The 288,358-nt window shown below is 39.6% G+C and overlaps 1 long non-coding RNA gene across 1 annotated transcript; it reads right to left on the bottom strand.

Moving 5' to 3' along the window:
- Positions 1 to 271,266: 271,266 nt before the first annotated feature.
- On the bottom strand, positions 271,267 to 273,685 carry LOC135611737 (uncharacterized). Its single transcript, XR_010486637.1, has 2 exons — positions 273,479 to 273,685; positions 271,267 to 271,569 (listed from the first exon to the last, which is right to left on the bottom strand). It is a non-coding gene; the product is annotated as an uncharacterized LOC135611737 (long non-coding RNA).
- Between the last annotated feature and the right edge of the window lie 14,673 nt (positions 273,686 to 288,358).

Genomic DNA, 288,358 nt, shown 5'->3' with positions numbered 1-288,358 from the left:
CTAGACTTCATGATTTGATCTTGGCGAGTTTCGACGAGCTTCTTCGGCAAGCTACGATCTTTCTCGACGAGCTCCGCGAACTTCCAACGAACCTTCCGGCGAGCTTCCGAAAAACCCTTCGGCAAGCTCCCTACTCATTCTCGGCTAGTTCCGGCAGCATTCCCGATGAACCTTCGGACTTCCATCGAACTCTCGAACTCGCAACGAATCCTTCGCGCTTGATCCGGCACTTTGTTTCGCTTTATGTCTTTGTCGTTATCATAGTTAATCCTGCACACACAAGTCAAAACTCTACTCCGATCTAGACAATTATTACAATGCGAATTGACATTCTGTTGCCTGGCACGTCATTGGTTGGCACTTCGTCCTATTCTTCAGCGCATCGTCCTCTCTTGCGGCTTGTTGCCCAATCGACGGTTGACCTCCGCAACACCGATATCCTTGGCGTAATTCCGCTCTTGGCCCGATGCCCGACGTCCGAAGCCTTCTGCCATCCAATATCCTAACGTGATCTCCTCCAACGCAACGTCAATTCCTCCTGCGTTAACTATCTAATCTTGATCGAGTAGACCTGCATCACTCAAAATGCAGTTAAACATATAAACACAATCAATTAGTTTCATCATCAAAATCCGAGATTCAACAATCTCCCCCTTTTTTATGATGACAACTAATTGATGACTAACGGAGTTAACCTTAACTTCCCGGAGTTTAACCAAACTCCCCCTATCAATATGCCATTGAAAGAACACTTGGATTATCCCAAATCCAAGTAACATTCATCACATGTTATGAAAAACATTTAAACCATCATGCAAATATATATAAAATATTTAATTCAATGCATGAAGTCATCAATATACTTCTCCCCCTATGTCATCAACAAAAAGGAGAAGTAGCTCTAGCTATTTTAAAAGATATGCAAGTTTTTGCAACATGAAGCTAGATTTTCATCACAACATATAAGCATAAAAGCATAGCAATATTCTTAAGTTCAATCATGGCAATTCAACGCTTGAATTTTTGTGCAAGATTGCACTTTGCTTTTCTTTGCAAGTAACAATATTTATGATGTTTGATATAGCAAATTTCTTCATTATAATGATCGAGCTAGCAAATTCTTCATTCAAGTGTGCAAGCTAGCAATAACTTTCTCCCCCTTTGTCAATGTCAAAAAGAAGGAGAGGAACCAATGATTTAGACTTTTACATCAACTTTGCATCAATCAATATTTCAATCATCACATGATGCATATAAGACAATAATGCAAAGAAATCATTTCATGAAGGATATCAATATGAAAAATCACCATGGATCACATGATACAATCGCAAATCATGATATTATTATGCGATACATCATGAGATGATAATTTATTATATCAATGAAAGATATCAATTGTTAAACATGATATGATAATAGTCTCAAAATTTTCAATTTGCGATACATGTGATACATTGCAATACACTAAAAAATTTAATGCGATGCTTTTAAGGATATCAAACTATTTTTGATATAAAGCATAGCAAGAGCAATTTTGTTGCAAGTTTTCTAAGTTTTGCACTTTTTGCTTCTTTCGATAGGTAAGATCTTTCTTCTCTTTTTGAGAAGTGCAAGCTTGCAAGTTTTACTTCCTTAGCATGCTAGGAAGTTTACTTTCATTTTCAATGCACAAGCTAGCAAAACCTTCTCCCCCTTTATCAAAGTCAGAAAGAAAAAGAGGACTCAATGGCTAAAAATTTCAACCATTCAACAAGCTAAATATGCAAAGAATTCATGAAATATATCAATAAGGATCAATTCATGAATACCAAAGATATGATTCATGGTTCATTAAAATTCTTCTTAATAAGTTCACGATCAAGATTCATATAATTCATAATAAAGCAAATTGATGTACAATCATCACATAAGGCATACAAGGCAAAGAAATCTTGTTATTTCTATATTATGAAATATATGATATCAAGACTCATGATTCATTTGAAAAGATATAGCACAAAGAGCAACTTGAAACATTCTTATCAAGATCACATTTTAAAATATTCCAAGTATCAAGTGTTTAGAGATAAAAAGTTCAATACATTGTATGAAAAAAAATATATAATATCAAGTTTTATCATCATGCAATGTAGCAATTAAAGATGTGCAAGTTTAGCATTTTTGCTTTTCTTGAGATAGCAACTGTTTGCTTCTCTACAAGCTAGCAATTTTTATGATATGCAAGTTTTACTACATACAAGCTAGCAAATTTAAAGGTTTGCAAGTTAGCATATTTGCTTTTTTTTTTAGATGTGCATGATAGCATTTCTTTGTAATGTTCAAGATAGCAAATTGTACATTATGCTAGCTAGCAAATTAAAGATGTTCAAGAAAGCAAGCTCTTTCTTTTCTTTTGAGAAGTGTCATTTTTACTTCCTTTGCAAAGTGCATGTTTCTAAATTTTGCAAGATGAGCTAGCGATATTTCTCCCCCTTTGTCAATGTCAAAAAGAAGGGAAGACCCTTTGCGTCAATTTCTAAATCATGACAAAGGTAAGTATCAATCTTATCATTATATTTTTAAATTAAAACATGCATATTTTTAAAACCATATATTTCATTTTTCATGCATGCTATAAATAAATCAATCATCATTATGAGCATATCATACATGAAATTCAAGCATTAAAATTTTTAAGCATTTATCAACATGTTGATCATGATATCAAACATTCATCATTTAAAGCATTCATGATACACATCATATGCAATACATCATGTACATCATTATCATAAGTATTGCATGCATCATTATAAATTTATGAATATTTCATGCATTCATATCATCACATAAAAAATATCAAGAAGAATTAGTTGGGTGATGAGAAAACATTTCATGAATAGAAGGAATTGCATAAAGATCATATCATGAAAGATTTAAACATGTGAATACCAAAAGACATGATTTCTTTTTGAAAAACCTCTTCATAAATAATCGAAAGAAAATCTTAGGAGATCGATTAAACAAAAAATTTTGATTCATAATAAAATTTTATGTATCGAATATCGAGAAATCAAGATGATGATTCAAAAAGAAACATATCACAAGTTATATTCAAGAGAAAATTCATTTTTTTTTTTGGTAAATAAAAGTAAATTGATTATGTGTAAAGTTTCTATAAATAGCTTTATCTATACAAGTCATAGACAAAGCCAAGTAACTCATAGAGTGCAAATGCGATAGTTATGACTACACATGCTATTGACTATAACTCCCAATTATAGTCAACATATAAAATGTTTATATAGTTATATCAAAACTACCTGTGGGTACATTATTTGGCATCATTCCCAAGATTTTTAGCTAATAGCAAAATTAAATTTGATAAAAATATCTTTTTTTCTTCGGTTAAAGTGCTCGGTTTTGAGATTATGCTCCATACAGGATCTCGAGTCTCTAATAATCTCTTTCAAGAGCTGAGCATTGTTTGTGTGTTGACATTCAAAGATTTTGTTACATCTCTCCTTCCACATCCACCAAATAGCGCATCTGAAAGTAACCTTTACCAGTTGTGTGTTCTTGGTGCAAGTTTGGTTGCGGCAGTCTATTGAGTTCAAATCGCTGGAGAATCTCCTTCCATATCCATTTTGTATAATCACAAGCAAAATAGAGGTGGTCAACAGTTTCTTCTTGTTGCATACAAAGGGAGCATCGGTTAACATGATAGATACCTCTTCTTTTCATATTGTCTATTGTAGGTAGTTTATTGAGAAGGGCCTGCCATGTACATAAGGAATGTCTTTGTGATCCCGATCGATCCCATGTCCAACTGCTTGGGACCCACTTGTTATTTCTTTGCCTAATTTGATTCCATGCGGATGTGGCACTAAATTTGCCATTGTCATGAGGCCAAATAAGTATATCTGAAGAGTTGTTCCTGATTGGAATAGCTATGATAGTCGGCCAAAGTGATAACATTTTGGGAGAAATAGGATTAGGGAGACACCAGGTACCGTTAGCAATGAACTCGGAAACCTTCCAATCTTTAGGAGCCCCAAGATCTTTTCGTATTCTGTCGCCATATAATTGAAATATACTCTTCCCATTCACCCAAGGATCGTACCACATATTAGTACTAGTTCCAGAAGAGATTGCATAAGAAATGTGTTTGATTAGCCAATTCCTTGCCTTTAAAATTCATTTCCAAGCTGTAGAGTGGTATGTTCTTGTTGAAATTTCCCAGATTGATTCCTTTGAAAGATACCTAGCAGAAACCCATTGTGACCATAAGGAACATTTGTTTTGCAAAAGATCCCACAATTGCTGTACCAGGCATGCTTGATTCCAATCTCTAGTATTTCTCAAGTTTAGCACCCCTTCATCTTTTGGTTTGCAAATGTTATCCCAATTTACCATATGCATTGCCTTATCATTTGTGCCATTCCAGAAGAAGTTCATTAATAACCGTTCAATATCTTGGAGAAGTCCAGTAGGCAGAAGAAATGCATTACACCAATATATAGAGTAGGAGTGTAATACCGAACGGATGAGTTCGAGTCGTCCTACTTTTGATAGAAGCCTATTTTTCCAAGAAGAAATTTTATTCTTTATTTTTTGTAGGATAGGCTGACAGTGGGTTTCGTGAATGCCTGTGGATATGAGCAGGAGACCCAAATAAGGAATTGGCAGGCTTCCCTCACTAACCCCCAAAGTTTGTACAATAAAGACCTTATCCTCAACGTAAGGGCTCATATATACTTTACTTTTCGCATGATTTAACTGAAGTCCAGAAACCATACCAAAGTCATTCATAATAGTAGCCAGGTTCTTTATTGAAGTTGGATCATTTTGGAGAAAGATAAGTAAATCATCTGCAAATGTTATGTGTGATATATGAATAGAACCAGCAATGGGTACCGTAATGCTGTCATTTAAGGTAGCCGTGAGATGGCTAAAACCTTAGCTTGTTCAGGTAGCCGTGAGAGTGCATCTGCAACAACGTTTTCTTTCCCCTTTTTGTAAATAATTTCATAATCAAATCCAAGAAGTTTGGTTACCTATTTTTGTTGCTCAGGGGATGATATCTTTTGCTCCAAAAAGTACTTGAGGCTTTTATGATCAGTTTTAATTTGAAATCGCCGGCCGATCAGGTAGGGTCTCCACCTCGTTACTGTGTGTACAATGGCAAGTATCTCCTTATCATATACTGACATGTTTTGATGGGAGGGAGATAATGCCTTGCTAGTGTATGCGAGTGGTCGACCATTTTGCATGAGAACGGCTCCAATTCCGACTCCAGATGCGTCGGCCTCAATGATGAAGGGTCGATTGAAATCTGGTAGCGCAAGCACCGGCGTCGTTGTCATGGCTGCTTTAAGTTTGTCGAAGGCAACAGAGGCTTTGTCCGACCATTGGAAAGAATCTTTTTTCAGTAAAGAAGTGAGTGGTGCATTGATCTTCCCATAGTCCTTAACAAATTTTCGGTAGTAGCCTGTTAGTCCAAGGAACCCCCGCAGTAATTTCACGTTTGTAGGTTTCGGCCAGCCTTGCATTGCCTCAATTTTTGTTGGGTCAACTGCCACTCCTTCTTCTGATATTATATGCCCAAGGTACTCTACTTTTTGTTGGAGAAAGCTACACTTTGGTTGCTTTACAAAAAGAGTATTCTCCCGGAGGATCGTCAAAACAATCCGTAAATGCAGAAAGTGAGTCTCAAGAGAAGGGCTGTAAACGAGAATATCATCAAAAAATACCAGCACAAATTTACGAAGAAAGGTTCGAAAAATATCGTTCATGAGACTTTGAAAGGTTGAAGGAGCATTAGTGAGTCCAAAAGACATTACCAAGAATTCATAATGGCCATTATGTGTGCAAAATGCAGTTTTTGGAATGTCATCGTCACATACCCGAATTTGGTGGTAACTGGATCGGAGGTCCAACTTCGTGAAGACTCGAGCTCCTTTTAATTCATCAAGAAGTTCATCCACCACTGGAATTGGGTACTTGTCCTTGACGGTGATGCCATTTAAAGCTCGGTAGTCGATGCACATCCGTCAAGTTCCGTCCTTCTTGCGTACAAGTAGCACCGGTGAGGAATAGGGGCTGCAACTTGGCCGAATCACCCCTGTTTCAAGCATCTCCTTTACCATCTTTTCAATTTCATCTTTCTGGAGGTGAGGATATCGGTACGGTCGAGTGTTCACTGGTGGCTTGCCCGGAAGGATTGGAACTCGATGGTCATGTTGCCGAGAAGGAGGAAGACCGCGCGGTTCAGCAAATATGTCGGCATATTCAATAAGCAATTGGGCAAGATTTTGATCTTCAATTTCTATTTTTTCTCTTCTTGTTGTGGCTAGAGATGCATCAAAAAGCCACTATTTACCTTGTGCAAAACTTTCTCCATTCGTTGGGTCGAAATAGTGGTAACGTTGCTTCCGTGCTTCCCGCGTAGGATGATCTGTTTGCCTTTACAGTAGAATTTCATAATTAATTTAGAAAAGTTCCAAGAGACATCACCTAGTGTAGTCAGCCATTCTATACCAAGCACTGCCTCATAGTCATCGATTGGTAGGAGGAAGAAATCGATGATAATTTCTTGGTCTTGCAGTAATAGTTTCACCTGCGGGCATCTTTAGTCGCACTTTAGGATTCTGCCGTCGGCAACCTTTACATCGAACTTGCTGCAACTTTCAATATGCAGTGTCATCTGAGCAGCAACCTTACTATTTAGGAAGTTATTAGTGCTACCCATGTCGATGAGAACAGTGATCGGTTGTTGTTTGAGAAGGCCTCCAACTTTCATCGTTTGCGGATTTGAGTAGCCAGCTAGTGCTTGTATCGTAATGTCGGTCGGCTGTGGCTCTTCTTCCATATCTTCTTCTTCATGTTCATGGCTCTCTTCTAGATGTTCAATGACCTCTTCTTCTACTGGTTCAATCATAATAAGTCTACCTTTTTTACAGCGATGCTCGCGGCTCCACGGCTCGTCGCAATGCCAACATAACCCCTTCGCAGATCGCTCCCGAAGTTCTTCTCTTGTTAACCTTTTCGGTGCAGGGACACGGTTGATAGTAGGGGGGGCTAAGGGCTTTAGTATTGTAGGTCATGGAGTGATCCTAGTCCTCCGGGCTTCATGGTTCAATCGCTCCTCTTGTAGTCGTGCGAAAGAGATGGCTGCCATAAGCGTGTAAGGTTGTCGCGCCTTAACTTCTCCCCAGATCTCTAGCTTTAAGCCCTCAATAAAGGTCCCCAATAACTGTTTTTCAGACCAATCATGAGTTTGATTAGATAACCTTTCAAACCTGGTCTAGTACTCCTGAATGGTGGAGGTTTGTCGGATCTTTGCTAGTTGTCCGTTAATGTTCTCGTAATAAGTTGGTTCGAAGCGGATCAGTAGTCCTTCTTTGAATTGTCGCCATGAAAGGACTCCATAAGTGTGTTCAAACCAGTCAAACCATTGTATAGCATCCCCTTCAAGATGTATAGCTACAATTTCTACCATGGATGCATCCGCAGTTTTATGGTACCGAAAATATCGCTCCGCGCACGAGATCCAACCAATTGGGTCTCCTTCTTCCCATCTAGGGAAGTCCACTCTCATGCGCGAATAGTTGGGATCGGTCATAGAGCCTCTCCTCTCTTGGAATTCATCTCTTTGGGCATGATGTGATTGGTTAGAGCTCTCTCCTTGATGTGAGGAGAGTCCGAATCTTATCCTCCATTCGTGCCTCAAAGGCTTCAAATTTTACATTGATTGCTGCCTCAGATGCCATAGTATATGACTCCAAATCTGTGATATTAAGATCTCTCTTTTGTTGACGGGTTAAAGGCATGTATAGGTTTGATAGAAATCCGTGAAAGTTTGCTGCAGAATTGTGTTCTCTTGTAAGAGCAGAATTATCGTCGAAGAAATAGCTGTTTCTCGACGAAATCTCCACAAAAATTTGAGAGATTTGAGGAGGGAATTGACAGCAATATCTCAGTTAATATGGCAGTAAGGATGTCTAGTTTAATCAAGAAAATTTTGACAGTAACAGCAAAAAAATTGGTGTAAGTTGCGATAGCAGAATTCTCGTCAAAAAATTTCCGCAACTTACGATGAAAATTTGCAGCAATATAGGAACGAATTTTTTTTTTTTTTGGATTTTCGAATAGGGATAACTAAATTGCAACAGCAGTAAGGTAGGAAACCAGAACCTATTGCAATTCATGGGGAGATCAAAGGATGATCTACGGTGGTGGAGATGACGGTGGAATTTGGTGATGATCTTTTAAGCAATTGTAGGAATTGCTTTGAGCGGTTGTGGAGGGTTGATGGATGGTGGTGGAAGAGCAGCAAGACACCAAGAACGCTGCTCTAATACCAGGTGTTAGAACCCTTCCAGATTCTAAACTTGGGGTTGATCTCTTTAGGGGATCGGCCTCCTTGGAACTCTATAGGGGTTCCTCCCTCCAAGTTGCTGCTCAAAGGCTGCAGAAAAGATTCATCTATTGCTTATCAAAAGAGAAGGAATACATGGCTATTTATAGGGCTTCTAAACCCTAACTCCTAATAGGACTCCTACTCAAGACTCCTATTCCCTTACAACTCCTAATTCTTCTCTTAGAAAAAACATCCTATATGAATTTCCCTCTCAATTAGGACTCTCCTAGCTAGAGTCCTAACAGAATGTCCCTCTCAATTAGGACTCTACCTCTCAATTAGGACTCTCCTAGCTAGAGTCCTAACAGAATGTCCTTCTCAATTAGGACTCTCCCTCTCAATTAGGACTCTCCTAGCTAGAGTCCTAACAGAATGTCCCTCTCAATTAGGTCTCTCCTAGCTAGAGTCCTAACACGGTGCCATCGCCTACAGGCGATGAGCACTCATTTTGACTACTGTGTGGTCTGATTTGAATGCTTTTGACTTGAGAAGAATTTTTATTTGTGGAGCAGTCAACTTTACTTATGTAACTACGTAAGAATTTTCATTTTAAGATGAGAAATTTTGCACGATCAAGATGTTGAATCTCGAATTTTGATGATGAAATCAATTGTCAATTGTTTGTCTAATCTGTGTGTTGAGATAAGTGTGCAGGATTAACTATGATGAAAGTAAGACATGCAGTAGGAGTTGTGCCAGAGTCATGACAATGATCACGTTGGGAGTTCAAGAGCTCGACGGAAGTTCGGACAGTCGTCGGAGGTTCTGCGGGAACAAATCCGAGAAGTCCAGAAGCTTGCCAAAGGAGCTCGTCGGAACTTGCCAAGTGGATCGTTGCAAGTCCAGGAGTTTGCCGGAAGTCCGCAGGAGGATCACCGAGGGTTCGTCGGATGATTGACGGAAGTTCGCCGGAAACTCGCCGAAAGAAGCGATTGACGCACTGGAGCAAGCTGCAGAATATGTCTTAGGAAATAATCGTAGTTAGCATATTGATTAAGTTAGAAATGGGAGGTGATCCCATTAGCTTAATCTTGGGGCAATTGGGCCCCTGAAAGAATCAAATTGGGCCGAATGGATTAACCCATTCGGACCCTGATTGCTGTGGGAGGTGCAACCGCCCGAGCCAGGAGGTAGCACCGCCCAGGCTATGTCTCCCAGCGAGACTGGGCGGTGCAACCGCCCCAGCCAAGAGGTGGCACCGCCCCGGGCTCAGTCTCCGAGCGAGACTGGGCGGTGCAACCTCTTCTATCAAGAGGTAGCACCGCTAGAGCTCAAGTTTCGAGCTCTGCCAGGCGGTGCAACCTCCCCAGTCAGGCGGTGCAACCGCTTGAGCTCGGTCTTCGAGCTCTGGCAGAGAGGTGCAACCACCCCTGACAGAGGTGGCACCGCCCAGAGGCTCAGTCTTCGAGCTCTGCCAAGCGGTGCAACCGCCCTAGTCAGGATTGCAACCGCCTGATCCCGGAATTCCGGGAATTGACAAATTTGACCTCCAAATTTGAACTGGGTTGGGGCCTATAAATACCCTACCCATTCAGCACCGAAAGCATAGAACACACACTCGAAATCTTGCTGTCTTTCTGTGGTTCTTAGAGCTCAAAACTGCTAGTTCTCCTCTTTCTGTTCTTCAAAGTTTGAGTTGTAAAGAGAGGAGAGAAAACTTCTGTAAGGGTTGTCTCCTAAGCCCGTCAAAAGGAGTGAATCTATAAGAAGGTGGTTGGCCTTTGCCTATTGAAGGAAGGCCTCTAGTTGACGTCGGTGACCTCGTCGGTGGAGGAAGCCAAAAGTGGAGTAGGTCAAGATTGACCGAACCACTCTAAATCTCGGTTTGCATTTCCTTTGAGCATTTTACCTTCATTGCAAACTTCTCAATAGCTACTGTCCTGTACGATTTTACGAACAAGTTTCAACGTTTAGACGTAAATCTGCGTTTAGACGTAAATCTACTTTGTCGCATGATCATCATATTGCAGATTGCATTTATGTTTTGAGCTTTACCAATACTGCACACTGCCTTTATACTCTTGCTTAAACTGCATCTTATCTAATCAAGTGATTTACGAATCAGCATTTAGACGTAAATCAGTTTCTTTGTACGAACGTCGGATTTCAGTTTGCGCCGATATTCTGGTTTTCATCATAGTTGCAAACTGCCTGCTTAGTTTGACTTTAACCTTGATTAGTATCAACTTTCATACAGAAGTTGTTTTTATCGTTCGAACGCAGCTTTCGATTTTAATCGCAGAAAGTTTTTCGCTGCACTAATTCACCCCCCCCCCTCTTAGTGCTCTCGATCCTAACAATTGGTATCAGAGCCCGGTTAATGTTAAATCTCGGATTTTGATGATGAAACTAATTGATTGTGTTTAAATGTTTGACTACATTTTGAGTGATACAGGTCTACTCGATCAGGATTAGACAATTAACGCAGGAGGAATTGACGTTGCGTCGGAGGAGATCACGTCAGGATATTGGATGGCAGAAGGCTTCGGGCGTCGGGCATCGGGCCAAGGAGAGCGAAATTGCGCCAAGGATATCGGGGTTGCGGAGGTCAACCGCCGATTGGGCAACAAGCCGCAAGAGAGGACGATGCACCGAAGAATCGGATGAAGCGCCAACCAATGACGTGCCGGGCAACAGAATGTCAATTTTCGTTATAATAATTGTCTAGATCGGAGTAGAGTGTTTGCTTGTGTGTGCAGGATTAACTACGATAACGACAAAGACATAAAGCAAAACAAAGTGCCGGAGTCAAGCGCGAAGGATTCGTTGGGAGTTCGAGAGTTCGACGGAAGTCCGAAGGTTCGTCGGGAATGCTGCCAGAACTAACCGAGAATGAGTAGGGAGCTTGCCGAAGGGTTTTTCGGAAGCTCGCCGGAAGGTTTGTTGGAAGTTCGCGGCGCTCGCCGAGAAAGATCGGAGCTTGCCGAAGAAGCTCATCGGAACTCGCCAAGATCAAATCGTGAAGTCTAGGAGCTTGCCGGGAGTCCGCAGAATGGTTTCCGAGAGTTTATCGGAAGACCGCCGGAAGTTCGCCAGAAGCTCGCCGGAAGAAGTCTTGACTTACGGACTTTGTAATAGCTTAGAAAATGTCTTTAAATTCGTAGTTAGCATGTTAATTAGGGTTAGGATTAGGTGTTAATCCTATAACCCAAGTAGGGGCCAATTGGACCCGAGTTCGGACTGGTTTGGGCCAAGTTTGGAGCCCAACCAGTGAGCTGATTTAGCCTAGGCGGTGGCACCGCTTGGGCTAGGCGGTGGCACCGCCCAGCACCTAAGAGCTGGGCGGTGACACCTCCTGGCTGGGCGGTGGCACCGCTTGGCTGGGCGGTGGCACCTCCAGCAGCGGGAACCCAAAGAGAATTCAAATTTTGAAGCCCAAATTTGAATCCTCTTGAGGCCTATAAATACCCCTCAAATCTCAGCTGAGAGAACAACTTTTTGAGCAGCAAGTGTTTGAGAGAAAGGCATTAGAAAAGTCCTAGCTAATCTTGTTTTCATTTTGCTAGTGTTCACCTCCTTCATTCTTGCTAAAAATTTGTAAGAGAGTGAACCGCTTGTAAAGAGTTGTAAGAGGGGTATTTACCCTTCCCTTTCAAGAGATTTGCTAGTGGAAGGTGGGAGCCTCATCGAAGAGGGGCCTCGCAAGTGGATGTAGGTCATTTGACCGAACCACTCTAAATCGGCGTAATCTCTGGTTTGCATTTCATTATTGTCATTTACATTACTGCAAATCTTCTTACTGCTTTAGTTCCTTATTACCCTTGCTGCGCAACTTTAAGAATACGCTTTCAAGTTAAACTTTTCAAGTTCCGTTCTTATCGTACGAAAAATTTGTCGAAATCAACGTTTTAATCCGCTGCACTAATTCACCCCCCCCTCTTAGTGCCGCTCTGATCCTAACAATTGGTATCAGAGCCACGTTTTTCTACCTTGGTTTAACACCCAAATAGAAATGGCTCTTTACGGCTTTCAAGAGGGTCACTCTCTCATTTGTCCTCCCTTTTTCAATGGGACGGACTACACTTATTGGAAAACTCGAATGAGAGTTTTCTTACTTTCTTTGGATTTGAATTTATGGCACATAGTCGAAAATGGATTTGAAATTTCTTCTCTTCCAATGAACCATTGGAATGATTTGGAGAAGAAGATGTTTTCTCTAAATGCAAAGGCTATGAATGCCTTATATTGTGCACTTGACAAAAATGAATTTAATCGCATTTCGATGTGTGACTCGGCTTTTGATATTTGGAGAACTCTAGAGGTCACTCATGAAGGCACTAGCCGAGTGAAAGAGTCCAAAATCAATATTCTTGTGCATTCTTACGAACTTTTCCGGATAAAACCAAGTGAGTCCATCGGAGACATGTACACCCGGTTCACGGATGTCATCAATGGACTCAAAACTCTTGGTAAAAGTTTTTCTAATTTTGAACTAGTCACTAAAATCTTAAGATCCCTTCCAAAAAGTTGGGATCCAAAAGTTACGGCCATTCAAGAGGCCAAGGACCTTAAAACATTCCCTCTCGAAGAACTTATTGGGTCTCTAATGACCTACGAAATGAACAATGTGACAAAAAAGAAACTCGAGAACAACCTTCCAAATGATAGGAAGGATTTGGGACATAGAACACATGAAGACCACTCGAGCATAAGCTCAAGTGATGGTGAACTTAAACTACAAATGAAACAAAAATTGAAAAGCAAAAAGAATGGAACTATTTGCTTTGAACGCAAGAAGAACAAAAGTTGGGATGAATTGAGCTCTTCCGAAGACGAGGAGAAAATCAAGAAAGGCGAGGTGGCAAACTATGCCTCACCCTCTAACAACAATGAGGTAATCAAAATCCCACTAATTTATTTCGAAATTACATAATACTTTCTTGAGTTATTTTTAATTTAGTTTAGGATTAATTTTCTTGAAAATTGCATGTGTTATGTTAATGCAGTAAAATGTTAAATATAAATCTAATGCTTATACACCTAGTAAGATTAATCTTATATATGTGCTTGAGAAGCAAGAATTTGTATTTTGACGATTTCCATATTGATTTTCAATGACGATGCATGACTTTTGAATGGAAGGCTTGATGATTTTTTATGAACCTTATCTTTGGTTTTCAAACATGATGTATAGTTTTGACATAAGAACAAAAATTTAAAGCATGCTAATATAAAGTCAATCATATAAAGTAAAACTAAAGAAATTTTAAATATCTATAAGAATCATTCAAAATTATGTTCAATAAAACCTTACTTGATGTTGTAATGAAACCATTGAAAGTTTTGATGCTATGATTTGATGATTTTATGCATGAGATTGTAAAGTTATACATGATGATTTTTATGATTTATTGGTCTTGATGGTTTTTATGATAAAATTCATTTTTCGATCCTAAATGTTGATGCACATTTTTATCTAGCATAAATGACATGAATTTAAATAACTAAAAAGAGAAAAGCATTGTTCTTGAAAATTATTTTTCTCTATCTTGTTGATTTATATGAAACCCTTGAAAATGATTTTGATTTGATGATTTGAATTAGAAATGAGTTATATCAAAATCATGATATTGATTTGACAAAATTGAATGAGTTGAAAACAAATGATGATTTTTCTCTTGAATACAACTTGTAATATTTTTACATATATATTTTCATCTTGATTTCTCGATATTCGATACATGAAATTTTTCCATGAATCAAAATTCTTTCATGATGTGATTCTTCTTGGTATTCACTAAAAATGATACATTCAAATTAACCTACTCTACTTGACATCTTGATAATTTATGACTTGAATATCATGTACAATATGCTCATAATGATGATTGAGTTATGTATGAAAAATGGAAGATATAGTTTTGAAATTTTGCATGTTCGAATTTGAAAATATTTGATATGCATGAAAATATTAAACATTTTGAAACCATGTTTTAGTGTTATGCTTAATGATCATGCTTAATAAATTTCGAAATTATGGATGATGAATCTTTTACGATTTATGGATCATTGATTTTTACCATAATGAAAGTACCTTATTGATTTTTGTTGTAATAAATCTTACTCTTTCGGTTTTAAACACGATAAATGTTTTTATTTGGTATAAATGAAACAAAATCATATGTTTTGAAATATTCGAAAAGAGGATAACATTCTTGAAAATTATTTTGCTCAATCTTATTGATTTTGATGAATCCATTTGTATCATCTTTGTGAATCTCTTGGATTTTGATAATGATTTTGATGATTTAAATTTGAATAATTTTTTATTGAAATCATGATCTTGATCTCTTGAAATTCATAACATGAAATCCTTTATGAATCAACATTTTCTTTTCTATTTAAAAGGAGATTTGTCGAAATGTTTCATAATCTTTTAGTATTCATAATCTTGACAATTATGTATTGAAACTTTATGTAAACCAAGAATGTTCATCATGATTCTCTCTTTGAATATTTAAAGAGGAGAATTTTCTAGATGGTTCATGATTTTGATGATTGAATATTTGATATAGATCTTGCTCTCCTACCACTCTTTTTGCTATTCACCAAAAGGAAGACTAATTCTAATAAACCATGATATGCTATATGAATTTTATTGTATTCATGAAGTAAGATCTCTTCACTAATTTTTGTTTATATTCCTTCATGTGATGATATGAATGTATGAAACACTTATGATATGATTTGTTATACAATTTCATGTATTCGTGAAATATTAATATCATCACCCAATTAATTCCTCTTGATACTCCTAATGTGATGAAGTGAAATTATGCATGAAATACAAATGGGGATAAGTTTTTGGTAGGATATAATTTGACAAATTGATACCATCATGATATGAAACATTTATGATTTGCAATGATATATGCAATACTTGTGCCTTCTAATTATGATGTGATGTATTACATATGATGTAAATCATGATTTAAAATACTATGAGTTGTCGCTAAAATGATGTATTATAAATATTGATTTAATGTTTTGTATCATGAATACTCTAAATGATGAATATTTGGTATCATGATCAAAATGTTGACAAATAGTTAAAAATTTTAGTATCATGTATGATATCCTTATAATGTTGATCGATTTATTCAATATCATGCATGAATGAATATAAGGTTTTTGGAAATGTGCATATTCTAATTTGAAAATATGATGATGCACAATTAAGATTGATACTTACCTTTGTCATAATTGATGTAATGGGTCTTCCCTTCTTTTTGACAATGACAAAGGGGGAGATAGCTTGCTTGCACAAGTCAAGAAGATGCAAAAACTTGATTGCTTGCTTGCCTATCTTAAGTAGCAAAGATTGCTAACTTGCTTATTTCAAGAAGCAAAAGTTGTCTTCTTGAACATCATTATCTTGCCCATTTCAAGAAGCAAGACTTGCAACCTGCACATTGCAATAGGAAGTAAGAATCGATAGCTTACACACTTCAACAAGAAAGCTATCTTGTATTTGCTTTTGAAATTTTTACTAGCTTGTATGTTACAAAACTTGCTCACTTTTTTAAATACTTTGCTAGCTTGCACTTTGTAAAGGAAGCAAAAATAACACTTCTCAAAAGAGAAGAAAAACTTACTGTCTTGAACATCTTTAATATGCTAGCTAGCATGATGTACAATTTGCTATTTTGAATATTACAAAGAAATACTATCATGCACATTGCAAAGAAAAGCAAAGTGCAATCGTGCACAAGAAGCAAGTGTTGAATTGCCATGATTGAACTTAAGAATCTTGCTATACTTTTGTCCTTATATGTTGTGATGAAAATCTAGCTTTATGTTGCAAAAACTTGCATATCTTTTAAAATAGCTAGAGCTACTTCTCCTTTTTGTTGATGACATAGGGGGAGAAGTATATTGATGACTTCATGCATTGAATTAAATATTTTATATATTTGCATTATAGTTTAAATGTTTTTCATAACATGTGATGAATGTTACTTGGATTTGGGATAATTCAAGTGTTCTATCAATGGCATATTGATAGAGGGAGTTTAGTTAAACTCCGGGGAGTTAAGGTTAACTCCGTTAGTCATCAATTAGTTGTCATCATCAAAAAGGGGGAGATTGTTAAATCTCGGATTTTGATGATGAAACTAATTGATTGTGTTTAAATGTTTGACTACATTTTGAGTGATACAGGTCTACTCGATCAGGATTAGACAATTAACGCAGGAGGAATTGACGTTGCGTCGGAGGAGATCACGTCAGGATATTGGATGGCAGAAGGCTTCGGGCGTCGGGCATCGGGCCAAGGAGAGCGAAATTGCACCAAGGATATCGGGGTTGCGGAGGTCAACCGCCGATTGGGCAACAAGCCACAAGAGAGGACGATGCACCGAAGAATCGGATGAAGCGCCAACCAATGACGTGCCGGGCAACAGAATGTCAATTTTCGTTATAATAATTGTCTAGATCGGAGTAGAGTGTTTGCTTGTGTGTGCAGGATTAACTACGATAACGACAAAGACATAAAGCAAAACAAAGTGCCGGAGTCAAGCGCGAAGGATTCGTTGGGTGTTCGAGAGTTCGACGGAAGTCCGAAGGTTCGTCGGGAATGCTGCCAGAACTAACCGAGAATGAGTAGGGAGCTTGCCGAAGGGTTTTTCGGAAGCTCGCCGGAAGGTTTGTTGGAAGTTCGCGGCGCTCGCCGAGAAAGATCGGAGCTTGCCGAAGAAGCTCATCGGAACTCGCCAAGATCAAATCGTGAAGTCTAGGAGCTTGCCGGGAGTCCGCAGAATGGTTTCCGAGAGTTTATCGGAAGACCGCCGGAAGTTCGCCAGAAGCTCGCCGGAAGAAGTCTTGACTTACGGACTTTGTAATAGCTTAGAAAATGTCTTTAAATTCATAGTTAGCATGTTAATTAGGGTTAGGATTAGGTGTTAATCCTATAACCCAAGTAGGGGCCAATTGGACCCGAGTTCGGACTGGTTTGGGCCAAGTTTGGAGCCCAACCAGTGAGCTGATTTAGCCTAGGCGGTGGCACCGCTTGGGCTAGGCGGTGGCACCGCCCAGCACCTAAGAGCTGGGCGGTGACACCTCCTAGCTGGGCGGTGGCACCGCCCAGCACCCGAGCGCTGGGCGGTGGCACCGCTTGGCTGGGCGGTGGCACCTCCAGCAGCGGGAACCCAAAGAGAATTCAAATTTTGAAGCCCAAATTTGAATCCTCTTGAGGCCTATAAATACCCCTCAAATCTCAGCTGAGAGAACAACTTTTTGAGCAGCAAGTGTTTGAGAGAAAGGCATTAGAAAAGTCCTAGCTAATCTTGTTTTCATTTTGCTAGTGTTCACCTCCTTCATTCTTGCTAAAAATTTGTAAGAGAGTGAACCGCTTGTAAAGAGTTGTAAGAGGGGTATTTACCCTTCCCTTTCAAGAGATTTGCTAGTGGAAGGTGGGAGCCTCATCGAAGAGGGGCCTCGCAAGTGGATGTAGGTCATTTGACCGAACCACTCTAAATCGGCGTAATCTCTGGTTTGCATTTCATTATTGTCATTTACATTACTGCAAATCTTCTTACTGCTTTAGTTCCTTATTACCCTTGCTGCGCAACTTTAAGAATACGCTTTCAAGTTAAACTTTTCAAGTTCCGTTCTTATCGTACGAAAAATTTGTCGAAATCAACGTTTTAATCCGCTGCACTAATTCACCCCCCCCTCTTAGTGCCGCTCTGATCCTAACAGTTAACTCTCAAACGGATTAAAACCCAAGAGAGATGGCTTACGTCAGAAACCAAGAGGGCCATTCTATTACACATCCACCCATGTTTAATGGGACGGACTACACCTATTGGAAGACCCGAATGAGGATCTTTCTTATCTCTATGGATGTTGAACTTTGGAATCTTGTCGAAAATGGTTTTTCGAAGTCTTCTCTTCCAATGATCGATTGGAATGATTTGGAGAAAAAGGCTTTCGTTCTCAATGCAAAGGCTATGAATGCCTTAATTTGCGCACTTGATAAAAACGAGTTTAATCGTATTTCGATTTGTGAAACTGTATTTGATATTTGGCACACACTCGAAGTGACTCATGAAGGCACAAGTAGAGTGAAAGAGTCAAAAATCAATCTTTTGTTACACTCTTTCGAACTTTTCCGAATGAAACCGAGTGAGACTATTGGCGACATGTTTACCCGTTTCTCGGATGTCGTCAACGGTCTAAAAGGACTCAGAAAAAGTTTTTCGGATTTTGAGCTCGTAAATAAGATTCTAAGATCCCTTCCTAAGAGTTGGGATCCTAAAGTCACTGCTATTCAAGAGGCAAAAGATCTAAACAACTTCCCTCTTGAAGAACTAATTGGGTCATTAATAACCTACGAGATGACTTGCAAAGCTCATGAAGAGCTAGAAGACATCCTTCCAAAGAACAGGAAGGATATGGCACTTAGAACTTTGGAAGACCACTTGAAAGAAAACTCAAGTGATGAGGTCTGTGACGATGACTTGGCACTTCTAACAAGAAAATTTAAAAAATTCATTAAAAGAAACAAGTTTAAAAATGACACTAAAAATAAACTTGAACCCAAGAAGGACCAAGTTATTTGCTATGAGTGCAAAAAGCTGGGACATTACAAGAGTGATTGTCCCCAAGCCAGAAAGAGAACAACAAAGAAGAAGGTGCTCAAAGCAACATGGGATGATTCGAGCGCATCCGAAGAAGAGGAGTCCAACACCGAGCAAGTTGCTCATTACGCCTTAATGGCCATCGGAGATCAGGTAACGAATTTATTAGATGCTGATTTATCTTTCGATGAATTATTAAATGCCTTCCATGACTTATTTGATGAATGCAAGATTATCAATAGAAAATACAAACTGCTAAAAAAGGAGCATGATAATCTTACTTATGATTTTGATAAGTTAAAAACTGAATATCATGATAGTTTAAATTCATGTATCAAATGCCATGATCTAGAAACTCTCCAAAAAGAAAACCTGCTACTTAAGGACACCTTGAAGAAATTCGAGGTTGGTAGCAAGTCATTGAACATGATCCTTGCAAACAAGGGTCACGTTCCAAAAAGGAGTGGAATTGGATTTGTGAGAAGTCCTCACCAATATCCAACCACCTTCATAAAAGGCCCCATCTTACATGTTCAACACCAAACCAAATTCAATTTTTGTTACAAATTTGGACACAAGACGTATTATTGTCCATTCAAGAAAATAAGTCCAAACAAACTGACTTGGGTTCCTAAAGGAACCATGATAAACTCTATGCAACATGATAAACAATGTAGATCTATCTTTGAGGCACCCAAAAGCAAATGGGTACCTAAAAATCATCCTTTCTTGTAGAAACCCACACCATCGCAAGCTAGGAGCAAGAGATGGTACCTTGATAGTGGATGCTCAAGGCATATGACCGGAGATCCATCTCAATTCTCTAAGCTCACTAGCATAGACGAAGGCTATGTCACCTTCGGAGACAATAACAAGGGTAAAATCATTGGCAAAGGAACCATAGGTAACAAATCCAACTTCTTTATTGAAGATGTTTTGTTAGTTGATGGTTTAAAACATAACCTCTTGAGCATTAGTCAATTATATGATGAAGGATTCACTGTCAAATTCGAATCTAATGCTTGCATCATTGAAAAACCACATAAAAACATGTCCATGATTGCATTAAAACAAAATAACGTATACACTATTGACATAAATGATTTATATAATGAAATGTGTTTTTCGGTTTTGAATGAGGATGCTTGGCTATGGCATAGAAGATTAGGTCATGCTAGCATGAAACTAATCACTCAAATATCATCTAAAGAACTTGTAAGAGGAATTCCTCATATCAAGTTCATCAAAGATAATGTATGTGATGCTTGCCAATTAGGTAAACAAATTAAGGGTAGTTTCAAGACTAAGAATCAAATAAGCACCTCTAGGCCCTTACAATTGATCCATATGGACTTGTTCGGACCAATCTCTACATCGAGTCTAGGAGGTAGCAAATATGCCTTTGTCATTGTTGATGACTATAGCAGATATACATGGACCTACTTCTTAAAACAGAAAAATGAATGCTTTAGATATTTTACTAAATTTTGTAAACTTGTTCAAAATGAGAAGGGTTCTATGATTTCGTCAATTAGAAGTGATCATGGTGGAGAATTTCAAAACCATGATTTCCAAAAATTCTGTGAACTCAATGGATACAACCATAATTTCTCTACTCCAAGAAATCCTCATTAAAATGGGGTAGTAGAAAGAAAAAATCGAAATTTACAAGAAATGGCAAGAACCATGTTGAATGAACATAGTCTACCCAAATATTTTTGGGCTGAAGCCATAAACACTACATGCTATATTTTGAATAGAGTTCTAGTAAGACCCCTACTCACCAAAACTCCTTATGAGTTATGGAATAACAAAAAACCCAATCTTTCATATTTTAAAGTATTTGGGTGTAAGTGTTTTATCTTGAATGAAAAGGATAACTTAGGAAAATTTGATGCTAAATCCGATGAAAGAATCTTTCTTGGTTATTCTTCGGTTTCTAAAGCTTTTCGTATCTTCAATAAAAGAACTTTAATTATTGAAGAATCCATTCATGTTGCTTTCAATGAGATTTCCGAAATTAGGAAAAATGACCTTGATGATGATGTTAATTTTGATTCCTTGAATTTAAATGAAACCCCATCTCCAACTGGCAACTTGGATGCATCCACTTCCCAGATTTCCTTACCCAAGGATTGGAAGTATGTAGATGCTCATCCTAAGGAGCTAATCTTAGGGGACACATCAAAGGGGGTTCAAACCTGATCTTCTTTTAAAAATTTTTGTGCCAACGCCGCTTTTCTCTCCCAAATTGAACCCAAATGTGTTGATGAAGCCATGAAAGATGATTCATGGATTATCGCAATGCTAGATGAATTGAATCAATTTGAGAGAAATGAGGTGTGGACGCTTGTTCCTAGGCCAAATGACCATTTAGTTATTGGTACTAAATGGGTCTTTAGAAACAAGCAAGATGAAAATGGTATCGTGGTTAGAAACAAGGCTAGATTAGTGGCCAAAGGTTTCAACCAAGAAGAAGGTATCGATTATGAAGAAAGCTTCACTCCTGTGGCTCGATTAGAAGCCATAAGGATGCTCCTTGCCTACGCTAGTAGTAATAATTTTAAGCTGTTTCAAATGGATGTTTAAAGCGCTTTGCTTAATGGCTTTATTTCCGAAGAAGTCAATGTTGAACAACCTCCTGGATTTAAAAATAATAGTCTCCCTAATCATGTGTTTAGATTAACTAAAGCTCTCTATGGTTTAAAACAAGCTCGAAGGGCTTGGTATGAGAGACTTAGTTCTTTTCTTATTAAAAATAATTTCATAAAAGGCAAGGTTGATACTACATTATTCATCAAGAATTTTGAAAATAATTTTCTCATTGTTCAATTTTATGTTGATGATATTATCTTTGGTTCTAGATATGAATCTCTCTGTGAATCTTTTGCTAAAACTATGAGTCTTGAATTCGAAATGAGTTTAATGGGAGAGTTAACATTCTTCTTAGGTTTACAAATCAAACAACTAAGCAATGGCATCTTTATTAGTCAAACTAAATATGCTATGAATTTACTAAAGAAGTTTAATATGAAGAACTCAAAAGCCATTAACACTCCTATGAGCACCTCCACTAAGTTAGAAATTGATGAAAGTGGAGAAAGCTTTGATCAAAAAACTTATAGGGGTATGATAGGAAGTTTACTTTACCTCATTGCAACAAGACCAGACATCATGTTCAGTGTAGGACTTTGTGCAAGATTTCAATCAAACCCTAAGATATCTCATCTCAAAACAGTTAAAAGAATACTCAGATATCTTGATGGTACCACAAATCTAGGATTATGGTACCCAAAATCAGATAATCTTGAGTTAATTGCTTATGCTGATGCGGACTTTGCTGGCTATAGATTAGATAGAAAAAGCACATCAGGAACATGTCAATTCTTAGGACATGCCCTTGTTTCCTGGTCATCTAAGAAACAAAACTCGGTTGCACTATCAACAACCGAAGCTGAATATATTGCAGCAAGTGCATGCTGTGCACATGTTGTATGGATGAAAAACACCTTAGAAGATTATAAAGTTCATCTTAAAAATATTCTAATTAAATGTGATAACACAAGTGCAATATGCTTAACAAAGAACCCTATACAACACTCAAGGACAAAACATATTGATATTAGACATCACTTTATACGAGATCATGTTACGAATCATGATGTAATCATAGAGTTCATTGATACCAAACATCAACTAGCTGATATTTTTACAAAACCTCTAAGTGAAGAACAATTTGATTTTATAAGAAGAGAATTAGGAATGTTGATGTGTCCGAATACTTAAACTAGTTAAAATTATTTTTCGGATTTTATTGAATGATCAAATCACTTGATTAGTATTACATGCTTTGGTATCACTTGTTGGAAATTATGTCTGAATGCATGGAAAAGTTCATTTCATTTTCGGATTTGCTTAACAATTTGAATGCTGAAAATCAGATTTTCCTATACACTCTTATGTAAATATTTTTTGGAAAAATCAGTTTCCTCTTTTATGCACAATGAATTATAACATACAAGGAGAAGAGGTATTCAAAGCATTATACGTATCATGCCTTCCTTTATGTGCTTGATAACCTGCTTATATTGTTCTCCTGGAATCACATCTACCATGCTTTTTTGTTGATGACAAAGGGGGAGAAATATATGAATTGATATGGTTGCTATCACTGATACTGATATGTTTGCTATCACTGATGTTGATATGGTTGCTATCACTGATGCTATGATTAAGCCATACTTGCATCACCAAGAAATATATGATTGCTATCATTGCTATGATTAGGCTATACTTGCATCACCAAGAAATATATGATTGCTGTATGCCCTGTATCAAGATATCAAACAAAAATTTGCATCGTACGAACTGATATCTTACCATATGATGCAATGCTACACTTGCTAAAATATTCGAAATGTGTACATCATGTAATGATATCAAAATCTTGCTTCATAGCTTTACATGTCGATATCTTACAATATGATGAATTGCTACAATTACCATCATTCAAACTTGTTATATTTGAAAATGAATGTCAAGCCTTGACATCATCTTCAAAGAGATACATATTGATAGGAATCATGATGGGAATATGTCTCTTGAATTTATAAAGTTTCTAAATTCAAGAAGTATGGCATATAGACAGGGGGAGATAAGGTTAACTCCATTATCAATTGATTGTCATCATCAAAAAGGGGGAGATTGTTGAATCTCGGATTTTAATGATGAAATCAATTGTCAATTGTTTGTCTAATCTGTGTGTTGAGATAAGTGTGCAGGATTAACTACGATGAAAGTAAGACATGCAGCAGGAGTTGCGCCGGAGTCATGACAATGATCACGTTGGGAGTTCAAGAGCTCGACGGAAGTTCGGACAGTCGTCGGAGGTTCTGCTGGAACAAATCCGAGAAGTCCAGAAGTTTGCCAAAGGAGCTCGTCGGAACTTGCCAAGTGGATCGTCGCAAGTCCAGGAGTTTGCCGGAAGTCCGCAGGAGGATCACCGAGGGTTCGTCGGATGATCGACGGAAGTTCGCCGGAAACTCGCCGGAAGAAGCGATTGATGCACCGGAGCAAGCTGCAGAATATGTCTTAGGAAATAATCGTAGTTAGCACAATGATTAAGTTAGAAATGGGAGGTGATCCCATTAGCTTAATCTTGGGGCAATTGGGCTCCTGAAAGAATCAAATTGGGCCGAATGGATTAACCCATTCGGACCCTGATTGCTGTGGGAGGTGCAACCGCCCAAGCCAGGAGGTAGCACCGCCCAGGCTATGTCTCCCAGCGAGACTGGGCGGTGCAACCGCCCTAGCCAAGAGGTGGCACCGCCCCGGGCTCAGTCTCCGAGCGAGACTGGGCGGTGCAACCTCTTCTGTCAAGAGGTAGCACCGCCAGAGCTCAAGTTTCGAGCTCTGCCAGGCGGTGCAACCTCCCTAGTCAGGCGGTGCAACCGCTTGAGCTCGGTCTTAGAGCTCTAGCAGAGAGGTGCAACCGCCCCTGACAGAGGTGGCACCGCCCAGAGGCTCAGTCTTCGAGCTCTGCCAAGCGGTGCAACCGCCCCAATCAGGAGGTGCAACCGCCTGATCCCAGAATTCCGGGAATTGACAGATTTGAGCTCCAAATTTGAACTGGGTTGGGGCCTATAAATACCCCACCCATTCATCACTGAAAGCATAGAACACACACTCGAAATCTTGCTGTCTTTCTGTGGTTCTTAGAGCTCAAAACTGCTAGTTCTCCTCTTTTTGTTCTTCAAAGTTTGAGTTGTAAAGAGAGGAGAGAAAACTTCTGTAAGGGTTGTCTCCTAAGCCCGTCAAAAGGAGTGAATCTGTAAGAAGGTGGTTGGCCTTAGCCTATTGAAGGAAGGCCTCTAGTTGACGTCGGTGACCTCGTCGGTGGAGGAAGCCAAAAGTGGAGTAGGTCAAGATTGACCGAACCACTCTAAATCTCGGTTTGCATTTCCTTTAAGCATTTTACCTTCACTGCAAACTTCTCAATAGCTACTGCCCTCTGCGATTTTACGAACAAGTTTCAACGTTTAGACGTAAATCTGCGTTTAGACGTAAATCTGCTTTTTCGCATGATCATCATATTGCAGATTGCATTTATGTTTTGAGCTTTACCAATACTGCACACTGCCTTTATACTCCTGCTTAAACTGCATCTTATCTAATCAAGTGATTTACGAATCAGCATTTTGACGTAAATCAGTTTCTTCGTACGAACGTCGGATTTCAGTTTGCGCCGATATTCTAGTTTTCATCATAGCTGCAAACTGCCTGCTTAGTTTGACTTTAACCTTGATTAGTATCAACTTTCATACAGAAGTTGTTTTTATCGTTCGAACGCAGCTTTCGATTTTAATCGCAGAAAGTTTTCCGCTGCACTAATTCACCCCCCCCCCCCCTCTTAGTGCTCTCGATCCTAACACAAGATAGATCTAGTGACGCACATACTCTACTTCAAATGTTGTACACATGTTTATGACAGATTATCCGAGTTGGTAAGCTTTGCACATCCATGACAAACTTTGCTTACAAGACGTAAGTTCATGATATGGTTGGATTTGAAAGTAACGAACAAGTTAATTTGATGGGTTCGGAAATCCAGAAGATATGTGAAGGTAGAATCATGAGTTTCCAATTCTGAGGGATCAAATAGGATTATATCTGTATTGCTCTTGTAATTTTAATTTTCTAATCCTCTTTTTGTTATTTAGGCTAGGGAGCATCGCATGTTCTTTTTGGATCTCGGGTTATGAATATCAAGAATCCAAAGAGCAGGATATTATTTCTTGCTCCCAGCTTGGAATGGTTTACGTTTCGTTAGGACTCTAGCTAGGAGAGTCTTAATTAAGAGGGACATTCATGTAAAACCTACCTAAGCCGACCCCTATTAAAGAGGTGAAGAGAACGGCTAGGGTTAGGAGGTTGTTTCTTAGAGAAGAATTAGGAGTTGTAAAGGAATATGAGTCTTGAGTAGAAGTCCTATTAGGAGTTGGTTAGAAGTAGGAGTCTTGAGTAGGAGTCCTATTAGGAGTTAGGGTTTAGAAACCCTATAAATAGCCATGTATTCCTCCTCTTTTGATAAGCAATAGATGAATCTTTTCTGTAGCCTTTGAGCAGCAACTTGGAGGGAGGAACCCCTATAGAGTTCCAAGGAGGTCGATCCCCTAAAGAGATCAACCCCAAGTTTAGAATCTGCAAGGGTTCTAACACCTGGTATCAGAGCAGTGTTCTTGGCATCTCGCTGCCCTTCCACAGCCATCCATCAACCCTCCACAACCGCCCAAAGCAGTTCCCACAATTGCTTAAAAGATCGTCGCCAAATTCCGTCGTCATCTCCACCACCACGGATCATCCTTTGATCTCCCCGTGAATTACAACAGGTTCTGGTTTTCTACCTTACTGCTGCTGCAATTTAGTTATCCTTATTTAAAAATCCCAAAAAAATTATTCTTATATTACTGCATAAACTTTTCGTCATAAGGTTTTCATCTTGTTAGAACCCTTGCAGATTCTAAACTTGGGGTTGATTTCTTTAGGGGATCAGCCTCCTTGGAACTCTATAGGGGTTCCTCCCTCCAAGTTGCTGCTCAAAGGCTACAGAAAAGATTCATCTATTGCTTATGAAAAGAGGTGAAATACATGACTATTTATAGGGCTTCTAAACCCTAACTCCTAATAGGACTCTTACTTAAGACTCCTACTTCTAAACAACTCCTAATAGGACTCCTACTCAAGACTCCTACTTCTAACCAACTCCTAATAGGACTCCTACTCAAGACTCATATTCCTTTACAACTCCTTATTCTTCTCTAAGAAATAACCTCCTAACCCTAGCCGGCCACTTCAGCTCTTTAATAGGGGTTGGCTTAGGTAGGTTTAACATGAATGTCCCTCTCAATTAGGACTCTCCTAGCTAGAGTCCTAACAAAACCGCCCTCTTCAAATCAGCCTTGTCCTCGAGGCTGACGATTCATGAATTTTGGGAATTTAATCTTCAAGTCATCATAGTGTTGAATCTCGGATTATGATGATGAAGTCAATTGTCATTTGTTGTCTAACCTATATGTTGAGATAAGTGTGCAGGATTAACTACGATGAAAGTAAGACATGCAGTAGGAATTGCGCCGGAGTCATGACAATGATCACGCTGGGAGTTCGAGAGCTCGACGGAAGTTCGGACAATCGTCGGAGGTTCTGAGGGAACAAATCCGAGAAGTCCATAAGCTTGCCAAAGAAGCTCGTCGGAACTCGCCAAGTGTATCATCGCAAGTCCAGGAATTTGCCGGAAGTCTGCAGGAGAATCACCGAGGGTTCATCGGATGATCGACGGAAGTTCACCGAAAACTCGCCGGAAGAAGCGATTGATGCATCGGAGCAAGTTGCAGAAATTGTCTTAGGATTTATCGTAGTTAGCAGAATGATTAAGTTGGAAATGGGAGGTGATCCCATTAGCTTAATCTTGGGGCAATTGGGCCCCTGAAAAACCCAAATTGGGTCGAATGGATCTACCCATTCGGACCCTGATTGCTGTGGCAGGTGCAACCGCCCAAACCAGGAGGTAGCACCACCTGGGCTAAGTCTCCCAAGGAGACTGGGCGGTGCAACCGCCCCAGCCAGGAGGTGGCACCGCCTGGGCTCAGTCTCCAAGCGAGACTGGGCGGTGCAACCTCTCCTGACAGGAGGTAGCACCGCCTGAGCTCGGTCTTCGAGCTCTGGCAGGCGGTGCAACTGCCCCAGTCAGGAGGTGCAACCGCCTGAGCTCGGTCTTCGAGCTATGGCAGAGAGGTGCAACCGCCCCTGACAGAGGTGGCACCTCCTAGAGGCTCAGTCTTCGAGCTCTTCCATGCGGTGCAACCGCCCCAGTTAGGAGGTGCAACTGCCTGATTCCAGAATTTCGGGAATTGACAGTTTTGAGCTCCAAATTTGAACTGGGTTGGGGCCTATAAATACCCCACCCATTCAGCACTGAAAGGAAGAAAACTAACACTTGAAATCTTGATATCTTTCTGTGATTCTTAGAGCTTAAAATTGTTGTAAAGGCCAAAAGTTCTCCTCCATCTGTTCTTCAAAGTTTTGAGTTGTAAAGAGAGGAGAGAAAATTTCTGTAAGGGTTGTCTCTTAAGCCCGTCAAAAGGAGTGAAACTGTAAAAGGGTGGTTGGCCTTCGCCTATTGAATGAAGGCCTCTAGTTGACGTCGGTGACCTCGTCGGTGGAGGAAGCCAAAAGTGGAGTAGGTCAAGATTGACCGAACCACTCTAAATCTCGGGTTGCATTTACTTTGAGCATTTTATCTTTACTGCAAACCTCCTAAATAGCTACTGCCTTCTACGCTTTTACGAACGAATTTCTAAGTTTTGAGCTTTTCAAATCTGCGTTTAGACGTAAATCGGCTTTTTCGTACGATCATTACATTTCCGTTTACGTTTACATTTTGATTTCAATCATAACTGCAAACTGCCTTCTGCGCATTTATAAAACATATCTCAAAGTTTAGTATCTTCAAAATTGTCATTTAGACGTAAACCGGTTTTATCGTACGAACATCGCATTTCAGTTTGCGCTTGCATTCTGATTTTCATCATAAACTGCAAACTGCCCTTGTAGATTTACTTTAACGTCATCTCGCTTAATCTTAAGTTAAAGTAATCTTAGAATCGGCTTTTACATCAAAATCATTTTTTATCAAACGAACGCAGCTTTCGGTTTTAATCGCTGAAAGATTTCCGCTGCACTAATTCACCCCCCCCCCCTCTTAGTGCTCTTGATCCTAACAATTGGTATCAGAGCGGGTTTAACTCTCTAACAGATTAAAACCCAAGAGAGATGGCATACGCCGGAAACCAAGAGGGCCATTCTATTATACGCCCACCCATGTTCGGTGGGACGGACTACACCTATTGGAAGACCCGAATGAGGTTCTTATTTCTATGGATTTTGAACTTTGGAATTTTGTCGAAAATGGTTTTTCGAAGTCTTCTCTTCCAATGATCGATTGGAATGATTTGGAGAAAAAGGCTTTTGCTCTTAATGCAAAGGCTATGAATACCTTATTTTGTGCACTTGATAAAAACGAGTTTAACCATATTTCAACATGTGAAACCGCATTTGATATTTGGCACACACTCGAAGTGACTCACGAAGGCACAAGTAGAGTGAAAGAGTCAAAAATCAATCTTCTGTTACATTCTTTCAAACTTTTCCGGATGAAGCCGAGTGAAACCATTGGCGACATGTTTACCCGTTTCACTGATGTCGTCAACGGTCTAAAAGGACTCGGAAAAAGTTTTTCGGATTTTGAGAACGTAAATAAGATTCTAAGATCCCTTCCTAAAAGTTGGGATCCTAAAGTCACTGCTATTCAAGAGGCAAAAGATCTGCGCAACTTTCCTCTTGAAGAACTAATCGGGTCATTAATGACCTACGAGATGACTTGCAAAGCTCATGAAGAGCAAGAAGACATCCTTCCAAAGAACAAGAAGGATATGACACTTAAAACTTCAGAAGGCCACTTGAGAGAAAACTCAAGTGATGAGGACTGTGATGATGACTTGGAATTTCTAACAAGAAAATTTAAAAAATTCTTTAAAAGAAACAAGTTTGAGAATGACATAAAAAATAAACTTGAACCCAAAAAGGACCAAGTTATTTGCTATGAATGCAAAAAGCCGGGACACTACAAGATTCATTGTCCCCAAGTCAAAAAGAGAACTTCAAAGAAGAAGGCGCTCAAAGCAACATGGGATGACTCGAGCGCATCCGAAGAAGAGGAGTCCAACACCGAGCAAGTTGCTCATTACGCCTTAATGGCCATCGGAGAGGAGGTAACGAATTTAATAGATGCAGATTTATCTTTCGATGAATTATTAAATGCCTTCCATGACTTATTTGATGAATGTAAGATTATCAATAGAAAATACAAATTGCTAAAAAAGGAGCATGATAGTCTTACTTGTGATTTTGATAAGTTAAAAACTGAATATCATGATAGTTTAAATTCATGCATCAAATGCCATGATCTAGAAACTCTCCAAAAAGAAAACTTGCTACTTAAGGACACCTTGAAGAAATTCGAGGTTGGTAGTAAGTCATTGAACATGATCCTTGCAAACAAGGGTCACGTTCCCAAAAGAAGTGGAATTGGATTTGTGAGAAGTTCTCACCAAAATCCAACCACCTTCATAAAAGGCACCATCCTACATGTTCGACACCAAAACAAATGCAACTTTTGTTGCAAATTTAGACACAAGACGCATTATTGTCCATTCAAGAAAATTAGTCCAAACAAATTGATTTGGGTTCCTAAAGGAACCATGATAAATTATATACAACATGATAGACAATGTAGATCTATTTGTGAGGCACCCAAAAGCAAATGGGTACCTAAAAATCATCCTTTCTTGTAGAAAACTAAACCATCACAAGCTAGGAGTAAGTGATGGTACCTTGATAGTGGATGCTCAAGGCATATGACCGGAGATCCATCTCAATTCTCTAAGCTCACTAGTATAGACGAAGGCTATGTCACCTTCGGAGACAACAACAAGGGTAAAATCATTGGCAAAGGAACCATAGGTAATAAATCCAACTTCTTTATTGAAGATGTTTTGTTAGTTGATGGTTTAAAACATAACCTCTTGAGCATTAGTCAATTATGTGATAAAGGATATATTGTCAGCTTTGAATCTAATGCTTGCATCATTAAAAAATCACACAAAAACAAATCTATGATTGCATTGAAACAAAATAACGTATACACTATTGACATCAATGATTTGTGTAATGAAATGTGCTTTTCTGTTTTGAATAAGGATGCTTGGATATGGTATAGAAGATTAGGTCATGCTAGCATGAAACTAATCACTCCAATATCATCTAAAGAACTTATAAGAGGAATTCCTCATATCAAGTTCATCAAAGATAATGTATGTGATGCTTGCCAATTAGGTAAACAAATTAAGGGTAATTTCAAATCTAAGAATCGAGTAAGCACCTCTAGGCCCTTACAATTGATTCATACGGACTTGTTCGGACCAATCTCCACATCAAGCCTAGGAGGTAGCAAATACGCCTTCGTCATTGTGGATGACTATAGCAGATACACATGGACTTACTTCTTAAAACAGAAAAGTGAATGCCTTAGATATTTTACCAAGTTTTGTAAACTTGTTCAGAATGAGAAAGGTTCTATGATTTCGTCAATTAGAAGTGATCATGGTGGTGAATTTCAAAACCATGATTTCCAGGAATTTTGTGAACTCAATGGATACAACCATAATTTCTCTACTCCTAGAAATCCTCAACAAAATGGAGTAGTTGAAAGAAAAAATCGAAATTTACAAGAAATGGCAAGAACCATGTTGAATGAACATAACCTACCCAAATATTTTTGGGCCGAAGCCGTAAATACTGCATGCTATATTTTGAATAGAGTTCTTGTAAGACCCCTACTAACCAAAACTCCCTATGAGTTATGGAACAACAAAAAACCCAATGTTTCATATTTTAAAGTCTTTGGGTGTAAGTGTTTTATCTTGAATGAAAAGGATAACTTAGGAAAATTTGATGCTAAATCAGATGAAGGAATCTTTCTTGGTTATTCTTCGATTTCTAAAGCCTTTCGTATCTTCAATAAAAGAACTTTAATTATCGAAGAATTCATTCATGTTGTTTTCAATGAGATTTCCGAAATCAGGAAAAATGATTTTGATGATGATGTTAATTTTGATTCCTTGAATTTAAGTGAAACCCCGTCTCCAACTAGCAACTTGGATGCATCCACTTCCGAAACATCCTTATCCAAGGATTGGAAGTATGTAGATGCTCATCCCAAGGAGCTAATCTTAAGAGACACGTCAAAGGGGGTTCAAACATGATCTTCTCTTAAAAATTTTTGTGCGAACGCCACCTTTCTCTCCCAAATTGAACCCAAATGTGTTGACGAAGCCATGAAAGATGATTCATGGATTATCGCAATGCAAGATGAATTGAATCGATTTGAGAGAGATGAGGTGTGGAAGCTTGTTCCTAGGCCAAATGATCATTTAGTTATTGGTATTAAATGGGTCTTCAGAAACAAGCAAGATGAAAATGGTATCGTGGTTAAAAACAAGGCTAGATTAGTGGCCAAAGGTTTCAACCAAGAAGAAGGTATCGATTACGAAGAAACCTTCACTCCTGTGGCTCGATTGGAAGCCATAAGGATGCTCCTTGCCTACGCTAGTAGTAATAATTTTAGCTGTTTCAAATGGATGTTAAAAGCGCTTTTCTAAATGGCTTTATCTCCGAAGAAGTTTATGTTGAACAACCTCCTGGATTTGAAAATAATAGCCTCCCTAATCATGTGTTTAGATTAACTAAAGCTCTCTATGGTTTAAAACAAGCCCCAAGGGCTTGGTATGAGAGACTTAGTTCTTTTCTTATAAAAAATAATTTCACAAAAGGCAAGGTTGATACTACATTTTTCATCAAGAATTTTGAAAATAATTTTCTCATTGTTCAGATTTATGTTGATGATATTATCTTTGGCTCTACGAATGAATCTCTTTGTGAATCTTTTGCTAAAACTATGAGCCTTGAATTCGAAATGAGCTTAATGGGAGAATTAACATTCTTCTTAGGCTTGCAAATCAAACAACTAAGCAATGTCATCTTTATTAGTCAAACTAAATATGCTATGAATTTATTAAAAAAGTTTAATATGAACAACTCAAAGGCTATTAACACTCCTATGAGCACCTCCACTAAGTTAGAAATTGATGAAAGTGGAGAAAGCTTCGATCAAAAAACTTATAGGGGTATGATAGGAAGTTTACTTTACCTCGCTGCAATTAGACCAGACATCATGTTCAGTGTAGGACTTTGTGCTAGATTTCAATCAAACCCTAAGATATCTCATTTCAAAGCAGTTAAAAGAATACTTAGATATCTTAATGGTACCACAAATCTAGGATTATGCTGATGCGGACTTTGCTGGCTGTAAACTAGATAGAAAAAGCACATCAGGATCATGTCAATTTTTAGGACATGCCCTTGTTTCCTGGTCATCTAAGAAACAAAACTTGGTTGCACTATCAACAACCAAAGCTGAATATATTGCAGTAAGTGCATGCTGTGCACAAGTTGTATGGATGAAAAATACCTTAGAAGATTACAAAGTTAATCTTAAAAATATTCCCATTAAATGTGATAACACAAGTGCAATATGCTTGACTAAGAATCCTATACAACACTTAAGAACAAAACACATTGATATTAGACATCACTTTATACGAGATCATGTTACTAATCATGACGTAACCATAGAGTTCATTGATACTAAACATCAACTAGCTGACATTTTTACAAAACCTCTAAGTGAAGAACAATTTGATTTCATAAGAAGAGAATTAGGAATGTTGATGTGTCCGAATAGATAAACTAGTCAAAATTATTTTTCGGACTTTATTGAATGATCAAATCACTTGATTGCCATGTGTTGAAATGTTTTGATTTTTTGAAAAACTGTAGTATAATCTTGTCTGAATGCATGAAAGAATTCATCTTATTTTCGGATTCACTTAACAGTTGGAATGACAAAAATCAAATACACTCTTATGAAAAATATTTTTTCCGAAATGGATTTGATAAAATAACTTTCCTCCTTCATGCACAAAGGATTCTAACATAAAAGGAGAAGAAGTATTCAAAGCATTATACGTATCATGCCTTCCTTTATATGCTTGATAACTTGCTTATATTGTTCTCCTGGTATCACATCTACCTTTCTTTTTGTTGATGACAAAGGGGGAGAAATATATGAATTGATGCTATAAACACTGATGCTATGATTATGCCATGCCTGCGTCATCAAGAGATATATGAACAGATGCCATATATAGAAATGCAACACTTGCTAAAATATTTGAAATGTGTACATCATGTAATGATATCAAAATCTTACTTCACAGCTTTACATGTTGATATCTTACAATATGATGAATTGCTTCAATTACCATCATTCAAAATTGTTATGTAAGAATGAATGTCAAGCCTTGACATCACCTTTAGAGATGTCACTTGAATTCTTAGGTCTTGAATTCAAGAATGACTTATCTCAAGTATGGCATGTAGACAGGGGGAGTTAAGGTTAACTCCAATATCAATTAATTGTCATCATCAAAAAGGGGGAGATTGTTGAATCTCGGATTTTGATGATGAAGTCAATTGTCATTTGTTGTCTAACCTATATGTTGAGATAAGTGTGCAGGATTAACTACGATGAAAGTAAGACATGCAGCAGGAGTTACGACGGAGTCATGACAATGATCACATTGCGAGTTCGAGAGCTCGACGGAAGTTCGGACAGTCGTCGGAGGTTCTGCGGGAACAAATCCGAGAGGTCCATAAGCTTACCAAAGAAGCTCGTCGGAACTCGCCAAGTGTATCGTCGCAAGTCCAGGAGTTTGCCGGAAGTCCGCAGGAGAATCACCGAGGGTTCATCGGATGATCGACGGAAATTCGCCGGAAACTCGCCGGAAGAAGCGATTGACGCACCAGAGCAAGCTGCAGAAATTGTCTTAAGATTTATCGTAGTTAGTACAATGATTAAGTTGGAAATGGGAGGTGATCCAATTAGCTTAATCTTGGGGCAATTGGGCCCCTGAAAAACCCAAATTGGGCCGAATGGATCTATCCATTCGGACCCTGATTGCTGTGGGAGGTGCAAACGCCCAAGCCAGGAGGTATCACCGCCTGGGCTAAGTCTCCCAGGGAGACTAGGTGGTGCAACCACCCCAGCCAGGAGGTGGCACCACCTGGGCTCAGTCTCCAAGCGAGACTGGGCGGTGCAACCTCTCCTGACAGGAGGTAGCACCACTTGAGCTCGGTCTTCGAGCTCTGGCAGGCGGTGCAACCGCCCTAGTCAGGAGGTGCAACCGCTTGAGCTCGGTCTTCGAGCTTTGGCAGAGAGGTGCAATCGCCCCTGACAAAGGTGGCACTGCCCAGAGGCTCAGTCTTCGAGCTCTGCCAGGCGGTGCAACCGCCACAGTCAGGAGGTGCAACCGCCTGATCCCGAAATTTCGGGAATTGAAAGTTTTGAGCTCCAAATTTGAACTGGGTTGGGGCCTATAAATACCCCACCCATTCAGCACTGAAAGGAAGAAAATTAACACTTGAAATCTTGATATCTTTCTGTGATTCTTAGAGCTCAAAATTGTTGTAAAGGCCAAAAGTTCTCCTCCCTCTGTTCTTCAAAGTTTTGAGTTGTAAAGAGAGGAGAGAAAATTTCTGTAAGGGTTGTCTCCTAATCCCGTCAAATGGAGTGAAACTGTAAAAGGGTGGTCGGCCTTCGCCTATTGAAAGAAGGCCTCTAGTTGACGTCGGTGACCTCGTCGGTGGAGGAAGCCAAAAGTGGAGTAGGTCAAGATTGACCGAACCACTCTAAATCTCGGTTCACATTTACTTTGAGCATTTTATCTTTACTGCAAACCTCCTAAATAGCTACTGCCTTCTGCGCTTTTACGAACAAATTTCTAAGTTCAGAGCTTTCCGAATATGCGTTTAGACGTAAATCAGTTTTTTCGTACGATCATTACATTTCAGTTTACGTTTACATTTTGATTTCAATCATAACTGCAAACTGCCTTCTGCGCATTTATAAAACACATCTCAAAGTTCAGTATCTTCAAAATTGTCATTTAGACGTAAACCGGTTTCATCGTACGAACGTCGCATTTCAGTTTGCGCTTGCATTCTGATTTTCATCATAAACTGCAAACTGCCTTTGTAGATTTACTTTAACGTCATCTCGCTTAATCTTAAGTTAAAGTAATCTTAGAATCGGCTTTTACATCGAAATCATTTTTTATCAAACGAACGCAGCTTTCGGTTTTAATCGTTGAAAGATTTCCGCTGCACTAATTCACATCCCCCCCTCTTAGTGCTCCTGATCCTAACGCATAGTTCTCCCAAGTGGCATCTTCTATTAGTAGGTTTTCCCACTGTATTAGTAATTCAGTAGCGGATTGTCGTCGTCGAGTCACGATCCGTCGATCAATAATGGCACTTGGCTGAGTCTGAAGTTCTCCTTAGGTAGTCATATTTGGTGGGTGCCTTTGAGCTGTCTCCAAGCACCTATTTACAACTTCCGTCTGGCCGTCGATTTGTGAGTGATATGCCATACTCCTTTTCAATTTAGTACCCTGCATATGGAATAACTTTGTCCAAAATCTGCTCGTGAAGATGCAAGTAGATTTTATCATAAGCACAATGCGTCCCTTATACTGTAATTCTTTTGAGTCCCAATTGTAATGAGCCACGGAGCTTGGTGCTTCCTCCAAATTTTTTATAATCTTACTAGTCTCTGAATCTTCCTGCCATTCCATCTTAATAACATCAAGGAAGTCGCTGATCGAAAGTGAAACGACCGAAACTTCAGCTTGCTCAGGTAGCTGCAAAAGCGCATCTACAAGAATATTCTCTTTCCCCTTTTTGTAAGTTATTTCATAATCAAATCCAAGAAGTTTTGTTACCCATTTTTGATGCTCAGGGGATAATATCTTTCGCTCCAAAAAGTACTTGAGGCTTTTATGGTCGGTTTTAATTTGAAATCGTCGACCAATCAAGTAGGGTCTCCACCTCGTTGCTACGCGCACAATGGCGAGCATCTCCTTATCATATGTTGACTTATTTTGATGGGAGGGAGATAATACCTTGCTAGTGTATACGAGTGGTCGACCATCTTACATGAGAATGACTCCAATTCTGACTCCAGATGCGTCGGCCTCAATAACGAAGGGTTGGTTGAAATCTGGTAGTGTTAGCGCCAACGTCGTTGTCATGGCTGCCATAAGTTTGTCGAAGGCAGCGGAGGTTCTGTCCAACCATTGGAAGACATCTTTTTCTAGTAAGGAAGTATGTGGTGCACTGATCTTTCCATAGTTTTTCATGAACTTGCGGTAGTAGCCTGGTAAACCCAGAAAGCCATGTAGCAATTTTATGTTTCTCGATTGCGGTAGTCATATTTGGTGGGTGCCTTTGAGCTGTCTCCAAGCACCTATTTATAACTTCCGTCTGGCCATCGGTTTGTGAGTGATATGCCATACTCCTTTTCAATTTAATACCCTGCATATGGAATAACTTTGTCCAAAATCTGCTTGTGAAGATGCAAGTAGATTTTATCATAAGCACAATGCGTCCCTTATAGTGTAATTCTTTTGAGTCCCAATTGTAATGAGCCACGGAGCTTGGTGCTTCCTCCAAATTTTTTATAATCTTACTAGTCTCTGAATCTTCGTGCCATTCCATCTTAATAACATCAAGGAAGTCGCTGATCGAAAGTGAAACGACCGAAACTTCAGCTTGCTCGGGTAGCTGCAAAAGCGCATCTGCAAGAATATTCTCTTTCCCCTTTTTGTAAGTTATTTCATAATCAAATACAAGAAGTTTTGTTACCCATTTTTGCTGCTCAGGGGATAATATCTTTCGCTCCAAAAAGTACTTTGAGGCTTTTATGGTCGGTTTTAATTTGAAATCATCGACCAATCAAGCAGGGTCTCCACCTCGTTGCTACGCGCACAATGGCGAGCATCTACTTATCATATGTTGACTTATTTTGATGGGAGGGAGATAATGCCTTGCTAGTGTATACGAGTGGTCGACCATCTTGCATGAGAATGACTCCAATTCTGACTCCAGATGCCTCGGCCTCAATAACGAAGGGTTGGTTGAAATCTGGTAGTGTTAGCGCCAGTGTCGTCGTCATGGCTGCCATATGTTTGTCGAAGGCAGCGGAGGCTCTATCCAACCATTGGAAGACATCTTTTTCTAGTAAGGAAGTAAGTGGTGCACTGATCTTTCCATAGTTTTTCATGAACTTGCGGTAGTAGCCTGTTAAACCCAGAAAGCCATGTAACAATTTTATGTTTCTCGATTGCGGTAGTAGCTTGTTAAACCTAGAAAGCCATGTAGCAATTTTTCATGAACATGAAGTTTGCCCACTGTATTAGTAATTCAGTAGTGGATTGTCGTCGTCGAGTCACGATCTGTCGAACAATAATGGCACTTGGTTGAGTCTGAAGTTGTTCTTGGGTAGTCATGTTTGGTGGGTGCCTTTGAGCTGTCTCCAAGCACCTATTTATAACTTCCGTCTGGCCATCGGTTTGTGAGTGATATGCCATACTCCTTTTCAATTTAGTACCCTACATATGGAATAACTTGGTTGTCACGCCCCTCAAATATATCCATAATTTTTAAAATTTTCGTCACAGACCAATCCAGGATCCAAACTAACGTTTGAGGACACTGAAAAACATTCAATCAAATTCACATCCATAAAACCTGTGCATTTTAAAATCATATATCACATCACTCGATAATTCACAATCAAGGCAACCCAAGCCAACTTGACAAACATGAATAACATTTATAAATCCACAAGCTAAATAAATTATACAATCAGAACTCCAACTATTCACCACAAGTTCATACGTCATAAATTAGACTTAACATTCCAAAATTCCAAATAAGAGATATCTTCTAACACTTTTACACAGTATATCCATTTCAATCATCAGAACAATTCATTACATACAAAATATGCTTATACAACAATAGCATAACGACCAACAAGACTTGCCCATAATTCTGAATAGCTATCCACTGCCTCAGCCCAAATCAAACATCTCGAAGAGTGACAAGCTAACCTGAAAGGTTTATATAACAACGGAGTGAGCCAAAAACGGCTCATCAAGTGACAAAGCATATTCAGAACAAAAGGAACAGTTTGAAACGAGTAAGGTATCATAATGCAAGGCAGAATACCAGAATTCTCAAGGATACCATCTAAATAGTTACCAAATCATACGTATCATGTCATTCATAACATATTTGATCCATAACAAATGGAGCATAGAGTAATTGGAACATATCAATGGCAGATAGGACATTTCAGAACAAATCAGCTCATAGCAAATGGAGCACAGAGTAATTTGGAGCATATCAATGGTAGATAGGACATTTCAGAACATATCAATTCATAGCAAATGGAGCACAGAGTAATTTGGAGCATATCAATGGTTGATAGGACATTTCAGAACATATCAGTTCATAGCAAATGGAGCACAGAGTAATTTGGAGCATATCAATGGTAGATAGGACATTTCAGAACATATCAGTTCATAGCAAATGGAGCACAGAGTAATTGGAGCATATCAATGGCAGATAGGACATTTCAGAACATATCAGTTCATAGCAAATGGAGCACAAAGTAATTGGAGCATATCAATGGCGTATGAAATGTTCCGGAGCATATCAACGACATATGGAACATTTCGAAACATATCAATAGTGGAGGAAACATTTCAGAGCATATCAATAACAAATACCGTACAGAAGCTCAAACGTCGTCTTTGACGTTGCAAACATATCAATCTTATCCAAAGCATGTACAGAAACACATAACCAAAGCTTTGGATATCATATCAAACGTACAGAAGGTGTAGTGGGATCTCAGTCAGAATGTGATTCATCCATTTCTGAATGACCACCTGACAAAAGTCTCCCACGTCTGGGAGCTCCATCCACCCACGTCTAGGTAAAGTCAAAGGGGGCTGGCAGAGCATCACAGGCTCTAATCACATACCCACGTAGCGGGCAACAAGCGCATACAGAATATCCCTCATAGCGGGACCCCACATAGCGGGCAAATAGCGCATACCCTTTACCATTTCTGGCAAAGGTCCAGACAATCCCACACACCAGAGTACAAAAGGGCAGTTTCAACAATAAGTAGCATATATCGGAAGCACATGCGGAACAACAAACGTACATGTGCCTTTACGAGTCAATCCGAAGTAAGCAATAATCTTTCACAAGTATATTCAGATTTGAAAGGAATTTAAAAGCAAGGGCACATATGGAATCCAAGCAATCATATATAACTCAATTCAATAAGAAGATTTGATGAATTCTATGTCCAAAGGAATGAAACTGGAATAGGCACATATCGAAAGCAAATGCGGAACAATAGGATCTACATGTGCCTATATGAGTCAATACGATATAGCATAAACGTTACACAACAGTTTTCAAGAATGCAATAATTTTAAGGACAAGAGCATACAAGAATTCAAAGCAGTAATATAAAGCTCAATTGAATGAGAAAGCTAAAGGATATCAATTTCCAAAGGAATGAAACCAGAATATGAGAAATCGACCAAAGCTTGATTTCTGGCCGAATACAGAAGGCACATTGAACAAATGATTCAAACTATCAATAGTGCTCCAATTTACTCAGAAATAATCATTGCATAATACTTTCAGATAAGACAGGCTTTATATGAATTGAAATGTCCAACAGAGAGAGTTACAAATAATTTGGTAAGCAAGTGTCGTAGAACAAAATCTCTGTTGGCAGAATTCATAATGTCAGATTCAACAGATAACTGGGCAAGTGTTTGGATTCCAAATCTTTCAATCCATATATGAAAGAAAGGTCTACGAGTCTAGTTTCCAATGAAATCAGTTTTGAACAAATCAGAGTTTCCAACAAAGACTTATAGGCAGCTCGGTATCAAAAGGTCAGAATATCAGAAGTTGTACAGATTCGAATCGTTACGTCTAAACAAGAGATATATCAAATGCGAGGCTAGAACAATTCAAAGTTCCTCATATTCAAAGCAAATGTAGAGATAAAAATGGCAGTGAGGAACGATAAGGATACTTGCAATAGGAAGGATTAGAGCAATTATAGGAGGAACGATTAGGGAACTTGCAATAAGACATATCAGAGCAATTATAGGAGAAACGATCAGGGAACTTGCAATAAGACATATCAGAGCAATTATAGGAGAAACGATCAGGGAACTTGCAATAAGACATATCAGAGCAGTTATAGGAGAAACGATCAGGGAACTTGCAATAAGACATATCAGAGCAATTATAGGAGAAACGATCAGGGAACTTGCAATAAGACATATCAGAGCAATTATAGGAGAAACGATCAGGGACTTGCAATAAGACATATCAGAGCAATTATAGGAGAAATGATCAGGGAACTTGCCTTTCAAGGATTTCGATCCGAAGATCCAAAGAAGGTGCTAGCCCAAATCCTTCTACTTTTCCTCCGTGTCCTCTCTCTGTTTCGTTTTGTGCTCCCGTTTTCTTCCTTTCTTCGCAACTACACCACGTGTCGAACATCGAGGCACAGTCACCTGCTCTCTCTTACTCTCATTCATTCTTTTTCTTTCCCAAACGCAGCTGCCACAGCCGCCGCCGCTGCCGCTGCCACAGTCGCAGCCCCTTCCACCGCACTACCTTCCTTCCTCCCTTCTCTCGCAGACATAACTGCTGCATACGCAGTCGCTGCCACTGCGGCCGCAATCCCGTCAGCAGCCCCTTTTTCCCCCTTTCCTTTCTTTTCTTTCCCAGCTGCAATTGCCGCAGTCGCAGTCGCAGCCATGGCCGCAGCCACCACAACCGCAGCCTCTTCTTCCTCCCCGGCTCTATTTCCTCCCTTCTCTTCCAGCTACAGCTGCCACTGCCATAGCTGCCTCTCCTTCTCCTCTTCCTCTCTTTTTCCCTTTTTCTTCTTCTTCCTTTCCTTCTCTTCTTTCCCAGCCACAGCTACAGCTGCCATCGCCGCAGCCGCAGCCCCCTTCTCCTCTTCCTCTCTTCTTCCTCTCCTTCTTCTCTTCCAACTGCAGCTGCCACTGCCGCAGCTGCCACCCCTTCTCCTCTTCCTCTCTTCTTCCTCTCCTTCCCTTTCTCTTCTTCTTCCTTTCCTTCTCTTCTTTCCCAGCCACAGCTGCAGCTGCCATCGCCGCAGCCGCAGCCCCCTTCTCCTCTTCCTCTCTTCTTCCTCTCCTTCTTCTCTTCCAACTGCAGCTGCCACTGCCGCAGCTGCCACCCCTTCTCCTCTTCCTCTCTTTTTCCTCTCCTTCCCTTTCTCTTCTTCTTCCTTTCCTTCTCTTCTTTCCCAGCCACAGCTGCAGCTGCCATCGCCGCAGCCGCAGCCCCTTCTCGTCTTCTACTTCCCTCATCTGTTTCCTCTACAGGAAACAGAGGTATCACAACATCTTCTCCTGCTTCCTCTTCCTTTTCTTTTCCTCTTCTTCTTCTTCTCCTCTTCGAACGCCCCACACCTCTCCTCTGTTTCCACCTGCAGGAAACAGAGGTGCTGCAGCCCTAGCTGCTGCCACCACTCGCTCCTCTCCCTCGTCCCTCTCTTTTCCCTCTTCTTCTCCTTCTCTTCTTCTCCTCTTCCCTTTTCCTCCCCATCGCCACACACCTCCTCGCTGCAGCCTTGCCGCAGCCATCCTCCTCTCTTCTTCTTCTTCTTCTTCTTCTTCTTCTTCTTCTTCTTCTCCCCACGCCCCACCGCTTCTCTCTGTTTCTCGAAGAAATAGAGAGTGCGTGGGAGGCGGTGGGATAATACCGAAATTTTCGATTTTCCCTTTTTTTTTCTTTTTTTGCAACTTAGCAGTTTAGTCCTTGTAAATTCTATATTTACATATAGGTCCTCCAATTTACATATAAATCCTTATTAATACATTTTTAAAAGTGGGGGATATTACACTCTCCCCCCCTTAAAAAAAAATTTAGTCCTCTAAATTGATCATAGCTCAATCGATGAAAAGGTGATGATTATGATTTCTTTATTTCCTCCTCCTGCTCTCAAATAATTTCATCAATACAATATAATGACACAATTATCCAAGAGTGACCGAAATATTCTCCTCCTTGATCCTCAATAGACGGTAACCCGACCTTCAATCAATTTCTAAAAATACTTGCGCACCCTGTAATTAATCAAGCAAGTCGTTACTTTAGAAAATACTCGTTTTTGATGATCACCTAATTCAACTGTCTATAATTGATCACCGGAGCACCCAATGATGAAATATTTAGCCAAATAAAATCCTCATTTAATAATCCTTGTAGTTGCTTTTCCAATTCCACTTACTCAAATGATATTTTTCTGTAGAGAGGCTTAGATATTGGGATTGTCCCAAGGACCAAATCAAAAGCAAAATCACATTTGGAGGTAATCCAAACAAGTCATCTTGGGATACATTAGGCAAGGAGATAAATAATGTCCAATACTCTCAAAATAAAAGATCGGCTGATCAAATATGCAAAAAGTGATCATTTGTTATATACCAATCAATACTGGTATGATAAGAAGATAGCCAATGCATACCAAGTATAATATCATAACTCCAAATCTCTAGGAGAACTAAATCAGCAAAAGTTCAAGTTCTCCAACAAAAATCAGACAAGAGGACCAGATTCAAGTTCGTTATCAAAAAATCTCCAATGATTGTACTTACATATATCACATAATACAATGGTCTAGGTTGAATACCCAAGTGATAAGCAAAATATTACGAATCAAATCATAGATTGGACCCATGGTCGAACAAATATTTGCATTCTTTCATAAGCATGCATAATACCTTCGATCACTAATTCAGAAGTTTTAGAATCATATTCAGTGATAGCATACACTCTGACATGGGCTGATGATTTATAAGGCAGTGACTCTTTCTTTTTGTTCAAAGGGCAATCTTTTATTTTATGATCCAACTTTCTACAAGCAAAATAGACTCCAATCACTCGAAAACACAAATTTGTTTCATAATTTAACTTATAATTCACACATGATTGAGTCTTTTGTGGTGACTTCCCATTTCAAATCCAAATGTCTTGATCCTCTTGTTATTACTTTCTGATTCATTTCCAATCATATTTTTATTGGTAAACTTGTCCTTATCATTCTTGCCATTGATCTTCAAAAATTCTTTTCATTATTGCAATTAATTATCAGCCTCTACTTCCAATATAAGTTGGCAAAAGAAATCTTTTGATCATTAGAACAATTTTATATATCAAATATCTTCTCCATTTGCATCATCCATTTTTCTACCACCAATGAAATTTGGTTCATCATGCTTCTGCTGCGCCACTCTGATTCAATATCCCCAATCAATCCTTTCATTCCCCTTAATTAATCAGAAACAAATGATATAGGAGGACCAAATGTCCTCATCATCCCAGATTCCTAAAATGCAGCAAAGAAAATTTCCACCAATCACTATAGTTCATTAGACCTCAATATATTTTGCACGTCAACATATCAAATATTCCAGTGATCCTCAAACCATGCTCTGATACCACCTCTGTCACGCCCCACAAATATATCCATGATTTTTAAAATTTTCGTCACAAACCAATCCAGGATCCAAACTAACGTTTGAGGACACTGAAAAATATTCAATCAAATTCACATCCATAAAACCTGTGCATTTTAAAATCATATATCACATCACTCGATAATTCACAATCAAGGTAACCCAAGCCAACTTGACAAACATGAATAACATTTATAAATCCACAAGCTAAATAAATTATACAATCAGAACTCCAACTATTCACCACAAGTTCATATCGTCATAAATTAGACTTAACATTCTGAAATTCCAAATAAGAGAGATCTTCTAACACTTTTACACAGTATATCCATTTCGATCATCAGAACAATTCATTACATACAAAATATGCTTATACAACAATAGCATACTGACCAACAAGACTTGCCCATAATTCTGAATAGCTATCCACTGCCTCAGCCCAAATCAAACATCTCGAAGAGTGACAAGCTGACCTGAAAGGTTTATATAACAACGGAGTGAGCCAAAAACGGCTCAGCAAGTGACAAAGCATATTCAGAACAAAAGGAACAGTTTGAAACGAGTAAGGTATCATAATGCAAGGCAGAATACCAGAATTCTCAAGGATACCATCTAAATAGATACCAAATCGTACGTATCATGTCATTCATAAAATATTTGATCCATAACGAATGGAGCATAGAGTAATTGGAACATATCAATAGCAGATAGGACATTTCAGAACAAATCAGCTCATAGCAAATGGAGCACAGAGTAATTTGGAGCATATCAATGGTAGATAGGACATTTCAGAACATATCAGTTCATAGCAAATGGAGCACAGAGTAATTTGGAGCATATCAATGGTAGATAGGACATTTCAGAACATATTAGTTCATAGCAAATGGAGCACAGAGTAATTGGAGCATATCAATGGCAGATAGGACATTTCAGAACATATCAGTTCATAGCAAATGGAGCACAAAGTAATTGGAGCATATCAATGGCGTATGAAATGTTCCGGAGCATATTGTAACACCCCTCATTACTGAATGTTCGTATAAATTTCTGGCGATAATGTGAGCTTCTATTTTAATTGACAAAAGAAATAGAGTATGGATTAGAGGTAACTTATTTTTAAGATTTGGGAGATCTGTTCAAAAAAGAAAAAAAAAAAAGAATATGAGGACCTATATGTAAACCCTAAGGACCTAATCGTGAATATGATAAAAACAAGGACTAAACTGCAAAATGCACCAAGTGACAAATCCCACCGCTTAAGCTTCTCTGCCTTCGTTCTTAAGAAAGCAGAGAAGGCAGCTCGTTGGTGATCAGGGGAAAGAAAGGAAGAAGAAGAAGAAGAAGAAGAAATTGGGGCTTTTAGGGTTTTTGCTTTAATCTTGTTACTTCGGGTCAAAATTTGCAAAGGCAAGTATTCTAACCCCATCCTACAGAAGTATTAGACTCTGTTTTTATGTTGATTCAAAATAAATTGGAAGATTTCTGTTTTGAAACTGATATGACTCTTTTTGGACCTAAAACCATGGATTCTGAAATATTTTTGGTAAACTGACCCCTATACACTGCTTCGGCTGTAAGTTTTAGTATAAGATGTGAATTCAGGCAGGAACTATTTTGTTTGTAATTAGACTCTTATGTCTTTCTTTTGACACCGATTTTGTAGATTTTGGACACCGAATACTTACCCAAACATTTTTTTCAAATGAGCCTATAGACGCTGTAAAACAGAGTTCAAGATTTCTGACCTATCGCTACTAAAATGCCTATAACTCCCTGTTGAAAATTCTAATTTGTACCAAACTGATTTTATTTGAAACTAGACTTGAAAATCTTTCTTTTGACTTATGGTTTGAACATTTTGGAATTCAATTGCCTATCCTATTATCTGTTGAATCTGACCCTATAAATTCTGCAAAACAGTGATTGTGATTTTGACCTTGTGTTACCAAATCAGAGGTAACTCTATGTTGGGAGCCCTGTTTCATATGAAATCTGTTCCATCCGAATATAGATTGATACATGGTTTGACCATAGTGTTCTTATGGGTATTGGAGCAAAATTGTTATTCTGAAATATTCGTTTGATGTGCCACTGCAATTCTGTCCGAAATCGAGCTTTGGTCGATTTCGCGTATTCTGTTCTATTCCTTTGATTACTTGAATTCGTCTAACCTTCTTATTTGAATTGAGCTAACTATAATTGGATTCCCTGTACACTCTTGCTTCCATTTTCCTTTCTAATATGAATACATTTGTGAGAGATTTGTTCCTTGCGTCATTTGTTCTTAAAAAGGCACATGTAAGCTTCGTTGTTCCGCGTGTGCTTCCGATGTATGCTACTTATTGTTGAAACTACCCTTTTGTACTCTGGTGTGTGGGATTGTCTGGACCTTTGCCAGAAATGGTAAAGGGTATGCGCTATTTGCCCGCTATGTGGGGTCCCGCTATGAGGGATATTCTGTTTGCGCTTGTTGCCCGCTACGTGGGTATGTGATTAGAGCCTGCGATGCTCTGTCGGCCCCCTTTGACTTCACCTAGACGTGGGTGGATGGAGCTCCCAGACGTGGGAGACTTTTGTCAGGTGGTCATTCAGAAATGGATGAATCACATTCTGACTGAGATCCCACTACACCCTCTATATGTTTGATATGACATCCAGAGTTTTGGTGAGTTTGTTTCTGTTCATACTCTGGATAAGATTGATATGATTGCAACGTCAAGGACGACGTTTGAGCTCTTGTACGATATGTGTACCGATATGCTCTGAAAGGCTTCATTCCCTGATGATTTTGCTTCGAAATGTTCCATATGCCGTTGATATGCTTTGAAACATTTTATATGCCATTGATAAGCTCCGATATGTTTCCTTTGTCTCTGATATGCTCCATTTACTCTATGCTCCATCTGTCAGGAACCTAATGGGTATGATTGGAAAGACAATTGTGGTTCTGCTCCTAATGATATTATGTCTACGAAATCGTATATTCTGCCATGTATTTTGAAACTGCACCACTTTGGAAATTATACTATTTTGATATGGATATGTTAGTCACTTGCTGAGCTCTTTATGCTCACCCCATTTGTTGATAAATTTTTCAGGATAGCGTATCGCTTGCTTAAATGTTAAGAATGGGCTGAGGCAGTGGAAAGTTTAGAAGACGTTGGGCAGAACTTTTGTTAGCATATATGTAGTTGTGTATATAGCTACCTTGCATCTAATAAAATGTGACTATGAATCTAAACCTATGGATTTTGTGTAAGTTAAAGGATCCCTCATGTATAGGGTTTTGGTATGTTAAATTAAATTTGTGTAATGGTATGAACTTATGGTAAATCGATGATTGTGGTGACTGCATAGATTTCCCCTCTTGTGGATTTATATTGTGGTTTTTATTTTGATGAGTTGAGTTCAGATTGTATGAATTATCGAGAGATGTGTGCTATGTTTATGAATTGCACAGGGTTATGAATTGGTAGATTATAGAAGTGAAATTTTTGATCTGAATGTTTTCTTAGTGACCTCAAATATGTGTTTAGATCCTGGGTTTGTTGTGATGAAGATCTTAAATATTGTCGATATGTTGTCGGGTCGTGACAGAGGTGGTATCAGAGCATGATTTGAGAATCACTAAGAATATTACCTTTATTTGAGGTTTATTGACTGTCATTAGAGATTGATCAAAGAAAATGTTCTTTTGATGTTTTAGGAAGCGAGGATGACGAGATCATCTGGTTCTCCTGTTGCATCTACTGCTGATCAATTGAGTGGTATTATGCGGACTTTGGAGACTATGGCACAAGTGATGCAACAACAACAACAACCTATCCAACAAGGAAATAATGATGGGACAGAGACATCAAACCAGACGGGGTTGGGAATTGGACAGTTTAAGAAGCTTAGTCCTCCTAGTTTCAGTGGTGAGTCTGATCCAATGGTGGCGGAACGATGGATGATGCAGATAGAGAAAATATTTGATGCTTTAAATTACTCTGATGAACGAAAGGTTTTTCTTGCCACCTTTATGCTGGAAGGAGAAGCTGAACACTGGTGGAGAATGATTAAGAGGATGTCTGAAATCAAACATGAGCCAATGACATGGAAGTTATTCCAAGAAAAGTTTAACGATAAATATTTTTCAGAATGTATGAGAGAGCAAAAAGAATTGGAGTTCTTGAATCTTATCCAGGGAAGTATGACGGTTACAAAGTATGAATCTAAATTCACTGAGCTCTCCAGGTTTGCCACACATATGACTGATGATGAATCTAGAAAGGCAAGAAGGTTTGAAAGGGGATTACGGCCGGCAATAAGAAGCCGAATGTCAGCTTTAAAATTACAGACATATGCAGATACGGTAGAAAGAGCTTTGAAAATTGAAAGAGACATGGAGGAAATTCAAGAAATCATTGGCAAGAATAAAAGGGACAAATTTACTAGCAAAAGCAGGAGAGAAAATGAATATGAAGATAGTAACAAGAGGTTTAAGACATCTGGATTTGAGAAAAGGAAACCATTGGGGAGGACTCAGTTATGTGCAAAATGCGGATTAAATCATGAAACAAGTCGGTGTTTTCGGGTGACTGGAGCATGTTTTGGTTGTGGAAAGCTAGGTCATCAACTAAGAGATTGCCCACTGAATAGGAAGAAAGAGCCACTGTTTCCTAGACCCTCAGCCCATGCTAGAGTGTACGCTATCACTGAACAAGATTCTAAAGCTTCTAAATCAGTGGTGGAAGGTATTCTTCATGTTTCTAAAAGAAATGCAAAAGTTTTGTTTGATCCCGGCTCCAACTTATCTTTTGTTTCACAATACTTTGCTTGTCACTTGGATATTCTACCTAAACCCCTGGATTATATGTGTTGAATCTCGGATTTTGATGATATAATCAATTGGTGGGTTAATTGATCTAATCCATATTATTGAGTTAAGTGTGCAGGATTAACTACGATAATCAGAAAACATAAAGCAAGGATACCGGAGTCGAGTTTGATAGACGTTTAAGAGACCGGAGAATCATCGGAGATGCTGCCGGAACCGTCCGAGAAGAAATCGGGAACGTGTTGGAAGTTCGCCGAAGAAATCGTCGGAGGCTCGCGGAGATCACCAAGAAGGCTCGGCTACTCGTTAAAGTCATCATAAAGATTGGGAGCTTGCAGGGAGTCCGTCGGAAGAGTTCGTCGGAAAAGCTCGCCGGAACAAGACTCGACGTTCGCGGTTAAAAAACTTGCTTAGGATGTTTTTTTTATGTAGTTCACCTGTAATTAGGATTAGGATTAAGAGATAATCCTATATCCTGGTTAGGGGCCAACTGGGGCCAAAATCAGATTTGGTTTGGGCGAAAAATAAGCCAAACCAATGAATCGGAAAGTCAGGCGGTGGAACCGCCTGGCTGGGCGGTGGCACCGCCCAGCACCCGAGTGCTGGGCGGTGACACCTCCTTGGCTGGGCGGTGGCACCGCCCAGCACCCGAACGCTGGGCGGTGGCACCGCCTGGCTGGGCGGTGGAACCGCCAGCACCGGGAACCCTAAGAGAATTCAAATTTTGGAGCCCAAAATTTGAATCCTCTTGAGGCCTATAAATACCCCTCAAATCTCAGCTGAGGTAACAACTTTTGAGAAGCATTTTGATTGAGAGAAAAGTCTTAGAAAGTCTTAGCAAGCCTTGTTTTCAATTTGCTAGAGAGTTCTCCTCCTTCTTTCTTATTGAAAATTTGTAAGAGGTTGAGCTGCTTGTAAAAGGTTGTAAGAGGGGTGTTTACCCTTCCATTTTCAAGAGACTTGCTAGTGGAAGGTGGGAGCCTCATCGAAGAGGGGCCTCGCAAGTGGAGTAGGTCATTTGACCGAACCACTCTAAAAATCGGCGTAATCTCTGGTTTGCTTTTTAATATTGTCATTTACATTACTGCAAATCTTCTTACTGCTTTAGTTCCTTATTACTCTTGCTGCAATACGCCTTCAAGTTAAATTTCTCAAGCTTCGTTCTTAACGTACGAAAGATTTTATTAAAATCGAAGTTTTAATCCGCTGCACTAATTCACCCCCCCCCTCTTAGTGCCGCTCCGATCCTAACAAGTGGTATCAGAGCAAGGTTATCTCTCATATTTGGTTTAATACCCAAGAGAGATGGCTTACTCCGGCATGCAAGAGGGCCATTCTATTGCACGACCACCTTTGTTTAATGGGTCGGATTACACATATTGGAAGACTCGCATGAGAATCTTCCTCATTTCTATGGACTTTGAGCTTTGGTCTATTGTCGAGAATGGATTTCAAAAATCTTCTCTTCCGATGAGCGAATGGAATGAATCGGAGAAGAAGGTTTTTGCTTTAAATGCAAAGGCTATGAATGCCTTGTTTTGTGCACTAGACAAAAACGAATTTAATCGTGTTTCAATGTGTGATTCGGCTTTTGATATTTGGAGAACTCTTGAGGTCACTCATGAAGGCACTAGCCGAGTGAAAGAGTCCAAAATCAACATCCTTGTGCACTCTTACGAACTTTTCCGAATGAAACCAAGTGAGTCCATCGGAGACATGTACACCCGGTTTACGGATGTCATCAATGGACTCAAAGCTCTTGGTAAAGATTTTACTAACTTTGAACTAGTAACTAAAATCTTAAGATCCCTCCCTAAAAGTTGGGATCCAAAAGTTACGGCCATTCAAGAGGCCAAAGACCTCAAAGCATTCCCTCTTGAAGAACTCATTGGGTCTCTAATGACCTATGAAATGACATGTCAAGCTCATGACGAGCTCGAGAACCCCCTTCCAAAGAACAGGAAGGATATGGCACTCAAATCACAAGAAGACCACTTGAAAGGAACATCAAGTGATGAGGACAGTGACAATGACATTGCACTTTTGACTCAAAAGTTTAAAAAATATTTAAGAAAGAACAGATTTAAAAATAATACAAAAAATAAATTTGAACAAAAGAAGGACCAAGTGATTTGCTATGAATGCAAAAAACCGGGACACTTCAAGAACGATTGTCCTCAAGCCAAAAAGAGGACATCAAAGAAGAAGGCATTCAAGGCAACGTGGGATGATTCAAGCGCATCCGAAGAAGAGGAGTCCAACACCGAGCAAGTTGCTCATTACGCGCTAATGGCGTTAGGAGAAGAGGTATGCGATTTATTTAATGAAGATTTATCTTTTGAAGAACTGTCTATCGCTTTTCATGAATTATTTGATGAATGTAGAATTGTTAGCAAGAAGTTAAGTATCTTAAAGAAAGAGCATGCTTTGCTACAAGATAAGTTTGATAGTCTTCAAACTCCTCCATGCTCTAAGTGTGAGCACTTAGAAGCAATAAAAAATGAAAACTTGCTTCTTAAGGAAACCTTAAACAAGTTTAAGGTCGGTAGCAAAGGATTAGATATGATCCTTGCTCACAAGGGTCACATCGCAAATAGAAATGGAATTGGATTTGTAAAAGGATTACATCAAAATCCTACCACTTTCATAAAAGGACCTACATTACATGTTTCCTCTTATATGAAATGCAACTTTTGTTGCAAATCCGGACATATTGCCTACAAATGCCCATTTAGGAAAATTAGTTCACAAAAATTAATATGGGTTCCTAAAGGAACTATAAAGAATTCAATCATAAATAACAAAGTTAGTGGGTCAATTTTTGAGGCACCCAAAATCAAATGGGTACCTAAAAATCATCCTCTTTTGTAGACAAACCTACAAGCTAGGAGCAAGAGATGGTATCTCGATAGTGGATGCTCAAGACATATGACTGGAGATCCATCTCATTTCTCTATGCTCACTAGCAAAGAAGAAGGGTACGTTACCTTCGGAGACAACAACAAGGGCAAAATCATTGGCAAGGGAACTATTGGTAACAAATTTAATTTTTCCATTGATGATGTCTTACTAGTTGATGGATTGAAACATAATCTCTTGAGTATTAGTCAACTATGCGATAAAGGTTACATCGTTAGATTTGAATCAAATATGTGCATTATTGAAAAACCAAATCATAACATGACTATGATTGCTTTAAAACAAAATAATGTCTATACCATCAACCTTGATGAACTAAGTAATGAAATGTGCTTCTCCGCCGTAAATGATGATGCTTGGCTTTGGCATAGGAGATTAGGCCATGCAAGCATGAAAACAATATCTAAGATCTCATCCCAAGAATTAGTACGAGGAATTCCAAATATAAAGTTTATTAAGGACAAAGTATGCGATGCATGTCAACTAGGCAAACAAATAAAAACAAGCTTCAAACCAAAAAATCAAATTAGCACTACTAGACCATTACAATTGATCCATTTGGACTTATTTGGACCAATTGATACAACAAGTCTAGGTGGAAGCAAATATGCCTTTGTGATTGTGGATGACTACTCTAGATACACTTGGACCTATTTCCTAGCTCACAAAAGTGATTGCTTCAAGTGTTTCTCTAAATTTTGTAAACTTACTCAAAACGAAAAAGGCTTCATGATTTCATCAATTAGGAGTGATCACGGTGGTGAATTCCAAAACCGTGACTTTCAGAATTTTTGCGAAAGTAATGGGTACAATCACAACTTCTCAACTCCAAGAAATCCTCAACAAAATGGAGTAGTTGAAAGGAAAAATAGAAACCTACAAGAAATGGCAAGAACTATGTTGAATGAACATAGTTTACCTAAGTACTTTTGGGCCGAAGCCGTAAATACGGCTTGCTACATCATGAATAGAGTCCTAATAAGACCATCCTTATCCAAAACTCCCTATGAATTATGGAATAACAAAAAACCAAACATCTCCTATTTTAAAGTTTTTGGTTGTAAATGCTTTATTTTAAATGAAAGGGATGCTTTAGGAAAATTTGACGCTAAATCCGATGAAGGCATCTTTCTTGGTTACTCTTCCGTTTCTAAAGCTTTTCGGGTTTTTAATAAAAGAACTTTAGTAATTGAAGAGTCTATTCATGTAGTTTTTAATGAAATTTCCGATTTAAAGAAAAATGATTTTGATGATGATCTTGGTTTTGATAATTTGAATTTAAATGAACCCTCTCCTCAAAATAGCCATTTGAATGCATCTTCTTCCGAAATTTCTTTACCAAAAGAATGGAAGTATGTAGATGCTCATCCAAAAGAGCAAATTATAGGAGATACATCAAAAGGGGTTCAAACTCGTTCTTCTTTCAAAAATTTCTGTGCTAACGCCGCTTTCCTTTCTCAAATTGAACCTAAATGCATTGACGAAGCCTTAAAAGATGATTTTTGGATCATTGCAATGCAAGAAGAATTAAACCAATTTGAGAGGAATGAGGTATGGAAGCTTGTTCCTAGACCAAGTGACCACTTAGTCATAGGTACTAAGTGGGTCTTTAGAAACAAGCAAGACGAAAATGGTATCGTGGTTAGAAACAAGGCTAGATTAGTGGCCAAAGGTTTCAACCAACAAGAAGGTATCGATTACGAAGAAACCTTCGCTCCCGTGGCTCGATTAGAAGCCATAAGGATGCTCCTTGCCTATGCTAGTAGTAATAATTTTAAACTATTTCAAATGGATGTTAAAAGTGCTTTCTTGAATGGTTTTATTTCCGAAGAAGTATTTGTCGAACAACCTCCCGGATTTGAAAATTCTCTTCTTCCTAATCATGTATTCAAATTGACTAAAGCTCTCTATGGCTTAAAACAAGCTCCTAGAGCTTGGTATGAAAGGCTTAGTTCCTTTCTTGTTTTAAATAATTTTACCAAAGGCAAGGTTGATACTACATTGTTTATTAAACATTTTGAAAATAATTTTCTTATTGTGCAAATTTATGTTGACGATATTGTGTTTGGCTCTTCGGATGAATCACTATGTGAATCATTTGCCAAATGTATGAGTCTTGAATTTGAAATGAGTTTAATGGGTGAATTAACTTTCTTTTTGGGATTACAAATCAAACAACTTAATGATGGTATATTTCTTAACCAATCCAAATATACATTAGAATTGTTAAAACGATTTAACATGGATAATTCAAAAGCAATAAACACCCCTATGAGTACTGCGACTAAGTTAGATATGGATGAAATTGGTGAAAGTTTCGATCAAAAAACATATAGGGGAATGATAGGTAGTCTACTCTACCTCACTGCGACTAGACCGGATATTATGTTTAGTGTAGGACTTTGCGCTAGGTTTCAATCTAATCCTAAATTATCTCATCTTAAGAGTGTTAAAAGAATATTTAGGTATCTTAAAGGAACTTCAAATTTAGGATTGTGGTATCCAAAATCTGAAAAATTTGATCTAATAGCTTATGCAGATGCCGATTTTGGCGGATGCAGGATAGATAGAAAAAGTACATCCGGAACATGCCAATTTTTAGGACATGCACTTGTTTCTTGGACTTCCAAGAAACAAAATTCAGTTGCACTATCTACGGCGGAAGCCGAATACATTGCTGCAAGTGCATGTTGTGCACAAGTAATTTGGATGAAAAATACATTAGAAGACTATGGAATTCACCTTGAAAATATTCCCATAAAATGCGATAATACTAGTGCCATATGCCTCACTAAAAATCCAATTCAGCACTCTAGAACTAAGCACATCGACGTTAGGCATCATTTCATACGCAATCATGTTCTTAACAATGATGTTGTTCTAGAATTCATTGACACAAAGCATCAATTAGCAGATATATTTACAAAAGCTTTGAATGAAGATCAATTTGAATTCATCCGAAGGGAATTAGGCATGCTAAATTGTCCCTAAAATGAACTTCACAAAAAAAAAAGGACTCGTTCATTTCCCTTCGTTTATGAATTTGAATTCTTCTTTCTTCTTCAAATCAAAATGATCCATTAAAGTCTAAATTATGATCTTGAGGGAAGAAGCTAAACAAAAGGAAGGCAGAAACTTTTTTTTTCTTTCCTCTACGTGATGCCAGCGGTGGAACCGCCAGATCCGGCGGTGGCACCGATTGGCGCTCGGGCACCAGGCGGTGCCACCGCCCAGTTTGGCGGTGCCACCGACCGAGTCACCCCTTTAACCCGAGGGGTTAGGGCCGGCGGTGACACCGCCCCCAACCCGAAGAAACACTCTCTCCCATTCCCTCTAACCCTCATTCCAACTCTTAGAAACATTGGAGAAGGATTCCTTGAGGTCCAAGCTTTCCATCTCTCAACGTAATCTCCACAAGGTAACTCTTGAAATCCCTCCTTTCTTTTCTCTTTCTCTTGCATATTTTTCACAATCTCATCATCATCTTGTCTAGAAAATGGCTCCAAAGAGATCAAAAGGAATAAGGATTGAAGGAGATTCATATAACCATGACCTTTTTAGATCAAAAGAGGTAGCCCTTAGCTTTCGAAAATTTGAAACCCGATCTGTCCATAAGGGAAAATACATTGATTTGGATGAACTAGAGGACTTAGATCCCATTAAGTGGTTTGCTCAACTAGAAGCTCTACCTCTACTACAAATAGATGAACCAATCTATCCACGGTTAGTGAGATTGTTCTATACCAACCTATATGAAGACAATGATAGCCTAAGCACTTACATTCTAGGAACACCCATTAGAATTTTTGACAGCACCATTTGTGAGCTAATTGGCATACCTGAAAAAGATAGGGGATGCTATTTTAAAGGTAAATGGGACGTCAAAAAAATAGGAGCAACCTATTCCGAAGCCGTGAACACAATTTTTGCAAATCCAAACCTTGACTTCCTACCCAAGAGCTGTGAACACTTAATGCCTTTCAATTCTAAAATTCTTCATCACATTATCACGAGCATCATATTCCCCAAACAATTTCATCTTGACGAAGTCAGTCAATTAGAGATAGGAACCATGTATTGGATTATGACCGGTCAACATAATTGTTTCGGGTACTTGATTCGCCAACACATGCAGGAAATTATGACTAAGGATACTATATTGCCATATGGGAGGTTAATCACTAGAATTCTTCATGCCTATGACATTTGCATTCCACCCGATGAAGAATCTATTCCAAATGATCGATATAACATAATAAATAAAAACCTGCTAAAAAAACTTAGGTGCACTTTTAGCAATGGCATATGGGTTAGGCAGCCTAGAAGAACGGATCAAATTCCTACACCAATAGAACAACCCGAAACACCAATTCTTATGGGAAATGAATCTCCTCCTCCTAGTCCCTTTGGAGCAGCACCTTCAGCTCCTGTTTCCTCCTCTGAAGATATCATTATGGCGGAGCTATCTCAGATCAAATCACAGCAAGAACAAATTCAGAATCAACAAGTTGAAATTTTGAAGACACTACGACAGATGAATGAAAAAATAGATATCATGTATCAGCACTGTGGATTACCTCCTAAGGATTAAATTGATGTATCTTTTTATTCTGTCCTGTTTGCGTTTAAAAAAAAAAAAAAAAAAACAAGTTCATGTTTGTCATCGATTGTACGATAACTGATCTTTCCTTTAGATAACTACTGTCTTAATCTGCATAGATGATGATCTTTCCTTTATAAGTTCATGCTAAACCTTTTTCTATGCTCATCAATATGCTGGCTTGTCTCTTTTTGTTGATGACAAAGGGGGAGAAGTGATGACTTACACCAGAACGATAGCAATGGCTAATATGAATTACAAAAACTTGTATGAACTTGTGTGATATGATTATCTTATATGCCTTGCAAAATCCTTGAAAATATTGTAAGATTGATTGATCATATTGAATGCATGTCTAAAATGTATAATCATGCAATTCAAGTTGAAAATCTTTATCTCTTGTCAATAGTAAAATTTGTCTCTTATCTTTCGACTTGAAAAAGATTTTCATCAAAGTTTCGCATTTACATTATGCTTAATGAGAATAACGATAAGTTCTACGGTTAGAGCTTATAGGTTTATACTTGAATTCAATGATGAAATTCAAGTGTTTTATCTTCTCATAATATGGCATATAGATAGGGGGAGTTATGTTTAACTCCGTCATCAATTGATTGTCATCATCAAAAAGGGGGAGATTGTTGAATCTCGGATTTTGATGATATAATCAATTGGTGGGTTAATTGATCTAATCCATATTATTGAGTTAAGTGTGCAGGATTAACTACGATAATCAGAAAACATAAAGCAAGGATACCGGAGTCGAGTTTGATAGACGTTTAAGAGACCGGAGAATCATCGGAGATGCTGCCGGAACCGTCCGAGAAGAAATCGGGAACGTGTTGGAAGTTCGCCGAAGAAATCGTCGGAGGCTCGCGGAGATCACCAAGAAGGCTCGGCTACTCGTTAAAGTCATCATAAAGATTGGGAGCTTGCAGGGAGTCCGTCGGAAGAGTTCGTCGGAAAAGCTCGCCGGAACAAGACTCGACGTTCGCGGTTAAAAAACTTGCTTAGGATGTTTTTTTTATGTAGTTCACCTGTAATTAGGATTAGGATTAAGAGATAATCCTATATCCTGGTTAGGGGCCAACTGGGGCCAAAATCAGATTTGGTTTGGGCGAAAAATAAGCCAAACCAATGAATCGGAAAGTCAGGCGGTGGAACCGCCTGGCTGGGCGGTGGCACCGCCCAGCACCCGAGTGCTGGGCGGTGACACCTCCTTGGCTGGGCGGTGGCACCGCCCAGCACCCGAACGCTGGGCGGTGGCACCGCCTGGCTGGGCGGTGGAACCGCCAGCACCGGGAACCCTAAGAGAATTCAAATTTTGGAGCCCAAAATTTGAATCCTCTTGAGGCCTATAAATACCCCTCAAATCTCAGCTGAGGTAACAACTTTTGAGAAGCATTTTGATTGAGAGAAAAGTCTTAGAAAGTCTTAGCAAGCCTTGTTTTCAATTTGCTAGAGAGTTCTCCTCCTTCTTTCTTATTGAAAATTTGTAAGAGGTTGAGCTGCTTGTAAAAGGTTGTAAGAGGGGTGTTTACCCTTCCATTTTCAAGAGACTTGCTAGTGGAAGGTGGGAGCCTCATCGAAGAGGGGCCTCGCAAGTGGAGTAGGTCATTTGACCGAACCACTCTAAAAATCGGCGTAATCTCTGGTTTGCTTTTTAATATTGTCATTTACATTACTGCAAATCTTCTTACTGCTTTAGTTCCTTATTACTCTTGCTGCAATACGCCTTCAAGTTAAATTTCTCAAGCTTCGTTCTTAACGTACGAAAGATTTTATTAAAATCGAAGTTTTAATCCGCTGCACTAATTCACCCCCCCCCTCTTAGTGCCGCTCCGATCCTAACAATATGTTATATGTAACAACTGCTGTTGGAGATTCATTGGCAACAAACTTGGTCTACCCATCTTGTTTGATCTCTATTGGAGACCACGAACTCCTTGCTGATTTGATTCTCCTAGAGATCCAGGGTTTTGATATTATACTTGGCATGGATTGGTTATCTTCTCATCACGCTAGTATTGATTGTTACAAGAAAATAATTACTTTCTGCATACCAGATCAGCCTATATTTTTCTTTGAGGGCATTAAGCATGATTTGCCTCCTTGCTTGATATCAGCACTTCAAGCTTATCGTCTTATGCAGAAAGGTTGTTTTTGTTATATGGTGTGTGTAAAGGAGCATTCAAACCAGGAAACCCACCTAGATGAAATTTCAGTGGTCAAAGAATTCCCTGATGTATTCCCAGATGACTTGCCTGGTTTACCTCTAGATAGAGAGGGTGAATTTGCTATTGATCTGGTCTCCAGTACAACCCCAATATCTAAGCCTCCCTACAGAATGGCACCACTCGAGCTAGAGGAATTAAAGAAGCAAATACAAGAATTATTAGATAAGGGTTTCATACGACCCAGTGTATCCCCATGGGGTGCTCCGGTACTATTAGTGAAGAAGAAGGATGGAACATTGAGGCTTTGTATTGATTATAGACAGTTGAATCAGGTGACCATCAAAAACAGGTATCCCATACCTAGAATTGATGATTTGTTTGATCAATTGCAGGGTGCATAAGTATTCTCTAAGATTAACCTGAGGTCAGGTTACTATCAGTTGAAGATCAAGGAGGAGGATATTTCAAAAACAGCTTTCAGAACTCGATATGGTCATTATGAATTCTTGGTGATGCCTTTTGATTTGACAAATGCCCCTGCAGCTTTTATGGAACTAATGAATAGGACATTTCAACCGCTCTTGGATATCTGTGTAATTGTATTTATTGATGACATATTGGTGTATTCAAAGAGTAATCAGGAGCATGAGGAACACCTGAGAGATGTGTTGTCCATACTAAGAGAAAAGAAATTGTATGCAAAGTTCAGCAAATGTGAATTTTGGTTGAATGAAGTTGCTTTCTTAGGCCATGTGATTTCAGGGAAGGGTATATCTGTTGATCCAAGGAAAATAGAAGCTGTAGTTGAATGGGAAGTACCAACAAATGTAACAGAGGTTAGTAGTTGAATGGGCCTATAACTCCCTGTTGAAAATTCTAATTTGTACCAAACTGATTTTATTTGAAACTAGACTTGAAAATATTTCTTTTGACTTATGGTTTGAAAATTTTGGAATTCAATTGCCTATCCTATTATCTGTTGAATCTGACCCTATAAATTCTGCAAAACAGTGATTGTGATTTTGACCTTGTGTTACCAAATCAGAGGTAACTCTGTGTTGGGAGCCCTGTTTCATATGAAATCTGTTCCATCCGAATATAGATTGATATATGGTTTGACCATAGTCTTCTTATGGGTATTGGAGCAAAATTGTTATTCTGAAATATTCGTTTGATGTGCCACTGGAATTCTGTCCGAAATCGAGCTTTGGTCGATTTCGCGTATTCTGTTCTATTCCTTTGATTACTTGAATTCGTCTAACCTTCTTATTTGAATTGAGCTAACTATAATTGGATTCCCTGTACACTCTTGCTTCCATTTTCCTTTCTAATATGAATACATTTGTGAGAGATTTGTTCCTTGCGTCATTTGTTCTTAAAAAGGCACATGTAAGCTTCGTTGTTCCGCGTGTGCTTCCGATGTATGCTACTTATTGTTGAAACTACCCTTTTGTACTCTGGTGTGTGGGATTGTCTGGACCTTTGCCAGAAATGGTAAAGGGTATGCGCTATTTGCCCGCTATGTGGGGTCCCGCTATGAGGGATATTCTGTTTGCGCTTGTTGCCCGCTACGTGGGTATGTGATTAGAGCCTGCGATGCTCTGCCGGCCCCCTTTGACTTCACCTAGACGTGGGTGGATGGAGCTCCCAGACGTGGGAGACTTTTGTCAGGTGGTCATTCAGAAATGGATGAATCACATTCTGACTGAGATCCCACTACACCCTCTATATGTTTGATATGACATCCAGAGTTTTGGTGAGTTTGTTTCTGTTCATACTCTGGATAAGATTGATATGATTGCAACGTCAAGGACGACGTTTGAGCTCTTGTACGATATGTGTACCGATATGCTCTGAAAGGCTTCATTCCCTGATGATTTTGCTTCAAAATGTTCCATATGCCGTTGATATGCTTTGAAACATTTTATATGCCATTGATAAGCTCCGATATGTTTCCTTTGTCCCTGATATGCTCCATTTACTCTATGCTCCATCTGTCAGGAACCTAATGGGTATGATTGGAAGGACAATTGTGATTCTGCTCCTAATGATATTATGTCTACGAAATCGTATATTCTGCCATGTATTTTGAAACTGCACCACTTTGGAAATTGTACTATTTTGATATGGATATGTTAGTCACTTGCTGAGCTCTTTATGCTCACCCCATTTGTTGATAAATTTTTCAGGATAGCATATCGCTTGCTTAAATGTTAAGAATGGGCTGAGGCAGTGGAAAGTTTAGAAGACGTTGGGCAGAACTTTTGTTAGCATATATGTAGTTGTGTATATAGCTACCTTGCATCTAATGAAATGTGACTATGAATCTAAACCTGTGGATTTTGTGTAAGTTAAAGGATCCCTCATGTATAGGGTTTTGGTATGTTAAATTAAATTTGTGTAATGGTATGAACTTATGGTAAATCGATGATTGTGGTGACTGCATAGATTTCCCCACTTGTGGATTTATATTATGGTTTTTATTTTGATGAGTTGAGTTCAGATTGTATGAATTATCGAGAGATGTGTGCTATGTTTATGAATTGCACAGGGTTATGAATTGGTAGATTATAGAAGTGAAATTTTTGATCTGAATGTTTTCTTAGTGACCTCAAATATGTGTTTGGATCCTGGGTTTGTTGTGATGAAGATCTTAAATATTGTCGAAATTTTGTCGGGTCGTGACACATATCAACGACATATGGAACATTTCGAAACATATCAACAGTGGAGGAAACATTTCAGAGCATATCAATCACAAATACCATACAGAAGCTCAAACGTCGTCTTTGACGTTGCAAATATATCAATCTTATCCAAAGCATGTACAGAAACACATAACCAAAGCTCTGGATATCATATCAAACATACAGAAGGTGTAGTGGGATCTCAGTCAGAATGTGATTCATCCATTTCTGAATGACCACCTGACAAAAGTCTCCCACGTCTGGGAGCTCCATCCACCCACGTCTAGGTGAAGTCAAAGGGGGCCGGCAGAGCATCGCAGGCTCTAATCACATACCCACGTAGCGAGCAACAAGCGCATACAGAATATCCCTCATAGCGGGACCCCACATAGCGGGCAAATAGCGCATACCCTTTACCATTTCTGGCAAAGGTCCAGACAATCCCACACACCAGAGTACAAAAGGGCAGTTTCAACAATAAGTAGCATATATCGGAAGCACACGCGGAACAACAAACGTACATGTGCCTTTACGAGTCAATCCGAAGTACGCAATAATCTTTCACAAGTATATTCAGATTTGAAAGGAATTTAAAAGCAACGGCACATATGGAATGCAAGCAATCATATATAACTCAATTCAATAAGAAGATTTGATGAATTCTATGTCCAAAGGAATGAAACTGGAATAGGCACATATCGAAAGCAAATGCGGAACAATAGGATATACATGTGCTTATATGAGTCAATACGATATAGCATAAACGTTACACAACAGTTTTCAAGAATGCAATAATTTTAAGGACAAGAGCATACAAGAATTCAAAGCAGTAATATAAAGCTCAATTGAATGAGAAAGCTAAAGGATATCAATTTCCAAAGGAATGAAACCAGAATATGAGAAATCGACCAAAGCTCGATTTCTGGCAGAATACAGAAGGCACATTGAACAAATGATTCAAACTATCAATCGTGCTCCAATTTACTCAGAAATAATCATTGGATAATACTTTCAGATAAGACAGGCTTCATATGAATTGAAATGTCCAACAGAGAGAGCTACAAATAATTTGGTAAGCAAGTGTCATAGAACAAAATCTCTGTTGGCAGAATTCATAATGTCAGATTCAACAGATAACTGGGCAAGTGTTTGGATTCCAAATCTTTCAATCCATATATCAAAGAAAGGTCTACGAGTCTAGTTTCCAATGAAATCAGTTTTGAACAAATCAGAGTTTCCAACAAAGACTTATAGGCAGCTCGGTATCAAAAGGTCAGAATATCAGAAGTTGCACAGATTCGAATCGTTACGTCTAAACAGGAGATATATCAAATGCGAGGCTAGAACAATTCAAAGTTCCTCATATTCAAAGCAAATGTAGAGATAAAAATGGTAGTGAGGAACGATCAAGATACTTGCAATAGGAAGTATTAGAGCAATTATAGGAGGAACGATCAGGGAACTTGCAATAAGACATATCAGAGCAATTATAGGAGAAACGATTAGGGAACTTGCAATAAGACATATCAGAGCAATTATAGGAGAAACGATCAGGGAACTTGCAATAAGACATATCAAAGCAATTATAGGAGAAACGATCAGGGAACTTGCAATAAGACATATCAGAGCAATTATAGGAGAAACGATCAGGGAACTTGCAATAAGACATATCAGAGCAATTATAGGAGAAACAATCAGGGAACTTGCCTTTCAAGGATTTCGATCCGAAGATCCAAAGAAGGTGCTAGCGCAAATCCTTCTACTTTTCCTCCGTGTCCTCTCTCTGTTTCTTTTTGTGCTCCCGTTTTCTTCCTTTCTTCGCAACTACACCACGTGTCGAACATCGAGGCACAGTCACCTATTCTCTCTTACTCTCATTCATTCTTTTTCTTTCCCAAACGCAGCTGCCACAGCCGCCGCCGCTGCCGCTGCCACAATCGCAGCCCCTTCCACCGCACTACCTTCCTTCCTCCCTTCTCTCGCAGACATAACTGCTGCATACGCAGTCGCTAACGCTGCGGCCGCAATCCCGTCAGCAGCCCCTTTTTCCCCCTTTCCTTTCTTTTCTTTCCCAGCTGCAACTACCACAGTCGCAGTCGCAGCCATGGCCGCAGCCACCACAACCGCAGCCTCTTCTTCCTCCCCTGCTCTATTTTCTCCCTTCTCTTCCAGCTGCAGCTGCCACTACCACAGCTGCCTCTCCTTCTCCTCTTCCTCTCTTTTTCCCTTTTTCTTGTTCTTCCTTTCCTTCTCTTCTTTCCGAGCCACATCTGCAGCTGCCATCGCCGCAGCCGCAGCCCCCTTCTCCTCTTCCTCTCTTCTTCCTCTCCTTCTTCTCCTCCAACTGCAGCTGCCACCCCTTCTCCTCTTCCTCTCTTCTTCCTCTCCTTCCCTTTCTCTTCTTCTTCCTTTCCTTCTCTTCTTTCCCAACCACAGCTGCAGCTGCCATCGCCGCAGCTGCAGCCCCCTTCTCCTCTTCCTCTCTTCTTCCTCTCCTTCTTCTCTTCCAACTGCAACTGCCACTGCCGCAGCTGCCACCCCTTCTCCTCTTCCTCTCTTTTTCCTCTCCTTCCCTTTCTCTTCTTCTTCCTTTCCTTCTCTTCTTTCCCAGCCACAGCTACAGCTGCCATCGCCGCAGCCGCAGCCCCTTCTCCTCTTCTACTTCCCTCCTCTGTTTCCTCTGCAGGAAACAGAGGTATCACAACCTCTTCTCCTGCTTCCTCTTCCTTTTCTTTTCCTCTTCTTCTTCTTCTCCTCTTCGAATGCCCCACACCTCTCCTCTGTTTCCACCTGCAGGAAACAGAGGTGCTGCAGCCCTAACTGCTGCCACCACTCACTCCTCTCCCTCGTCCCTCTCTTTTCCCTCTTCTTCTCCTTCTCTTCTTCTCCTCTTCCCTTTTCCTCCCCAACGCCACACACCTCCTCGCTGCAGCCTTGCCGCAGCCATCCTCCTCTCTTCTTCTTCTTCTTCTTCTTCTTCTTCTTCTTCTTCTTCTTCTTCTCTCCCCACGCCCCACCGCTTCTCTCTGTTTCTCGAAGAAACAGAGAGTGCGTGGGAGGCGGTGGGATAATACCGAAATTTTTGGTTTTCCCTTTTTTTTTTCTTTTTTTGCAACTTAGCAGTTTAGTCCTTGTAATTTCTATATTTACATATAGGTCCTCCAATTTACATATAAATCCTTATTAATACATTTTTAAAAGTGGGGGATATTACATTGGTCCAAAATCTGCTCGTGAAGATGCAAGTAGATTTTATCATAAGCATAATGCGTCCCTTATAGTGTAATTCTTTTGAGTCCCAATTGTAATGAGCCACGGAGCTTGGTGCTTCCTCCAAATTTTTTATAATCTTACTAGTCTCTGAATCTTCCTGCCATTCCATCTTAATAACATCAAGGAAGTCGCTGATCGAAAGTGAAACGACCGAAACTTCAGCTTGCTCGGGTAGCTGCAAAAGCACATCTACAAGAATATTCTCTTTCCCCTTTTTGTAAGTTATTTCATAATCAAATCCAAGAAGTTTTGTTACCCATTTTTGCTGCTCAAGGGATAATATCTTTCGCTCCAAAAAGTACTTGAGGCTTTTATGGTCGGTTTTAATTTGAAATCGTTGACCAATCAAGTAGGGTCTCCACCTCGTTGCTACGCGCACATTGGCGAGCAACTCCTTATCATATGTTGACTTATTTTGATGGGAGGGAGATAATGCCTTGCTACTGTATACGAGTGGTCGACCATCTTGCATGAGAATGACTCCAATTCTGACTCCAAATGCGTCGGCCTCAATAACGAAGGGTCGGTTGAAATCTGGTAGTGTTAGCACCGGCGTCGTCGTCATGGCTGCCTTAAGTTTGTCGAAGGCAGCGGAGGCTCTTTCCAACCATTGGAAGACATCTTTTTCTAGTAAGGAAGTAGGTGGTGCACTGATCTTTCCATAGTTTTTCATGAACTTGTGGTAGTAGTCTGTTAAACCCAGAAAGCCATGTAGCAATTTAATGTTTCTCGGGGTAGGCCAGTTTTGCATTGCTTCAATTTTGAAGGGGTCCACCATCACACCTTCCTCTGATATGATATACCCATGATATTTCACCTTTTGTTGAAGAAAGTAAAAATTCGTAGTGGCCGTTATGTGTTCGAAAGGCGGTTTTCGGTATGACTTCTTCATACACTCGTGTTTGATAATACCCGGATCGAAGGTCCAACTTTATGAAGATTTGTGCTCCCTTTTATCAAGCAATTCATCTGCTATTGGAATAAGGTATTTGTTCTTGATGGTTATGCCATTGAGAGCTCGGTAATCAACGTATATTCACCATGTTCCGTCCTTCTTGTGTACAAGTAGCACCGGTGAAAAGTAGAGGTTGCAACTTGGCCAAATAACTCCTGTTTCAAGCATCTCTTTTAAAATCCTTTCTATTTCATCATTTTGGAGATGTGGATACCGATATGGCTGAGTATTTTCTGGAGATTTGACTGAAAAAATCATTATACAATGATCATGCCGACGAGTAAGAGGTAGGTTGTGCGACTCGTCAAATATATCTAAAAATTCAGCAAGCAAAGGAAATAGGTTTGGATCTTCAAATTCTATTGGCTCTCCTTTAATTTGCTGCTCAAGTTATACCAAAAAGCTCCTGCATGCTTTATGCAAAACCTTCTCCATTTGTTGTGTGCAAATCATCGTTACGTCGCCCTCATATTTCCCATGCAGTATCACATGTTTCTCCTTACTGTAAAATTTTATAAATAGTTGCATAAAATTCCAAGAAATATCACCTAATGTCATCAACCATTTAATTCTGAGTATGGCCTCATGATCATCAAGAGGGAGGAGGAAGAAATTGTTGAATCTCGGATTTTGATGATGAAACTAATTGATTGTGTTTAAATGTTTGACTACATTTTGAGTGATACAGGTCTACTCGATCAGGATTAGACAATTAACGCAGGAGGAATTGACGTTGCGTCGGAGGAGATCACGTCAGGATATTGGATGGCAGAAGGCTTCGGGCGTCGGGCATCGGGCCAAGGAGAGCGAAATTGCGCCAAGGATATCGGGGTTGCGGAGGTCAACCGCCGATTGGGCAACAAGCTGCAAGAGAGGACGATGCACCGAAGAATCGGATGAAGCGCCAACCAATGACGTGCCGGGCAACAGAATGTCAATTTGCGTTATAATAATTGTCTAGATCGGAGTAGAGTGTTTGCTTGTGTGTGCAGGATTAACTACGATAACCAAAAAACACAAAGCGAGAATACCGGAGTCAAGTTCGATGGACGTTTAAGAGTCCGAAGAATCGTCGGAGATGCTGCCAGAACCAACCGAGAAGAAATCGGGAACCTGTCGGAATTTTCGGAAGTTCGCCGAAGAGATCGTCGGAGGTTCACGGAGATCACCGAGAAGGCTCGGCTACTCATTAAAGTCATCACAAGTTCGGGAGCTTGCTAGAAGCCCGTCAGCAGAAAGTTCGTCGGAAAGCTCGCCAGAACAAGACTCGACGTTCGCGGTTGAAAATTTGCTTAGGATGTGTTTTGGTTATGTAGTCCACTTGTAATTAGGATTAGGATTAAGAGATAATCCTATATCCTGGTTAGGGGCCAACTGGGCCCAAAGTCAGAGTTGGTTTAGGCTAAAAATTAAGCTAAACCAGCGAACTAGAGAGCCAAGATTGAAGCCCAACTAGTGGCTGAAAACACTGTAGTCGGGCTGAAAACACTGTAGGCGGTGGCACCGCCTAGCTGGGCGGTGGCACCGCCCACCACCCGAGAGCTGGGCGGTGACACCTCCTGGCTGGGCGGTGGCACCGCCCAGCACCCGAGCCCTGGGCGGTGGCACCGCTTGGCTGGGCGGTGGCACCTCCAACAGCGGGAACCCAAAGAGAATTCAAATTTTCAAGCCCAAATTTGAATCCTCTTGAGGCCTATAAATACCCCTCAAATCTCAGCTGAGAGAACAATTTTTTTGAGCAGCAAGTGTTTGAGAGAAAAGCCTTAGAAAAGTGTTAGCTTGTCTTGTTTTCAATTTGCTAGTGTTCACCTCCTTCTTTCTTGTTGAAAATCTGTAAGAGAGTGAACCGCTTGTAAAAGTTGTAAGAGGGGTATTCACCCTTCACTTTCAAGAGACTTGCTAGTGGAAGGTGGGAGCCTCATTGAAGAGGGGCCTCGCAAGTGGAGTAGGTCATTTGACCGAACCACTCTAAAAATCGGCGTAATCTCTGGTTTGCTTTTTATTATTGTCATTTACATTACTGCAAATCTTCTTACTGCTTTAGTTCCTTATTACTCTTGCTGCGCAACTTTAAGAACACGCCTTCAAGTTAAATTTCTCAAGTTTTATTCTTAACATACGAAAGATTTTTTTATTAAAACCGAAGTTTTAATCCGCTGAACTAATTCACCCCCCCTCTTAGTGCCGCTCCGATCCTAACAATTGGTATCAGAGCCACGGTTTTCTACTTTGGTTTAACACCCAAATAGAAATGGCTCTTTATGGCTTTCAAGAGGGTCACTCTCTCATTCGTCCTCCCTTTTTCAATGGGACGGACTACACTTGTTGGAAAACTCGAATGAGAGTTTTCTTACTTTCTTTGGATTTGAATTTATGGGACATAGTCGAAAATGGATTTGAAATGTCTTCTCTCCCAATGAACCATTGGAATGATTTGGAGAAGAAGATGTTTTCTTTAAATGCAAAGGCTATGAATGCCTTATATTGTGCACTTGACAAAAGTGAATTTAATCGCGTTTCAATGTGTGACTCGGCTTTTGATATTTGGAGAACTCTATAGGTCACTCATGAAGGCACTAGCCGAGTGAAAGAGTCCAAAATCAATATTCTTGTGCATTCTTATGAACTTTTCCGGATGAAACCAAGTGAGTCCATCGGAGACATGTACACCCGGTTCACGGATGTCATCAATGGACTCAAAGCTCTTGGTAAAAGTTTTTCTAATTTTGAACTAGTCACTAAAATCTTAAGATCCCTTCCAAAAAGTTGGGATCCAAAAGTTACGGCCATTCAAGAGGCCAAGGACCTTAAAACATTCCCTCTCGAAGAACTTATTGGGTCTCTAATGACCTACGAAATGAACAATGTGGCAAAAAAGAAACTCGAGAACAACCTTCCAAATGATAGGAAGGATTTGGGACATAGAACACATGAATACCACTCGAGCATAAGCTCAAGTGATGGTGAACTTAAACTACAAATGAAACAAAAATTAAAAAGCAAAAAGAATGGAACTACTTGCTTTGAACGCAAGAAGAACAAAAGTTGGGATGAATTGAGCTCTTCCGAAGACGAGGAGAAAATCAAGAAAGGCGAGGTGGCAAACTATGCCTCACCCTCTTTCAACAATGAGGTAATCAAAATCCCACTAATTCATTTCGAAATTACATAATACTTTCTTGAGTTATTTTTAATTTAGTTTAGGATTAATTTTCTTGAAAATTGCTTGTGTTATGTTAATGCAATAAAATGTTAGATATAAATATAATGCTTATACACCTAGTAAGATTAATCTTATATATGTGCTTGAGAAGCAAGAATTTGTACTTTGACGATTTCCATATTGATTTTCAATGTCGATGCATGACTTTTGAATGGAAGGTTTTATGATTTTTTTATGAACCTTATCTTTGGTTTTCAAACATGATGTATAGTTTTGACATAAGAACAAAAATTTGAAGCATGCTAATATAAAGTCAATCATATAAAGTAAAACTAAAGAAATTTTAAATATCTATAAGAATCATTCAAAATTATGTTCAATAAAACCTTACTTGATGTTGTAATGAAACTATTGAAAGTTTTGATGCTATGATTTGATGATTTTATGCATGAGATTGTAAAGTTATACATGATGATTTTTTGGTCTTGATGGTTTTTATGACAAAATTCATTTTTCGATCCTAAATGTTGATGCACATTTTTATCTAGCATAAATGACATGAATTTAAATAACTAAAAAGAGAAAAGCATTGTTCTTGAAAATTATTTTTCTCTATCTTGTTGATTTATATGAATCCCTTGAAAATGATTTTGGTTTGATGATTTGAATTACAAATGAGTTATATCAAAATCATGATATTGATTTGACTTGAAGTAATGAGTTGAAATCATTTTTTTTGGAATTATGTGTTGCACTTTTTTATCTTGATGATCTTTGATTTTTTTTTTGTTTTAAAACGATGATGCATGGATTTGAAAGAAAAGGAGATGCATGCATGGAATCAATCAATAAGTTGAAACAAAAGGAGGAAAGATTTTTTATTGAAAATTTTCTTTTTCTCTATCTTATTGATTTATACCTAAGAGACCAATAAAATTATTTATGTCATTTTGAATCTCTTGAAAGAAATGTTGAGATTTTGATGATTTAGACGATTTGAATTTGAATGAGTTTTATCTAAAATCATGATCTTGATTCCGTGATATTTACAAATTAAGATTTATTATGAATCAAGATTTTTCATTAATCGATCTCCTAAGATTTTCTTTTGATTATTAATGAGTAGGTTTTTCAAAAAGAAATCATGTCTTCTGGTATTCACATGTTCTAATCCTTCATGATAAAATTTTTATGTAATTCCTTATATTCATGAAATGTTTACCTCATCACCAATTATTTTCTTCTTGATATTCCTTATTTGGTGATATAAAATCATGCATGAAATACTCTTGAGATTATTTTGATGCATACAAATGAAAAGTTATGATCATGCATGGTAGGATGCAATTTGACAAATTAATACCATTATGATTTGAAATATTTATAATTTGGAATGATGCATGTAATACTTATGCCTTTTATTATGATAATATATGTGATGTATTGCATATGATGTGAATCATGAATGCTTTAAATGATAAATGTCTTGATATCATGATTGATGATTTTGTTCTATGCATAAGATTTTTAAAATTATGCATAATGAATCTTGTAATTTACAGATTATCGATTTTCTTTTTACCATAATGAAAGTGCCTTATTGATCCTTGTCATAATAAATCTAGCACTTTCGGTTTTAAACATGATACATGTTTTTATTTGACATAAAAAAAAAAAGGGAGGCATGCTTGAATGAAATAAATCACATGAATTGAAGTAACTAAAAGAGAAGAACATTTTTCTTCTTGAAAATTATTTTTTCTATATTATTGATTTTGATGAATCTATTTGTATTATTTTTATGAATCTCATGGATTATGAAAATGATTTGAATTTAATGGATTTTATTGAAATCATGATCTTGATTTCTCACAATTTTCTATTGAATGAATCAAGTTTGTTTTCTATTTAAAAGGATATTTATCAAAATTTTCATGGTCTTTTAGTATTCATGATATTGATAATTATATTTTGAAACTCTATGTAAATCAAGATTCTTCATCATGATTCTCTCGTTTTATAAAAGAGGAGATGTTCTATGTGAATCATAAGATTTTATATGCATGAATTGAGATTCTTTTTGCTATTAACTAGCAAGAAACTTGTTTTTGTAAACCATGACATGCTACTTGACATCTTGATAATTTATAACTTGAGTTTTCTTTTTGAATCAAGATTGTTTCCTATCATGTTTTCTATCTACAAAAGAAGAAATTTGTCAAAAATGATATATGTCTTTTGACATTCATTTTTCATCTTTATTATTTACCCTTATCATGATTTGAATATTATAGTAAAGAGAAATGAATTACATGATTGTATTGTTATTCCCTTCTATTTGACACTGACAAAGGGGGAGCAAAACTTGCTAGATAGCAAATTTGCTAGCTTGCACAATTTGAAAAGAGGCAAAATAGTCCATCTTGCACATCTCAAAAGATGTAAAATTTTGCTAACTTTTTATGTGCAAAAGTTGATAGCTTGTATACTATAAATTTGCATACCAAAAATACAATCTTGTTTATCTCAAGATGCAAAACATACTAACTTGCACTTTGCAACGGAAGCAAAATTGCTAGCTCAAACATTGCAAAAGAAGCAAAAATTTGCTAGCTTACAATTTGCATATTTCAAGAAGCAAGAGTTGCTTTCTTGAACATCTCAATATTGCTAGCTTGCATGATGTAGAACTTGCTATCTTGAACATTACCAAAAGTGCTATCTTATATGCTGTAAAACTTGTATATCTAAAACTTGATAGCTTGAATGTCTCAAGCATGATGCATTACTTGCTAAATTTTCTATCTTCAAAATTGCATGATGATAAAAATTTAATATTATGTTTTTCATGCAATGGTTTGAACCCATATAATAAACACATAAGAGTAGCTACTTCTCCTTTTTGTTGATGACATAGGGGGAGAAGTATATTGATGACTTCATGCATTGAATTAAATATTTTATATATTTGCATGATAGTTTAAATGTTTTTCATAACATGTGATGAATGTTACTTGGATTTGGGATAATCCAAGTGTTCTATCAATGGCATATTGATAGGGGGAGTTTAGTTAAACTCCGGGGAGTTAAGGTTAACTCCGTTAGTCATTAATTAGTTGTCATCATCAAAAAGGGGGAGATTGTTGAATCTCGGATTTTGATGATGAAACTAATTGATTGTGTTTAAATGTTTGACTACATTTTGAGTGATACAGGTCTACTCGATCAGGATTAGACAATTAACGCAGGAGGAATTGACGTTGCGTCGGAGGAGATCACGTCAGGATATTGGATGGCAGAAGGCTTCGGGCGTCGGGCATCGGGCCAAGGAGAGCGAAATTGCGCCAAGGATATCGGGGTTGCAGAGGTCAACCGCCGATTGGGCAACAAGCTGCAAGAGAGGACGATGCACCGAAGAATCGGATGAAGCGCCAACCAATGACGTGCCGGGCAACAGAATGTCAATTTGCGTTATAATAATTGTCTAGATCGGAGTAGAGTTTTTGCTTGTGTGTGCAGGATTAACTACGATAACCAAAAAACACAAAGCGAGAATACCGGAGTCAAGTTCGATGGACGTTTAAGAGTCCGAAGAATCGTCGGAGATGCTGCCAGAACCAACCGAGAAGAAATCGGGAACCTGTCGGAATTTTCGGAAGTTCGCCGAAGAGATCGTCGGAGGTTCACGGAGATCACCGAGAAGGCTCGGCTACTCATTAAAGTCATCACAAGTTCGGGAGCTTACTAGAAGCCCGTCAGCAGAAAGTTCGTCGGAAAGCTCGCCAGAACAAGACTCGACGTTCGCGGTTGAAAATTTGCTTAGGATGTGTTTTGGTTATGTAGTCCACTTGTAATTAGGATTAGGATTAAGAGATAATCCTATATCCTGGTTAGGGGCCAACTGGGCCCAAAGTCAGAGTTGGTTTAGGCTAAAAATTAAGCTAAACCAGCGAACTAGAGAGCCAAGATTGAAGCCCAACTAGTGGCTGAAAACACTGTAGTCGGGCTGAAAACACTGTAGGCGGTGGCACCGCCTAGCTGGGCGGTGGCACCGCCCACCACCCGAGAGCTGGGCGGTGACACCTCCTGGCTGGGCGGTGGCACCGCCCAGCACCCGAGCCCTGGGCGGTGGCACCGCTTGGCTGGGCGGTGGCACCTCCAACAGCGGGAACCCAAAGAGAATTCAAATTTTGAAGCCCAAATTTGAATCCTCTTGAGGCCTATAAATACCCCTCAAATCTCAGCTGAGAGAACAATTTTTTTGAGCAGCAAGTGTTTGAGAGAAAAGCCTTAGAAAAGTGTTAGCTTGTCTTGTTTTCAATTTGCTAGTGTTCACCTCCTTCTTTCTTGTTGAAAATCTGTAAGAGAGTGAACCGCTTGTAAAAGTTGTAAGAGGGGTATTCACCCTTCACTTTCAAGAGACTTGCTAGTGGAAGGTGGGAGCCTCATCGAAGAGGGGCCTCGCAAGTGGAGTAGGTCATTTGACCGAACCACTCTAAAAATCGGCGTAATCTCTGGTTTGCTTTTTATTATTGTCATTTACATTACTGCAAATCTTCTTACTGCTTTAGTTCCTTATTACTCTTGCTGCGCAACTTTAAGAACACGCCTTCAAGTTAAATTTCTCAAGTTTTGTTCTTAACATACGAAAGATTTTTTTATTAAAACCGAAGTTTTAATCCGCTGCACTAATTCACCCCCCCTCTTAGTGCCGCTCCGATCCTAACAGAAATATGCAATTATCTCTTGGTCCTGCAGCAACAGTTTCACTTGCGGGCACCTATGATCACACTTCAAAATCCATCCGTTGGCGACATTAACGACAAACCTGCTGCAATTCTCAATAGGTAAGTTCATATGGACGGCAACCTTACTGTTTATGAAGTTATTAGTGCTGCTCGTGTCGATGAGAACAGTGATCGGTTGTTGTTTGAGAAGGCCTCCAACTTTCATCGTTTGCGGGTTTGAGTAGCCAGCTAGTGTATGTACCGTAACTTCGGTCGGTTGTGGCTCTTCTTCAGCATCTTCTTCTTCATGTTCAAGGCACTCTTCTGGATGTTCAATGACCTCTTCTTCTATCGGTTCAATCATAAGAAGTCCCCCTTTACTACAGCGATGCTCACGGCTCCACGGCTCGTCACAATGCCAACATAACCCCTTCGCATATCGCTCCCGAAGCACTTCTCTTATTAACCACATTGGTATAGGGACTTGGTCGATAGTAGAGGGGGCTAAGGGCTTCAATATTACTAGTTGAGGAGTGACCCTAGTGTTAGGACTCTAGCTAGGAGAGTCCTAATTGAGAGGGACATTCTGTTAGGACTCTAGCTAGGAGAGTCCTAATTGAGAGGGACATTCATGTAGGAGGTTTTTTCTTAGAGAATAATTAGGAGTTGTAAGGGAATAGGAGTCTTGAGTAGGAGTCCTATTAGGAGTTAGGGTTTAGAAGCCCTATAAATAGTCATGTATTCCTTCTCTTTTTGTCACGCCCCTCAAAATATCGATAATATTAAAATTCAATAAAACAAATCAATCTAGGATCCAAACTAACATTTAAGGTCACTAAGAAAACATTCAGATCAAAATTTCACCTCTTTAATCTATAAATTTATAAACCCTATGCAGTTCATAAACATACAATACATCGCTCGATGATTCATAAAATCTGAACCCAACTCACCAAAATAAGAACCACAACATAAATTCACAAGTGTGGGAGTCTGTACAATCATAAAACCAACGTTTACCATAAGTTCATATCGTTACACGAATTAAACTTAACATTCCAGAATCTTAAACATGAGAGGTCCTTTAAACTTATACAAAATCCACAAAGTTTAGATTCATCGTCAACATTTCATTAGATGCAGCGTGTGCTTATACAACAAAAACATATATACTAATAAAGATCTGCCCAAAATCTTTTAGCTTTCCACTACTTCAGCCCAATCTTAACATTCAAGCAAGCGACAAGCTATCCTGAAAAATTTATACAACAACGGGGTGAGCATATAAAGCTCAGCAAGTGACTAACATATCCATGTCAAAAGAGGACAATTTCCAAAGAGATAATGTTTCAAAATACAAGGCAGAATATAAGAATTCATAGACATAATATCATTAGGTGCAAAATCACAATTGTCATTTCAATCAAACATATTTGGTTCATAACAGATGGGGCATAGAGTAATTGTAGCATATCAACAACGAATGAAACATTTCGGAGTATGTCAATAACAAATGAAACATTTCGGAGCTTATCAATGGCGTATGAAATGTTCCAGAGCATATCAACAGCGTATAGAACATTTCGAAGCATATCGACAATGAATGAAACATCTCGGAGCTTATCAATGGCGTATGAATGTTCCGGAGCATATCAATGGCGTATGGAACATTTCGAAGCATATCAACGATGAATGAAACATTTCGGAGCATATAAATAACAAATGAAATGTTTCGAAGCTTATTAGTGGCCTATGAAATGTTCCGGAGCATATCAATGGCGTTTGGAACATTTTGGAGCATATCAACAATGAATGAAACATTTCGGAGCTTATCAATGGCATATGAAATGTTCCGGAGCATATCAACGGCGTATGGAACATTTCGAAGCATATCAATAATGAATGAAACATTTCGGAGCTTATCAATGGCATATGAAATGTTCCAGAGCATATCAACGGCGTATGGAACATTTCGAAGCATATCAACAATGAATGAAACATTTCGGAGCATATAAATAACAAATGAAATGTTTCGGAGCCTATTAGTGGCATATGAAATGTCCCGGAGCATATCAACGGTTTATGGAACATTTCAGAGCATATCAATAACAAATACCAAACAGAAGCTCAAACGTCGTCTTTGATGTTGCATTCATATCATTCTTATCTAAAGCATGCATAGAAACACATAACCAAAGCTCTGGATATCATATCAAACATACAGAAGGTGTAGTGGGACCACAGACAGATTGTGATTCATTCATTTCTGAATGACCACCAGACAGAATTCTCCCATGTTTGGGAGCTCCATCTACCCACGTCTAGGTGAAGTTAGAGGGGGCCAACAGAGCATCGCAGGCTCTATGCATAACTCCCTTTACCATTTCTGGCAAAGGTTCACATTATCCCACAACACCAGAGTACAAAAGGCAGTATGAACAATAAATAGCATATATCGGAAGCACACGTGGAACAACAAAATGTACATGTGCCTTTACGAGTCAATACGATGCAAGCAACAATCTCTCACAAATGTATTCAGATTGGAATGAAATGAAAGCAAAAGTATAAACGGATTCCAAGCAATCATATATAGCTAAATTCAAATAAGAATGTTAGATGAATTCGATATCCAAAGGAATGAAACAAGAATAGGCACATATCGAAAGCAAATGCAGAACAATGGGATATACATGTGCCTATATGTGTTAATGCGATATAGCTTAAAAGGTACACAAAATGTTTCAAGAATATAAATAATTTATAGACAAGATCAAACTAGAATTCAATTATGCTCCAATACCCATAAGAAAACTACTGTTGAAAGATATATCAATCTGTATTCTGATGAAATAAGTTTCATATGAATCAAGGTTTCCAACAAGGAGTTACCATGGATTTAGTGACCAAAGGTCAAAGACTGAATCACTGTTTTGCAGAATCTATAGGGCGGAATCAACGGATAGCAGAATAGGCCTTTGGATTCCAAATTTTTAAATCTATAAATCAAAAGAAAGATTTTCAAGTCTAGTTTCAAATAAAATCAGTTTGGTACAAATCAGAATTTCCAACAGGGAGTTATAGGCATTTTAGTATCGAAAGGTCAGAAATCTTAATCCCTGTTTTGCAGCAACCATAGGCTCATTTGAAACAGAGGTTTGGGTAAGTATTCGATGTTCAAAATCTTCAAAATTTATGTCAAAAGAAATATATAAGAGTCTAATTTCAAACAAACTAGGTCCTACTCAAATCTGCATTTCGTACTAAAAATTATAGTCGGAACCGTATATAGGGGTCAGTTTACCGAAAAAATTTCAGAATCCATGGTTCTATGTCCAAGGAGAGACATATCAGTTTCTAAATAGAAAACCTTCAGTTTATTTTGAAACAACATAAAAACAAAGACTAATTTTCTGTAGGATGGGGTTAGAACACTTGCCTTTGAGAATTTTGACCCCCAATTGAGAAGATTGAGTAAGAAACCTCAAAGCCCCAATTTTTCTTATTCTTCTTCTCCCTTTCTTTTCTCTTCTTCTTTCTTTCTTTCTCTGTTCTTCCACACCGCAGCAGCCTTCTCTGGTTCCTTAAGAACGAAGGCAGAGAGGCTTAAGCGGTGGGATTTGTTATTTTATACGTTTTGTAGTTTAGTCCTTGTTTTTATTATATTCACGATTAGGTCCTCATGGTTTACATATAGGTCCTCAGATTCTTTTTTTTTTTTTTTAAACATATCTCCCAAATCTTAAAAATAAGTTACCTCTGATTCATACTCTATTTCTTTTGTCAATTTAAAATAGATGCTTACATTATCACCAGAAGTTTATACGAAAATTCGGAAATGAGGGGTGTTACACCTCCCCCCCTTAAAAGAAAAAATTAGTCCTCTAAATTTATTGTACCTCTATCGACGAAAAGATGGGGGTACACCTTTTTCATTTCCTCCTCTAGCTCCCAAGTTGTTTCCTCTCCAGAATGATGTCTCCAAATTACTTGAACCAATGGGATGACCCGATTCCTTAGGATTTTTTCTTTCTTATCAACAATCTGAATAGGCTCTTCCACATAAGATAAATCTCTATCGATCTCCATCAGCTCATACTTAATGATGTGAGAAGGGTCATATATATACTTCCTAATCATCGAGACATGAAATATATCATGGACATGGCTCAATGCTGGTGGCAAGGCAATCCTGTAAGCGACAGAACCAACCCTTTCAAGAACCTCAAAAGGTCCAATAAATCTTGGGCTTAACTTCCATTTCTTCCCAAACCTTATAATGCCTTTGGAAGGGGAGACTTTTAAGAATACAAAATCTTCGATTTCAAACTCAATATCTCGTCTCCTATTGTCGGCATAACTCTTTTGACGACTCTGAGCAGTTTTTAACCTTTTCCTTATAACTTGAATTTTCTCGGTAGTTTCTTGTACTTTGTCCGGTGCTAATAGCTTTCTGTCACCAACTTCCTCCCAACATATAGGTGTTATGCACTTTCGCCCATATAAAGCTTCATAAGGAGCCATCTGAATACTTGAATGATAACTATTATTATAAGTGAACTCAACAAGTGAAATATCCTTATCCCATTCACCTTTCCAATCCATAACATAGGCTCTAAGCAAATCCTCAAGTGTTTGAATTGTTCTTTCTGACTAACCATCAGTCTGAGGATGATATGCAGTACTAAACTTGACTTTAGTGCCCATAGATTCCTGTAATCTTCTCCAGAATCTAGAGAGAAATCTGGAGTCTCTATCAGAGATGATCTCCTTTGGAATACCTTGAAGTCTTACTATTTCATTAACATATAAATCTGCAAGTCTATCAAGCGAATAAGTCATATTAATGGGTAGGAAGTGTGCAGATTTTGTTAACCTATCAATGATAACCCAAATAGCATCATGCTTTCTAGAGGTTCTGGGTAGTCCTGAAACAAAATCCATAGTAATACATTCCCATTTCCATTCAGGAATATCTAAAGGTTGCAACAACCCTCCAGGTCTTTGGTGTTCTACTTTGATTTGCTGACAAGTCAAACATTTTGAAACATACATTGCAATTTCCTTCTTCATGCCTTCGCACCAATAATGACTTTGAAGATCTCTATACATCTTAGTGCTCCCAGGATGTATGGTGTACTTTGAAGTATGACTTTCCTTTAGGATTTGATTCTTGATATCCGGTTCATTTGGTACACATACTCTCTCCCCAAATCTCAATAGGCCATCCTTTGAAACTTGAAATTGTGGCTTCAATTCCTTTTCTACTTCATTCCTCAAGTAGATTAAATATGGATCTCATAATTGTCCTTCCTTAATTTGTTGAATAAGATCATATTGCACTTGAATAGAGGCCATCAATATCATCGAGTCTTGCTCTTTCCTCAAAGCTTTCAAATCAAAATTTTCTTCTAATAACTTCCATTGCTTCACGACCGGACTAGCCATAAAACTTGTAGATTTCCTACTAAGTGCATCAGCTACAACATTGGCCTTGCCCGGGTGATAACGGATGGCACAATCATAATCCTTCAGAAGTTCTATCCATCTTCGCTGCCTCATGTTTAACTCTTTCTGAGTGAAAATATATTTTAAACTCTTGTGATCAGTAAAGATTTCAAACTGTCGACCATACAAATAATGTCTCCAAATCTTTAGAGCAAAAATAATTGCTGCTAATTCCAAATCATGAGTTGGATAATTCAATTCATAACCTTTAAGTTGCCTAGAAGCATACGCAATTACTCTCCCTTCCTGCATCAAAACACATCCAAGGCTCTTTCTTCAAGCAGTATAAACTACAAACTCATCACTACCACTTGGAATAGTGAGAATAGGGGCACTAGTCAATCTTCTTTTTAACTCTTGAAAACTTTGCTCACAATCATCACCCCATACAAATTTCATATTCATCTTAGTGAGTTTGGTGAGAGGTTGAGCAATTCGAGAAAATCCCTCCATAAATCTCCTGTAATAACCTGTCATGCCCAAGAAGCTTCTAACTTCCGTTACATTTGTTGGTACTTCCCATTCAACTACAGCTTCTATTTTTCTTGGATCAACAGATATACCCTTCTTTGAAATCACATGGCCTAAGAAAGCAACTTCATTCAACCAAAATTCACATTTGCTAAACTTTGCATATAACTTCTTTTCTCTTAGTATGGACAATACATTTCTCAAGTGTTCCTCATGCTCTTGATTACTCCTTGAATACACCAATATGTCATCAATAAATATAATTACACAGATATCCAAGAACGGTTGAAATATCCTATTCATTAGTTACATAAAAGCTGCCGGGGCATTTGTCAAACCAAAAGGCATCACCAAGAATTCATAATGACCATATCGAGTTCTGAAAGCTGTTTTTGAAATATCCTCCTCCTTGATCTTCAACTGATAGTAACCTGACCTTAGGTCAATCTTAGAGAATACTTGTGCACCCTGCAGTTGATCAAACAAATCATCAATTCTAAGTATGGGATACTTGTTTTTGATGGTCACCTGATTCAACTGTCTATAATCAATACAAAGCCTCAATGTTCCATCCTTCTTCTTCACGAATAGTACCGAAGCACCCCATGGGGATACACTGGGTCGTTTGAAGCCCTTATATAATAATTCTTGTATTTGCTTCTTTAGTTCCTCTAGCTCGAGTGGTGCCATTCTGTAGGGAGGCTTAGATATTGGGGTTGTACTGGGGACCAGATCAATAGCAAATTCACCCTCTCTCTCTAGAGGTAAACCAAGCAAGTCATCTAGGAATACATCAGGGAATTCTTTGACCACTAGAATTTCATCTAGGTGGGTTTTCTGATTTGAAGGCTCCTTTACACATACCATATAACAAAAACAACCTTTCTGCATAAGACGATAAGCTTGAAGTGCTGATATCAAGCAAGGAGGCAAATCATGCCTAATGCCCTCTAAGAAAAATATAGGCTGATCTAGTATGCATAAAGTAATTATTTTTTTGTAACAATCAATACTAGCGTGATGAGAAGATAACCAATCCATGCCAAGTATAATATCAAAACCCTGGATCTCTAGGAGAATCAAATCAGCAAAGAGTTCGTGTTCTCCAATAGAGATCAAACAAGATGGGTAAACGAAGTTTGTTGCCAATGAATCTCCAACAGCAGTTGTTACATATAACATATAATCCAGGGGTCTAGGTAGAATATCCAAGTGACAAGCAAAGTATCATGAAACAAAAGATAAGTTGGAGCCGGGATCAAACAAAACTTTTGCATTTCTTTTAGAAACATGAAGTATACCTTCCAGCACTGATTTAGAAGCTTTAGAATCTTGTTCAGTGATAGCGTACACTCTAGCATGGGCTGAGGGTATAGGAGATAGTGGCTCTTTCTTCTTCCTCAGAGGGTAATCTTTTATTTGATGATCCAACTTTCCACAAACAAAACAGGCTCCAGTCACCCGAAAACACTGACTTGTTTCATGATTTAATCCACATCTTGCACATGACTGAGTCCTCCGCAATGGTTTCCATTTCTCAAATCCAGATGTCTTAAACCTCTTGTTACTAGCTTCATATTCATTTTCTCTCATGCTTTTGCTAGTAAATTTGTCCTTTTTGTTCTTGCCAATGATTTCTTGAATTTCCTCCATGTCTCGTTCAATTTTCAAAGCTCTTTCTACCGTATCTGCATATGTTTGTAGTTTTAAAGCTGACATTCGGCTTCTTATTGCTGGCCGTAATCTCCTTTCAAACCTTCTTGCTTTTCTAGATTCATCATCAGTCATATGTGTGGCAAACCTGGATAGCTTAGTGAATTTAGATTCATACTTTGTAACCGTCATACTTCCCTGGATAAGATTCAAGAACTCCAATTCTTTTTGCTCTCTCATACAATCTGAAAAATATTTATCGTTAAACTTTTCTTGGAATAACTTCCATGTCATTGGCTCATGTTTGATTTCGGACATCCTCTTAATCATTCTCCACCAGTGTTCAGCTTCTCCTTCCAGCATAAAGGTGGCAAGAAAAACCTTTCGATCATCAGGGTAATTTAAGGCATCAAATATTTTCTCTATCTGCATCATCCATCGTTCTGCCACCATTGGATCAGACTCACCACTAAAACTGGGAGGACTAAGCTTCTTAAACTGTTCAATTCCCAACCCCGTCTGGTTTGATGTCCCTGTTGCATCATTTCTTCCTTGTAGGACAGGTTGTTGTTGTTGTTGCATCACTTGTGCCATAGTCTCCAAAGTCCGCATGATACCATTTAATTGATCAGCAGTAGATGCAACAGGAGAACCAGATGATCTCGTCATCCTTGCTTCCTAAAACATCAAAAGAACATTTTCTTTGATCAATTTCTAAATGATAGTCAATAAACCTCAAAAAAAAAAAAATATTCTTAGTGATTCTCAAATCATGCTCTGATACCACCTCTGTCACGCCCCTCAAAATATCGACAATATTTAAAATTTTCATCACAACTAATCCAGGATCCAAACACACATTTGAGGTCACTAAGAAAACATTCAGATCAAAATTTCACCTCTATAGTCTACAACTTCATAACCCTGTGCAGTTCATAAACATACCACACATCACTCGATAATTCAAACAATCTGAACTCAACTCATCAAAATAATAACCACACATAATTTCACAAGCGGGGAAGTCTATGCAGACACCAAACCAACGATTACCATAAGTTCATATTATTACATGAATTTAACTTAACATTCCAAAATCCTAAACATGAGGGATCCTTTAACTTACACAAAATCCACATGTTTAGATTCATCGTCAACATTTCATTAGATGCAGAGTGGCTTATACAACAAATACATATATGCTAACAAAGATCTGCCCAAAATCTTCTAACTTTCCACTGCCTCAGCCCAATCTTAACATTTAAGCAAGCGATACGTTATCCTGAAAAATTTATCAACAAACAGGGTGAGCATATGAGCTCAACAAGTGACTAACATATCCATATCAAAATAGGACAATTTCCAAAGAGATAAAGTTTCACAATACGAGGCAGAATATACGAACTCGTAGACATAATATCATTAGGTGCAGAATCACAATTGTCCTTTCAATCATACATATTTGGTTCATAACATATGGGGCATAGAGTAATTGGAGCATATCAGAAATGAATGAAACGTTTTGGAGCAAAACAATAACAAATGAAACATATCGGAGCTTATCAATGGCATATAAAATGTTCCGGAGCATATCAATGGCGTTTGGAACATTTCGAAGCATATCAACAATGAATGAAACATTTCGGAGCTTATCAATATCACATACCAAACAGAAACTCAAACGTCGTCTTTGACGTTGCATTCATATCATTCTTATCCAAAGCATGTACAAAAACACATAACCAAAGCTTTGGATATCATATCAAACATACAGAAGGTGTAGTGGGATCTCAAACAGAATGTGATTCATCCATTTCTGAATGACCACCAGACAGAAGTCTCCCACGTTTGGGAGCTCCATCCACCCACGTCTAGGTTAAGCTAGAGGGGGCCGGCAGAGCATCGCAGGCTCTAAGCACATACCCTTACCATTTATGGCAAAGGTCCACATAATACCCTTTACCATTTCTGGCAAAGGTCCAGACAATCCCACAAACACCAGAGTACAAGAGGGCAGTTTTAACAATAAGTAGCATATATCGGAAGCACACGCGGAACAACAAAACGTACATATGCCTTTTCGAGACAATACGATGCAAGGAACAAATCTCTCACAAATGTATTCAGATTTGGAATGTAATGAAAGCAAGAGTATACAGGGATTCCAAACAATCATATTTAGCTCAATTCAAATAAGAAGGTGAGATGAATTCAATATCCAAAGGAATGGAACAGAATACGCGAAATCGACCAAAGCTTGATTTCTGACAGAATTCAAGTGGCACATAGAACAAATACTTCAGAATATCAATTATGCTCCAATACCCATAAGAAAACTACTGTTGAAAGATATATCAATCTGTATTCTGATGAAATAAGTTTCATATGAATCAAGGTTTCCAACAAGGAGTTACTATGGATTTAGTGACCAAAGGTCAAAGACTGAATCACTATTTTGCAGAATCTATAGGGCGGAATCAACGGATAGCAGAATAAGCCTTTGGATTCCAAAATTTTCAATCTATATATCAAAAGAAATATTTTCAAGTCTAGTTTCGAATAAAATCAGTTTGGTATAAATCATAATTTCCAACAGGGAGTTATAGGCATTTTAGTATCGAAAGGTCAGAAATCTTAATCCCTGTTTTGCAGCAACCATAGGCTCATTTGAAACAAAGGTTTGGGTAAGTATTCGGTGTTCAAAATCTTCAAAATTTATGTCAAAAGAAAGATATAAGAGTCTAATTTCAAACAAACTAGGTCCTGCTCAAATCTGCATTTCGTACAAAAAATTATAGCCGAAACCGTATATAGGGGTCAGTTTACCGAAAAAATTTCAGAATCCATGGTTCTATGTCCAAGGAGAGACATATCAGTTTCTAAATAGTAAACCTTTAGTTTATTTTGAAACAACATAAAAACAGAGACTAATTTTCTATAGGATGGGGTTAGAACACTTGCCTTTGAGAATTTTGACCCCCAATTGAGAAGATTGAGTAAGAAAACTCAAGGCCCTAATTTTTCTTCTTCTTCTTCTCCCTTTCTTTTCTCTTCTTCTTTCTTTCTTTCTCTGTTCTTCCACACCGCAGCTACCTTCTCTGGTTCCTTAAGAACGAAGGCAGAGAGGCTTAAGCGGTGGGATTTGTTATTTTGTGTGTTTTGCAGTTTAGTCCTTGTTTTTATTATATTTATGATTAGGTCCTCAGGGTTTACATATAGGTCCTCAGATTCTTTTTTTTTTTTTTTTGAACAGATCTCCCAAATCTTAAAAATAAGTTACCTCTGATTCATACTCTATTTCTTTTGTCAATTTAAAATAGATGCTTGCATTATCACTAGAAGTTTATACGAAAATTCGGAAATGATGGGTGTTACAGATGCTACCTCCTAGCTTGGGCGGTCGCACCTCCCACAGCAATTAGGGTCCGAATGGGTTGATCCATTCGGCCCAATTTGGGTCTTTCAGGGGCCCAATTGCCCCAAGATTAAGTTAATGGGATCACCTCCCATTTCCAACTTTATCATTGTGCTAACTACAATTTTTCCTAAGACATTTACTGCAACTTGCTCCGGTGCGTCAATCGCTTCTTCCGGCGAGTTTCCGACGAACTTCCGTCGATCATCCGATGAACCCTCGGTGATGCTCCTGCGGACTTCCGGCAAACTCCTGGACTTGCGACGATCCACTTGGCGAGTTCCGACGAGCTTCTTTGGCAAGCTCATGGACTTCTCGGATTTGTTCCCTCAGAACCTCCGACGACAATCCGAACTTCCGTCGAACTCTCGAACTCCCAACGTGATCATTGTCTTGACTCCGGCGCAACTCCTGTTGCATGTCTTTCTTCCATCGTAGTTAATCCTGCACACTTAAAACAAAACTTCGATCGAGACAATTAATCCTAAGTAATTAGCCAAGTTGTCCGACATGTCATTGGTCCCTCGACGCTTCGTCCGATTCTTCAGCGCATCGTCCTCTCCTGCAGCCTATTGCCCAATCGGCCAATTGACTCCACAACTCCGATATCCTTGGCACAATACCCGCTCATCTTGGCCCGATGCCCGAGTCCACGGCTCGAAGCCTTCTGTCGATACGTCGATCGATCCACCGACCCGACGTCCAATCTTCTGACATGTTCCTCTGGCACAACATGATTTTCCTGCTTTAATTGTCTCATCCTGATCGAAGCATCATGCGTCACTCAAAACGCAGATTAAATCATAAACATATATCAAGTAGTTTCATCATCAAAATACGAGATTCAATAGGGAAGTCCACTCTCATGCATGGATAGTTGGGGTTGGTCATAGAGCTTCCCCTCTCTTGGAAGTCATATCTTTGGGCTTGGTGTGATTGGGCAAAGCTCTCTCCTTGATGTGATTTCTTCGAGCTTAGTGGTCGGCCCAATCTGAGTTCGGTAAAGAGCGTCCGAATCTTATCCTCCATTCGTGCCTCAAAGGCTTCGAATTTAGCATTAATTGCCTCCTTAGATGCCATAGTATATGCCTCCAAATCTATGATGTTAAGATCTCTCTTTTGTTGTTAGGTTAAAGGCATGTATAGGTTGAGAGAAGTGATGGTCAAAAGGGTTGGTGGATCGGTGGATGTAGGTTACGATTTAGGCTTGTTTTGTGGCAGTTTTGGGTGCAGTTTGAGGGAGTGGTTTAGTGGAGTTTTAGGGCTATGGATGAAAGTTTCAGATCTGTGGTAGATGGCAGCAAAGGTTTGATATAAATCAGCGGAAGCTAAGATGATATATGAAGTCTATAAGAAATTTCATTCAAAAAAGATTACAAATAGATGGGTTAAGGCAACGATATGCAGCTGAAATTTTCTACAGCATAGATTTTCAAGTGTAGCAGATTGGACATAAAAGATCAGTGGTTTATATTGAGAATTTTTTGATGAAACTAACGAAAAATCCACTGTTAGGAAGTGTCAAAGCTATCATAAAAATTTCGTAGAGATTTGATAGAAACAATATAGTATCAAGATCAAACAAACAGTGCTATGCGGCTGAAATTTTACAGTGCAGATTTTCAAGTATAGCAGATTAGACGTAAAAGATCAATGGTTTATATTGAGAATTTTTTGAAAAAACCAAAGGGAAATCTGTTGTTAGGAAGTGTCAAAGATGTCATAAAAATTTCATAGAAATTTGGATGGAAAAAGCACAGTAGCAAGATCAAACAGATGGTGCTATGCGGCTGGAATTCTGCAATGTATCTTTCGTCGTAGAGATGAAAACTTTGTGACGAAAGGTTTATGCAGCAATATTGGAACAGTTTTTTTTTTAAGATTTTCAAATAAGGATAACTAAATTGCAGCAGTAGTAAGGTAGGAAACCAGAACCTATTGCGATTCACGGGGAGATCAAAGGATGATCTGCGGTGGTGGAGATGACGGTGGAATTTGGCGACGATCTTTTAAGCAATTGTGGGAATTGCTTAGGGCGGTTGTGGAGGGTTGATGGATGGCAGTGGAAGGGTAGCGAGATGCCAAGAATGCTGCTCTGATACCAGGTGTTAGAACCCTTGCAGATTCTAAACTTGGGGTTGATTTCTTTAGGGGATCGGCCTCCTTGGAACTCTATAGGGGTTCCTCCCTCCAAGTTGCTGCTCAAAGGCTGCAGAAAAGATTCATCTATTGCTTATGAAAAGAGGTGAAATACATGACTATTTATAGGGCTTCTAAACCCTAACTCATAATAGGACTCTTACTTAAGACTCCTACTTCTAAACAACTCCTAATAGGACTCCTACTCAAGACTCCTACTTCTAACCAACTCATAATAGGACTCCTACTCAAGACTCCTATTCCTTTACAACTTCTTATTCTTCTCTAAGAAATAACCTCCTAACCCTAGCCGGCCACTTCAGCTCTTTAATAGGGGTTGGCTTAGGTAGGTTTTACATGAATGTCCCTCTCAATTAGGACTCTCCTAGCTAGAGTCCTAACACATCTCTACGATGAAAGATACATTGCAGAATTCCAACCGTATAGCACCGTTTGTTTGAACTTGCTATTGTGTTTTTTCTATCCAAATCACTATAAAATTTTTATGACATCTTTGACATTTCCTAACAGCAGATTTTCTTTGGTTTTGTCAAAAAATTCTCAATATAAACCATTGATATTTTACATCTAATCTGCTATACTTGAAAATTTGCACTGTAAAATTTCAGCTGCATAGCACTGTTTGTTTGATCTTGATACCATGTTGTTTCTATCCAAATCTCTACAAAATTTTTGTGATAGCTTTGACACTTCCTAACAGTAGATTTCCCTTTGGTTTCATAAAAAAATTCTCAATATAAACTACTGATCTTTTATGTCCAATCTACTATACTTAAAAATCTATGCTATAGAAAGTTTCAGCCGCATATTGTTGCGTTAACCCATCTTTTTGCAATCTTTTTTGGATGAAATTTCTTATACACTTCATAGATCATTTTGGCTTCCATCTAAAATTAATCTATTAAGGAATTCATCTCTAAAAAAGATTTTGTGTTGCTGCAAATTTTCATCGTAAAGTACTAAAATTTTTCGACGAGAATTCTGCAATCGCAATTTGCACCAATTTCCTTGCTGTCATACTACCGAAATTTTCTTGATTAAATTAGACATCCTTGCTGTCATATAAACTGTGATTTTGCTGTCAATTCCCTCCTCAATTCTCTCAAGTTTTTGGTGGAAATTACGTCGAGAAACTGTTGTTTCTTCGACGACAATTCTACTCTTACAAGATAGCACACACTTGCTGCAACTTCTACTGATTTCTATCAAACCTTTGCTACCTTCTACCACAGATCCAAAACTTTCATCCACAGCCCTAAAACTCCACCAAACCACACCCTCAAACTGCATCCAAAATAGCCACAAAACAAGCCTAAACCGTAGCCTACATCCACCAATCCACCAACCCTTTAAACCATCACCTCTCTCAACCAATACATGCCTTCAACCCGACAACAAAAGAGAGATCTGATAGAACCCTTGCAGATTCTAAACTTGGGGTTGATCTCTTTAGGGGATCGACCTCCTTGGAACTCTATAGGGGTTCCTCCCACCAAGTTGCTGCTCAAAGGCTGCAAAAAAGATTCATCTATTGCTTAAGAAATGAGAAGGAATACATGGCTATTTATAGGGCTTCTAAACCCTAACTCCTAATAGGACTCTTACTTCTAACCAACTCCTAATATGACTCATACTCAAGACTCTTATTCCCTTACAACTCCTAATTCTTCTCTAAGAAAAAACCTCCTAACAGAATGTCCCTTTCAATTAGGACTCTCCTAGTTAGAGTCCTAACAGAGTGTCCCTCTCAATTAGGACTCTCCTAGCTAGAGTCCTAACAGAATGTCCCTCTCAATTAGGACTCTCCTAACTAGAGTCCTAACAGACCCGCTCTCTTCAAATCAGCCTTGTCCTCAAGGCTGAGATTCCATGAACTCAGGGAACCGGGTCTTCAGCTCCTCATATGGTTCCCATGTGGCGTCTTCAAGTGGTAGATTATTCCAATGCACTAGTACTTCAGTAGAGGGATGTCGGCGACGCATCACGATCCTACGATCGAGGATGGCCTGTGGTTGGGCTTGAATAACTCCATCCTCAGTTGTGTTGGGCAGTTGGATCTAGGGTGACTCGTGTTCTCCCAACTTGGGCTTTAGGCATGATACGTGGAAGACAGGGTAAATTTTGGCATCTTTAGGTAATTTAAGTTTGTATGCCACGACTCCAATACGCTCTGTGATCTGATAGGGCCCATAAAAACGTGGGGATAGCTTCATGGAGGCTCGAGTGTTGATAGAGAGTTGCTTGTATGGTTGTAGGCGAAGATAAACCCAATCTCCCACTGAAAATTCTCATTCACTTCGTCGTGTGTCGGCTTGCTGCTTCATTCTAGCTTGAGCGGTAGAGAGATTATCTTTTAACAGTTGTAAGAGTTTGTCCCTATCAATCAATTCTCGGTCAACCTGATCTACCTTGTCCGAGCCAATTACATACTTTGGAATCACAAGTGCTAGTCGACCATACAATGCTTCATAAGGGGCACATTTTGTAGATGAATGATATGTAGTATTATACCACCATTCGGCCCAAGGAAGCCATTTTGCCCACTCTTTTGGTCGGTCGCTAGCGAAACACCGGAGGTACGTCTCTAAGCACCTATTTACCACCTCTGTTTGGCCGTCAGTTTGTGGATGATATGCTGTGCTCATCTTGAGTTTGGTGCCTTGTAACTGAAATAACTCGGTCCAAAATTTACTACTGAAGATCCTGTCACGATCACTTACGATGGATCTTGGCATCCCATGCAGTTTAACAATATTTTCTATGAAAATCTGAGCAATACTAGCAGCAGTGTAGGGATTTCTCACAGCACAAAAATGAGCATATTTCGTAAGTCGATCAACCACCACGAGAATCGTGCTTTTACCTTTGGAAGATGGCAGCCCTTCAATGAAGTCCATGGAGATGTCAGTCCACACTGAGTCTAGTATGGGTAGTGGTTGTAGCTTCCCTGGATTTGCCACAGTTTCACCCTTGTGTTGTTGACATACATCACATTGTGCCACATATTCAGCAATAATTTTTTTCATCCCTCTCCAATAAAAATTTTGCTTCACTCTTTTGTAGGTTCTTAGGAATCCAGAGTGCCCTGCTGAAGGTATAGAGTACATTTCATGCAAGATGATTGCGATGCAAGGGGAGTCAGGTATAAGCACAATGCGACCTTTGTAGCGTAAATCCCTCGAATCCCAAGTGTAGTGGGCTATTGCACTTGAATCCTCCTCCAATTTTTTTATGATCTTGCTGATCTCTGGATCCTTCTTCCATTCTTCCCTAATGTCCTCGAGGAGACTGGTGGTAGGAAGGGAGATGGCTGAAACCTTAGCTTGTTCAGGTAGCCGTGAGAGTGCATCTGCAACAACGTTTTCTTTCCCCTTTTTGTAAATAATTTCATAATCAAATCCAAGAAGTTTGGTTACCCATTTTTGCTGCTCAGGGGATGATATCTTTTGCTCCAAAAAGTGCTTTAGGCTTTTATGGTCAGTTTTAATTTGAAATCGCCGGCCGATCAGGTAGGGTCTCCACCTCGTTACTGCGTGTACAATGGCAAGCATCTCCTTATCATATACTGACATATTTTGATGGGAGGGAGATAATGCCTTGCTAGTGTATGCGAGTGGTCGACCATTTTGCATGAGAACGGCTCCAATTCCGACTCCAGATGCATCGGCCTCAATGATGAAGGGTCTATTGAAATCTGGTAGCGCAAGCACCGGCGTCGTTATCATGGCTGCTTTAAGTTTGTCGAAGGCAGCAGAGGCTTTGTCCGACCATTGGAAAGCATCTTTTTTCAGTAAAGAAGTGAGTGGTGCACTGATCTTCTCATAGTCCTTAACAAATTTTCGGTAGTAACCCGTTAGTCCAAGGAACCCCCGCAGTAATTTCACGTTTGTAGGTTTCGGCCAGCCTTGCTTTGCCTCAATTTTTGTTGGGTCTACCGCCACTCCTTCTGATATTATATGCCCACGGTACTCTACTTTTTGCAGGAGAAAGTTGTACTTTGGTTGCTTAACAAAAAGAGTATTTTCCCGAAGAGTCATCAAAATAATCCGTAAATGCTGAAAGTGAGTCTCAAGAGAAGGGTTGTAAACGAGAATATCATCGAAAAATACCAGCACAAATTTACGAAGAAAGCTCCGAAATATATCATTCATGAGACTTTGAAAGGTTGAAGGAGCATTAGTGAGTCCAAAAGGCATTACCAAGAATTCATAATGGCCATCATGTGTGCGAAATGCAGTTTTTGGAATGTCATCGTTACATACCCGAATTTGGTGGTAACCGGATCGGAGGTCCAACTTCGTGAAGACTCGAGCTCCTTTCAATTCATCAAGAAGTTCATCCACCACTGGTATTGGGTATTTGTCCTTGACGGTGATGCCATTTAAAGCTCGGTAGTCGATGCACATCCGCCAAGTTCCGTCCTTCTTGCGTACAAGTAGCACCGATGAGGAATAGGGGCTGCAACTTGGTCGAATCACCCCTGTTTCAAGCATCTCCTTTACGTCTTTTCAATTTCATCTTTCTGGAGGTGAGGATATCGGTATGGTCGAGTGTTCACTGGTGGCTTGCCCGGAAGGATTGGAATTCGATGGTCATGTTGCCGAGAAGGAGGAAGACCGCTCGGTTCGGCAAATATGTCGGCAAATTCAGTAAGCAATAGGGCAAGATTTTGATCTTCAAATTCTATTTTCTTCCCCTCTGGTTGCTGCTGGAGGTGCATCAAAACGACACCATTTACCTTGTGTAAAACTTTCTCCATTCGTTGGGTCGAAACAGTGGTAATGTTGCTTCCGCGCTTCCCGCGTAAGATGATATGTTTGCCCTTATAGTAGAATTTCATAATTAATTTAGAAAAGTTCCAAGAGACATCACCTAGTTTAGTCAGCCATTCTATACCAAGCACTGCCTCATAGTCATCGATTGGTAGGAGGAAGAAATCGGTGATAATTTCTTGTTCTTGCAGTAATAGTTTCACCCGCGGGCATCTTTGGTCGCACTTTAGGATTCTGCCGTCGGCAACCTTTACATCGAACTTGCTGCAACCTTCAATATGCAGTGTCATCCGAGCAGCAACCTTACTATTTAGGAAGTTATTAGTGCTATCCGTGTCGATGAGAACAGTGATCGGCTGTTGTTTGAGAAGGCCTCCAACTTTCATCGTTTGCGGATTTGAGTAGCCAGCTAGTGCGTGTACTGTAATGTTGGTCGGCTGTGGCTCTTCTTCCATATCTTCTTCTTCATGTTCATGGCTCTCTTCTAGATGTTTAATGACCTCTTCTTCTACGGGTTCAATCATAAGAAGTCTACCATTTTTACAGCGATGCTCGCGGCTCCACGGCTCGTCGCAATGCCAACATAACCCCTTCGCAGATCGCTCCCGAAGTTCTTCTCTTGTTAACCTTTTCGGTGCAGGGACTCGGTTGATAGTAGGGGGGTCTGAGGGCTTTAGTATTGTAGGTCTTGGAGTGATCCCAGTCCTTCGGGCTTCATGGTTCAATCGCTCCTCTTGTAGTCGTGCGAATGAGATGGTTGCCATAAGCGTGTAAAATTGTCGCGCCTTAACTTCTCCCCGGATCTCCGGCTTTAAGCCCCCAATAAAGGTCCCGAATAACTGTTTTTTAGACTAATCACGAGTTTGATTAGATAACCTTTCAAACCTGGTCTGGTACTCCTGAATGGTGGAGGTTTGTCGGATCTTTGCTAGTTGTCCGTCAATGTTCTCGTAATAAGTTGGTCCGAAGCGGATCAGTAGTCCTTCTTTGAATTGTCGCCATGAAAGGACTCCATAAGTGTGTTCAAACCAGTCAAACCATTGTATGGCATCCCCTTCAAGATGTATAGCTGCAATTTCCACCATGGATGCATCCGCAGTTTTATGGTACCGAAAATATCGCTCAGCGCGCGAGATCCAACCAATTGGGTCTCCTTCTTCCCATCTAGGGAAGTCCCCTCTCATGCGCGAATAGTTGGGGTCGGTCATAGAGCCTCCCCTCTCTTGGAAGTCATCTCTTTGGGCATAATGTGATTGGTTAGAGCTCTCTCCTTGATGTGATTTCTTCGGGCTTGATGGTCGGCCCAAACTAAATTCGGTAAGGAGAGTCCGAATCTTATCCTCCATTCATGCCTCAAAGGCTTCAAATTTAGCATTGATTGCCTCCTCATATGCCATAGCATATGACTCCAAATCTGTGATGTTAAGATCTCTCTTTTGTTGACGAGTTAAAGGCATGTATAGGTTTGATAGAAATCAGTGAAAGTTTGCTGCAGAATTGTGTTGTCTTGTAAGAGCAGAATTATCGTCGAAGAAACAGCGGTTTTTCGACGAAATCTCCACAAAAAATTTGAGAGATTTGAGGAGAGAGTTGACAGCAATATCTTAGTTTATATGATAGCAAGGATATCCATCAAGAAAATTTCGACAGTAACAGCAAGAAAATTGGTGTAAGTTGCGATAGCAGAATTCTCGTCGAAAAATTTCACCAACTTACGATGAAAATTTGCAGCAATATAGGAACGAAATTTTTTTTTTTTTTTGGATTTTCGGATAGGGATAAATAAATTGCAGCAGCAGTAAGGTAGGAAACCAGAACCTATTGCAATTCACGGGGAGATCAAAGGTTGATCTGCGGTGGTGGAGATGATGGTGGAATTCGGCGACGATCTTTTAAGCAATTGTGGGAATTGCTTTGGATGGTTGTGGAGGGTTGATGGATGGTTGTGGAAGGGCAGCGAGACGCCAAGAACGCTGCTCTAATACCAGGTGATAGAACCCTTGCAGATTCTAAACTTGGGGTTGATCTCTTTAGGGGATCGGCCTCCTTGGAACTCTATAGGGGTTCCTCCCTCCAAGTTGCTGCTCAAAGGCTGCAAAAAAGATTCATCTATTGCTTAAGAAAAGAGAAGGAATACATAGCTATTTATAGGGCTTCTAAACCCTAACTCCTAATAGGACTCCTACTTAAGACTCTTACTTCTAACCAACTCCTAATATGACTCATACTCAAGACTCCTATTCCCTTACAACTCCTAATTCTTCTCTAAGAAAAAACCTCCTAACAGAATGTTCCTTTCAATTAGGACTCTCCTAGTTAGAGTCCTAACAGAGTGTCCCTCTCAATTAGGACACTCCTAGCTAGAGTCCCAACAGAATGTCCCTCTCAATTAGGACTCTCCTAGCTAAGATCTTAACATCATAGATTTGGCGGCATATACTATGACATATGAGAAGGTAATCAATGCTAAATTCGAAGCCTTCGAGGCGTGAATGGAGGATAAGATTCGGACGCTCTTTACTGAACTTAGATTGGGCCGACCACTAAGCCCGAAGAAATCACATCAAGGAGAGAGCTTTGCCCAATCGCACCAAGCCTAAAGATGTGACTTCCAAGAGAGGGGAAGCTCTATGACTGACCTCAACTATCCATGCATGAGAGTGGACTTCCCTAGATGGGATGAAGGAGACCCGATTGGTTGGATCTCGCGCGCGGAGCGATATTTTTGGTACCACAAAACCGCGGATGCATCTATGGTGAAAATTGCAGCTATACATCTTGAAGGGGTGTTAGAACCCTTGCAGATTCTAAACTTGGGGTTGATCTCTTTAGGAGATCGACTTCCTTGGAACTCTATAGGGGTTCCTCTCTCCAAGTTGCTGCTCAAAGGCTGCAGAAAAGATTCATCTATTGCTTATGAAAGAGAAGGAATACATGGCTATTTATAGGGTATCTAAACCCTAACTCCTAATAGGACTCCTACTCAAGACTCCTATTCCCTTACAACTCCTAATTCTTATCTAAGAAAAAACCTCCTAACAGAATGTCCCTCTCAATTAGGACTCTCCTAGCTAGAGTCCTAACAGAATGTCTCTCTCAATTAGGACTCTCCAAGCTAGAGTCCGAACAGACCCGCCCTCTTCAAATTAGCCTTGTCCTCAAGGCCGAGATTCCATGAACTTAGGGAACTGGGTCTTCAGCTCCTCATATGGTTCCCATGTGGCGTCTTCAAGTGGTAGATTATTCCAATGCACTAGTGTAACATCCCTCATTATCGAAATTTTCGTATAAGTTTCTAGTTATAATGTAAGTATCTATTTTAAATTTGATAAAAGAGCCAAAGTATGAATCTAAGAACTTATTCATAAGATTTGGGAGATTTGTTCAAAAAAAAAAAAAGTTTTGAGGACCTATATGTAAACCCTAAGGACCTAATCGTAAATATAATAATACAAGGACTAAACTGCAAAATACACAAAATTACAAATCCCACCGTTTAAGCCTCTCTGCCTTCGTTCATAAGGAACCAGAGAAGGTAGCTGCGTGGAAGCACAGGAGAAAGAAAGAAAGAAGAAGAGAAGAAAAAGGGGGAAGAAGAAGAAGAAAAAAATTTGGGGCTTTGAGGTCTCTTGCTCAAATCTTATCATTTAGGGTCAAAATTCTCAAAGGCAAGTGTTCTAACCCCATCTTATAGAAGTATTAGTCTATGTTCCTATATTGATTCTAAAAGATTTATGCTTAGAACCTGATATTTCTCTCTTTGGACATAAAACCAATGATCTGAAATTTTTTCAGTAAACTGACCCCTATACACTGTTTCAGCTATAATTTTTAGCATGAAATGTGGATTCAAGCAGAACCTTGCTAGTATGAAATTAGACTCTTATATCTTTCTTTTGACACTTATTTTGTAGATTTTGGACACCGAATACTTACCCAAACGTCTGTTTCAAATGAGCCTATAGATGCTGCAGAACAGGGATCAAAATTTCTGACCTTTCGATACTAAAATACCTATAAGTCCCTGTTGGAAATTCTGATTTGTACCAAACTGATTTTGTTATAAACTAAACATGTTGACCTTTCTTTTGACACATAGATTGAAAATTTTGGAATTCAAATGCCTACCCTATTATCTGTTGAATCTGACCCTATGAATTCTGTAAAACAGTGATTTTGTTTTTGACCTTGTGTTACCAAATCAAAGGTAACTCCTTGTTGGAAACCATGATTTGTACGAAACTTATTTCAACAGAAAATAGATTGATATATCTTTCGACAATAGCCTTCTTGAGGGTATTAGAGCATAATTGACAATCTGAAGTATTTATCCAATGAGCCTCTCGAATTCTGTTAGAAATCGAGCTTTGATCGATTTCGTATCTTCTGTTTTCGTTCATTTGGAAATAGATTTTGTTCAGTTCCCTTCACTCAATTGTGGCTTATATTAATGTTTGAATTCTCGTTTGCTCTTGTCTATAAATTATTACCATTCCTGAACATATTGTGTAACGTTTATGCTATATCACATTGACTTATATAGGAACATGTATAACCCATTGTTCCGCATTTGCTTTCGATGTGTGCCTATTCTAGTTTCATTCCTTTGGATATCGAATTCTTCTAATCTTCTTATTTGAATTGAGTTGTATATGATTACTTGGATTCCATATGTGCCCTTGCTTTCAATTCCTTTCAAATCTGAATATAATTGTGAAAGATTATTGCTTACTTCGGATTGACTCGTAAAGGCACACGTACGTTTTGTTGTTCCGCGTGTGCTTCCGATATATGCTATTCATTGTTCATACTAACCTTTTGTACTCTGGTGTTTGTGGGATATTGTGAACCTTCGCCAGAAATGGTGAAGGGAGTTATGCATAGAGCCTGAGATGCTCTGCCGGCCCCTATGACTTCACTCAAACGTGGGTGGATGGAGCTCCCAGACGTGGGAGACTTATGTTTGGTGGTCATTCAGAAATGGATGTACCATATTATGTTATGGTCACACTTCACCTTCTGTATGTTTGATATGGTATCCAGAGCTTTGGTTATGTGTTTCTGTACATGCTTTGGATAAGAATGATATGAATGCAACGTCAAAGACGATGTTTGAGCTTCTGTTTGGTATTTGTTATTGATATTCTCCGAAATGTTCCATACACCGTTGATATGCTCCCGAACATTTCATATGCCACTGACAAGCTCCGAAACATTTCATTTGTTATTTATATGCTCCGAAATGTTTCATTCATCGTTGATATGCTTCGAAATGTTCCATACGCCGTTGATATGCTCCGAAACATTTCATACGCCATTGATAAGCTCTGAAATGTTTCATTCATTGTTGATATACTTCGAAATATTCTATATGCCGTTGATATGCTTCGGAACATTTCATACACCATTGATAAGCTCCGAAATGTTTCATTAATTGTTGATATGCTTCGAAATGTTCCATATGCCGTTGATATGCTCCGGAACATTTCATACGCCATTGATAAGCTCCGAAATGTTTCATTCATTGTTTATATGCTTCGAAATGTTCCATATGCCGTTGATATGCTCCGGAGCATTTCATACGCCATTGATAAGCTCCGAAATGTTTCATTCATTGTTTATATGCTTCGAAATGTTCCATATGCCGTTGATATGCTCCGGAACATTTCATACGCCATTGATAAGCTCCGAAATGTTTCATTCATTGTTGATATGCTTCGAAATGTTCCATATGCCGTTGATATTCTCCGGAACATTTCATACGCCATTGATAAGCTCCGAAATGTTTCATTCATTGTTGATATGCTTCGAAATGTTCCATATGCCGTTGATATGCTTCGGAACATTTCATACACCATTGATAAGCTCCAAAATGTTTCATTTATTGTTGATATGCTTCGAAATGTTCCGTACGCCGTTGATATGCTCCGGAACATTTCATACGTCATTAATAAGCTCCGAAATGTTTCATTTGTTATTGATATGCTCCGAAACGTTTCATTCGTGGTTGATATGCTCTAATTACTCTATGCCCCATCTGTTATGAACCAAATATGGATGATTGAAATGACAATTGTGATTCTGCACCTAATGATATTACGTCTATGAATTCTTATATTCTACCTTGCATTTTGAAACTTTATCTCTTTGGAAATTGTCCTCTTTTGACATGGATATGTTAGTCACTTACTGAGCTTTATATGCTCACCCCGTTGTTGTATAATTTTTTTAGGATAGCTTGTCGCTTGCTTAAATGTTAAGATTGGGCTGAGGCAGTGGAAAGCTAAAAGATTTTGGGTAGATCTTTATTAGTATATATGTTTTTGTTGTATAAGCACACGCTGCATCTAATGAAATGTTGACGATGAATTTAAACTTGTGGATTTTGTAAAAGTTTAAAGGACCTCTCATGTTTAAGATTATGGAATGTTAAGTTTAATTCGTGTAACGATATGAACTTATGGTAAACGTTGGTTTTATGATTGTACAAACTCCCACACTTGTGAATTTATGTTGTGGTTATTATTTTGTTGAGTTGGGTTCAGATTTTATGAATCATCGAGCAATGTGTTGTATGTTTATGAACTGCACAGGGTTTATAAATTTATGAATTTATGTTGTGGTTATTATTTTGGTGAGTTGGGTTCAGATTTTATGAATCATCGAGTGATATGTTGTATGTTTATGAACTGCACATGGTTTATAAATTTATAGATTATAGAGGTGAAATTTTGATCTGAATGTTTTCTTAGTGACCTCAAATGTTAGTTTGGATCTTGGATTGATTTGTTTTCTTGAATTTTAATATTATCGATATTTTGAGGGTTGTGACAACTAGTACTTCAGTAGAGGGATGTCGGCGATGCATCACGATCTTGCGATCGAGGATGGCTTGTGGTTGGGCTTGAATAACTTAATCCTCAGTTGTGTTAGGCAGTTGGATCTGGGGTGACTCGTGTTCTCCCAACTTAGGATTTAGGCATGATACGTGGAAGACAGGGTGAATTTTGGCATCCTCAGGTAATTTAAGTCTGTACGCCATGGCTCCAATATGCTCTGTGATCTGATAGGGCCTATAAAAACGTGGGGATAGCTTCATGGAGGCTCGAGTATTGATAGAGAGTTGCTTGTATGGTTGTAGGCGAAGATAAACCCAATCTCCTACTGAAAATTCTCTTTCACTTCGTCGTGTGTCGGCTTGCTACTTCATTCTAGCTTGAGTGGTAGAGAGATTATCATTTAACAGTTATAAGAGTTTGTCCCTATCAATCAATTCTTGGTCAACCTGATCTACCTTGGCTGAGCCAATTACATACTTTGGAATCACAAGGGCTGGTCGACCATACAATGCTTCATAAGGGGCACATTTTGTAGATGAATGATATGCAGTATTATCCCACCATTCGGCCCAGGGAAGCCATTTCGCCCACTCATTTGGTCGGTCGCTAGCGAAACATAGGAGGTACGTCTCTAAGCACCTATTTACCACCTCTGTTTGGCCGTCAGTTTGTGGATGATATGCTGTGCTCATCTTGAGTTTGGTGCCTTGTAACTGAAATAACTCAGTCCAAAATTTAATAGTGAAGATCCTATCACGATCACTTACGATGGACCTTGGCATCCCATGTAGTTTAACAATGTTTTCTTTGAAAATCTGGGCAATACTAGCAACAGTGTAGGGATTTCTCACAGCACAAAAATGAGCATATTTCGTAAGTCGATCAACCACCACGAGAATCGTGCTTTTACCTTTGGAAGATGGCAGCCCTTCAATGAAGTCCATGGAGATGTTAGTCCACACTGAGTTTGGTATGGGTAGTGGTTGTAACTTCCATGGATTTGCCACAGTTTCACCCTTGTGCTGTTGACATACATCACATTATGCCACATATTCCGCAATAATTTTTTTCATCCCTCTCCAATAAAAATTTTGCTTCACTCTTTTGTAGGTCCTTAGGAATCCAGAGTGCCCTACTGAAGGTATGGAGTGCATTTCATGCAAAATGATTGTGATGCAAGGGGAGTCAAGTATAAGCACAATGCGACCTTTGTAGCGTAGATCCCTCGAATCCCAAGTGTAGTGGGCTATTGCACTTGGATCCTCCTCCAATTTTTTGATGATGTTGCTGATCTCTGGATCCTTCTTCCATTCTTCCCTAATATCCTCGAGCAGATCGGTGGTAGGAAGGGAGATGGCTGAAACCTTAGCTTGTTCAGGTAGCCGTGAGAGTGCATCTGCAACAACGTTTTCTTTCCCCTTTTTGTAAATAATTTCATAATCAAATCCAAGAAGTTTGGTTACCCATTTTTGCTACTCAGGGGATGATATCTTTTGCTCCAAATATGTCATGCCCCCACAAAATATTCCATGATATTAAAACAATTTTCATTACAGACCAATCCAGGATCCAAACTAACGTTTGAGGACACTGAAAAACATTCAATCAAATTCACATCCATAAAACCTGTGCATTTTAAAATCATATATCACATCACTCGATAATTCACATTTATGGCAACCCAAGCCAACTTGACAAACATGAATAACATTTATAAATCCACAAGCTAAATAAATTATACAATCAGAACTCCAACTATTCACCACAAGTTCATATCATCATAAATTAGACTTAACATTCTGAAATTCCAAATAAGAGAGATCTTCTAACACTTTTACATAGTATATCTATTTCGATCATCAGAACAATTCATTACATACAAAATATGCTTATACAACAATAGCATAACAACCAACAACACTTGCCCATAATTCTGAATAGCTATCCACTGCCTCAGCCCAAATCAAACATCTTGAAGAGTGACAAGCTGACCTGAAAGATTTATATAACAACGGAGTGAGCTAAAAACGGCTCAGCAAGTGATAAAACATATTCAGAACAAAAGGAACGGTTTCAAACGAGTAAGGTATCATAATGTAAGGCAGAATACAAGAATTCTCAAGGATACCATCTCATTAGATACAAAATCATATGTATCATGTCATTCAAAGCATATTTGATTCATAACAAATGGAGCATAGAGTAATTGGAGCATATCAATGGCAGATAGGACATTTCAGAACATATCAGTTCATAGCAAATGGAGCACAGAGTAATTGGAGCATATCAATGGCAAATAGGACATTTCAGAACATATCAGTTCATAGCATATAGAGGATAGAGTAATTGGAGCATATCAATGGTAGATAGGACATTTCAGAATATATTAGTTCATAGCAAATGGAGCACAGAGTAATTGGAGCATATCAATGGCGTATGAAATGTTCCGGAGCATATCAACGACATATGGAACATTTCGAAACATATCAACAGTGGATGAAACATTTCAGAGCATATCAATAACAAATACCGTACAGAAGCTCAAATGTCGTCTTTGACGTTGCAAACATATCAATCTTATCCAAAGCATGTACAGAAACACATAACCAAAGCTCTGGATATCATATCAAACATACAGATGGTGTAGTGGGATCTCAGTCAGAATGTGATTCATCCATTTCTGAATGACCACCTGACAAAAGTCTCCCACGTCTGGGAGCTCCATCCACCCACGTCTAGGTGAAGTCAGAGGGGGCCGGCAGAGCATCGTAGGCTCTAAGCACATACCCTTTACCATTTCTGGCAAAGGTCTAGAATATCCCACAGAGCGGGACCCCACAGAGCGGGCAATAAGCACATACCCTTTACCATTTCTGGCAAAGGTCCACACAATCCCACACACCAGAATACAAGAGGGCAGTTTTAGCAATAAGTAGCATATATCGGAAGCACACGCGTAACAACAAACGTACATGTGCCTTTACGAGTCAAATACGATGCAAGCAACAATCTCTCACAAATGTATTCAGATTTGGAATGAAATAAAAGCAAGAGTATACATGGATTCCAAACAATCATATATAACTCAATTCAAATAAGAAGGTTAGATGAATTCGATATCCAAAGAAATGAAACTATAATAGGCACACATCGAAAGTAAATGCGGAACAATGGGTTATACATGTGCCTATAGGAGTCAATACGATATAGCTTAAACGTTACACAATAGTTTTCAAGAATGCAAATAATTTTAAGGACAAGAGCATACCAGAATTCAAAGCAGTAATATAAAGCTCAATTGAATAAGAAGGCTAAAGGATATCAATTTCCAAAGGAATGAAACCAGAATATGAGAAATCGACCAAAGCTCGATTTCTGGCAGAATACAAGAGGCACATTGAACAAATGATTCAAACTATCAATCGTGCTCCAATTTACTCAGAAATAATCATTGGATAATACTTTCAGATAAGACAGGGTTCATATGAATTGAACTGTCCAACAGAGAGAGTTACAAATAATTTGGTAAGCAAGAGTCGTAGAACAAAATCTCTGTTTGCAGAATTCATAATGTCAGATTCAACAGATAACTGGGCAGGTGTTTGGATTCCAAATCTTTCATTCCATATATCAAAGAAAGGTCTACGAGTCTAGTTTCCAATGAAATCAGTTTTGAACAAATTAGAGTTTCCAACAAAGACTTATAGGCAGCTCGGTATCAAAAGGTCAGAATCTCAGAAGTTGCACAGATTCGAATCGTTACGACTAAACAGGAGATATATCAAATGCAAGGCTAGAACAATTCAAAGTTCCTCATATTCAAAGCAAATGTAGAGATAAAATTGCAGTGAGGAACGATCAGGATACTTGCAATAGGAAAGAATAGAACAATTACAGGCGGAACGATCGGGAAACTTACAATAAGAAAAGTTAGAGCAATTATAGGAGGAACGATCAGGGAACTTGCAATAAGAAATATTGGAGAAATTATAGGAGAAACGATCAGGGAATTTGCAATAAGAAATATCAGAGCAATTATAGGAGAAACGATCAGGGAACTTGCCTTTCAAATATTTTGATCTGAATATCCAAGGAAGGTGTCAGTCCAATCCTTCTACTTTTCCTCCGTGTTCTCTCTCTGTTTCGTTTTGTGCTCCCGTTTTCTTCCTTTCTTCGCAACTACACCACATGTCGAACATCGAGGCACAGTCACCTGCTCTCTCTTACTCTCATTCCTTCTTTTTCTTTCCCAAACGCAGCTGCCACAGCCACCGCCGCTGCCGCTGCCACAATCGCCGCCCCTTCCACCGCACTACCTTCCTTCCTCTCTTCTCTCGCAAACATAACTGCTGCATACACAGTCGCTGCCGCTGCGGCCGCAATCCCGTCCGCAGCCCCTTTTTCCCCCTTTCCTTTCTTTTCTTTCCCAGTTGCAACCGCCGCAGTCACAGTCGTAACCATGGCTGCAGCCACCACAACCGCAGCCTCTTCCTCCTCCCCTGCTAATCTTCCTCTCCTTCTTCTCTTCCAGCTGCAGCTGCCATCGCCGCAGCCGCAGCCCCTTCTTCCCCTTCTCTTCTTCCTCTCCTTCCCTTCTTCCTTCCTCTTTCTCTTTCCCTGCCACAGCTGCAGCTTCCACAGCCGCAGCCGCAGCTGCTTCTTTCCTTTCTCCTCTTCTTTCTCCTTCCTTTCTTCTTTTTCTCTTCTTCTCCTTCCTCCCCTTCTTCTCCCCGACGAACAATACCTCCTCTCCTCTGTTTCCTCCTACAGGAAACAGAGGTGCCGCCTGTTCACCCGCTTCTACTTCTTCCTCTCCTTCCCTTCTCTTCTTCTTCTCTTCTTCTCCTTCCTCCCCTTCTTCTTCCCGGCGTCACACAGACCCTCTCCTCTGTTTCCTCTGTAGGGAACAGAGGTATCACAACCTCTTCTCCTGCTTCCCCTTCTTCTTCTCTTCCTCTTCTCCTTCTTCTGCTCTTCTCCTACCCGACACCCCACACGTCTCCTCTGTTTCCACCTGCAGGAAACAGAGGTGCTGCAGCCCTAGCTGCTGCCACCTCTCGCTCCTCTCCGTCTTCCCTCTCTTTTCCCTCTTCTTCTCCTTCTCTTCTTCTCCTCTTCCCTTTTCCTCCCAAGGCCACACACCTCCTCGCTGCAGCCTTGCTGCAGCTATCCTCCTCTCTTCTTCTTCTTCTTCTTCTTCTTCTTCTTCTTCTTCTTATTCCCTTTTCATCCTCAACGCCCCACACATCCTCTCCTCTGTTTCCACCTGCGGGAAACAGTGGTGCTGCAGCCCTAGCTGCTGCAGCTGCCCCTCTTTCTCCTCTCCATCTTCCCTCTCTTCTACTTCTTTTCTTCTCTTCTCCATCTTCTTCCTCTCTTCTTTTCCCTCTTCTTCTCTTCTCCCTCTACTTCTCTTCTTCTTCTCCCCACGCCCCACCGCTTCTCTCTGTTTCTCGAAGAAACAGAGAGAGCGTGGGAGGCGGTGGGATAAAACAGAAATTTTCGGTTTTCTTTATTTTCTTCTTTTTACAACTTAACAATTTAGTCCTTGAAATTTCTATATTTACATATAGGTCCCCCGATTTATAAATAAATCTTTATTAATAATTTTCAAAAGCGAGGGATATTACACTCTCCCCTCCTTAAAAGAAAATTTAGTCCTCTAAATTGATCATAGCTCAATTGATGAAAAGATGAGGATTATGATATCTTTATTTCCTCCTCCTGCTCTTAAATAGTTTCATCAATACAATACAATTACATAATTATCCACGAGTGACCGAAATATTCTCCTCCTTGATCCTCAATAGACGGTAACCCGACCTTCAATCAATTTCTAAAAATACTTGCGCACCCTACAATAAATCAAGCAAGTCGTTACTCTAGAAAATACTCACTTTTGATGGTCACCTAATTCAACTGTCTATAATCATTACAAAGCCTCAATGTTCCATACATCTTTTTAACTAACATCGGAGCACCCCATGATGAAATATTCAGCCAAATAAAATCCTCATTTAATTATCCTTGTAGTTGCTTTTCCAATTCCACTTACTCAAATGATATCTTTCTGTAGAGAGGCTTAGATATTGGGATTGTCCCAAGGACCAAATCAAAAGCAAAATCACATTTGGAGGTAATCCAAACAAGTCATCCTGGGATACATTAGGCAAGGAGATAAATAATGTCCAATACTCTCAAAATAAAAGATCGGCTGATCAAATATGCAAAAAGTGATCATTAGTTATATACCAATCCATACTGGTATGATAAGAAGATAGCCAATCCATACCAAGTATAATATCATAACTCCAAATCTCTAGGAGAACTAAATTAGCAAAAGTTCAAGTTCTCCAACAAAAATCAGACAAGAGGACCAGATTCAAGTTCGTTATCAAAGAATCTCCAATGATTGTACTTACATATATCACATAATATAGTGGTCTAGGTTGAATACCCAAGTGATAAGCAAAATATTACGAATCAAATCATAGATTGGACCCATGGTCGAACAAATATTTGCATTCTTTCATAAACATGCATAATACCTTCGGTCACTAATTTCAGAAGTTTCAGAATCATATTCAGTGATAGCATACACTCTGACATGGGCAGATGATTTAAGAGGCAGTGACTCTTTCTTCTTGTTCAAAGGGCTAACTTTTATTTTATGATCAAACTTTCCACAAGCAAAATAGGCTCTAGTCACGCACAAACATAAACTTGTTTCATGATTTAACTTGCAATTCACACTTGATTGAGTCTTTTGTGGTGACTTCCCATTTCAAATCTAAATGTCTTGACCATCTTGTTATCACTTTCTAATTCATTTCCAATCATATTTTTATTGATAAACTTGTCCTTATCATTCTTGCCACTGATCTCCAAAAATTCTTTTTTTTTTTTTCCATTGTTCCCATTAATAATCAGCCTCTACTTCCAATATAAGGTGGCAAAAGAAATCTTTCGATCATCAGAACAATTTTGTACATCATATATATTCTCTGTTTGCATCATTCATTTTTCTACCACCAATGAAATTAGGTCCACCATGCTTCCGCTGTGCCACTCTGATTCAATATCCCCGATTACCCCTTTCATCCCACTTAATTAATCAAAACCAGATGAAATAGGTGGACTAAATGTCACCGTCATCCTAGATTCCTAAAAGACATCAAGGAAAATCTTCCCGATCACTATAGTGTACTAGACCTCGAAATATTTTGCACGTTAACATATCAAATATTTCAGTAATTCTCAAACCATGCTCTGATACCACCTCTGTCACGCCCCCTCAAAATATTCCATGATATTAAAACAATTTTCATCACAGACCAATCCAGGATCCAAACTAACGTTTGAGGACACTGAAAAACATTCAATCAAATTCACATCCATAAAACCTGTGCATTTTAAAATCATATATCACATCATTCGATAATTCACATTTATGGCAACCCAAGCCAACTTGACAAACATGAACAACATTTATAAATCCACAAGCTAAATAAATTATACAATCAGAACTCCAACTATTCACCACAAGTTCATATCGTCATAAATTAGACTTAACATTCCGAAATTCCAAATAAGAGAGATCTTCTAACACTTTTACATAGTATATCCATTTCGATCATCAGAACAATTCATTACATACAAAATATGCTTATACAACAATAGCATAACAACCAACAAGACTTGCCCATAATTCTATATAGCTATCCACTGCCTCAGCCCAAATCAAACAACTCGAAGAGTGACAAGCTGACCTGAAAGATTTATATAACAACGGAGTGAGCCAAAAACGGCTCAGCAAGTGACAAAACATATTCAGAACAAAAGGAACGGTTTAAAACTAGTAAGGTATCATAATGTAAGGCAGAATACAAGAATTCTCAAGGATACCATCTCATTAGATACAAAATCATATGTATCATGTCATTCAAAGCATATTTGATTCATAACAAATGGAGCATAGAGTAATTGGAGCATATCAATGGCAGATAAGACATTTCAGAACATATCAGTTCATAGCAAATGGAGCACAGAGTAATTGGAGCATATCAATGGCAGATAGGACATTTCAGAACATATCAGTTCATAGCGAATGGAGCACAGAGTAATTGGAGCATATCAATGGAAGATAGGACATTTCAGAATATATTAGTTCATAGCAAATGGAGCACAGAGTAATTGGAGCATATCAATGGCGTATGAAATGTTCCGGAGCATATCAACGATATATGGAACATTTCGAAACATATCAACAGTGGATGAAACATTTCAGAGCATATCAATAACAAATACCGTACAGAAGCTCAAACGTCGTTTTTGACGTTGCAAACATATCAATCTTATCCAAAGCATGTACAGAAACACATAACCAAAGCTCTGGATATCATATCAAACATACAGAAGGTGTAGTGGGATCTCAGTCATAATGTGATTCATCCATTTCTGAATGATCACCTGACAAAAGTCTCCCACGTCTGGGAGCTCCATCCACCCACGTCTAGGTGAAGTCAGAGGGGGCCGGTAGAGCACCGCAGGCTCTAAGCATATACCCTTTACCATTTCTGGCAAAGGTCCAGAATATCCCATAGAGCGGGACCCCACAGAGCGGGCAATAAGCACATAACCTTTACCATTTCTAGCAAAGGTCCAGACAATCCCACACACCAGAATACAAGAGGGCAGTTTTAGCAATAAGTAGCATATATCGGAAGCACACGCGGAACAACAAACGTACATGTGCCTTTACGAATCAAATACAATGCAAGCAACAATCTCTCACAAATGTATTTAGATTTGGAATGAAATAAAAGCAAGAGTATACACGGATTCCAAACAATCATATATAACTCAATTCAAATAAGAAGGTTAGATGAATTCGATATCCAAAGTAATGAAACTAGAATAGGCACACATCGAAAGCAAATGCGGAACAATGGGTTATACATGTGCCTATAGGAGTCAATACGATATAGCTTAAACGTTACACAATAGTTTTCAAGAATGCAAATAATTTTAAGGACAAGAGCATACCAGAATTCATAGCAGTAATATAAAGCTCAATTGAATAAGAAGGCTAAAGGATATCAATTTCCAAAGGAATGAAACCAGAATATGAGAAATCGACCAAAGCTCGATTTCTGGCAGAATACAAGAGGCACATTGAACAAATGATTCAAACTATCAATCGTGATCCAATTTACTCAGAAATAATCATTGGATAATACTTACAGATAAGACATGCTTCGTATGAATTGAACTGTCCAAGAGAGAGAGTTACAAATAATTTGGTAAGCTTGAGTCGTAGAACAAAATCTCTGTTGGCAGAATTCGTAATGTCAGATTCAACAGATTACTGGGCAGGTGTTTGGATTCCAAATCTTTCATTCCATATATCAAAGAAAGATCTACGAGTCTAGTTTCCAATGAAATTAGTTTTGAATAAATCAGAGTTTCCAACAAAGACTTATAGGCAGCTCGGTATCAAAAGGTCAAAATCTCAGAAGTTGCACATATTCGAATCGTTACGACTAAACAGGAGATATATCAAATGCAAGGCTAGAACAATTCAAAGATCCTCATATTCAAAGCAAATGTAGAGATAAAATTGCAGTGAGGAACGATCAGGATACTAGCAATAGGAAAGATTAGAACAACTACAGGCGGAACGATCGGGAAACTTGCAATAAGAAAAGTTAGAGCAATTATAGGAGGAACGATCAGGGAACTTGCAATAAGAAATATCAGAGCAATTATAGGAGAAACGATCAGGGAACTTGCAATAAGAAATATCAGAGCAATTATAGGAGAAACGATCAGGGAACTTGCCTTTCAAATATTTTGATTTGAATATCCAAGGAAGGTGTCAGCCCAATCCTTCTACTTTTCCTCCGTGTTCTCTCTCTGTTTCATTTTGTGCTCCCGTTTTCTTCCTTTCTTCACAACTACACCACGTGTCGAACATCGAGGCACAGTCACCTGCTCTCTCTTACTCTCATTCCTTCTTTTTCTTTCCCAAACGCAGCTGCCATAGACACCGTCACTGCTGCTGCCACAATCGCTGCCCCTTCCAACGCACTACCTTCCTTCCTCCCTTCTCTCGCAAACATAACTACTGCATACACAGTCGCTACCGCTGCGGCCGCAATCCCGTCCGCAGCCCCTTTTTCCCCCTTTCCTTTCTTTTCTTTCCCAACTGCAACCGCCACAGTCGCAGTCGCAAACATGGCTGCAGCCACCACAACCGCAGCCTCTTCCTCCTCCCCTGCTAATCTTCCTCTCCTTCTTCTCTTCCAGCTGCAACTGCCATCGCCGCAGCCGCAGCCCCTTCTTCCCCTTCTCTTCTTCCTCTCCTTCCCTTCTTCCTTCCTCTTTCTCTTTCCCTGCCACAACTGCAGCTTCCACAGCCGCAGCCGCAGCTGCTTCTTTCCTTTCTCCTCTTCTTTCTCCTTCCTTTCTTCTTCTTCTCTTCTTCTCCTTCCTCCCCTTCTTCTCCCCGACGAATAGTATCTCCTCTCCTTTGTTTCCTCCTGCAGGAAACAGAGGTGCCGCCTGTTCACCCGCTTCTACTTCTTCCTCTCCTTCCCTTCTCTTCTTCTTCTCTTCTTCTCCTTCCTCCCCTTCTTCTTCCCGGCGTCACACACACCCTCTCCTCTGTTTCCTCTGTAGGGAACAGAGGTATCACAACCTCTTCTCCTGCTTCCCCTTCTTCTTCTCTTCCTCTTCTCCTTTTTCTGCTCTTCTCCTACCCGACACCCCACACGTCTCCTCTGTTTCCACCTGCAGGAAACAGAGGTGCTGCAGCCCTAGCTGCTGCCACCTCTCGCTCCTCTCCGTCTTCCCTCTCTTTTCCCTCTTCTTCTCCTTCTCTTCTTCTCCTCTTCCCTTTTCCTCCCAAGGCCACACACCTCCTCGCTGCAGCCTTGCCGCAGCTATCCTCCTCTCTTCTTCTTCTTCTTCTTCTTCTTCCCTTTTCATCCTCAACGCCCCACACATCCTCTCCTCTGTTTCCACCTGCGGGAAACAGAGGTGCTGCAGCCCTTGCTACTGCAGCTATCTCTCTTTCTCCTCTCCATCTTCCCTCTCTTCTACTTCTTCTTTTCTTCTCTTCTCCCTCTTCTTCCTCTCTTCTTTTCCCTCTTCTTCTCTTCTCCCTCTACTTCTCTTCTTCTTCTCCCCACGCCCCACCGCTTCTCTCTGTTTCTCGAAGAAACAGAGAGAGCGTGGGAGGCGGTGGGATAAAACCGAAATTTTTGGTTTTCTTTATTTTCTTCTTTTTACAACTTAACAGTTTAGTCCTTGAAATTTCCATATTTACACATAGGTCCCCCGATTTATAAATAAATCTTTATTAATAATTTTCAAAAGCGAGGGATATTACAAAAAAGTACTTGAGGCTTTTATGGTCAGTTTTAATTTGAAATCGCCGGCCGATTAGGTAGGGTCTCCACCTCGTTACTGCGTGTACAATGGCAAGCATCTCCTTATCATATACTGACATGTTTTGATGGGAGGAAGATAATGCCTTGCTAGTGTATGCGAGTGGTCGACCATTTTGCATGAGAACGGCCCCAATTCCGACTCCAGATGCATCGGCCTCAATGATGAATGGTCTATTGAAATCTGGTAGCGCAAGCACCGGCGTCATTGTCATAGCTGCTTTAAGTTTGTCGAAGGGAGCAGAGGCTTTGTCCGACCATTGGAAAGTATCTTTTTCAGTAAAGAAGTGAGTGGTGTACTGATCTTCCCATAGTCCTTAACAAATTTTCGGTAGTAGCCCGTTAGTCCAAGGAGCCCCTACAGTAATTTCACGTTTATAGGTTTCGGCCAGCCTTACATTGCCTCAATTTTTGTTGGGTCTACCGCCACTCCTTCTGATATTATATGCCCAAGGTACTCTACTTTTTGCTGGAGAAAGCTGCACTTTGGTTGCTTTACAAAAAGAGTATTCTCCCGAATGATCGTCAAAACAATCCATAAATGCTGAAAGTGAGTCCCAAGAGAAGGGCTGTAAACGAGAATATCATCGAAAAATACCAGCACAAATTTACAAAGAAAGCTTCGAAAAATATCGTTCATTAGACTTTGAAAGGTTGAAGGAGCATTAGTGAGTCCAAAAGGCATTACCAAGAATTCATAATGGCCATTATGTGTGCGAAATGCAGTTTTTGGAATGTCATCGTCACATACCCGAATTTGGTGGTAACCGGATCGGAGGTCCAACTTCGTGAAGACTCGAGCTCCTTTTAATTCATCAAGAAGTTCATCCACCACTGGTATTGGGTACTTGTCCTTGACGGTGATGCCAATTAAAGCTTGGTAGTCGATGCACATCCGCCAAATTCCGTCCTTCTTGCGTACAAGTAGCACCGGTGAGAAATATGGGCTACAACTTGGCCGAATCACCCCTCTTTCAAGCATCTCCTTTATGATCTTTTCAATTTCATCTTTCTGGAGGCGAGGATATCAGTACGGTCGAGTGTTCGCTGGTGGCTTGCCCGGAAGGATTGGAATTCGATGGTCATGTTGCCGAGAAGGAGGAAGATCGCGCGGTTCAACAAATATGTTGGCAAATTCAGTAAGCAATTGGGCAAGATTTTGATCTTCAATTTCTATTTTCTCCTCTTCTTGTTGTGGCTGGAGATGCATCAAAAAGCCACTATTTACCTTGTGCCAAACTTTCTCCATTCGTTGGGTCGAAACAGTGGTAACGTTGCTTCCGCGCTTCCCGTGTAGGATGATCTGTTTGCCCTTACAGTAGAATTTCATAATTAATTTAGAAAAGTTCCAAGAGACATCACCTAGTGTAGTCAGCCATTCTATACCAAGCACTGCCTCATAGTCATTGATTGGTAGGAGGAAGAAATCGGTGATAATTTCTTAGTCTTGCAGTAATAGTTTCACCCGTGGGTATCTTTGGTCGCACTTTAGGATTCTACCGTCGGCAACCTTTACATCGAACTTGCTGCAACCTTCAATATGCAGTGTCATCCGAGTAGCAACCTTACTATTTAAGAAGTTATTAGTGCTACCCGTGTCAATTAGAACAGTGATCGGCTGTTGTTTGAGAAGGCCTCCAACTTTCATCGTTTGCGGATTTGAGTAGCCAGCTAGTGCGTGTACCGTAATGTCGGTCGGCTGTGGCTCTTCTTCCATATCTTCTTCTTCATGTTCATGGCTCTCTTCTAGATGTTCAATGACCTCTTCTTCTACGGGTTCAATCATAAGAAGTCTACCTTTTTTACAGCGATGCTCGCGGCTCCACGGCTCGTCACAATGCCAACATAACCCCTTCGCAGATCGCTCCCGAAGTTCTTCTCTTGTTAACCTTTTCGGTGCAGGGACTCGGTTGATAGTAGGGGGGTCTGAGGGCTTTAGTATTGTAGGTCGTGGAGTGATCCTAGTCCTCCGGGCTTCATGGTTCAATCGCTCCTCTTGTAGCCGTGCGAAAGAGATGGCTACCATAAGCGTGTAAGGTTATCGCGCCTTAACTTCTCCCCGGATCTCCGGCTTTAAGCCCTCAATAAAGGTCCCCAATAACTATTTTTTAGACCAATCACGAGTTTGATTAGATAACCTTTCAAACCTGGTCTGGTACTCCTGAATGGTGGAGGTTTGTCGGATCTTTGCTAGTTGTCCGTCAATGTTCTCGTAATAAGTTGGTCCGAAGCGGATCAGTAGTCCTTCTTTGAATTGTCGCCATGAAAGGACTCCATAAGTGTGTTTAAACCAGTCAAACCATTGTATGACATCCCCTTCAAGATGTATAGCTGCAATTTCCACCATGGATGCATCCGCAATTTTATGGTACCGAAAATATCGCTCCGCGCGCGAGATCCAACCAATTGGGTCTCCTTCTTCCCATATAGGGAAGTCCACTCTCATGCGCGAATAGTTGGGGTCGGTCATAGAGCCTTCCCTCTCTTGGAAGTCATCTCTTTGGGCATGATGTGATTGGTTAGAGCTCTCTCCTTGATGTGATTTCTTCGGGCTTGGTGGTCGGCCCAAACTAAATTCGGTAAGGAGAGTCCGAATCTTATCCTCCATTCGTGCCTCAAAGGCTTCAAATTTTGCATTGATTGCCTCCTTAGATGCCATAGTATATGACTCCAAATCTATGATATTAAGATCTCTCTTTTGTTGACAGGTTAAAGGCATGTATAGGTTTGATAGAAATCCGTGAAAGTTTGCTGCAGAATTGTATTGTCTTGTAAGAGCAGAATTATCGTCGAAGAAACAGCGGTTTCTCGATGAAATCTCCAGAAAAATTTGAGAGATTTGAGGAGGGAATTGACAGCAATATCTCAGTTTATATGACAGTAAGGATGTCCAATTTAATCAAGAAAAATTTGGCAGTAACAGCAAGAAAATTGGTGTAAGTTGCGATAGCCGAATTCTCATCAAAAAATTTCAGCAACTTACGATGAAAATTTGCAGCAATATAGGAACAAATTTTTTTTTTTTTTGGATTTTCGAATAGGGATAACTAAATTACAGCAGCAGTAAGGTAGGAAACCAGAACCTGTTGCAATTCACGGGGAGTTCAAAGGATGATCTGCGGTGGTGGAGATGACAGTGGAATTTGGTGATGATCTTTTAAGCAATTGTGGGAATTACTTTGAGCGGTTGTGGAGGATTAATGGATGGCAGTGGAAGGGCAGCGAGACACCAAGAACGCTGCTCTGATACCAGGTGTTAGAACCCTTGCAGATTCTAAACTTTGGGTTGATCTCTTTAGGAGATCAGCTTCCTTGGAACTCTATAGGGGTTCCTCCCTCCAAGTTGCGGCTCAAAGGCTGCAGAAAAGATTCATCTATTGCTTATGAAAGAGAAGGAATACATGGCTATTTATAGGGCATCTAAACCCTAACTCCTAATAGAACTCCTACTCAAGACTCCTATTCCCTTACAACTCCTAATTCTTATCTAAGAAAAAACCTCCTAACAGAATGTCCCTCTCAATTAGGACTCTCCTAGCTAGAGTCCTAATAAAGTCCTAACAGAATGTCCCTCTCAATTAGGACTCTCCTAGCTAGAGTCCTAAATGTCCATTTCAATTAGGACTCTCCTAGCTAGAGTCCTAACAAGGGGATGCTATACAATGGTTTGACTAGTTTGAACATACTTATGGAGTCCTTTCATGGCGACAATTCAAATATGGACTGCTGATCCGCTTTAGACCAACCAATTACGAGAATATTGACGGACAACTAGTAAAGATTTGACAAACCTCCACCATTCAGGAGTACCAAACCAGGTTTGAAAGGTTATCTAATCAAACTCATGATTGGTCTCAAAAATAGCTATTGAGGACCTTCATTGAGGGCTTGAAGCCGAAGATCCGAGGAGAAGTTAAAGCACGACAACCGTACATGCTTATGGCAGCCATCTCTTTCGCACGACATCTAGAGGAGCAATTGAACCATGAAGCTCGGAGGACTAGGGTCGCTCCTCAACCAGCAATATTGAAGCCCTCAGCCCCCCCTATTATCGACCGAGTCCCTACACCAAAGAGGTTAACAAGAGAAGAGCTTCGAGAGCGATATGCGAAGGGGTTATGTTGGCATTACGACGAGCCGTGGAGCCGTGAGCATCGCTGTAGTAAAGGGAGACTTCTTAAACCAATGGAAGAAGATATCATTGAACATCCAGAAGAGAGCCTTGAACATGAAGAAGAAGATGCAGAAGAAGAGCCATAACCGACCGAAGTTACGGTACATGCACTAGCTGGCTACTCAAACCCGCAAATGATGAAAGTTGGAGGCCTTCTCAAATAACAACCGATCACTGTTCTCATCGACACAGGCAGTACTAATAACTTTCTAAACAGTAAGATTGCTATCCAAATGGCCTTACCTATCGAGAATTGCAGCAGGTTTGACATTAAGGTCACCGATAGATGGATTTTGAAGTATGATCGTAGGCGCCCGCAAGTGAAACTATTGCTGATCATGAGGCCTTACCAAGAGATAATTGCATATTTCTTCCTTCTCCCTCTTGATGATCATAAGGCCATGCTCATAATTAAATGGTTGACGACATTAGGTGATATTTCTTGAAATTTTATGCAACTAATTATGAAATTTTATAGTAAGGAGAAACAGGTGATACTGAACGGGAAACGTGGGGGCGACGTAATAACGATTTGCACACAACAAATGGAGAAGTTTTTGCATAAAGCATGCAGCAGATTTTTGGTACAACTTGAGCAATAAACTAAGGGAGAGCCAATAGAATTTGAAGATCCAAACCTACTTCCTTTGCTTGCTGAATTTTCAGATATATTTGACAAACCGCACAATCTACCTCTTACCTGTCAGCATGATCATTATATAACGACTCTTTCAGGCAAACCTCCAGCAAATACTCGGCCATATCAATATCTACATCTCCAAAAGGATGAAATAGAAAGGATTGTAAAAGAGATGCTCGAAACAGGAGTTATTCGGCCAAGTTGCAATCTCTACTCTTCACCGGTGCTACTTGTACGCAAGAAGGACGGAACATGGCAAATATGCGTTGATTACCGAGCTCTCAATGGCATAACCATCAAGGACAAATACCTTATTCCAATAGCAGATGAATTGCTAGATGAATGGGAGCACAAATCTTCACAAAGCTGGACCTTTGATCCGGGTATCATCAAATATGAGTGTGCGAAGAAGACATACCGAAAACCACCTTTTGAACACACAACAACTACTACGAATTTTTACTTTCTTCAACAGAAGGTGAAATATCTTGGGCATATCATATCAGAGGAAGGCGTGACGATGGACCCCTTCAAAATTGAAGCAATTCAAAACTGGCCTACCCCGAGGAACATAAAATTGCTACATGGCTTTCTGGGTTTAACACGCTACAACCGTAAGTTCGTGAAAAATTATAGAAAGATCAATGCGCTGTTAGGATCGAAGCGGCACAAAGAGGGGGGGGTGTCACGCCCCCCCCGAATTTTCACATTCAGGAAGTGTGACCCTGTCTAAAATCAATAATATTATAATTCATCATCAATTCAATCCAGGATCCAATCTAACAATTTGAGGATACTAAGAATCATTCAAAAATCAATATTCACAATTCATAAACATGTACGTTACATAAATCATAATCCACTTCACTCAGAGATTCACAAAATCCAAAGGCAACTCAACTAAACATCAACCACAACACAAATCCATAAACATAGAAGTATATACAATCACAAAAAGATAATTATTTACCATGAGTTCTTATCCTTATACAACTTAAACTTATCATTCCATACACATGAGCGGTCCTTTAAACTTTTCCAACACATAAGTATCAACAGATCATTAACATTACATAAGAAGTAAAGTTTACTATACAACAAAAACCATCATCCAACAAAATTAGCTCAAAAATCTTCTAGCCTTTCACTGCTTTTACCCAATTCTAGCTTTTCAGTGCGTGATAAGCTACCCTAAAAATTTTATATAGCAACGGGGTGAGCATAAAGAGCTCAGCAAGCGTCTAACATATCCATGGCGATAGGAGAAGTTCAAGCAGGCTTAGTATCAAGTTACAAAAGTAGAAATACAAGTGTTCATTTGAAGTCATCTCATTTGATATAAAATCACAAAGGTTTACCTCGTTCAAAAATAGGCATTAGACATAACAATAGGAGAATGGAAATTGGAGCATTTCATTGGCAAAAGAAGCATTTAGGCATGTATCAAATGGCACATGAAGCATTTAGGCGCATATCAAAGGCGTAAGAGTGTTTGGGGGCATAATAATGACAAACGAAACACTTCAAAGTATAACAAGTGAACCGAATAATAAACACAAGCTGTATGTCATTTTTGATGTAGCATGCATTCCATTTTTATCCAAAGCATAATATGAACTCATAAACAAAGCTTTGGATATCATATCAATAAACATAGAGGGCGCTGTGGGACCACATAATGTGATTCATCCATTTCTGGATGACCACCAAGCATAAGTCTCCCACGTCTAGGAGCTCCATCCACCCACGTCTGAGTGAAGTCAATGGGGCCGGCAGAGCAATCACGGGCTCTAAGCATAACTCCCTTTGCCATTTCTGGCAAAGGTTCACAATATCCCACAAGACACCAGAGTACAAAAGGGTAGTATGAATAATAACATTGACACATATCAGAAGCACATGCGGAACAACGAAGATATGCATGTGCCTTTATCAAATAAGGAAATGCAAACAAAGCATTACATAATAAATTTCAGTTATACAATAATTTCAGGATGAACAATACAAGAACTTCAAAGGACTAATATAAAGCTCAATTGAAGAAGAATTTAGCAGAAATCATATTTCCAATAGGATGAAAATTGAATAGGCAAAACCCAACAAAGTTTTCAATTCTGATAGAATTTTAATGGTACATTTCCTGAATTGTTTGAGTGACCAAGCATGCTCCAAATCACTAAAAATAGATGTCATTGGAAAGCTGTATCAATCTATTTTCGGATGAACTCAGATTTATAATTTTTTGAGTTCTTAACAGGAAGTTACAACAAATAGAGTAAAGGAAGGTCAGAATTGATCATCCCTGTTTTGCAGACTTGATAGAATCAATTTAAACAGATGTTTCAGAAGGCAAACATACTTCAAAATTTCCAACTAGGTTTCAAAAGAAAGATATGCAAATTTAGTTTCCAAAGAACTAAGCTTTGTATAATTCAGAATTTTCTCTAGAGAGTTATGAGCAATTTAGTAAAAGAAGGTCAGAAATTTCAGTCCCTATTTTGTAGAATCTATAGGGTTAATTGAAATAGAAGTCTTAGTAGGCATTTAAACTCCAAATCATTCAATCTTAGTGTCAAAATAAAGATATTTAGTCTACTTTCAAATGGATTAGGTTTTGCCTAAATCAAAGTTTAGTGCTAAAAGTTAGATCCAAAACAATGTATAGAAGTCAGATTACCGAAAAAATTTCAGATTCATGGCTTTGTATCAAAAGGAAAGAACGGTTTGGTACTAAGCTGAAATCTTTTGAATTATGAAGTATTAAAAGGAAAACAGAGATTAGGAATTATGTAGGAAGAGGTTAGAACACTTGCCTTAAGCAAATTTGATTCCCAAATGGGGGGAGTTGATGCAAAACCTCAATCAAAGCTTCTTCTTCAATTCCTCTTCTTCTTCTTCTTCTTCCCTTCTCTTCTCTTCTTAAACTCACGTTGGCTGCAGTATCTGAAGGTTACATTTAGTTTCTCCTTTAATCTCTTATTTAATTAATTTTGGTTAACACAAGGGTTGCAAAGTTGCAAGGTGGCAAGCATGCATGAAAAATGCTAGGTGTCATCCTTAGAGCAAATTTAGGTGGCACCATTAGGTTAGCTAGTGACACATGTCCACTAATTTTTTTTTTTTAAACTTAAATCTGAATCTTAAATAAATTATATCAAACTTCTAATATTTACTCTTAGGTCCCTAGCCATAAATATTTAATCATTTAATATTAAATAATCCTTATTTTTTACAAACAAACCTTTTACTAAATTTTCAAAAATGGGGGATGTTACAGGGGGGGTGAATTAGTGCAGCGGATTAAAACGTTGGTTTCGAAAAATCTTTCGTACGATAAAAATTGAACTTGAAAAGCTTAACTTGAACGCGTATTCGTAAAGGTGTGCAGCAAAGGTAATGAGGAAACAAAGCACGTAAGAAGGTTTGCAGTAATGTAAATAGCAATAAGAAAATGCAAACCAGAGATCACGCCAATTTTAAAGTGGTTCGGTCAAATGACCTACATCCACTTGCGAGGCCCTCTTCGATGAGGCTCCCACCTTCCACTAGCAAATCACTTGAAGGGGAATGACAAATACCCCTCTTACAACCTTTTACAAGCAGTTCACACTCTTACAAATTTTCAGCAAGAAAGAAGGAGGTGAACACTCTAGCAAATTGAAAACAGGACTTGCTAAGGCTTTTCTAATACCTTTTTCTCAATCTATTGCTTCTCAAAAAGTTGTAATCTCAGCTGAGAATTGAGGGGTATTTATAGGCCTCAAGAGGATTCAAATTTGGGCTCCAAAATTTGAATTCTCTTTGGTTCCCGATGCTGGCGGTGCCACCGCCTATTAGTGTCTGACACTAACAGTGTACTGGCGATGCCACCGCCCAACCAAGTGGTGCCACGGCCTGGCTCTCGGGTGCTGGGCGGTGCCACCGCCCAATCTGGCGATGCCACCGCCAGACCCTTTGGTTCACTGGTTGGGCTTTAAGTCCAGCCCTAACCAAGTCTAATTTTGGGCCCAGTTGGCCCCTAACAAGGATATAGGATTATCTTTTAATCCTAATCCAAATTACATGTGAACTACATAACTAAAAACATCCCAAGCAAGTTTTCAACCGTGAACGTCGAGTCTTGTTCCGACGAGCTTTCCGACGAACTTCCGGCGGACTTCCGATATACCCTCGGATTTCTTCCGACGGACTCCCAGCAGGCTCCCGATCTTGTGACGACTTCAATGAGTAGCCGAGCCTTCTTAGTGATCTCCGTGAACCTCCGATGATCTCTTCGGCGAACTTCCGAAAATTCCGACAAGTTCCCGATTTCTTCTCGGTTGGTTCCGGCAGCATCTCCGACGATTCTTCGGACTCTTAAATGTCTATCGAACTTGACTCCGGTATTCTTGCTTTATGTTTTCTGGTTATCATAATTAATCCTGCATACTTAACTCAATAAAATGGATTAGATCAATTAACCCATCAATTAATTTTATCATCAAAATCCGAGATTCAACAATCTCCCCCTTTTTTATGATGACAATCAATTGATGACGGAGTTAAACATAACTCCCCCTATCTATATGCCATATTATGAGAAGATAAAAACACTTGAATTCCATCCCATTGAATTCAAGCATAAACCGATAAGTTCTAACCGTTGAACTTATCGTTATTCTCATTAGGCATAAGTAAATACGAAACTTCGATGAAAATTATTTTCAAGTCGAATGATAAGGGATAATTTTTACTACGATAGGAGATAAAGATTTTCAACATGAATTTCATGATATAAATGTAAGGCATGATTTCAATATGATCATCCAATCTTGCGATATTCTCAAAGATTTTGCAAGGCATATAAGACATTCGTATCACACAAGCTTTTGCAATTCATATAAGTCATGCTATCAAAATGGTACAAGTCATCACTTTTCTCCCCCTTTGTCATCAACAAAAAGGAGATGAGACGTGAAGCACACAATTTGTGATCATAAAATCATTAGAAAAAGAATTTAGCATTAAGATTAATCATATAAAATTCATCATTCAAATTTGCTAAAAATATTTATCCAGAATTCATAAAAAAAATCAGCATTCATCCAGAATAAAAAAAATCAACATTCATTCAGAAAAAAAAATCAGCATTTATCCAGAATTTAAAAATACATCTCAAAGGAGAGTTCAGTTTTCGTTCAAAAGCAGAAGGAGAAGGATAATATGTCACTTGGAATTGAAGGAGAAGGATGAAGTCAAATTCACAAAAGAACGAAAAGGATGAGATATTTGTCGTATTCAAACAAGCTTATTTTCAGGGATAATTTAACATGCCTAGTTCCCTTCTAATGAATTCAAATTGGTCTTCATTAGGCTTTTGTAAAAATGTCTGCTAATTGATGCTTTGTGTCAATAAATTCTAAAATGATATTATTGTTAAGGATATGATCACGTATGAAATGATGTCTAACGTCGATGTGCTTAGTTCTAGAGTGCTGAATTGGATACTTAGTAAGACATATGGCACTTGTATTATCACATTTTATGAGAATATTTTTTAAGTGAATTCCATAGTCTTCTAATGTATTTTTTATCCAAATAACTTGTGCACAACATGCACTTGCAGCAATGTATTCGGCTTCCGCCGTAGATAGTGCAACTGAATTTTGTTTCTTGGAAGTCCAAGAAACAAGTGCATGTCCTAAAAATTGGCATGTTCTGTATGTACTTTTTCTATCTATCCTGCATCCGCCAAAATCGACATCTACATAAGCTATTAAATCGAATTTATCAGATTTTGGATACCACAATCCTAAATTTGGAGTTCCTTTAAGATATCTAAATATTCTTTTAATGCTCTTAAGATGAGATAATTTAGGATGGAAGAGAATACATTGATTGGGATGGAATTGATTAATTGAGGTAGGTAAAAGTAAATTGATTACTTTTAACGCTCCTAATCAATTATGTGTAAAAGAAGATGGATCTTCAGTCATATGTCTTGAGCATCCACTATCGAGATACCATCTCTTGCTCCTAGCTTGTGATGGTGTATGTTTCTACAAGAAGGGATTATTTTTAGGTACCCATTTACTTATAGGTGCCTTAAAAACTGATCTAACTTGTTCATCATATTGCATAGAATTGATCATAGTTTCTTTAGGAACCTAAATTAGTTTGTTCGGACTAATTTTCTTGAATGGACATTTATAAGTTTTATGTCCATATTTGCAACAAAAGTTGCAATTGCTTTGGTGCCGAATATGTAAGACAGGGCCTTTAATGAAGGTGGTTGGATTTTGGAGAGGACTTCTCATAAATACGATTCCACTTCTTTTAGGAAAGTGACCCTTATTTGTAAGGATCATGTTCAAAGACTTGCTACCAACCTCGAATTTCTTCAAGGTGTCCTTAAGTAGCAAGTTCTCCTTTTGGAGAGTTTCTAGATCATGACATTTTATACATGGAGCTAAACTATCATGATATTCAGTCTTTACTTTATCGAAATTACAAGTGAGACTATCATGCTCCTTTTTTAGCAATTTGTATTTTCTACTAATTGTCTTACATTCATCAAATAACTCATGGAAGGTATTTAATAATTCATGATATGGTAAATCTGGATCAATTAAATCTGTTACCTCTTCTCCGATGGCCATTAGGGCGTACTGAGCAACTTGCTCGGTGTTGGACTCCTCTTCTTCGGACGTGCTTGAATCATCCCACGTTGCCTTAAGCGCCTTCTTCTTTGATGTTCTCTTTTTGGCTTGGGGACAATCGTTCTTGTAGTGTCCCGATTTTTTGTATTCATAGCAAATGACTTGGTCCTTCTTGTGTTCAGATTTATTTTTTGTATTATTTTTAAATTTGTTCTTTCTTAAAAATTTTTAAAATATTTGAGTCAAAAGTGCAATGTCATTGTCACTGTCCTCTTCACTTGATGTTCCTTTCAAGTGATCTTCTTGTGGTATGAGTGTCATATCCTTCCTATTCTTTGGAAGGGGGTTCTTGAGCTCGTCATAAGCTTGACATGTCATTTCGTAGGTCATTAGAGACCCAATAAGTTCTTCGAGCGGGAATGTTTTAAGGTCTTTGGCCTCTTGAATGGCCGTAACTTTTGGATCCCAACTTTTAGGGAGGGATCTTAAGATTATTATTTTGGTAAGTAAAAGTAAATTGATTATGTGTAAAGTTTCTACAAATAGTTTTATCTATACAAGTCATAGACAAAGCCAAGTAACTCATAGAGTGTGAATGCGATAGTTATGACTACACATGCTGTAGACTATAACTCCTAATTATAGTCAACATAGAAAATGTTTATCCAGATATATCAAAACTACCTGTGGGTACATTATTTGGCATCATTCCCAAGATCTTTAGCTAATAGCAAAATTAAATTTGATAAAAATATCTTTTTCTCTTCGGGTGAAGTGCTCGGTTTTGAGATCATGCTCCATACAGGATCTTGAGTCTCTAATAATCTCTTTCAAAAGCTGAGCATTGTTTGTGTGTTGACATTCAAAGATTCTATTACATCTCTCCTTCCACATCCACCAAATAGCGCATCTGAAAGTAACCTTTGCCAGTTGTGTCAGAGGCCCTTTTCTTGAGAAACATTGCATAAGGTCGCCTAGTTCTTGGTGCAAGTTTGGTTGCGGCAATCTATTGAGTTCAAATCGCTGGAGAATCTCCTTCCATATCCATTTTGTATAATCACAAGCAAAATAGAGGTGGTCAATAGTTTCTTCTTGTTGCAAACAAAGGGAGCATCGGTTAACATGATAGATACCTCTTCTTTTCATATTGTCTATTATAGGTAGTTTATTGAGAAGGGCCTGCCATGTACATAAGGAGTGTCTTTGTGATCCCGGTCGATCCCATGTCCAACTGCTTGAGACCCACTTGTTATTTCTTTGGCTAATTTGATTCCATGCGGATGTGGCACTAAATTTGCCATTGTCATGAGGCCAAATAAGTATATCTGAAGAGTTGTTCCTGATTGGAATAGCTATAATAGTCGGCCAAAGTGATAACATTTCGAGAGAAATAGGATTAGGGAGACACTAGGTACCGTTAGCAATGAACTCGGAAACCTTCCAATCTTTGGGAGCCCCAAGATCTTTTCATATTCTGTCGCCATATAATTGAAATATACTCTTCCTATTCACCCAAGGATCGTACCACATATTAGTACTAGTTCCAGAAGAGATTGCATAAGAAATGTGTTTGATTAGCCAATTCCTTGCCTTTAAAATTCCTTTCCAAGCTGCAGAGTAGTATATTTTTGTTGAAATTTCCCAGATTGATTCCTTTGAAAGATACCTAGCAGAAACCCAATGTGATCATAAGGAACATTTGTTTTGCAAAAGATCCCACAATTGCTGTACCAGACATGCTTGATTCCAATCTTTAATATTTCTCATGTTTAGCCCCCCTTCATCTTTCTGTTTGCAAATGCTATCCCAATTTACCATATGCATTGCCTTATCATTTGTGCCATTCCAGAAGAAGTTCATTAATAATCATTCAATATCTTGGAGAAGTCCAGTAGGCAGAAGAAATGCATTACACCAATATATAGAGTAGGAGTGCAATACCGAACGGATGAGTTTGAGTCGTCCTGCTTTTGATAGAAACCTATTTTTCCAAGAAATTCTATTCTTTATTTTTTGCAAGATAGGCTGACAGCGGGTTTTGTGAATGCCTATGGATATGAGCGGGAGACCCAAATAAGGAACTGGCAAGCTTCCCTCACTAACCCCCAAGTTTGTGCAATAAAGACCTTATCCTCAACATAAGGGCTCATATATACTTTACTTTGCGCATGATTTAACTGAAGTCCAGAAACCATACCAAAGTCATTCATAATAGTAGCCAGGTTCTTTACTAAAGTTGGTTCATTTTGGAGAAAGATAAGTAAATCATCTGCAAATGTTATATGTGATATATGAATAGAATCAGCAATGGGTACCTTAATGCTGCCTTTTAAGACTGCGTGTTCCAACATACAGCTAAGTCCTTCCATCGCAATAGTAAAGAGATACGGAGAGAGTGGATCACCTTGTCGGATGCCATTCGTGCTCCCAAAAAAACCAATAGGTGAGCCATTACAAAGTATCGAAAACTTTGGAGTTTCCAGGCAAGATTGAATCCAATTAACCCATTGCTGTGGGAAGTTCATATCGAGGAGCATCATATGGATAAATTTCCTATTGACTGAATCAAAGGCTTTCCGTAAATCAGCTTTAAAACAAATTTTTGTCCCTCTTGCTTTTGAATGTAAATCTTTGACCAAGTCATTAGCAAGCAAAATGTTATGATGTATAATTTTCCCTTTGATGAGAGCAGCTTGATTTGGGCTAATGATCTTGTGTATTACCTTTTGCATTCTATTTGCCAATACTTTGGATATGATCTTGTAAATAAAGTTGCATAATGATATGGGTCGATAGTTCTCTAGTGAATCAGCCCTTGCATTCTTCGAAATTAAAGAAATAAAAGTGCAATTCATCTCTCTAAGAATATGACCTGAAGAGAAAAAATGTTGGCAAGCCTTGATCACATCATTTCCAATAATAGACCATTGATGACATCTGTGAAACGGGTGTACATGTCTCCGATGGACTCACTTGGTTTCATTCGGAAAAGTTCATAAGAGTGCACAAGGATGTTGATTTTGGACTCTTTCACTCGGCTAGTGCCTTCATGAGTGACCTCAAGAGTTCTCCAAATATCGAAAGCCGAATCACAAATTGAAACATGATTAAATTCATTTTTGTCTAGTGCACAAAATAAGGCATTCATAGCCTTTGCGTTTAAAGCAAAAACCTTCTTCTCCGATTCATTCCATTCGCTCATCGGAAGACAAGATTTTTGAAATCCGTTTTCGACAATCGTCCAAAGCTCGAAATCCATGAAAATGAGGAAGATCCTCATACGAGTCTTCCAATACGTATAATTCGACCCATTAAACATGGGTGGACGTGTGATAGAATGACCCTCATGTATGCCGGAGTAAGCCATCTCTCTTGGGTATCAAACCAAATATGAGAGTGAGCCTTTCTCTGATACCAATTGTTAGGATCGGAGCGGCACTAAGAGGGGGGGGGGGTGAATTAGTGCAGCGGGTTAAAACGTTAGTTTCGAAAAATCTTTCGAACGATAAAAACCGAACTTGAAAATCTTAACTTGAATGCATGTTCGTAAAGGTGTGCATCAAAGGTAATGAGGAAATAAAGCACATAAGAAGGTTTGTAGTAATGTAAATAGCAATAAGAAAATGCAAACCAGAGATCACGCCAATTTTAAAGTGGTTCGGTCAAATGACCTACATCCACTTGCGAGGCCATCTTCGATGAGGCTCCCACCTTCCACTAGCAAATTGCTTGAAGGGAAAGGACAAATACCCCTCTTATAACCTTTTACAAGTAGTTCACACTCTTACAAATTTTTAGCAAGAAAGAAGGAGGTGAACACTCTAGCAAATTGAAAACAGGACTTGCTAAGACTTTTCTAAGACCTTTTTCTCAATCTATTGCTTCTCAAAAAGTTGTAATCTCAGCTGAGAATTGAGGGGTATTTATAGGCCTTAAGAGGATTCAAATTTGGGCTCCAAAATTTGAATTCTCTCTGGTTCCCAATGCTGGCGGTGCCACTGCCTGTCAGTGTCTGACACTGACAGTGTACTGGCGGTGCCACCGCCCAGCTAAGCGGTGCCACCGCCTGGCTCTCGGGTGCTGGGCGGTGCCACCGCCAGACCCTTCGGTTCACTGGTTGGCCTTTAAGTCTAGCCCAAACCAAATCTAATTTTGGGCCCAGTTGGCCCCTAACCAGGATATAGGATTATCTTTTAATCCTAATCCTAATTACTTGTGAACTACATAACTAAAAACATCCCAAGCAAGTTTTCAACTGTGAACGTCGAGTCTTGTTCCGGCGAGCTTTCCGACGAACTTCCGGCGGACTTCCGAAATGCCCTCGGATTTCTTCTAACGGGCTCCCAGTAGGCTCTCGATCTTGTGACGATTTCAACGAGTAGCTGAGCCTTCTCGGTGATCTCCGCGAACCTTTGACGATCTCTTCGGCGAACTTCCAAAAATTCCGACAAGTTCCCGATTTCTTCTCGGTTGGTTCCGGCAGCATCTCCGACGATTCTTCGGACTCTTAAACGTCCATCGAACTTGACTCCCGTATTCTTGCTTTATGTTTTCTGGTTATCGTAGTTAATCCCACACACTTAACTCAATAATATGGATTAGATCAATTAACCCATAAATTGATTTTATCATCAAAATCCGAGATTCAACATGCGCCACTTACTTTCTTACTGGAAAAAGATATCTTCCAATGGTTGGACAGAGCCTCTGTTGCCTTCGACAAACTTAAGGCAGCCATGACGACGACGCCGGTGCTAACACTACCAGATTTCAACCGACCCATCATTATTGAGGCCGACGCATCTGGAGTCAGAATTGGAGCCATTCTTATGCAAGATGGTCGACCACTCGCATACACTAGCAAGGCATTATCTCCCTCCCATCAAAATAAGTCAACATATGATAAGGAGATGCTCGCCATTGTGCGCGCAGCAACGAGGTGGAGACCCTACTTGATTGGTCGACGATTTCAAATTAAAACCGACCATAAAAGCCTCAAGTACTTTTTGGAGTGAAAGATATCATCCCCTGAGCAGCAAAAATGGGTAATAAAACTTCTTGGATTTGATTATGAAATAACTTACAAAAAGGGTAAAGAGAATGTTCTTGCAAATGCGCTTTCGCAACTACCTGAGCAAGCCGAAGTTTCAACCGTTTCACTTCCGACCAACGACTTCCTTGAGGATATTAAGATGGAATGGTAGGAAGATTCAGAGACTAGTAAGATTATAAAAAAATTGGAGGAAGCACCAAGCTCTATGGCTCATTACAATTGAGACTAAAAAGAATTACACTATAAGGGACGCATTGTGCTTTTGATAAATTCTACTTGCATCTTCACGAGCAGATTTTGGACAAAGTTATTTTTTTTTTGTAAGTAAAAGTAAATTGATTATGTGTAAAGTTTCTATAAATAACTTTATCTATACAAGTCATAGACAAAGCCAAGTAACTCATAGAGTGCGAATGCGATAGTTATGACTACACATGCTGTAGACTATAACTCCTAATTATAGTCAACAGAAAATTTTTATCCAGATATATCAAAACTACCTGTGGGTACATAATTTGGCATCATTCCCAAGATCTTTAGCAAATAGCAAAATTAAATTTGATAAAAATATCTTTTTCTCTTTGGGTAAAGTGCTCCGTTTTGAGATCTTGCTCCATACATGATCTTGAGTCTCTAATAATCTCTTTCAAGAGCTGAGCATTGTTTGTGTGTTGACATTCAAAGATTCTGTTACATCTCTCCTTCCACATCCACCAAATAGTACATCTGAAGGTAACCTTTGCCAGTTGTGTGAGAGGCCCTTTTCTTGAGAAACATTGCATGAGGTCGCCTAGTTCTTGGTGCAAGTTTGGTTGCGGCAGTCTATTGAGTTCAAATCGCTGGAAAATCTCCTTCCATATCCATTTTTATAATCACAAGTAAAATAGAGGTGGTCAACAGTTTCTTCTTGTTGCATACAAAGGGAGCATCGGTTAACATGATAGATACCTCTTCTTTTCATATTGTCTATTGTAGGTAGTTTATTGAGAATGGCTTGTCATGTACAGAAGGAATGTCTTTGTGATCCCGGTCGATCCCATGTCCAACTGCTTGGGACCCACTTGTTATTTCTTTGGCTAATTTGATTCCATGCGGATGTGGCACTAAATTTGCTATTGTTATGAGGCCAAATAAGTATATCTGAAAAGTTGTTCCTGATTGGAATAGCTATAACAGTCGGCCAAACTGATAACATGTCGGGAGAAATAGGATTAGGGAGACACCAGGTACCGTTAGCAATGAACTCGGAAACCTTTAAATCTTTGGGAGCCCCAAGATCTTTTCGTATTCTGTCGCCATATAATTGAAATATACTCTTCCCATTCACCCAAGGATCATACCATATATTAGTACTAGTTCCAGAAGAGATTGCATAAGAAATGTGTTTGATTAGCCGATTCCTTGCCTTTAAAATTTCTTTCCAAGCTACAGAGTGGTATGTTCTTGTTGAAATTTCCCAGATTGATTCCTTTGAAAGATACCTAGCAGAAACCCAATGTGACCATAAGGAACATTTGTTTTGCAAAAGATCCCACTATTGCTGTACCAGACATGCTTGATTCCAATCTCTAGTATTTCTCAAGTTTAGCCCCCCTTCATCTTTCGGTTTGCAAATGCTATCCCAATTTACCATATGCATTGCCTTATCTTTTGTGTCATTCCAGAAGAAGTTCATTAACAACCGTTCAATATCTTGGAGAAGTCCAGCAGGCAGAAGAAATGCATTACACTAATATATAGAGTAGGAGTGCAATACCGAACGGATTAGTTCGAGTCGTCCTACTTTTGATAGAAACCTATTTTTCCAAGAAGAAATTCTATTCCATATGCATGGTACTAAATTGAAAAGGAGTACGGTATGTCACCCACAAATCGATGGCCAGACAGAAGTTGTAAATAGGTGCTTGGAGACAGCCCAAAGCCACCCACCAAATGTGACTATCCAAGGAGAACTCCAGACCCAGCCAAGTGCCATTATTGATCGACGGATCGTGACTCGACGACGACGACCCACTACTAAAGTGCTAATACAGTGGGTGAACCTACCAACAGAAGATGCCACTTGGGAGAACTATGACGACTTGAAGATCAAATTCTCAAAATTCATGAATCGTCAGCCTCGAGGACAAGGCTGATTTGAAGAGGGGGTCTGTTAGGACTCTAGTTAGGAGAGTCCTAATTTAGAGGGATATTCATGTAAAACCTACCTAAGCCGACCTCTATTAAAGAGGTGAAGAGACCGGCTAGGGTTAGGAGGTTGTTTCTTAGAGAAGAATTAGGAGTTGTAAAGGAATATGAGTCTTGAGTAGAAGTCCTATTAGGAGTTGGTTAGAAGTAGGAGTCTTGAGTAGGAGTACTATTAGGAGTTAGGGTTTAGAAACCCTATAAATAGCCATGTATTCCTCCTCTTTTGATAAGCAATAGACGAATCTTTTCTGCAACCTTTGAGCAGCAACTTGGAGGGAGGTGTTACGATCAAGAGCACTAAGACGGGGGGGGGGGGGGGGGGGGGTGGTGGTGAATTAGTGCAGCGGAAATCCTTTTACGATTAAAAAACGTTCGAACGATAAAAGCGATTTCGGTGTGAAAGCGATTCTAAGATTACTTTAACTTAAGATCAAGCGAGATGACGCTAAAGTAAATCTATGAAGGTAATTTGTAGTTATGATGAAAATCGGAATATAAGCGCAAACTGAAATACGATGTTCGTACGATAAAACTAATTTGCGTCTAAATGCCGATTCGGAAAGCACCAAACTTTGAAACACGTTCATAAAAGCACAGAAGGCAGTAAGCTATTGAGGAGGTTTGCAGTAAGGATAAGATGCTCAAAGTAAATGCAAACCGAGATTTAGAGTGGTTCGGTCAATCTTGACCTACTCCACTTTTGGCTTCCTCCACCGACGAGGTCACCGACGTCAACTAGAGGCCTTCCTTCAATAGGCGAAGGCCAACTACCCTTTTACAGTTTTACTCTTTTTGACGGGCTTAGGAGACAACCCTTACAGAATTTTCTATCCTCTCTTTACAGCTCAGAACTTTTTTTTTTGGTAAGTAAAAGTAAATCGATTATGTATAAAGTTTCTACAAATAGCTTTATCTATACAAGTCATAGACAAAGCCAAGTAACTCATAGACTGCGAATGCGATAGTTATGACTACACATGCTGTAGACTATAACTCCTAATTATAATCAACATAGAAAATGTTTATCCAGATATATCAAAACTACCCGTGGGTACATAATTTGGCATAATTCCCAAGATCTTTAGCTAATAGCAAAATCCGTCCATCGATGACCTTAACGTCAAACCTGCTACAATTCTCAATAGGTAAGGCCATCTGGATAGTAACCTTACTATTTAGAAAGTTATTAGAACTGCCCGTGTCGATGAGAACAGTGATCGGTTGTTGTTTGAGAAGGCCACCAACTTTCACCGTTTGCGGGTTTGAGTAGCCGGCTAGTGCATGTACCGTAACTTCAGTCGGTTGTGGCTCTTCTTCTGTATCTTCTTCTTCATGTTTAAGGCTCTCTTCTGGATGTTCAATGACCTCTTCTTCTATTGGTTCAATCATAAGAAGTCTCCCTTTACTACAGCGATGCTCACAGCTCCATGGCTCGTCACAATGCCAACATAACCCCTTCGCATATCGCTCCCGAAGCTCTTCTCTTGTTAACCTCTTTGGTGTAGGGACTTGGTCGATAGTAGGGGGGGCTGAGGGCTTCAATATTACAGGTTGAGGAGTGACCCTAGTCCTCCGAGCTTCATGGTTCAATTGCTCCTCTTGATGTCGCGCGAAAGAGATGGCTGCCATAAGCGTATACGGTTGTCGTGCTTTAACTTCTCCTCGGATCTCCGGCTTCAAGCCCTCAATGAAGGTCCTCAATAGCTGTTTTTGAGACCAATCACGAGTTTGATTAGATAACCTTTCAAACCTAGTTTGGTACTCCTGAATGGTGGAGGTTTATCGAATATTTGCTAGTTGTCCGTCAATATTCTCGTAATCGGTTGGTCTGAAGCGGATTAGCAGTCCTTCTTTGAATTATCGCCATAAAAGAACTCCATAAGTATGTTCAAACTAGTCAAACCACTGTATAGCATCCCCTTCAAGATGTATAGCTACAATTTTCACCATAGATGCATCCGCGGTTTTGTGGTATTGAAAATATCGCTCCGCGCGCGAGATCAAACCAATCAGGGCTCCTTCTTCCCATCTAGGGAAGTCCACTCTCATGCATGGATAGTTGGGGTCAGTCATAGAGCTACCCCTCTCTTGGAAGTCATATCTTTGGGCTTGGTGCGATTGGGCGAAGCTCTCTCCTTGATGTGATTTCTTCGTGCTTAGTGGTCGGCCCAATCTGAGTTCGGTAAAGAGCGTCCGAATCTTATCCTCCATTCGTACCTCCAAGGCTTCGAATTTAGCATTGATTGCCTCCTTAGATGTCATGGTATATACCTCCAAATCTGTGATGTTAAGATCTCTCTTTTGTTGTCGGGTTAAAGGCATGTATTGGTTGAGAGAGGTGATGGTCGAAAGGGTTGGTAGATTGGTGGATGTAGGCTACGGTTTAGGCTTGTTTTGTGGCTATTTTGGGTGCAGTTTGAGGGTGTGATTTGGTGGAGTTTTAGGGCTATAGATGAAAGTTTTGGATCTATGGTAGATGGTAGCAAAGGTTTGATAGAAATAAGTGGAAGTTGTAGCAAGTATGTGCTGTCTTGTAAGAGTAGAATTATCGTCGAAGAAACAACGGTTTCTCATCATAATTTCCACCAAAAACTTGAGAGAATTGAGGAGGAAATTGATAGTAAAATCACAGTTTATATAACAGCAAGGATATCTAATTTAATCAAGAAAATTTCGGCCGTATAATAGCAAGGAAATTGGTGCAAGTTACGATTGCAGAATTTTCGTCGAGAAATTTCAGCGGGATACGACGAAAATTTACAGCAACACAAAATCATTTTTAGAGATGAATTTCCTAATAGATCAATCATAGAGGAAGCCAAGATGATCTATGAAGTGTATAAGAAATTTCATTCAAAAAATATTGCAAATAGATGGGTTAAGGCAACAATATGCGGCTGAAATTTTCTGCAGCACAGATTTTTAAGTATAGCAGATTGGATGTAAAAGATCGGTGGTTTATATTGAGAATTTTTTGATGAAACCAAAGAGAATTCTACTGTTAGGAAGTGTCAAAGCTATCATAAAAATTTCATAGAGATTTGGATAGAAAAAACATAGTATCAAGATCAAACAAACAGTGCTATGTGGCTGAAATTTTACGGTGCAGATTTTCAAGTATAGCAGATTAGATGTAAAATATCAATGATTTATATTGAGAATTTTTTGACAAAACCAAAGGAAATCTGCTGTTTGGAAATGTCAAAGATGTCATAAAAATTTCGTAGAGATTTGGATAGAAAAAATACAGTAGCAAGATCAAACAAACGGTTCTATACGGTTGGAATTATGCAATGTATCTTTCGTCGTAGAGATGAATACTTTATGACAAAAAGTTTATGCAGCAATATAGGAATAATTTTTTTGAAATTTATAAATAAGGATAACTAAATTGTAGTAGCAGTAAGGTAGAAAACTAGAACCTGTTGCAATTCACGGGGAGATCAAAGGATGATCCGTGGTGGTGGAGATGATTACGGAATTTGGCAACGATCTCTTAAGCAATTGTGGGAATTGCTTTGGGCGGTTGTGGAGGGTTGATGGATGGCTGTGGAAGGGCAGCAAGATGCCAAGAACGCTGCTCTAATACCAAGTGTTAGAACCCTTGCAGATTCTAAACTTAGGGTTGATCTCTTTAGGGGATCGGCCTCCTTGGAACTCTATAGGGGTTCCTCCCTCCAAGTTGCTGCTCAAAGTCTGCAGAAAAGATTCATCTATTGCTTATGAAAAGAGGTGGAATATATGACTATTTATAGGGCTTCTAAACCCTAACTCCTAATAGGACTCTTACTTAAGACTCCTACTTCTAAACAACTCCTAATAGGACTCATACTCAAGACTCCTACTTCTAACCAACTCCTAATAGGACTCCTACTCAAGACTCCTATTCCTTTACAACTCCCTATTCTTCTCTAAGAAATAACCTCCTAACCCAAAATCATTTTCAAGGGATTCATATAAATCAACAAGATAGAGAAAAATAATTTTCAAGAACAATGCTTTTCTCTTTTTAGTTATTTAAATTCATGTCATTTATGCTAGATAAAAATGTGCATCAACATTTAGGATCGAAAAATGAATTTTGTCATAAAAACCATCAAGACCAAAAAATCATCATGTATAACTTTACAATCTCATGCATAAAATCATCAAATCATAGCATCAAAACTTTCAATAGTTTCATTACAACATCAAGTAAGGTTTTATTGAACATAATTTTGAATGATTCTTATAGATATTTAAAATTTCTTTAGTTTTACTTTATATGATTGACTTTATATTAGCATGCTTCAAATTTTTGTTCTTATGTCAAAACTATACATCATGTTTGAAAACCAAAGATAAGGTTCATAAAAAAAATCATAAAACCTTCCATTCAAAAGTCATGCATCGACATTGAAAATCAATATGGAAATCGTCAAAGTACAAATTCTTGCTTCTCAAGCACATATATAAGATTAATCTTACTAGGTGTATAAGCATTATATTTATATCTAACATTTTATTGCATTAACATAACACAAGCAATTTTCAAGGAAATTAATCCTAAACTAAATTAAAAATAACTCAAGAAAGTATTATGTAATTTCGAAATGAATTAGTGGGATTTTGATTACCTCATTGTTGAAAGAGGGTGAGGCATAGTTTGCCACCTCGCCTTTCTTGATTTTCTCCTCGTCTTCGGAAGAGCTCAATTCATCCCAACTTTTGTTCTTCTTGCGTTCAAAGCAAGTAGTTCCATTCTTTTTGCTTTTTAATTTTTGTTTCATTTGTAGTTTAAGTTCACCATCACTTGAGCTTATGCTCGAGTGGTATTCATGTGTTCTATGTCCCAAATCCTTCCTATCATTTGGAAGGTTGTTCTCGAGTTTCTTTTTTGCCACATTGTTCATTTCATAGGTCATTAGAGACCCAATAAGTTCTTCGAGAGGGAATGTTTTAAGGTCCTTGGCCTCTTGAATGGCCGTAACTTTTGGATCCCAACTTTTTGGAAGGGATCTTAAGATTTTAGTGACTAGTTCAAAATTAGAAAAACTTTTACCAAGAGCTTTGAGTCCATTGATGACATCCGTGAACCGGGTGTACATGTCTCCGATGGACTCACTTGGTTTCATCCGGAAAAGTTCATAAGAATGCACAAGGATGTTGATTTTGGACTCTTTCACTCGGCTAGTGCCTTCATGAGTGACCTCAAGAGTTCTCCAAATATCAAAAGCCGAATCACACATTGAAACACGATTAAATTCATTTTTGTCTAGTGCACAAAACAAGGCATTCATAGCCTTTGCATTTAAAGCAAAAACCTTCTTCTCCGATTCATTCCATTCGCTCATCGGAAGAGAAGATTTTTGAAATCCATTCTCGACAATAGACCAAAGCTCAAAGTCCATAGAAATGAGGAAGATTCTCATGCGAGTCTTCCAATATGTGTAATCCGACCCATTAAACAAAGGTGGTCGTGCAATAGAATGGCCCTCTTGCATGCCGGAATAAGCCATCTCTCTTGGGTATTAAACCAAATATGAGAGATAACCTTGCTCTGATACCACTTGTTAGGATCGGAGCGGCACTAAGAGGGGGGGGTGAATTAGTGCAGCGGATTAAAACTTCGATTTTAACAAAATCTTTCGTACGTTAAGAATGAAACTTGAGAAATTTAACTTGAAGGCGTATTCTTAAAGTTGCGCAGCAAGAGTAATAAGGAACTAAAGCAGTAAGAAGATTTGCAGTAATGTAAATGACAATAATAAAAAGCAAACCAGAGATTACGCCGATTTTTAGAGTGGTTCGGTCAAATGACCTACTCCACTTGCGAGGCCCCTCTTCGATGAGGCTCCCACCTTCCACTAGCAAGTCTCTTGAAATGGAAGGGTAAACACCCCTCTTACAACCTTTTACAAGCAGCTCAACCTCTTACAAATTTTCAATAAGAAAGAAGGAGGAGAACTCTCTAGCAAATTGAAAACAAGACTTGCTAAGACTTTCTAAGACTTTTCTCTCAATCAAAATGCTTCTCAAAAGTTGTAACCTCAGCTGAGATTTGAGGGGTATTTATAGGCCTCAAGAGGATTCAAATTTTGGGCTCCAAAATTTGAATTCTCTTAGGGTTCCCGGTGCTGGCGGTTCCACCGCCCAGCCAGGCGGTGCCACCGCCCAGGGCTCGGGTGCTGGGCGGTGCCACCGCCCAGCCAGGAGGTGTCACCGCTTGGCTCTCGGGTGGTGGGCGGTGCCACCGCCCAGCTAGGCGGTGCCACCGCCTACAGTGTTTTCAGCCCGACTACAGTGTTTTCAGCCCGACTACAGTGTTTTCAGCCACTAGTTGGGCTTCAATCTTGGCTCTCTAGTTCGCTGGTTTAGCCTAAACCAACTCTGACTTTGGGCCCAGTTGGCCCCTAACCAGGATATAGGATTATCTCTTAATCCTAATCCTAATTACAAGTGGACTACATAACCAAAACACATCCTAAGCAAATTTTCAACCGCGAACGTCGAGTCTTGTTCTGGCGAGCTTTCCGACGAACTTTCTGCCGACGGGCTTCTAGCAAGCTCCCGAACTTGTGATGACTTTAATGAGTAGCCGAGCCTTCTCGGTGATCTCCGTGAACCTCCGACGATCTCTTCGGCGAACTTCCGAAAATTCCGACAGGTTCCCGATTTCTTCTCGGTTGGTTCTGGCAGCATCTCCGACGATTCTTCGGACTCTTAAACGTCCATCGAACTTGACTCCGGTATTCTCGCTTTGTGTTTTTTGGTTATCGTAGTTAATCCTGCACACACAAGCAAACACTCTACTCCGATCTAGACAATTATTATAACGCAAATTGACATTCTGTTGCCCGGCACGTCATTGGTTGGCGCTTCATCCGATTCTTCGGTGCATCGTCCTCTCTTGCAGCTTGTTGCCCAATCGGCGGTTGACCTCCGCAACCCCGATATCCTTGGCGCAATTTCGCTCTCCTTGGCCCGATGCCCGACGCCCGAAGCCTTCTGCCATCCAATATCCTGACGTGATCTCCTCCGACGCAACGTCAATTCCTCCTGCGTTAATTGTCTAATCCTGATCGAGTAGACCTGTATCACTCAAAATGTAGTCAAACATTTAAACACAATCAATTAGTTTCATCATCAAAATCCGAGATTCAACAATCTCCCCCTTTTTGATGATGACAACTAATTGATGACTAACGGAGTTAACCTTAACTCCCCGGAGTTTAACTAAACTCCCCCTATCAATATGCCATTGATAGAACACTTGGATTATCCCAAATCCAAGTAACATTCATCACATGTTATGAAAAACATTTAAACTATCATGCAAATATATAAAATATTTAATTCAATGCATGAAGTCATCAATATACTTCTCCCCCTATGTCATCAACAAAAAGGAGAAGTAGCTACTCTTATGTGTTTATTATATGGGTTCAAACCATTGCATGAAAAACATAATATTAAATTTTTATCATCATGCAATTTTGAAGATAGAAAATTTAGCAAGTAATGCATCATGCTTGGGACATTCAAGCTATCAAGTTTTAGATATACAAGTTTTACAGCATATAAGATAGCACTTTTGGTAATGTTCAAGATAGCAAGTTCTACATCATGCAAGCTAGCAATATTGAGATGTTCAAGAAAGCAACTCTTGCTTCTTGAAATATGCAAATTGTAAGCTAGCAAATTTTTGCTTCCTTTGCAATGTTTGAGCTAGCAATTTTGCTTCCGTTGCAAAGTGCAAGTTAGTATGTTTTGCATCTTGAGATAAACAAGATTGTATTTTTGGTATGCAAATTTATAGTATACAAGCTATCAACTTTTGCACATAAAAAGTTAGCAAAATTTTACATCTTTTGAGATGTGCAAGATGGACTATTTTGCCTCTTTTCAAATTGTGCAAGCTAGCAAATTTGCTATCTAGCAAGTTTTGCTCCCCCTTTGTCAGTGTCAAATAGAAGGGAATAACAATACAATCATGTAATTCATTTCTCTTTACTATAATATTCAAATCATGATAAGGGTAAATAATAAAGATGAAAAATGAATGTCAAAAGACATATAACATTTTTGACAAATTTCTTCTTTTGTAGATAGAAAACATGATAGGAAACAATCTTGATTCAAAAAGAAAACTCAAGTTATAAATTATCAAGATGTCAAGTAGCATGTCATGGTTTACAAAAACAAGTTTCTTGCTAGTTAATAGCAAAAAGAATCTCAATTCATGCATATAAAATCTTATGATTCACATAGAACATCTCCTCTTTTATAAAACGAGAGAATCATGATGAAGAATCTTGATTTACATAGAGTTTCAAAATATAATTATCAATATCATGAATACTAAAAGACCATGAAAATTTTGATAAATATCCTTTTAAATAGAAAACAAACTTGATTCATTCAATAGAAAATTGTGAGAAATCAAGATCATGATTTCAATAAAATCCATTAAATTCAAATCATTTTCATAATCTATGAGATTCATAAAAATAATACAAATAGATTCATCAAAATCAATAATATAGAAAAAATAATTTTCAAGAAGAAAAATGTTCTTCTCTTTTAGTTGCTTCAATTCATGTAATTTATTTCATTCAAGCATGCCTCCCTTTTTTTTTATGTCAAATAAAAACATGTATCATGTTTAAAACCGAAAGTGCTAGATTTATTATGACAAGGATCAATAAGGCACTTTCATTATGGTAAAAAGAAAATCGATAATCTGTAAATTACAAGATTCATTATGCATAATTTTAAAAATCTTATGCATAGAACAAAATCATCAATCATGATATCAAGACATTTATCATTTAAAGCATTCATGATTCACATCATATGCAATACATCACATATATTATCATAATAAAAGGCATAAGTATTGCATGCATCATTCCAAATTATAAATATTTCAAATCATAATGGTATTAATTTGTCAAATTGCATCCTACCATGCATGATCATAACTTTTCATTTGTATGCATCAAAATAATCTCAAGAGTATTTCATGCATGATTTTATATCACCAAAAAAGGAATATCAAGAAGAAAATAATTGGTGATGCGATAAACATTTCATGAATTTAAGGAATTACATAAAAATTTTATCATGAAGGATTAGAACATGTGAATACTAGAAGACATGATTTCTTTTTGAAAAACCTACTCATTAATAATCAAAAGAAAATCTTAGGAGATCGATTAATGAAAAATCTTGATTCATAATAAATCTTCATTTGTAAATATCACGGAATCAAGATCATGATTTTAGATAAAACTCATTCAAATTCAAATCGTCTAAATCATCAAAATCTCAACATTTCTTTCAAGAGATTCAAAATGACATAAATAATTTTATTGGTCTCTTAGGTATAAATCAATAAGATAGAGAAAAAGAAAATTTTCAATAAAAAATCTTTCCTCCTTTTGTTTCAACTTATTGATTGATTCCATGCATGCATCTCCTTTTCTTTCAAATCCATGCATCATCGTTTTAAAACAAAAAAAATCAAAGATCATCAAGATAAAAAAGTGCAACACATAATTCCAAAAAAAAATGATTTCAACTCATTACTTCAAGTCAAATCAATATCATGATTTTGATATAACTCATTTGTAATTCAAATCATCAAACCAAAATCATTTTCAAGGGATTCATATAAATCAACAAGATAGAGAAAAATAATTTTCAAGAACAATGCTTTTCTCTTTTTAGTTATTTAAATTCATGTCATTTATGCTAGATAAAAATGTGCATCAACATTTAGGATCGAAAAATGAATTTTGTAGTGGCGACCAAAAGAGGGATCAAACAAGGCAACGACGGCCCCTAGGGCTGGCAACAGCGGCGGGAGGGTTGATACGATGCATCGAAGTAGGTCGCGCTCTAGATCGCGGCAGCCTGCCCTCATTTCCAGTGACCCTCGACCTTGGACTAGCCTCTTCAAAGCTCCGGTTGGAAGTCCGGATCTAAGCTTGGAATTCTTTACTCCAGAAGTTCAGGCTGATAAGAAGATTGCTGTATACGAGACTGCTGATTCAGTAGAGCTTATTGAGACATGGACTATGGCGATTGTTGGCTATGTGGTAGGTCTCAAAACATCTTATTTCCCACTATCCTCATTTATCAAAACTCGATGGGGAATATCATCATTTGATCTGCATATACTGGAGAACGGATTCTTTGTTTGCAAGCTATACTCTGAAGAAGATTTACAACGGGTCCTCGAAGGATTCTGGACTATTCGCGGCCATCCAATGATTCTACGATGCTGGTCTCCTGATGTCCGTTTGGAGTTAGATAGCCTACAGTCTATTCCATTATGGGTATCCTTTCAAGGTCTTCCTCTGCATCTTTAGAGTCGACGTTTTATTGCAAAGTTATGCAGCACTCTGGGACAACCACTCTACATCGACAAAGCAACAGCAGCTCAGACGAGATTGGCATTTGCACAAGTATGCGTACTGGTTTCTTCCGACGAAGATCTTCCAAATGAAGTTTTCTATCATGATCTTGACGGGAACACTCGGAAGGTACATGTCTCATATTCCTAGAAGCCATAATGATGTCAGCATTGCTTATCTTTTGGTCATGCAAATGGAGCTTGTCAGCAAACTCCAAAACCGATCACAAAGGTCTATCGACCACGTCAAGTGCCTCAGCAACAAAGCGAGTTTTCTCTAATGGTAGTAGCACCGATGGTGGTGAAGACTATTGAGCATTCCGACTCGCAAGAACAGCACCGCGGATAGAAGGACAAATCCAAAACTATATCTCTTCCTATAATGTCTGAGCCTTCCACAACAGAAGTTTCCCATAGTACTAGTGGACAGGAGAAGCATAAGTCAGAAACTTCATCTCTTCCAATATCTTCGGATCCATCCACAATAGCTCAACGAACTCAGGCCCAAACAAATCTCGCCAGCAAGGATATTCTTCCTCAACAAACTCAGGCCACAACAAACATCGCCAACAAGGATATTCTGTCTCAATAAACTCATGCCCCAACAAACCTCTCTAGCCAGGCTGCTCCAACAAGTACTATCCCGGATATTGTGCTGCAACAATCTTATCATGCTTCAATATACCCTGCCAATCAAGACCACATGATTCAAGGTATTTTAAAGTTTAAAATCTGCAAGCTGTAGATGAAGTGGATAAATATAGGAATAAAGCCATAAAAGGTAAGGATATTGTGCGGGAGGAAAATACAAAATCGAAGGATAAAAAAAAGGATGGTACAGTCCATCCAAAGTCGTAGGATGAATACCTTACCACCTTTTCATTTGTTTATTACTGATGAAGATAACATGCTGGAATGTTCGCGGACTTAATAAGCTTGAGAAATGTCTGGAGCTCAATAGAATAATCAAGTCTGCCGCATGTGATATTATTATTCTATTGGAAATGAAAATTAAACAATCGCACGTTCAAGCTCAAAAGAATTTAATATGGCCGGACGCAGAACTGTTTACCAATGACTCAAATGAAACTTTTGGCAGAATATGGGTCTTATGGCATCCTAACTCTATTAATGCTTGGTTTATTTCTACTACTGATCAATTCATTCATCTTAGGGTAGAGGACAAAAAGAATGGCTGTCAATTCAATTTCACTGGTATATATGCTTCAAACAGTATGCAAGAAAGAAATACTCTTTGGTCTGACCTGACTAATATTGTAAATGGCTGTCTCAATGTACCTTGGATTGTTCTTGGAGACTTTAATACTGTTCGGTACACAAATGAAAAAGAGGGGGGTAGACAACTTTCAGAAAGCCAACTTCAAAGTTTTAACGATTACATTGACACTGCAGCATTGTTTGATATGAAATCTGTGAGTAATTGGCTCTCCTAGAGTAATCAAGGTGCTGCTAACAGAAAAATAATGGCTCGACTTTATAGGTGTTTGATTAATCATGAATGGTTAACAGTTTACCCAGATTCACTTCTTGAGTATGGTGCTCCTTTGTTTTCTAACCATTCTTTAATGTATATACACGCAGACAAAGTGACACCAAGAGGCAAAAAATCGTTTAGATTCTTTAACATGTGGAGTACTCATCCTCAATTTCTTGATGTTATCATATCTGCTTGGAATGTTAATGTGCATGGATCTCCCCCTTACATCTTATGTCAAAAGCTCAAAGCTTGTAAAGTAGCACTAAAGGAGTGGAATACAAATACCTTTGGCAATATTACCACTAGAGTTCAATTTTGCAGAAAGGAACTAATGTCATTGCAACATGAGCTGCAACTTCAGCCAAATGATGAGAATATTATTTATAAAGAGACAGAAGCCAGAAATAACTTCATACAAGCCTTAAAACAGGAGGAAAGTTTTGCAAAACAGAAATCTCGACAACATTGGCTTACACTAGGGGATTCCAATACTAAATTTTTCTATGCTTCAATTGCAATACTCGAAGGGCTGTTAACTGTATCAGCAAATGCAGAGACAAAGATGATAATCTTATTGAGAATTTAGATGAGATTAAAGCACACACAGAGCAATTTTTTTATTCCTTACTCAATCAAGCTGGGAAACCTAATAACATTCATGTGGAGCCGACTAGAAAACTTGATTTGGAAGCTATTTTAATCCTCAATGCCCCAATTACAGATGACGAAATTGTATGTGTTGTCTTTAAGTCACCAAAGCACAAAAGCCCGGGTCTAGATGGATTTCCAAATGAATTTTACCAAACTGCTTGGTCTATTATTGGAAATGATGTGATCAAGGCTTGCCAACATTTTTTCTCTTCAGGTCATATTCTTAGAGAGATGAATTACACTTTTATTTCTTAAATTCCGAAGAATGCAGGGGTTGATTCACTAGAGGACTATCGACCCATATCATTATGCAACTTTATTTACAAGATCATCTCCAAAGTATTGGCAAATAGAATGCAAAAGGTAATACACAAGATCATTAGCCCAAATCAAGCTGCGTTCATCAAAAGGAGAAGTATACATCATAACATTTTACTTGCTAATGACTTGGTCAAAGATTTGCACTCAAAAACAAGAGGGACAAAAATATGTTTTAAAGCTAATTTACGGAAAGCCTTTGATTCAGTTAATAGGAAATTTATCTATAAGATTCTCCTCGATATGAACTTCCCACAGCAATGGGTTAATTGGATTCAATCTTGCTTGGAAACTTTAAAGTTTTCGATACTCTTTAATGGCTCACCTATTGGTTTTTTTGGGAGCACGAATTGCATCCGACAAGGTGATCCACTCTCTCCGTATCTCTTTACTATTGCGATGGAAGGTCTTAGCTGTATGTTGGAACACGTAGTCTTAAATGGCAGTATTAAGGTTCCCATTGCTAGTTCTATTCATATATCACACATAACATTTGCAGATGATTTACTTATCTTTCTCCAAAATGATCCAACTTCAGTAAAGAACCTGGCTACTATTATGAATGACTTTGGTATGATTTCTGGACTTCAGTTAAATCATGCGAAAAGTAAAGTATATATGAGCCCTTACGTTGAGGATAAGGTCTTTATTGCACAAACTTTGGGGGTTAGTGAGGGAAGCCTGCCAGTTCCTTATTTGGGTCTCCCGCTCATATCTACAGGCATTCACAAAACCCACTGTCAACCTATCCTGCAAAAAATAAAGAATCAAATTTCTTCTTGGAAAAATAGGCTTCTATCAAAAGCAGGACGACTCAAACTCATCCGTTCGGTATTGCCCTCCTACTCTACATATTGGTGTAATGCATTTCTTCTGCCTGCTGGACTTCTCCAAGATATTGAACGATTATTAATGAACTTCTTCTGGAATGGCACAATGATAAGGCAATGCATATGGTAAATCGGGATAGCATTTGCAAACCGAAAGATGAAGCGGGGCTAACTTGAGAAATACTAGAGATTGGAATCAAGCATGCCTGGTACAGCAATTGTGGGATCTTTTGCAAAACAAATGTTCCTTATGGTCAAAATGGGTTTCTGGTAGGTATCTTTCAAAGGAATCAATCTGGGAAATTTCAACAAGAACATACCACTCTGCAGCTTGGAAAGGAATTTTAAAGGCAAGGAATTGGCTAATCAAACACATTTCTTATGCAATCTCTTCTGGAACTAGTACTAATATGTGGTACAATCCTTGGGTGAATGGGAAGAGTATATCTCAATTATATGGCGACAGAATACGAAAAGATCTTGGGGCTCCCAAAGATTGGAAGGTTTCCGAGTTCATTGCTAACGGTACCTGGTGTCTCCCTAATCTTATTTCTCCCGAAATGTTATCACTTTGGCCGACTATCATAGCTATTCCAATCAGGAACAACTCTTCATATATACTTATTTGGCCTCATGACAATGGCAAATTTAGTGCCACATCCGCTTGGAATCAAATTAGGTAAAGAAATAACAAGTGGGTCCCAAGCAGTTGGACATGGGATCGACCAGGATCACAAAGACATTCCTTATGTACATGGCAGGCCCTTCTCAATAAACTACCTACAATAGACAATATGAAAAGAAGAGGTATCTATCATGTTAACCGATGCTCCCTTTGTATGCAACAAGAAGAAACTTTTGACCACCTCTATTTTGCTTGTGATTATACAAAATGGATATGGAAGGAGATTCTCCAGCGATTTGAACTCAATAGACTGCCGTAACCAAACTTGCACTAAGAACTAGGCGACCTCATGCAATATTTCTCAAGAAAAGGGCCTCTCACATAACTGGTAAAGGTTACTTTCAGATGCGCTATTTGGTGGATGTGGAAGGACAGATGTAACAGATTTTTTGAATGTCAACACATAAACAATGCTCAGCTCTTGAAAGAGATTATTAGAGACTCAAGATCCTGTATGGAGCATAATCTCAAAACCGAGCACTTTAACCGAAGAGAAAAAGATATTTTTATCAAATTTAATTTTGCTATTAGCTAAAAATCTTGGGAATGATAATGTACCCACAGGTAGTGTTGATATAACTGGATAAGAATTTTCTATGTCGACTATAATTGGGAGTTATAGTCTACAGCATGTGTAGTCATAACTATCGCATTCGCACTCTATGAGTTACTTGGCTTTGTCTATGACTTGTATAGATAAAGCTATTTGTAGAAACTTTACACATAATCAATTTACTTTTACTTACCAAAAAAAAAAATCCTAATTCTCTTCTTATGAAATCAAATTGTTCTTCACTTAGAGGTTTTATAAAAATATCATCTAATTGATGTTTAGTATCAATGAACTCTATGATTATATCATGATTAGTAACATGATCTCGTATAAAGTGATGTCTAATATCAATATGTTTTATTCTTGAGTGTTGTATAGGATTCTTTGTTAAGCATATTGCACTTGTGTTATCACATTTAATGAGAATATTTTTAAGATGAACTTTATAATCTTCTAAGGTGTTTTTCATCCATACAACTTGTGCACAGCATGCACTTGCTGCAATATATTCAGCTTCGGTTGTTGATAGTGCAACCGAGTTTTGTTTCTTAGATGACCAGGAAACAAGGGCATGTCCTAAAAATTGACATGTTCCTGATGTGCTTTTTCTATCTAGTCTACAGCCAGCAAAGTCCGCATCAGCATAAGCAATTAATTCAAGATTCTCTGATTTTGGGTACCATAATCCTAGATTTGTGGTACCATTAAGATATCTAAGTATTCTTTTAACTACTTTGAGATGCAATATCTTAGGGTTTAATTGAAATCTAGCATAAAGTCCTACATTGAACATGATATCTGGTCTAGTTGCAGTGAGGTAAAGTAAACTTCCTATCATACCCCTATAAGTTTTTTGATCGAAGATTTCTCCACTTTCATCAATTTCTAACTTAGTGGAGGTGCTTATAGGAGTGTTAATAGCTTTTGAGTTATTAATATTAAACTTTTTTAGCAAATTCATAGCATATTTAGTTTGACTAATAAAGATGTCATTGCTTAGTTGTTTGATTTGTAAGCCTAAGAAGAATGTTAATTCTCCCATTAAACTCATTTCGAATTCAAGACTCATAGTTTTAGCAAAAGATTCACAAAGAGATTTATTCGTAGAACCAAAGATAATATCATCAACATAAATCTGAACAATGAGAAAATTATTTTCAAAATTCTTGATGAACAATGTAGTATCAACCTTGCCTTTCGTGAAATTATTTTCAATAAAAAAGAACTAAGTCTCTCATACCAAGCCCTCGGAGCTTGTTTTAAACCATAGAGAGCTTTAGTTAATCTAAACACATGATTAGGGAGGCTATTATTTTCAAATCCAAGAGATTGTTCAATATAGACTTCTTCGGAAATAAAGCCATTAAGAAAAGTACTTTTAACATCCATTTGAAACAACTTAAAATTATTGCTACTAGCGTAGGCAAGGAGCATCCTTATGGCTTCTAATCGAGCCACAGGAGCGAAGGTTTCTTCGTAATCGATACCTTCTTCTTGGTTGAAACATTTGGCCACTAATCTAGCATTGTTTCTAACCACGATACCATATTCATCTTGCTTGTTTCTAAAGACCCATTTAGTACCAATAACTAAATAGTCATTTGGCCTAGGAACAAGCTTCCACACCTCATTTCTCTCAAATTGATTTAATTCATCTTGCATTGCGATAATCCATGAATCATCTTTCATGGCTTCGTCAACACATTTGGGTTCAATTTGGGAGAGAAAAGCGGCGTTGGCACCAAAATTTTTAAGAAAAGAACGTGTTTGAACCCCCTTTGATGTGTCTCCTAAGATTAGCTCCTTAGGATGAGCATCTACATACTTCCAATCCTTGGATAAAGATGTTTCGGAAGTGGATGCATCCAAGTTGCTAGTTGGAGACGGGGTTTCATTTAAATTCAAGGAATCAAAATTAACACCATCATCAAAATCGTTTTTCCTGATTTCGGAAAACTCATTGAAAACAATATGAATGAATTCTTCAATAATTAAAGTTCTTTTATTAAAGATACGAAAAGCTTTAGAAACCGAAGAATAACCACGAAAGATTCCTTCATCGGATTTAGCATCAAATTTTCCTAAGTTATCTTTTTCATTCAAGATAAAACACTTACACCCAAAAACTTTAAAATATGAAACATTGGGTTTTTTGTTGTTCCATAACTCATAGGGAGTTTTGGTGAGTAAGGGTCTTACTAGAACTCTATTCAAAATATAGCACGTAGTGTTTACAGCTTCGGCCCAAAAATATTTGGGTAGGCTATGTTCATTCAATATTGTTCTGGCCATTTCTTGTAAATTTTGATTTTTTCTTTCTACTACTCCATTTTATTGAGGATTTCTTGGAGTAGAGAAATTATGGTTGTATCCATTGAGTTCACAAAATTCTTGGAAATCATGGTTTTGAAATTCACCACCGTGATCACTTCTAATTGACGAAGGCATATTTGCTACCTCCTAGGCTTGATGTAGAGATTGGTCTGAACAAGTCCATATGGATCAATTGTAAGAGCCTAGAGGTGCTTATTTGATTCTAAGATTTGAAACTACCCTTAATTTATTTACCTAATTGGCAAGCATCACATACATTATCTTTGATGAACTTGATATGAGGAATTCCTCTTACAAGTTCTTTAGATGATATTTGAGTGATTTGTTTCATGCTAGCATGACCTAATCTTCTTTGCCATAGCCAAGCATCCTCATTCAAAACTGAAAAACACATTTCATTACACAAATCATTGATGTCAATAGTGTATACATTATTTTGTTTTAATGTAATCATAGACGTGTTTTTGTGTGATTTTTCAATGATGCAAGCATTAGATTCGAATCTGACAATATATCCTTTATCACATAATTGACTAATGCTCAAGAGGTTATGTTTTAAACCATCAACTAACAAAACATCTTCAATAAAGTTGGATTTATAAGACTATCAAAATTACAAGTAAAACTATCATGCTCCATTTTTAGCAATTTGTATTTTCTACTAATAATCTTGCATTCATCAAATAAGTCATGGAAGGCATTTAATAATTTGTCAAATGATAAATCTGCATCTATTAAATTCGTTACCTCATCCCCGATAGCCATTAAGGCGTAATGAGCAACTTGCTCGGTGTTAGACTCCTCTTCTTCGGACGCGCTCGAGTCATCCCACGTTGCTTTGAGCGCCTTCTTCTTTGATGTTCTATTTTTGACTTGGGGACAATCACTTTTGTAGTGTCCCAACTTTTTGCACTCGTAGCAAATAACTTGGTCCTTCTTGGGTTCAAGTTTATTTTTTGTGTCATTCTTAAACTTGTTTCTTTTAATGAATTTTTTAAATTTTCTTGTTAGAAGTGCCAAGTCATCATCACAGTCCTCATTGTTGGGAAATCATTGGGGGGCGACATTATATGCGCAGCGGAAGAACAAGAAAACAAAAATCCCCGATTCCCAAAAAGATGTTCGTCGCCGTGCGAAGATTGGTGCGCAAAAATTCGCAAAACACAAAACTGCGTATAGAGATTGTGTTACCTAGGGAGATCGTATATCCTTGTTTCCTTACAGATCCTTAGGAGAGGGTGAAGGAGGTCAAGCGTCCTCCTCTCTAGCGGTGATCCACACAGTAGGGTTGCGACGACGCTCCTCAAAACTCTAGGCCTACTTTGAGGTGGAGAGGGAGAGGAGAATAGGAAAGGCAAGCAAAGACTCTAGCCTATGAGGCTGTGAATCCCTCCTATTTATAGAGATCCCGTGTCAAACCCTAATGGGTCCTTCCCTAGTGGGTATTGGATCTGCATCCAATAAGACAAGGGCTCCGTTGGATATCTCATATCCGAACCTCTACTCATCGCAATGCCTACCATATGTGTGTGACCCTCTAGGCCCAATATCGAGCTGGCCGTGAGTCATACCTATCAGAACTCCTTCTAACTCAGTGAATTATTATCTCTGTAATAATTCACTCGACTCATCGACTACGGACGTACTAGGCCACTACGCCGTAGTTGTAACACCCCTCATTTCCGAGTGTTCGTATAATTTTTGGTGATAATGTAAGCATCTATTTTAATTGACAAAAGAAATAGAGTATGAATTAGAGGTAACTTATTTTTAAGATTTGGGAGATCTGTTAAAAAAAAAAAAAAAAAAAAAAAGAAAGAATCTGAGGACCTATATGTAAACCCTAAGGACCTAATCGTGAATATGATAAAAACAAGGACTAAACTGCAAAATGCACCAAATGACAAATTCCACCGCTTAAGCTTCTCTGCCTTCGTTGTTAAGGAAGCAGAGGAGGCAGCTCGTGGGTGATCAGGGAAAGAAAGAAAGAAAGAAAGAAGAAGAAGAAGAAGAAGAAAAAGAAGAGGAAGAAAATTGGGGCTTTTAGGGTTCTTGCTTTAATCTTGTCATTTCGGGTCAAAATTTCCAAAGGCAAGTGTTCTAACCCCATCCTACAGAAGTATTAGACTCTGTTTTTATGTTGATTCAAAATAAATTGGAAGATTTCTATTTAGAAACTGATATGTCTCTCTTTGGACTTAAAACCATGGATTCTGAAATATTTTCGGTATATTGACCCCTATACACTGTTTCGGCTATAAGTTTTAGCACAAAATGTGAATTCAGGCAGGAACTATTTTGTTTGTAATTAGACTCTTATGTCTTTCTTTTGACACCGATTTTGTAGAATTTGGACACCGAATACTTACCCAAACTTTTCTTTCAAATGAGACTATAGATGCTGTAAAACAGACTTCAAGATTTCTGACCTATCGATACTAAGTTATCTATAACTCCCTGTTGAGAATTCTGATTTGTACCAAACTGATTTTATTTGAAACTAGATTTGAAAATATTTCTTTGGACATACAGTTTGAAAATTTTGGAGTTCAATTGCCCACCCTACCGTCTGTTGAATCCGACCCTATAAATTCTGTAAAACAGTGATTGTGATTTTGACCTTGTGTTACCAAATCAGAGGTAACTCTGTGTTGGGAGCCCTGTTTCATATGAAATCTGTTCCATCCGAATATAGATTGATATATGATTCGACCATAGCCTTCTTATGGGTATTGGAGCATAATTGTTATTCTGAAATATTTGTTTGATGTGCCACTGGAATTCTGTCCGAAATCGAGCTTTGGTCGATTTCGCATATTCTGTTCCATTTCCTTTGGATACTTGAGTTCGCCTAATCTTCTTATTGCAATTGAGCTGATTATAATTGCTTGGAATCCCTGTACACTCTTGCTTTCATTTCTTTCCTAAAATGAATACTTTTGTGAGAGATTTGTTCCTTGCATCACACTGCTTTTGAAAAGGCACATGTACGTTTGGTTGTTCCGCGTGTGCTTCCGTTATATGCTACTTTTTGTTGAAACTGCCTTCTTGTACTCTGGTGTGTGGGATTGTCTGGACCTTTGCCAGAAATGGTAAAGGGTATGCGCTGATTTGCCCGCTTTGTGGGGTCCCGCTTTGAGGGATATTCTGGTATGCGCTTATTTGCCCGCTTTGTGGGGTCCCGCTTTGTGGGATATTGCTTAGAGCCTGCGATGCTCTGCCGGCCCCTTTGACTTCACCTAGACGTGGGTGGATGGAGCTCCCAGACGTGGGAGACTTTTGTCAGGTGGTCATTCAGAAATGGATGAATCACATTCTGACTGAGATCCCACTACACCCTCTATATGTTTGATATGACATCCAGAGTTTTTGTGAGTTATTTCTGTTCGTGCTCTGGATAGTTATGATATGATTGCAACGTCAAGGACGACGTTTGAGCTTCTGTACGACATATGAGTTTGATATGCTCTGAAATGCTTCATTCACTGTTGATTTTGCTTCGTAATGTTCCATATGTCGTTGATGTGATTTGGAACATTTTAAATGCCATTGATAAGCTCCGATATGTTTCCTTTGTTTCTGATATGCTCCAATTACTCTATGCCCCATCTGTCAGGAACCAAATATGTATGATTAAAAAGGACAACTATGATTTCTGCTCCTAATGATATTAAGTATACGAAATCGTATATTCTGCTTTGTGTTTGAAAACTGCATCTCTTTGGAAATTGTACTATTTTGATATGGATATGTTAGTCACTTGCTGAGCTCTTTATGCTCACCCCATTTGTTGATAAATTTTTCAGGATAGCGTATCGCTTGCTTAAATGTTAAGAATGGGCTGAGACAGTGGAGAGTTTAGAAGACGTTGGGCAGAACTTTTGTTAGCATATATGTAGTTGTGTATAAGTTACTCTGCATATTATGAAATGTGACGATGAATCTGGACCTGTGGATTTTGTGTAAGATAAAGGATCCCTTGTGTATAGGATTTTGGAATGTTAAATTAAATTTGTGTAATGATATGAACTTATGGTAAATCGATGATTCTGGTGACTGCATAGATTTCCCCACTTGTGGATTTATATTGTGATTTTTATTTGGTGAGTTGAGTTCAGATTGCATGAATTATCGAGTGATGTATGCTATGTTTATGAATTGCACAGGGTTATGAATTGATAGATTATAGAGGTGAAATTTGATCTGAATGTTTTCTTAGTGACCTCAAACGTGTGTTTGGATCCTGGGTTAGTTGAGACAAAAAAAAAATTTTAAATATCATGGATATTTTTAGGGGTGTGACAGAGGTGGTATCAGAGCATGATTTGAGAATCACTAAGAATATTATCTTTATTTGAGGTTTATTGACTGTCATTAGAGATTGATCAAAGAAAATATTCTTTTGATGTTTTAGGAAGCAAGGTATGAATCTAAATTTACTGAGCTCTCTAGGTTTGCCATACGTATGACTGATGATGAATCTAGAAAAGCAAGAAGGTTTGAAAGGGGATTACGACCAGCAATAAGAAGCCGAATGTCAGCTTTAAAATTATAAACATATGCTGATACGGTAGAAAGAGCTTTGAAAAATTGAAAGAAACTTGGAGGAAATTCAAGAAATCATTGGCAAGAACCAAAGGGACAAATTTACTAGCAAAAGCAGGAGAGAAAATGAATACGAAGATAGTAACAAGAGGTTTAAGACATCAGGATTTGAGAAAAGGAAACCATGGGGGAGGACTCAGTTATGTGAAAAATGCGGATTAAATCATGAGACAAGTCGGTGTTTTCGGGTGACTGGAGCATGTTTTAATTGTGGAAAGCTAGGTCATCAAATAAAAGATTGCCCACTGAACAGGAAAAGAGAGCCACTGTCTCCTAGACCCTCAGCCCATGCTAGAGTATACGCTATCACTGAACAAGATTCTAGAGCTTCTAAATCAGTGGTGGAAGGTATTCTTCATGTTTCTAAAAGAAATGCAAAAGTTTTGTTTGATCCCGGCTCCAACTTATCGTTTGTTTCAAAATACTTTGCTTGTCACTTGGATATTCCACCTAAACCCCTGGATTATATGTTATATGTAACAACTGCTGTTGGAGATTCATTGGCAACAAACTTGGTCTACCCATCTTGTTTGATCTCTATTGGAGACCACGAATTCCTTGCTGATTTGATTCTCTTAGAGATCCAGGGCTTTGATATTATACTTGGCATGGATTGGTTATCTTCTCATCACGCTAGTATTGATTGTTACAAAAAAATAATTACTTTCTGCATACCAGATCAGCCTATATTTTTCTTTGAGGGCATTAAGCATGATTTGCCTCCTTGCTTAATATCCGCACTTCAAGCTTATCATCTTATGCAGAAAGGGTGTTTTTGTTATATGGTGTGTGTAAAGGAGCATTCAAATCAGGAAACCCACCTAGATGAAATTTCAGGGGTCAAAGAATTTCCTGATGTATTCCCTGATGACTTGCCTGGTTTACCTCTAGATAGAGAGGGTGAATTTGCTATTGATCTAGTCCCTAGTACAACCCCAGTATCTAAGCCTCCCTACAGAATGGCACCACTCGAGCTAGGGGAATTAAAGAAGCAAATACAAGAATTATTAGACAAGGGTTTCATACGACCCAGTGTATCCCCATGGGGTGCTCCGGTACTATTAGTGAAGAAGAAGGATGGAACATTGAGGCTTTGTATTGATTATAGACAGTTGAATCAGGTGACCATCAAAAACAGGTATCCCATACCTAGAATTGATGATTTGTTTGATCATTTGCAGGGTGCACAAGTATTCTCTAAGATTGACCTGAGGTTAGGTTACTATCAGTTGAAGATCAAGGAGGAGGATATTTCAAAAACAGCTTTCAGAACTCGATATGGTCATTATGAATTCTTGGTGATGCCCTTTGGTTTGACAAATGCCCCTGCAACTTTTATGGAACTAATGAATAGGATATTTCAACCGCTCTTGGATATCTGTGTAATTGTATTTATTGATGACATATTGGTGTATTCAAAGAGTAACCAGGAGCATGAGGAACACTTGAGAGATGTGTTGTCCATACTGAGAGAAAAGAAGTTGTATGCGAAGTTCAGCAAATGTGAATTTTGGCTGAATGAAGTTGCTTTCTTAGGTCATGTGATTTCAGGGAAGGGTATATCTGTTGATCCAAGGAAAATAGAAGCTGTAGTTGAATGGGAAGTACCAACAAATGTAACAGAGGTTAGAAGTTTCTTGGGCATGGCAGGTTATTACAGGAGATTTGTGGAGGGATTTTCTCGAATTGCTCAACCTCTCACCAAACTCACTAAGAAGAATATGAAATTTGTATGGGGCGATGATTGTGAGCAAAGCTTTCAAGAGTTAAAAAGAAGATTGACTAGTGCCCCTATTCTCACTATTCCAAGTGGTAGTGAGGGATTTGTAGTTTATACTGATGCTTCAAGAAAGGGGCTAGGATGTGTTTTGATGCAGGAAGGGAGAGTAATTGCTTATGCTTCTAGGCAACTTAAAGGTTATGAATTGAATTATCCAACTCATGATTTGGAATTAGCAGCAATCATTTTTGCTCTAAAGATTTGGAGACATTATTTGTATGGTCGACAGTTTGAAATCTTCACTGATCACAAGAGTTTAAAATACATTTTCACTCAGAAGGAGTTGAACATGAGGCAGCGAAGATGGATAGAACTTCTGAAGGATTATGATTGTGCCATCCGTTATCACCCGGGCAAGGCCAATGTTGTAGCTGATGCACTTAGTAGAAAATCTACAAGTTTTATGGCTAGTCTGGTCGTGAAGCAATGGAAGCTAATAGAAGAAAATTTTGATTTGAAAGCTTTGAGGAAAGAGCAAGACTCGATGATTTTGATGGCCTCCATTCAAATGCAGTCTGATCTTATGCAACAAATTAAGGAGGGACAATTACGAGATCCACACTTAATCTACTTGAGGAGTGAAGTAGAAAAGGAATTGAAGCCACAATTTCAAGTTTCAAAGGATGGCCTATTGAGATTTGGGGAGAGAGTATGTGTACCAAATGAACTAGATATCAAGAATCAAATCCTAAATGAAAGTCATACTTCAAAGTACGCCCTACACCCTGGGAGCACTAAGATGTATAGAGATCTTCAAAGTTATTATTGGTGGGAAGGCATGAAGAAGGAAATTGCAATGTATGTTTCAAAATGTTTGACGTGTCAGCAAATCAAAGTAGAACACCAAAGACCTGGAGGGTTGCTACAACCTTTAGTTATACCGGAATGGAAATGGGAATGTATTACTATGGATTTTGTTTCAGGACTACCCAGAACCTCGAGGAAGCATGATGCTATTTGGGTTATCATTGATAGGTTAACAAAATCTGCACATTTCCTTCCGATTAATATGACTTATTCGCTTGATAGACTTGCAGATTTATATGTTAATGAAATAGTCAGACTTCATGGTATTCCAAAGGAGATCATCTCTGATAGAGACTCCAGATTTCTCTCTAGATTCTGGAGAAGGTTACAGGAATCTATGGGCACTAAAGTTAAGTTTAGTACTGCATATCATCCTCAGACTGATGGTCAGTCAGAAAGAACAATTCAAACACTTGAGGATTTGCTTAGAGCCTATGTTATGGATTGGAAAGGTGAATGGGATAAGGATATTTCACTTGTCGAGTTCACGTATAACAATAGTTATCATTCAAGTATTCAGATGGCTCCGTATGAAGCTTTATATGGGCGAAAGTGCATAACACCTATATGTTGGGAGGAAGTTGGGGACAGAAAGTTGTTAGCACCGGACAAGGTACAAGAAACTACCGAGAAAATTCAAGTTATAAGGAAAAGGTTAAAAGCTGCTCAGAGTCGTCAAAAGAGTTATGCCGATAATAGGAGACGAGATATTGAGTTTGAAATCGGAGATTTTGTATTCTTAAAAGTCTCCCCTTCCAAAGGCATTATAAGGTTTGGGAAGAAAGGAAAGTTAAGCCCAAGATTTATTGGACCTTTTGAGGTTCTTGAGAGGGTTGGTTCTGTCGCTTACAGGATTGCCTTACCACCAGCATTGAGCCATGTCCATGATATATTTCATGTCTCGATGATTAGAAAGTATATGTATGACCCTTCTCACATCATTAAGTATGAGCTGGTGGAGTTCGATAAAGATCTATCCTATGTGGAAGAGCCTATTCAGATTATTGATAAGAAAGAAAAAGTCCTAAGGAATCGGGTCGTCCCACTAGTTCAAGTAAATTGGAGACATCATTCTGGAGAAGAGACAACTTGGGAGCTAGAAGAGGAAATGAAAAAGGTGTATCCTCGTCTTTTCATCGAATAGAGGTACGATAAATTTAGAGGACTAAATTTTTCTTTTAAGGGGGGGAGAGTGTAACACCCCTCATTTCCGAGTGTTCGTATAATTTTTGGTGATAATGTAAGCATCTATTTTAATTGACAAAAGAAATAGAGTATGAATTAGAGGTAACTTATTTTTAAGATTTGGGAGATCTGTTAAAAAAAAAAAAAAAAAAAAAAAGAAAGAATCTGAGGACCTATATGTAAACCCTAAGGACCTAATCGTGAATATGATAAAAACAAGGACTAAACTGCAAAATGCACCAAATGACAAATTCCACCGCTTAAGCTTCTCTGCCTTCGTTGTTAAGGAAGCAGAGGAGGCAGCTCGTGGGTGATCAGGGAAAGAAAGAAAGAAAGAAAGAAGAAGAAGAAGAAGAAGAAAAAGAAGAGGAAGAAAATTGGGGCTTTTAGGGTTCTTGCTTTAATCTTGTCATTTCGGGTCAAAATTTCCAAAGGCAAGTGTTCTAACCCCATCCTACAGAAGTATTAGACTCTGTTTTTATGTTGATTCAAAATAAATTGGAAGATTTCTATTTAGAAACTGATATGTCTCTCTTTGGACTTAAAACCATGGATTCTGAAATATTTTCGGTATATTGACCCCTATACACTGTTTCGGCTATAAGTTTTAGCACAAAATGTGAATTCAGGCAGGAACTATTTTGTTTGTAATTAGACTCTTATGTCTTTCTTTTGACACCGATTTTGTAGAATTTGGACACCGAATACTTACCCAAACTTTTCTTTCAAATGAGACTATAGATGCTGTAAAACAGACTTCAAGATTTCTGACCTATCGATACTAAGTTATCTATAACTCCCTGTTGAGAATTCTGATTTGTACCAAACTGATTTTATTTGAAACTAGATTTGAAAATATTTCTTTGGACATACAGTTTGAAAATTTTGGAGTTCAATTGCCCACCCTACCGTCTGTTGAATCCGACCCTATAAATTCTGTAAAACAGTGATTGTGATTTTGACCTTGTGTTACCAAATCAGAGGTAACTCTGTGTTGGGAGCCCTGTTTCATATGAAATCTGTTCCATCCGAATATAGATTGATATATGATTCGACCATAGCCTTCTTATGGGTATTGGAGCATAATTGTTATTCTGAAATATTTGTTTGATGTGCCACTGGAATTCTGTCCGAAATCGAGCTTTGGTCGATTTCGCATATTCTGTTCCATTTCCTTTGGATACTTGAGTTCGCCTAATCTTCTTATTGCAATTGAGCTGATTATAATTGCTTGGAATCCCTGTACACTCTTGCTTTCATTTCTTTCCTAAAATGAATACTTTTGTGAGAGATTTGTTCCTTGCATCACACTGCTTTTGAAAAGGCACATGTACGTTTGGTTGTTCCGCGTGTGCTTCCGTTATATGCTACTTTTTGTTGAAACTGCCTTCTTGTACTCTGGTGTGTGGGATTGTCTGGACCTTTGCCAGAAATGGTAAAGGGTATGCGCTGATTTGCCCGCTTTGTGGGGTCCCGCTTTGAGGGATATTCTGGTATGCGCTTATTTGCCCGCTTTGTGGGGTCCCGCTTTGTGGGATATTGCTTAGAGCCTGCGATGCTCTGCCGGCCCCTTTGACTTCACCTAGACGTGGGTGGATGGAGCTCCCAGACGTGGGAGACTTTTGTCAGGTGGTCATTCAGAAATGGATGAATCACATTCTGACTGAGATCCCACTACACCCTCTATATGTTTGATATGACATCCAGAGTTTTTGTGAGTTATTTCTGTTCGTGCTCTGGATAGTTATGATATGATTGCAACGTCAAGGACGACGTTTGAGCTTCTGTACGACATATGAGTTTGATATGCTCTGAAATGCTTCATTCACTGTTGATTTTGCTTCGTAATGTTCCATATGTCGTTGATGTGATTTGGAACATTTTAAATGCCATTGATAAGCTCCGATATGTTTCCTTTGTTTCTGATATGCTCCAATTACTCTATGCCCCATCTGTCAGGAACCAAATATGTATGATTAAAAAGGACAACTATGATTTCTGCTCCTAATGATATTAAGTATACGAAATCGTATATTCTGCTTTGTGTTTGAAAACTGCATCTCTTTGGAAATTGTACTATTTTGATATGGATATGTTAGTCACTTGCTGAGCTCTTTATGCTCACCCCATTTGTTGATAAATTTTTCAGGATAGCGTATCGCTTGCTTAAATGTTAAGAATGGGCTGAGACAGTGGAGAGTTTAGAAGACGTTGGGCAGAACTTTTGTTAGCATATATGTAGTTGTGTATAAGTTACTCTGCATATTATGAAATGTGACGATGAATCTGGACCTGTGGATTTTGTGTAAGATAAAGGATCCCTTGTGTATAGGATTTTGGAATGTTAAATTAAATTTGTGTAATGATATGAACTTATGGTAAATCGATGATTCTGGTGACTGCATAGATTTCCCCACTTGTGGATTTATATTGTGATTTTTATTTGGTGAGTTGAGTTCAGATTGCATGAATTATCGAGTGATGTATGCTATGTTTATGAATTGCACAGGGTTATGAATTGATAGATTATAGAGGTGAAATTTGATCTGAATGTTTTCTTAGTGACCTCAAACGTGTGTTTGGATCCTGGGTTAGTTGAGACAAAAAAAAAATTTTAAATATCATGGATATTTTTAGGGGTGTGACAGTAGTCCCCAGACGATACAGGGGAATCCAATCCATTGGACCTGTCTGTCCTCAGTTACCATGTACCTATAATCCCTCATCCATCTAATATCCCAGAGACCGTATATCGAGCATGGTGTTGTCAGACCCATACGGTTTCTACTCGAGTCTCGCTCTAATCGGATTCTCCCGGAGAACTCTTTCTCTCTCAACCCGAATGACCCTGGCCAGGGATTTGTCTGAGCAAGAACACATAGGATATTCCTCTCATGACGCCGAGAGTGGATGATCCTCTATTGACACTGAATAGCCCTCGTAAGGTCGACTACCACTCCCAATGACCAGTTGTACTAGATTTGGGGACAGCCAAACCTATAAGTCTGGTATCAAAGAGTGGAGCACTTATACAGGACATCCTTGGTATCTCAAGTCTAAGGACCAGATACACCACTAGGACTACGGAATCGCTGTTTGACAATAAATCATCATCAACCTTCCAGCATTCCGTAAGCGGATCAATCAGTGAACTCATTCTCCAATGAGCACCTGTACTGTATCCCTAGTGTCCCTACACGAGCAGCTATGAGACCAGCTGCATCCATCATATGGACGGGTATACAGCACACCAGTCTATCCGGTTATCACGATGTCCCTCTCGAGTAACCTATGACCGGGATTATTTAGGATATGTGTTTAAAGGTGAATCGATCTCATTATCGTGATCTCATCACGATCCGATTCCCATTGCACAAATCCAATGACATCACAATATATATATGCATTTATGCAATAGTTATAAAGTGATATACGCCAAAATATAATAAGCAAAAAGATTCTGTATCAAGTCACACGTGCCATCACTCACGTGATTGGCTTGCTGGGCACCTATGACTAGCAATCTCCCACTTGACCTAAAGCCAATCACCTATGTGTCTGATCCCCATCAGACCCCTGTGACGCTCAAAGACAATCTGAGACAACGGCTTTGTCAGTGGATCTGCAATGTTATCTTCGGATGGAACTCTTTCCACTGCTACATCTCCTCGGGTTACGATCTCTCTTATAAGTTGGAACCTCCTCAGAACACTTCTGATGAGACCCGGGTTCCCTTATTTGAGTAATCACCCCATAGTTGTCGCAATATAAGGAAGTCGACTTGTCGCTATCTGTATCGACTCCCTAATCTGTGATGAACTTCTTCACCCAGACTCCCTCCTTTGCTACATCCAATGTAGCAATGTACTTCGCCTCTGTGGTCGAGTCAGCAGTGGTATCTTGCTTGGAACTCTTCCAGCACACTGCTCCTCCATTCAAGGTGTACACATACCCTGAATTCGACTTGCTATCATCGACATCAGACTGAAAACTTGAGTCAATGAAGCCTTCAACCTTAAGGCTATTACCTCCATATACAAGTAAAAGATCCTTAGTCCTTCTCAAGTACTTAAGGATACACTTTACTGCTTTCCAGTGCTCCAAGCCTGGATCCGCCTGATACCTGCTCGTGACACTCAAAGCATGCGCTATATCAGGCCTAGTACATAGCATGGCATACATGATAGACCATATTGCTGAGGCATAAGGTATCATATTCATGTTTGCCCTTTGGAATTTTCCATGCCAAACCTTTTGACAATGGTTTCTATGTACCTGGACTGGGACAAGCCAAGCATCCTCTTGGATCTATCTCTATAGATTCTAATCCCCAAGATATAGGATGCTTCCCCTAAGTCCTTTATGGAGAAGTGTCTAGATAACCAAGTCTTTACTGTGGATTGCATTCCTACATCATTCCCAATGATGAGGATGTCATCCACATATAACACCAAAAAGGTGATAGCGCTCCTACTTACCTTCCTGTACACACAAGGCTCATCTTCGTTCTTAACGAAGTCATAAGATCTGATTGACTCATCAAATCTTATGTTCCAACTTCGGGAAGCTTGCTTTAGTCCATAAATGGATCTAAGCAACCTACACACCTTATCTGGGCAGTTCTTGGACATGAATCCCTCAGGTTGCATCATATACACCTCCTCCTCGAGGTTCCCATTGAGGAATGCGGTTTTTATATCCATCTGCCAGATCTCATAATCATAGTGTGCTGCAATAGCCAATAGAATTCTGATGAATTTTAGCATTGCTACGGGTGAGAAGGTTTCGTCGTAGTCAACACCTTGCCTTTGACGATACCCCTTAGCCAGTAGCCTTGCTTTATAGGTCTCTACTTTTCCATCTACTCCGATCTTTTTCTTAAAGATCAATTTGCAACCGATAGGTACAATACCTTCGGGCGCATCAACTAGGTTCCAAACCTTATTGGAGTACATAGAATCCATCTCAGAATTCATGGCTTCTTGCCACTTCCCGGAGTCTATACTCATAATAGCCTCCTCGTAGGTCTGAGGATCAATATCCTCTACATCCTCTCCTCTAATATGTCCCACATATCTCTCAGGAGGATGGGATACTCTATCAGACCTACGTAAAGTTGATATTTGTGTATTAGGTACCTGAACAGACTCGGGCTGTAGAGTGGTGCTTGAGCTTGGTTCTCTAACTTCGCTCAACTCTATCATTCTCCCACTGTCTTCGCCAAGAATGTGTTCCTTCTCAAGGAACACTGCTCTCTTAGCTACAAAGACCTTTTGGTCCTCGAGATGATAGAAATAATACCCACAAGTTTCCTTGGGGTATCCCACAAATATGCATCGCTCTGTCCTTGATTCTAACTTATCGGGGTTGTGTCTTTTAACGTGGGCTGGGCAGCCCCAAATCTTAACAACCTTAAGATCAGACTTTTTCCCTTTCCATATCTCATATGGTGTAGACACTACCGACTTAGTTGGAACTCTGTTCAGAAGGTAAGCTACGGTTTCTAGGGCATATCCCTAGAATAAGATGGGTAGGTCAGCGAAACTCATCATGGACCGTACCATATCTAATAGCGTACGATTCCTCCTTTCAGAGACACCATTGAGCTGAGGTGTGTAAGGAGGTATCCATTGGGATAATATCCCATGGTCCTTGAGGAACTGAGTAAACTCTATACTTAAGTACTCACCTCCTCGATTTGATCGAAGAGTTTTGATACTCTTTCCAGTCTGGTTCTCCACCTCATTCTTATACTCTCTGAATTTCTCAAAGGCCTCGGACTTGTACTTCATTAAGTACACATATCCATACCTTGAGAAATTATCAGTAAATGTAATGAAGTAGGAGTAACCTCCAATGGCATGAGTGGACATGGGTCCACATACATCACTATGTATGAGTTCTAACAACTTAGTGGCTCTCTCTCCAGTTCCACTAAATGGAGAGTTGGTCAGTTTTCCACGAATGCAAGGCTCATAAGTTACATATGACACATAGTCGAATGGATCTAGATATCAATTATTTAGCAACTTTTGAATCCTTCTTTCATGGATGTGACCTAGCCTATAATGCCATAGGTATATACTGTTCACCTCATCTCGTTTCCTCTTAGACACTTACATTCATGATATGTGGAGTAGTGTCTTGCATAAACAAACCTTTATGCAATATTCCTCTCGTCAATCTCCCCTCGGCTTGCTAGAATTTACAATAAATTGTAGATGTAATAAGCAATACTGGTATCCAATACCAATGCACTATCACAAAAATCTGCCAATTGGAGATTGATCATGAATGTACCTGAAGCTTCACCAAGCTTCTTGTTTCGCCCTTTCTGCAAGGTACTCTTTGCAGTTCCTCTTCTAGTGCCCATCTTAACCATAGTGGAAGCACTGGCCTTTGTCCTTTGCTGGGTCTTTCTTAGCAACCTTTGCTTTACCTTGTTTGCCCTTGCCCTTTCCCTTCTTAAGGGACCTTTCTGCTTTCCTTTTCTTTCTGGTCTCACCAGTGTAGAGAACTGGCTTATCTTTCTTAATAGTACTCTCTGCCTCCCTCAACATATTGAGGAGCTCTGGGAGAGTCACCTCAAGCTTGTTCATATTAAAATTCATTATGAACTGTGAAAAGGAATCTGGTAGGGACTGAAGCACAATGTCCACACACAAGTTATCCTCTAGGACCATTCCTAGACCTGTGAGTTTCTCTATCCACTCAATTATCTTTAGGACATGGTTCTGAACCGGTGTCCCCTCAGTCATCCTAGCACGGAAAAGGCTCTTGGATATCTCATATCGTTGAGTCCTTCCCTGTTCCTCAAACAATTTGCGGACATGTAGGAGAATGGATCTGGCATCCATCTTTTCATGTTGTCTCTGTAACTCTGGAGTCATAGAGCCCAACATATAGCACTGAGCAAGAGTGGAGTCATCAATGTACTTCACGTAACGAGCGATCTCATCCTCGCTTGCCCCTTCTTCGGGCGTAGGCATCACTGTATCAAGGACGTACACGATTTTCTCCGCTGTGAGAACAATTCTCAAGTTACAGAGCCAATCCGTATAATTTGGACCAGTGAGGCGGTTGACATCAAGTATGCCACGTAAGGGATTTGAAAGCGACATTTTCTGAAAATAAAGATGTAGCAGAAATGAATAACATGCAGATTTTGCAAGAAATAAACAATCAAAATATGGACTTCTATCTTAATATGCTCCCATTATTTTACTAACGAGTCACGCGACACCCTCAGCACGTGAAACAGAAGTCTCCGATAGACTTCTAGTGGGGATCAGGATCCAATCAGCGTCTTAGTGTAACCTCGAGGGACTCGACCAATCACACTAAGCCTAAAAGGTAGGCAACTCTTGCCGATCACAACTCCTTGTGATTCCCGTCCTGTTCGGCCTCCGAATCACCATGGCCTCGAGGGACTCGACCAACCATGATGCTCGGTTAAGTCAACACCTTCGTTACAAGATGAGTCTGATTTGATGATATACGCTCGAGGGACTCGACCAAGCATACCATGTCCTCAGGTCACCGGTAACATCTCTATGTCATAAGCAAGATAGCGAATCGCGATATAGGTGAGTCTCGAGGGACTCGACCAACTCAACCTACACCGGGAGTCGGTTCCTACTCATAACGATGGAAGGCCACGTGGGTCAATCTAATTGCCTCACGTTTACCGAATTAATATTATCGAGAGATGTTTCTATGATTTGGTCTCCTAATATGACATGTCACACATATACATATTTAATATATATCTACATCGCATGCAAATATATATACATATCTAGTATGTGTATAAGCAATCACACCAGATGATCATGGACCACAACCTAATATGATTAGGCCCGAGCCAGTAGGCCTAATCACTCACATCAAGATCTATGTGTGCAACGGTGCATCTCCATGCCCTATGATCGTCCATCTCGTCCTCGTCGGTTCCGTCGACATCTTGATGCATCTCCATGCATCACGATCGTCCGTCTCGTGGGTCCCGCTATCGCATCCACGCTCCCGCTGCGCCTCCTCGTGTGATTACAACTTAATCATAGGCACGCAGGCCCGACATTAAACGAGAAATATAATGGAGGTTCGCAGACCTCAATAATAATAATCACAAGTACACACATCACACGGTCCATGATCATCCGTCCACATATCATACATCACATGTATAAATAATCATCATCATGTAAAACTACTTGATAATAATAAAAATAATAATCAACTAAACCTTTTAATTAATTAATATTTTTCTGAAATCAAGGACATGTAGGGAATTTCTCAATTCCTAAGGGTATTTTCATAATTTGGACAAAAGACAGAAACTGGAATTTCTCAAATTCACTAGGGCAAAACTATCTTTTTGCCCAAAACCCAAATTCCCTCTTTCTGCTGCCGCTGTCGCAGCCGCCACCCTACTAGCGGCGGCCTGTGCGGCGGGGAGAGGGCGCTGCCCTCGCCTGCAGGCGGCACGCTCGCTGGCGGCGCTGCCGTTGCAGGTGGGCTCCCCCTTCGGGCGTCGCTGACTCCGCAGGCGGTGCTGTCCCACCGGGCGACCGCCCCTGTGGGGGGGTATCGCCCGCGGGAGCAGCGGCGGCAAGCGTCGCGCGTCGCTGCCCTGCGGCGGCAAGCGCCGCTTCCTTTCGGCGGCAGGCGCCGCTGCCCTACGGCGCCTCTGCCCGTGGGTTGCCTACCCCGCCAGCAGCAAGCCTACTGCAAGCAGACCGCCGGCCGGCTGTTGCTGGCACAGTGCTTGCGCATGCGCCGGCGATGTGCTGCCTGGCTGCAGCTGCCGCTGTAGGTGGCTGCAGGCATTCAGATCGAGGGCAACAACTGTTGCTGCCCTTGCTTTTGCGTCAACGATTTTGATGTCAAAATTCTTCCTAAACACAATACACGCAGTTCAAAACCAATCATTCACACGAACAACCTGGCTCTGATACCACAGTTGGGAAATCATTGGGGGGCGACATCATATGCGCAGCGGAAGAACAAGAAAACAAAAATCCCCGATTCCCAAAAAGATGTTCGTCGTCGTGCGAAGATTGGTACGCAAAAATCCGCAAAACACAAAATTGCGTATAGAGATTGTGTTACCTAGGGAGATCGTATATCCCTGTTTCCTTGCAGATCCTTAGGAGAGGGTGAAGGAGGTCAAGCGTCCTCCTCTCTAGCAGTGATCCACACAGTAGGGTTGCGACGACGCTCCTCAAAACTCCAGGCCTACTCTGAGGTGGAGAGGGAGAGGAGAATAGGAAAGGCAAGCAAAGACTCTAGCCTATGAGGCTGTGAATCCCTCCTATTTATAGAGATCCCGTGTCAAACCCTAATGGGTCCTTCCCTAGTGGGTATTGGATCTGCATCCAATAAGACAAGGGCTCCGTTGGATATCTCATATCCGAACCTCTACTCATCACAATGCCTACCATATGTGTGTGACCCTTTAGGCCCAATATCGAGCTGGCCGTGAGTCATACCTGTCAGAACTCCTTCTAACTCAGTGAATTATTATCTCTGTAATAATTCACTCGACTCATCGACTACGGACGTACTAGGCCACTACGCCGTAATCCCCAGACGATACAGGGGAATCCAATCCATTGGACCTGTCTGTCCTCAGTTACCATGTACCTATAATCCCTCATCCATCTAATATCCCAGAGACCGTATATCGAGCATGGTGTTGTCAGACCCATACGGTTTCTACTCGAGTCTCGCTCTAATCGGATTCTCCCGGAGAACTCTTTCTCTCTCAACCCGAATGACCCTGGCCAGGGATTTGTCTGAGCAAGAACACATAGGATATTCCTCTCATGACGCCGAGAGTGGATGATCCTCTATGGACACTCAATAGCCCTCGTAAGGTCGACTACCACTCCCAATGACCAGCTGTACTAGATCTGGGGACAGCCAAACCTATAAGTCTGGTATCAAAGAGTGGAGCACTCATACAGGACATCCTTGGTATCTCAAGTCTAAGGACCAGATACACCACTAGGACTACGGAATCGCTGTCTGACAATAAGGCATCATCAACCATTCAGCATTCCGTAAGCGGATCAATCAGTGAACTCATTCTCCAATGAGCACCTGTACTGTATCCCTAGTGTCCCTACACGAGCAGCTATGAGACCAGCTGCATCCTTCATATGGACGGGTATACAGCACATCAGACTATCCGGTTATCACGATGTCCCTCTCGAGTAACCTATGACCGGGATTATTTAGGATATGTGTTTAAAGGTGAATCGATCTCATTATCGTGATCTCATCACGATCCGATTCCCATTGCACAAATCCAAGGACATCACAATATATATATGCATTTATGCAATAGTTATAAAGTGATATACGCCAAAATATAATAAGCAAAAAGATTCTGTATCAAGTCACACGTGCCATCACTCACGTGATTGGCTTGCTGGGCACCTATAACTAGCACTCATCACTTGAGTTTTCTCTCAAGTTGTCTTCTGAAGTTCTAAGTGTCGTATCCTTCCTGTTCTTTGGAAGGATGTCTTCTTGCTCTTCATGAGCTTTGCAAGTCATCTCGTAGGTCATTAATGACCCGATTAGTTCTTCAAGAGGGAAGTTGTTTAGATATTTTGCCTCCTGAATAACAGTGACTTTAGGATCCCAACTCTTAGGAAGGGATCTTAGAATCTTATTTACGAGCTCAAAATCCGAAAAACTTTTTCCAAGTCCTTTTAGGCCGTTGACGACATCCATGAAATGGGTAAACATGTCGCCAATAGTCTCACTCGGTTTCATCCAGAAAAGTTCGAAAGAGTGTAACAAAAGATTGATTTTTGACTCTTTCACTCTACTTGTGCCTTCGTGAGTCACTTCGAGTGTGTGCCAAATATCAAATGCGGTTTCACAAATCGAAACACGGTTAAACTCGTTTTTATCAAGTGCACAAAATAAGGCATTCATAGCCTTTGCATTAAGAGCGAAAGCCTTCTTCTCCAATTCATTCCAATCGATCATTGGAAGAGAAGACTTCGAAAATCCATTTTCGATAAGATTCCAAAGTTCAAAATCCATAGAAATAAGAAAGATCCTCATTCGGGTCTTCCAATAGGTGTAGTCCGTCCCATTGAACATGGGTGGACGTGTAATAGAATGGCCCTCTTGGTTTCCGGCGTATACCATCTCTCTTGGGTTTTAATCCATTTGAGAATTAACCCTGCTCTGATACCAATTGTTAGGATCAAGAGCACTAAGAGGGGGGGGGGGGGGGGGGAATTAGTGCAGCGAAAATCGTTTTACGATTAAAAAACGTTCGAACGATAAAAGCGATTTCGATGTGAAAGCCGATTCTAAGATTACTTTAACTTAAGATCAAGCGAGATGACGTTAAAGTAAATCTATGAAGGCAGTTTGCAGTTATGATAAAAATCAAAATATAAGCACAAACTGAAATACGACGTTCGTACGATAAAACTGATTTGCGTCTAAACGCCGATTCGGAAAGCACTGAACTTTGAAATACGTTCGTAAAAGTACAGAAGGTAGTAAGCTATTGAGGAGGTTTGTAGTAAGGATAAGATGCTCAAAGTAAATACAAACCGAGATTTAGAGTGGTTCGGTCAATCTTGACCTACTCCATTTTTGGCTTCCTCCATCGACGAGGTCACCGACGTCAACTAGAGACCTTCCTTCAATAGTCGAAGGCCAACCACCCTTTTACAGTTTCACTCCTTTTGACAGGCTTAGGAGACAACCCTTATAGAATTTTCTCTCCTCTCTTTACAGCTCAGAACTTGGAAGAAAAGAGGGAGAAGAACTTTTGGCCTTTCCAACAATTTTAAGCTCTACAAATCACAGAACAAGATCAGGATTTCGGTGTAAGTTCATTGCCCTTTCAGTGCAGAATGGGTGGGGTATTTATAGGCCTCAACCCAGTTCAAATTTGGAGCTCAAAACTGTCAATTCCTGGAATTCCGGGATCAGGCGGTTGCACCTCCTAACTGAGGCGGTTGCACCGCTTGGTAGAGCTCGAAGACTAAGCCTCTGGGCGGTGCCACCTCCTATCAGGGGTGGTTGCACGTCCTGCCAGAGCTCGAAGACCGAGCTCAGGCGGTGCCACCGCCTGACTAAGGCGGTTGCACCTCCTGCAGAGCTCGAAGACCAAGCTCAGGCGGTGCCACCTCCTATCAGGGGAGGTTGCACCGCCTAGTCTCGCTCGGAGATTGAGCCCAGGCGGTGCTACCGCCTGGCTGGAGCGGTTGCACCTCCCAGTCTCGCTCAGAAACTGAGCCCAAGCGGTGCAATCTCCTGCCTTGGGCGGTTCAACCGCCTAGGAGAAATCAGGGCCCGAATGGGTTGATCCATTCGGTCCAATTTGGGTTTTTCAAGGGCCCAATTGCCCCAAGATTAAGTTAATGGGATAACCTCCCATTTCCAACTTAATTATTATGCTAACTATGATATTCCCTAAGACATTTACTGCAACTTGCTCCGGTGCGTCAATCGCTTCTTCCAGCGAGCTTCCGACGAACTTCCGTCGATCATCCGATGAACCCTCGGTGAGTCTCCTGCAGACTTCTGGCAAACTCCTGGACTTGCGACGATCCACTTGGCGAGTTCCGACGAGCTTCTTTGGCAAGCTCATGGACTTCTCGGATTTGTTCCCGTAGAACCTCCAACGATTGTCCGAACTTTCGTCGAACTCTCGAACTCCAAACGTGATCATTGTCTTGACTCCGACGCAACTCCTGTTGCATGTCTTTCTTTCATCGTAGTTAATCCTGCACACTTATCTCAACATATAGATTAGATAACAAATGACAATTGACTTCATCATCAAAATCCGAGATTCAACAGGAGGAACCCCTATAGAGTTCCAAGGAGGCCGATCCCCTAAAGAGATCAACCCCAAGTTTAGAATCTGCAAGGGTTCTAACATGTTTCTATAAGACAGGATAATTTTTAGGTACCCATTTACTTTTGGGTGCCTCAAAAACTGATCTACATTGTTTCTCATGTTGCAAAGAGTTTATCATGGTTCCTTTAGGAACCAAATTAATTTGTTCGGACTAATTTTCCTGAATGGACAATAATGCGTTTTGTGTCCATGTTTGCAACAAAAGTTGCATTTGCTTTGGTGTCGAACATGTAGGATGGGGCCTTTTATGAAGGTGGTTGGATTTTGGTTAGGATTTCTCACAAGTCCGATTCCACTTCTTTTGGGAACGTGACCCTTATTTGTAAGGATCATGTTTAAAGACTTGCTACCAACCTCGAATTTCTTCAAGGTGTCCTTAAGTAGCAAGTTTTCCTTTTAGATAGTTTCTAGATCATGGCATTTTATACAAGAACCTAAACTATCATGATATTCAGTTTTTAACTTATCGAAATTACAAGTAAGACTATCATGCTCCTTTTTTAGCAATTTGTATTTTCTACTAATAATCTTGCATTCATCAAATAAGTCATAGAAGGCATTTAATAACTCATCAAATGATAAATCTGCATCAATTAAATTTGTTACCTCCTCTCCGATGGCCATTAAGGCGTAATAAGCAAATTGCTCGGTGTTGGACTCCTCTTCTTCGGACGCGCTCGAGTCATCCCACGTTGCTTTGAGCGTCTTCTTCTTTGATATTTTCTTCTTGGCTTGGGGACAATCACTTTTGTAGTGTCCCAGCTTTTTGGGTTCAAGTTTATTTTTTGTGTCATTTTTAAACTTGTTTCTCTTAATGAATTTTTTGAATTTCCATGTTAGAAGTGCCAAGTCATCGTCACAGTCCTTATCACTTGAGTTTTCTCTCAAGTGGTCATTTAAAGTTCTAAGTGTCATATCCTTCCTGTTCTTTGGAAGGATGTCTTCTTGCTCTTCATGAGCCTTGAATGTCATTTAATAGGTCATTAATGACGCGATTAGTTCTTCAAGAGGGAAGTTGTTTAAATCTTTAGCCTCTTGAATAGCAGTGACTTTAGGGTCCCAAATCTTAGGAAGGGATCTTAGTATCTGATTTACGAGCTCAAAATCCAAAAAACTTTTGCCGAGTCCTTTTAGACCATTAACGAAATCCGTGAAATGAGTGTACATGTCGCCAATAGTCTCGCTCGGTTTCATTCAGAAAAGTTCGAAAGAGTGTATCAAAAGATTGATTTTTGACTCTTTCACTCTACTTGTGCCTTCGTGAGTCACTTTGAGTGTATGCCAAATATCAAACACGGTTTCCCAAACCGAAACATGATTAAACTCATTTTTATCAAGCGCACAAAATAAGGCATTCATAGCCTTTGCATTAAGAGCGAAAGTCTTCTTCTCCAATTCATTCCAATCGATCATTAGAAGAGAAGACTTTGAAAATCCATTTTCGACAAGATTCCAAAGTTCAAAATCCATTGAAATAAGGAAGATCCTCATTCGGGTCTTCCAATAGGTGTAGTCCGTCCCCTTGAACATGGGTGGACGTGTAATAGAATGGCTCTCTTGGTTTTCGGCGTATGCCATCTCTCTTGAGTTTTAATCGGTGATAATGTAAGCATCTATTTTAAATTGACAAAAGAAATAGAGTATGAATCAGAGGTAACTTATTTTTAAGATTTGGGAGATCTGTTCAAAAAAAAAAAAAGAAAGAATCTGAGGACCTATATGTAAACCCTAAGGACCTAATCGTGAATATGATAAAACAAGGACTAAACTGCAAAATACATAAAATGACAAATCCCACCGCTTAAGCCTCTCTGCCTTCGTTCTTAAGGAACCAGAGAAGGCAGCTGCGGTGTGGAAGAACAGAGAAAGAAAGAAAGAAGAAGAGAAAAGAAAAGAGGGAGAAGAAGAAGAAAAATTGGGGCTTTGTGGTTTCTTACTCATTCTTCTCAATTGGGGGTCAAAATTCTCAAAGGCAAGTGTTCTAACCCCATCCTACAGAAAATTAGTCTCTATTTTTATGTTGATTCAAAATAAACTGCAGGATTTCTAATTAGGAACTGATATGTCTCTCCTTGGATATAGAACCATGGATTCTGAAATTTTTTCGGTAAACTGACCCCTATATACAGTTCTGGCTATAATTTTTAGTACGAAAGGCAGATTTAAATAGGACCTGGTTTGTTTGAAAATAGACTCCTATATCTATCTTTTGTCACAAATTTTGAAGATTTTGAACACCGAATACTTACCCAAACGTCTGTTTCAAATGAGCCTATGGACGCTGCAAAACAGGGATTAAGATTTCTGACATTTCGATACTAAAATGCCTATAACTCCCTGTTGGAAATTCTGATTTGTACCAAACTGATTTTATTTGAAACTAGACTTGAAAATATTTCTTTTGATATATAGATTGAAAAATTTGGAATTCAAAGGTCTATTCTGCTATCCATTGATTCCGCCCTATAAATTCTGCAAAACAGTGATTCAGTCTTTGACCTTTGGTCACTAAATCCATGGTAACTCCTTGTTGGAAACCTTGATTCATATGAAACTTATTTCATCAGAAAATAGATTGATAGATCTATCAACAGTAGCTTTCTTATGGGTATTGGAGCATAATTGATATTCTAAAGTATTTGTTCGATGTGCCACTTGAATTCTGTCAGAAATCGAGCTTTAGTCGATTTCGCGTATTCTGTTCCATTCCTTTGGATATTGAATTCATCTCACCTTCTTATTTGAATTGAGCTGAATATGAATTCGTGGAATCCCTGTATACTCTTGCTATCATTTCATTCCAAATCTGAATACATTTGTGAGAGATTTGTTCCTTGCATCGTATTGTTTCGAAAAGGCACATGTACGTTTTGTTGTTCCGCGTGTGCTTCCGATATATGCTACTTATTGTTAAAACTGCCTTCTTGTACTCTGGTGTTTGTGAGATTGTCTGGACCTTTGCCAGAAATGGTAAAGGGTATGTGCTTAGAGCCTGCGATGCTCTGCCGGCCCCCTCTGACTTCACCTAGACGTGGGTGGATGAAGCTCCCAAATGTGGGAGACTTCTGTCTGGTGGTCATTCAAAAATGGATGAATCACAATTCTGTTTGAGATCCCACTACACCTTCTGTATGTTTGATATGATATCCAGAGCTTTGGTTATGTGTTTTTGTACATGCTTTGGATAAGAATGATATGAATGCAATGTCAAAGACAACGTTTGAGCTTATGTTTGGTATGTGATATTGATAAGCTCCGAAATGCTTCATTCATTGTTGATATGCTTCGAAATGTTCCATACATTGTTGATATGCTCCGGAACATTTCATATGCCATTGATAAGCTCCGATATGGTTCATTTGTTTTTGTTATGCTCCAAAACGTTTCATTCGTTTCTGATATGCTCCAATTACTCTATGCCCCGTATGTTATGAACCAAATATGTATGATTGAAAGGACAATTGTGATTCTGCACCTAATAATATTATGTCTACGAATTCGTATATTCTGCCTCGTATTGTGAAACTTTATCTCTTTGGAAATTATCCTATTTTGATATGGATATGTTAGTCACTTGCTGAGCTCTATATGCTCACCCCGTTTGTTGATAAATTTTTCAGGATAGCGTATCGCTTGCTTAAATGTTAAGATTGGGCTGAGGTAGTGGAAAGTTAGAAGATTTTGGGCAGATCTGTGTTAGCATATATGTATTTGTTGTATAAGTCACTCTGCATCTAATGAAATGTTGACGATGAATCTAAACCTGTGGATTTTGTGTAAGTTAAAGCATCCCTCATGTTTAGGATTTTGGAATGTTAAGCTAAATTCATGTAATGATACCAACTTATGGTAATCGTTGGTTTGGTGACTGCATAGACTTCCCCACTTGTGAAATTATGTTGGGGTTATTATTTTGATGAGTTAAGTTCAGTTTGTTTGAATTATCGAGTGATGGGTGGGATGTTTATGAACTGCATAGGGTTATGAATTTGTAGACTATAGAGGTGAAATTTTTTTATCTGAATGTTTTCTTAGTGACCTCAAATGTGTGTTTGGATCCTGGATTAGTTGTGATGAAAATTTTAAATATTGTCGATATTTTGAGGGGCGTGACAGAGGTGGTATCAGAGCATGATTTTGAGAATCACTAAGAATATTATTATTTTTTTTTTTTTGAGGTTTATTGACTATCATTTAGAGATTGATCAAAGAAAATGTTCTTTTGATGTTTTAGGAAGCAAGGATGACGAGATCATCTGGTTCTCCTGTTGCATCTACTGCTGATCAATTGAGTGGTATCTGTTGAATCTCATATTTTGATGATGAAACCACTTGATATGTGTTTATGATTTAAATTGCATTTTGAGTGATGCAGGTCTACTCGATCAAGATTAGACAATTAACACAGGAGGAATTGACGTTGCGCCGGAGGAGATCACGTCAGGATATTAGACGGCAGAAGGCTTCGGACGTCGGGCTTCGGGCCAAGGAGAGCGGAATTGCGCCAAGGATATCGGGGTTGCAGAGGTCAACCGCCGATTGGGCAACAAGCCGCAAGAGAGGACGATGCACTGAAGAATCGGACGAAGCGCAAACCAATGACGTGCCGGGCAACGGAATGTCGATTCGCGTTGTAATAATTGTCTAGATCGGAGTAGAGTTTTAGTTTGTGGGTTCAGGAATAACTATGATAATGAGAAAGACATAAAGCAAAACAAAGTGTGGAGTCAAGCGCGAAGGATTCATTGGGAGTTTGAGAGTTCGACGGAAGTCCGAAGGTTCGTCGGGAATGCTGCCGGAACTAGCCGAGAATGAGGAGGGAGCTTGCCGAAGGGTTTTTCAGAAGCTCACCGAAAGGTTCGTTGGAAGTTCGCGGAGCTCACCGAGAAAGATCGGAGCTTACCGAAGAAGCTCGTTGGAACTCGCAGAATGGTTTCCGAGAGTTTATCGGAAGACTGTCGGAAGTTCGCCAGAAGCTCGCCGGAAGAAGTCTTGACTTACGAACTTTGTAATAGCTTAGAAAATATCTCTAAATTCATAGTTAGCATGTTAATTAGGGTTAGGATTAGGTGTTAATCGTATAACCCAAGTAGGGGCCAATTGGGCCCAAGTTCGGACTAGTTTGGGGCAAGATTGAAGCCCAACTAGTGGGCTGAAAACACTGTAGGCGGTGGCACCGCCTGGGCTGGGCGGTGGCACCGCCCAGTGCCCGAGAGCTGGGCAGTAGCACCGCCTGAGCTGGGCCGTGGCTCCGCCCAGTGCCCGAGAACTGGGCGGTAGCACCGCTTGGGCTGTGTGGTGGCACCGCCCAGCACTGTCAACGCCTGACACTGACAAGCGGTGGCACCGCCAGCATCGGGAACTCCACGAGAATTCAAATTTGGAGCCCAAATTAGAATCCTCTTGAGGCCTATAAATACCCCTCAAATCTCAGCTGAGATTACAGCTTTTTGAGCAGCAATTGACTGAGAGAAAGGTCTTAGAAAAGTCTTAGAAGGTCTTGTTTTCAATTTCCTAGTGTTCACCTCATTCCTTCTCGAAAATCTGTAAGAGTGTGAACCGCTTGTAAAGAGTTGTAAGAGGGGTATTTACCCTTCCATTTCAAGAGACTTGCTAGTGGAAGGTGGGAGCCTCATCGAAGAGGGGCCTCGCAAGTGGATGTAGGTCATTTGACCGAACCACTATAAAATCGGCGTAATCTCTGGTTTGCATTTACTTATTGTCATTTATATTACTGCAAACCTTTTGCACTTTAACGCTATACTGCTTTGTCTCCGTCTCACTTATCTCTTCAAGTTAAAACGAATTCGAAACGGTTTTAAACGAAAACGTTGCTTTTATCGTACGAAGTTTTCGAAAAGTATTTAAATCGTCAAAAGTTTATCGCACTTCACCGCTGCACGAATTCACCCCCCCCTCTTAGTGCCGCTCCGATCCTAACAATTGGTATCAGAGCCCGGTATTTCTCATTTCGGATTTATACCCGAGAGAAATGGCTCTTTATGGCTTTCAAGAGGGCTTATCTGTTTTTCGTCCACCGTTATTTAACGGATTGGACTACACTTATTGGAAAACTCAAATGAGAGTTTTCTTGATTTCTATGAATTTGGATTTATGGAATATCGTTGAAAATGGTTTTCAACTTCCCTCTAAACCGATGAACGAATGGTCGGATTTGGAGAAGAAGTATTTTTCTTTAAACGCAAAGGCTATGAATGCCTTATTTTGCGCTTTGGACAAAAATGAATTCAATCGGATTTCTATGTGCGAAACGGCTTTTGATATTTGGCGAACACTTGAAATCACGCACGAGGGAACTAGTAGAGTCAATGACTCGAAAGTTAACATTTTAATGCATGATTTCGAGCTTTTTCAAATGAAGCCGAGCGAAACCATTGTTGACATGTACACCCATTTTACGGATGTCATCAATGGTTTACAAGCTCTTGGCAAATGTTTCTCGAATTTTGAACTTGTTAGTAAAGTTTTACGATCACTTTCTAAAGCTTGGGAATCAAAAGTAATGGGAATACAAGAAACAAAATATTTAAATATTTTTCCACTTGAAGAACTTATCGGCTCATTGATGACATATGAAATGGTGCGCAATGCACATGATGAACACAATGAACACTTGGACCACCTTCCAAAGAACAGGAAGGATTTGGAACTCCGGACAAATAAATACCACTCGAGCGATGACTCAAGTGATGAGGATAATGATGAACTTGAACTTCGAACATTAACTCTTAATAAGTTCATTAAACAAAAATCTAAAACAAACAATGAACTTGACGAGCTTCGACTACAAGGTAAGTAACTCAACTCTCTTGAATTATTTTGAAATTACATGAGTGCTTAACTTAGTTAGTAAGATATTTTTTTATGCTTTTCTTTCTAGTATTTTTGAAAAATTAAAAATTATGAATGATGATTGCTTAATTTGAATGTTTATGATTTTCGTATTGGATTTTGATGTATGGTTTTGACATAAAAATTAATTTGCATGATTATGTTTAATAGGATTAATCTATGATTGTGTATTTTGATATTATGCATGAGAATTTAAAATGAAGATACCCTATGTTTTGGAATGATGCCTTGATGGTGATGATACTTTCGGTTCTAAACATGATGCTCAACACTTTCATAAACATTTTCTTTTACTCAATCCAAAATGAAACACAAACAAAAAATAAATATATATGTATGATCGTGATAAATTCATGTTGATTTTAGTTTCAAAACAAGATGCATTGTTTGCTACAAATTAAACATCATGATAATGGCATGTTTTATGATAATGCTTACACACCAAATGTGATTAATAGATAGAAGCAAACATAACGATGATTTTGCTCTCAACATGATGCATAGTTTTTACATGAAAATTTTAAATATGCTCATATGAAATCAATTGCATGACATGAAAATGGATTCTCTATCCTATTGAAATTAATGAACTCATTTCATGAATTATGTGAATATCTTGAATCAAATCTTTTGGAAAATGCCACATGCTTAATGCGATTCAACTTAATAAATCTTTATGACAAAATTTGCCTTTCTATCTTGAATGTTGACATTTCTTTTTAAAGCAAAGGCATGCTTATAAGAAGCAAAACACATGAATAGAAATTTATAAAAATGAAATAGAATCCTCTATGTTATTAATTTTTCAATAAATCTATGCTTGTCATATATAAATTTATTGAATGTAATTTTGAGGATGATTTCAAATTTGACAAATGCTTGATTCGTATTTACGACATTAGATACATTTTAAATATGAATCATGCTTCAATCTTGTTAAATGCTTCAATCATTTTCTATCTCTAAAGTTCTCGATTTTTTATGAAATACAAGTGATAAATTCATTTATGATATCTTGTAAATCACTTGAATTATGAATGAGATTTTGATGATGTGTTAAAGAATCACTTAAAAAGAAAATGTTTTTCCCATCTTAGCGAGATTAATGATTTCATGATATTGTGTGAATTTCGAAATTGATTTTGATGAAATGGTAATAACGTTATTCATGTTATGAATCTCAAAAATGATAATTTGATTATGATTTTTTTTGAGTTAATGAATTAACTTGAATGAAACTTTGTTTCAACCGAATCATGAACTTGTTAAGAACAATTTTAATGAATCGTGAATCATATCTTTGGTATTCATGAATTGATCCTTATTGATATCTTTCATGAATTCTTTATATATTTGGCTTGTCGAACGGTTGAAATATTTAGCCATTGAGTCCTCCCTTTCTTTTTTACTTTGATAAAGGGGGAGTAGGTTTTGCTAGCTTGTGCATTGAAAATGAAAGTAAACTTCCTAGCATGCTAAGTAAAACTTGCAAGCTTGCACTTCTCAAAAAGAGAAGAAAGATCTTGCCTAACAATATAATTGCTCTAGCCATGCTTTGTATCGAAAATAGGTTGATATCCTTAGAAGCATCGCATTAAATTTTTTAGTGTATCGCAATGTATCACATGTATCGCAAATTGAAAATTTTGAGACTATTATCATTTCATGTTTCACGATTGATATCTTTCATTGATATGGTAAATTATCATTTCATTATATATCACACAATGATATCATGCTTTGCGATTGTATCATGTGATTCTTGCTGAATTTTCATATTGAATTCCTTTAAGATATGATTTCTTTGTATTTATGGCTTGCTTGGCTTGAAATGTTTTTGGCATGATGCATGCAATGATGAAATATTCATAAAGTTAAAATGATGTATGTAATACTTATGATAATGATGTACATGATGTATTTATTGCATATGATGTGTATCATAAATGCTTTAAATGATGAATGATTGGTATCATGATCAACGTGTTGATAAATGCTTAAAAAATTTTAATGTTTGAGTATCATGTATGATATGCCACATGACATCTTGATAATTTATAACTTGAGTTTTCTTTTTGAATTAAGATTGTTTCCTATCATGCTTTCTATCTACAAAAGAAGAAATTTGTCAAAAATGATATATGTCTTTTGACATTCATTTTTCATCTTTATTATTTACCCTTATCATGATTTGAAGATTATAGTAAAGAGAAATTAATTACATGATTGTATTGTTATTCCCTTCTATTTGACAATAACAAAGGGGGAGCAAAACTTGCTAGATAGTAAATTTGCTAGCTTGCACAATTTGAAAAGAGGCAAACTTGCTAGCTTGCTAATCTCAAAAAGGAAGCGAGAAGTCCTATCTTGCAAATCTCAAGAGAAGCAATGGTTGCCAAGTTACACATTTCAAAAAGAGGCAAAATAGTCCATCTTGCACACCTCAAAAAAATGTAAAATTTTGCTAACTTTTTATGTGCAAAAGTTGATGGCTTGTATACTATAAATTTGCATACCAAAAATGCAATCTTGTCTATCTCAAGATGCAAAACATGCTAACTTGCACTTTGCAATGGAAGCAAAATTGCTAGCTCAAACATTGCAAAGGAAGCAAAAATTTGCTTGCTTGCAACTTGCATATTTCAAGAAGCAAGAGTTGCTTTCTTGTACATCTCAAAACTGCTAGCTTGCATGTTCTAAAATGTTATAATATTGCTAGAACTTGCTATCTTGAACATTACCAAAAGTGCTATCTTGTATGCTGTAAAACTTACATATCTAAAACTTGATAGCTTGAATGTTCTAAGCATGATGTAATACTAGCTAAAGTTTTCTAGCATCAAAACTGCATGATGATAAAACTTGATATTATGTTTTTCATGCAATGAATTGAACCCATATAACAAACACTTGATAGTTGTACTTCTCCTTTTTGTTGATGACAAAGGGGGAGACGTATGTTGATGACATGATATGCATAAGTTTATGCATATGTTCATGATGATGTGTTGCAAGTATTCATGATGAATATTGCAATGACTTTAATTCAGTTTGAATTCAAGGTTCTATCAATATGGCATATTGATAGGGGGAGTTTGTTTAAACTCCGAGAGTTAAGGTTAACTCCGTCATCAAGTGGTTGTCATCATCAAAAAGGGGGAGATTGTTGAATCTCGTATTTTGATGATGAAACCACTTGATATGTGTTTATGATTTAAATTACATTTTGAGTGATGCAGGTCTACTCGATCAGGATTAGACAATTAACACAGGAGGAATTGACGTTGCGCCGGAGGAGATCACGTCAGGATATTGGACGGTAGAAGGCTTCGGACGTCGGGCATCGGGCCAAGGAGAGCGGAATTGCGCCAAGGATATCGGGGTTGCGGAGGTCAACCGCCGATTGGGCAACAAGCCGCAAGAGAGGACGATGCACTGAAGAATCGGACGAAGCGCAAACCAATGACGTGCCGGGCAATTGAATGTCGATTCGCGTTGTAATAATTGTCTAGATCGAAGTAGAGTTTTAGTTTGTGTGTGCAGGAATAACTATGATAATGAGAAAGACATAAAGCAAAACAAAGTGTGGAGTCAAGCGCGAAGGATTCATTGGGAGTTCGAGAGTTCGACGGAAGTCCGAAGGTTCGTCGAGAATGCTGCCGGAATTAGCCGAGAATGAGTATGGAGCTTGCCGAAGGGTTTTTCGGAAGCTCGCCGGAAGGTTCGTTGGAAGTTCGCGGAGCTCACCGAGAAAGATCGGAGCTTACCGAAGAAGCTCATTGGAACTCGCCAAGATCAAATCGTGAAGTCTAGGAGCTTGCCGGGAGTCCGCAGAATGGTTTCCGAGAGTTTATCGGAAGACTGTCGGAAGTTCGCCAGAAGCTCGCCGGAAGAAGTCTTGACTTACGGACTTTGTAATAGCTTAGAAAATGTCTTTAAATTCATAGGTAGCATGTTAATTAGGGTTAGGATTAGGTGTTAATCCTATAACCCAAGTAGGGGCCAATTGGGCCCAAGTTCGGACTAGTTTGGGGCAAGATTGAAGCCCAACTAGTGGGCTGAAAACACTGTAGGCGGTGGCACCGCCTGGGCTGGGCGGTGGCACCGCTCAGTGCCCGAGAGCTGGGCGGTAGCACCGCCTGAGCTGGGCGGTGGCACCGCCCAGTGCCCGAGAGTTGGGCGGTAGCACCGCTTGGGCTGGGCGGTGGCACCGCCCAGCATTGTCAGCGCCTGACACTGACAAGCGGTGGCACCGCCAGCATCGGGAACTCCACGAGAATTCAAATTTGGATCCCAAATTTGAATCCTCTTGAGGCCTATAAATACCCCTCAAATCTCAACTGGGATTACAACTTTTTGAGCAGCAATTGACTGAGAGAAAGGTCTTAGAAAAGTCTTAGAAGGTCTTGTTTTCAATTTGCTAGTGTTCACCTCATTCCTTCTCGAAAATCTGTAAGAGTGTGAACCGCTTGTAAAGAGTTGGAAGAGGGGTATTTACCCTTCCATTTCAAGAGACTTGCTAGTGGAAGGTGGGAGCCTCATCGAAGAGGGGCCTCGCAAGTGGATGTAGGTCATTTGACCGAACCACTATAAAATCGGCGTAATCTCTGGTTTGCATTTACTTATTGTCATTTATATTACTGCAAACCATTTGCACTTTAACGCTATACTGCTTTGTCTCCGTCTCACTTATCTCTTCAAGTTAAAACGAAATCGAAACGGTTTTAAACGAAAACGTTGCTTTTATCGTACGAAGTTTCCGAAAAGTATTTAAATCGTCAAAAGTTTATCGCACTTCACCGCTGCACTAATTCACCCCCCCCTCTTAGTGCCGCTCCGATCTTAACAGTATCATGCGGACTTTGGAGACTATGGCACAAGTGATGCAACAACAACAACAACCTGTCATACAAGGAAGAAATGATGGAACAGGAACATCAAACCAGACGGGGTTGGGAATTGAACAGTTTAAGAAGCTTAGTCCTCCCAGTTTTAGTGGTGAGTCTGATCCAATGGTGGCAGAACGATGGATGATACAGATAGAGAAAATATTTGATGCTTTAAATTACCCTGATGATGGGAAGGTTTTTCTTGCCACCTTTATGTTGGAAGGAGAAGCTGAACACTGGTGGAGAACGATTAAGAGGATGTCTGAAATCAAACATGAGCCAATGACATGGAAGTTATTCCAAGAAAAGTTTAATGATAAATATTTTCCAGATTGTATGAGAGAGCAAAAAGAATTGGAGTTCTTGAATCTTATCCAGGGAAGTATGACGGTTACAAAGTATGAATCTAAATTCACTGAGCTCTCCAGGTTTGCCACACATATGACTGATGATGAATCTAGAAAAGCAAGAAGGTTTGAAAAGGGATTACGGCCAACAATAAGAAGCCGAATGTCAGCTTTAAAACTACAAACATATGCAGATACGGTAGAAAGAGCTTTGAAAATTGAACGAGACATGGAGGAAATTCAAGAAATCATTGGCAAGAACAAAAAGGACAAATTTACTAGCAAAAGCAGGAGAGAAAATGAATATGAAGCTAGTAACAAGAGGTTTAAGACATCTGGATTTGAGAAAAGGAAACCATTGCGGAGGACTCAGTCATATGCAAAATGTGGATTAAATCATGAAACAAGTCAGTGTTTTCGGGTGACTGGAGCCTGTTTTGCTTGTGGAAGGTTAGATCATCAATTAAGGGATTGCCCACTGAAAAGGAAGAAAGAGCCACTATCTCCTAGACCCTCAGCCCATGCTAGAGTGTACGCTATCACTGAACAAGATTCTAAAGCTTCTAAATCAGTGGTGGAAGGTATTCTTCATGTTTCTAAAAGAAATGCAAAAGTTTTGTTTGATCCCGGCTCCAACTTATCTTTTGTTTCACAATACTTTGCTTGTCACTTGGATATTCTACCTAGACCCCTGGATTATATGTTATATGTTACAACTGCTGTTGGAGATTCATCAGCAACAAACTTGGTTTACCCATCTTGTTTGATCTCTATTGGAGAACACGAACTCTTTGCTGGTTTGATTCTCCTAGAGATCCAGGGTTTTGATATTATACTTGGCATGGATTGGTTATCTTCTCATCACGCTAGTATTGATTGTTACAAAAAATAATTACTTTCTGCATACCAGATCAGCCTATAATTTTCTTTGAGGGCATTAAGCATGATTTGCCTCCTTGCTTGATATCAGCACTTCAAGCTTATCGTCTTATGCAGAAATGTTGTTTTTGTTATATGGTGTGTGTAAAGGAACATTCAAATCAGGAAACCCACCTAGATGAAATTTCAGTGGTCAAAGAATTCCCTGATGTATTCCCAGATGACTTGCCTGGTTTACCTCTAGATAGAGAGGGTGAATTTGCTATTAATCTGGTCCCCAGTACAACCCCAATATCTAAGCCTCCCAACAGAATGGCACCACTCGAGCTAGAGGAATTAAAGAAGCAAATACAAGAATTATTAGATAAGGGTTTCATACGACCCAGTGTATCCCCATGGGGTGCTCCGGTACTATTAGTGAAGAAGAGGGATGGAACATTGAGGCTTTGTATTGATTATAGACAGTTGAATCAGGTGATCATCAAAAACAAGTATCCCATACCTAGAATTGATGATTTGTTTGATCAACTGCAAGGTGCACAAGTATTCTCTAAGATTGACCTGAGGTCAGGTTACTATCAGTTGAAGATCAAGGAGGAGGATATTTCAAAAACAGCTTTCAGAACTCGATATGGTCATTATGAATTCTTGGTGATGCCTTTTGGTTTGACAAATGCCCCTGCAGCTTTTATGGAACTAATGAATAGGATATTTCAACCGCTCTTGGATATCTGTGTAATTATATTTATTGATGACATATTGGTGTATTCAAGGAGTAATCAAGAGCATGAGGAAAACTTGAGAAATGTATTGTCCATACTAAGAGAAAAGAAGTTGTATGCAAAGTTCAGCAAATGTGAATTTTGGTTGAATGAAGTTGCTTTCTTAGGCCATGTGATTTCAGGGAAGGGTATATCTGTTGATCCAAGAAAAATAGAAGCTATTGTTGAATGGGAAGTACCAACAAATGTAACGGAGGTTAGAAGCTTCTTGGGCATGGCAGGTTATTACAGGAGATTTGTGGAGGGATTTTCTCGAATTGCTCAACCTCTCACCAAACTCACTAAGAAGAATATGAAATTTTTATGTGGTGATGATTGTGAGCAAAGTTTTCAAGAGTTAAAAAGAAGATTAACTAGTGCCCCTATTCTCACTATTCCAAGTGGTAGTGATGAGTTTGTAGTTTATACTGATGCTTCAAGAAAGGGCCTAGGATGTGTTTTGATGCAGGAAGGGAGAGTAATTGCGTATGCTTGTAGGCAACTTAAAGGTTATGAATTGAATTATCCAACTCATGATTTGGAATTGGCAGCAATTATTTTTGCTCTAAAGATTTGGAGACATTATTTGTATGGTCGATAGTTTGAAATCTTTACTGATCACAAGAGTTTAAAATATATTTTCACTCAGAAAGAGTTAAATATGAGGCAGCGAAGATGGATAGAACTTCTGAAGGATTATGATTGTGCCATCCGTTATCACCCGGGCAAGGCCAATGTTGTAGCTGATGCACTTAGTAGGAAATCTATAAGTTTTATGGCTAGTCTGGTCGTGAAGCAATGGAAGTTATTAGAAGAAAATTTTGATTTGAAAGCTTTAGGGAAAGAGCAAGACTCGATGATATTGATGGCCTCCATTCAAGTGCAATCTGATCTTATTCAACAAATTAAGGAAGGACAATTACGAGATCCACATTTAATCTACTTGAGGAATGAAGTAGAAAAGGAATTGAAGCCACAATTTCAAGTTTCAAAGGATGGCCTATTGAGATTTGGGGAGAGAGTATGTGTACCAAATGAACCGGATATCAAGAATCAAATCCCAAAGGAAAGTCATACTTCAAAGTACACCATACATCCTGGAAGCACTAAGATGTATAGAGATCTTCAAAGTCGTTATTGGTGGGAAGGCATGAAGAAGGAAATTGCAATGTATGTTTCAAAATGTTTGACTTGTCAGCAAATCAAAGTAGAATACCAAAGACCTGGAGGGTTGTTGCAACCTTTAGATATTCCTGAATGGAAATGGGAATGTATTACTATGGATTTTGTTTCAGGACTACCCAGAACCTCTAGAAAGCATGATGCTATTTGGGTTATCATCGATAGGTTAACAAAATCTGCACACTTCCTACCGATTAATATGACTTATTCGCTTGATAGACTTGCAGATTTATATGTTAATGAAATAGTAAGATTTCATGGTATTCCAAAGGAGATTATCTCTGATAGAGACTCCAGATTTCTCTCTAGATTCTGGAGAAGATTACAGGAATCTATGGGCACTAAAGTCAAGTTTAGTACTGCATATCATCCTCAGACTGATGGTCAATCAGAAAGAACAATTCAAACACTTGAGGATTTACTTAGAGCCTATGTTATGGATTGGAAAGGTGAATAGGATAAGGATATTTCACTTGTTGAGTTCACTTATAATAATAGTTATCATTCAAGTATTCAGATGGCTCCTTATGAAGCTTTATATGGGCGAAAGTGCATAACACCTATATGTTGGGAGGAAGTTGGTGACAGAAAGCTATTAGCACTGGACAGAGTACAAGAAACTACCGTGAAAATTCAAGTTATAAGGAAAAGGTTAAAAACTGCTCGGAGTCGTCAAAAGAGTTATGCGACAATAGGAGACGAGATATTGAGTTTGAAATCGAAGATTTTGTATTCTTAACAGTCTCCCCTTCCAAAGGCATTATAAGGTTTGGGAAGAAAGGAAAGTTAAGCCCAAGATTTATTGGACCTTTTGAGGTTCTTGAGAGGGTTGGTTCTATCTCTTACAGGATTGCCTTGCCACTAGCATTGAGCCATGTCCATGATATATTTCATGTCTCGATAATTAGGAAGTATATATATGACCCTTCTCACATCATTGAGTATGAGCTGATGGAGATCGATAGAGATTTATCTTATGTGGAAGAGCCTATTCAGATTGTTGATAAGAAAGAAAAAAATCCTAAGGAATCGGGTCATCCCACTGGTTCAAGTAATTTGGAGACATCATGTTGGAGAGGAAACAACTTGGGAGCTAGAGGAGGAAATGAAAAAGGTGTACCCCCGTCTTTTCGTCGATAGAGGTACGATAAATTTAGATGACTAAATTTTTCTTTTAAGGGGGGGGAGGTGTAACACCCCTCATTTCCGAATTTTCGTATAAATTTCTAGTGATAATGTAAGCATCTATTTTAAATTGACAAAAGAAATAGAGTATGAATCAGAGGTAACTTATTTTTAAGATTTGGGAGATCTGTTAAAAAAAAAAAAGAAAGAATCTGAGGACCTATATGTAAACCCTAAGGACCTAATCGTGAATATGATAAAAACAAGGACTAAATTGCAAAACGCATAAAATGACAAATCCCACCGCATAAGCCTCTCTGCCTTCGTTCTTAAGGAACTAGAGAAGGTAGCTGCGGTGTGGAAGAACAGAGAAAGAAAGAAAGAAGAAGAGAAAAGAAAAGAGGAAGAAGAAGAAGAAAAATTGGGGCTTTGTGGTTTCTTACTCATTCTTCTCAATTGGGGGTCAAAATTCTCAAAGGCAAGTGTTCTAACCCCATCTTACAGAAAATTAGTCTCTGTTTTTATGTTGATTTAAAATAAACTGAAGGATTTCTAATTAGGAACTGATATGTCTCTCCTTGGATATAGAACCATGGATTCTGAAATTTTTTCGGTAAACTGACCCCTATATACAGTTCCGACTATAATTTTTAGTACAAAATGCAGATTTGAACATGACCTAGTTTGTTTGAAAATAGACTCTTATATATATCTTTTGACATAAATTTTGAAGATTTTGAACACCAAATACTTACCCAAACGTCTATTTCAAATGAGCCTATGGACGCTGCAAAACAGGGATTAAGATTTCTGACCTTTCGATACTAAAATGCCTATAACTCCCTGTTGGAAATTCTGATTTGTACCAAACTGATTTTATTTGAAACTAGACTTGAAAATATTTCTTTTGATATATAGATTAAAAAATTTGGAATTCAAAGGCCTATTCTACTATCCATTGATTCCGCCCTATAAATTCTACAAAACAGTGATTCAGTCTTTGACCTTTGGTCACTAAATCTATGGTAACTCCATGTTGGGTATTGGAGCATAATTGATATTCTGAAGTATTTGTTCGATGTGCCACTTGAATTCTGTCAGAAATCGAGCTTTAGTCGATTTCGCGTATTCTGTTCCATTCCTTTGGATATTGAATTCATCTCACCTTCTTATTTGAATTGAACTAAATATGATTTCTTGGAATCCTTGTATACTCTTGCTTTCATTTCATTCTAAATCTGAATACATTTGTGAGAGATTTGTTCCTTGCATCGTATTGTTTCGAAAAGGCACATGTACGTTTTGTTGTTCTGCGTGTGCTTCCGATATATGCTACTTATTGTTAAAACTGCCTTCTTGTACTCTGGTGTTTGTGGGATTGTTTGGACCTTTGCAAAAAATGGTAAAGGGTATGTGCTTAGAGCCTGCGATGCTCTGCCGGCCCCCTCTGACTTCACCTGGACGTGGGTGGATGGAGCTCCCAAACGTGGGAGACTTCTGTCTGGTGGTCATTCAGAAATGGATGAATCACAATTCTGTTTGAGATCCCACTACACCTTTTCTATGTTTGATATGATATCCAGAGCTTTGGTTATGTGTTTTTGTACATGCTTTGGATAAAAATGATATGAATGCAACGTCAAAGACGACGTTTGAGCTTCTGTTTGGTATGTGATATTGATAAGCTCCGAAATGCTTCATTCATTATTGATATGCTTCGAAATATTCCATACGTTGTTGATATGCTTCGGAACATTTCATATGCCATTGATAAGCTCCGATATGATTCATTTGTTATTGTTATGCTCCAAAACGTTTCATTCGTTTATGATATGCTCCAATTACTCTATGGCCCGTATGTTATGAACCAAATATGTATGATTGAAAGGACAATTGTGATTCTGCACCTAATGATATTATGTCTACGAATTCGTATATTCTGCCTCGTATTGTGAAACTTTATCTCTTTGGAAATTGTCCTATTTTGATATGGATATGTTAGTCACTTGCTGAGCTCTATATGCTCACCCCGTTTGTTGATAAATTTTTCAGGATAGCGTATCGCTTGCTTAAATGTTAAGATTGGGCTGAGGCAGTGGAAAGTTAGAAGATTTTGGGTAGATCTGTGTTAGCATATATGTATTTATTGTATAAGCCACTCTACATCTAATGAAATGTTGACGATGAATCTAAACCTGTGGATTTTGTGTAAGTTAAAGGATCCCTCATGTTTAGGATTTTGGAATGTTAAGCTAAATTCATGTAATGATACGAACTTATGGTAATCGTTGGTTTGGTGACTGCATAGACTTCCCCACTTGTGAAATTATGTTGTGGTTATTATTTTGATGAGTTAAGTTCAGTTTGTTTGAATTATCGAGTGATGGGTGGAATGTTTATGAACTGCACAGGGTAATGAATTTGTAGACTATAGAGGTGAAATTTTTTTATCTGAATGTTTTCTTAGTGACCTGAAATGTGTGTTTGGATCCTGGATTAGTTGTGATGAAAATTTTAATATTGTCGATATTTTGAGGGGCGTGACAGATACCAATTGTTAGGATCAAGAGCACTAAGAGGAGGGGGGTGAATTAGTGCAGCGGAAAACTTTCCACGATTAAAACTGCATTCGTATGATAAGAGCGATTTCGGTAGAAAAGCCGATTCGTAAATCACTTTAGCAAGATGCAGCTAAAGCAAGTCTATGAAGGCAGTTTGTAGTTATGATGGAAATTAGAATGTAAGCGTAAACCTAAATATGTTGTTCGTACGATAAAACTGATTTATGTCTAAACGTCGATTCAGAAAATACTGAACTTTGAAACACGATCGTAAATGCGCAGAAGGAAGTAAGCTTTTGAGGAGGTTTGCGGTAAAGATAATATACTCAAAGTAAATGCAAACCGAGATTTAGAGTGGTTCGGTCAATCTTGACCTACATCCACTTTTGGCTTCCTCCACCGACGAGGTCACTGACGTCCACTAGAGGCCTTCAATAAGCGAAGGCCAACCACGTTTTTACAGTTTCACTCCTTTTGATGGGCTTAGGAGACAACCCTCATGGAATTTTCTTTCCTCTCTTGACAGATCAAAACTTGGAAGAAAAGAGGAAGGAGAACTTTTAACTCATACAACACTTTTGAGCTCTAAAAATCACAGAGTAATATCAGGATTTCGGTAGTTTTTGGTTTTCTTTCATTGATGAAAGGGTGGGGTATTTATAGGCCCCAACCCAGTTTAAATTCCGAGCTCAAAACTATCAATTCCCAGAATTCCGGGGTCTGGCGGTTGCACCGCCTAGCAGAGCTCGAAGACTGAGCCTCTAGGCGGTGTCACCTTTTGTCAGGGGTGGTTGCACCTCCTGCCAGAGCTCGTAGACCGAGCTTAGGCGGTGCCACCGCCTAACTGGGGCGGTTGCACCGCCCAACCAAAGCTCGGAGACCGAGCTCAGGCGGTTGCACCTCTGTCAGAGGTGATTGCACCGCCTAGCTAGAGCTCGTAGATTGAGCCCTGGGCGGTACCACCGCCGACCGAGGTAGTGCCACCTCTGGCCAAGAAATCTGGGTCCGAATAGGCTGATCCATTCGGCCCAATTTGGGTCCGTCAAGGGCCCAATTGCCCCAAGATTAAGTTAATGGGATCACCTCCCATTTCTAACTTAATCATCGTGCTAACTACGAATTTCTTAAGACATTTACTACAACTTGCTCCGGTGCGTCCATCGCTTCTTCCGGCAAGCTTCCAACGAGCTTCCGTTGATCATCCGATAAACCCATGGTGATGCTCCTACAAACTTCCAGCAAACTCATGGACTTGCGACGATCCACTTGGTATGTTCCGACGAGCTTCTTTGGCAAGCTCCTAGACTTCTCGGATTTGTTCCCGTAGAACCTCCGACGACCGACCAAACTTCCGTCGAATTCTTGAATCCCTAGCGTGATCATAGTCTTGACTCCGACGCAACTCCTACTGCATGTCTTACTTCCATCGTAGTTAATCCTGCACATGTAAAACAAAACTTCGATCGAGACAATTAATCCTAAGCAATTCACCAAGTTGTCCGGCATGTCATTGGTCCTTCGACGCTTCGTCCGATTCTTCGGTGCATCATCCTCTCCTACGGCCTATTGCCCAATCGGCCAGTTGACTTTGCAACTCCGATATCCTTGGCACAATACCCGCTCTTCTTGGCCCGATGCCCGAGTCCACGACCCGAAGCCTTCTGTCAATACGTCGACCGATCCATCGGCCCGACGTCCAATCTGTTGAATCTCGGATTTTGATGATGAAACTAATTGATTGTGTTTAAATGTTTGACTACATTTTGAGTGATACAGGTCTACTCGATCAGGATTAGACAATTAACGCAGGAGGAATTGACGTTGCGTCGGAGGAGATCACGTCAGGATATTGGATGGCAGAAGGCTTCGGGCGTCGGGCATCGGGCCAAGGAGAGCGAAATTGCGCCAAGGATATCGGGGTTGCGGAGGTCAACCGCCGATTGGGCAACAAGCTGCAAGAGAGGACGATGCACCGAAGAATCGGATGAAGCGCCAACCAATGACGTGCCGGGCAACAGAATGTCAATTTGCGTTATAATAATTGTCTAGATCGGAGTAGAGTGTTTGCTTGTGTGTGCAGGATTAACTACGATAACCAAAAAACACAAAGCGAGAATACCGGAGTCAAGTTCGATGGACGTTTAAGAGTCCGAAGAATCGTCGGAGATGCTGCCAGAACCAACCGAGAAGAAATCGGGAACCTGTCGGAATTTTCGGAAGTTCGCCGAAGAGATCGTCGGAGGTTCACGGAGATCACCGAGAAGGCTCGGCTACTCATTAAAGTCATCACAAGTTCGGGAGCTTGCTAGAAGCCCGTCAGCAGAAAGTTCGTCGGAAAGCTCGCCAGAACAAGACTCGACGTTCGCGGTTGAAAATTTGCTTAGGATGTGTTTTGGTTATGTAGTCCACTTGTAATTAGGATTAGGATTAAGAGATAATCCTATATCCTGGTTAGGGGCCAACTGGGCCCAAAGTCAGAGTTGGTTTAGGCTAAAAATTAAGCTAAACCAGCGAACTAGAGAGCCAAGATTGAAGCCCAACTAGTGGCTGAAAACACTGTAGTCGGGCTGAAAACACTGTAGGCGGTGGCACCGCCTAGCTGGGCGGTGGCACCGCCCACCACCCGAGAGCCAAGCGGTGACACCTCCTGGCTGGGCGGTGGCACCGCCCAGCACCCGAGCCCTGGGCGGTGGCACCGCTTGGCTGGGCGGTGGCACCTCCAACAGCGGGAACCCAAAGAGAATTCAAATTTTGAAGCCCAAATTTGAATCCTCTTGAGGCCTATAAATACCCCTCAAATCTCAGCTGAGAGAACAACTTTTTGAGCAGCAAGTGTTTGAGAGAAAAGCCTTAGAAAAGTGTTAGCTTGTCTTGTTTTCAATTTGCTAGTGTTCACCTCCTTCTTTCTTGTTGAAAATCTGTAAGAGAGTGAACCGCTTGTAAAAGTTGTAAGAGGGGTATTCACCCTTCACTTTCAAGAGACTTGCTAGTGGAAGGTGGGAGCCTCATCGAAGAGGGGCCTCGCAAGTGGAGTAGGTCATTTGACCGAACCACTCTAAAAATCGGCGTAATCTCTGGTTTGCTTTTTATTATTGTCATTTACATTACTGCAAATCTTCTTACTGCTTTAGTTCCTTATTACTCTTGCTGCGCAACTTTAAGAACACGCCTTCAAGTTAAATTTCTCAAGTTTTGTTCTTAACATACGAAAGATTTTTTTATTAAAACCGAAGTTTTAATCCGCTGCACTAATTCACCCCCCCTCTTAGTGCCGCTCCGATCCTAACAATTGGTATCAGAGCCACGGTTTTCTACTTTGGTTTAACACCCAAATAGAAATGGCTCTTTATGGCTTTCAAGAGGGTCACTCTCTCATTCGTCCTCCCTTTTTCAATGGGACGGACTACACTTGTTGGAAAACTCGAATGAGAGTTTTCTTACTTTCTTTGGATTTGAATTTATGGGACATAGTCGAAAATGGATTTGAAATGTCTTCTCTCCCAATGAACCATTGGAATGATTTGGAGAAGAAGATGTTTTCTTTAAATGCAAAGGCTATGAATGCCTTATATTGTGCACTTGACAAAAGTGAATTTAATCGCGTTTCGATGTGTGACTCGGCTTTTGATATTTGGAGAACTCTAGAGGTCACTCATGAAGGCACTAGCCGAGTGAAAGAGTCCAAAATCAATATTCTTGTGCATTTTTATGAACTTTTCCGGATGAAACCAAGTGAGTCCATCGGAGACATGTACACCCGGTTCACGGATGTCATCAATGAACTCAAAGCTCTTGGTAAAAGTTTTTCTAATTTTGAACTAGTCACTAAAATCTTAAGATCCCTTCCAAAAAGTTGGGATCCAAAAGTTACGGCCATTCAAGAGGCCAAGGACCTTAAAACATTCCCTCTCGAAGAACTTATTGGGTCTCTAATGACCTACGAAATGAACAATGTGGCAAAAAAGAAACTCGAGAACAACCTTCCAAATGATAGGAAGGATTTGGGACATAGAACACATGAATACCACTCGAGCATAAGCTCAAGTGATGGTGAACTTAAACTACAAATGAAACAAAAATTAAAAAGCAAAAAGAATGGAACTACTTGCTTTGAACGCAAGAAGAACAAAAGTTGGGATGAATTGAGCTCTTCCGAAGACGAGGAGAAAATCAAGAAAGGCGAGGTGGCAAACTATGCCTCACCCTCTTTCAACAATGAGGTAATCAAAATCCCACTAATTCATTTCGAAATTACATAATACTTTCTTGAGTTATTTTTAATTTAGTTTAGGATTAATTTTGTTGAAAATTGCTTGTGTTATGTTAATGCAATAAAATGTTAGATATAAATATAATGCTTATACACCTAGTAAGATTAATCTTATATATGTGCTTGAGAAGCAAGAATTTGTACTTTGACGATTTCCATATTGATTTTCAATGTCGATGCATGACTTTTGAATGGAAGGTTTTATGATTTTTTTTATGAACCTTATCTTTGGTTTTCAAACATGATGTATAGTTTTGACATAAGAACAAAAATTTGAAGCATGCTAATATAAAGTCAATCATATAAAGTAAAACTAAAGAAATTTTAAATATCTATAAGAATCATTCAAAATTATGTTCAATAAAACCTTACTTGATGTTGTAATGAAACTATTGAAAGTTTTGATGCTATGATTTGATGATTTTATGCATGAGATTGTAAAGTTATACATGATGATTTTTTGGTCTTGATGGTTTTTATGACAAAATTCATTTTTCGATCCTAAATGTTGATGCACATTTTGACATGAATTTAAATAACTAAAAAGAGAAAAGCATTGTTCTTGAAAATTATTTTTCTCTATCTTGTTGATTTATATGAATCCCTTGAAAATGATTTTGGTTTGATGATTTGAATTACAAATGAGTTATATCAAAATCATGATATTGATTTGACTTGAAGTAATGAGTTGAAATCATTTTTTTTTGGAATTATGTGTTGCACTTTTTTATCTTGATGATCTTTGATTTTTTTTTGTTTTAAAACGATGATGCATGGATTTGAAAGAAAAGGAGATGCATGCATGGAATCAATCAATAAGTTGAAACAAAAGGAGGAAAGATTTTTTATTGAAAATTTTCTTTTTCTCTATCTTATTGATTTATACCTAAGAGACCAATAAAATTATTTATGTCATTTTGAATCTCTTGAAAGAAATGTTGAGATTTTGATGATTTAGACGATTTGAATTTGAATGAGTTTTATCTAAAATCATGATCTTGATTCCGTGATATTTACAAATGAAGATTTATTATGAATCAAGATTTTTCATTAATCGATCTCCTAAGATTTTCTTTTGATTATTAATGAGTAGGTTTTTCAAAAAGAAATCATGTCTTCTGGTATTCACATGTTCTAATCCTTCATGATAAAATTTTTATGTAATTCCTTATATTCATGAAATGTTTATCTCATCACCAATTATTTTCTTCTTGATATTCCTTATTTGGTGATATAAAATCATGCATGAAATACTCTTGAGATTATTTTGATGCATACAAATGAAAAGTTATGATCATGCATGGTAGGATGCAATTTGACAAATTAATACCATTATGATTTGAAATATTTATAATTTGGAATGATGCATGCAATACTTATGCCTTTTATTATGATAATATATGTGATGTATTGCATATGATGTGAATCATGAATGCTTTAAATGATAAATGTCTTGATATCATGATTGATGATTTTGTTCTATGCATAAGATTTTTAAAATTATGCATAATGAATCTTGTAATTTACAGATTATCGATTTTCTTTTTACCATAATGAAAGTGCCTTATTGATCCTTGTCATAATAAATCTAGCACTTTCGGTTTTAAACATGATACATGTTTTTATTTGACATAAAAAAAAAGGGAGGCATGCTTGAATGAAATAAATCACATGAATTGAAGTAACTAAAAGAGAAGAACATTTTTCTTCTTGAAAATTATTTTTTCTATATTATTGATTTTGATGAATCTATTTGTATTATTTTTATGAATCTCATGGATTATGAAAATGATTTGAATTTAATGGATTTTATTGAAATCATGATCTTGATTTCTCACAATTTTCTATTGAATGAATCAAGTTTGTTTTCTATTTAAAAGGATATTTATCAAAATTTTCATGGTCTTTTAGTATTCATGATATTGATAATTATATTTTGAAACTCTATGTAAATCAAGATTCTTCATCATGATTCTCTCGTTTTATAAAAGAGGAGATGTTCTATGTGAATCATAAGATTTTATATGCATGAATTGAGATTCTTTTTGCTATTAACTAGCAAGAAACTTGTTTTTGTAAACCATGACATGCTACTTGACATCTTGATAATTTATAACTTGAGTTTTCTTTTTGAATCAAGATTGTTTCCTATCATGTTTTCTATCTACAAAAGAAGAAATTTGTCAAAAATGATATATGTCTTTTGACATTCATTTTTCATCTTTATTATTTACCCTTATCATGATTTGAATATTATAGTAAAGAGAAATGAATTACATGATTGTATTGTTATTCCCTTCTATTTGACACTGACAAAGGGGGAGCAAAACTTGCTAGATAGCAAATTTGCTAGCTTGCACAATTTGAAAAGAGGCAAAATAGTCCATCTTGCACATCTCAAAAGATGTAAAATTTTGCTAACTTTTTATGTGCAAAAGTTGATAGCTTGTATACTATAAATTTGCATACCAAAAATACAATCTTGTTTATCTCAAGATGCAAAACATACTAACTTGCACTTTGCAACGGAAGCAAAATTGCTAGCTCAAACATTGCAAAGGAAGCAAAAATTTGCTAGCTTACAATTTGCATATTTCAAGAAGCAAGAGTTGCTTTCTTGAACATCTCAATATTGCTAGCTTGCATGATGTAGAACTTGCTATCTTGAACATTACCAAAAGTGCTATCTTATATGCTGTAAAACTTGTATATCTAAAACTTGATAGCTTGAATGTCCCAAGCATGATGCATTACTTGCTAAATTTTCTATCTTCAAAATTGCATGATGATAAAAATTTAATATTATGTTTTTCATGCAATGGTTTGAACCCATATAATAAACACATAAGAGTAGCTACTTCTCCTTTTTGTTGATGACATAGGGGGAGAAGTATATTGATAACTTCATGCATTGAATTAAATATTTTATATATTTGCATGATAGTTTAAATGTTTTTCATAACATGTGATGAATGTTACTTGGATTTGGGATAATCCAAGTGTTCTATCAATGGCATATTGATAGGGGGAGTTTAGTTAAACTCCGGGGAGTTAAGGTTAACTCCATTAGTCATTAATTAGTTATCATCATCAAAAAGGGGGAGATTGTTGAATCTCGGATTTTGATGATGAAACTAATTGATTGTGTTTAAATGTTTGACTACATTTTGAGTGATACAGGTCTACTCGATCAGGATTAGACAATTAACGCAGGAGGAATTGACGTTGCGTCGGAGGAGATCACGTCAGGATATTGGATGGCAGAAGGCTTCGGGCGTCGGGCATCGGGCCAAGGAGAGCGAAATTGCGCCAAGGATATCGGGGTTGCGGAGGTCAACCGCCGATTGGGCAACAAGCTGCAAGAGAGGACGATGCACCGAAGAATCGGATGAAGCGCCAACCAATGACGTGCCGGGCAACAGAATGTCAATTTGCGTTATAATAATTGTCTAGATCGGAGTAGAGTGTTTGCTTGTGTGTGTAGGATTAACTACGATAACCAAAAAACACAAAGTGAGAATACCGGAGTCAAGTTCGATGGACGTTTAAGAGTCCGAAGAATCGTCGGAGATGCTGCCAGAACCAACCGAGAAGAAATCGGGAACCTGTCGGAATTTTCGGAAGTTCGCCGAAGAGATCGTCGGAGGTTCACGGAGATCACCGAGAAGGCTCGGCTACTCATTAAAGTCATCACAAGTTCGGGAGCTTGCTAGAAGCCCGTCAGCAGAAAGTTCGTCGGAAAGCTCGCCAGAACAAGACTCGACGTTCGTGGTTGAAAATTTGCTTAGGATGTGTTTTGGTTATGTAGTCCACTTGTAATTAGGATTAGGATTAAGAGATAATCCTATATCCTGGTTAGGGGCCAACTGGGCCCAAAGTCAGAGTTGGTTTAGGCTAAAAATTAAGCTAAACCAGCGAACTAGAGAGCCAAGATTGAAGCCCAACTAGTGGCTGAAAACACTGTAGTCGGGCTGAAAACACTGTAGGCGGTGGCACCGCCTAGCTGGGCGGTGGCACCGCCCACCACCCGAGAGCCAAGCGGTGACACCTCCTGGCTGGGCGGTGGCACCGCCCAGCACCCGAGCCCTGGGCGGTGGCACCGCTTGGCTGGGCGGTGGCACCTCCAACAGCGGGAACCCAAAGAGAATTCAAATTTTGAAGCCCAAATTTGAATCCTCTTGAGGCCTATAAATACCCCTCAAATCTCAGCTGAGAGAACAACTTTTTGAGCAGCAAGTGTTTGAGAGAAAAGCCTTAGAAAAGTGTTAGCTTGTCTTGTTTTCAATTTGCTAGTGTTCACCTCCTTCTTTCTTGTTGAAAATCTGTAAGAGAGTGAACCGCTTGTAAAAGTTGTAAGAGGGGTATTCACCCTTCACTTTCAAGAGACTTGCTAGTGGAAGGTGGGAGCCTCATCGAAGAGGGGCCTCGCAAGTGGAGTAGGTCATTTGACCGAACCACTCTAAAAATCGGCGTAATCTCTGGTTTGCTTTTTATTATTGTCATTTACATTACTGCAAATCTTCTTACTGCTTTAGTTCCTTATTACTCTTGCTGCGCAACTTTAAGAACACGCCTTCAAGTTAAATTTCTCAAGTTTTGTTCTTAACATACGAAAGATTTTTTTATTAAAACCGAAGTTTTAATCCGCTGCACTAATTCACCCCCCCTCTTAGTGCCGCTCCGATCCTAACACAATCTTCTAACATGTTCCTCCGGCACAACATTATTTTTCCTGCTTTAATTGTCTCATCCTGATCGGAGCATCCTGCATCACTCAAAACGTAGTTTAAAACATAAACACATATCAAGTGGTTTAATCATCAAAATATGAGATTCAACACTTTGCAAAGTGCAAGTTCACAAAATTTTACAACGTTTTTAGAACATGCAAGCTAACAAATTTAAAGATATGCAAGTTGGCATATTTGCTTTTCTTTACGATGTTCAAACTAGTAAGTTTTTGAAATGTAAAAGATAGCATCATTTTGCATTTTCTTGAAATGTGTAACTTAGCAAAATTCACACGATAGCACCATTCTTTCTCCTCTTTTGAGAAGTGCAAGCTAGCAATTTTTTTTTCTTAAGAGATGTGCATACTAGCTATTCTTTCTCCGCCTTTGTCATTGTCAAAAAGAAGGGATGAATACAATTTTGTATCTCTCTTCCCCTTTACAACAATTTCTAAATTATGACAAAGATAAAGTGTCATACTTATTTCAAAATATCATAATTGAGATAAATGTTGAAATAAAATTAAAATAATTTTGATCATAATTCACATCATATGCAATACATCACATACATCATAAAAAGCATAAGTATTGCATGTATTATTCCAAATCATAAATATTTCATATCATGATGGTATCTAATTGTCAAATTACATTGCATCCTATCATGCATGATCATAATTTCTCATTTGTATTTCATGCATAAATTCATATCATCACTTGAAGAATATCAAGAAAAATTAATTGGGTGATGAGATAAACATTTCATGAATACAAGGAATTGCATAAAACTCATATGATGAAAGATAATATCATGTGAATACCAAAAGGCATGATTTCATTTGAAAATCCTCCTATTCAATAATCAAAAGAAAATCTTAGGAGATTCACAAAAGTGATACAAATAGATTCATTGATCTCCTTTTTAGATGAATCGATAAAGTAGAGAATTTTTTCAAGGAGAAAGCTTTCCTTTTTTTAGTTTGTTTCATACAAGTATGCCTTTATCCTTTTTATACCAAATAAAAAATATATATTTCATCAATCGTTTAGGATCGAAAAATAAATTTTATCATAAAAACCATCAAGATCAATAAACCATAAATTACTTAAAAATCATCATACATAATTTCAAAATTTATTAAGCGTGACCATTATGCATGACATCAAAATTGATTTCATAAAGTATTTTTCATCAAGATCATTTTGTATATTGTAGTCATGTATTTTTCTTTTTAGGTGAATCAACTTTTCATGCTTAGTTTTCCATACAAAAGCCATGCATTATAATCGAAAAAGCCACTTTTATAACTGTGAAAGTCGATAATCCATAAATCTCAAGAATCATCATGCATAATTTCAAAAAATAAACTCATTAAGCATGATTTCAAATCATCATTATATTATTTCATCAAGCGACGACCAGATCTTGGGCGACGGTACAGTAGCGGCGACGACACTGTAGCGGCCACCAGATCTAGGGCGACGGACTGTAGCAGCGACGACGCTGTAGCGGCGACCAGATCTTGGGCGATGGTATAGTAGCGGCGACCAGATCTAGGGCGACGACACTCTAGCGACGACCAGATCTCCGTAGGTACTGTAGCGATGATCTGATTTCCTACAGCGTTGGCTGTTTCCCAAGGGCGACTGTACTGTAGCGGCGATCAGATCTCCCTAGGGCGATCTGACTCCTGCAGCGTTGGCTCTCTCCCACGGGCGATAGTACTGTAGCAGCGATCTGATCTCTTGCAGCGTCGGCTTCTCCCCAAGGGCAACGATATTGTAGCAGCAACCAGATCTCCCTAGGGCGACGGTACTATAGCAGCAATCTAATATACTGCAGCGGTGTCTTTTCCCAATGGTGTTGTTTCTGTAGCGGCGACCAGAAGAGGGATCAAACATGGCAGAGACGGCCCCCAGGGCTGGCGATGGTGGCGAGAGGGTTGAAACGATGGCAAGGCTCCCTACCGTTACCCCCCAAGTTGCTCCTCCACCATATCCATTCCAGAGAGAAACTCCTTCGACGAAGCAGCATCGAAGCAGGTCGCGCTCTAGATCGCGGCAGCCTGCTCTCATTTCCAGCGATCCTCGGCCTTGGACTAGCCTCTTCAAGGCTCCGGTTGGAAGTCCAGATCTAAGCTTGGAATTCTTTACTCTAGAAGTTCACACTGATAAGAAGATTGTTGTATACGAGACTACTGATTCAGTAGAGCTTATTGAGACATGGTCTATGGCGATTGTTGGCTATATGGTAGGTCTCAAAACATCTTATTTCCCACTATCCTCATTTATCAAAACTCGATGGGGAATATCATCATTTGATCTTCATATGCTAGAGAACGGATTCTTTGTTTGCAAGCTATACTCTGAAGAAGATTTGCAACGAATCCTCGAAGGATTCTGGACTATCCGCGGTCATCCATGATTCTACGACGTTGGTCTCCTGATGTCCGTTTGGAGTTAGATAGCCTACAGTCTATTCCATTATGGGTATCCTTTCAAGGACTGCCTCTACATCTTTGGAGTCGACGTTTTATTGCAAAGTTATGCAGCACTCTGGGACAGCCACTCTACATCGACAAAGCAACAGCAGCTCAGATGAGATTAGCATTTGTACGAGCATGTGTGCTGGTTTCTTCCGACGAAGATCTTCCTAATGAGGTTTTCTATCGTGATCTTGATGGGAACACTCGGAAGGTACATGTCTCATATTCCTGGAAACCACAACGATGTTAGTGTTGCTTATCTTTTGGTCATGCAAATGGAGCTTGTCAGCAAACCCCAAAACCAATCACAAAGGTCTATCGACCACGTCAAGCGCCTCAGCAACAAAGTGATTCTTCTCTAATGGCAGTAGCACCGATGGTGGCGAAAACTATTGAGCATTTCGACTCGCAAGGAAAGCACCGCGCACAGAAGGACAAATCCAAAACTTTATCTCTTCCTATAATGTCGGAGCCTTCCACAATAGAGGTTTCCCATGGTACTAGTGGACAGGAGAAACATAAGTCAGGAACTTCATCTCTTCCAATATCATCGGATCCGTCCACAATAGCTTAACGAACTCAAGCCCAAGCAAATCTCGCCAGCAAGGATATTCTTCCTCAACAAACTCAGGCCATAACAAACATCGCCAACAAGGATATTCTGTCTCAACAAACTCATGCCCCAACAAACCTCTCTAGCCAGGCTGCTCCAACAAGTACTATCCAGGATATTGTGCTGCAACAATCTTATTGTGCTTCAACAAACCCTGCCAATCAAGACCACATGATTCAAGGTACTTTAAAGTTTAAAAATCTGCAAGCTGTAGATGAAGTGGATAAATATAGGAATAAAGCCATAAAATGTATGGATATTGTGCGGGAGGAAATTACAAAACCGAAGGATAAGAAAAAGGATGGTACAGTCCATCCAAAGTCGTAGGATGAATACCTTACCATCTTTACATTTGTTTATTACTGATGAAGATAACATGCTGGAATGTTCGCGGACTTAATAAGCCGGATAAATGTCGGGAGATCAACAGAATAATCAAGTCTGCCGCATGTGATATTGTTATTCTAGTGGAAACGAAAATTAAACAATCGCGCGTTCAAGCTCAAAAGAATTTAATATGGCCGGACGTATAACTGTTTACCAATGACTCAAATGAATCTTTTGGTAGAATATGGGTCTTATGGCATCCTTACTCTATTAATGCTTGGTTTATTTCTACTACTGATCAATTCATTCATCTTAAGGTAGAGGACAAAAAGAATGGCTGTCAATTCAATTTCACTGGTATATATGCTTCAAACAGTATGCAAGAAAGAAATACTCTTTGGTCTAACCGGACTAATATTGTAAATGGCTCTCTCAATGTACCTTGGATTGTTCTTGGAGACTTTAATACTGCTCGGTACACAAATGATAAAGAGGGGGGTAGACAACTTTCAGAAGGCCAGCTTCAAAGTTTTAATGATTACATTGACACTGCAGCATTGTTTGATATGAAATCTGTGGGTAATTAGCTCTCCTGGAGTAATCAAGGTGCTGCTAACAGAAAAATAATGGCTCGACTTGATAGGTGTTTGATTAATCATGAATGGTTAACAGTTTACCTAGATTCACTTCTTGAGTATGGTGCTCCTTTGTTTTCTGACCATTCTTTAATGTATATACACGCAGACAAAGCGACACCAAGAGGCAAGAAACCGTTTAGATTCTTTAACATGTGGAGTACTCATCCTCAATTTCTTGATGTTATCAGATATGCTTGGAATGTTAATGTGCATGGATCCCCCCTTACATCTTATGTCAAAAGCTCAAAGCCTGTAAAGCAGCACTAAAGGAGTGGAATACAAATACCTTTGGCAATATTACCACTAGAGTTCAATTTTGCAGAAAGGAACTAATGTCATTGCAACATGAGCTGCAACTTCAGCCAAATGATGAGAATATTATCTATAAAGAGACAAAAGCCAGAAATAACTTCATGTAAGCCTTAAAACAGGAGGAAAGTTTTGCAAAGCAGAAGTCTCGACAGCATTGGCTTACACTAGGGGAATTCAATACTAAATTTTTCTATGCTTCAATTGCTACTCGAAGGGCTGTTAACCGTATCAGCGAATGCAGAGACAAAGATGATAATCTTATTGAGAATTTAGATGAGGTTAAAGCACACACAGAGCAATTTTTTTATTCCTTACTCAATCAAGTTGGGAAACCTAATAACATTCATGTGGAGTCGACTAGAAAACTTGATTCGGAAGCTATTTCAATCCTCAATGCCCCAATTACAAATGACGAAATTGTATGTGTTGTCTTTAAGTCACCAAAGCACAAAAGCCTAGGTTCAGATGGATTTCCAACTGAATTTGACCAAACTGCTTGGTCTATTATTGGAAATGATGTGATCAAGGCTTGCCAACATTTTTTCTATTCAGGTCATATTCTTCGAGAGATGAATTGCACTTTTATTTCTGTAATTCTAAAGAATGCAGGGGCTGATTTACTAGAGAACTATCGACCCATATCATTATGCAACTTTATTTACAAGATCATCTCCAAAGTATTGGCAAATAGAATGCAAAAGGTAATACACAAGATCATTAGCCCAAATCAAGCTGCTTTCATCAAAGGGAGAAGTATACATCATAATATTTTGCTTTTCTTTTTTTTGGTAAGTAAAAGTAAATTGATTATGTATAAATTTTCTACAAATAGCTTTATCTATACAAGTCATAGACAAAGCCAAGTAACTCATAGAGTGCGAATGCGATAGTTATGACTACACATGTTGTAGACTATAACTCCCAATTATAGTCAACATAGAAAATGTTTATCCAGTTATATCAAAATTACCTGTGGGTACATTATTTGGCATCATTCCTAAGAATTTTAGCTAATAGCAAAATTAAATTTGATAAAAATATCTTTTTCTCTTCGGTTAAAGTGCTCGGTTTTAAGATTATGCTCCATATAGGATCTTGAGTCTCTAATAATCTCTTTCAAGAGCTGAGCATTGTTTGTGTGTTGGCATTCAAAAATTCTGTTACATCTCTCCTTCCACATCCACTAAATAGCGCATCTGAATATAACCTTTACCAGTTGTGTGAGAGGCCCTTTTCTTGAGAAACATTGCATGAGGTCGCCTAGTTCTTAGTGCAAGTTTGGTTGCGGATTGAGTTCAAATCGCTGGAGAATCTCCTTCCATATCCATTTTGTATAATCACAAGCAAAATAGAGGTGGTCAACAGTTTCTTCTTGTTGCATACAAAGGGAGCATCGGTTAACATGATAGATACCTCTTATTTTCATATTGTTTATTGTAGGTAGTTTATTGAGAAGGGCCTGCCATGTATATAAGGAATGTCTTTGTGATCCCGGTCGATCCCATGTCCAACTGCTTGGGACCCACTTGTTATTTCTTTGCCTAATTTGATTCCATGCGGATGTAGCACTAAATTTTCCATTGTCATGAGGCCAAATAAGTATATCTGAAGAGTTGTTCCTGATTGGAATAGCTATGATAGTCGGCCAAAGTGATAACATTTCGGGAGAAATAGGATTAGGGAGACACCAGGTACCTTTAGGAATGAACTCAGAAACCTTCCAATCTTTGAGAGCCCCAAGATCTTTTCGTATTCTGTCGCCATATAATTGAAATATACTCTTCCCATTCACCCAAGGATCGTACCACATATTAGTACTAGTTCTAGAAGAGATTGAATAAGAAATGTGTTTGATTAGCCAATTCCTTGCCTTTAAAATTCCATTCCAAGCTGCAGAGTGGTATGTTCTTGTTGAAATTTCCCAGATTGATTCCTTTGAAAGATACCTAGCAGAAACCCATTGTGACCATAAGGAACATTTGTTTTGCAAAAGATCCCACAATTGCTGTACCAAGCATGCTTGATTCAAATCTCGATTATTTCTCAAGTTTAGCCCCCCTTCATCTTTCGGTTTGCAAATGCTATCCCAATGGTAATATGCATTGCCTTATCATTTGTGCCATTCCAGAAGAAGTTCATTAATATCCGTTCAATATCTTGGAGAAGTCCAACAGGCAGAAGAAATGCATTACACCAATATATAGAGTAGGAGTGCAATACCGAACGGATGAGTTCGAGTCGTCCTACTTTTGATATAAACCTATTTTCCCAAGAAGAAATTTTATTTTTTATTTTTTACTGGATAGGCTGACAGTGGGTTTTGTGAATGCTTGTGGATATGAGCGGGAGACCCAAATAAGGAACTAGCAGGCTTCCCTCACTAACCCCCAAAGTTTGTGCAATAAAGACCTTATCCTCAACGTAAGGGCTCATATATACTTTACTTTTCACATGATTTAACTGAAGTCCAGAAACCATACCAAAGTCATTTATAATAGTAGCCAGGTTCTTTACTGAAGTTGGATAATTTTGGAGAAAGATAAGTAAATCATTTTGCTTGCTAATGACTTGGTCAAAGATTTGCATTGAAAAGTAAGAGGGACAAAAATCTGTTTTAAAGCTGATTTACGAAAAGCCTTTCATTCAGTCAATAGGAAATTTATCTATAAGATGCTCCTCGATATGTACTTCCCACAACAATGGGTTAATTGGGTTCAATCTTGCATGGAAACTCCAAAGTTTTCGATACTCTTTAATGGCTCACTTATTGGTTTTTTTGGGAGCACGAATGGCATCCGACAAGGTGATCCTATTAGGACTCTAGCTAGGAGAGTCCTAATTGAAAGGGAGAGTCCTAATTAAGAGGGACATTCTGTTAGGACTCTAGCTAGGAGAGTCCTAATTGAGAGGGGCATTCATGTATGAGGTTTTTTCTTAGAGAAGAATTAGGAGTTGTAAGGGAATAGGAGTCTTGAGTAGGAGTCCTATTAGGAGTTAGGGTTTAGAAGCCCTATAAATAGCCATGTATTCCTTCTCTTTTGATAAGCAATAGATGAATCTTTTCTGCAGCCTTTGAGCAGCAACTTGGAGGGAGGAACCCCTATAGAGTTCCAAGGAGGCCGATCCCCTAAAGAGATCAACCCCAAGTTTAGAATCTGCAAGGGTTCTAACACCTGGTATCAGAGTAGCGTACTTGGTGTCTCGCTGCCCTTCCACTGCCATCCATCAACCCTCCACAACCACTCAAAGCAATTCCCACAATTGCTTAAAAGATCATCACCCAATTCCACCGTCATCTCCACCACCGCAGATCATCCTTTGATCTCCCCATGAATTGCAACAGGTTCTGGTTTCCTACCTTACTGCTGCTGCAATTTAGTTATCCCTATTCGAAAATCCAAAAAAAAATAAAAAATTCGTTCCTATATTGCTGCAAATTTTCATCGTAAGTTGTTGAAATTTTTTGACGAGAATTCTGCTATCGCAACTTACACCAATTTTCTTGCTGTTACTGCCGAAATTTTCTTGATTAAATTGGACATCCTTGCTGTCATATAAACTAAGATATTGTTGTCAATTCCCTCCTAAAATCTCTCAAATTTTTGTGGAGATTTCGTCGAGAAACTGTTGTTTGTTCGACGATAATTCTGCTCTTACAAGACAACACAATTCTGCAGCAAACTTTCATGGATTTCTATCAAACCTATACATGCCTTTAACCCATCAACAAAAGAGAGATCTTAATATCACAGATTTGGAGTCATATACTATGGCATCTGAGGAGTCAATCAATGCAAAATTTGAAGCCTTTGAGGCACGAATGGAGGATAAGATTCAAACTCTCCTTACCGAATTCAGTTTGGGCCGACCACCAAGCACGAAGAAATCACATCAGGGAGAGAGCTCTAACCAATCACATCATGCCCAAAGAGATGAATTCCAAGAGAGGGGAGGCTCTATGACCGACCCCAACTATTCGCGCATGATAGTGGACTTCCCTAGATGGGAAGAAGGAGACCCAATTGGTTGGATCTCGCACGCGGAGCGATATTTTCGGTACCATAAAACTGCGGATGCATCCATGGTAGAAATTGCAGCTATTCATATTGAAGGGGATGCTATACAATGGTTTGACTGGTTTGAATACACTTATGGAGTCCTTTCATGGCGATAATTCAAAGAAGGACTACTGAACTGCTTTAGACCAACTTATTATGAGAATAGTGACGGACAACTAGCAAAGATCCGACAAACCTCCACCATTCAGGAGTACCAGACCAGGTTTGAAAGGTTATCTAATCAAACTCGTGATTGGTCTGAAAAACAATTATTGGGGACCTTCATTGAGGGCTTAAAGCCGGAGATCCGGGGAGAAGTTAAGGCGCGACAACCTTACACGCTTATGGTAGCCATCTCTTTCGCACGACTACAAGAGGAGCGATTGAACCATGAAGCCCGGAGGACTAGGATCACTCCACGACCTACAATACTACAGCCCTCAGCCCCCCTACTATCAACCAAGTCCCTACACCGAAAATGTTAACAAGAGAAGAACTTCGGGAGCGATCTGCAAAGGGGTTATGTTGGCATTGCTACGAGTCGTGGAGCCGCGAGCATCGCTGTAAAAAAGGTAGACTTCTTATGATTGAACCAGTAGAAGAAGAGGTCATTGAACATCTAGAAGAGAGCCATGAACATGAAGAAGAAGATATGGAAGAAGAGCCACAGCCGACCGACATTACGGTACATGCACTAGCTGGCTACTCAAATCCGCAAACGATGAAAGTTGGAGGCCTTCTCAAACAACAACCGATCACTGTTCTCATCGACACAGGTAGCACGAATAACTTCCTAAATAGTAAAGGTTGCTGTTAGGACACTAGCTTGGAGAGTCCTAATTGAGAGGGACATTCTGTTAGGACTCTAGCTAGGAGAGTCCTAATTGAGAGGGGCATTCATGTAGGAGGTGTTTTCTTAGAGAAGAATTAGGAGTTGTAAGGAAATAGGAGTCTTGACTAGGAGTCCTATTAGGAGTTGGTTAGAAGTAAGAGTCTTAAGTATGAGTCCTATTAGGAGTTAAGGTTTAGAAGCCCTATAAATAGCCATGTATTCCTTCTCTTTTCATAAGTAATAGATGAATCTTTTCTGCAGCCTTTGAGCAGCAACTTGGAGGGATGAACCCCTATAGAGTTCCAAGGAGGCCGATCCCCTAAAGAGATCAACCCCAAGTTTAGAATCTGCAAGGGTTCTAACAGTTGCTGCTCGGATGCCGACGGCAGAATCCTAAAGTGCGACCAAAGATGCCCGCGGGTGAAACTATTACTACAAGACCAAGAAATTATCACCGATTTCTTCCTCCTACCAATCGACGACTATGAGGCAGTGCTTGGTATAGAATGGCTGACTACACTAGGTGATATCTCTTGGAACTTTTCTAAATTAATTATGAAATTCTACTATAAGGGCAAACAGATCATCCTACGCGGGAAGCGTGGAAGCAACGTTACCACTGTTTCGACCCAACGAATGGAGAAAGTTTTGCAAAAGGTAAATAGTGGCTTTTTGATGCATCTCCAGCCACAACAAGAAGAGAAGAAAATAGAAATTGAAGATCAAAATCTTGCCCAATTGCTTACTGAATTTGCCGACATATTTGCTGAACCGCGCGGTCTTCCTCCTTCTCGGCCACATAACCATCGAATTCCAATCCTTCCGGGCAAGCCACCAGTGAACACTCGACCGTACCGATATCCTCACCTTCAGAAAGATGAAATTGAAAAGATCATAAAGGAGATGCTTGAAACAGGGGTGATTCAGCCAAGTTGCAGCCCCTTTTCCTCACCGGTGCTACTTGTACGCAAGAAGGACGGAACTTGGCGGATGTGTATCGACTACTGAGCTTTAAATGGCATCACCATCAAGGACAAGTACCCAATACCAATGGTGGATGAACTTCTTGATGAATTAAAAGGAGCTCGAGTCTTCACGAAGTAGGACCTCCGATCCGGTTACCACCAAATTCGGGTATGTGATGATGACATTCCAAAAACTGCATTTCGCACACATAATGGCCATTATGAACTCTTGGTAATGCCTTTTGGACTCACTAATGCTCCTTCAACCTTTCAAAGTCTCATGAACAATATTTTTCGAACCTTTCTTCATAAATTTGTGCTGGTATTTTTCGATGATATTCTCGTTTACAGCCCTTCTCTTGAGACTCACTTTCAGCATTTACGGATTGTTTTGACGATCCTTCGGGAGAATACTCTTTTTGTAAAGCAACCAAAGTGCAGCTTTCTCCAACAAAAAGTAGAGTACCTTGGGCATATAATATCAGAAGGAGTGGCAGTAGACCCAACAAAAATTGAGGCAATTCAAGGCTAGCCGAAACCTACAAACGTGAAATTACTACGGGGTTCCTTGGACTAACAAGCTACTACCAAAAATTTGTTAAGGACTATGGGAAGAAAATTGCATCACTCACTTCTTTACTGAAAAAAGATGCTTTCCAATGGTTGGACAAAGCCTCTGCTGCCTTCGACAAACTTAAAGCAGTCATGACAATGATGCCGGTGCTTGCGCTACCAGATTTCAATAGACCCTTCATCATTGAGGCCGACGCATCTGGAGTCGGAATTGGAGCCGTTCTCATGCAAAATGGTCGACCACTCGCATACACTAGTGTTAGAACCCTTTCAGATTCTAAACTTGGGGTTGATCTCTTTAGGGGATCGGCCTCCTTGGAACTCTATAGGGGTTCCTCCCTCCAAGTTGCTGCTCAAAGGCTGTAGAAAAGATTCATCTATTGCTTGAGAAAAGAGGAGGAATACATGGCTATTTATAAGGCTTCTAAACCCTAACTCCTAATAGGACTCCTACTTAAGACTCTTACTTTTAACCAACTCCTAATAGGACTCCTACTCAAGACTCCTATTCCCTTACAACTCCTAATTCTTCTCTAAGAAAAAACCTCCTACATGAATGTCCCTCTCAATTAGGACTCTCCTATCTAGAGTCCTAACAGAATGTCCCTCTCAATTAGGACTCTCCTAGCTAAAGTCCTAACAGTTTTACATGAATGTCCCTCTCAATTAGGACTCTCCTAGCTAGAGTCCTAACAAACCCGCCCTCTTCAAATCAGCCTTGTCCTCGAGGCTGACGATTCATGAATTTTGGGAATTTGATCTTCAAGTCATCATAGTTCTCCAAAGTGGCATCTTCTGTTAGTAGGTTTGCCCACTGTATTAGCAATTCAGTAGTGGATCGTCGTCGTCGAGTCATAATCCGTCGATCAATAATGGCACTTGGCTGAGTCTGAAGTCCTCCTTGGGTAGTCATATTTGGTGGGTGGCTTTGGGCTATCTCCAAGCACCTATTTACAACTTCTGTCTGGCCGTCGGTTTGTGAGTGATATGCCATACTCATTTTTAATTTAGTACTCTTATAGTGTAATTCTTTTGAGTCCCAATTGTAATGAGCTACGGAGCTTGGTGCTTCCTCCAATTTTTTTATAATCTTACTAGTCTCTGAATCATCCTGCCATTCCATCTTAATATCCTCAAGGAAGTCGCTGGTCGGAAGTGAAATGGCCAAAACTTCAGCTTGCTCGGGTAGCTGCGAAAACGCATCTGCAAGAACATTCTCTTTCCCCTTTTTGTAAGTTATTTCATAATCAAATCTAAGATGTTTTGTTACCCAATTTTGCTGCTCAAGGGATGATATCTTTCGCTCCAAAAAGTACTTGAGGCTTTTATGATCGGTTTTAATTTAAAATCGTCGACCAATCAAGTAGGGTCTCCACCTCGTTGCTGCGCGCACAATGGCGAGCATCTCCTTATCATATGTTGACTTATTTTGATGGGAGGGAGATAATGCCTTGCTAGTGTATGCGAGTGGTCGACCATCTTGCATGAGAATTGCTCCAATTCCGACTCTAGATGCGTTGGCCTCAATAATGAAGGGTCGGTTGAAATCTGGTAGTGTTAGCACCGGCGTCGTCGTCATGGCTGCCTTAAGTTTGTCGAAGGCAACAGAGGCTCTGTCCGACCATTGGAAGACATCTTTTTTCAGAAAGGAAGTAAGTGGTGCACTGATCTCTCCATAGTTTTTCACAAACTTGCAGTAGTAGCCTGTTAAACCTAGAAAGCCATGTAGCAATTTTATGTTCCTCGGGGTCAGCCAATTTTGCCTTGCTCCAATTTTGAAGGGGTCTACTACCACACCTTCCTCTGATATGATATGCCCAAGATATTCCACCTTCTTTTGAAGAAAGCAAAAATTCATAGTGGTTATTGTGTGTTCAAAAGGTGGTTTTCGGTATGTCTTCTTCGCATACTCGTATTTGATGATACCCGGATCGAAGGTCCAGCTTTGTGAAGATTTGTGCTCCCTTTCATCTTGCAACTCATCTACTACTGAAATAGGGTATTTATCCTTGATGGTTATGCCATTGAGAGTTCGGTAATCAACACATAATCGCCATATTCCATCCTTCTTTCGTATGAGGAGCACCGGTGAAGAGTAGGGGCTACAACATGGCCGAATAACTCCTGTTTTGAGCATCTCTTTTACAATCCTTTCTATTTCATCATTCTGGAGATGTGGATACTGATATGGCTGAGCATTTGCTGGAGATTGGCCTGGAAGAATCGTTATACAATGATCATGTCGACGGGTAAGAGGTAGGTTGCGTAGTTTGTCAAATATATCTGAAAATTCAATAAGCAACGGAAGTAGATTTGGATCTTCCAATTTTGTTGGCTCTCCCTTAGTTTGCTGCTCAAGTTGTACCAAAAAGCCACTGCATGCTTTATGCAAAACCTTCTTCATTTGTTGTGTGCAAATCATCGTTATGTCGCCCCCACGTTTCCCGTGCAGTATCACCTATTTCTCCTTACTGTAAAATTTCATAATTAGTTTCATAAAATTCCAAGAAAAATCACCTAATATTGTCAACCATTTAATTCTGAGCATCGCCTCATCATCATCAAGAGGGAGAAGGAAGAAATCTGCAATTATCTCTTGGTCCTGCAGCAATAGTTTCTCCTGCGGGCGCCTACGATCACACTTCAAAATCCGTCTATCGGTGACCTTAACATCAAACCTACAACGATTCTCGATAGGTAATGCCATTTGGATAGCAACCTTACTATTTAGGATATTATTAGTGCTGCCCATGTCGATTAAAACATTGATCAGTTGTTGTTTGAGAGGGCCTCCAACTTTCATCATTTGCGGGTTTGAGTAGCCGGCTAGTGCATGTACCGTAACTTCGGTCGGTTGTGGCTCTTCTTCTGCATCTTCTTCTTTATGTTCAATGCTCTCTTCTGGATGTTCAATGACCTCTTCTTCTACTGGTTCAATGATAAAAAGTCTCCCTTTACTACAACGATGCTCATGGCTCCACGGCTCGTCGCAATGCAACATAACCCCTTCGCAGATCGCTCCTGAAGCTCTTCTCTTGTCAACCTTTTTGGTGCAGGGACTCGGTCAACAGTAGGGGGGGCTAAGGGCTTCAATATTACTAGTTGAGGAGTGACCCTAGTCCTTCGAGCTTCATGGTTCAATTGCTCCTCTTGATGTCATGCGAAAGAGATGGCTGCCATAAGCGTGTACGGTTGTCGCGCTTTAACTTCTCCTCGGATCTCCAGCTTCAAGCCCTCAATAAAGGTCCTCAATAGCTGTTTTTGAGACCAATCAAGTGTTTGATTAGATAACCTTTCAAACCTGGTTTGGTACTCCTGAATGGTGGAGGTTTGTCGGATCTTTGCTAGTTGTCCGTCAATTTTCTCGTAATCGGTTGGTCTGAAGCGGATCAGCAGTCCTTCTTTGAATTGTTGCCATGAAAGGACTCCATAAGTATGTTCAAACCAGTCAAACCACTGTATAGTATCCCCTTCAAGATGTATAGCTGCAATTTTCACCATAGATGCATCCGCGGTTTTGTGGTACCGAAAATATTACTCCGCGTGCAAGATCCAACCAATCGGGTCTCCTTCTTCCCATCTAGGGAAGTCCACCCTTATGCGTGGATAGTTGGGATCGATCATAGAGCCTCCCCTCCCTTGGAACTCATCTCTTCGGGCCTGGTGCGATTGGGCAAAGCTCTCTCCGTGATATGATTTTTTTGGGCTTAGTAGTCGGCCCAATCTGAGTTCGGTAAAGAGCGTCCGAATCTTATCCTCCATTCGCGCCTCCAAGGCTTCGAATTTAGCATCGATTGCCTCCTTAGATGCCATAGTATATGCCTCCAAATCCATGATGTTATGATCTCTCTTTTGTTGTCAGGTTAAAGGCATGTATAGGTTGAGAGAAGTGATGGTCGAAAGGGTTGGTGGATCGGTGGATGTAGGCTACGATTTAGGCTTGTTTTGTGGCTGTTTTGGGTGCAGTTTGAGGGTAAGGTTTGGTGGAGTTTTAGGGCTGTGGATGAAAGTTTTGGATCTGTGGTAGATGGCAGCAAAGGTTTGAGAGAAATCAGTGGAAGTTGCAGCAAGTATGTGCTGTCTTGTAAGAGCAGAATTGTCGTCGAAGAAACAGCAGTTTCTCAACGTAATTTCCACCAAAAACTTGAGAGAATTGAGGAGAGAATTGATAGAAAAATCACAGTTTATATGACAGAAAGGATGACTAATTTAATCAAGAAAATTTTGGTAGTATAATAGCAAGGAAATTGGTGCAAGTTGCGATAGCAGAATTCTCGTCGAAAAATTTCAGCAGTTTACGATGAAAATTTATAGCAACACAAAAATCGGTTTTAGAGATGAATTCCTCAATAGATCAATCTTAGATGGAAGCCAAGATGATCTATAAAGTGTATAAGAAATTTCATTCAAAAAAGATTGCAAATAGATGGGTTAAGGCAACAATATGCTGCTGAAATTTTCTGCAGCATAGATTTTTAAGTATAGCAGATTGGACGTAAAAGATCATAAGTTTATATTGAGAATTTTTTGATGAAACTAAAAGGAAATCCACTATTAGGAAGTGTCAAAGCTATCATAAAAATTTCGTAGAGATTTGGATAGAAACAACGTAGTATCAAGATCAAACAATCAGTGCTATGCGGCTGAAATTTTACGGTGCAGATTTTTAAGTATAGCAGATTAGATGTAAAATATAAATGGTTAATTTGAGAATTTTTTGACAAAACCAAAGGGAAATCTGCTGTTAGGAAGTGTCAAAGATGTCATAAAATTTCGTGGAGATTTGGATAGAAAAAACATAGTAGCAAGATCAAACAGATAGTGCTATACGATTGGAATTCTGCAATGTATCTTTCGTCGTAGAGATGAAAACTTTATGACAAAAAGTTTATGCAGCTATATAGGAATAATTTTTTTGGGATTTTTAAATAAAGATAACTAAATTGCACCAGCAGTAAGGTAGAAAACCAGAACCTGTTGCAATTCACGGGGAGATCAAAGGATGATCCGTGATGGTGGAGATGATGGCGGAATTCGGCGATGATCTTTTAAGCAATTGTGGGAATTGCTTTGGATAGTTGTGGAGGGTTGATGGATGGCTGTGGAAGGGCAGCGAGATGCCAAGAACGCTGCTTTGATACCAGGTGTTAGAACCCTTTCAGATTCTAAACTTGGGGTTGATCTCTTTAGGGGATCGGCCTCCTTGGAACTCTATAGGGGTTCCTCCCTCCAAATTGCTGCTCAAAGGCTGCAGAAAAGATTCATCTATTGCTTGAGAAAAGAGGAGGAATACATAGCTATTTATAGGGCGTCTAAACCCTAACTCATAATAGGACTCCTACTTAAGACTCTTACTTCTAACCAACTCCTAATAGGACTCCTACTCAAGACTCCTATTCCCTTACAACTCCTAATTCTTCTCTAAGAAAAAACCTCCTACATGAATGTCCCTCTCAATTAGGACTCTCCTAGCTAGCGTCCTAACAGAATGTCCCTCTCAATTAGGACTCTCCTAGCTAAAGTTCTAACAGTTTTACATGAATGTCCCTCTCAATTAGGACTCTCCTAGCTAGAGTCCTAACAACTAGCAAGGCATTATCTCCCTCCCATCAAAACATGTCAGTATATGATAAGGAGATGCTTGCCATTGTACATGCAGTAACGAGGTGGAGACCCTACCTGATCGGCCGGCGATTTCAAATTAAAACTGATTATAAAAGCCTCAAGTACTTTTTGGAGCAAAAGATATCATCCCCTGAGCAGCAAAAATGGGTAACCAAACTTCTTGGATTTGATTATGAAATTATTTACAAAAAGGGGAAAGAAAATGTTGTTGCAGATGCACTCTCACGGCTACCTGAACAAGCTAAGGTTTCAGCCATCTCCCTTCCTACCACCGGTCTCCTCGAGGATATTAGGGAAGAATGGAAGAAGGATCCAGAGATTAGCAACATCATAAAAAAATTGGAGGATCCAAGTGCAATAGCCCACTACACCAGGGATTCGAGGGATCTATGCTACAAAGGTCGCATTGTGCTTATACCTGACTCCCCTTGCACCACAATCATTTTGCATGACATGCACTCCATACCTTCAGCAGGGCACTCTGGATTCCTAAGAATCTACAAAAGAGTGAAGCAAAATTTTTGTTGGAGAGGGATGAAAAAAATTATTGCTGAATATGTGGCACAATGTGATGTATGTCAACAGCACAAGGGTGAAACTGTGGCAAATCCAGGGAAGCTACAACCACTGCCCATACCAGACTTAGTGTGGACTGACATCTTCATGGACTTTATTGAAAGGCTGCCATCTTCCAAAGGTAAAAGCACGATTCTCGTGGTGGTTGATCGACTTACGAAATATGCTCATTTTTTGTGCTGTGAGAAATCCCTACACTACTGCTAGTATTGGCCAGATTTTCATAGAAAATATTGTTAAACTACATGGGATGCCAAGGTCCATCATAAGTGATCGTGACAAGATCTTCACTAGTAAATTTTGGACCGAGTTATTTCAGTTACAAGGCACCAAACTCAAGATGAGCACAGCGTATCATCCACAAACTGACGGACAAACAGAGGTGGTAAATAGGTGATTAGAAACGTACCTCCGGTGTTTCGCTAGCGACCGACCAAAAGAGTGGGCGAAATGGCTTCCCTAGGCCAAATGGTGGTATAATACTACATATCATTCATCTACAAAACGTGCCCCTTATAAAGCATTGTATGGTCGACCAGCCCTTGTGATTCCAAAGTATGTAATTGGCTCGGCCAAGGTAGATCAGGTTGACCAAGAATTGATTGATAGGTACAAACTCTTACAACTGTTAAAAGATAATCTCTCTACTGCTCAAGCCAAAATGAAGCAGCAAGCCGACACACAACGAAGTGAAAGAGAATTTTCAGTAGGAGATTGGGTTTATCTTCGCCTACAACCATACAAGCAACTCTCTATCAACACTCGAGCCTCCATGAAGCTATCCCCACGTTTTTATGGGCCCTATCAGATCACAGAGCGTATTGGAGCCATGGTGTACAGACTTAAATTACCTGAGGATGCCAAAATTCACCCTGTCTTCCACGTATCATGCCTAAAGCCCAAGTTGGGAGAACACGAGTCACCCCAGATCCAACTGCCCAACACAACTGAGGATGGAGTTATTCAAGCCCAACCACAAGCCAATCCTCGATCGTAGGATCGTGATGCGTCGCCGACATCCCTCTACTGAAGTACTAGTGCATTGGAATAATCTACCACTTGAAGGCACCATATGGGAACCATATGAGGAGCTGAAGACCCGGTTCCCTGGGTTCATGGAATCTCAGCCCTGAGGACAAGGCTGATTTGAAGAGGACGGGTCTGTTCGGACTCTAGCTAGGAGAGTCCTAATTGAGAGGGACATTCTGTTAGGACTCTAGCTATGAGAGTCCTAATTGAGAGGGAGAGTCCTAATTGAGAGGGACATTCTGTTAGGACTCTAGCTAGGAGCGTCCTAATTGAGAGGGACATTCATGTAGGAGGTTTTTTCTTAGAGAAGAATTAGGAGTTGTAAGGGAATAGGAGTCTTGAGTAAGAGTCCTATTAGGAGTTAGGGTTTAGAAGCCCTATAAATAGCCATGTATTCCTTCTCTTTTGATAAGCAATAGATGAATCTTTTCTGCAGCCTTTGAGCAGCAACTTGGAGGGAGGACCCCCTAAAGAGTTCCAAGGAGGCCGATCCCCTAAAGAGATCAACCCCAAGTTTAGAATCTGCAAGGGTTCTAACAGATCCACTCTCTCCGTATCTCTTTAGTATTGCGATGAAAGGACTTAGCTGTATGTTGGAAAACACAGTCTTAAATGGCAGCATTAAGGTACCCATTGCTGGTTCTATTCATATATCACATATAACATTTGCAGATGATTTACTTATCTTTCTCCAAAATGAACCAAGTTCAGTAAAGAACCTGGCTACTATAATGAATGACTTTGGTATGGTTTCTAAACTTCAGTTAAATCATGCGAAAAGTAAAGTATATATGAGCCCTTACGTTGAGGATAAGGTCTTTATTGCACAAACTTTGGGGGTTAGTGAGGGAAGCTTGAAAGTTCCTTATTTGGGTCTCCCGCTCATATCCACAGGCATTCACAAAACCCACTGTCAGTCTATCTTGCAAAAAATAAAGAATAGAATTTCTTCTTAGAAAAATAGGTTTCTATCAAAAGCAGGATGACAAGAACTCATCCGTTCGGTATTGCACTCCTACTCTATATATTGGTATAATGCATTTCTTCTGCCTGCTGGACTTCTCCAATATATTGAACGGTTATTAATAAACTTCTTCTGGAATGGCACAAATGATAAGGCAATGCATATGGTAAATTTGGATAGCATTTGCAAACCGAAAGATGAAGGGGGGCTAAACTTGAGAAATACTAGAGATTGGAATCAAGCATGTCTGGTACAGCAATTGTGGGATCTTTTGCAAAACAAATATTCCTTATGGTCACATTGGGTTTCTGCTAGGTATCTTTCAAAGGAATCAATCTAGGAAATTTCAACAAGAACATACCACTCTGCAGCTTGGAAAGGAATTTTAAAGGCAAGGAATTGGCTAATCAAACACATTTCTTATGCAATCTCTTTTGGAACTAGTACTAATATGTGGTACGATCCTTGGTTGAATGGGAAGAGTATATTTCAATTATATGGCGACAGAATACGAAAAGATCTTGGGGCTCCCAAAGATTGGAAGGTTTCCGAGTTCATTGCTAACGGTACCTAGTGTCTCCCTAATCCTATTTCTCCCGAAATGTTATCACTTTGGCCGACTATTATAACTTTTCCAATCAGGAACAACTCTTCAGATATACTTATTTGGCCTCATGACAATGGCAAATTTAGTGCCACATCCGCATGGAATCAAATTAGGCAAAGAAATAACAAGTGGGTCCCAAACAGTTGGACATGGGATCGACCGGGATCACAAAGACATTCCTTATGTACATGGCAGGCTCTTCTCAATAAACTACCTACAATAGACAATATGAAAAGAAGAGGTATCTATCATGTTAACCGATGCTCCCTTTGTATGCAACAAGAAGAAACTGTTGACCACCTCTATTTTGCTTATGATTATACAAAATAGATATGGAAGGAGATTCTCCAGTGATTTGAACTCAATAGACAACCGCAACCAAACTTGCACCAAGAACTAGGCGACCTCATGCAATGTTACTCAAGAAAAGGGCCTCTCACACAACTAGCAATGGTTACTTTCAGATGTGCTATTTGGTGGATGTGGAAGGAGAGATGTAACAGAATTTTTGAATGTCAACACACAAACAATGCTCAGCTCTTGAAAAAGAGTATTAGAGACTCAAGATCCTGTATGGAGCAAGATCTCAAAACGGAGCACTTTACCCAAAGAGAAAAATATATTTTTATCAAATTTAATTTTGCTATTAGCTAAAGATCTTGGGAATGATGCCAAATTATGTACCCACAGGTAGTTTTGATATATCTAGATAAACATTTTCTATGTTGACTATAATTAGGAGTTATAGTCTACAGCATGTGTAGTCATAACTATCGCATTCGCACTCTATCAGTTACTTGGCTTTGTCTATGACTTGTATAGATAAAGCTATTTGTAGAAACTTTACACATAATCAATTTACTTTTACTTACCAAAAAAAAATTTCATCAAGCATGATTTCGTAAAGTATTTTCAATTAAATACGAAGATCATCAAGATACACATTATCACTTTATCACATCATTAAAACATCTAGCATGATTTAAGTCTAACATTTTGTTCCTTTATCATATGTAATTTTCATGATTATTTTTAAAATTACTAGCATGATAAACATGATTCCTAATTTTTTATATTTTCATAACATTATTAAACATGCAATTTTAAAAAAAAATTAAAACTAAATAAAAAATTACTTAAGAAAGTATTATGGAATTTCAAAATAAACTAAATACATTTTGATTACCTCATCGCTGAAAATCGTTAAGGCGTAGTTTACCACCTCGCCTTTGTTGATTTTCTCGTCTTCATATAAGCTTGAGTCATCCAAGATTGCTTCTTTCTTCTTACATTCATAGCAAGTAGTTGCGTTCTTTTTATTCTTTAATTTTTATTTTATTAACTTTTTAAATTTCATGAGTAGTTTAAGTTCCCATCACTTGAGCTTATGTTTGAGTGATCTTCAATTATTCTAAGTCTGAAATCCTTCATGTTCTTTGGGAGGTGGTTCTCATGTTCGTCAAGTACCACATTTATCATTTCATAGGTCATCAAAGACCCAATTAATTCTTCAAGTGGTAAGTTGTTTAGGTTTTTAGCCTCTTGTATTGCGGTTACTTTCAGATCCCAACTCTTATTAAGAGAATGTAAAATTTTGTTTACAAGTTTAAAATCCGAGAAACTTCTACCAAGTGCTTTAAAACTATTGACAATATCCGTAAAATGGATGTACATGTCTCCAATGGTTTGACTTGGTTTCATATGAAATAGTTCAAAATCATGCATCAAAAAATTAACTTTAGAATCCTTAACACTACTTGTGCCTTCGTGTGTGGTTTCAAGAATGTGCCAAATATTGAAAGCCATTTTGCACAAAGAAACTCGATTGAACTCGGTTTTATCTAAGATGCAAAATAGAGCATTCAATCTCTAGTATTTCTCAAGTTTAGCCCCCCTTCATCTTTCGGTTTCCAAATGCTATCCCAATTTAACATATGCATTGCCTTATCATTTGAGCCATTCCAAAAGAAGTTCATTAATAACCGTTTAATATCTTGGAGAAGTCCAGTAGGCAGAAGAAATGCATTACACCAATATATAGAGTAGGAGTGTAATACCGAGCGGATGAGTTCGGGTCGTCCTGCTTTTGATAGAAGCCTATTTTTCCAAGAAGAAATTTTATTCTTTATTTTTTGCAAGATAGGCTGACTGTGGGTTTTGTGAATGCTTGTAGATATGAGCGGGAGACCCAAATAAGGAACTAGCAGGCTTCCCTCACTAACCCCCAAAGTTTGTGCAATAAAGACCTTATCCTCAACGTAAGGGCTCATATATACTTTACTTTTCGCATGATTTAACTAAAGTCCAGAAACCATACCAAAGTCATTCATAATAATAGCCAGGTTCTTTACTGAAGTTGGATCATTTTGGAGAAAGATAAGTAAATCATCTGCAAATGTTATGTGTGATTTATGAATAGAACCAGCAATGGGTACCTTAATGTTGCCATTTAAGACTACGTTTTCCAACATACAGCTAAGTCCTTCCATCGCAATAGTAAAGAGATACGGAGAGAGTGGATCACCTTGTCGGATGCCATTCGTGCTCCCAAAAAAACCAATAGGTGAGCCATTAAAGAGTATCGAAAACTTTGAAGTTTCCAGGCAAGATTGAATCCAATTAACCCATTGTTGTGGGAAGTTCATATCGAGGAGCATCTTATAGATAAATTTCCTATTAACTTAATCAAAGGCTTTCCGTAAATCAGCTTTAAAACAAATTTTTGTCCCTCTTGTTTTTGAGTGCAAATCTTTGACCAAGTCATTAGCAAGTAAAATGTTATGATGTATACTTCTCCATTTGATGAAAGCAGCTTGATTTGGGCTAATGATCTTGTGTATTACCTTTTGCATTCTATTAGCCAATACTTTGGAGATGATCTTGTAAATAAAGTTGCATAATGATATGGATCGATAGTCCTCTAGTGAATCAGCCCCTGCATTCTTCGGAATGAAAGAAATAAAAGTGCAATTCATCTCTCTAAGAATATGACCTGAAGCGAAAAAATGTTGGCAAGTCTTGATCACATCATTTCCAATAATAGACCAAGCAGTTTGGTAAAATTCAGTTGGAAATCCATCTGGACCTGGGCTTTTGTGCTTTGGTGACTTAAAGACAACACATATAATTTCGTCATCTGTAATTGGGGCATTGAGGATTGAAATAGCTTCTGAATCAAGTTTTCTAGTCGGCTCCACATGAATGTTATTAGGTTTCCCAACTTGATTGAGTAAGGAATAAAAAAATTGCTTTGTGTGTGCTTTAACCTCATCTAAATTCTCAATAAGATTATCATCTTTGTCTCTACATTTGCTAATACGGTTAACAGCCCTTCGAGTAGCAATTGAAGCATAGAAAAATTTAGTACTGGAATCCCCTAGTGTAAGCCAATGCTGTCGAGATTTCTGTTTTGCAAAACTTTCCTCCTGTTTTAAGGCTTGCATGAAGTTATTTCTGGCTTCTGTCTCTTTGTAAATAATATTCTCATCATTTGGCTGAAGTTGCAGCTCATGTTGCAATGACATTAGTTCCTTTCTGCAAAATTGAACTATGGTGGTAATATTGCCAAAGGTATTTGTATTCCACTCCTTTAGTGCTGCTTTACAGGCTTTGAGCATTTGACATAAGATGTAAGGGGGGGATCCATGTACATTAACATTCCAAGCAGATCTGATAACATCAATAAATTGAGGATGAGTACTCCACATGTTAAAGAATCTAAACGATTTCTTGCCTCTTGGTGTCACTTTGTTTGCGTGTATATACATTAAAGAATGGTCAGAAAACAAAGGAGCACCATACTCAAGAAGTGAACTGTTAACTGTTGGGAAATCATGGGGGCGACATCACATGCGCAGCGGAAGAACAAGAAAACAAAATCCCCGATTCCCAAAGAGATGTTTGTCGTCGTGCGAAGATTGGTACGCAAAAATCTGCGAAACATGAAACTGCGTATAGAGTAGATTGTGTTACCTAGGGAGATCATATATCCCTGTTTCCTTGCAGATCCTTAGGAGAGGGTGAAGGAGGTTAAGCGTCCTCCTCTCTAGCGGTGAGCCACACAGCAGGGTTGCGACGACACTCCTCAAAACACCAGGCCTGCTCTGAGGTGGAGAGGAAGAGGAGAATGGGAAAGGCAAGCAAAGGCTCTAGCCTGTGAGGCTCTGAATCCCTCCTATTTATAGAGGTCCCCTGTCAAACCCTAATGGGTCCTCCCCTAGTGGGTATTGGATCTGCATCCAATAAGACAAGGGCTCCGTCGGATATCTCATATCTGAACCTCTACTCATCGCAATGCCTACCATATGAGTGTGACTCTCTAGGCCCAATATCGAGCTGGCCGTGAGTCATACCTGTCAGAACTCCTTCTACCTCAGTGAATTATTATCTCTGTAATAATTCACTTGACTCATCGACTACGGAAGTACTAGGCCACTACGCCATAGTCCCCAAACGATACAGGGGAATCCAATCCATTGGACCTGTCTGTCCTCAGTTTCCATTTACCTATAATCCCTCATCCATCTAATATCCTAGAGACCGTATATCGAGCATGGTGTTGTCAAACCCATACGGTTTCTACTCGAGTCTCGCTCTAATCGGATTCTCCCGGAGAACTCTTTCTCTCTCAACCCGAATGACCCTGGCAAGGGATTTGTCTGAGCAAGAACACATGGGATATTCCTCTCATGATGCCGAGAGTGGATGATCCTCTATCGACACTCAATAGCCCTCGTAAGGTCGACTACCACTCCCAATGACTAGCTGTACTAGATCTGGGACAACCAAACCTATAAGTCTGGTATCAAAGAGTGGAGCACTCATACAGGACATCCTTGGTGTCTTATGTCTAAGGACCAGATACACCACTAGGACCACGGAATCGCTGTCTGACAATAAGGCATCATCAACCATCCAACATTCCGTAAGCGGATCAATCAGTGAACTCATTCTCTAATGAGTACCTGTACTGTATCCCTAGTGTCCCTACACGAGCAGCTATGAGACCAGCTGCATCCATCATATGGACAGGTATATAGCACACCAGTCTATCCAGTTATCACGATGTCCCTCTCGAGTAACCTATGACCGGGATTATTTAGGATATGTGTTTAAAGGTGAATCGATCTCATTATCGTGATCTCCTCACGATCCGATTCCCATTGCACAAATCCAAGGACATCACAATATATGGATGCATTTATGCAATAGTTATAAAGTGATATACGCCAAAATATAATAAGCAAAAAGATTCTGTATCAAGTTACACGTGCCATCACTCACCTGATTGGCTTGCTGGGCACCTATGACTAGCAATCTCCTATTTGACCTAAAGCCAATCACCTATGTGTCTGATCCCCATCAGACCCCTGTGACGCTCAAAGACAATCTGAGACAATGGCTTTGTTAGTGGATCTGCAATGTTATCTTCGGATGGAACTCTTTCCACTGCTACATCTCCTCGGGTTACGATCTCTTTGATAAGTTGGAACCTCCTCAAAATACTTCTGATAAGACCCGGGTTCCCTTATTTGAGTAATCGCCCTATAGTTGTCGCAATATAAGGAAGTTGACTTCTCGCTATTCGAAACGACTCCCAAATCTGTGATGAACATCTTCAACCAGACTCCCTCCTTTGCTACATCTAATGCAGCAATGTACTCCGCCTCTATGGTCGAGTCAGCAGTGGTATCTTGCTTTGAACTCTTCCAGCACACTGCTCCTCCATTCAAGGTGTACACATACCTTGAATTCGACTTGCTATCATCGACATCAGACTGAAAACTTGAGTCTATGTAGCCTTCAACCTTAAGGCTATTACCTCCATAGTAAAAGATCCTTAGTCCTTAAGTACTTAAGGATACACTTTACTGCTTTCTAGTGCTCCAAGCCTGGATCCGCTCGATACCTGCTCGTGACACTCAGAGCATGCGCTATATCAGGCCTAGTACATATCATGGCATACATGATAGACCCTATTGCTGAGGCATAAGGTATCATATTCATGTTCGCCCTTTCTTCTAGAGTCTTTGGGGACATACTCGTAGAAAGCGATATCCCATGTCTCATCGGTATGAGACCTATCTTGGAATTTTCCATGCCAAACCTTTTGACAATGGTTTCTATGTACTTGGACTAGGACAAGCCAAGCATCCTCTTGGATCTATCTCTATAGATTCTAATCCCCAAGATATAGGATGCTTCCCCTAAGTCCTTCATGGAGAAGTATCTAGATAACCAAGCCTTTACTGTGGATAGCATTCCTACGTCATTCCCAATGATGAGGATGTCATTCACATATAACACCAAAAAGGTGATAGCGCTCCCACTTACCTTTCTGTATACACAAGGCTCACCTTCATTCTTAACGAAGTCATAAGATCTGATTGCCTCATCAAATCTTATGCTCCAACTTCGGGAAGCTTGCTTTTGTCCATAAATGGATCTAAGCAACCTACACACCTTATCTGGGCAGTTCTTGGACACGAATCCCTCAGGTTGCATCATATACACCTCCTCCTCGAGGTTCCCATTGAGGAATGTGGTTTTCATATCCATCTGCCAGATCTCATAATCATAGTGTGCTGCAATAGCCAATAGAATTCTGATGGATTTTAGCATTGCTACGGGTGAGAAGGTTTCATCGTAGTCAACACCTTGCCTTTGACGATACCCCTTAGGCACTAGCCTTGCTTTATAGGTCTTTACCTTTCCATCTACTCCGATCTTTTTCTTAAAGATCCACTTGCAACCGATGGGTACAATACCTTCGGGCGCATCAACTAGGTTCCAAACCTTATTGGAGTACATAGAATCCATCTCATAATTCATGGCTTCTTGCCACTTCCCGGAGTCTATACTCATAATAGCCTCCTCGTAGGTCTGAGGATCAATATCCTCAATATCCTCTCCTCTAATATGTCCCACATATCTCTTAGGAGGATGTGATATCAGACCTGCGTAAAGTTGAAACTTGTGTATTAGGTACCTGAACAGACTTGGGCTGTAGAGTGGTGCTTGAGCTTGGTTCTCCAACCTCGCTCAACTCTATCATTCTCCCATTGTCTCCGCCAAGAATTTGTTCCTTCTCAAGGAACACTGCTCTCTTAGCTACAAAGACCTTTTGGTCATCGAGATGATAGAAATAATACCCACAAGTTTCCTTGGGGTGTCCCACAAATTTGCATCGCTCTGTCCTTGATTCTAACTTATCGGGGTTGTGTCTTTTAATGTGGGCAGGGCAGCCCCAAATCTTAACAACCTTAAGATCAGGCTTCTTCCGTTTCCATATCTCATATGGTGTAGACACTACCGACTTAGTTAGAACTATGTTTAGAAGGTAAGCTGCGGTCTCTATGGTATATCCCTAGAATAAGATGGGTAGGTCAGCGAAACTCATCATGGACCGTACCATATCTAATAACGTACGATTTCCCCTTTCAGAGACACCATTGAGCTGAGGTGTATAAGGAGGTGTCCATTGGGATAATATCCCATGGTCCTTGAGGAACTGAGTAAACTCTGTACTTAAGTACTCACCTCCTCGATCTGATCGAAGAGTTTTGATACTCTTTCCAGTCTGGTTCTCCACCTTATTCTTATACTCTCTGAATTTCTCAAAAGCCTCGGACTTGTACTTCATTAAGTACACATATCCATACCTTGAGAAATCATCAGTAAATGTAATGAAGTAGGAGTAACCTCCAATGGCATGAGTTGACATGGGTCCACATACATCACTATGTATGAGTTCCAATAGCTGAGTGGCTCTCTCTCCAGTTCCACTAAATGGAGAGTTGGTCCGTTTTCCACGAAGGCAAGGCTCGCAAGTTGCATATGACACATAGTCAAATGGATCTAGATATCCATCATTTAGCAACTTTTGAATCATTTCCTCATGGATATGACCTAGCCTACAATGCCATAGGTATACACTATTCACCTCCTCTCGTTTCCTCTTAGACACTTACATTCATGATATGTGGAGTAGTGTCTTGCATAAACAAACTTTTATGCAATATTCCTCTCGTCAATCTCCCCTTAGCTTTGCTAGAATTTACAATAAATTGTAGATGTGATAAGCAATATTGGTATCCAATACCAATGCACTATCACAAAAATCTAACAATTGGATATTGATCATGAATGTACCTGAAGCTTCACCAAGCTTCTTGTTTCGCCCTTTCTGCAAGGTACTCTTTGCAGTTCCTCTTTCAGTGCCCATCTTTACCACAGTGGAAGCACTGGCCTTTGTCCTTTGCTGGGTCTTTCTTAGCAACCTTTGCTTTACCTGGTCTGCCCTTGCCCTTTCCCTTCTTTAGGGACCTTTCTACTTTCCTTTTCTTTTTGGTCTCACCAGTATAGAGAACTGGCTTCTCTTTCTTAATAGTACTCTCTACCTCCCTCAACACATTGAGGAGCTCTGGGAGAGTCACCTCAAGCTTGTTCATATTAAAATCTATTATGAACTATGAAAAGGAATCTGGTAGGGACTGAAGTACAATATCCACACATAAGTTATCCTCTAGGACCATTCCTAGACCTGTGAGTTTCTCTATCCACTCAATCATCTTTAGGACATGGTTCTGAACCAGTGTCCCCTCAGTCATCCTAGCACGGAAGAGGCTCTTAGATATCTCATATCGTTGAGTCCTTCCCTGTTCCTCAAACAATTTGCGGACATGTAGGAGAATGGATCTGGCATCCATCTTTTCATGTTGTCTCTGTAACTCAGGAGTCATAGAGCCCAACATATAGCACTGAGCAAGAGTGGAGTCATCAATGTACTTCATGTAGCGAGCGATCTCATCCTCGTTTGCCCCTTCTTCGAGCGCAAACATCACTGTATCAAGGACGTACACGATTTTCTCCGCTGTGAGAACAATTCTCAAGTTACGGAGCCAATCCGTATAATTTGGACCAGTGAGGCGGTTAACATCAAGTATGCCACGTAAGGGATTTAAAAGCGACATTTTCTGAAAATAAAGATGTAGCAGAAATGAATAATATGCAGATTTTGCAAGAAATAAACTATCAAGATATGGACTTCTATCTTAATATGCTCCCACTATTTTACTAACGAGTCACGAGACACCCTCAGCACGTGAAACGGAAGTCTCTGGCAGACTTCTAGTGGGGATTAGGATCTAATCAGCGTCTTAGTGTAACCTCGAGGGACTCGACCAATCACACTAAGCCTATAAGGTAGGCAACTCTTGCCGATCATAACTCCTTGTGATTCTCGTCCTGTTCGGCCTCCGAATCACCATGGCCTCGAGGGACTCGACCAACCATGATGCTCGGTTAAGTAAACACCTTCGTTATAAGATGAGTCTGATTTGATGATATACCCTCGAGGGACTCGACTAAGTATACCATGCCCTCAAGTCACCGGTGACATCTCTATGTCGTAAGCAAGATAGCGAATCGTGATATAGGTGAGTCTCGAGGGACTCGACCAACTCAACCTACAGCGGGAATCGGTTCCTACTTATAACGATTGAAGGCCACGTGGGTCAATCTAATTGCCTCATGTTTATCGACTTAATATTATCGAGAGATGTTTCTAAGATTTGGTCTCCTAATATGACATGTCACACATATACATATTTAATATATATCTACATCGCATGCAAATATATATACTTATCTAGTATGTGTATAATCAATTACACCAGATGATCATGGACCACAACCTAATGTGATTAGGCCCGAGCCAGTAGGCCTAATCACTCACATCAAGATCTATGTGTGCAACGGTGCATCTCCATGCCCTGTGATCGTCCATCTCGTCCTCGTCGGTTCCGTCGACATCTTGATGCATCTTCATGCATCGCGATCGTCCATCTCGTGGGTCCCGCTATCGCATCCACGCTCCCGTTGCGCCTCCTCATGTGATTGCAACTTAATCATAGGCATGCAGGCCCGACAATAACGAGAAATATAATGGAGGCTCGCAGACCTCAATAATAATAATCACAAGTACACACATCACACGGTCCATGATCATCCATCCACACATCATACATCACATGTATAAATAATGATCATCATGTAGGACTACTAGATAATAATAAAAATAATAATCAACTAAACCTTTTAATTAATTAATATTTTCTGAAATCAGGGACATGTAGGGAATTTCTAAATTTATAGGGGTATTTTCATAATTTGGACAAAAGATAGAAACTGGAATTTCTCAAATTCCGAGGGACAAAACTATCTTTTGCCCAGAAAACCCTAATGCCCTTTCCCCCCTTCGCTGCTGCCGCCGCCGCCACCCTACCGGCGGCGGTCTGTGCGGCGGGGTGAGGGCACTGCCCTCGCCTGCAGGCGGCACGCCCGCTGGCGGCGCTGCCGCTGCGGGTGGGCGCCCCCTTCGGGCGCCGCTGCCTCCGCAGGCGGTGCTGTCCCGCCGGGCGGCCGCCCCTGTGGGGGGGGTTTCGCCCGCGGGAGCAGCGGCCGCAGGTGTTGCTGCCCTACGGCGGCAGGCGCCGCTTTCTTGCGGCGCAGGCGCCGCTGCCTGGTGGCGCCTCTGCACGTAGGCCGTCAGCACCGCCGGCAGCAAGCCTGCTACAAGCAGGCCGCTGGCCGGCTGCTGTAGACGCAGCCCCTGTGCTGCCCGCCTTCGGCTGCGCTTCACGCACCCAGATCGAGGGAAACAATTGTTGCTGCCCTTTCTCATTTTTGCGTCAACGATTTTGATGTCAATATTCTTCCTAAACACAACACACGCAGTTCAAAACCAATCATTCGCACGAACAACCTGGCTCTGATACCACTATTGGGAAATCATGGGGGCGACATCACATGCGCAGCGGAAGAACAAGAAAACAAAATCCCCGATTCCCAAAGAGATGTTCGTCGTCGTGCGAAAATTGGTACGAAAAATCAGCGAAACATGAAACTGCGTAAAGAGTAGATTGTGTTACCTAGGGAGTTCGTATATCCCTGTTTCCTTGCAGATCTATAGGAGAGGGTGAAGGAGGTCAAGCGTCCTCCTTGCGACGACGCTCCTCAAAACTCCAAGCCTGCTCTAAGGTGGAGAGGAAGAGGAGAATGGGAAAGGCAAGCAAAGGCTCTAGCCCGTAAGGCTCTGAATCCCTCCTATTTATAGAGGTCCCCTGTCAAACCCTAATGGGTCCTCCCCTAGTGCGTATTGGATCTGCATCCAATAAGACAAGGGCTTCGTCGGATATCTCATATCTGAACCTCTACTCATCGCAATGCCTACCATATGTGTGTGACCCTCTAGGCCCAATATCGAGCTGGCCGTGAGTCATACCTGTCAGAACTCCTTCTTACTCAGTGAATTATTATCTCTGTAATAATTCACTCGACTCATCGACTACGGAAGTACTAGGCCACTACGCCGTAGTCCCCAGACGATACAGGGGAATCCAATCCATTTGACATATCTGTCCTCAGTTACCGTGTACCTATAATCCCTCATCCATCTAATATCCTAGAGACCGTATATCGAGCATAGTGTTGTCAGACCCATACAGTTTCTACTCGAGTCTCGCTCTAATCCGATTATCCCAGAGAACTCTTTCTCTCTCAACCCGAATGACCCTGGCCAGGGATTTGTCTGAGCAAGAACACATGGGATATTCCTCTTATGATGCCGAGATGGATGATCCTCTATCGACACTCAATAGCCCTCGTAAAGTCGACTACCACTCCCAATGACCAGTTGTACTAGATCTGGGACAACCAAACCTATAAGTCTGGTATCAAAGAGTGGAGCACTCATATAGGACATCCTTGGTGTCTCAAGTCTAAGGACCAGATACACCACTAGGACCACGGAATCGCTCTCTGACAATAAGGCATCATCAACCATCCAGCATTCCGTAAGCGGATCAATTAGTGAACTCATTCTCCAATGAGCACCTGTACTGTATCCCTAGTGTCCCTACACGAGTAGCTATGAGACTAGCTACATCCATCATATGAACGGGTATACAGCACACCAGACTATCCGGTTATCACGATGTCCCTCTCGAGTAACCTATGACCGGGATTATTTAAGATATGTGTTTAAAGGTGAATCGATCTCATTATCGTGATCTCATCACGATCCGATTCCCATTGCACAAATCCAAGGATATCACAATATATGTATGCATTTATGCAATAGTTATAAAGTGATATACGACAAAATATAATATGTAAAAAGATTCTATATCAAGTCACACGTGCCATCACTCACGTGATTGGCTTGCTGGGCACCTATGACTAGCATTAACCATTCATGATTAATCAAACACCTATCAAGTCGAGCCATTATTTTTCTGTTAGCAGCACCTTGATTACTCCAGGAGAGCCAATTACCCACAGATTTCATATTAAACAATGCTGTAGTGTCAATGTAATTGTTAAAACTTTGAAGTTGGCTTTATGAAAGTTGTCTACCCCCCTCTTTTTCATTTGTGTACCGAACAGTATTAAAGTCTTCAAGAACAATCCAAGGTACATTGAGACAGCCATTTACAATATTAGTCAAGTCAGACCAAAGAGTATTTCTTTCTTGCATACTGTTTGAAGCATATATACCAGTGAAATTGAATTGACAGCCATTCGTTTTGTCCTCTACCTTAAGATGAATGAATTGATCAGTAGCAGAAATAAACCAAGCATTAATAGAGTTAGGATACCATAAGACCCATATTCAGCCAAAAGTTTCATTTGAGTCATTGGTAAACAGTTCTGCGTCCGGCCATATTAAATTCTTTTGAGCTTGAAACGCGCGATTGTTTAATTTTCATTTCCACTAGAATAACAATATCACATGCGGCAGACTTGATTATTCTGTTGATCCCCCGACATTTCTCAGTCTTATTAAGTCCGCGAATATTCCAGCATGTTATCTTCATCAGTAATAAACAAATGAAAAGGTGGTAAGGTATTCATTCTACGACTTTGGATGGACTGTACCATCCTTTTTCTTATCCTTCGGTTTTGTATTTTCCTCCCGTACAATATCCTTACCTTTTATGACTTTATTCCTATATTTATCCACTTCATCTACAACTTACAGAATTTTAAACTTTAAAATACCTTGAATCATGTGGTCTTGTTGGCAGGACAAGTAGCAGCCTGGCTAGAGAGGTTTGTTGGGGCATGAGTTTGTTGAGACAGAATATCCTTGTTGGCGATGTTTGTTGTGGCCTAAGTTTGTTGAGGAAGAATATCCTTGCTGGCGAGATTTGTTTGGGCCTGAGTTCGTTGAGCTATTGTGGACGGATCCGAAGATATTGGAAGAGATGAAGCAAGTGACTAACATATCCATATCAAAATAGGACAATTTCCAAAGAGATAAAGTTTCATAATACGTGGCAGAATATACGAATTCATAGACATAATATCATTAGGTGCAGAATCACAATTGTCCTTTCAATCATACATATTTGGTTCATAACATACGGGGCATAGAGTAATTGGAGCATATCAGAAACGAATGAAACGTTTTGGAGCATAACAATAACAAATGAAATATATCGGAGCTTATCAACAGCGTATGGAACATTTCGAAGCATAACAACAATGAATGAAACATTTCGGAGCTTATCAATATCACATACCAAACAAAAGCTCAAACGTCGTCTTTGATGTTGCATTCAGATCATTCTTATCCAAAGCATGTACAAAAACACATAACCAAAGCTCTGGATATCATATCAAATATACAGAAGGTGTAGTGGGACCTCAAACAGAACATGATACATCCATTTCTGAATGACCACCAGACAAAAGTCTCCCACGTGTTGGAGCTCCATCCACCCACGTCTAGGTGAAGTCAGAAGGGGCCGGCAAAGCAACGTAGGCTCTAAGCACATACCCTTTACCATTTCTGGCAAAGGTCCAGACAGTCCCACAATCACCAAAGTACAAAAGGGCAGTTTAACAATAAGTAGCAAATATCGGAAGCATACGCGGAACAACAAAAACATACATGTGCCTTTTCGAGACAATACGATGCAAGGAACAAAGCTCTCACAAATGTATTCAGATTTGAAATGAAATGAAAGCCAGAGTATATAGGGATTCCAAGCAATCATATTTGGCTCAATTCAAATAAGAAGAATAGATCAATTCAATATCCAAAGGAATGAAACAGAATACGCGAAATCGACCAAAGCTCGATTTCTGACAGAATTCCAATGGCACATAGAACAAATATTTCAGATTATCAATTATGCTCCAATACCCATAAGAAAACTACTTTCGAAAGATATATCAATCTGTTTTCTGTCGAAACAAGTTTCGTACGAATCAGGGTTTCCCACAAGGAGTTACCTTTGATTTGGTAACACAAGGTCAAGGACACAATCACTGTTTTGCAGAATACATAGGGTCGGATTCAACAGATAATAGGGTAGGTATTTGAATTCCAAAATTTTCAAACTATATTTCAAAAGAAAGTTCTGCAAGTCTAGTTTCGGACGAAGTCAGTTTGGTACAAATCAGAATTTTCAACAGAGAGTTATTGGCATTTTAGTATCGAAAGGTCAGAAATCTTGATCCCTGTTTTGCAGCATCTATAGGCTCATTTGAAATAGATGATTGGGTAAGTAAAAATTATAAGTGTCTAATTTTAAACAAAATAGTTCCTGCCTGAATTCACATTTTGTACTAAAAATTATAGCTGAAACAGTGTATAGGGGTCAGTTTACCGAAAAAATTTCAAAATCCATGGTTCTATGTCCAAAGAGAGACATATCAGTTTCTAGATAGAAATCCTTCAGTGTATTTTGAAACAACATAACAACAGAGACTAATTTTCTGTAGGATGGGGTTAGAAACACTTGCCTTTGGAAATTTTGACCCTAAGTGAAAGGATTTGGGCAAGAACCCTTAAAGCCCCAATTTTTTTTTTCTTCTTCTTCTTCTCCTTCTCCTTCTTCTTCTTCTTCTTTCTTTCTTTCCCTGATCATTCACGCAGCTGCCTTCTCTGCTTCCTTAAGAACGAAGGTAGAGAGGCTTAAGCGGTGGAATTTGTCATTTTGTGCGTTTTGCAGTTTAGTCCTTGTTTTTATCATATTCATTATTAGGTCCTTAGGGTTTACATATAGGTCCTCAGATTCTTTCTTTTTTTTTTTAACAGATCTCCCAAACCTTAAAAATAAGTTACCTCTAATTCGTACTCTATTTCTTTTGTCAATTTAAAATAGAGGCTTACATTATCACCAGAAATTTATACGAAAATTCGGAAATGAGGGGTGTTACACCTTTGGGAGGGGGTAGCAATTTTTTGGGCATGCATTGTTGAGACTGGTGTAATCAACGCACATCCTCCAGCTTCCATTGGGTTTCTTTACGAGGACTACATTGGATAGCCATCGCGGGTATTTGACTTCTTCTATGAAGCCTACCGTTAAAAGTCAACCCACTTCTTCTCGTACGGCGAGTTGCCGATCAGGGGCCTACCATCTGGGTTTTTGCTTTACCGGGTGAGCGTCAGTTGAAATATTGAGGTGATGTTGTGCGACCTCCGGGTCGACGCCCGTCATGTCAGATGGCGACCAGGCGAAGACGTCGGCATTTTCCTGTAGGAAGTCGACGAGCTGCTTTCGTTCCTGCTCGGGTAGCTCCGACCTGATTTTGACCGTCTGGTCTGGCCGACCTTCTAGTAGCGGCAAGTCAATGGTGGATCCCCTCGGCTCAGGATGGGGGGTTGGTTTCTTCGTCTCCCGAGGATCCTCCAGCGGTGGTTCGACCCTTGCTTTCTTGTGTAACGAGACGGCGGTCAGGCAGCAACGCCTGGATTCTCAGGGGCTTCCCACGACTTCCCCGACCCTAGCGTGAGTCGGAAACTTTACAGTTTGGTAGTAAGTTGAGACGACGGCTCTGACTTTGTTGAGGGTCGGGCGACCGAGGATAGCGTTGTACTCAGTGGGGAGATCGACCACTAGGAAAGTGGTCATTACCGTCTTTGACTTTAGCGGGGCTCCTAGGGTCAAGGGCAAAGTGATAGCCCCCAATGGTGAGATTGAATCTCCGGTGAATTCGATGAGCGCCGAGCACATCGGCTTCATATTCTCCATAGACAAGCGGAGCTTTTGGAAGGCTTCAAAGTAAAGTATGTCGGCCGAGCTCCTGGAATTGACAATGATACTTCTTACTTGCGCATTGGCGATCCTGGCCGATATCACGAACGCATCGTCATGCTCGGGTTGTTCGGATGCTCCGGCCGGGAAAGTGACATCGGGCTCGGGCCTATGCCTAGGAGCTTCGGCCGAGGCGGCTCGGGCGTACGCCTTTCTTCCCGTCATGGAGCCCCCGCCAGATGCGGGGCCGCCAGCTATCACGTCGATGTGTTGCTTGATGGGACCCTCCGGGTGCGGCGAAAGCTCCTTGTCTGGCCGAAGGTACTGGCCGAGATGCCCTCTACGAATAAGCTCCTCGATCTGCCTCTTCAACTCACGACACTGTTCAGTATTGTGCCCATGCTACCTGTGGAAACGACAGTATTTTGACCAGTCTGCAAGTTCCCGCGGGCTCCTCATCGGGTGGGGATCTTTGAGTAGTCCCTTCTCCCTTATGTGGAGAAATATTTCTGTTCGGGACGAGCTAAAGGCGGGGAGAGGGGGCCTTGGTGTCGGCGAGTCGGATCTGTCTGACCTACGCCGTGATGCGACAGATTGTTGCTGCCGGGGCGGTTCCGACTTGACCCTCTTGTGCTCCTCACGCCTTCCAGCCATCCACGTCTCTGCGGCGACGAATTGGCTTGCTCGCTGAAGCATCTCGGGTACCGCGGAGGGGGGTCGCTCCACAAGAGACCAAAAGAACCTGGAAGGCCGCAGGCCTATCATGAATGCCTGCATTAACAGAGAAGGGTGAGCATCCGACAGTCCCCGAATTTGCATCGTAAAGCGGTACACAAAATGTGAGAGGGGCTCGTCCTCCCTTTGGTTGAATCCGAGGAGCAACGCCATGGACGGCTTCTATCGAGCATAGGCCAGGAAGTTGAGTTCGAAGTCCATGGTGAGCTGGTCAAAGGAGGTGATGGTCCCGGTCTTCAGGCCGGTGTACCACGCGCGGGCTGACCCCCTCAAAGTTGTTGGAAATGCTCTGCACATCAAGGCGTCAGAAGTCCCATATAGCACCATCTGAGCGCAAAAAGTGGCTACATGGTCTGCTGGGTCAGCGGCGCCATCGTAGGCGTCCAGCGAAGGGAGCCAGAAATACGGTGGAATCACTTGATCTTGTATTTTGGGCGCGAACGGGGACCCTTGGTGTCCATCCGCCCCGTGCTCTCACTTTGACCTACGAACCTCCTGTTGTACTTCGTCGAGTCGTTGACTAACAAGGCGTAGCTGGGCTCGCAGGGCGTTAGTCGAGTCCGCAGGTAGCGCCTCAGGCTCTGGGCGACTTGCTGTATCTTCCGCCTCTCGGTTCCCGGGCTGGGCTGTTGGGTTCCGAGGCGAAGCGGGGAGCTCGGGAAGTGGTGCATGAGTCCGGGTGGGGGCCCCCTGCTATTGCAAAGGTCGGGTCATATGCGGGGGCGTCGGTTGGGAGACGAGCGGGATAATAGTTTGCACTACGCCCATCAGAGCTCGGACTTGATGAGCGAGGTCGTGAAAGGCTTCGGGCGATACCGGTGACGGGCCGGCAGGGGCGCCGTCAGGCGATGATAAACCCGGGTCGTTGAACAACCGCCAGTAGCGTTCTGACGTTGCGGCGGGGCGTTCGTCTCAGGATTCATCACGCGGGGGATGTTCCCCAAAGGTGCTGATCGTGGGCAGCCCGACAGCCGCGGGCCCATCAGAGTGGATCTGCTGATCACTTGACATTCGGACGAGCCCTCCTTCTAGCACCAATCTATTAGTGTAAACAACTTTATGTCGTGGCCTCGGGGCCGACGCGACTTAGTTCGGGGGTCCGAATGGCGGGGATCTGGCGTGGCATCCCTCGAGATCTCCCGGTGGCCGATTGCGGTGGTCCGGTCGGGACGTCGGGTCGGGAGGAATGCTTTGCCGCAGCGTCGGGAAGAGGCGACCCCATTCTTGCACCTGCACACAGGTCGGGTCGGTGGCTCGGCCCGACCCCTCCGACGATCAAGTCAGTGGATATGAAGAGGATTTCAGATGAAGAAGGGTTTTTGTGTGTCTCTCTCTTTTTCTCCTCCCCCTTTCTCGTTTGGAACTCGGGGGTACTTATAGGTAAGTTTAATGTTACCTGACGATCCTACCCACGGGGGCAGGATCGTACCTCTGATGGCGTCTGACATCGCCGTTGGCGTTGCGTGGAGAACCAAACTACCGCAGGGCATGGGCAACCTCGGTCGTTGTTCTCCTATGCCTCGGGCCGGGCATGTTGGGTCAGACAACGATGAAGTCATTGTTTGAGAGCGGGTGATGTCAGCGCACATCGTGTCGGCATTATTGCCCTCTTTGGGGCAGAGCGTCATCCAGGCGTGGCTGGCGTCGTGGCACGTCATGTAGCCATTATTGCCCTTATCAAGACTAGTAAGGGTTGTCTCCTAAACCCAACAAAAGGAGAAAGAGTTGTAAAAAGTGGTTGGCCTTCGCCTATTGAAGGAAGGCCTTTAGTGGACGTTGGTGATAGAACCCTTGCAGATTCTAAACTTGGGGTTGATCTCTTTAGGGGATCGGCCTCCTTGGAACTCTATAGGGGTTCCTCCCTCCAAGTTGCTGCTCAAAGGCTGCAGAAAAGATTCATCTATTGCTTATGAAAAGAGGTGGAATACATGACTATTTATAGGGCTTCTAAACCCTAACTCCTAATAGGACTCTTACTTAAGACTCCTACTTCTAACCAACTCCTACTTCTAACCAACTCCTAATAGGACTCATACTCAAGTCTCCTACTTCTAACCAACTCCTAATAGGACTCCTACTCAAGACTCCTATACCTTTACAACTCCTTATTCTTCTCTAAGAAATAACTTCCTAACCCTAGCCGGCCCCTTCACTTCTTTAAAAGGGTTCGGCTGATGTATGTTTTACATGAATGTCCCTCTCAATTAGGACTCTCCTAGCTAGAGTCCTAACAAACCCGCCCTCTTCAAATCAACCTCGTCCTCGAGGCTGACGATTCATGAATTTTGAGAATTTGATCTTCAAGTCATCATAGTTATCCCTAGTGGCATCTTTTGTTAGTAGGTTTGCCCACTGTATTAGCAATTCAGTAGTGGATCGTCGTCGTCGAGTCACGATCCGTCGATCAATAATGGCACTTGGCTAAGTCTGAAGTTCTCCTTGGGTAGTCATATTTGGTGGGTGGCTTTGGGCTATCTCCAAGCACCGATTTACAACTTCCGTCTAGCTGTCGGTTTGTGGGTGATATGCCATACTCCTTTTCAATTTAGTACCCTTATAGTGTAATTCTTTTGAGTCCCAATTGTAATGAGCCATGAGGCTTTGGTGCTTCCTCCAATTTTTTATAATCTTACTAGTCTCTAAATCTTCTTGCCATTCCATCTTAATATCCTTAAGAAAGTCGCTGGTCAAAAGTGAAATGGTCGAAACTTCAACTTGCTCGGGTAGCTGCGAAAGTGCATCTACAAGAACATTCTCTTTCCCCTTTTTGCCGCTTAGGAGATGATATCTTTCGCTCCAAAAAGTACTTGAGGCTTTTATGGTCGGTTTTAATTTGAAATCGTCGGCCAATCAAGTAGGGTCTCCACCTCGTTGTTTTATGCACAATGGCAAGCATCTCCTTATCATATGTTGACTTATTATGATGGGAGGGAGATAATGCCTTGATAGTGTATGTGAGTGGTTGACCTTCTTGCGTGAGACTGGCTCTAATTCCGACTCCAGATGCGTCGGCCTCAATAATGAAGGGTCAGTTGAAATCTGGTAGTGTTAGGACCGGCGTCGTCGTCATGGCTATCTTAAGTTTGTCGAAGGCAGCGGAGGCTCTGTCCGACCATTGGAAGACATCTTTTTTCAGTAAGGAACTAAGTCGTTGTAACATCCCTCATTTCTGAATTTTCGTATAAGTTTCTAATTGTAATGTAAGTATCTATTTTAAGTTTGATAAAATTTCAAAGTATGAATATGAGGACTTATTCAAAAGAGTTGGAGGATTTGTTAAAGAAAAATCTGAGGACCTATATGTAAACCCTGAGGACCTAATCGAAAATATAATAAATACAAGGACTAAATCACAAAATGCACAAAATGACAAATTCCATCGTTTAAGCCTCTCTGCCTTCATTGTTAAGGAAGCATAGAAGGCAGCTGCGTGGATGATCAGGGAAAGAAAGAAAGAAGAAGAAGAAGAAGGACAAGAAGAAGAAGAAGAAAAAAAAAAAAATTGGGGCTTTAAGGGTTCTTGCCCAAATCTTTTTACTTAGGGTCAAAATTCTCAAAGGCAAGTGTTCTAACTCCATCCTACAGAATATTAGCTTCTGCTCTTATGTTGATTCATAAAGATCTGAAATATTTCCATTTGGAACCTGAAATGTCCCTCTTTGGGCATAGAACCATGGATTCTGAAATTTTTTCGGTAAACTGACCCCTATACACTGTTTCAGCTATAATTTTTAGTACAAAATGTGAATTCATGCAGGAACCATTTTGTTTGAAATTGGACTCTTATAACTTTCTTTTGACACTGATTTTGTAGATTTTGGACACCGAATACTTACCCAATCATCTGTTTCAAATGAGCCTATAGATGCTGCAAAACAGGGATCAAGATTTCTGACCTTTCGATACTAAAATGCCTATAACTCTCTGTTGAAAATTCTGATTTGTACCAAACTGACTTCGTCCGAAACTAAACTTGCAGACCTTTCTTTTGACATATATTTGAAAATTTTGGAATTCAAATGCCTACCCTATTGTCTGTTGAATCCGACCCTATGTATTCTGCAAAACAGTGATTGTGTCATTGACCTTGTGTTACCAAATCAAAGGTAACTCCTTGTTGGAAACCATGATTCGTACGAAACTTATTTCGATAGAAAACAGATTGATATATCTTTCGACAGTAGTTTTCTTATGGGTATTGGAGCATAATTGATAATCTGAAGTATTTGTTCTATGTGCCACTTGAATTCTGTCAGAAATCGAGCTCTGGTCGATTTCGCGTATTCTGTTTCATTTCTTCGGATATGGAATTCATCCAACTTTCTTATTTGAATTGAGCTAAACATGATTGCTTGGAATCCCTGTATACTCTTACTTTCCTTTCATGTCAAATCTGAATACATTTGTGAGAGATTTGTTCCTTGAATCGTTTTGTCTTGAAAAGGCACATGTACGTTTTGTTGTTCCGCGTGCGCTTCCGATATATGCTACTTATTGATAAAACTGCCCTCTTGTACTCTAGTGTTTGTGGGATTGTTTGGACCTTTGCCAGAAATGGTAAAGGGTGTTATTTTGGACCTTTACCAGAAATGGTAAAGGGTGTTATGCTGGACCATTGCCAGAAATGGTAAAGGGTATGTGCTTAGAGCCTGCGATGCTCTGCCGACCCCCTCTGGCTTCACCTAAATGTGGGTGGATGGAGCTCCCAGACGTGGGAGACTTCTGTCAGGTGGTCATTCAGAAATGGATGAATCACATTCTGACTGAGATCCCACTACACCATCTATATGTTTGATATGATATCTAGAGCTTTGGTTATGTGTTTCTGTACATGCTTTGGATAAGAATGATATGATTGCAACGTCAAGGACGACGTTTGAGCTTCTATATGGTATTTGTTTTTTATATGCTCTGAAATGGTTCATTCTCTGTTGATATGCTTCGAAATGTTCCATATGCTGTTGATATGCTCTGGAACATTTCATACGCCATTGATAAACTCCGAAATGTTTCATTCGTTACTGATATGCTCCAATTACTCTATGCCCCATCTGTTATGAACCAAATATGTATGATTGAAAGGACAATTGTGATTCTGCACCTAATGATATTATGTCTACGAATTCGTACATTCTGCCTTGTATTGTGAAACTTTATCTCTTTGGAAATTGTCCTATTTCGATATGGATATGTTAGTCACTTGCTGAGCTCTTTATGCTCACCCCGTTTGTTGATAAATTTTTCAGGATAGTGTACCACTTGCTTAAATGTTAAGATTGGGCTGAGGCAGTGGAAAGTTAGAAGATTTTGGGCAGATCTTTATTAGCATATATGTATTTGTTGTATAAGCCACTCTGTATCTAATGAAATGTTGACGATGAATCTAAACCCATGGATTTTGTGTAAGTTAAAGGACCCTTCATGTTTAGGATTTTGGAATGTTAAGTTAAATTCATGTAATGATATGAACTTATGGTAATCGTTGGTTTGGTGACTGCATAGACTTCCCCACTTGTGAAATTACGTTGTGGTTATTATTTTGATGAGTTGAGTTCAGTTTGTTTGAATTATCGAGTGATGTGTGGTATGTTTATGAACTGCACAGGGTTATGAATTTGTAGACTATAGAGGTGAAATTTTGATCTGTATGTTTTCTTGGTGATCTCAAAGGTGTGATTGGATCCTGGATTGATTTGTTTTCTTGAAATTTTAAATATTATGGATATTTTTTAGGGGGCGTGATAGTGGTGCACTGATCTCTCCATAGTTTTTCACGAACTTGCAGTAGCAGCATGTTAAACCCAGAAAGCCATGTAGCAATTTTATGTTCCTCGGGGTCGGCCAGTTTTGCATTACTTCAATTTTGAAGGGGTCCACTGTCACACCTTCCTCTGATATGATTGTTGAATCTCGTATTTTGATAATGAAACTACTTGATATATGTTTATGACTTAATCTGCGTTTTGAGTGACGCAAGATGCCTCGATCAGGATGAGACAATTAAAGTAGGAAAATCATGTTGTGCCGGAGGAACATGTCAGAAGATTAGACATCGGGCTGGTGGATCGGTCGACATATATACAGAAGGCTTCGGGCCGTGGACTCGGGCATCGGGCCAAGAAGAGCAGGTATTGTGCTAAGGATATCGGAGTTGCGGAGCCAACTGGCCGATTGGGTAATAGGCCGCAGGAAAGGATGATGCGCCGAAGAATCAAATGAAGCGTCGTGGGACCAATGACATGCCGGACAACTTGGTTAATTTCCTAGGATTAATTGTCTCGATCGAAGTTTTGTTTTACATGTGCAGGATTAACTACGATGGAAGTAAGACATGCAACAGGAGTTACGCCGGAATCAAGATAACGATCACATTGGGAGTTCGAGAGTTCGACGGAAGTTCGGACGGTCGTCGGAGGTTCTACGGGAACAAATCCGAGAAGTCCATTAGCTTGCCAAAGAAGCTCGTCGGAACTCGCCAAGTGGATCGTCGCAAGTCCAGGAGTTTGCCGGAAGTCCGTAGGAGCATCACCGAGGGTTCATCGGATGATCGATGGAAGTTCGCCAGAAACTCGCCGGAAGAAGCAATTGACGCACCAGAGCAAGCTGCAGAAATTGTCTTAGGATTTATCGTAGTTAGCACAATGATTAAGTTGGAAATGGGAGGTGATCCCATTAGCTTAATCTTGGGGCAATTGGGCCCCGGAAAAACCCAAATTGGGCCAATTGGATCTACCCATTCGGACCCTGATTGCTGTGGGAGGTGCAACTGCCCAAGCCAGGAGGTAGCACCGCCTGGGCTAAGTCTCCCAGGGAGACTGGGCGGTGCAACCACCCCAGCCAGGAGGTAGCACCGCCTGGGCTCAGTCTCCGAGCGAGACTGGGCGGTGCAACCGCCCTTGACAAGAGGTGGCACCGCCTGAGCTCAGTCTTCGAGCTCTGGCAGGCGGTGCAACCGCCTCAGTCAGGAGGTGCAACCGCCTGAGTGCAGTCTTCGAGCTATGGGCCGACGGGGAAACTGCGGCCGCCTTCATCCGAGGAGCGCTTCATCCAGATATGGCTCGTGAACTGTATACCATGCCCTCGGATGTCTTGCTAGGAAAATCCGCGAAGTCATTACTATAGGTAAGCGTCTCGCCCCTAGACCCCGACTTCCTGCTTGGCCGAGAATGGTTCTGACTTTTCCTCTGCAGGGCCAACATTACACGATGGCATTGGCGGACCGCGTGCGTGATGCGGGTCGGGCTCTCAGCATTCTGTGCGACCGGAATGCCGAGCTGCGTAAACAGCTCGAGGAGGTCCGCGCGGGGGCAGCTCCGGAGGCGGTTGTAGCAGCCGAGCAACGCTCCTCGGAGCTCGAGGCGGAGGTGACGCCCCTCAAGTCTGAGGCAGGGGTGGCTGACCAGTGTACGTCGACGTTGGAGGAGGAGGTCCTTCTCCTTAAGTCCGAGGCGAAGGCAGCAGAAGAGAAGGAGGGTCTCCAAGGGCTCCTGAGGGTGGCACAGTCCGAGGCTCGCCTGGCCCGGGATGAGGCGGTCACCCTGACCCAGAAACTGGAAGGGGCCCTAGCTGAGGTGAAGGGGGCCTTAGAGGCTCTAGCTGTCGAGCGGGATCGGCGGCCTAAAAAAGACAAGGAAATAATCGAGGATTACAAGCAATCCTCGGGCTTCCGGCTCGGGTTGGTCCGGTCGGGGCAAGTCACTTATGAGTACGGGTACCGGATCGCCCTGGGCCGGTTCAGATCGTGCCACCCCAGGCTGGAAGTCGAGGTGGATCCTTTTGCCTCGCATCCCGAGGATTTAGACGTAGATATGCCGGATTAGGTTCCCTTCGACGATAGCATCGGGGGTCCTGATGATTAGGGCAGAATTTTGTAACATTTTTTGGTGGTCGGCTCAACTGAGTCAGGGTCGAGTCCTGTAATCTTTGTTTCTTCTCTTTTTGTAATCCTCGAGTCCTGTCACGGTCGAGTCCTGTAATTCCTGCTTTTTGAAGTAAAAGAAAATTTTTCTTCTCGTGTGTTGCCCAACTTCTTCTTCCTCCTTTAGATGAAAAACTTTATCTTCCCTTAGACGAAAAATTTTTTTCTTCAGACGAAAAAACTTCTTCTTCCCTCAGACGAAAAATCTCTTCTTCAGACGAAAAAACTTCTTCTTCCTTTGGACGAAAAATTTCTTAAGGTTCTGGACGTTCCATGTTCTCGGCAAAGAAGGACCGTCGAGGTTGACCTGCGGTTGACCCTGACAGGAGGTGGCAGGCGGTGCAACCGCCTCAGTCAGGAGGTGCAACTGCCTGAGCGCAGTCTTCGAGCTCTGGCAGGAGGCGCAACCGCCCCTGACAGGAGGTGGCACCGCCTAGAGGCTCAGTCTTCGAGCTCTGTTAGGCGGTGCAACCGCTCCAGTCAGGAGGTGCAACCGCCTGATCCCGGAATTCCGGGAATTGACAGTTTTGAGCTCCAAAATTTGAACTAGGTTGGGGCCTATAAATACCCCACCCATTCAGCACTGAAAGGGAAGAAACTTACACTGAAATCTTGATCATTTCTGTGATTCTTAGAGCTCAAAATTGTTGTAAAGGCCAAAAGTTCTTCTCCCTCTATTCTTCCATGTTCTGAGTTGTAAAGAGAGGAGAGAAAATTTCTGTAAGGGTTGTCTCCTAAGCCCGTCAAAAGTAGTGAAACTGTAAAAGGGTGGTTGGCCTTCGCCTATTGAAGGAAGGCCTCTAGTTGACGTCAGTGGAGGAAGCCAAAAGTGGAGTAGGTCAAGATTGACCGAACCACTCTAAATCTCGGTATGCATTTACTTTGAGCATTTTATCTTTACTGCAAACCTCCTAAATAGCTACTACCTTCTACGCTTTTACGAACGAGTTTCTAAGTTCAGAGCTTTCCGAATATGCGTTTAGACGTAAATCGGCTTTTTCGTACGATCATTACATTTCAGTTTACGTTTACGTTTTGATTTCAATCATAACTGCAAACTGCCTTCTGCGCATTTATAAAACATATCTCAAAGTTCAGTATCTTCAAAATTGGCATTTAGACGTAAACCGGTTTTATCATACGAACGTCGCATTTCAGTTTGCGCTTGCATTCTGATTTTCATCATAAACTGTAAACTGCCTTCGTAGATTTACTTTAATGTCATCTCGCTTAATCTTAAGTTAAAGTAATCTTAGAATCGGCTTTTACATCGAAATCGTTTTTATCAAACGAACGCAGCTTTCGTTTTAATCGCTGAAAGATTTCCGCTGCACTAATTCACCCCCCCCCCCCTCTTAGTGCTCTTGATCCTAACAATTGATATCAGAGCCTGGTATTTCTCATTTCGGATTTACACCTAAGAGAAATGGCTCTTCAAGAGGGCTTATCGGTTGTTCGTCCACCGTTGTTTAACGGATTGGACTACACTTATTGGAAAACTCGAATGAGAGTTTTCCTGATTTCTATGAATCTGGATTTATGGAATATCATTGAAACGGTTTTCAACTTCCCTCTAAACCAATGAACAAATGGTCAGATTTGGAGAAGAAGTATTTTTCTTTAAACGCAAAGGCTATGAATGCCTTATTTTGCGCTTTGGACAAGAATGAGTTCAATCGGATTTCTACGTGCAAAACGGCTTTTGACATTTGGCGAACACTTGAAATCACGCACGAGGGAACTAGTATAGTCAAAGACTCGAAAGTTAACATTTTATTGCATGATTTTGAGCTTCTTCGAATGCAACCAAGCGAGACTATAGGCGACATGTACACCCGTTTCATGGATGTTGTCAATAGTTTAAGAGCTCTTGGAAAATATTTTTCGGATTTTGAACTCGTAAATAAGATTTTGCGTTCTCTTTCTAAGAAGTGGGATCCAAAAGTAACTGCAATACAAGAAGCAAAAAACCTAAACAACTTACCACTTGAAGAACTAATTGGTTCGTTGATGACATATGAAATGGTGCAAAATGCACAAGATGAACAAAATCACCTTCCAAAGAACAGGAAGGATTTGGAACTCCGGACAAACGAATACCACTTGAACGATGACTCAAGTGATGAAGACAATGATGAACTTGAACTTCGAACACTAAATCTTAATAAGTTTATTAAAAAAAATCTAAAATAAATAATAAACTTGAACGAAGGAAGAGGCCAAAGAAGAATAACACAAAGTGGGATGAATCGAGCTCCTCCGAAGACGAGGAGAAAATCAACAAAGGCGAGGTGGCAAACTACGCCTTAACCACTTTCAATGATGAGGTAATTGAAATCCTCCTAATTTATTTTGAAATTACTTGATGCTTTCATTTTCTTTTTTAGTTTAGAATTAATGTTTAAAAAAAAAATATTATGATCATGCTAGTAATTTCGAAAATGATAATATTGCATATTTTATGATAAACAAATAAAATGATTTTGATTGAAAATATAAAATCATGGTTAAGAAGTAATAATGTGTGTCATGTTGATGTCCATTGTTATTTCTCGATTTTGAGTATATTAAATCTGTTGGGATCGGAGCGGCACTAAGAGGGGGGAGTGAATTAGTGTAGCGGATTAAAACTTCGGTTTTAGAAAAATCTTTCGTACGATAAGAACGGAACTTGAAAAGCTTAACTTGAAAGCGTATTCTTAAAGTTGCACAGCAAAGGTAATAAGGAACTAAAGCATATAAGAAGGTTTGCAATAATGTAAACAGCAATAATGAAATGCAAACCAGAGATTACACCGATTTTAGAGTGGTTCGGTCAAATGACCTACATCCACTTGCGAGGCCCCTCTTCGATGAGGCTCCCACCTTCCACTAGCAAATCTCTTGAAATGGAAGGGTAAATACCCTTCTTACAACCTTTTACAAACAGTTCAACCTCTTACAAATTTTCAATAAGAAAGAAGGAGGAGAACTCTCTAGCAAATTGAAAACAAGACTTGCTAAGACTTTCTAAGACTTTTATCTCAATCAAAATGCTTCTCAAAAGTTGTAATCTCAGCTGAGATTTGAGGGGTATTTATAGGCCTCAAGAGGATTCAAATTTGGGCTCCAAAATTTGAATTCTCTTTGGGTTCCCGATGCTGGCGGTGCCACCGCCCAGCCAAGCGGTGCCACCGTCGAGCACTCGGGTCCTGGACGGTGCAACCGCCCAGCCCAAGAGGTGTCACCGCCCAGCTCTCGGGTGCTGGGCGGTGCCACCGCCTGGCTCTCCGGTTCGCTGGTTTGGAATAATTTTAGCCCAAACCAAATCTGACTTTGGGCCCAGTTGGCCCCTAACCAGGATATAGGATTATCTCTTAATTCTAATCCTAATTACAAGTGAACTACATAACCAAAACATATCTTAAGCAAGTTTTCAACCGCGAACGTCGAGTCTTGTTCCGGCGAGCTTTCCGACAAACTTTCTTCCGACGGACTCCCATCAAGCTCCCGAACTTGTGATGACTTTAACGAGTAGCCGAGCCTTCTCGGTGATCTCCATGAACCTCCGACAATCTCTTCGGCGAACTTTCGAAAATTCCGACAGGTTCCCGATTTCTTCTCGGTTGGTTCCGACAGCATCTCCGACGATTCTTCGGACTCTTAAATGTCCATCGAACTTGACTCCGGTATCCTTGCTTTATGTTTTCTGGTTATCATAGTTAATCCTGCACACTTAACTCAATAATATGGATTAGATCAATTAACCCACCAATTGATTATATTATCAAAATCTGAGATTCAACAAAATCATGTTTAATTTGAAGTTATGAGTATATATTTTTGAAATTATGTATGATGATTCTTGATGGATTATCGATTTTCATGATAATAACAGTGGCTTTAAAAAAATTGATGCATGTTTTCATTTGACGTAAATGAAAAGGCTTGCTAACATGAAATCGATCACTTAAGATGAAACACTTAAAAAGGGGGAGAAATATATGAATTGATGCTATAAACACTATGCTATGATTATCCCATGCTTTCATCATCAAGAGATATATGAATTGATATGATTGCCATATTTGCAATGCTTATATGAATTGATGCTATGATTGCCAAATTTGCATTATGCTATGTTTGCCTCATGCGTTAAGATATCAAGAACTTGTATCGTAATTTTACGCATTGATATCTTACCATGTGATGAACTGCTACAATTGATGAACACTTGAAATGTAATCCTCTATCTTATTGATTTTTCAATAAATCTATGCTTGTCATATATGAATTTATTGAATGTAATTTTGAGGATGATTTCAGATTTGACAAATGCTTGATTCGTATTTATGACATACGTTATACTTTAAATATGAATCATGCTTCAATCATGATTAAATGCTTCAATCATTTTCTATCTCTAGGGTTCTCGATTTTGATGAAATACAAGTGATAAATTCATTTATGATATCTTGTAAATCACTTGAATTATGAATGAGTTTTTTTATGATGTGTTAAAAGAATCACTTAAAAAGAAAATGCTTTTGCCATCTTATCGAGATTAATGATTTCATGATATTGTGTGAATCTCGAAATTGATTTTGATGAAATAGCAATAACGTTATTCATGTTATGAATCTTAAAAATTATAATATGCTTCATGTGATAATATGAATACATGAAACACTTATGATATTCCGTGTATTCATAAAATATTTATCTCATCATCCAATAACTTTTCTTGATATTCCTTATGAGATGAAATGAAATAATGCATGAAATACTAATGAGGAGTTAATGATCATGCATAATAGGATGCAATGAATTCTGACATTTAGATACCATCGTTTGAATATCTATAATCATATTGCCAAAATGATATATCATGAATGCCTGAATATCATGTTTGATATGCTCATGATGATGATTGATTTTTCGGTATCATGCATAAAAAAAAATGAAATGTAATGTTAATGAATTTGTGCATTGAAACTATAATGATGCACAAATAAGAATGATTACTTACCTTTGTCATGATTTAGAAATTGATGTAAAGGGTTTTTCCCTTCTTTTTGACAATGACAAAGGGGTAGATAGATTGCTAGCACAATTTAAGAAAAAGGTAAAAAAAAAAAAAAAAATTACACTTCTCAAATGAGAAGAAATTGCTATCTTGAACATCACCGATAATTGCTAGCTTGAAATGTCTAGAAAATGTAAAAACTTGTTTACCTTCTTGCACATCTAAAGAGAAGATGCAAATGTAACACTTGCCAAATTGTTTGCTTGTCTCATGAAAAATATTATCTCTTGCTAGTTTGGCATTTTGCTAGATTGCACTTTGCAAAGAAAGCAAAAATGACACTTCTCAAAAGAGAAGAAAGAGCTTGTTATCTTGAACATCACAAGCTTGCCAAACAAAATTGCAAAAGTGCTATCTTGCCTATCTCAAGAAGCAAAACTTGCAACTTGCACATTGCAATAGGAAGCAAGAATCATAAGCTTACACAAGAAAGCTATCTTGCATTTGCTTTCGAAATTTTTGCTAGCTTTGTAGTTGTCACGCCCCTAAAATATATCCATGATTTTTAAAATTTTTCATCATCACAAACCAATCCAGGATCCAAACTAACGTTTGAGGACACTGAAAAACATTCTATCAAATTCACATCTATAAAACCTGTGCAGTTTATAATCATATATCCCATCACTCGATAATTCACATTCAAGGCAACCCAAGCCAACTTGACAAACAGGAACAACATTTATAAATCCACAAGCTAAATAAATTATACAATCAGAACTCCAACTATTCACCACAAGTTTATATCATCATAAATTAGACTTAACATTCCGAAATTCCAAATAAGAGAGATCGTCTAACACTTTTACACAGTATATCCATTTCGATCATCAGAACAATTCATTACATACAAAATATGCATATACAACAATAGCATAACAACCAACAAGACTTGCCCATAATTCTGAATAGCTATCCACTGCCTCAGCCCAAATCAAACATCTCGAAGAGTGATAAGCTGACCTGAAAGATTTATATAACAATGGAGTGAGCCAAAAACAGCTCAGCAAGTGACAAAGCATATTCAGAACAAAAGGAACGGTTTCAAATGAGTAAGGTATCATAATGCAAGGCATAATACAAGAATTCTCAAGGATACCATCTCATTAGATACAAAATCATATGTATCATGTCATTCGAAACATATTTGATTCATAACAATGGAGCATAGAGTAATTGGAGCATATCAATGGCAGATAGGACATTTATGAACATATCAGTTCATAGCAAATGGAGCACAGAGTAATTGGAGCATATCAATGGCAGAAAGGACATTTCAGAACATATCAGTTCATAGCAAATGGAGCATAGAGTAATTGGAGCATATCAATGGCAAATAGGACATTTCAGAACATATCAGTTCATAGCAAATGGAGCACAGAGTAATTGGAGCATATCAATGGCGTATGAAATGTTCCGGAGCATATCAACGACATATGGAACATTTCGAAACATATCAACAGTGGATGAAACATTTCAGAGCATATCAATAACAAATACCGTACAGAAGCTCAAACGTCGTCTTTGACGTTGCAAACATATCAATCTTATCCAAAGCATGTACAGAAACACATAACCAAAGCTCTGGATATCATATCAAACATATAGAAGGTGTAGTGGGATCTCAGTCAGAATGTGATTCATCCATTTCTGAATGACCACCTGACAAAAGTCTCCCACGTCTGGGAGCTCCATCCACCCACGTCTAGGTGAAGTCAAAGGGGGCCGGCAGAGCATCGCAGGCTCTAAGCACATACCCACATAGCAGGCAACAAGCGCATACCCTTTACCATTTCTGGCAAAGGTCCAGAATATCCCACATAACGGGACCCCACATAGCGGGCAATAAGTGCATACCATTTACCATTTCGGGCAAAGGTCCAGACAATCCCACACACCAGAGTACAAGAGGGCAGTTTCAACAATAAGTAGCATATATCGGAAGCACACGCGGAACAACAAAACGTACATGTGCCTTTTCGAGACAATACGATGTAAGGAACAAATCTTCTCACAAATGTATTCAGATTTGGAATGAAATGAAAGCAAGAGTATACAGGGATTCCAAGCAACCATATATAGCTCAATTCAAATAAGAAGGTGAGATGAATTCAATATCCAAAGGAATGGAACAGATTAGGCACACATCGAAAGCAAATGCGGAAAAATGGGTTATACATGTGCCTATATAAGTCAATACGATATAGCATAAACGTTACACAACAGTTTTCAAGAATGCAAATAATTTTAAGGACAAGAGCATACAAGAATTCAAAGCAGTAATATAAAGCTCAATTGAATAAGATGGCTAAAGGATATCAATTTCCAAAGGAATGAAACCAGAATATGAGAAATCGACCAAAGCTCGATTTCTGGCATAATACAAGAGGCACATTGAACAAATCATTCAAACTATCAATCGTGCTCCAATTTACTCGGAAATAATCATTGGATAATACTTTCAGATAAGACAAGCTTCATACGAATTGAACTGTCCAATAGAGAGAGTTGCAAATAATTTGGTAAACAAGGGTAGTAGAACAAAATCTCTGTTGGGCAGAATTCATGATGTCAGATTCAATAGATAACTGGGCAGGTGTTTGGATTCCAAATCTTTCAATCCATATATCAAAAGAAAGATCTATGAGTCTAGTTTCCAATGAAATAAGCTTTGAATAAATCAATGTTTGCAATAGGGACTTATAAGCAGTTCAATATCAAAAGGTCAGAAATTACGATCCCTGTTTTGCAAAATCAGTAGGCTCAATTGAAACAGAAGTTTGGGCAGACAAACTTACTCTGAATTCTTAAAATAAGCTATCAAACAAAGGTTTATGAGTCTATATTCTAATCAAATAAGTTTTGTCCAAATCAAAGGTCAATACATCAAGTTATAATCATAACAAGGAAGAAAGGCCAGAATCTCAGAAGTTACACAGATTCGTATCGTTACGTCTAAACAGGAGATATATCAAATGCAAGGTTAGAACAATTCAAAGTTCCTCATATTCAAAGCAAATGTAGAGATAAAATTACAGTGAGGAAAGATCAGGATACTTGCAATAGGAAAGATTAGTACAATTACAGGAGGAACGAATCGGGAACTTGCAATAAGAAATATCAGAGCAATTATAGGGGAAACGATCAGGGAACTTGCCTTTCAAAGATTTCGATCCGAAAATCCAAAGAAGGTGCCAGCCCAAATCCTTCTACTTTTCCTCCGTATCCTCTCTCTGTTTCGTTTTGTCCTCTCGTTTTCTTCCTTTCTTCGCAACTACACCACGTGTCGAACATCGAGGCACAGTCACCTGCTCTCTCTTACTCTCATTCCTTCTTTTTCTTTCCCAAACGCAGCTGCCACAGTCGCCGCCGCTGCCGCTGCCACAATCGCAGCCCCTTCCACCGCACTACCTTCCTTCCTCCCTTCTCTCGCAGACATAACTGCTGCATACGTAGTCGCTGCGGCCGCAATCCCGTCCGCAGCCCCTTTTTCCCCCTTTCCTTTCTTTTCTTTCCCAGCTGCAACTGCCGTAGTCGCAGTCGCAACCATGGCTGCAGCCACCACAACCGCAGCCTCTTCCTCCTCCCCTGCTAATCTTCCTCTCCTTCTTCTCTTCCAGCTGCAGCTGCCATCGCCGCAGCCGCAGCCCCTTCTTCCCCTTCTCTTCTTCCTCTCCTTCCCTTCTTCCTTCCTCTTTCTCTTTCCCTGCCACAGCTGCAGCTTCCACAGCCGCAGCCGCAGCTGCTTCTTTCCTTTCTCCTCTTCTTTCTCCTTCCTTTCTTCTTCTTCTCTTCTTCTCCTTCCTCCCCTTCTTCTCCCAGACGAACAGTACCTCCTCTCCTCTGTTTCCTCCTGCAGGAAACAGAGGTGCCGCCTTTTCACCCGCTTCTACTTCTTCCTCTCCTTCCCTTCTCTTCCAACTGCAGCTTCCTTCGCCGCAGCCGCAGCCCCTTCTTCCCCTTCTCTTCTTCTCCTTCCCTTCTTCCTTCCTCTTCCTCTTTCCCTGCCACAGCTGCAGCTGCCACAGCCGCAGCCGCAGCTGCTTCTTTCCCTTCTCCTCTTCGTTCTCCTTCCTTTCTTCTTCTTCTCTTCTTCCTCACCTTCTTTTCTTCCTCTCCTTCTCTTCTAGCTACAGCTACCTCTGCCGCAGCCGCAGCTCCTCCTTTCCCTTCTCTTCTTCTCCTCTTCTTCTTCCTTCTTCGTCCCCGGCGTCACACACACCCTCTCCTCTGTTTCCTCTGTAGGAAACAAAGGTATCACAACCTCTTTTTCTTCCTCTTCTTCTTCTTCTCCTCTTCGAACGCCCCACACCTCCCCTCTGTTTCCACCTGCAGGAAACAGAGGTGCTGCAGCCCTAGCTGCTACCACCTCTCGCTCCTCTCGGTCTTCCCTCTCTTTTCCCTCTTCTTCTCCTTCTCTTCTTCTCCTCTTCCCTTTTCCTCCCCAAGGCCACACATCTCCTCGCTGCAGCCTTGCCGCAGCTATCTTCTTCTTCTTCTTCTTCTTCTTCTTCCCTTTTCATCCTCAACACCCCACACATCCTCTCCTCTGTTTCCACCTGCGGGAAACAGAGGTGCTGCAGCCCTAGCTGCTGCACCTGCCTCTCTTTCTCCTCTCCATCTTCCCTCTCTTCTACTTCTTCTTTTCTTCTCTTCTCCCTCTTCTTCCTCTTCTTCCTCTCTTCTTTTCCCTCTTCTTCTCTTCTCCCTCTACTTCTCTTCTTCTTCTCCCCACGCCCCACCGCTTCTCTCTGTTTCTCGAAGAAACAGAGAGAGCTTGGGAGGCGGTGGGATAAAACCGAAATTTTTGGTTTTCTTTATTTTCTTCTTTTTACAACTTAACAGTTTAGTCCTTGAAATTTTCATATTTATATATAGGTCCCCCGATTTATAAATAAATCTTTATTAATAATTTTTAAAAGCGAGGGATATTACACTCTCCCCTCCTTAAAAGAAAATTTAGTCATCTAAATTGATCATAGCTCAATCGATGAAAAGATGAGGATTATGATATCTTTATTTCCTCCTCCTGCTCTTAAATAGTTTCATCAATATAATACAATTACATAATTATCCACGAGTGACCGAAATATTCTCCTCCTTGATCCTCAATAGACGGTAACCCGACCTTCAATCAATTTCTAAAAATACTTGCGCACCCTGCAGTTAATCAAGCAAGTCGTTACTTCAGAAAATACTCATTTTTTATGGTCACCTAATTCAATTGTCTATAATCATTACAAAGTCTCAATGTTCCATACATCTTTTTAACTAACACCGGAGCACCCCATGATGAAATATTAAGCCAAATAAAATCCTCATTTAATAATCCTTGTAGTTGCTTTTCCAATTCCACTTACTCAAATGATATCTTTCTGTAGAGAGGCTTAGATATTGGGATTGTCCCAAGGACCAAATCAAAAGCAAAATCACATTTGGAGGTAATCCAAACAAGTCATCCTGGGATACATTAGGCAAGGAGATAAATAATGTCCAATACTCTCAAAATAAAAGATCGGCTGATCAAATATGCAAAAAGTGATCATTTGTTATATACCAATCCATACTGGTATGATAGGAAGATAGCCAATCCATACCAAGTATAATATCAAAACTCCAAATCTCTAGGAGAACCTAAATCAGCAAAAAGTTCAAGTTCTCCAATAAAATCAGACAAGAGGACCAGATTCAAGTTCGTTATCAAAGAATCTCCAATGATCATATTTACATATAGCACATAATACAGTGGTCTAGGTTGAATACCCAAGTAATAGGCAACATGTTACGAATCAAATCGTAGATAGAACCCATGTTCAAACAAATATTTGCATTCTTTCATAAACATACATAATACCTTCGACCACTAATTCAGAAGTCTTAGAATCATATTCAGTGATAGCATACACTCTAACATAGGCTGATGATTTATGAGGCAATGACTCTTTCTTCTTGTTCATAGGGCAGTCTTTTATTTTATGATCCCACTTTCCACAAGCAAAATAGACTCTAGTCACCCGAAAACACAAACTTGTTTCATAATTTAACTTGCAATTCACACATGATTGAGTCTTTTGTGGTGACTTCCCTTTTTCAAATCCAAATGTCTCGACCCTCTTGTTATTACTTTCTGATTCATTTCCAATCATATTTTTATTGCTAAACTTATCCTTATCATTCTTGCCACATATCTCCAAAAATTCTTTTCATTGTTGCCAATAATAATCAGCCTCTACTTCCAATATAAGGTAGCAAAAGAAATCTTTTGATCATTATAACAATTTTGTATATCAAATATCTTCTCCATTTGCATCATCCATTTTTCTACCACCAATGAAATTAGGTTCATCAAGCTTCTGCTGCGCCACTCTGATTCAATATCCCCAATCAATCCTTTCATTCCCCTTAATTAATCAGAAACAAATGAAATAGAAGGACCAAATGTCCTCATCATCCCAGATTCCTAAAATGCATCAAAGAAAATTTCCACCAATCACTATAGTTCATTAGACCTCAATATATTTTGCACGTCAACATATCAAATATTTCAGTAATCCTCAAACAATGCTCTGATACCACCTCTGTCACGCCCCTCAAATATATCCATGATTTTTAAAAACAATTTCATCATCACAAACCAATCCAGGATCCAAACTAACGTTTGAGGATACTGAAAAACATTCTATCAAATTCACATCTATAAAACCTGTGCAGTTTATAATCATATATCCCATCACTCGATAATTCACATTCAAGGCAACCCAAGCCAACTTGACAAACAGGAACAACATTTATAAATCCACAAGCTAAATAAATTATACAATCAGAACTCCAACTATTCACCACAAGTTTATATCATCATAAATTAGACTTAACATTCTGAAATTCCAAATAAGAGAGATCTTCTAACACTTTTACACAGTATATCCATTTCGATCATCAGAACAATTCATTAAATACAAAATATGCTTATACAACAATAGCATAACAACCGACAAGACTTGCCCATAATTCTGAATAGCTATCCACTGCCTCAGCCCAAATCAAACATCTCGAAGAGTGACAAGCTGACCTGAAAGATTAATATAACAACGGAGTGAACCAGAAACGGCTCAGCAAGTGACAAAGCATATTCAGAACAAAAGGAACGGTTTCAAACGAGTAAGGTATCATAATGCAAGGCATAATACAAGAATTCTCAAGGATACCATCTCATTAGATACAAAATCATATGTATCATGTCATTCGAAACATATTTGATTCATAAGAATGGAGCATAGAGTAATTCGAGCATATCAATGGCAGATAGGACATTTCAGAACATATCAGTTCATAGCAAATGGAGCACAGAGTAATTGGAGCATATCAATGGCAGATAGGACATTTCAGAACATATCAGTTCATAGCAAATGGAGCACAGAGTAATTAGAGCATATCAATGGCGTATGAAATGTTCCGGAGCATATCAACGACATATGGAACATTTCGAAACATATCAATAGTGGATGAAACATTTCAGTGCATATCAATAACAAATACCGTACAGAAGCTCAAACGTCGTCTTTGACGTTGCAAACATATCAATCTTATCCAAAGCATGTACAGAAACACATACCTAAAGCTCTGGATATCATATCAAACATACAGAAGGTGTAGTGGGATCTCAGTCAGATTGTGATTTATCCATTTCTGAATGACCACCTGACAAAAGTCTCCCACGTCTGGGAGCTCCATCCACCCACGTCTAGGTAAAGTCAAAGGGGGCCGGAAGAGCATCACAGGCTCTAAGCACATACCCACATAGCGGGCAACAAGCGCATACCCTTTACCATTTCTGGCAAAGGTCCAGAATATCCCACATAACGGGACCCCACATAGAGGGCAATAAGCGCATACCTTTTACCATTTCTGGCAAAGGTCCAGACAATCCCACACACCAGAGTACAAGAGGGCAGTTTCAACAATAAGTAGCAAATATCGGAAGCACACGTGGAACAACAAAACGTACATGTGCCTTTTCGAGACAATACGATGCAAGGAACAAATCTTCTCACAAATGTATTCAGATTTGGAATGAAATGAAAGCAAGAGTATACAGGGATTCCAAGCAACCATATATAGCTCAATTCAAATAAGAAGGTGAGATGAATTCAATATCCAAAGGAATGGAACAGATTAGACACACATCGAAAGCAAATGCGGAAAAATGGGTTATACATGTGCCTATATAAGTCAATACGATATAGCATAAATGTTACACAACAGTTTTCAAGAATGCAAATAATTTTAAGGACAAGAGCATACAAGAATTCAAAGTAGTAATATAAAGCTCAATTGAATAAGAAGGCTAAAGGATATCAATTTCCAAAGGAATGAAACCAGAATATGAGAAATCGACCAAAGCTCGATTTCTGGCAGAATACAAGAGGCACATTGAACAAATGATTCAAACTATCAATCGTGCTCCAATTTACTCGGAAATAATCATTGGATAATACTTTCAGATAAGACAAGCTTCATACGAATTGAACTGTCCAATAGAGAGAGTTACAAATAATTTGGTAAACAAGGGTAGTAGAACAAAATCTCTGTTGGGCAGAATTCATGATGTCAGATTTAATAGATAACTGGGCAGGTGTTTGGATTCCAAATATTTCAATCCATATATCAAAAGAAAGATCTATGAGTCTAGTTTCCAATGAAATAATTTTTGAATAAATCAATATTTGCAACAGGGACTTATAAGCAGTTCAGTATCAAAAGGTCAGAAATTACGATCCCTGTTTTGTAAAATCAGTAGGCTCATTTGAAACAGAAGTATGGGCAGACAAACTTACTCCGAATTCTTAAAATAAGCTATCAAACAAAGGTTTATGAGTCTATATTCTGATCAACTAAGTTTTGTCCAAATCAAAGGTCAATACATGAAGTTATAATCATAACAAGGAAGAAAGGCCAGAATCTCAGAAGTTACACAGATTCGAATCGTTACGTCTAAACAGGAGATATATCAAATGCAAGGTTAGAACAATTCAAAGTTCCTCATATTCAAAGCAAATGTAGAGATAAAATTACAGTGAGGAAAGATCAGGATACTTGCAATAGGAAAGATTAGTACAATTACAGGAGGAACGAATCGGGAACTTGCAATAAGAAATATCAGAGCAATTATAGGAGAAACGATCAGGGAACTTACCTTTCAAAGATTTCGATCCGAAAATCCAAAGAAGGTGCCAGCCCAAATCCTTCTACTTTTCCTCCGTATCCTCTCTCTGTTTCGTTTTGTGTTCTCGTTTTCTTCCTTTCTTCGCAGCTACACCACGTGTCGAACATCGAGGCACAGTCACCTGCTCTCTCTTACTCTCATTCCTTCTTTTTCTTTCCCAAACGCAACTGCCACAGTCGCTGCCGCTGCCGCTGCCACAATCGCAGCCCCTTCCACCGCACTACCTTCCTTCCTCCCTTCTCTCGTAGACATAACTGCTGCATACGCAGTCGCTGCGGCCGCAATCCCGTCCGCAGCCCCTTTTTCCCCCTTTCCTTTCTTTTCTTTCGCAGCTGCAACTGCCGCAGTCGCAGTCGCAACCATGGCTGCAGCCACCACAACCGCAGCCTCTTCCTCCTCCCCTGCTAATCTTCCTCTCCTTCTTCTCTTCCAGCTGCAGCTGCCATCACCACAGCCGTAGCCTTCTTCCCCTTCTCTTCTTCCTCTCCTTCCCTTCTTCCTTCCTCTTTCTCTTTCCCTGCCACAGCTGCAGCTTCCACAGCCGCAGCCGTAGCTGCTTCTTTCCTTTCTCCTCATCTTTCTCCTTCCTTTCTTCTTCTTCTCTTCTTCTCCTTCCTCCCCTTCTTCTCCCAGATGAACAGTACCTCCTCTCCTCTGTTTCCTCCTGCAGGAAACAGAGGTGCCGCCTGTTCACCCGCTTCTACTTCTTCCTCTCCTTCCCTTCTCTTCCAACTGCAGCTGCCTTCGCCGCAGCCGCAGCCCCTTCTTCCCCTTCTCTTCTTCTCCTTCCCTTCTTCCTTCCTCTTCCTCTTTCCCTGCCACAGCTGCAGCTGCCACAGCTGCAGCCGCAGCTGCAGCCGCAGCTGCTTCTTTCCCTTCTCCTCTTCCTTCTCCTTCCTTTCTTCTTCTTCTCTTCTTCCTCACCTTCTTTTCTTCCTCTCCTTCTCTTCTAGCTACAGCTGCCTCTGCCGCAGCCGTAGCTCCTCCTTTCCCTTCTCTTCTTCTCCTCTTATTCTTCCTTCGTCGTCCCCGGCGTCACACACACCCTCTCCTCTGTTTCCTCTGCAGGAAACAGAGGTATCACAACCTCTTTCTCTTCCTCTTCTTCTTCTTCTCCTCTTCGAAGCCCCCACACCTCTCCTATGTTTCCACCTGCAGGAAACAGAGGTGCTGCAGCCCTAGCTGCTGCCACCTCTCGCTCCTCTCCGTCTTCCCTCTCTTTTCCCTCTTCTTCTCCTTCTCTTCTTCTCCTCTTCCCTTTTCCTCCCCAAGGCCACACATCTCCTCGCTGCAGCCTTGCCGCAGCTATCTTCTTCTTCTTCTTCTTCTACTTCTTCTTCTTCTTCTTCTTCTTCTTCTTCTTCTTCCCTTTTCATCCTCAACGCCCCACACATCCTCTCCTCTGTTTCCACCTGTGGGAAACAAAGGTGCTGCAGCCCTAGCTACTGCAGCTGCCTCTCTTTCTCCTCTCCATCTTCCCTCTCTTCTACTTCTTCTTTTCTTCTCTTCTCCCTCTTCTTCCTCTTCTTCCTCTCTTCTTTTCCCTCTTCTTCTCTTCTCCCTCTACTTCTCTTCTTCTTCTCCCCACGCCCCACCGCTTCTCTCTGTTTCTCGAAGAAACAGAGAGAGCGTGGGAGGCGGTGGGATAAAACCGAAATTTTCAGTTTTCTTTATTTTTTTCTTTTTTACAACTTAACAGTTTAGTCCTTGAAATTTTCATATTTACATATAGGTCCCCTGATTTATAAATAAATCTTTATTAATAATTTTCAAAAGCGAGGGATATTACAGTAGTAAAACTTGCATATCGTAAAATTTGCTAGCTTTTAGTATAAAGAGAAGCAAATAGTTGCTATCTCAAGAAAATTAAACATGCTAAACTTACACCTTGCAATGGAAGCAAAATTGCAAGCTCAAACATTGCAAAGGAAGCAAAAATTTGCTAGCTTGCAACTTGCTTATTTCAAGAAGCAAGAGTTGCCTTCTTGAACATCTCTAAATTGCTAGCTTGCATGTTCTAAAAGTGCTATCTTGTATGCTGTAAAACCTGCATATCTAAAACTTGATAGCTTGAAAGTTCTAAGCATTATGTAACACATTGCTAAATTTTCTGGCTTCAAAACTCCATAATGATAAAACTTGATATTATGTTTTTCATGTAATGAGTTGAACCAATATCATAAACGCTTGATTATGATACTTCTCCTTTTTGTTGATGACAAAGGGGGAGAAGTATGATGTTATGCATAAGTTTATGCATAAGTTCATGATGACATGTTGCAAGTATTCATGATGAATATTGCAATGACTTGAATTCAGTGTGAATTCAAGGTTTTATCAATATGGCATATTGATAGGGGGAGTTTGTTTAAACTCCGGGAGTTAAGTTTAACTCCGTCATCAAGTGGTTGTCATCATCAAAAAGGGGGAGATTGTTGAATCTCGTATTTTGATGATGAAACTACTTGATATATGTTTATGACTTAATCTGTGTTTTGAGTGACGCAGGATGCCTCGATCAGGATGAGACAATTAAAGCAGGAAAATCATGTTGTGCCGGAGGAACATGTCAGAAGATTGGACGTCGGGCCGGTGGATCGGTCGACGTATCGACATAAGGCTTCGGGCCGTGGACTCGGGCATTGGGCCAAGAAGAGCGAGTATTGTGCCAAGGATATCGGAGTTACGGAGCCAACTGGCCGATTGGGCAATAGGCCGTAGGAAAGGACGATGCGTCGAAGAATCGGACGAAGCGTCGAGGGACCAATGACATGCCGGACAACTTGGTTAATTGCTTAGGATTAATTGTCTCGATCGAAGTTTTATTTTTCATGTGTAGGATTAACTACGATGGAAGTAAGACATACAGTAGGAGTTGCGCCGGAATCATGATAACGATCACGTTGGGAGTTCGCGAGTTCGAAGGAAGTTCGGACGGTCGTCGGAGGTTCTGCGGGAACAAATTCGAGAAGTCCATTAGCTTGCCAAAGAAGCTCGTCGGAACTCGCCAAGTGGATCGTCGCAAGTCCAGGAGTTTGCCGGAAGTCCGCAGGAGCATCACCGAGGGTTCATCGGATGATCGACGGAAGTTCGCCGGAAACTCGTCGGAAGAAGCGATTGACGCACCGGAGCAAGCTGCAGAAATTGTCTTAGGATTTATTGTAGTTAGCACAATGATTAAGTTGGAAATGGGAGGTGATCCCATTAGCTTAATCTTGGGGAAATTGGGCCCCGGAAAAACCCAAATTGGGCCGAATGGATCTACCCATTTGGACCCTGATTGCTGTGGGAGGTGCAACCGGCCAAGCTAGGAGGTAGCACCGCCTGGGCTAAGTCTCCCAGGGAGACTGGGCGGTGCAACCGCCCCAGCCAGGAGGTAGCACCGCCTGGGCTCAGTCTCCGAGCGAGACTAGGCGGTGCAACCGCCCCTGACAAGAGGTGGCACCGCTTGAGCTCAGTCTTGGAGCTCTGGCAGGCGGTGCAACCGCCTCACTCAGGAGGTGCAACCGCCTGAGCTCAGTCTTCGAGCTCTGGAAGGAGGTGCAACCGCCCCTGACAGGAGGTGGCACCGCCTAGAGGCTCAGTCTTCGAGCTCTGCCAGGCAGTGCAACCGCTCCAGTTAGGAGGTGCAACCGCTTGATCCCGGAATTCCGGGAATTGACAGTTTTGAGCTCCAAATTTGAACTGGGTTGGGGCCTATAAATACCCCACCCATTCAGCACTGAAAGGGAAGGAACTTACACCGAAATCTTGATCCTTTATGTGATTCTTAGAGCTCAAAATTGTTGTAAAGGCCAATAGTTCTTCTCCCTCCGTTCTTCCAAGTTCTGAGTTGTAAAGAGACGAGAGAAAATTTCTGTAAGGGTTGTCTCCTAAGCCCGTCAAAAGGAGTGAAACTGTAAAAGGGTGGTTGGCCTTCGCCTATTAAAGGAAGGCCTCTAGTTGACGTCGGTGACCTCGTCGGTGGAGGAAGCCAAAAGTGGAGTAGGTCAAGATTGACCGAACCACTCTAAATCTCGGTTTGCATTTACTTTGAGTATTTTATCTTTACTGCAAACCTCCTAAATAGCTACTGCCTTCTGCACTTTTACGAACGAGTTTCTAAGTTCAGAGCTTTCCGAATCTACGTTTAGACGTAAATCGGCTTTTTCGTACGATCATTACATTTCAGTTTACGTTTACGTTTTGATTTCAATCATAACTGCAAACTGCCTTTTGCGCATTTATAAAACATATCTCAAAGTTCAGTATCTTCAAAATTGGCATTTAGACGTAAACTGATTTTATCGTACGAACGTCGCATTTCAGTTTGCGCATGCATTCTGATTTTCATCATAAACTACAAACTGCCTTCGTAGATTTACTTTAACATCATCTCGCTTAATCTTAAGTTAAAGTAATATTAGAATCGGCTTTTACATCGAAATCGTTTTTATCAAACGAACGCAGCTTTCGTTTTAATCGCTAAAAGATTTTCGCTGCACTAATTCACCCCCCCCCCCCCCCCCCCCCTCTTTTCGCTGCAGGGTATTTATAGGCCCCAACCCAGTTCAAATTTGGAGCTCAATACTATCAATTCCCGGAATTCCGGGATCAGGCGATTGCACCTCCTGACTGGAGCGGTTGCACCGCTTGGCAAAGCTCGAAGACTGAGCCTCTAGGCGGTGCCACCTCTTGTCAGGGGCGGTTGCACCTCCTGCCAGAGCTCGAAGACTGAGCTCAGGCGGTTGCACCTCCTGACTGAGGCGGTTGCACCGCCTGCCAGAGCTCGAAGACTGAGCTCAGGCGATGCCACCTCTTGTCAGGGGCGGTTGCACCGCCCAGTCTCGCTCGGAGACTGAGCCCAGGCGGTGCTACCTCCTGGCTGGGGCGGTTGCACCGCCGAGTCTCGCTCGGAGACTGCCTCTTGGGCGGTGCTACCTCCTACCCTGGCGGTGCTACCTCCTAGCACTATTTTAGGTCCGAATGGGTTGATTCATTCGGCCCAAGTTGGGTCTTTCAGGGGCCCGATTGCCCCAAGATTAAGTTAATGGGATCGCCTCCCATTTCTAACTTAATCATTGTACTATCTACGATTATTTCCTAAGACATTTACTGCAACTTGCTCCGGTACGTCAATCGCTTCTTCCGGCGAGCTTCCGGCGAACTTCCGCCGATCATCCGATGAACCCTCGGTGATGCTCCTGTGGACTTCCGGCAAACTCCTGGACTTGCGACGATCCACTTGGCGAGTTCCGACGAGCTTCTTTGGCAAGCTCCTGGACTTCTCGGATTTGTTCCCGTAGAACCTCCGACGACCGTCCGAACTTCCGTAGAACTCTCGAACTCCCAACGTGATCATTGTCTTGACTCCGACGCAACTCCTGCTGCATGTCTAACTTTCATCGTAGTTAATCCTGCACACTTAAAACAAAACTTCGATTGAGATAATTAATCCTAAGCAATTAACCAAGTTGTCCGGCATGTCATTAGTCCCTCGACGCTTCATCCGATTCTTCGGCACATCGTCCTTTCCTGCGGCCTATTGCCCAATCGGCCAGTTGGCTCCGCAACTCTGATATCCTTGGCACAATACCCGCTTTTCTTGGCCCGATGCCCGAGTCCACGGCCCGAAGCCTTCTGTCGATATGTCTACCAATCCACTGGCCCGACGTCCAATCTTTTGACATGTTCCTCCGGCACAACATGATTTTCCTGCTTTAATTGTCTCATCCTGATCAAGGCATCCTGCATCACTCAAAATGCAGATTAAATGATAAACATATATCAAGTAGTTTCATCATCAAAATATGAGATTCAACAATCTCCCCCTTTTTGATGATGACAACCACTTGATGACGGAGTTAAACTTAACTCCCGGAGTTTAAACAAACTCCCCCTATCAATATGCCATATTGATAGAATCTTGAATTCAAACTGAATTCAAGTCATTGCAATATTCATCATGAATACTTGCAACACGTCATTATGAACTTATGCATAAACTTTTGCATAACATGTCATGTCATCAACATACTTCTCCCCCTTTGTCATCAACAAAAAGGAGAAGTACCACAATCAAGTGTTTATGATATTGGTTCAACTCATTGCATAAAAAACATAATATCAATTTTTATCATCATGCAGTTTTGAAGCCAGAAAATTTGGCAAATGTTACATCATGCTTAGAACATTCAAGCTATCAAGTTTTAGATATGCAAGTTCTACAGCATACAAGATATCACTTTTATAACATGCAAGCTAGCAATGTTGCAACATTTTAGAACTTGCAAGCTAGCAATTTAGAGATGTTCAAGAAGGCAACTCTTGCTTCTTGAAATATGCAAGTTGCAAGCAAGCAAATTTTTACGATATGCAAGTTTTGCTTCTTGAGATAGGCAAGATAGCACTTTTGCAATTTTTGTTTGGCAAGCTTGTGATGTTCAAGATAACAAGCTCTTTCTTCTCTTTTGAGAAGTGTCATTTTTGCTTTCTTTGCAAAGTGCAAGCTAGCAAAATGACAAACTAGCAAGAGATAATGTTTTACATGAGGCAAGCAAACAATTTGGCAAGTGTTACATTTGCATCTTCTCTTTAGATGTGCAAGAAAATAAACAAGTTTTTGCATTTTCTTGACATTTCAAGATAGCAATTATCGGTGATGTTCAAGATAGCAATTTCTTCTCTTTTGTAATTTTTACATTTTTCTTGAATTGTGCTAGCAATCTATCTCCCCCTTTGTCATTGTAAAAAAGAAGGGAAAAACCCTTTACATCAATTTCTAAATCATGACAAAGGTAAGTAATCATTCTTATTTGTACATCATTATAGTTTCAATGCACAAATTCATTAACATTACATTTCATTTTTTTTTTTATGCATGATATCGAAAAATCAATCATCATCATGAGCATATCAAACATGATATTCAAGCATTCATGATATATCATTTTGGCAACATGATCATAGATATTCAAACGATGGTATCTAAATGTCAGAATTCATTACATCCTATTATGCATGATCATTAACTCCTCATTTGTATTTCATGCATTATTTCATTTAATCTCATAAGAAATATCAAGAAGAGTTATTGGATGATGAGATAAATATTTTATGAATACACGGAATATCATAAGTGTTTCATGTATTCATATTATCACATGAAGCATATTATCATTTTTAAGATTCATAACATGAATAACGTTATTACTATTTCATCAAAATTAATTTCGAGATTCACACAATATCATGAAATCATTAATCTCGATAAGATTGGAAAAATATTTTCTTTTTAAGTGATTCTTTTAACACATCATAAAAAACTCATTCATAAATCAAGTGATTTACAAGATATCATAAATAAATTTATCACTTGTATTTCATCAAAATCGAGAACTCTAGAGATAAAAAATGATTGAAGCATGATTCATATTTAAAGTGTATCTTATGTCGTAAATACAAATCAAGCATTTGTCAAATCTGAAATTATCCTCAAAATTACATTCAATAAATTCATATATGACAAGCATAGATTTATTGAAAAATCAATAAGATAGAGGATTACATTTCAAGTGTTCATCAATTGTAGCATTTCATCACATGGTAAGATATCAATGCGTAAAATTACGATACAAGTTCTTGATATCTTAACGCATGATGCAAACATGGCATAATGCAAATTTGGCAATCATAGCATCAATTCATATAAGCATTGCAAATATGGCAATCATATCAATTCATATATCTCTTGATGATGCAAGCATGGGATAATCATAGCATAGTGTTTATAGCATCAATTCATATATTTCTCCCCTTTTTTAAGTGTTTCATCTTAAGTGATCGATTTCATGCTAGTATGCCTTTTCATTTATGTCAAATGAAAACATGCATCAACGTTTAGTATCGTAATATGAATTTCGTCATAGAACCATCAATCACAAAAATCATCATGTATAACTTTAAAATCTTATGCATAAAATCGTCAAATCATAGTATCAAAACTTTAATATTTTCATTGCAACATTAAGCAAGGTTTCATTGAACATAATTTTGAATGATTCTTATAAATGCCTAAAACTTCTTTAGTTTTAATTTATAAGATTGACTTTATAATAGCATGCTCAAATCTTTATTCTTATGTCAAAACCATACATCATATTTAACAAACAAAGACAATGAAAAATATCAAGCCTTCCAGACAAAAGCCATGTATCGTCATTGAAAAGCAATATGAAAATCATCAAAATATACATTCTTGCTTCTCAAGCACATGAATAAGATTAATCTCACTAGGTGTACAATCATTAGATTTCTATCTTGCATTAACATAAGACATGCAATTTTCATTATCATTTTCAAAATTACAAGCATGATCATATTTTTGCATTTTCATTATTAAATTATTAAAAATGTAATTTTCAAGAAAATTTAAAGAAACAAAAATGCATCATGAAAAGCATCATGTAATTTCGAAGTAAATTAAAGGCATTTTGATTACCTCTGTGTCGAAAGGCTTAAAGGCGTAGTTTGCCACCTCGCCTTTGTTGATTTTCTCCTCGTCTTTAGAGGAGCTCGATTCATCCCAATTTTTGTTCTTCTTCTTGCATTCAAAGCAAGTAGTTCCGTTCTTTTTACTTTTTAATTTTTGTTTCATTTGTAGTTTAAGTTTACCATCACTTGAGCTTATGCTCGAGTGGTCTTCAAATGTTCTATGTCCCAAATCCTTCCTGTTTTTTGGAAGGTGGTTCTCAAGTTCTTCACGTGCATTGCACATCACTTCATATGTGATCAAGGAACCAATTAGTTCTTCAAGTGGAAATTGGTTCAAGTTTTTCGATTCTTGAATAGCAGTTACTTTTGAATCCCAAGGTTTAGAAAGTGAGCGCAAAATCTTGTTTACGAGTTCAAAATCCGAAAAACATTTTCCAAGAGCTCTTAAACTATTGACGACATCCGTGAAACGGGTGTACATGTCGCCTATAGTCTCGTTTGGTTGCATTCGAAAAATCTCAAAATCATGCAATAAATTGTTAACTTTCGAGTCTTTGACTCTACTAGTTCCCTCATGCGTGATTTCAAGTGTTCGCCAAATGTCAAAAGCCGTTCCGCACGTAGAAATCCGATTGAACTCATTTTTGTCCAAAGCGCAAAATAAGGCATTCATAGCCTTTGCGTTTAACGAAAAATACTTCTTCTCCAAATCCGACCATTCGTTCATCGGTATAGAGGGAAGTTGAAAACCGTTTTCAATTATATTCCATAAATCCAAATTCAAAGAGATCAAGAAAACTCATTCGAGTTTTCCAATAAGTGTAGTCTAATTCGTTAAACAACGGTGGACGAAAGACCGAAAAGCCCTCTTGAAAGCCATGAAGAGCCATTTCTCTCGGGTGTAAATCCGAAATGAGATAAACCGGGCTCTGATACCAATTGTTAGGATCAAGAGCACTAAGAGGGGGGGGGGGTGAATTAGTGCAGCGGAAAACTTTCTACGATTAAAACGAAACTGCGTTCGTTTGATAAAAACGATTTTGATGTAAAAGCCGATTCTAAGATTACTTTAACTTAAGATTAAGCGAGATGACGTTAAAGTAAATCTAAGAAGGCAGTTTGCAGTTTACGATGAAAATCAGAATGCAAGCGCAAACTGAAATGCGACGTTCGTACGATAAAACCGATTTATGTCTAAATGCCAATTTTGAGGATACTGAACTTTGAGATACGTTTTATAAATGTGCAGAAGGCAGTTTGCAGTTATGATTGAAATCAAAATGTAAATGTAAACTGAAATGGAATGATCGTACGATAAAGCCAATTTACGTCTAAACGCAGATTCGGAAAGCTCTGAACTTAGAAACTCGTACGTAAAAGCGCAGAAGGCAGTAGTTATTTAGGAGGTTTGCAGTAAAGATAAAATGCTCAAAGTAAATGCAAACCGAGATTTAGAGTGGTTCGGTCAATCTTGACCTACTCCACTTTTGGCTTCCTCCACAGACGAGGTCACCGACGTCAACTAGAGGCCTTCCTTCAATAGGCGAAGGCCAACCACCCTTTTACAGTTTCACTCCTTTTGACGGGCTTAGGAGACAACCCTTACAGAATTTTCTCTCCTCTCTTTACAACTCAGAACTTGGAAGAAAATAGGGAGAAGAACTTTTGGCCTTTACAACAATTTTGAGCTCTAAGAATCATAGAAAAAGATCAAGATTTCGGTGTGTGTCTGTGCTCTTTCAGTGCTGAATGGGTGGGGTATTTATAGGCCCCAACCCATTTCAAATTTGGAGCTCAAAACTGTCAATTCCGGGAATTCCGAGATCAGGCGATTGCACCTCCTGACTGGAGCGTTTGCACCGCCTGGCAGAGCTCGAAGACTGAGCCTCTAGGCGGTGCCACCTCCTGTCAAGGGCGGTTGCACCTCCTACCAGAGCTCGAAGACTGAGCTCAGGTGGTTGCACCTCCTGACTGAGGCGGTTGCACCGCTTGCCAGAGCTCGAAGACTGAGCTCAGGCGGTGCCACCTCTTGTCAGGGGCGGTTGCACCTAAAGTTTAAAAATCTGCAAGCTGTAGATGAAGTGGATAAATATAGGAATAATGCTAAAAAAGGTAATGATATTGTGTGGGAGGAAAATACAAAACCGAAGGATAAGAAAAAGGATGGTACAGTCCATCCAAAGTCGTAGGATGAATACCTTACCACCTTTTCATTTGTTTATTACTGATGAAGATAACATGTTGGAATGTTCACGGACTTAATAAGCCTGAGAAATGTCGGGAGCTCAATAGAATAATCAAGTCTGCCGCATGTGATATTGTTGTTCTATTGGAAACGAAAATTAAACAATCGCGCGTTCAAGCTCAAAAGAATTTAATATGGCCGGACGCATAACTGTTTACCAATGACTCAAATGAAACTTTTGATAGAATATGGGTCTTATAGCATCCTAACTCTATTAATGCTTGGTTTATTTCTGCTACTGATCAATTCATTCATCTTAAGGTAGAGGACAAAAAGAATGGCTGTCAATTCAATTTCACTGGTATATATGCTTCAAACAGTATGCAAGAAAGAAATACTCTTTGGTCTGACCTGACTAATATTGTAAATGGCTGTCTCAATGTACCTTTGATTGTTCTTGGAGACTTTAATACTGTTTGGTACACAAATGAAAAAGAGGGGGGTAGACAACTTTCATAAAGCCAACTTCAAAGTTTCAATGATTACATTGACACTGTAGCATTGTTTCATATGAAATCTGTGGGAATTGGCTCTCCTGGAGTAATCAAGGTGCTGCTAACAGAAAAATAATGGCTCGACTTGATAGGTGTTTGATTAATCATGAATGGTTAATAGTTTACCCAGATTCACTTCTTGAGTATGGTGCTCCTTTGTTTTTTGACCATTCTTTAATGTATATACACGCAGACAAATTGACACTAAGAGGCAAGAAACCGTTTAGATTCTTTAACATGTGGAGTACTCATCCTCAATTTCTTGATGTTATCAGATCTGCTTAGAATGGTAATGTGCATGGATCCCCCCTTACATCTTATGTCAAAAGCTCAAAGCCTGTAAAGCAGCACTAAAGGAGTGGAATATAAATACCTTTGACAATATTACCACTAGAGTTCAATTTTGCAGAAAGGAACTAATGTCATTGCAACATGAGTTGCAACTTCAGCCAAATGATGAGAATATTATTTACAAAGAGACAGAAGCCAGAAATAACTTCATGCAAGCCTTAAAACAGGAGGAAAGTTTTGCAAAACAAAAATCTCGACAGCATTGGCTTACACTTGTCACGCCCCTCAAAATAACCATGATTTTTAAAATTTTCGTCACAGACCAATCTAGGATCCAGACTAACGTTTGAGGACACTGAAAACATTCTATTCATATTCACATCCATAAAACCTGTGCAGTTTATAATCATATATCACATCACTCGATAATTCACATTTATGGCAACCCAAGCCAACTTGACAAACATGAACAACATTTATAAATCCACAAGCTAAATAAATTATACAATCAGAACTCCAACTATTCACCACAAGTTCATATCGTCATAAATTAGACTTAACATTCCGAAATTCCAAATAAGAGAGATCTTCTAACACTTTTACACAGTATATCCATTTCGATCATCAGAACAATTCATTACATACAAAATATGCTTATACAACAATAGCATAACAACCAACAGGACTTGCCCATAATTCTGAATAGCTATCCACTGCCTCAGCCCAAATCTAACATCTCGAAGAGTGACAAGCTGACCTGAAAGGTTTATATAACAACAGAGTGAGCCAAAAACGGCTCAGCAAGTGACAAAGCATATTCAGAACAAAAGGAACAGTTTGAAACGAGTAAGGTATCATAATGCAAGGCAGAATACCAGAATTCTCAAGGATACCATCTCAATAGATACCAAATTCATACGTATCATGTCATTCATAACATATTTGATCCATAACGAATGGAGCATAGAGTAATTGGAACATATCAATGGCAGCTAGGACATTTCAGAACAAATCAGCTCATAGCAAATGGAGCACAGAGTAATTTGGAGCATATCAATGGTAGATAGGACATTTCAGAACATATCAGTTCATAGCAAATGGAGCACAGAGTAATTTGGAGCATATCAATGGTAGATAGGACATTTCAGAACATATTAGTTAATAGCAAATGGAGCACAAAGTAATTGGAGCATATCAATGGCGTATGAAATTTTCTGGAGCATATCAACGACATATGGAACATTTCGAAACATATCAACAGTGGATGAAACATTTCAGAGCATATCAATAACAAATACCGTACAGAAGCTCAAACGTCGTTTTTGACGTTGCAAACATATCAATCTTATCCAAAGCATGTACAGAAACACATAACCAAAGCTTTGGATATCATATCAAACATACAGAAGGTGTAGTGGGATCTCAGTCAGAATGTGATTCATCCATTTCTGAATGACCACCTGACAAAAGTCTCCCACGTCTGGGAGCTCCATCCACTCACGTCTAGGTGAAGTAAAAGGGGGCCGGCAGAGCGTCGCAGGCTCTAATCACATACCCACGTAGCGGGCAACAAGCGCAAACAGAATATCCCTCATAGCGGGACCCCACATAGCGGGCAAATAGCGCATACCCTTTACCATTTCTGGCAAAGGTCCAGACAATCCCACACACCAGAGTACAAAAGGGCAGTTTCAACAACAAGTAGCATATGTCGGAAGCACACGCGGAACAACGAAGCGTACATGTGCCTTTACGAGTCAATCTGAAGTAAGCAATAATATTTCACAAGCATATTCAGATTTGAAAGGAATTGAAAGCAAGGGCACATATGGAATCCAAGTAATCACATATAACTCAATTCAATAAGAAGATTTGATGAATTCAATGTCCAAAGGAATGAAACTGGAATAGGCACATATCGAAAGCAAATGCGGAAAAATAGGATATACATGTGCTTATATGAGTCAATACGATATAGCATAAACGTTACACAACAGTTTTCAAGAATGCAATAACTTTAAGGACAAGAACATACAAGAATTCAAAGCAGTAATATAAAGCTCAATTGAATAAGAAAGCTAAAGGATATCAATTTCCAAAGGAATGAAACCAGAATATGAGAAATCGACCAAAGCTCGATTTCTGGCAGAATACAGAAGGCACATTGAACAAATGATTCAAACTATCAAACGTGCTCCAATTTACTCAGAAATAATCATTGGATAATACTTTCAGATAAGACATGCTTCATATGAATTGAACTGTCCAACAGAGAGAGTTACAAATAATTTGGTAAGCAAGTGTCGTAGAACAAAATCTCTGTTGGCAGAATTCCTAATGTCAGATTCAACAGATAGCTGGACAGGTGTTTGGATTCCAAATCTTTCAATCCATATATCAAAGAAAGGTCTACGAGTCTATTTTCCAATGAAATCAGTTTTGAACAAATCAGAGTTTCCAACAAAGACTTATAGGCAGCTCGGTATCAAAAGGTCAGAATATCAGAAGTTGCACAGATTCGAATCGTTACGTCTAAACAGGAGATATATCAAATGCAAGGCTAGAACAATTCAAAGTTCCTCATATTCAAAGCAAATGTAGAGATAAAATTGCAGTGAGGAACGATCAGGATACTTGCAAAAGGAAAGATTAGAACAATTACAGGCGGAACGATCGGGAAACTTGCAATAAGAAAAGTTAGAGCAATTATAGGAGAAACGATCAGGGAACTTAAAATAAGAAATATCAGAGCAATTATAGGAGAAACGATCAGGGAACTTGCAATAAGAAATATCAGAGCAATTATAGGACAAACGATTAGGGAACTTGCAATAAGAAATATCAGAGCAATTATAGGAGAAACGATCAGGGAACTTGCCTTTCAAATATTTTGATCTGAATATCCAAGGAAGGTGCCAGTCCAATCTTTCTACTTTTCCTCCGTGTCCTCTCTCTGTTTCGTTTTGTGCTCCCGTTTTCTTCCTTTCTTCGTAACTACATCACGTGTCGAACATCGAGGCACAGTCACCTGCTCTCTCTTACTCTCATTCCTTCTTTTTCTTTCCCAAACGCAGCTGCCACAGCCGCCGCCGCTGCCGCTGCCACAATCGCAACTGCGGTCACAACCGCAACCCCCTTCCACTGCACTATTTCCTTCTTCCCTTCTCTCGTTCCTACTCTTTCTCTTTCCCAAAAGCAGCTACTGCAGCCACCACCGCTGCCGCAGCTACCGCAGCCGCAGCCGGAGTCGCAGCCACGGCCGCAGCCACCACACTCGCAGCCTCTTCTTCCTCCCCTGCTCTATTTCCTCCTCCTCTTCCAGCTGCAGCTGCCACCCCTTCTCCTCTTCCTCTCTTCTTCCTCTCCTTCCCTTTCTCTTCTTCTTCCTTTCCTTCTCTTCTTTCCCAGCCACAGCTGTAGCTGCCATCGCCGCAGCCGCAGCCCCTTCTCCTCTTCCTCTCTTCTTCCGCTCCTTCCCTTTCTCTTCTTCTTCCTTTCCTTTTTCTCTTCCTCTTTCCCTGCCACAACTGCAGCTGCCACAACCGCAGCCGCAGCTACTTCTTTCCCTTCTCCTCTTCCTTCTCCTTCCTTTCTTCTTCTTCTCTCCCCGCTGCAACTGCTGCAGTCGCGGCCGCAGCCACGGCCGCAACCTCTCCCTCCTCCCCTACTCATCTTCCTCTTCTTCTTCTCTTCCAGCTGCAGCTGCCAACGCCGCAGCTGCAGCCCCCTTCTTCTCCCCGACGAACAGCACCTCCTTTCCTCTTTTTCCTCCTGCAGGAAACAGAGGTGCCGCCTCTTCACCCGCTTCTACTTCTTCTCTTCTTCCTCACCATCTCTTCCTCTCCTTCTCTTCCAGCTGCAGCTACCACCGCCGCAGCCGCAGCTCCTCCTTTCCCTTCTCTTCTTCCTCTCCTTCCTTTCTTCTTCTTCTCTTCTTCTCCTTCCTCCCCTTCTTCTCCCCGACGTCACACACACCCTCTGCTCTGTTTCCTCTGCAGGAAACAGAGGTATCACAACCTCTTCTCCTGCTTCCTCTTCCTCTTCTCTTCCTTCTTCTTCTTCTTCTCCTCTTCGAACGCCCCACCTCTGCTTTGTTTCCACCTGCAGGAAACAGAGGTGCTGCAGCCCTAGCTGCTGCCACCTCTCGCTCCTCTCCCTCTTCCCTCTCTTTTCCCTCTTCTTCTCCTTCTTTTCTTCTCCTCTTCCCTTTTCCTCCCCAACCCCACACACCTCCTCGCTGCAGCCTTGCCGCAGCTATCATCCTCTCTTCTTCTTCTTCTTCTTCTGCTTCTTCTTCTTCTTCTTCTCTTCTCCCTCTTCTTCCTCTCTTCTTCTCCCCACGCCCCACAGCTTCTCGCTGCAGCCCTCGCTGCAGCCACCTCCTCCTCTTCTTCTTCTTCATCTACTTCTCTTCTCCCTCTTCTTCCTCTCTTCTTCCTCTCTTCTTCCTCCTCTCTTCTTTTCCCTCTTCTTCTTCTTTTCTTCAACCACTCTCCTTCTTCTCCTCACGCCCCACCGCTCTCTCTGTTTTTGGAAAGAAACAGAGTGCGTGGGAGGCGGTGGGATAATACCGAATTTTCGGTTTTTCCTTTTCTTTTTTTTTTCTTTTTGTAACTTAGCAGTTTAGTCCTTGTAATTTCTATATTTACATATAGGTCCCCCAATTTACATATAAATCCTTATTAATACATTTTTAAAAGTGGGGGATATTACAACACTAGGGGATTCCAATACTAAATTTTTCTATGCTTCAATTGCTACTCGAAGGGCAGTTAACCGTATCAGCAAATGCAGAGACAAAGATGATAATCTTATTGAGAATTTAGATGATGTTAAAGCACACACAGAGCAATTTTTTTATTCCTTACTCTATCAAGCTGGGAAACCTAATAACATTCATGTGGAGCCGACTAGAAAACTTGATTCGGAAGCTATTTCAATCCTCAATGCCCGAATTACAGATGACGAAATTGTGTGTGTTGTCTTTAAGTCACCAAAGCACAAAAGCCCAGGTCCAGATGGATTTCCAACTAAATTTTACCAAACTACTTGGTCTATTATTGGAAATGATGTGATCAAGGCTTGCCAACATTTTTTCTCTTCGGGTCATATTCTTAGAGAGATGAATTGCACTTTTATTTATTTAATTCCGAAGAATGCAGGGGCTGATTCACTAGAGGACTATCGACCCATATCATTATGCAACTTTATTTACAAGAATGCAAAAGGTATACACAAGTTCATTAGCCCAAATCAAGCTGCTTTCATCAAAGAGAGAAGTATACATCATAACATTTTGCTTGCAAATGACTTGGTCAAAGATTTGCACTCAAAAATAAGAGGGACAAAAATATGTTTTAAAGCTGATTTACGGAAAGCCTTTGATTCAGTTAATAGGAAATTTATCTATAAGATGCTCCTCGATATGAACTTCCCACAGCAATGGGTTAATTGGATTCAATCTTGCCTGGAAACTTCAAAGTTTTCGATACTCTTTAATGGCTCACCTATTGGTTTTTTTGGGAGCACGAATGACATCCGACAAGGTGATCGACTCTCTCCGTATCTCTTTACAATTGCAATGGAAGGACTTAGCTCTATGTTGGAACACGCAGTCTTAAATGACAGCATTATGGTACCCATTGCTGGTTCTATTCATATATCACACATAACATTTGCAGATGATTTACATATCTTTCTCCAAAATGATCCAACTTCAGTAAAGAACCTGGCTACTATTATGAATGACTTTGGTATGGTTTTTGGACTTCAGTTAAATCATGCGAAAAGTAAAGTATATATGAGCCCTTACGTTGAGGATAAGGTCTTTATTGCATAAACTTTGGGGGTTAGTGAGGGAAGCTTGCTAGTTCCTTATTTGGGTCTCCCACTCATATCCACAAGCATTCACAAAACCCACTGTCAGCCTATCCTGCAAAAAATAAAGAATATAATTTCTTCTTGGAAAAATAGGCTTCTATAAAAAGCAGGACGACCCGAACTCATCCGTTCGGTATTGCACTCCTACTCTATATATTGGTGTAATGCATTTCTTCTGCCTGCTGGACTTCTCCAAGATATTGAACGGTTATTAATGAACTTTTGGAATGACTCAAATGATAAGGCAATGCATATGATAAATTGGGATAGCATTTGCAAACCGAAAGATGAAGGGGGGCTAAACTGGAGAAATACTAGAGATTGGAATCAAGCATGCTTCTTGGTATAGCAATTGTGGGATCTTTTGCAAAACAAATGTTCCTTATGGTCACAATGGGTTTCTGCCAGGTATCTTTCAAAGGAATCAATCTGGGAAATTTCAACAAGAACATACCACTCTGCAGCTTGGAAAGGAATTTTAAAGGCAAGGAATTTGTCACGCCCCTCAAAATATCCATGATTTTTAAAATTTTTCATCACAGACCAATCCAGGATCCAAACTAACGTTTGAGGACACTGAAAAACATTCTATTCATATTCATATCCATAAAACCTGTGCAGTTTATAATCATATATCACATCACTCAATAATTCACATTTATGGCAACCCAAGCCAACTTGACAAACATGAACAATATTTATAAATCCACAAGCTAAATAATTTATACAATCAGAACTCCAACTATTCACCACAAGTTCATATCATTATAAATTAGGCTTAACATTCAGAAATTCCAAATAAGAGAGATCTCCTAACACTTTGACACAGTATATCCATTTCGGTTCATCGACAACATTTCATTACATACAAAATATACTTATACAACAATATCGTAATAACCAACCAGACTTGCCCATCATTCTGAATAGCTATCCACTGCCTCAGCCCAAATCAAACATCTCGAAGAGTAACAAGCTGACCTGAAAGATTTATATAACAACGGAGTGAGCCAAAAACGGCTCAGCAAGTGACAAAGCATATTCAGAACAAAAGGAACGGATTCAAACGAGTAAGGTATCATAATGTAAGGCAGAATACAAGAATTCTCAAGGATACCATCTCAATAGATACCAAATCATACGTATCATGTCATTCATAACATATTTGATCCATAACGAATGGAGCATAGAGTAATTGAAGCATATCGATGGCAGATAGGACATTTCAGAACATATCAGTTCATAGCAAATGGAGCACAGAGTAATTGGAACATATCAATGGCAGATAGGACATTTCAGAACATATATGTTCATAGCAAATGGAGCACAGAGTAATTGGAGCATATCAATGGCATATGAAATGTTCCGGAGCATATCAACGGCATATGGAACATTTCGAAGCATATCATCAGTGAATGAAGCATTTCAGAGCATATCGAAAACAAATATCGTACAGAAGCTCAAACGTCGTCTTTGACGTTGCAAACATATCAATCTTATCCAAAGCATGTACAGAAACACATAACCAAAGCTCTGGATATCATATCAAACATACATAAGGTGTAGTGGGATCTCAGTCAGAATGTGATTCATCCATTTCTGAATGACCACCTGACAAAAGTCTCCCACGTCTGGGAGCTCCATCCACCCACGTCTAGGTGAAGTCAAAGGGGCCGGCAGAGCATCGTAGGCTCTAAGCAATATCCCACAAAGCGGGACCCCACAAAGCGGGCAAATAAGCGCATACCAGAATATCCCACAAAGCGGGACCCCACAAAGCGGGCAAATCAGCGCATACCCTTTACCATTTCTGGCAAAGGTCCAGACAATCCCACAAACACCAGAGTACAAAAGGGCAGTATGAACAATAAATAGCATATATCGGAAGCACACACGGAACAACAAACGTACATGTGCCTTTACGAGTCAAATATGATGCAAGGAACAAATCTCTCACAAATGTATTCAGATTTGGAAACGAAATGAAGGCAAGAGCATTCAAGGATTCCAAACAATCATATATAGCTCAATTCAAATAAGAAGGTTAGATAAATTCAATGTCAAATGAATGAACTGGAATAGGCACATATCGGTAGCAAATGCGGAACAATGGAATATACATGTGCCTATATGGGTCAATACGATATAGCATAAACGTTCCATAATGGTTTTCAAGAATGCAATAATTTTAAGGACAAGAGTATACAAGAACTCAAAGCAGTAATATAAAGCTCAATTGAATAAGAAAGCTAAAGGATATCAACTTCCAAAGGAATGAAACCAGAATATGAGAAATCGACCAAAGCTCGATTTCTGGCAGAATACAAGAGGCACATTGAACAAATGATTCAAACTATCAATCGTGCTCCAATTTACTCAGAAATAATCATTGGATAATACTTTCAGATAAGACAGGCTTCATAGGAATTGAACTGTCCAACAGAGAGAGTTACAAATAATTTGGTAAGCAAGTGTCGTAGAACAAAATCTCTGTTGGCAGAATTCATAATGTCAGATTCAACAGATAACTGGGCAGGTGTTTGGATTCCAAATCTTTCAATCCATATATCAAAGAAAGGTCTACGTGTCTAGTTTCCAATGAAATCAGTTTTGAACAAATCAGAGTTTCCAACAAAGACTTATAGGTAGCTTGGTATCAAAAGGTCAGAATCTCAAAAGTTGCACAGATTCGAATCGTTACGTTTAAACAGGAGATATAACAAATGCAAGGCTAGAACAATTCAAAGTTCCTTATATTCAAAGCAAATGTAGAGATAAAAATGGCAGTGAGGAAGATCAGGATACCTGCAATAAGACATATCAGAGCAATTATAGGAGAAACGATCAGGGAACTTGCAATAGAAAGGATCGAAACAAGTGGGAAACTTGCCTTTCAAAGATTTCGATCCGAAGATCCAAAGAAGGTGCCAGCCCAAATCCTTCTACTTTTCCTCCGTGTCCTCTCTCTGTTTCGTTTTGTGCTCCCGTTTTCTTCCTTTCTTCGCAACTACACCACGTGTCGAACATCGAGCCACAGTCACCTGCTCTCTCTTACTCTCATTCCTTCTTTTTCTTTCCCAAACGTAGCTGCCACAGCCGCCGCCGTTGCCGCTGCTACAATCGCAGCCCCTTCCACCGCACTACCTTCCTTCTTCCCTTCTCTCGTTCCTACTCTTTCTCTTTCCCAAAAGCAGCTACTGCAGCTACTGTAGCCACCACCGCTGCCGCAGCTACCGCAGCCAACGTCGCAGCCGCAGCCGGAGTCGCTGCCACGGCCGCAGCCACCACACTCGCAGCCTCTTCTTCCTCTGCTACTCTATTTCCTCTCCTACTTCTCTTCCAACTGCAGCTGCCACTGCCGCAGCTGCCACCCCTTCTCCTCTTCCTCTCTTCTTCCTCTCCTTCCCTTTCTCTTCTTCTTCCTTTCCTTCTCTTCTTTCCCAGCCACAGCTGCAGCTGCCATCACCGCAGCCGCAGCCCCTTCTCCTCTTCCTCTCTTCTTCCTCTCCTTCCCTTTCTCTTCTTCTTCCTTTCCTTTTTCTCTTCCTCTTTCCCTGCCATAGCTGCAGCTGCCACAACCGCAGCCGCAGCTACTTCTTTCCCTTCTCCTCTTCCTTCTCCTTCCTTTCTTCTTCTTCTCTCCCCGCTGCAACTGCTGCAGTCGCGGCCGCAGCCACGGCCGCAACCTCTCCCTCCTCCCCTGCTCATCTTCCTCTTCTTCTTCTCTTCCAGCTGCAGCTGCCATCGCCGCAGCTGCAGCCCCTTCTTCCCCGGCGTCACACACACCCTCTCCTCTGTTTCCTCTACAGGAAAACAGAGGTATCACACCTCTTTCTCTTCCTCTTCTTCTTCTTCTCCTCTTCCCCTCTTCCCTTTTCCTCCCCAAGGCCACACATCTCCTCGCTGCAGCCTTGCCACAGCTATCTTCTTCTTCTTCTTCTTCTTCTTCTTCTTCTTCTTCTTCTTCTTCTTCCCTTTTCATCCTCAACGCCCCACACATCCTCTCCTTTGTTTCCACCTGCGGGAAACAGAGGTGCTACAGCCCTGGCTGCTGCAGCTGCCTCTCTTTTCCCTCTTCTTCTCCTTCTCTTCTTCTCCTCTTCCCTTTTCCTCCCCAAAGCCACACACCTCCTCGCTGCAGCCTTGCCGCAGCTATCCTCCTCTCTTCTTCTTCTTCTTCTTCTCTTCTCCCTCTTCTTCTTCTTTTCTTCACTCCTCATGCCCCACCGCTCCTCTCTGTTTCTCGAAGAAACAGAGAGTGCGTGGGAGGCGGTGGGATAAAACCGAAATTTTCAGTTTTTCTTTATTTACTTCTTTTTACAACTTAACAGTTTAGTATTTGAAATTTCTATATTTACATATAGGTCCCCCAATTTACATATAAATCCTTATGAATACATTTTTAAAAGTGGGGGATATTACAGAATTGGCTAATCAAACACATTTTTTATGCAATCTCTTCTGGAACTAGTACTAATATGTGGTACGATCCTTGGGTGAATGGGAAGAGTATATTTCAATTATATGGCGACAGAATATGAAAAGATCTTAGGGCTTCCAAAATTGGAAGGTTTCCGAATTCATTGCTAACAGTACCTAGTGTCTCCCTAATCCTATTTCTCCCGAAATGTTATCACTTTGGCCAACTATTATAGCTATTCCAATCAGGAACAACTCTTCATATATACTTATTTGGCCTCATGACAATGGCAAATTTAGTGCCACATCCGCATGAAATCAAATTAGGCAAAGAAATAACAAGTGGGTCCCAAGTAGTTGGACATGGGATCGACCGGGATCACAAAGACATTCCTTATGTACATGGCAGGCCCTTCTCAATAAACTACCTACAATAGACAATATGAAAAGAAGAGGTATCTATCATGTTAACCGATGCTCCCTTTGTATGTAACAAGAAGAAACTGTTGACCACCTCTATTTTGCTTGTGATTATACAAAATAGATATGGAAGGAGATTCTCCTGCGATTTGAACTCAATAGACTGCCGCAACCAAACTTGCACCAAGAACTAGGCGACCTCATGTAATGTTTCTCAAGAAAAGGGTCTCTCACACAACTGGTAAAGGTTACTTTCAGATGCGCTATTTGGTGGATGTGGAAGGAGAGATGTAACAGAATCTTTGAATGTCAAAACACAAACAATGCTCAACTCTTGAAAGAGATTATTAGAGACTCAAGATCCTGTTTGGAGCTTAATCTCAAAACCGAGCACTTTAACCGAAGAGAAAAAGATATTTTTATCAAATTTAATTCTGCTATTAGCTAAAAATCTTGGGAATAATGCCAAATAATGTACCCACAGGTAGTTTTGATATAACTGGATAAACATTTTCTATGTTGACTATAATTGGGAGTTATAGTCTACAACATGTGTTGTCATAACTATCGCATTCGCACTCTATGAGTTACTTGGCTTTGTCTATGACTTGTATAGATAAAGCTATTTATAGAAACTTTACACATAATCAATTTACTTGTACTTAAAAAAAAAAAAGACCACTCGAGCATAAGCTCAAGTGATGGTGAACTTAAAAATAAGTTGTCAAAGAAGAAGAGAGCACTCAAAGTGACTTGGGAAGAAACAAGTGCATCCAAAGATAAGGAGCAAACCGATGAAGACGAAGTGGTGAACTTTGCTTTGGTAACTCTCGTCAATGCGGTAAACAACTCAAATAAAGCTCCTTTAGTTTACTTTGAAATTACTTGATGTTTTTTCATGAGTTATTTTTAATTTAGTTTAGAAAAATTATTTTTCTTGAAAATTACATGTTTAATAATATAATGAAAATGAAAAATTGGGATCATGCTAGTAATTTTGAAAATGATAATGAAAATTGCATGCTTTATGATAAAGGAACAAAATGTTAGACTTAAATCTAATGCTTAAGATAAATCCTATGTATGTTTTTAAGAAGCATTAATGTGTATCATGTTGATTTCCGTATTGTTTCTCGATTTTGATTGAAGATGCTCTATGATTAATGAAATCATGTTTGATTTGAAGCAATGCATAATGATCATGCTTAATAAGTTTATATTTCAAAATTATGCATGATGATTTTTGGGTAATTTATGGTTTATTGATCTTGATGATTTCAATGATGAGATTTACTATTTTGATTTTAAACCATGATGTATGGTTTTCATACGAAAAACTTTTTTTTTTTGTAAGTAAAAGTAAATTGATTATGTGTAAAGTTTCTACAAATAACTTTATCTATACAAGTCATAGACAAAGCCAAGTAACTCATAGAGTGCGAATGCATACGAAAATCTTAAGCATACCAAAAACTTAAGCATGCTTATATGAAATCAATCACTTAAATTGAAACAACTAAAATGAGAAAAATATTTTTTTGAAAATTTTTTTTCTCTATCTTATTGATTTTGATGAATCTATTTGTGTCATTTTTTTGAATCTCTTAAAAGTGACTTTGTTGATTTAACAAGTTGAATGATTTGAAGATAAATGATGATTTTTCTCTTGATTATAACTTATGATTTTTTTTATATATGAATCATCATCTTGATTTCTCGATATTTGATACATGAGATTTCTCTATGAATCAAGATCTTGTTTTTGAACTCCTATGTTTCTTCTTACCATTTTTCTAAAAAGGAGAGATTAATGAATCTATCTATGTCATTTTCATGAATCTCTTGAAAATGATTTTGATTTGATGATTTGAATTTGAATGAGCTTTATCTTGATTTTTCGAGATTTATAACTAGAGATTTCTTATGCATCAATCAAGATATTATATCATTTTTTCTCCTATGTTTCTTTTTGCCAATTGCTAAAGAGAAAATAAATGATCAAAATGTTGATTTAATGATAATGTTTGGTACCAACAATCATGAAGTGATAAATGCTTAAAAATATTGATTTAATGTTTGGTATCATGAATGCTTTATTATCATGTATGGAATTAATGATGAATGTTTTGAACACAAATGTTTGTATCATATTTGATGATTTTATATTTTGAAATTATGCATGATGAGTTGAAGTGATATTGGTTTAAATGTATGAATCAACAATCTCTTTTTCAAATGAATCATGATTTTTTTTGTGAATTCTTTAATTATAACTTGAGCTTTCTTTTTGAATCAAGATTGTTTCATATCATGCTTTCTATTTACAAAAAGAAGAAACTTGTCAAAAATGATATATGATCTTTTGACATTCATTTTTGTTGTTTACCTTTGTCATGATTTGAAAATTATTGTAAAGGGAAAAAAATTACAAAATTAATTTCTTCCCTTCTTTTTGACAATGACAAAGGGGGAGAAAGAACTAGCTATGCTTGTTCTAAAATTATGTAAAATTTGCTAGCTTGCATGGTGCAAAATGTGTTAGCTTGCTTAATGTAAAACTTGCTATCTTACTAGCTTGCATATCCAAAAATTGCTAGATTGCTCAACTCAAAAGAGAAGCAAGAATTACTAGCTTGCACATCTCAAAGAAGAAACAAAGATTGCTAACTTGCATATTTCAAGAAAAAAAAGTTGTTTTCTTAAACATCTCAAATATTGCTAGCTTACATTCTTTAAAAACGATGAAAAAATTTGCTAGCTTACATGATGTAGAACTTGCTATCTTGAACATCACTAAGACTTGCTAGCTTGCAATCTCAAGAGAACCAATAGTGCTATTTTGCCTATCTTAAGAAGCAAAACATGCTAAACTTGCACATATAGCAAAATTTACAAACTTGCAAAACTCAAATTTTTACTAGCTTGCATGATGATAAATCTGAAGATTATATTTATTATGTAATGATTTGAACTTGTATGTCTAAATACTTAGATTGTTCAACTTCTCATTTTTGTTGATGACAAAGGGGGAGAAGTATCATCATGTTATGCATAAGTTTTATGAGAACATGTTGCTTGGATTTTTGAATCCAAGAGTTCTATCAATATGACATATTGATAGGGGGAGTTAAGGTTAACTCCGTCATCAATTGGTTGTCATCATCAAAAAGGGAGAGATTGTTGAATCTCGGATTTTGATGATGAAACCAATTGATAGTATTTATGATTTGATCTGCATTTTGAGTGATGCAGGATGCTTCTTTTTTATTTTTGGTAAGTAAAAGTAAATTGATTATGTGTAAAGTTTCTACAAATAGCTTTATCTATACAAGTCAAAGACAAAGCCAAGTAACTCATAGAGTGTGAATGCGATAGTTATGACTACATATGCTGTCAACTATAACTCTCAATTATAGTCAACATAGAAAATGTTTATCCAGTTATATCAAAACTACCTGTGGGTACATTATTTGGCATCATTCCCAAGATTTTTAGCAAATAGCAAAATTAAATTTGATAAAAATATATTTTTCTCTTCGGTTAAAGTGCTCGGTTTTAAGATTATGCTTCATACAAGATCTTGAGTCTCTAATAATCTCTTTCAAGAGCTGAGCATTGTTTGTGTGTTGACATTCAAAAATTCTGTTACATCTCTCCTTCCACATCCACCAAATAGTGCATCTGAAAGTAACCTTTACCAGTTGTGTGAGAGGCCCTTTTCATGGGAAACATTGCATGAGGTTGCCTAGTTCTTGGTGCAAGATTAGTTATGGCAGTCTATTGAGTTCAAATCGCTGGAGAATCTCCTTCCATATCCATTTTGTAGAATCACAAGCAAAATAGAGGTGGTCAACAGTTTCTTCTTGTTGCATACAAAGGGAGCATCCGTTAACATGATAGATACCTCTTCTTTTCATATTATCTATTGTAGGTAGTTTATTGAGAAGGGCCTGCCATGTACATAAGGAATGTCTTTGTGATCCCGGTCGATCCCATGTCCAACTGCTTGGGACCCACTTGTTATTTCTTTGCCTAATTTGATTCCATGCGGATGTGGCACTAAATTTGCCATTGTCATGAGGCCAAATAAGTATATCTGAAGCGTTGTTCCTGATTGGAAGAACTATGATAGTCGGCCAAAGTGATAACATTTCGGGAGAAATAGGATTAGGGAGACACCAGGTACCGTTAGCAATGAACTCGGAAACCTTCCAATCTTTAAGAGCCCCAAGATCTTTTCGTATTCTATCACCATATAATTGAAATATACTCTTCCCATTCACCCAAGGATCGTACCACATATTAGTACTAGTTTCAGAAGAGATTGCATAAGAAATGTGTTTGATTAGCTAATTCCTTGCCTTTAAAATTCCTTTCCAAGCTGCATAGTGGTATGTTCTTGTTGAAATTTCCCAGATTGATTCCTTTGAAAGATACCTAGCAGAAATCCATTGTGACCATAAGGAACATTTGTTTTGTAAAAGATCACACAATTGCTGTACCAGACATGCTTGATTTCAATCTCTAGTATTTCTCAAGTTTAGCCCCCCTTCATCTTTCGGTTTGCAAATGCTATCCCAATTTACCATATGCATTGCCTTATCATTTGTGCCATTGCAGAAGAAGTTCATTAATAACCGTTCAATATCTTGGAGAAGTCCAGCAGGCAAAAGAAATGCATTACACCAATATATAGAGTAGGAGTGCAATACCGAACGGATGAGTTCGAGTCGTCCTGCTTTTGATAGAAGCCTATTTTTCCAAGAAGAAATTTTATTCTTTATTTTTTGCAGGATAGGCTGCCAGTGGGTTTTGTGAATGCCTGTGGATATGAACGAGAGACCCAAATAAGGAACTGGCAGGCTTCCCTCACTAACCCCCAAAGTTTGTGCAATAAAGACCATATCCTCACCGTAAGGGCTCATATATACTTTACTTTTCGCATGATTTAACTGAAGTCCAGAAACCATACCAAAGTCATTCATAATACTAGCCAGGTTCTTTACTGAAGTTGGATCATTTTGGAGAAAGATAAGTAAATCATCTGCAAATGTTATGTGTGATATATGAATAGAATCAGCAATGGGTACCTTAATGCTGCCATTTAAGACTGTGTGTTCCAACATACAACTAAGTCCTTCCATCGCAATAGTAAAGAGATACGGAGAGAGTGGATCACCTTGTCGGATGTCATTCGTGCTCCCAAAAAAACCAATAGGTGAGCCATTAAAGAGTATCGAAAACTTTGAAGTTTCCAGGCAAGATTGAATCCAATTAACCCATTGCTGTGGGAAGTTCATATCGAGGAGCATCTTATAGATAAATTTCCTATTAACTGAATCAAAGGCTTTCCGTAAATCAGCTTTAAAACAGATTTTTGTCCCTCTTTGTTTTTTAGTGCAAATCTTTGACCAAGTCATTAGCAAGTAAAATGTTATGATGTATACTTCTCCCTTTGATGAAAGCAGCTTGATTTGGGCTAATGATCTTGTGTATGACCTTTTGCATTCTATTTGCCAATACTTTGGAGATGATCTTTTAAATAAAGTTGCATAATGATATGGGTCGATTGTCCTCTAGTGAATCAGCCCCTGCATTCTTCGAAATTAAAGAAATAAAAGTGCAATTCATCTCTCTAAGAATATGACCTGAAGAGAAAAAATGTTGGTAAACCTTGATCACATCATTTCCAATAATAGACCAAGCAGTTTGATAAAATTCAGCTGGAAATCCATCTGGACCAAGGTTTTTGTGCTTTGGTGATTTAAAGACAACACATACAATTTTGTCATCTGTAATTGGGGCATTGAGGATTGAAATAGCTTTCGAATCAAGTTTTCTAGTCGGCTCCACATGAATGTTATTAGGTTTCCTAGCTTGATTGAGTAAGGAATAAAAAAATTGCTCTGTGTGTGCTTTAACCTCATCTAATTTCTCAATAAGATTATCATCTTTATCTCTGCATTTGCTGATACGGTTAACAGCCCTTCGAGTAGCAATTGAAGCATAGAAAATTTAGTATTGGAATCCCCTAGTGTAAGCCAATGCTGTCGAGATTTCTGTTTTGCAAAACTTTCCTCCTGTTTTAAGGCTTGCATGAAGTTATTTCTGGCTTCTGTCTCTTTGTAAATAATATTCTCATCATTTGGCTAAAGTTGCAGCTCATGTTGCAATGACATTAGTCCCTTTCTGCAAAATTGAACTCTGGTGGTAATATTGCCAAAGGTATTTGTATTTCACTCCTTTAGTGCTGCTTTATAGGCTTTGAGCTTTTGACATATGATGTAAGGGGGGGATCCATGCACATTGACATTCCAAGCAGATCTGATAACATCAAGAAATTGAGGATGAGTACTCCACATGTTAAAGAATCTAAACGGTTTCTTGCCTCTTGGTGTCACTTTGTCTACGTGTATATACATTAAAGAATGGTCAGAAAACAAAGGAGCACTATACTCAAGAAGTGAATCAGGGTAAACTGTTAACCATTCATGATTAATCAAACACTTATCAAGTCGAGCCATTATTTTTCTGTTAGCAGCACCTTGATTACTCTAGGAGAGCCAATTACCCATAGATTTCATATCAAACAATGCTGTAGTGTCAATGTAATCGTTAAAACTTTGAAGTTGGCTTTCTGAATGTTGTCTACCCCCCTCTTTTTCATTTGTGTACCGAATAGTATTAAAGTCTCCAAGAACAATCCAAGGTACATTGAGACAGCCATTTACAATATTAGTCAGGTCAGACCAAAGAGTATTTCTTTCTTCTATACTGTTTGAAGCATATGTACCAGTGAAATTGAATTGACAGCAATTCTTTTTGTCCTCTGCCTTAAGATGAATGAATTGATCAGTAGCAGAAATAAACCAAGCATTAATAGAGTTAGTATGCCATAAGACCCATATTCTGCCAAAAGTTTCATTTGAGTCATTGGTATACAGTTCTGCGTCCGACCATATTAAATTCTTTTGAGTTTGAACGCACGATTGTTTAATTTTCGTTTCCACTAGAATAACAATATCACATGCAACAGACTTGATTATTCTGTTGAGCTCCCGACATTTCTTAGGCTTATTAAGTCCGCGAACATTCCAGTATGTTATCTTCATCAGTAATAAACAAATGAAAAGGTGGTAAGGTATTCATCCTACGACATTGGATGGACTGTACCATTCTTTTTCTTATCCTTCGGTTTTGTATTTTCCTCCCACACAATATCCTTACCTTTTATGGCTTTATTCGTATATTTATCCACTTCATCTACAGCTTATAGATTTTTAAACTTTAAAATACCTTGAATCATGTGGTCTTGATTGGCTGGGTTTGTTGAAGCACGATAAGATTGTTGCAGCACAATATCCAGGATAGTTCTTGTTGGAGCAGCCTGGCTAGAGAGGTTTGTTGGGGCATGAGTTTGTTGAGATAGAATATCCTTGTTGGAGATGTTTGTTGTGGCCTGAGTTTGTTGAGGATGAATATCCTTGCTGGTGAGATTTGTTTGGGCCTGAGATCGTTGAGCTATTGTGGACGGATCCGAAGATATTGGAAGAGATGACGCAGGATGCTTCGATCAGGGAGAGACAATTAAAGCAGAAAGAATCATGTTGGGCCAGAGAAAAATATGTCAGAAGAATGGATATCGAGCCGAAGGATCAGTTGACATATCGACAGAAGGCTTCGGGCCATGAGTTCAGGCATCAGGCAAAGAAGAGCGGATATTGCTATTGAATCTCAGATTTTGATGGTGAAACCAATTGATATTATTTATGATTTGATCTGCATTTTGAGTGACACAAGATGCTTCAATTAGGGAGAGATAATTAAAGTGGGAAGAATCATGTTGGGACGAAGGAAAATATGTCAGAAGATTGGACGTCGGGCCGGAGGATTGGTCGACGTATCGATAGAAGGCTTCGGGCTATGGATTCAGATATTGGGCCAAGAAGAGTGGATATTGTGCCAAAGATATCAGAGTTGCAGAGGTCAACTGGCCGATTGGGGAATAGGTCGCAAGATCGAATGATGCGCCGAAGAATCGGACGAAGCGTCGATGGACTAATGACATGCCGGACAACATGATTCATGCTTAGTAATAATTGTCTAAATCGAAGTGTATTTTTATGTGTCCAGGATTAACTATGATAGTAGGGAATAAAGCAAAATGAAGTTCCAAAGTCAAGAACGTGATTTCGTTGGGAGTTCGAGAGTTCATCGGAAATCCGATGAATTCGTCGGAAGTTCTGTCGGAACCAACTGAGAAGTCCAGGAGCTTGCCAAAGAAGCTCGTCGAAACTCGCCAAGAAAATCATCATGAAGTCCAGGAGCTTGTCGGGAGTCCACCGGAATATTACCGAGAGATCGTTGGAAGTTCTCCGGAAGATCACCGGAAGCTCGCCGAAAGAAATCGAACTTACCTTGCTTAGAATATGTCTTAGGAATCATAGTTAGCACATAATTAGAGTTGGGATTGTGAGGTAATCCCATTAACTCTATTAGGGGCCAACGAGGCCTGAAGTAGGACTGGTTTGGGCCAGATTCAAGGCCCAACTAGGGTGTTGAAACCCTGGCCGGTGGTGGCACCGCCTAGGGAACAACACCCCAGGTATTATTGGCGGTGGTACTGCCGGCAGTAATGCTACCGGCGGGGGTACTGCCTAGGGAATAGCACCCCAGGTATTCTCGGCAGTGGTACCGCTAGTAGTAATGCTGCCAACGGTGGTACCACCCCTGTTAAGTGGTGGTACCACCCAATGGCAGATCCTGCGGCGGTAGTGTTAGGATCGGAGCGGCACTAAGAGGGGGGGGGTGAATTAGTGCAGCGGTGAAGTGCGATAAACTTTTCACGATTTAAATTGAAGAGATAAGTGAGACGGAGACAAAGCAGTATAGCGTTAAAGTACAAATGGTTTGCAGTAATATAAATGACAATAAGTAAATGCAAACCAGAGATTACGCCGATTTTATAGTGGTTCGGTCAAATGACCTACATCCACTTGCGAGGCCCCTCTTCGATGAGGCTCCCACCTTCCACTAGCAAGTCTCTTGAAATGGAAGGGTAAATACCCCTCTTACAACTCTTTACAAGTGGTTCACACTCTTCCAGATTTTCGAGAAGGAATGAGGTGAACACTAGCAAATTGAAAACAAGACCTTCTAAGACTTTTCTAAGACCTTTCTCTCAATCAATTGCTGCTCAAAAAGTTGTTATCTCAGCTGAGATTTGAGAGGTATTTATAGGCCTCAAGAGGATTCAAATTTGGGCTCCAAATTTGAATTCTCGTGGAGTTCCCGATGCTGGCGGTGCCACCGCTTGTCAGTGTCAGGCGTTGACAGTGCTGGGCGGTGCCACCGCCCTGTAACACCCCTCATTTCCGAGTGTTCGTATAATTTTTGGTGATAATGTAAGCATCTATTTTAATTGACAAAAGAAATAGAGTATGAATTAGAGGTAACTTATTTTTAAGATTTGGGAGATCTGTTAAAAAAAAAAAAAAAAAAGAAAGAATCTGAGGACCTATATGTAAACCCTAAGGACCTAATCGTGAATATGATAAAAACAAGGACTAAACTGCAAAATGCACCAAATGACAAATTCCACCGCTTAAGCTTCTCTGCCTTCGTTGTTAAGGAAGCAGAGGAGGCAGCTCGTGGGTGATCAGGGAAAGAAAGAAAGAAAGAAAGAAGAAGAAGAAGAAGAAGAAGAAGAAGAGGAAGAAAATTGGGGCTTTTAGGGTTCTTGCTTTAATCTTGTCATTTCGGGTCAAAATTTCCAAAGGCAAGTGTTCTAACCCCATCCTACAGAAGTATTAGACTCTGTTTTTATGTTGATTCAAAATAAATTGGAAGATTTCTATTTAGAAACTGATATGTCTCTCTTTGGACTTAAAACCATGGATTCTGAAATATTTTCGGTATATTGACCCCTATACACTGTTTCGGCTATAAGTTTTAGCACAAAATGTGAATTCAGGCAGGAACTATTTTGTTTGTAATTAGACTCTTATGTCTTTCTTTTGACACCGATTTTGTAGAATTTGGACACCGAATACTTACCCAAACTTTTCTTTCAAATGAGACTATAGATGCTGTAAAACAGACTTCAAGATTTCTGACCTATCGATACTAAGTTATCTATAACTCCCTGTTGAGAATTCTGATTTGTACCAAACTGATGTTATTTGAAACTAGATTTGAAAATATTTCTTTGGACATACAGTTTGAAAATTTTGGAGTTCAATTGCCCACCCTACCGTCTGTTGAATCCGACCCTATAAATTCTGTAAAACAGTGATTGTGATTTTGACCTTGTGTTACCAAATCAGAGGTAACTCTGTGTTGGGAGCCCTGTTTCATATGAAATCTGTTCCATCCGAATATAGATTGATATATGATTCGACCATAGCCTTCTTATGGGTATTGGAGCATAATTGTTATTCTGAAATATTTGTTTGATGTGCCACTGGAATTCTGTCCGAAATCGAGCTTTGGTCGATTTCGCATATTCTGTTCCATTTCCTTTGGATACTTGAGTTCGCCTAATCTTCTTATTGCAATTGAGCTGATTATAATTGCTTGGAATCCCTGTACACTCTTGCTTTCATTTCTTTCCTAAAATGAATACTTTTGTGAGAGATTTGTTCCTTGCATCACACTGCTTTTGAAAAGGCACATGTACGTTTGGTTGTTCCGCGTGTGCTTCCGTTATATGCTACTTTTTGTTGAAACTGCCTTCTTGTACTCTGGTGTGTGGGATTGTCTGGACCTTTGCCAGAAATGGTAAAGGGTATGCGCTGATTTGCCCGCTTTGTGGGGTCCCGCTTTGAGGGATATTCTGGTATGCGCTTATTTGCCCGCTTTGTGGGGTCCCGCTTTGTGGGATATTGCTTAGAGCCTGCGATGCTCTGCCGGCCCCTTTGACTTCACCTAGACGTGGGTGGATGGAGCTCCCAGACGTGGGAGACTTTTGTCAGGTGGTCATTCAGAAATGGATGAATCACATTCTGACTGAGATCCCACTACACCCTCTATATGTTTGATATGACATCCAGAGTTTTTGTGAGTTATTTCTGTTCGTGCTCTGGATAGTTATGATATGATTGCAACGTCAAGGACGACGTTTGAGCTTCTGTACGACATATGAGTTTGATATGCTCTGAAATGCTTCATTCACTGTTGATTTTGCTTCGTAATGTTCCATATGTCGTTGATGTGATTTGGAACATTTTAAATGCCATTGATAAGCTCCGATATGTTTCCTTTGTTTCTGATATGCTCCAATTACTCTATGCCCCATCTGTCAGGAACCAAATATGTATGATTAAAAAGGACAACTATGATTTCTGCTCCTAATGATATTAAGTATACGAAATCGTATATTCTGCTTTGTGTTTGAAAACTGCATCTCTTTGGAAATTGTACTATTTTGATATGGATATGTTAGTCACTTGCTGAGCTCTTTATGCTCACCCCATTTGTTGATAAATTTTTCAGGATAGCGTATCGCTTGCTTAAATGTTAAGAATGGGCTGAGACAGTGGAGAGTTTAGAAGACGTTGGGCAGAACTTTTGTTAGCATATATGTAGTTGTGTATAAGTTACTCTGCATATTATGAAATGTGACGATGAATCTGGACCTGTGGATTTTGTGTAAGATAAAGGATCCCTTGTGTATAGGATTTTGGAATGTTAAATTAAATTTGTGTAATGATATGAACTTATGGTAAATCGATGATTCTGGTGACTGCATAGATTTCCCCACTTGTGGATTTATATTGTGATTTTTATTTGGTGAGTTGAGTTCAGATTGCATGAATTATCGAGTGATGTATGCTATGTTTATGAATTGCACAGGGTTATGAATTGATAGATTATAGAGGTGAAATTTGATCTGAATGTTTTCTTAGTGACCTCAAACGTGTGTTTGGATCCTGGGTTAGTTGAGACAAAAAAAAAAAATTTTAAATATCATGGATATTTTTAGGGGTGTGACAGAGGTGGTATCAGAGCATGATTTGAGAATCACTAAGAATATTATCTTTATTTGAGGTTTATTGACTGTCATTAGAGATTGATCAAAGAAAATATTCTTTTGATGTTTTAGGAAGCAAGGTATGAATCTAAATTTACTGAGCTCTCTAGGTTTGCCATACGTATGACTGATGATGAATCTAGAAAAGCAAGAAGGTTTGAAAGGGGATTACGACCAGCAATAAGAAGCCGAATGTCAGCTTTAAAATTATAAACATATGCTGATACGGTAGAAAGAGCTTTGAAAAATTGAAAGAAACTTGGAGGAAATTCAAGAAATCATTGGCAAGAACCAAAGGGACAAATTTACTAGCAAAAGCAGGAGAGAAAATGAATACGAAGATAGTAACAAGAGGTTTAAGACATCAGGATTTGAGAAAAGGAAACCATGGGGGAGGACTCAGTTATGTGAAAAATGCGGATTAAATCATGAGACAAGTCGGTGTTTTCGGGTGACTGGAGCATGTTTTAATTGTGGAAAGCTAGGTCATCAAATAAAAGATTGCCCACTGAACAGGAAAAGAGAGCCACTGTCTCCTAGACCCTCAGCCCATGCTAGAGTATACGCTATCACTGAACAAGATTCTAGAGCTTCTAAATCAGTGGTGGAAGGTATTCTTCATGTTTCTAAAAGAAATGCAAAAGTTTTGTTTGATCCCGGCTCCAACTTATCGTTTGTTTCAAAATACTTTGCTTGTCACTTGGATATTCCACCTAAACCCCTGGATTATATGTTATATGTAACAACTGCTGTTGGAGATTCATTGGCAACAAACTTGGTCTACCCATCTTGTTTGACCTCTATTGGAGACCACGAATTCCTTGCTGATTTGATTCTCCTAGAGATCCAGGGCTTTGATATTATACTCGGCATGGATTGGTTATCTTCTCATCACGCTAG

Source organism: Musa acuminata, chromosome BXJ2-5 (genome assembly GCF_036884655.1).
Source record: "Musa acuminata AAA Group cultivar baxijiao chromosome BXJ2-5, Cavendish_Baxijiao_AAA, whole genome shotgun sequence".
In the NCBI taxonomy this organism is placed as follows: domain Eukaryota; kingdom Viridiplantae; phylum Streptophyta; class Magnoliopsida; order Zingiberales; family Musaceae; genus Musa; species Musa acuminata.
The sequence above is the reverse complement of the archived record's forward strand: the minus strand, read 5'-3'. Positions and strand labels throughout refer to the sequence as shown.